The 288,358-nt window shown below is 49.0% G+C and overlaps 1 protein-coding gene across 2 annotated transcripts; it reads right to left on the bottom strand.

Annotated features, from left to right (window-relative positions):
• Positions 1–52,895: 52,895 nt before the first annotated feature.
• On the bottom strand, positions 52,896–287,800 carry LOC146859348 (putative thioesterase PNKD). 2 transcript variants are annotated; one of them, XM_085650025.1, is made up of 9 exons: positions 287,533–287,800; positions 178,827–178,942; positions 176,655–176,767; positions 103,216–103,274; positions 67,022–67,114; positions 60,136–60,299; positions 59,582–59,668; positions 58,857–58,972; positions 52,896–53,411 (listed from the first exon to the last, which is right to left on the bottom strand). In XM_085650025.1, exons 1-9 carry the CDS (start codon positions 287,778–287,780, stop codon positions 53,238–53,240), a joined length of 1,170 nt encoding a protein of 389 aa, XP_085506151.1. In that variant the 5' UTR covers positions 287,781–287,800; the 3' UTR covers positions 52,896–53,237. The 2 variants fall into 2 exon arrangements, with proteins under 2 accessions (XP_085506151.1, XP_085506152.1); XM_085650026.1 differs by lacking the exon at positions 287,533–287,800 and adding an exon at positions 236,423–236,517.
• Between the last annotated feature and the right edge of the window lie 558 nt (positions 287,801–288,358).

Raw genomic sequence — 288,358 nt, 5'->3', positions numbered from 1 at the left:
TACATATGTTTTCAATTATCGCGCCCGAGTCTGGGCACGATAATTGGAAACATATGCTGCTGCTGCACGTAACCGCAAGCATTAGGCCGTGGGCATGCACATGGGTGGGACAAAAAGAGGCTTTGGCCAATTGCGTGCTGTTTGTTAAAAAGACGCACGCAAAGGCCAATAGCCTGGGGCAAAACTGCATGCACACGCGCGAGCGTGTGGTGGATTTCGGAAAGCCCTTACTAAAGGTCGAGCCGAGCAGCGCATGGGCGCTACGCTAGGCTCGACCTAAAAATGGTGTTACCAAAATTGCTGGGAGCTTGGGACCTGCCATGTGGCGTTTTGACATTCATAGATTTGTCAAGTTGACAAGGTCTATGCATGAGTGACTAATCCAGTGCAGTTTTTTTGCTCTGCATTCTGAGACTTATAGTCCTAATTTTATAATTGAAGAAACAGCACTTCCTGCCCCAGAACGAAGGGGCAGGGGTAGCTCTTTATAATTGCCCCCCCCCCCCTCCCTCCATCTCACCTGGGCAAGGCGAGGCCAATCCACAACGCCATTTACAAACATGCAGAGTAGTGTTAAGGTACATCTTCAGTGTACCTCAAACAGAATGGAACCAGAGGAGTAGTAAACCCTGCGAACATGATAATCACGACCTTCTGCATCTGTACACAAACACGTGCAGCATGTGTAATGCCTGAGTGTACATGAGGTGTAACAGCGAGAGGGACCCATAGATGGGGCCCATCTGCTCAAAAGTGCATGCAGTAAGGGGAAAATCAAGGAGAGGCGCTGGGAGGGGCGTGCAAATCCACCCATAGGTCAGGCTTAATTCACAAAAGATGCTGCGGAAACAACCAGGTTCAAACCTACGGCCACCCGGCCGTGAAGTAAGTCCTACTACACCACACACAGGCCGCTCCTTGGCACTATTGTGAATTCACACAGAAACCAAAGGATACAGGCAATATCACGACCACCACAAACAGAAGAAATGTTCAATAAAGTTACTGGAGACATCAGGAGTTCTTATTTGGCGTCCCAGCTCATTCATATATACAGTGCTTTAAATGGGCCGGTACTCACCGGTACTGAGTACCGGCACTTCTTAGATTTATCACTCGGAGTACCGGCACTTCTCTACTGCCGAGAAGAGTACCGGTACTCATGAAACGCTGGCGGCCTTTTTTTTTTATTATTATTAAGGCACTTATATAGACCTGCGCCGAGCCCAGCTGAACAATTCAGCGTGGGCTCATTTGCATACCATATCGGTGTTGTTCACAGACATCGAGGCAGCCCAGTGATAGTGTAATTAAGAAAGCCATGGGAGGTAACCAGGTTCAAATGGCTTTAAGGCGTACCGATTCTTTTGTTAAGTGTCTACTTATGTTTGCTTGCCTGTGATTGTTGAGAAAAATGAGAGAAAGGGGGGGGGGGGACAATAGAGACACTCTTGGAAGTTATATTGGCGGAAATGTGTGGAATGTTTGTCGGTGCATGTCTGCTTGTTTCTTTCTGTGTCACTCGAGAACAGCAAAAATGTATGTTGCACATTTTACAAAGCAACAATAAGTTGAAATATCGCCGCCTTTGGGTTTCGTGTTTTTTGTTATAAGTAAACAAACCTGCTTTGTTCATTGAAAGACATTTCCCATGTGTTTTGGTATGTGCTGCAACTAGTATCGAAGTCAATAAGTATCGGCATGTCTTGCCCTAAGCCCCGCCCCAAGCACCGCCCACTCGCCACATTTAAATGAGTGCCTGCACTATTTTGCCCCCATTTAAAGCACTGCATATATATGAATGAGTCTTTGCACCCTACACCGAACCAGCATATCGGGTGGACCGCCACACCATGGGAAACGGAGGTTACTCGGCTGCACTGTATCCAGCATGGCGAGAGGCCACGAAATGACTGGGGTGGACCAAACCCCGCTCTGGGAATGCGATCCGCTGTGCGAAATGTGGGCGCCTGAAGGGCTTTCGCAGGTGCAGCCTCATCGGGATAGACCGCCATGGAGATGTCTGGCGGAACGGGGCCATAATTAAATGTGAGGACCTCCAGACGGAATATCAGATGGCTGACGGGGAGTGCTTCCGCATCTTGCAGTTGAGGCATGCCCTGCGGTATCATGTGCCGGAGGGGGAATTGGTACCCAAGTACTCTCCATTAGAGGACCGACTATTACTCGACCTGATGGTAGATAAGGCTGTCTCTCTCACATATCGAAAGCTTATGAATATTTCCCAGACCCTATGGGCCCCGTGAGGGGGGCATGAGAGCCACATTTGGGGCTGCTGGAGGCGACGATGGGTGGAGGCCATACAGAGTCCCAGGGAGAATGCTCTACCAGCACGGTGCAGATTGAGTCAACTCCGGATCCGACACAGGTCATATATGCCCCCGGACACTCCAACATCGACTGGGCCGGTGCGGCTCGGACCAGTGCGCAAGGGCTGCTTGGAGGTGGGTACCTTCTTTCGCATCACCTGGGCCTGTCCCAAAATTCAGCGCTACTGGGCTGAGGTGGCCCGGGTTATGACCACTGTGGAGGCCTTGTGGCACCTACAAGGAGTGATAGGGGAGATAAAGTGGCATAGCCACACCAAAACTTGGCATGCTGGTTTGGGGGAGGGGCAAAAAGGAACATTGGGTGGAAATGGGGGGTCGCTGATATGTCAAAGATTGGGGACTGGAAACACTATCTAAATTGGTGCCAGCAGGCAAATAAAGTAGTCTACCAGAGCAGAAGGTTCCCTAAAAAATGGGAAAAGATCTGGACCCCATGTGAGAAATGCAGAAATGTATTATGTAGAGCTGGGGATGTGTGGATACAGAAGGGGATTGGAACGCCGTGTTACAGGGATCTGAGACTGCGAGTCCTTCTTTGTTAGGACTGTACAGCTTCTTCTGTTCACCACCAACAGACTGTGCCCTGTCTCTGTATTGTTTGTAATGCTGTACTAAGCAACTGTTTAATAAAAATAATGTAAAAAAATAAATAAACTTACTGGTACAGCATAAAAACACGAGGGAGCTAATAAAACATTTGTTATAAAATAATTAAAATATATTTAAATGGATGCCACAGTGACTAAAAACATATCACATGCATCATTAACCTGAAAAATCTACGTTTAGCCGGTCACTCGAAAACACGCGAGAAAATCCATTGCGACACATAATAAAACTGTAAAACAGACTAAAAAGACATGCAGCAGACAATACATTTATGAAAATACACGTTCACAATCTAAGAAAGGGGACTGATTGACAACACCTTCACCACATCTCTTGTCAGACACTGGTCAGGAGGTCCCGGGGCCAGCAAGGGGCTACTGGGCCTCAACCACAGGGCACTGAGGTAGTTTGCCTGTGACATTCCTGGCTTCGTCCTCCTATGGCTCTGGAATCTGGGCCATGTACCACCCCTTCAGCTCTTGACTCTCAGTGGTAGGGTGACAAGCACTCACAGGCTTCTCATGGAGGTAGTGTGGGGGTCTCGGGCTCTGAACTCATCGATCACCTAGTGGCAGAATAACGATTGTCCAATCCAGTGCTTGACTCTCAGTGGTAGCGATGGCGAGGGCTCACCGGCTTCTCAGGGAGGCAGTTTGTGGGGCTCGAGCTCAGCATTCAACAACATCCCTATAATAAGAGATTGGCCAAACCGCTGCAGGACCCCCAAGAAGAAAAGTACTTTTAATGCACACTAGAACTTAATTCTTCACATAAAGTTATGCACGCAATGCAATTTATTGTGCTTAGGGCAGGTTAGCACCTCCTCCCCCTACTAACTCTAGTTCCTCTCCCTTATAGTCCAGCTGGTTCCCATCTCAGATAAGGTACGTGGTGTGGTTAGGCTCAGATGCAGGTTGCGCCCGTACTCTAGTGTAAGCACACAGTGTTCAACAGTTCTCTCTTCGTTTTCTCCCGTAAGTCTCTCACAGTCCATGATAGGTCCCGCACTTCCTTGATGGCCGCCCATCTCCTCTGGGGCTCGCTCACCCACTTCTACGCGGACCACGAGACTGCATTCTTCCTCTGCCTCTTCAGTGGTCAGGTACTGCAGCTGCAGTGGGGGGTGGGTGTGTAAGGTACAGCAAGATCTACCTCCCAACTGCTGGGGCAGGTGCTCCTCATGGCCTCTTTTGGGCTACTAAGGTCCGGTTCGGTGCAGCCTGCCACAGCCGTGGGCTCGAGCAGTGGTTTTGACCTTGCACAGGCTTCCCCGGTCTGGTGTTGGGCTATGGCTTTACATATGCTGCAGTCTTCAATACATAGGAGCTCTGAGTCACTCTTCGACGCAGGCAGGTGCAGAAACTAGGGGCTACCCTTGGATTCATAATTAGGGTGCAGCGGCTCAGCACATGCGCTCGGGCACACAGGGCCGGCTTTAGCACTGGTGGCGCCCTGTGCCACTGTCTTTTTTGGCACCCCCCACCCAAGACCTTCTGCTCCACGGATTCTCGCACTACCACCCTACAACATTGCCCCTCATCTCTCCATAGCTCCTCTCTTACATACATTTTGTTTTATAGCACTACTCATACCAGTGTAGTATGTCAGAGCACTTTACATCACACACACATTAAATAGAGACAATTAATCATTCAGGCTATAGGAAACATTACATAACACAATGAGGATTACAAGATTTAGGAATCACATGTGATCCACCAGTAAGCAGCATATTTTAAGATCATTTCTTCTAGAGATTTAAAACATACCACAGTGGTTGGGGTTGGCTTCACTAATAAGAATATATTTCAACCAAAACAAACCTTTTTTAGTAACATTAGAATAATAAAAGACTGGTGTAAACAACAATGTTCTAACCTATCCCATGCAGTTCTTCAATGACAGTTCATTTGTCTCTGTACTTTATTAGGATTGTAACCGATGAATTGAAAGTAACAAAAGGATCTCTGTGACGAAAGCAGTAACCCACTGAGCTATCCACCTCAAATACAGTTCAGTAATGTGCAATGTATGGTTCTTTGCAGCAGGCCTAGTAGCAAAAATAAACTACAAGAACCAAACTTTTATTGGTGTTTGGGAGTTGATATTTAATTAAATGTTTTAAAAGTAGGGGAGGCAAAACTTAATGTCACCATAACATTCATCGAGAAAGAAATGTTAAACTTTTTAGTTCAATTATGCAATTGCAATCTTCCTGTTCAGTGTGACTTTAATTCACAGGTCTAACCTTTAACAGCATGCAGCAGATCTGAAACACTGCACCAAGTTGAACGTTGCTGCTTTCCGTATACAGTTTTAACACTGCACCAAAGTAAAATGTTACTTACTATGTGGCTTTTTTTTCGAGCTGCCTTCCAATTGCAAATTTTAAAAATGAAACAGGTGGACGTCACGAAAAAAAACACTGTGATGGAACAATTAATGTGACCAAACTGACCTTTAATGCACTACCAAGAACATAGCTCACTTTGTGTGCCACTGCAAATACACGAAAAGGACCACGACATTATTTTGTCTCCCGGAGGGCTCCAGACAGTTGTTCTGAGACTAGAAAGCAGTAAGGATGGGGGCTGGCAGTAAATCTACGTAATCTGCAATGTCATGAACACAGGTGTCTTACTTTTATTTCCACGAGGACCGACGTTGTGGAAATGAAAGCGGGTTAACGGTGCGCACCGCAAGCCTTCGTGCGATGTGAATGGTGCCGTTTTATGAGCACAAATGGCGCCTCCTCGAGCTTGACGCCCGGCGCAGTGGCACCGGCCGTACCGCCCTAAAGCCCGCCCTGCGGGCACAGATTCTCAGGTCAGGCTGCACTTCTCAGATTTGGAACAGCAGCTAAGGGCACACTACACTTCTCAGTTCAGGCACACTGGCGCAGAATACGCCGCAGTCTCCATGTTTCCCTTCACAAACTGCACAGGGAAGTCAAGGGCATTCGTATCGTTCTCTGCAGTTCTTCTCTTCCAGCAACCCACAGCATTAGGTTCATGCTGCACCTCGTCCCTCCTGGACAGTCACTCCCCCTACAGTGACGACAGGTGCCTTCCCTCTCAGCAGGCCGGCTGGCCTCTAGGCGCTTCAGGAAAGGTAATTAGCTGTTGTAGCAAGGAGGTACTTAGATGATGTCTCCTCACCTCTGGGAAGCTGACTGTCAGGCAAACATCATGTCTCTGAGTAGTCCTTAGCAGTCCTCTGAGTAGCCTGTGTAGAACTCCCTTCCTTGGTCACAGAGAACGTGGAACTGTAACAACAAAGGGCTCAGTGGGTTCCACTTTATACAGTCAAAGCAGACATGAGATGATGATTCACTGTCTGCACTGCCAGAGCTGGTTTTGGTCTATTTTCCTTTCAAGTGTCCTCTTCAGGCTGCTCTTCAGGCGCAGCCTTTGTGTAGAGTGATGCTTCTCACAGCCTTTGTGTAGAGTGATGCTTCTCGCAGCCTTTGTGTAGGGTGATGCTTCTCACAGCCTTTGTGTAGAGTGATGCTTCTCACAGCCTTTGTGTAGAGTGATGCTTCTCACAGCCTTTGTGTAGAGTGATGCTTCTCACAGCCTTTGTGTAGGGTGATGCTTCTCACAGCCTTTGTGTAGAGTGATGCTTCTCACAGCCTTTGTGTAGGGTGATGCTTCTCACAGCCTTTGTGTAGAGTGATGCTTCTCGCAGCCTTTGTGCAGGGTGATGCTTCTCACAGCCTTTGTGCAGAGTGATGCTTCTCGCAGCCTTTGTGCAGAGTGATGCTTCTCGCAGCCTTTGTGTAGGGTGATGCTTCTCACAGCCTTTGTGTAGAGTGATGCTTCTCACAGCCTTTGTGTAGGGTGATGCTTCTCACAGCCTTTGTGTAGAGTGATGCTTCTCACAGCCTTTGTGTAGAGTGATGCTTCTCACAGCCTTTGTGTAGAGTGATGCTTCTCACAGCCTTTGTGCAGGGTGATGCTTCTCACAGCCTTTGTGCAGAGTGATGCTTCTCACAGCCTTTGTGTAGGGTGATGCTTCTCACAGCCTTTGTGTAGGGTGATGCTTCTCACAGCCTTTGTGTAGGGTGATGCTTCTCACAGCCTTTGTGTAGAGTGATGCTTCTCACAGCCTTTGTGTAGGGTGATGCTTCTCACAATCTTTGTGTAGGGTAAGCCTTTGTGTAGGGTGATGCTTCTCACAGCCTTTGTGTAGGGTGATGCTTCTCACAGCCTTTGTGTAGGGTGATGCTTTGTGTAGGGTGATGCTTCTCACAGCCTTTGTGTAGGGTGATGCTCCTCACAGCCTTTGTGTAGGGTGATGCTTCTCACAGCCTTTGTGTAGAGTGACACCAGCCTGAAGCACCCACAACAGATGCACAAAGAGATGTGAACTTTCTGCATCTGACTGTCATCAATCACACTGAAGAGGGATCAGGAGAAAGACAAATGGCTGGCTTCACCAAAGGAGACCCTTTTACCATGAACAACAGAGACTGCAGCCCCCACCCTTCATCCAGGATCTGCCACATTTCAGTGTTACATGAAGACTAATCAACAGTCCTGTCAGCAAAAGAATGTCTAATGGAGCCTTGTCTCCTCTTTCCACACTTCATTGTTTCCGTCTTCTCCCTACAGCTTCGGGACTGGCAGTGATACACTTCTACTGACTGGGAAAACAACCTTACCTTCACATTGTGCACAAGGTCAGTGTTGGGGTAGTCAAAATGGATTCCATAGTCTCCATTACACTAGTTCACTCATGCACTCTGTGCATATACCACAGATGCCGCTTACACGGGAACAGATAGCATACACTTGGGATCTTAGTGCTAGGAACTTAGTTACTGCATAGAAGTGAAACTTTACATCAATGGGCGGGCAGGCATCCACTCCAGTAAAGCAGATAAAAAGGTCTGGCCAAACTATGGATTTGTAAAACACAGTGCACTGCCACCACCACTGTAGGTGCTAAAGCCATGACAGGGATAGTAGGACCCTGTCAAAACCATGTGAACACGCTTGGTGAGTCCCTCCAGGTCACAGGACAGATCTACAACCTGACTCATGGCAAGGGACAGGCCTAGGGTCTCTGTGCGAATATTAGAGTAGTGTGAGGCTAGTGCCAAAATCAAAACCCAACATACAAGACACTTAGTGGGGCACACAGGGCAAGAAAACACATCTGCACACCACGCAAGGGACATTCCCATCCGAATACCCATTCTCAGCTGCTTGTCATCAGCCCACAAACCAGTCACACACAAGTAAGCACCATTAACAAGAGCGACAACAACACAACAACTTTAACACAATGCACTATCGCTCATCTCAAAGAACAACTCCTCTGGAAGGTGAGAGAGGAGGAAGACAGAAAGGATTTGTATGAGGAAGAGATGTTTGGGAGATACCACTTTCTTAGATATGTGGTTGTACAGATGACTGAGGAATGGAAGCAGGAGGTCACTTCACAAACAGCTGGCTCCCATGCCATCATTGCCTGTGCCGCAGTACTGGCTGCACTACACTTCCTGACCACTGGTTCAAACCAGAAGACTAGTAGGGACACGGGCCATATTTACAAAGAATCAGCATAGGGCAGCACTGCAAGTCATTTTGCTAAAATGCCCTATGCCAATTCACAAGGGCAGGAATGCACTGGACTTACAAGATACACTGCATTCCGGTCCTTTCAGCCAGCGCTGGCGCACAATTAGCAACCGTTGGCAAACGCAGGCACCCTTGCACCTTGTTCGGGTGCCTATGTTGTTGGCACAATTGGGGCACCTTCCTGCACAAAAGAATCACAAGAGTAATTTTCCTCGTTCTATGCGTGAATGCAGCACACGAGGAAAGTGGAAAAAACGAGTAGAAATGTACACATTTCTCCTTGCTACGCCTGCTCTAGAGAGGCACATGGTTTTGGCGGTGCCCCAGGTTTACGAGATGTTGTAAATCTGGGGCAGCATCTAATTCCATGGGTGTTGATTGAAAACACCCACAGCAGCACACATGGACCGCCTCTTTCACACAGAGTAAGGCAAGGCAGCGACATGAGCTGCCTTGCCTTACGCCACATCTACAAGGCCATGGAAAGCCACACAGGGGGGCTTTACGTGGCCTTGTAGATATGGCTAAGCCCAGTGCACCACAAAGAGGGACTGTACTCCCTTAAGAGGTGTGCAGGGACATCCTTGTGTGTTTCACAATATCAGTTTGGAATGTGGCATACACATAGGCCAACATCCAGCATTCTAGCCCTATCTATGTCCTAGAGCTGAGCCTTAGCGCAGAGATGGTGTTTGAATGTAACGAGATTGTGGCCTTACACTTCATGTTCGCCACTTGTCTGGTTGTCGTATCACAGTGGACAGTGGAAGGAGAGTGTTGAGTCAATGGGATGGGATCTAGCACATACCTCAGTCCACACCTAACATTCAGAGACACAGCTGTCTACTTCAGAGTAACAGTCAGTAATGGCCATGTGAAGACCCAACAGGGATGACTGTATTGTGCATGTTTATTTCCACTTGTATGTTGAATTCTATGAAACTAATGTGGCGACTGCATGTTACAGCCTAGTTTTCCCATTTGACATATGCAAAATATTACGCCCATGGCACGTGCACATACACCTTCTAGGTGTAACATTCCGAACCATGTAACTCTTTGGATGTGGCTCCTGTGAGTTAATAAGTGTGTTTGACAATCTTTGTGACATCTCTATGTATTAAGGACTCTTGTGCACATCTCCCTCCTTTCTTTCACCTGTTTTTATCAGTTTTTATCCTTTAAGATTATGCTAATAATTATTCTTTCTCACTTATTATTCTTGAAGGTAAATACATTAAATGACTCTCTTTAATGTAAATTATTTCCATATCTCCGACAGAAGTTGGTGACCAGGGTGCTGAAATGGACCACTGGCCCTTCAGTCAGGACTCGGCGGTGTGGTTTATATTTACCTCTACCCAAGGGTCCTGCAGATACGCTACTTGAAGGTCCTGAACTTGGCTTTTTGAGGAGCGTCGGAAGCTCAAGGACTACACAGAGTGTGGGCGCCGTCTGAACAGAAGCCTTGCATCTCAAATGAAAATCCTATGTTAAATACCTGAGAAAAGGATACAATGACTACATGTCCCATGGAGCCACAGAGCTCTCGTGAGACTTGCCAACGGTGGCGGCCATCTTGAATGTCCTATCTAGACAATCATGATCCACAGGTGCTGCAGCTGCGGCGTGCTCTGGAAAGTTAGAATCCTTGTAACCTTCACACCTAGGACATCAGTAATATCAGAAGGGGATCCTGGCACCACACATGCAAAAGATATACACTTGCATTTGTGGTTTTTTCACAAGGAGTCATCTGTTGGGAGTACAAACTCTTTTGCACTTGTTTTCACCAGGTGTCATCTGTTCAGATTAAGACCACTGTTGGCTTTCTTTTTCACAAGGCACCATTTGTTACAATTACACACTCGTTTTGCACTTGTTTTCACCAGGAATCATTTATTAGGATTACAAACTATACCCTCCACTACATTATTCCTGCAAGAAGCCATGCCCTTGGATTACAAACTCAATACCTACTGCAAATGTTTTCATAAGAGCAATCAGTGAAATCACGTTGGCAGAGAATTGTTGAGGGACGTGTATGGCATGAAGATAATAATAGAAATCATATAATTACTGAGTTATAGAAGAGCTATATGATATTAGTGCATGCTTCTCATATTACACCCACTAACCTGTTACTGTGAATGTAAACAGAATCACATACATTTATCATATAACATTGAAGGCAGCTCTATTTAGGTAAATATCATATATGAACTCAAGGTGTTGTGCTCTGTTATCATATCCAGTTTAATTGCATTTCAGCTCAGGAGAAATATTACATTCCTGTTCAGTATAGAGATGGGCATAGATTGTCAACAGGTATATCATATGTCATCTCAGCAGTTAACTTCCAAGGCCCATAGTACATCCATACTAAAAGTCTTCTCTTGTTTTCAGATGTCACCGCTCCTGCAGGACAGATTCAGCCCAGCGGTGCAACCTGGCACTGTGATGATATCCAGTCCGAGGTTTACAAAAGGATTGCGTTGCCCTTGTGTCAAGAGCAACGCCAGCCTTAGGAGAGTATTATTATGCCTTGCGTGTCTCTGCGTGGTTTAGTAAATGTAGTGTAATGCACTGCAAGGCAAGTCGCTGCCCTGTGGTGCTCCGCTCTGGGAAGGTGTTCAGTGGGTAGAGTACGGGTGTTCCCATGCTGCCCCTCACGGTTTTTGGTGCATTATCAGATTTTTTACCAGTAGTAAACCTGGGAATGCGTCAAAAAGGTATGCCTAGGGGGCACAATGAGGAGAAATAACTTTATTTCACTTCAATTGACCTTTTCTATGTGTGATGCATTTTGCAGCACACGCAGGAAGAGGAAGAAGCCTTCAAGGATTGTTTTCAGTGGGAAGCGCTCCTTTCGTGCACAAAAACAATCCTGTCTGCACGGCAGGCACCCTTACACCATGGTGAAAGGGTGCCTATGTTAGTGCTAGGCTGCACAGTGCGCGCCAGCGCAGGGAGACAGCTCGGATGTGCCGTATCTTAGGAGGTATGGTGCATACCTGCCTTCTCTTTGTCACGCAGCGCAACAAGTTGTTTTGCTGCGTTACGCTGCATCACATTTTCGTAAATCTAGGCACTAGTGTTTGTTTCTCTCGCTCTTGTCCCACTCCCCTCTGCCCAGGTTCTTCACTGCTAAGCTAAAGGTTGGTTGTGAGTCCGGTGAAGGAAGGAAAAACCCACCGCTCTTGTTTGATATAGATTGCAAGATTAGTGTGTCTTGACAGATTGCCAAGCTTCCAATAGCACTCCAACCCGAGCGATGGATTCCAGGGCTAATCAATATGAAAAGTGAGATCCGGTAACTAAGTTACAACCGGAGATTAGTTTGGTTTCAAAACGAGGCCTTACATTAAGCATTAAATTCAGTAAAACAAGAAATTGGCGCAACGCAAGGGGAATTTGAGTTTCCTTCACACATATAGTCAATAGCAGCACTCATTATACATACATATAGGACCCCCCCGGGAGATATATGGGGGTGTCTAAAACATTTGCATTATTCCTTGATCAGTATCAATTTCAGTTTTTGCGTACGCCAAAGGCATTTCTAAATGACCAAGCTACCCTGCACTTTGTTTTAGCTTCCATAAGTGGGAACTCTACCAATTGGAGTGTTCCATGAGTGGAACGTCATGCTCCAGTGCTGTATAAACTGCACTCGCTGTTCTACCTCCTGCAAACAAATGCAGACGTTAGTTGATAGGAAGTCACATACTGTTTCTTTAGATAATAAGCCACTGAATCCGGGCCATCAAGATTTAGTAAACTAACCAAATACCTTTAATCATTTAGGGGCATATTATCAAGGCCAGGTGATAATTATCGCTCAGCGTTCGTAGCACGAGGATAATTATCGCCGGCCAACTCAGAATTTTATCACGGAGATAGCGTGCTATCAGCAACGCCTATCTCCAAAGTGATAAAATTCAGAGCGCAAGCTGCCAACTGTGCGATTATCACTGAAAATAAGGCGATAATCGCACAGGGTTTGGCAATAGCTTGCTGATAGGGCAAGGCGGACTTAGCCATGATATCCTCCTTCCATAGGATATCGTGGCTAAGTCAGTCCTGAAGCAAGTGTAAGGAAAGTAGCGATAACAGGGGTTATCGCTACTTTTCTTGCTGCTATGCTTCTTAGCGTGGGGCTTGATAATAGGAGAAATGTCGCTTAGAGACATTTCTCCCGTTATTCTGGGGAGGAACGCCCACTTTGCATCTCATTAGAGATGCAAAGCTGGGCGTTAAGGGAAAGGGCGAAGAAGCATGGATTCACGCGTTAGCGTGTCCTTGCTAATAGGGCGTTAAAATAATCGCCGCTTTTCGTCCGAAAACAGATGGAAAAGCGCGATAATTTTTTATTGCCTCGTTGATGATATGCCCCTTAGTGATTGAGAATAACTGGCCCGAAGAGACAAGATCCACATTGTTCTACCACAGTAAAGGACGCAAGTTCGGCAGCACTGAAGGACCAACTTCAAAAGAAGAAAGAGAAAGAAGACTTACACAGAAATGTATGTTGTGCAAGGTAGGAACGTGTTGTAATATATTATGAAATTAAACCTAAAATATCCAACAAGCAAGCATTGGTATCATGACAAAGACCAAAAGAAGTGAGGTGAGAACAATATGAGTCATCAATAAGAAAAGGAGCTGTCTGGCTGAACAGAGGGTGTGAGCCAGCTTTAGACGTGGCAGTGAACACCAGGGACTCTCCAGCTGCTCATATGATAGGTCCTCTAAGAAGGGCTTTGTCTGATGGAAAGGAAAGATTACTTCGATGCTCTTAGATTCTGGGGCCTCCGGGATCTCTATGGACCTTGCATTTGCTCAGCCTTGTCAGACAGCAGTGATACGGGGCAAGGTTCCTGAAGAGGTAAAGCCAGTCGATGGCCCAACGCTCTCTTCAGGGCCTGTGCCTTGGTGCACGCATATCATTCCCTTGGTGTATTTGGAAGTCATAATGAAAAGATGTATTTTCTTTTGATTGAGACACCTCAGTTTATTGCTGAGCAGGCCATGGTTGACACTGCATACCTGCAGTATTGATTGGGCTGTGAGAACATTACAAGTGCATTCTGGGTATTCTAAGCCAGTTGTTTTTAAACCAGTGAATCACTCAATAGTCACCCTTCACATGCATTAGTAGAAATAATAATGGCAGATCGAAGGGTGAGAAGGTGGCTGTAGTGTCCTGCGAGACACGTTCTAGTGTCCCGCAGGAAGCTGTACTTCCAGCCACTCCCTTGAGGGCTGGACACACTGCACCCCACACCCATCCATCACGGGTGTCACGAGTGACGTGGCCCCGCTAATAAAAAGGCCCGGGCGCACGTGCTCGTGGCTAGTTCCTGCACTAGATTTCCAGGTGTCTGTGTCTCTCATTTCCCGTCATGTGGGCCTAGTGCCCGACACCACACTGGCGACGAGGCGGGTTGCTAACCCCGCATGTCGGCTGGCCTACCCTTCATCGCTTCGCGTCGGGGAGGATAGAAGCCTGGCAAGCAGCGCCCCTGGCGCGCTCTTTCACGCCATCCTTGACCGAAGCGAAGAGTGTGCCCCTCGTGTCACCCAGGTATGCCTCCTGGCCCCAGGAGGATCGGCGACGCCTGCACAGTGACACGCACATGCGCTCCATTGCCAGCACGCCGGCAGTAGCCTCGCTGCAGAGGGAGGAAATCTGTGTGCCTGGATCGGTGTCACAGGGTAATCTAAGGAGGTGTACGGGAGCCCACCCCGCACCTGACGTGCCTGCTTCGTATGCACCCCTGTGAGGAGGCGCTACATGCACCCGATAGCCCACGGGGCGCGCGAGGAGCCCGAGGGTGAAAGAGCCGAGCGGGAGCCCACCCCGTATCGAAGAGTCGGCTGTGGCGTCAACAGGCATGAAGTAAACCCCGCAATGGAAGATGAAGAGGCGAGACTGCTGTGACATCGGTCGCTGCCACAAACTGCTGTGAGACAGTGATGTCCGACCAGTAGGGAGCAGGTGAGCCGCTGCAGACGAGATAAGGGAGCCGTGGCATGCCTCCGCCGCCGACCCGATAAAGCCCCATCTGTAGCGAGAGCCCACCCCGCATATAAGGAGTAAAGTCACTGTCCCGTAGCAGAGCTACAAAGCTCCGACGCAGAGACCCCTGCCCACCCCAAGCAGCGCATGTATTGAGTAAGGCTGCTGGGGGTGGGGGGGGATTATTGTGACTGAAGCCTGCGCGCTGCACCCTCGCTCCCTGTCAGCCGGTACAGAGAATAGACGTCTCACCAGGAGATGGGAGGGGGAGGCGCTGTCTACCGGGAAGGCCCCCCCCAGCAGTGTAAAGGCATCGAGAGCAGCAAGTTCGACCGCAAATGCATGGGAGCAAGGAAACGAGGCATCAGTGGCGACAAGGAACACTCACCTTCCCTCTTACAGGTCACCCCACTCGAAATGCCCCGGCACCTGGCTCCATAACACCCACAGGACAGCACGGCCTGCAGGAGGAAAGTTGCCGCGGCCGCGTAAAGGCGCGCTACACTCCCACCTAGCGGCCACGGGAGGTACTGCACCCGCATCACGTCTAATCAGCCCGGCAGCTACATCTCCACTTCTGTGTGTCTTACAATCTCAGCAATGCTGCCGCTTACTTGTACGCGCTGCACCCCTAGCAATGGTGAGTGGTACCACATCTAGCGCAACAAGCAGCCATCCAGCACCCAAAGTGACACCCTCTGTGCATCACTCATTCCACTGACGCACTCCCTCTGAAACGACGACAACAAGTGAGCTCCCAATACCACACAGGAAGCACATGAAGGCCCTGTGCCAACCGTCATCCCAGGAAAAGGAAAGGAAGCAAAGCACACCGCCTGCCACCTCTGCAAACATGGGGGAGACTGACAAATTTCGCAAGGAGCGACAAGAACCCCTACTACATACAAGCAGCAAGGCCCCCCAGAAGTGCCCAAAGGAGTAGGCGGAGAGCATACAACCAGTAGTGGCGGGTTAATGCCATGGCCAGCAAGTGTCATGCTACGCCCCCCAGTGGCTGTCTGATGCCACCGCCAGCAAGGACACTGCATCACATGCCTCAAGTGGTGAACAGCCACCACTACGAACAAAGTCAAACACAAGCAGCAACACCAACAACTGCCCCACCAGCACAGATAGAAGAGCCACAAGACACCAACGTCTCAAAGTGGCTATCCCTGCCAAAGGAAAAAGAAGAGACTGGTGCTGAGCACGCACCACACGTGGCTGCCCAACGCCACCACCGGTGAAGAGGTCGCATCACCCGCTCCTACCGGTAAACAGGCACAATCGCAAGCCACAACACAAGCACGCAAGTTGCCAGAAGAGAACGCCGAAGGTCCGAAGAGCGCAGAAGACCACACCAGTGAATCCGACGGCATGGGCAGGCGCTGGGAGGAATGGAGTCAGCAGCGCCCGGTGCGTGGAGGGTTGGTAGCCACCAAGGAGCAGGGGTTACCACGTGGGACAACACCACAAAGCAAGGTGCAACCCCCAAGCCTCTGTTGCACACAGAGAAAGTAGAGGGATCAACGACTGAGATCCAGCAGGACATACTAGTGCAACCCACAGGGCACTAGAGAGATGAAAACACCCAGGCACACCGAGACAGCTGCTGTTTGATTCACCTGCAAGACAAAGTGAACAGCCGGAACCGGAGCAAGCGCACACAGCACCCTCTGGCGAAAGCCGCAAGACACTTCTGTACCTCCTGCAACTACCCTTGCCGAGCTCGCAAACAGGTACAGAGAGACAAAGTACTGCTCTGTCTTTTCAACAGAGAGTAACCACAGGAGCACCGCAGAGCCAAAGCTGCTCAGCCACGCAGAGAACCCTGGGAATGCAGCTATTCCCACACGAAGTCGGTGAAGGCCGTGCACATGGCGTGTAAACCCCGGTCGCTGTCTGGTGCCACTACAAGCAAAGAAACTGCACCACTGCAAGCAAGAAGATTGCGCCACCCACCCTCAGTGGTGAACGGACACCACCGCAGGATACAGTACGGACACACCAGGTGCCAGAAGAGGGCGCACACGAAGATGGCGTAGCGTATGAAGTCCAAGGTGAGCAATGCAGGCACCCCAACAGCGGATCAGCCCGGGCAGATGCCCAGAAGATAGACATCTCCACTGAGAGAAGCACTGCTGAACGCAGGTAGGAGAGCACCCACATCTCCACCGCCACAGCGAAGCCCCGCAGTGGGCCGAAAGCAACAAGGTCCTCCTCAACACTGCCTCAAGATGGAGTCGGCAGTGACCCACGACAGGCAAGGAAGGAGTCGCACCCGCAGCAGCCCGAAAGCGACACAGTGTCCGCGACACAGTGTCCTCCTCAACACAGCCTCAAGATGGAGTCGGCGGTGACCCACGACAGGCAAGAGAGGAGTCGCACACACCACGTGGCAGGCCGCCACAGCAACAGACGCTCCAACGCCAGCGACACGCGACTGCATGTCACGTCGCTCAGCTAGCAAGGAGCGCGCCGATGCGAAGGCAGAAGCCGGCGCCACGACAGCGCCGCCTCGAGGTCCAAGCGCAACGCCCTCGAAGAAAGAAGAGTGACAGCCCTGTCACCCTGAAAACCGGAAGACACAGGTGGGCTGAACAGACCAGAAAAGGGAGAAGACCGAGGACTCACAGCAAGCCAAGAGCTCACCCTGACACATCCGACAGCCACCAAGGCAGCTCAACGTCCCTGGACACAGCCTCACGGCAAAACCGAATGTAAGCCGCAGCAGTCGCGAACCGCGTCTCTCCACAACGCTTCCCCAGGTGAACGGCCACTCCCCAAGTGTCTGCAGTCCAAGTCAAGTGGCATCCCTGCTCCTGTCCGCAGATGCCATGGGTGAAGATCAGCTCTGAGTGTCCGTCCTCACACCACCTCAAGATGGAGTCGGCAGTGGCCCCAAGCCAGGCAAGAGAGGATCAACACACGCTACGCGTTAAGTCGCAACAGACGCTCAACATCAGCAAGGCGGAGGCACGTGGCTGCCCAGGTCCATCCTGACATCCAACCTCTCCCAGCAAGCCACCACCACCGGTCATTCCGACTCGCCACATGGCTGGCAACCATCACCACGCCAGCCATCAGCACATGCGTCAAACACCACTCCCCGAGTACCGATGGACTGGAGTACGCAACCGTTGCCACACAAGCCGACTAAATGGAACCAGAAACCACCTGTGAACCTGGCCTACACCGGAACCGCGGCAGCGAGTGCAAGTCTTGACCAACAATCATCCACCCGTGAGGGTTGTGCGTACGACCAAGCAACGGCTCCTCGGCGGTCCTGCAGCTGCCACCAGATGGCACACAAGCAGCGGCTCCAGTGCAGCCTTCCTACAGTCCCGCAGCAACCCCGACGATGGGCCTCCCCAGGCGGGAGAGCGAGGAGACACATTGCCCCACTGACATGGTACCGGTCACCGCCAAGTAGTTCAACAGGGACAGTCGGTCCAGCAACACCCCCGTGAAATCTCACTTGAGACTCCGTCCATGGTCACGACGCAGCATACTAAAAGAACTGTTAGAACTCACCACAGACCATCACCGACGTCAGCAAAAGGGAAGCCATACAAGACATGTCATTGTCAGCGAACTGTCGGTATGCAGCGGACGTCTCCAAGCCAGCAGTCGTGGCCTGAGTCCTTCAGGTTAAAGTACGGGTGTCCGCTGAGAAGGTCCTGCTGCTAGCCAAGTTCACCCGCCCATGTCTGATATCGTCCTGCCACCTGACTCGAGAAACTGATGGACCCTGTGGTATTTAGTTAACCGTTTGTTTCTTCCCCACAGGTTGGACTGACACTTTGCTTGTCCTTCAATAAAGTTGGGGAGGAATGTAGTGTCCTGCGAGACACGTTCTAGTGTCCCGCAGGAAGCTGTAATCCCGGCCACTCCCTCGAGGGCTGGACACACTGCACCCCACACCCATCCATCACGGGTGCCACGAGTGACGCGGCCCCGTCAATAAAAGGGCCCGGGCGCACGTGCTCGTGGCTAGTTCCGGCACTAGATTTCCAGGTGTCTGTGTCTCTCATTTCCCGTCATGTGGGCCTAGGGCCCGACACCACAGTGGCCAAGCTTCGTCTTTGATCTGAGGATATAAGATCTAAATTTTTACAGATTTGCAGACAGCGAAGTGGTCGGAAGTCACACGAAAATGAAGAGGAAGCAATCTCCAGCATTCAGCATTAGTTGGGGAAATATTCTAAATCCACGTGTTCCCTTTCTGGAGAAAAGGAGAGTCCGCAAAAGAATATTCAGAGATCTGGGGTTGTGCACAGGCATGCTTCGCCAGGATTGGGCCTAGACGAGAACACATGTGCACTGAAGGGTGTTGTTTGCTTCTTTCTGCTGGCCTGTCGAGTTGCCCATTGCTCAGCTTCTGGTGGCCGTTATATTTCCAACTACATTTTCCAGTGATGTGGCTTTGATGCAGTGCTGTGCTTGAGTTGGCTGCTTCTGGGAATCTCAGATCTGTCGACTGGTGAGAGGGCAGAAACCCGTAGCCAATATTCCCGATTTGTCTCTACTCCGTCTCCTTAGAGAGCTGCTGTGCACGCAGCCCGTACATGCAAGCTTTGAGGTACGGAGTCTCTTTCAGAGGCGTGTCTTATCTATTCCTAGTGCTCAGACTCCCTCTTCCATAAAACTGGAAAGGTAATGCTACCTTGATATGTGGATTGTGGGGATTTATGGCCGCTGTCTCTGTGGCATTGAATACATATGGCCATACTTAACATGGACGCGAGGTGGCGCGCAAGGACCGTGCTCCTCACACCCGCGGTAGCTTTGCTTTGCTCATATTGCACCGTCACGCTTGGATTTATCTCGGGGATCGCAGCGCTAGGTTAGCGCCTGGGGGTTTCCGCCATTGATTGGCTCAGCGCAGCTCCCGCCGCTCTCCAGCGTCTTCGAGTCATGTGGTCTGGTCAGCAGCTCCGGGGCTCACTTCCCGAAGCTTTCAACACCCGGGTGACGCACGGCTTGTACTCCCGGAGGGGGATTAAAAGCGGTTAGATTGGCACAGCATGTGCTTCGCGGGCGGCAGCGATGCCAGGCGCTGCCGAGCAGTCACCGTGACGAGGCACTCTCTGGCGGAAGCTGGAGTCGGATATCTGCGGGAGGGGGTTACCCGGGTGAACTCCTGTCAACTCGGGAGAGCTGCAGCCGAGAAATCTGCGAGCACCTGGCAAGGGACACTTACATCCCCTCTGGGGGAGATGCACCGATGGGCAGATGAGGGGCTTCTGGAGGTGGAATCTCGAGCACATATGCAGTCATAGGCACCCCCGGGGTACAATGAGAGGGGTGTCCCTGAGAGTGCACTGACGTCAATTGACAGTCCCCGGAAAGATACGCCGAGGGTCACACCTGGATAGTGCTTTAAATGGAAATATGGAAGTGCAGATATTTACTATTCAGAGTATCTGTTTACTCCCCAGAAGTGCCGGTACTCTTCCGGCTAAATGCATTGCAGTAGTGCTGAGAAGGGCCGGTACTCTCCCTTTCAAATGAAAGAATTATCTGGAGTAAAAAGATTTGATCACATCACTCCAGCTCTCAACTCCCTCAACTGGCTTCCCATGGAAGGGAGGTGTATTTACAAACTGGCCTGCATCACACACAAAACCCTTCACTCTCCGGCCCCTAACTGCCTGAACAACAAACTGGTATGAGCAGGTCAATCCAGATCGCTGAGAAGCTCCAACTCACTCCTTCTTATTCCTCCGAAACTGAAAAAAAAACCCACAAAAAACCGATCGTTCTCTGGCAACGCTCCCAGGATGTGGAACGCTCTCCCTAGAGTCCTCAGATGCAACCCCTCCTTCTCCTGTTTCAAAAGAGACCTGAAAATCCATCTCCTTAACAAATACTTTCCTGACCAACGTCAACTAACCTAGACTTCAATATCCGAGTTTACTCCTCTCTCTTGACATTCAAGGATAGTTGGTGACCGGACTGTGTTAACCACCTTATCTTCCATGCTGTATTTTATTTATCCCTCGTTTTGCTTCCTTACTGCCTACCTACTATGTAATGCAATTTCCGTCTGTTTTTCTTTACGGTATGTATGTAAAGCGCTCTGATACCCACGGGTCAAGCTAGCGCTATATAAAACTTTTAAAATAAAGAAGTGCAGGTACTCAGTGCCGGACAGTACTTGCTCATTTAAAGCACTGCTCCTGGAGGGGCACCGCTGGGCACTGCTGGAGGAGCACTGAGGGGCATGCGCAGTGCTGCCCTGGTAGACAGCTGTGAAAGTGCACACGTGAGCACTGGGGCAGGGGCACTGGTGGGTGCACTGATGAGCACTGAGCTTCTGAGAATGCATGTATGACCAACAGAGCCATTTGCCCACAGGGTCACTGCGTGACAGTGGTGGTAGCAGTCACAGGCAGTATGGATGCTGGGTGGTGTGCTGGGACCAGTTACCCCTCCCCCCCTTCCCTTAGACCCACTGGGATTGCTAGTCAAGGGGTGCCCTGATATTGAGTGTGGGCACTGGTACCAGACAGGCCCGACCCTGGGCATGGGCGAGCTAGGCCCTGGCCCGGGGCGTCAATATACCAAGGGGCGCAGCAGGGAGCTGCCTGACAATGTCTTGCTAACAACAGCTCATCCATTCCACTTGGTCTCAGTCGGGTTCTGTTAAAGACTTTGTAATCAGCTCTTAATGTACCGCAGTGTAATTGTTAGCACCCCATCAACCCCCTGACCTCCTCCCATCTTCCTCACTCCTCTTGCCATCACACAGCAGCGACCCCCTGCCCTCACAACAAACACCAAATTTTCTTTCCGCCCAGGGCGCTGACCCAGTCAATCCAGATTAGGGCCGGTCCCACATGGTCCGGTTATCCCCACTAGTCGACCAGTACTCCAGGCCTGGTTGGGGAACGGGACCATAAAACCCAAAGAGCACTAGATGCTGAATTGGGGCTACGGGCACCTGGGGTGCACGCCATCTAGCACTAAAATATGTTGTACCTATAGGACTGCATACCTCTGCTTGAGACCTGCTGGCTTCTCAAGTGCTCACCTCTCAAGCATCAAAGTCATGTTAGTGCATTATTTCCAAAACCATTCACAGCAACAAGCCTTTCTACCTGGCTGGGAAACGAGGCTCTGGCAGTACCTGTGGGCGTCAGGAAGCAGGTGGTACTAAAATTCCCCAGGAGACCTCCACCCTTCAGAATTATTTCCCTGCACTGGGACCGGCTCCTTCCCCTTCAAACGGGATCTCAAGAAACTTCCCTCTTCAGCCACCGCTCGCCACCTCACAAGCATGTGTATGTGAGATTGGTAGGGAGACTCATCCAGCAATACATAGTGTATTGGACCAGCACCCTGACCTAAATTGCTCTTGCAAAGCCCACAAAGTGCTGATCATGTAATAGGGCACAGCATTGCTGGGATCCAGTCTTATGTAGTCATGTTACAAAGCCCTACAGAACACAGGACCAGAATACCTGAACAGCTGCAAACACTTTAGCCCACCCACTAGACACCTATGCTTTGCCTCACTCTCGCGCACCCTCCCGCATCCGCAAAAGCAAAACTGGGGTTGCTCATTCTTCTACATCACAGCCAAGACATGGAACAACCTCCCTTAACAAAACGGAGCCTTCTCCTCACTACTTGAGTTCCGCAAGAAGCTGAAGACCTGGCTCTTCGTGTAAGCACCTTGGGCACCTCACACCTACACACCTGCCCAAGCGCCTGGATACCCTCTCGGGTGATTAGAGTGCTAAACCAATACTATAACAAATTTCCTATAGGATGGCATAAGGAGGAAGGGAACAGGATGAAAGAGTAATGGACGGACCAATGTGATAGGCTGGCCCCACCATGTGTGGATAGCTTTGCAGATATGAAGGGCCAAGGTATCCGGATTGAAAACAGTGAAGTAGACGGATTGACAGGCCCTGATGTTCTCTGACCCTATGAACAGAGGTTGTTCCCACCAAGAGTACAGTCTTTCGAGTGAGGAGGTGGACCGGAAAACTTCATCAGCTCATATGGAGAGGCCACCAAGAACGTCTATATAAGATTCAAATCCCACTGAAGAACGATGGCTGAAGGGGGAGGACACAAGTGAATTAAACCTTTCAGAAAAGGCACCACTAGTGGTGATCTAACCAGCATGGCTGCTCTGGGAAGGCACATGAAGGCAAAGAGGGCAGCCGAAGAGTCACTAACCATAGTTACTGCCATATCCTGCTGAGTGAGCGACAACGTGAACCACAAGGCATCAGAAAGGTGGGATATAAAGGGATCTAGGCCTTCCTACTCGCACTATTGAACACATTTGTTCTAGTGATCCGATGAGATGGATTTCATAACTACTTAAATACCACAATGCAGATGTCATATGGTCCAAAACAGACATCTTTATGTGACATCTGCAACAGGATGGAAATCCTCAAAATTTTAGAGAAGACATTTGTGCTTTCGCTGTCAAAAGCCCTTTGTTGGAGAGGCGGGGAAAACCAAAAACTCATGCCAATGTGCCAATTGGCTCCACATATAGGGATGATGCCCCATGGCACCACCTGGCAGAGCTGGAGAGCCAGTGCTGAGAAAAGCTTTCCAGACCAATCTGATGCTAGAAAGACCGTTCTCAAGGTGAGAAATCTGCAGGAAGTGTGGATAGAGTAAGTGCGGATAGAGTAAGTGCGGATAGAGTAAGTGCTTTTACATGCTTGATGTTCTAGTGTTCTAGGCGGCAGCATGCCACAGCCAGCCCAAGGGCCTGCACTTTTTAAAGTTTAAAGATCTCCTGTAATCCGGGAGAAGCATCTCCCTGTGGTTGCTAGCCAGTTTTTGTTTGCTCCTTACCCTGCTGGCCACAGTGGGACTAGTTTGGGCTGGTCGATCCCCTGTTTTCAAGAAGGGAGGGGTTCTGTAGCAGAATGGATACGTGGACAGAGAACGTCGCCTTCCTAACCCGACCCACAAGGTACAGCGTTTTCAGGAAGTGGGGATAGGGGAGTGTGTACCTAAAGCTTTCGCGAGGGACCTCTCAGCCAAGCACAAAGACCACCACCTTCTTGTGCAGCAGATATATGTGGTATCCATTCACCAATCTAGACACACAAGTGAAAATCCCTCCTCCTGCAGTCATATACACCATCCGCACATTAATTCTTCATGCAAGTTCCCGACACAAAGACTGCCAAAGACTTTTAAAAGCAAAAGGCCAATTACCAAACCCCCACACAAAGGTGCTGGAAGAAGACTCGTGTCCTGGTCTAGAGACACGCGGTCACAACTGTCAGTCCCCACATAGCCTTGATAGAGAGAGAGCAGCCACAATCAGTCAGCTCTACTGGGCTGGCAAGATTCTGAAGCTCACTGGGTGGAAACACATCCTGGGGTGCCTGGAACCTCTGCAAGGATAGGGTGGCTTGGCTTCACAAACCCTTGCAGAGGACTGTCGTTCCAACAGCACTGCAGACCATCTCAGTGTGCTAGAGGCTGGACTGCTGTGAGTCATGCTTGCCACTTCAAGATGGCTCCTTTTGTAGTAATGGATGAGATCTACCGAAGAAAAGATGGCTGCTTCCTACTTCCAGGTCAGGACAGCCAATTCAGCCTCCTGAGCCAACCAGCTCAATAGCTTTTCAGCAGCTGCTCCTGCTGTCTCCACTCCTGGTCACCGCAGACAGCTTTTCGCTAGTTCTCCCACTTGTACCTGCTTCAGATTCCAGACATTATTTACTCCATTTCCTTCTTTCAGCAGTCTGAGGTTCTTGGTGTCTTTTTCTTTCTATTCCTTCAGAAACATGCACAGCTCTTCAGTGGTTCCTGAGTCTCCTGGATTCTGGTGTCCTCGGCTGTGGATTTGTGGCAGAGAGGGAGAGGGCGCCACAGCCTTTGTCCAAAGCAGAGATACCCCCTCAAAGGATGCCCTCCATTACAAACACCACCACTGAGATACTTTAGTCCACATTCCAACTGTGGATTTAGTTTAGGGGGAAAGATGAATATTAGAATTCTGAGCTTTCAGTCCCTCCTACCCCAGTGAATGAAATTCGCAACAGTGAGCAGACCACTTCTCAAATTTGTAATTAAGTGTGCTGTTGAACCAATCTCAATTCCCAGGTGGTTTTTTGTTAAGCTATTTTTACTGTTAACAGCTTATCCAACCTTGTAATGATCTTTTCATTTTTCTTTCAGTTTAATCCGTTTTTATCAATTGTTTAGAACTTTATCAAGTAGAACAATGGCCATCAAAATGTATATATGCATTTAAATATATGAAAATGAATAAGTTACCTTCAGTAATGTTCTTCGTGGCGGCTACGCTACCTAAATGTGTATTCCTCACCTTGTGAATCCCCCCCTCCATATTTTGATGGTACCCAGGGATGCTGACATCAGTTCAATCTTTGGTCTTTTCCGCTGCCTCAGCCTGGGAGTATGGCTCACAGATTGGAAACATTGATAGTGTGCAAAATCTAATATGGAACCTTAGAAACCCCCAAAAGTCCACTCCACCAAACGGGGGGGGGGGGGGTGAAGGGCAGGCGGTGAGGAATCTGCATTTAGAGTATTCATAAGAAAGAATGATACAAAAGTTGACTCATTTTTCTGAGGGGTACTTCAGAGTCCCTTATGAACTGACACCAAAGCAATGACGCCTCCAAGGAGGTGGGCCTAAGGAGGTGACTTTACACCAGGAAGTCCTGTGGGAGCAAGTGGGTGAAATGACCATCCTTCCAGATTTGAAAAGTGATACAGCAGTGCCTGGTGAAAGTACGGACTGATGTTCACATGGCTGCCTGTCCAAAACAGCGACATCCTGGTCCAGCGCTGTAGTTGCTGCCCTTACTGTGATGGAATGAATCTTCAGATTTTCTGAAAGGACCTTCTCGCCAAAGTATAACACATTTTGATGCAAAGGACAATCCATGGCAAAACTGCCCGTTTCTGATCCAGGTTTCCTTTCTTCGCGCTGCAGAATCCAATAAAAAGTTGATCAACCACCCGGTACTCTCTAGTCCTATAAATGTAGAAAGGAAGGGCCTGCCGTGGATCCAATCCGTGTAGCTTCTCATCGGTTCCAGGGAGACGTTGCAGAGAGACGAATATGGGGAGCAGATGGACTGTCGTACATGATCGCATGCCACCACTTGCTGAAGGAAGGATGCGCAAGTCCTGCTTATCAGGGAATAAAGTATACTGGGGCTGGACTAACAATGCCTGCAGCTTGCGGACACAATGCACAGAAGTGATTGCAATGAGGAACACAGAGTTAAAAGTCTCAGGGTACAATATACATAGAGGCAAAAAGAGCACACATCAGAAATGTCAGAATTAAATTGAGGTCCCACTGTGGCAGAATGAAGGTAACTAGGGGAACCTTGTGAAATCTCTTTCAAGAAACACACCAAAGTGGGTGATTAAAATAAGGAGGGCTCACCAATCTCAGTTTAAACCCTGTTGTGTTTGGGGGAAACAATCATGCACGCTATCAAAACGTTTGATTAGAAAACTCCCAAAAGTTTGAAAATTGAAGGAGTTAAGCTTTGGCTCCACATCGAAGCGCAAAGAAAAAGAGAAATTGATGTCAGCGAGCAGGATCGGGGTTTATAAGAGGCACCTTGTGGTCATTCATGGAGGCAGCACAGATTTGCAATAAAGACTGATGGCACTCTTGCGCGTGTACAGAAGTTAATGCAAGTTTTGGGATCCAGTCTAGTGCCTTGTGGGATTCGCAAGGTGAGGACTCATCCGTTAGAAGTATCCATCAGAGATATTCATAACCACATTTATATTTAAAATACAACTATAATAAATACATTATTGTTGGGGTGTGAATGTCCCCTGAATGGTAAACATGCATGCACCCCTTCCCTATGTTCTAGACTGCATGTGAAAGTGGTATGCATTTTGTTAGTACCATGTGGAGTTAGTACCATGTGGCTCAATGATTAGAGCGGCAGACCCTGATGCAGATGTCTAGCCCGGGACCAGGGTTCAATTCCCCGCCTCGGCGGGTCTTGGGCTCAAAAATTCCATGGACCTGATAATTCTCGCCTCGGTGCCATTCCAATCATGGAGTCCCACTCTGCAACTCTGGGCAATAGCTTGCTTAATCTCCACAACGGCCCCCACAATGCTAAGGATGCCTGGCCTCCACCTTGGGGGTGCCCAGGAGTGGACGCCTCACAGGGAAAGCCAGGATGGGTTCCACAGCGGTATTCGTACAAGCGCCTTGAGACCCTAGCGGGTGAGTAGTGCGCTATACAAGTATCAATTTACATTACTTTACATTTACATGTGTCACACTATCCTAGCAAGTCACCAGAGGCCTAGGCTTTTCCGTGGTAACTCCAGGTTTAGAAACCTGTTCTGCGACCGGAGCGGTGCACCATGTAGTGCCGTCACAGGAGAATAGGACAGCTGTGCCAGAGGTGAGACACATAATGTGAATGTGGCAGCACATCATGTTTTGTAATTCATTAGTGTGACTACTGTCAGCTCTGATAGCTTCAAGTAGAGTCCGATGACCACCTCGGAGTTGGTTCGTTGCACAAAGGGTTCCACCTCTTGATCGTTTCCTCTCTGATTGCTATTACAGCACAAGAGATAGATCGGATCAAGTGAGGGAAGGAAAGGATGGGAACAGCGGGGAGGGAGACCTGTAAAACATAAACATAGACCATTAATCTTTATCTATACGTAATCTATACCTGACTACCTATAACATGGGAATATACCCTGTGGGAAGCTTTCAGTACCTGTAAAGGAAAATAACGATGAACATAATTTAAAAGTCATATACTATTCAAATATCTGTTGTTGTCTTGCTCGGGTTTGTTTGTGCCCATAGTTTAGTTACTCCATTGAACACAGATAGCGGTATCAACACAAGAAACAACATGTATGGGTATTCATAGCTCCATATGATTTGAACCAACAAAACGTCTTATTTCCTGAACTCCACCGTTTCTCAACACGGTTTCGGCCAAAAGAATTCGTGCACTTCAGTTGCCGGTTCTCAACCCGGCTTCGGCCCTCAGTGCTCCCCCTTATAAGATATATCCTCCAAATTCCCCCCAGCTCCCAATGTCCGAGCCAGCAGGGTTTCTTTTCACAATGTTAGAGATAGAACTTTCTTCACGCTATCTATCTCTTCTCAATAACCGTACCGTTTACCTCACGGCGATTCTCACGCTCTCTCTCACACCACGTCAGAGCCGTTAACCTCACGGCGTGTTTTGTCACTCTCTCTCTCTCTCTCTCAAAAGGAACAGAGCCGTTACCTCACGGCGATGTTCTCGCGCTCTCACGCACTTCTGCTTTCTCCAGGTCTTAGGGGCACAAATATGCTTGATACCCCTCTTGAATATCTCTGAAATGTCCCAACACAAATGCCCTGGGAATCGGCACACACAAGATACAGTTAGTAGCGCAGCGGCTTCCCTGAACCCACTGCCTCCACGCTCGAAATATCAGAAGACTTGGATGGTGCTGATGCACCCTTACCCAACCTCCGCCTCCTACAGACTGACCCTCCTAGAATCACCGTAAAACTGGAACCAAAGTAGGAATATCCGACAGCGCCATGGCGCCTCCGTTCTTCTTTTCACGGCGCGTGAAGCCGGAACACGACGTAACGCATCGGACGTGACGTCAGCGCGCGAGCACTGCGCCGCACTGGCTTCTGGGGAAGGTAGTTCTGGTGAACCTGACAACGTGCTGAAAACAACCCCGTAACAGTACATCCCTCCCCAGAGGGACGTTGTCAGGGTTTTGGTTTTAATGGATTCAGAGTGTGAAATCTTTTTATCAGACGCGGAGCATGCACAGCCTCCGCGGGCTCCCAAGAATCTTCCTCAGGTCCGTATCCCTTCCAGGATATCAAATACCATATCTTCCTTCCTCTTTTCTTGGAGTCCACCACTGCACGTACTTCAAATTCTGGTTCATTGTCAATGAGAATTGGCTTTGGGTGTCTGAGTGCAGGAGTGTGGGCCGGTTTTAACAAAGAAACATGGAAGACCGGATGAATCCGCATGTGATTTGGTAACGCCAGTTTGACCGCTACCGGGTTGATGATTTTGAGAATCTTGTAAGGACCAATGTATCGAGGGTTGAAGATGCTATAGCGTCGAAAGCGGATATTCTTGGTGGATAACCATACCACATCTCCGCTCTTATACAAAGGTTCGGGCCTCCTATGTTTATCGGCTTGTGCTTTATACTTGGTCTTTGCTTTCTGTACCTTTCTTTGGGTGTTTTTCAATATTCCTTGGATTCTGTGGATTCTTGTTTGTACTTCTGGTACCTTACTTGTGTCTTTGGGCAGAAGAAATGGGAGGAACCGGGGATGAAATCCATAAGTAACAAAAAACGGTGCTAGTTTTGTGGTACTGTGTTGAGCACTATTGTAGGCTATTTCCGCTAGCCATAACCACTCTACCCACCTTTCTGTAGTGCTTTGGACGTAGGCTTTCAAATATTGTTTCAATGTTTGATTTAACCTCTCCGTCTGTCCATCTGTTTGTGGGTGAAAACTAGTTGACATGTTAGAATTAATTTGCAAGGCGGAACACCACACTCTCCAGAACTGTGACGTGAATTGGGTGCCTCTGTCTGTTATGATAGTCTTGGGAAGGCCGTGTAGACGTACTACATGAGTCAGTAATAGTTTGGCTACTTGTCCGGAGGTAGGGAGACTAGCACACGCAATAAAGTGTCCCATCTTAGTCAAACTATCGATCACTACCAGGATCGTGGTACATCCGTTATCCTTAGGCAATCCTACAATGAAATCCAGCGATATGTGCTCTCAAGGTGTGTCTGGGGTAGGTAATGGCCGAAGCAACCCATATGGTTTACCTCGATCAGGTTTGGTTTGCATACAGACCTGACATGTTTGTACTAGCACTCTTACATCGCTGGACAGTGTGGGCCACCAGAATTGTCTAAGAAGTCTGTCTTGGGTCTTTTCCCTTCCGTTGTGTCCAGCTGTGGGTGACGCATGACACCAGTGTAATGCTTCCTGGCGTAAGCTTGGAGTAGGTACAAACAACTGTTTTCCTTTCATAGGGAGGCCTTCTCGAACTTTCCAACCTTTATGTTCCAGCGGCCACTTTTGCCATTTAGGTTTTCTCATTTCTGTTTTCACTTTAGTGAGGAATTTTTCGGATTGCACCGCGCATATTGCCTGCTCAGGATGTATGATGGATCTCGCGATTGGATCGGAGGGCTCTGGTGTACTTTCCTGCCGTGAAAGGGCATCTGCTTTTTTGTTTGCACTTCCAGGTCTGTATGTGAGCACAAAACGAAATTCCTCGAAAAATAGCATCCACCTTAGCTGTCTGGGTGAGAGGAGGCGAGCTGAAGTCATATACTGTAAATTCCGATGGTCGGAATATACAGTTGTCGTGTGTTTGGCCCCCATTAAATAGTGTCTCCACTCCTTGAAAGCGTCTCGTATAGCGAGTAGCTCTTTTTCTGCTATGGTGTAATTAATCTCTGGTCCACTGAGTTTTCTAGACATGAAAGCGATGGGGTGTAACAGCCCATTCTGGGAATCCCTCTGGGATAGTACAGCACCAATTGCAACTTCAGAGGCATCTGCCTCTACCAGGTATGGTCTGTCAGGATCAGGGTGTGCCAGCACAGGCGCAGTTGTAAACGCTTCTCTGAGTTGAATGAACGCCCTTTGTGCCTCCGGAGTCCAACTGAATTTAACCTTTTTTCGGAGGAGTTGTGTTATTGGGGCTACTATGTCTGAGAATTGAGAAATAAACCGCCTATAAAAGTTGGCAAATCCTAAAAAGGATTGTACGTCCTTTACATTTGTAGGGGTTGGCCACTTCTGTACTGCCGAAACCTTTCTTTCCGCCATGGTTTGTCCCTGTGCTGACAACATTACCCCCAGAAACTCAACCTGATCTACATGGAACTCACATTTACTGAGTTTACAGTACAAATTGTTGGTTCTCAATGCCTCTAACACTTTCCCTACATGTTGTGGGTGATCATGGTCGTTTTCTGAATAGATGAGTATGTCATCTATGTAGACAATTGCAAACCGATCCAAATATTCTCGCAAGACTTCGTTTAGAAAGAATTGGAATGCTGCAGGCGCATTGCAAAGCCCAAACGGCATCACTTGATACTCGAATAACCCATATCGAGTGCGAAAAGCCGTTTTCCACTCATCTCCCTGTCTCATGCGGACAAGGTGGTAAGTGCCCCTTAAATCAAGTTTGGTATAGATTACTGCCTTCTTCACTTGGTCCAACAGGACGGAGATCAATGGTAGCGGGTAACTATTCTTGATTGTCACTTTATTCAAGGCGCGAAAGTCTATACAAGTTCTTAACTCGCCGTTAGCCTTCGGAATGAAGAAAAGTGGCGATGCTGCTGGGGACTTTGATGGTCTAATAAACCCATTTGCTTGGTACTTCTCGAGATAATCTCGCAAATGTTCATTTTCTCTTTCCGAGAGAGCATAGATCCTCCCGCATGGCACCACCGCCCCCGGAACCAGATCTATTTGACAGTCGTAAGAGCGATGGGGAGGAAGTATATCAGCCTGAGTCTCATTAAAGACCTCTAGATATTCTCTATATCTGTCTGGTAATGTGATGTCCTTTTCTGCCGCTGTAGCTATGGTATACCCCTGTGAAGGAGGATTTTCCGTCTGCTTCTTCTCCATAAAACAACATTGCTTACAAAACGGGGATGCGAAAACTATACTGTGATCTATCCAATTTATGGTAGGGTTATGTTTGGTTAACCATGGTAATCCCAAGATTACCCCATACATAGGTGTCTTAATGATATTAAATGTCAACCATTCACTATGTTGTTCCCCACATCCAACCTTAAGGGAAGGGGTACAGAATCCAATGGGTCCGGAAACTAGATTCCTACCATCCACCGTTAACACATTTTCCAACTGTTTCTTAGCTACTCTTGAGATACCAAACTCCTGTACTACTTCCTCATCCATAAAGATACCTGTAGCGCCTGAATCCAAAAGGGCAGTTACTTCAACTGGTTTCCCTTTGATATGTATCTGAAGACTCAAAAAGAAATGTTTTCTCTGGCCTATCACAGAAGGTATTTCATATTGGCCCATGGAATTTCCTCCCCCAATCCCGGGGCCTGCTAGTTTTCCGCCTTTGATACGGTCAACGGAGTAGCCCGCGTAAATCCGCTCTCCTTAGCCTTGGGTTTTGCCATGCATTCTCTTACGTAATGCCCTTTCTTCCCACAATACATGCATAAGCCTTGCTTTCTCCTTACTTCCCTTTCTTCCTGTGTAAGGGCCGCTCTCACGGTGCCTATTTCCATAGGTTCCACCGCTGGGCCTGACATGACTCCCTGTGAGCGTGATCTCTCACTCCTCACAAAAGGACGATCAAATTTCCTTCTGTCTCCCTTTCTTTCCATGAGACGGTGATCTAAACGTCTCGCTAAGTTGATTAGATCTACACAGGACCTCGGTTGTGGATCAATTTGGGCAATCACATCCTTCAACTCATCCCGCAACCCATGGTGAAAGACCGCTGCTTGCTTTTCTTCAGGCCAATGCGTCTCTGCTACTAATCGCTGAAACGCATTGATATATACCAATAATTCACGGTTCCCTTGCTTTAACTCCAACAACTCTCTATCCACCGAATATGACTGAGCTCTGTGGTCAAAAATACCTTCAAACTCCTCCCGAAACCCATCCCAATCATAAAATAAGGGATCATCCTTCCGTACTAAAGGGACCGCCCATTGTGCTGCATCTCCTGCCAAATACGAGATTAGAAAGGCTACTCTAGCCTGATTGGTACTAAATACTTTGGGGCGACACGTGAAATGGAGCATGACTTGTGTCAGAAATACTTGTACTTTCTTTTCGTCCCCACGGAACCGTTCTGGTGCGGCTAAAGGAATTGGGGTGGGTATTTCCACCGTAAAAGGAGTGGACGGCGTTGTGGGAGAACCCCCTACCCAATTACCTCCACTAACTGTTCGGCTTCCAACTGCTTCAAAAGGATTACGCTGTAACCGTTCTACGCGTTCCTGCAACAACGCTGTTTCTGCTCGGGAGGCTGCTACCTCGGTTTGCACTATTTGTAACGCTGCCAAAATCTCATCTAAGGTGGCCATTGTGCCCCGAACCAACTGGGAAGTAAAAAGTTTAAGGTCGGATATTCTGTCAGCTCTGATAGCTTCAAGTAGAGTCTGATGACCACCTCGGAGTTGGTTCGTTGCACAAAGGGTTCCACCTCTTGATCGTTTCCTCTCTGATTGCTATTACAGCACAAGAGATAGATCGGATCAAGTGAGGGAAGGAAAGGATGGGAACAGCGGGGAGGGAGACCTGTAAAACATAAACATAGACCATTAATCTTTATCTATACGTAATCTATACCTGACTACCTATAACATGGGAATATACCCTGTGGGAAGCTTTCAGTACCTGTAAAGGAAAATAACGATGAACATAATTTAAAAGTCATATACTATTCAAATATCTGTTGTTGTCTTGCTCGGGTTTGTTTGTGCCCATAGTTTAGTTACTCCATTGAACACAGATAGCGGTATCAACACAAGAAACAACATGTATGGGTATTCATAGCTCCATATGATTTGAACCAACAAAACGTCTTATTTCCTGAACTCCACCGTTTCTCAACACGGTTTCGGCCAAAAGAATTCGTGCACTTCAGTTGCCGGTTCTCAACCCGGCTTCGGCCCTCAGTGCTCCCCCTTATAAGATATATCCTCCAAATTCCCCCCAGCTCCCAATGTCCGAGCCAGCAGGGTTTCTTTTCACAATGTTAGAGATAGAACTTTCTTCACGCTATCTATCTCTTCTCAATAACCGTACCGTTTACCTCACGGCGATTCTCACGCTCTCTCTCACACCACGTCAGAGCCGTTAACCTCACGGCGTGTTTTGTCACTCTCTCTCTCTCTCTCTCAAAAGGAACAGAGCCGTTACCTCACGGCGATGTTCTCGCGCTCTCACGCACTTCTGCTTTCTCCAGGTCTTAGGGGCACAAATATGCTTGATACCCCTCTTGAATATCTCTGAAATGTCCCAACACAAATGCCCTGGGAATCGGCACACACAAGATACAGTTAGTAGCGCAGCGGCTTCCCTGAACCCACTGCCTCCACGCTCGAAATATCAGAAGACTTGGATGGTGCTGATGCACCCTTACCCAACCTCCGCCTCCTACAGACTGACCCTCCTAGAATCACCGTAAAACTGGAACCAAAGTAGGAATATCCGACAGCGCCATGGCGCCTCCGTTCTTCTTTTCACGGCGCGTGAAGCCGGAACACGACGTAACGCATCGGACGTGACGTCAGCGCGCGAGCACTGCGCCGCACTGGCTTCTGGGGAAGGTAGTTCTGGTGAACCTGACAACGTGCCGAAAACAACCCCGTAACAGTACATCCCTCCCCAGAGGGACGTTGTCAGGGTTTTGGTTTTAATGGATTCAGAGTGTGAAATCTTTTTATCAGACGCGGAGCATGCACAGCCTCCGCGGGCTCCCAAGAATCTTCCTCAGGTCCGTATCCCTTCCAGGATATCAAATACCATATCTTCCTTCCTCTTTTCTTGGAGTCCACCACTGCACGTACTTCAAATTCTGGTTCATTGTCAATGAGAATTGGCTTTGGGTGTCTGAGTGCAGGAGTGTGGGCCGGTTTTAACAAAGAAACATGGAAGACCGGATGAATCCGCATGTGATTTGGTAACGCCAGTTTGACCGCTACCGGGTTGATGATTTTGAGAATCTTGTAAGGACCAATGTATCGAGGGTTGAAGATGCTATAGCGTCGAAAGCGGATATTCTTGGTGGATAACCATACCACATCTCCGCTCTTATACAAAGGTTCGGGCCTCCTATGTTTATCGGCTTGTGCTTTATACTTGGTCTTTGCTTTCTGTACCTTTCTTTGGGTGTTTTTCAATATTCCTTGGATTCTGTGGATTCTTGTTTGTACTTCTGGTACCTTACTTGTGTCTTTGGGCAGAAGAAATGGGAGGAACCGGGGATGAAATCCATAAGTAACAAAAAACGGTGCTAGTTTTGTGGTACTGTGTTGAGCACTATTGTAGGCTATTTCCGCTAGCCATAACCACTCTACCCACCTTTCTGTAGTGCTTTGGACGTAGGCTTTCAAATATTGTTTCAATGTTTGATTTAACCTCTCCGTCTGTCCATCTGTTTGTGGGTGAAAACTAGTTGACATGTTAGAATTAATTTGCAAGGCGGAACACCACACTCTCCAGAACTGTGACGTGAATTGGGTGCCTCTGTCTGTTATGATAGTCTTGGGAAGGCCGTGTAGACGTACTACATGAGTCAGTAATAGTTTGGCTACTTGTCCGGAGGTAGGGAGACTAGCACACGCAATAAAGTGTCCCATCTTAGTCAAACTATCGATCACTACCAGGATCGTGGTACATCCGTTATCCTTAGGCAATCCTACAATGAAATCCAGCGATATGTGCTCTCAAGGTGTGTCTGGGGTAGGTAATGGCCGAAGCAACCCATATGGTTTACCTCGATCAGGTTTGGTTTGCATACAGACCTGACATGTTTGTACTAGCACTCTTACATCGCTGGACAGTGTGGGCCACCAGAATTGTCTAAGAAGTCTGTCTTGGGTCTTTTCCCTTCCGTTGTGTCCAGCTGTGGGTGACGCATGACACCAGTGTAATGCTTCCTGGCGTAAGCTTGGAGTAGGTACAAACAACTGTTTTCCTTTCATAGGGAGGCCTTCTCGAACTTTCCAACCTTTATGTTCCAGCGGCCACTTTTGCCATTTAGGTTTTCTCATTTCTGTTTTCACTTTAGTGAGGAATTTTTCGGATTGCACCGCGCATATTGCCTGCTCAGGATGTATGATGGATCTCGCGATTGGATCGGAGGGCTCTGGTGTACTTTCCTGCCGTGAAAGGGCATCTGCTTTTTTGTTTGCACTTCCAGGTCTGTATGTGAGCACAAAACGAAATTCCTCGAAAAATAGCATCCACCTTAGCTGTCTGGGTGAGAGGAGGCGAGCTGAAGTCATATACTGTAAATTCCGATGGTCGGAATATACAGTTGTCGTGTGTTTGGCCCCCATTAAATAGTGTCTCCACTCCTTGAAAGCGTCTCGTATAGCGAGTAGCTCTTTTTCTGCTATGGTGTAATTAATCTCTGGTCCACTGAGTTTTCTAGACATGAAAGCGATGGGGTGTAACAGCCCATTCTGGGAATCCCTCTGGGATAGTACAGCACCAATTGCAACTTCAGAGGCATCTGCCTCTACCAGGTATGGTCTGTCAGGATCAGGGTGTGCCAGCACAGGCGCAGTTGTAAACGCTTCTCTGAGTTGAATGAACGCCCTTTGTGCCTCCGGAGTCCAACTGAATTTAACCTTTTTTCGGAGGAGTTGTGTTATTGGGGCTACTATGTCTGAGAATTGAGAAATAAACCGCCTATAAAAGTTGGCAAATCCTAAAAAGGATTGTACGTCCTTTACATTTGTAGGGGTTGGCCACTTCTGTACTGCCGAAACCTTTCTTTCCGCCATGGTTTGTCCCTGTGCTGACAACATTACCCCCAGAAACTCAACCTGATCTACATGGAACTCACATTTACTGAGTTTACAGTACAAATTGTTGGTTCTCAATGCCTCTAACACTTTCCCTACATGTTGTGGGTGATCATGGTCGTTTTCTGAATAGATGAGTATGTCATCTATGTAGACAATTGCAAACCGATCCAAATATTCTCGCAAGACTTCGTTTAGAAAGAATTGAAATGCTGCAGGCGCATTGCAAAGCCCAAACGGCATCACTTGATACTCGAATAACCCATATCGAGTGCGAAAAGCCGTTTTCCACTCATCTCCCTGTCTCATGCGGACAAGGTGGTAAGTGCCCCTTAAATCAAGTTTGGTATAGATTACTGCCTTCTTCACTTGGTCCAACAGGACGGAGATCAAAGGTAGCGGGTAACTATTCTTGATTGTCACTTTATTCAAGGCGCGAAAGTCTATACAAGTTCTTAACTCGCCGTTAGCCTTCGGAATGAAGAAAAGTGGCGATGCTGCTGGGGACTTTGATGGTCTAATAAACCCATTTGCTTGGTACTTCTCGAGATAATCTCGCAAATGTTCATTTTCTCTTTCCGAGAGAGCATAGATCCTCCCGCATGGCACCACCGCCCCCGGAACCAGATCTATTTGACAGTCGTAAGAGCGATGGGGAGGAAGTATATCAGCCTGAGTCTCATTAAAGACCTCTAGATATTCTCTATATCTGTCTGGTAATGTGATGTCCTTTTCTGCCGCTGTAGCTATGGTATACCCCTGTGAAGGAGGATTTTCCGTCTGCTTCTTCTCCATAAAACAACATTGCTTACAAAACGGGGATGCGAAAACTATACTGTGATCTATCCAATTTATGGTAGGGTTATGTTTGGTTAACCATGGTAATCCCAAGATTACCCCATACATAGGTGTCTTAATGATATTAAATGTCAACCATTCACTATGTTGTTCCCCACATCCAACCTTAAGGGAAGGGGTACAGAATCCAATGGGTCCGGAAACTAGATTCCTACCATCCACCGTTAACACATTTTCCAACTGTTTCTTAGCTACTCTTGAGATACCAAACTCCTGTACTACTTCCTCATCCATAAAGATACCTGTAGCGCCTGAATCCAAAAGGGCAGTTACTTCAACTGGTTTCCCTTTGATATGTATCTGAAGACTCAAAAAGAAATGTTTTCTCTGGCCTATCACAGAAGGTATTTCATATTGGCCCATGGAATTTCCTCCCCCAATCCCGGGGCCTGCTAGTTTTCCGCCTTTGATACGGTCAACGGAGTAGCCCGCGTAAATCCGCTCTCCTTAGCCTTGGGTTTTGCCATGCATTCTCTTACGTAATGCCCTTTCTTCCCACAATACATGCATAAGCCTTGCTTTCTCCTTACTTCCCTTTCTTCCTGTGTAAGGGCCGCTCTCACGGTGCCTATTTCCATAGGTTCCACCGCTGGGCCTGACATGACTCCCTGTGAGCGTGATCTCTCACTCCTCACAAAAGGACGATCAAATTTCCTTCTGTCTCCCTTTCTTTCCATGAGACGGTGATCTAAACGTCTCGCTAAGTTGATTAGATCTACACAGGACCTCGGTTGTGGATCAATTTGGGCAATCACATCCTTCAACTCATCCCGCAACCCATGGTGAAAGACCGCTGCTTGCTTTTCTTCAGGCCAATGCGTCTCTGCTACTAATCGCTGAAACGCATTGATATATACCAATAATTCACGGTTCCCTTGCTTTAACTCCAACAACTCTCTATCCACCGAATATGACTGAGCTCTGTGGTCAAAAATACCTTCAAACTCCTCCCGAAACCCATCCCAATCATAAAATAAGGGATCATCCTTCCGTACTAAAGGGACCGCCCATTGTGCTGCATCTCCTGCCAAATACGAGATTAGAAAGGCTACTCTAGCCTGATTGGTACTAAATACTTTGGGGCGACACGTGAAATGGAGCATGACTTGTGTCAGAAATACTTGTACTTTCTTTTCGTCCCCACGGAACCGTTCTGGTGCGGCTAAAGGAATTGGGGTGGGTATTTCCACCGTAAAAGGAGTGGACGGCGTTGTGGGAGAACCCCCTACCCAATTACCTCCACTAACTGTTCGGCTTCCAACTGCTTCAAAAGGATTACGCTGTAACCGTTCTACGCGTTCCTGCAACAACGCTGTTTCTGCTCGGGAGGCTGCTACCTCGGTTTGCACTATTTGTAACGCTGCCAAAATCTCATCTAAGGTGGCCATTGTGCCCCGAACCAACTGGGAAGTAAAAAGTTTAAGGTCGGATATTCTGTCAGCTCTGATAGCTTCAAGTAGAGTCTGATGACCACCTCGGAGTTGGTTCGTTGCACAAAGGGTTCCACCTCTTGATCGTTTCCTCTCTGATTGCTATTACAGCACAAGAGATAGATCGGATCAAGTGAGGGAAGGAAAGGATGGGAACAGCGGGGAGGGAGACCTGTAAAACATAAACATAGACCATTAATCTTTATCTATACGTAATCTATACCTGACTACCTATAACATGGGAATATACCCTGTGGGAAGCTTTCAGTACCTGTAAAGGAAAATAACGATGAACATAATTTAAAAGTCATATACTATTCAAATATCTGTTGTTGTCTTGCTCGGGTTTGTTTGTGCCCATAGTTTAGTTACTCCATTGAACACAGATAGCGGTATCAACACAAGAAACAACATGTATGGGTATTCATAGCTCCATATGATTTGAACCAACAAAACGTCTTATTTCCTGAACTCCACAGTTTCTCAACACGGTTTCGGCCAAAAGAATTCGTGCACTTCAGTTGCCGGTTCTCAACCCGGCTTCGGCCCTCAGTGCTCCCCCTTATAAGATATATCCTCCAAATTCCCCCCAGCTCCCAATGTCCGAGCCAGCAGGGTTTCTTTTCACAATGTTAGAGATAGAACTTTCTTCACGCTATCTATCTCTTCTCAATAACCGTACCGTTTACCTCACGGCGATTCTCACGCTCTCTCTCACACCACGTCAGAGTCGTTAACCTCACGGCGTGTTTTGTCACTCTCTCTCTCTCAAAAGGAACAGAGCCGTTACCTCACGGCGATGTTCTCGCGCTCTCACGCAGTTCTGCTTTCTCCAGGTCTTAGGGGCACAAATATGCTTGATACCCCTCTTGAATATCTCTGAAATGTCCCAACACAAATGCCCTGGGAATCGGCACACACAAGATACAGTTAGTAGCGCAGCGGCTTCCCTGAACCCACTGCCTCCACGCTCGAAATATCAGAAGACTTGGATGGTGCTGATGCACCCTTACCCGACCTCCGCCTCCTACAGACTGACCCTCCTAGAATCACCGTAAAACTGGAACCAAAGTAGGAATATCCGACAGCGCCATGGCGCCTCCGTTCTTCTTTTCACGGCGCGTGAAGCCGGAACACGACGTAACGCATCGGACGTGACGTCAGCGCGCGAGCACTGCGCCGCACTGGCTTCTGGGGAAGGTAGTTCTGGTGAACCTGACAACGTGCCGAAAACAACCCCGTAACAGACTACACATTATTTTCTCGGTGCCAGAGAGTGCGGTCTACTGACTCCTCTAATGCAAAGTGCCACAGTTATGTAAACCTCCCACCCCCCAGAACCTTACACTGACATCCCATGTGCATTCCGAGTGTGTGAGCAGTGAATGTGTAGCACATGTATATTAATAGGACTCGTATGTATATTACGAGTCTGAGAACTGGGAACAGTGCAATCCATTTTAGATGGAGGACGAGGACAGCTTGACCAGACAGTGGAAAAGTATTGCCTACATTCCTGTGGCTGGCGGGTGGAGAAACGGACACTGAAGAGAAGAACGATGGAGACATCAGTGAGGGCTGTGTAAGCAAAAGACTGATGATTAGTTCTTTCTGAGCAGTGCCATTTTCTAGATGGTGAGAGTGGAGCTGCAGTTTCTGATGACAGCCATGTGCAGAGATTTCACGCTTAGATGTACCCATGTTGTGGATACCCCTGCTTGAAACCAGCCCCAATGCTTCCTGCTGTGAGAGCCATCACTTTGCACAGGTTTTTTAATAAATATTAAGGAAAAGTACCTTTAAGAAAGTTACCTTTCCTGAACTATCAGAAAGTTAATAAGCATGAGTTTCGCCAAGCTCTTAGCCTGTGCCTAGCCTTAAATAGTTGTGAAAAAAGTGGAAAATGGCTCACAGGAGCAAACAAAAGGTTTATCTGAATGGGCACAGATGACTCGCATGAACTCCACAGAATATGTGGAGGGCTGGGTTGTGGGCATCTTTTTTGACACAGTGTCACATCCTGCTTGACAGGTATGCTGAGCCACATGTAACACCTGGGGGACCAATTGAAACTGAGAGAACAGGATGCCAAGACAATGTTTGTGTATCCACTGTCTGGTTGCTGGAGGATCCTACTTTTGTCCTAACAGACTTCTGTCTCGGGGTATGTTGTACCTGCTTTAAACTGGATTTTAGTGTTTGATGGCGGAGGATACTAGGATTACCATAATACACACCCCAGACACAAGCAACCAGCCCTCAGACCCCAAATTTGGTAGGCCAAAGGCTTTCACCATCTTGAAAATGCCCTGACACATGGCACTTTGGGACTGTTCGCAGTAAGGCCAACAGGAACTGCTGCAAAAGTGTGTTGGGTTACCCCAGCGATTTTTATCCCATTGGTTAGGGCATGCCCAGGAGTCATTCTCACCCACTAGCTACTGCTATGCATAGATGTGGCACCTCCAGACACCTACTTCAGAACACTAGACTTTCAGAAGACCAGAAGAGGAATGGACATGCTGTCTGTGACCTAAAATCATTGGAGCCTCTGCAGGGGCGGTCAATTGAAGAGCAAAGCCTTTTTTCTGGCTTCCTTTGACATACCGTTTAACCCTATAAGTGCGGCCAACAGCCAATGGCCGAAGGATGCACACCTTAACAGTGCTTCTGTTGGGTATTGTACAACACTGGGGAGGGTTATAAAGGCCACTCTAGTGCTCTGACCAGAGGGAGTCCTTTGTTTTTTTTTCTATCAGTCTTCCCGGAAGAGCTTCCTACGCAGCCTGATTGTTTTTTTGTTTACTGCTTTGAACATTGGCGCGCAGGGTGCAAATAAATATTTTTAAATAAAATAATGTGGTGGGTCTTGCCCATCTTAACATCAGGCCCCACCCTCACCCCTAAAACCACAGCAGTCCTTCTGCTTCCCTGCAGAGTAAAGCATCCATCCCTATGGCAAGCAAGACACCTTTTGATTCTTTTGGGTGTTGTTTTTATATATTGGCCAGGAGAGTGTGGCTAGCTCCAAATATTGTTCCACTTGCAATGGTGGACGGCTGCACTTTTTGGGGTTTGGGTAGGCTGCCACCTGAAAAAACCTACCAGACCTAGACAGTTCTGAACACTAGACATCCAAGGGAGTCCATGGTGGTGTGCTTTGCATGCATTGCACACAATTTTCTTACCCACAATGTCCTGCAAACCTAAAACTTTGATTAAAACACATATTTTCCCCTCACATTTTGGAGGAAAGATTCGGGAATCTGGAGGAGCCACAAATTCCCTACCACATAACATTCCCCCAAGTCTCCCAATAAAAGTGGTACCTCACTTGTGTGGGTGGACGAAGGGACATTGACACAAAAGGCCATAAAGTACTACGTGGAGAGATTAGCAATAGGGGCAGCTGCAGGATTTGGGGATGTTCTTGGCCGCCACCCATGGAAACCTACAAACCACAGACATTTTTGAAAACTAGACAACCAATGGCTCTCATTGCCCTTGGTTTGATCCATTCCTTTCATGGGCACTAGGCCCAGCCACACAGTGGTGCAGTGTTTTTATCGGCACAAGTGGGTAACGCTGGGTGATAGGAATTTTGTGGATTCCTGTGTATTCGGGATGTTTCCATCAAAGAAACATAAGGAAAATATGTGATTTCAGTCAAAGTTTGAGATGTGCCAGGCATTGTGGGTAAGAAAATTCCTGGGGATCCACGCAAAGCACACCAGGCGCACTGCCCTAGTTGTCGATTTTTCAGAAATGTGGCACATGGGCTAGGGCTCAAAATCCACAACCATCTACATTGGAAGAAAAGGGTCAGTTTTCAATGGAAAAATGTGATGTATCCATGTTGCGTTTTGGGCAGTTTCCTATCATGGACACTAGGCCTACCCACACAAGTGAGGTACCATTTTTATTGGCAGACATAAGGGGAATGCAGGGTGGAAGGAACTTTGAGGCGCGCCCGCAGATTCCAGAACTTTCCCTCACAGAAATGTGAGGAAAATGTGTTTTTAGTCAAAGTTTGAGGTTTGTAAGGGATTCTGGATACACAACCTGGTGAGAACCATGCAAACACCCACCCTGGATTCCCCTAGGTGTCTGTCTATAAAAACTGTACAGGTTTGCTAAGTTTCCCTAGGTGCCGGCTGAGCTAGGGTCCAAAAACCACAGCACCCACATTGTAAAAAAAGGGTCAGTTTTCAGTGGAAAGATTTGATGCACCCATGTTGTGTTTTGGTCCGTTTCCTGTCGTAGGCACTAAGCCTACCCACACAAGTGAGGTACCATTTTTATAGGGATACATATGGGAGCATAGAATTGTATAACATTTGTTCTTACCAATTGGATTTTGCTGTATTTGTGCCTTTCAAATGTAAGTCAGAGTGTAAGAAAGAAGACATTTTAAATAATAATCTCTAAATCATATACTAGATCGGGTATCCACAAATTCAGAGACGTACAAATAACTACTGCTCCTAAACTTCATATCTAGTGGCCATTTCAGAAATGCATGGGGTTTCCTTGATACCCATTTTTCCATCTACACATTTCACCATGTGAATTGGTCTAAACTCGGTACACAATATAAAACCATTGTACGGTGCAGCTCAGTTGTTGACTCTGGTTACCTTAGGTTCTTGGAGAGCCTACAAACCATATATAACCCTGCAACCAGAAGGGTCTAGAAGACATAGTGGTATTTTGCTTTTGTAAATGAGCGTTACGTTTTCATTTCAAAAGTAGTTTAGAACGCCGATGTGCAAACACAGATAATCAAGCAAGCGGCTGTGCCATGCGACTGGTCTAAGAGCTAAAGGTAGGAGGTGGTTAGATAATTGAGATGCAGGATTCATTCTGAGCCACGCCATGGGATTATTTTTATGTTTCATTTATTTTTTATTCCTTGTTTCTAAGATAGATAAACAGGGTGATTTTGGAAGGATATTCTTTTTGAGTTTTTATAAAGCACTTATTGTTGTAACTGCCAATAATTGGGCAATTTAAATGCTCTTGACACGTTGATTACAGACATTCGTTGTTTTCTGACATTTCAGTTACCCCTGAAGAAGGGCATAAATGCAGGAAATGCATTGGGTCATAAACTTCTTAACTCAATGAATGAGTCATTTGGACATGCTGTAGAAAAGGCCTGGACTGGCATTGTACACGCATTTGAAAATTGGAATTTTGATTTCTACACATTGAATAAAATGAGATTAAAATGGACAAAATCGTGTCTACGACGATGTTTCATCTGATTTGGAAGTGGTTGCATCCTGGGACTGATACGTGTTTTGCATCAGCATCATATTTTCTTTTGTAAATCAGCCATTGTGAAAAATAGTTACAGATGAAAATGTTGTCACAAATTACAGTTTTTTCCAAATAATTTTCAATATTTCTTTATTCAACTGTTTGTTTCTTTCCGAAAACCTTGAGGATGTCAACACACATGACCCCTTGCTGAATTTGGAATTTTGTCAATTTTTCGGAAATCTATAGCATTCCTGGATCACCCATGGGTTCCACACTGGTTTCAATCGGTAACTGGAAGTAGGTTGCGAGCACAAACAATAGGAATAATGGGCTACCTTTTTAAAAAATGTCAAAACGGTGGCGCAAAAATTGGATTTTTTTATTCAGCTCTGCGTGTTCCTGAAAGCTGGGAAGATGGTGACTTTAGCACAGCAAACCGTCCGTTGAAGCTAATTTTAGGGGGGAAAAACAGACACTTTTATCCTGAGCACTTTTTTCCTATTTTTCCCCCAAAACTCAAACTTTCTCAGTCTCCTCCAAGCAGTGCTTAATTTGTAAAATTTCAAGTGCAGGTGCTTAAATGTTTGTCTGAGGCCACACCTACGTTTCTCTGGCTCCACCCACTCCCTCAACTGGCTCCACCCACTTACTCTATTAGCTCCACCCACATCCACAACTGGCACTGCAAAAAGTCAGATGTAATACCCGATCTGAATTTCAGTAAGGGAGCCTTCCTTATAGTGAGGTTTTGATAGGTTTCCCCGCCCTGTGAACATTTTGAAAAAGATAAAATCAAATGTGCATTTAAAGCACAATTTTGGAATAAATTAGTTAAAATCACTAATGCATTGAAAAGGGACAATTCCAGTGACATATGTGCTAATTTGGGGAAAGGACAATACAGGGGTATGCCATTTTTAACCGAGTCTAGGCGTCCCACCCCCACCTTTTTTATATATCCCTAACCCTACCCCGGAAACCATATTGAAAGTATAAAATATTGTTAGAAGGAACAAATTAAAATGGTGAAGAGTAAAAGATGAATAACAAAGAGAAATGTATTTCCTGCTAGAGAAATAAAGAAGAGGAATTTGTCTCTCTTATTCACAACTATTTATCCAAGGACAGTGATGCCATAGGACCCTCTGTGATATGTGATTTGGAACACCTAAGGGCCGATTCACGAAGTGCCTTCGCACTCCCGGCAGTCATGGCAGAGGGATGCACTCGTGGCGGGTCCTCCCCACTGCAGTTACTCATTGTGGAGGTCCCACGATGAATGTAGAGGGCCCCCACCATGAGTGCGGGCACTATTGACAGAACTGCGGGGCCTCTGCCACAAGTGTGAAGGCCCTTTGTGAATCGGCCCCCTAGTAAGTTAACTTTACTGAAGTTTTGATATTCTCATGTTTTGATGAATTTCTTAGTTTAAATATGCTTGTGAAATTTTGATACTATAATTTAATGTAATGAAGAACCAGATATAATTCAGCCTCCAGTATTGCAATGAAATCATTTTGGACTGTAGGTCCCCATATTAAACAAAAGATAACCATCATCACAGAACCTGGGCAAAGGACGGCCTTTACAATCAAACTAGGAAAGCTAGAGTGTAACACCTGGAAAAAAAAACAACTCTGTTAAGATAACCGTGCTAGCTGAGTTCACATCAGCCCTTGAAAGGAGCTTGTGAGAAACGACATTGAAAGCCCCGCACTAACCTTTTCTAGGCCTTTGGCCATTTACCTACCGTTAATTCACCCACTCCTCACCCAAGAGGAGGTATGGTATAACTGTTGTCTTTGATTTTCATTTATTCTGTCCTCTTCTGAAGGCACTACCCAAAGTGTTACGTTTACTATACATATCCAGATTTAAACTATGAACGTCTTGTGCAGATGCACGGTTATCTACCTGCAAGGCACACATGTGGAGAAACCTAAAAAACAGGACTATTAACTTTAGCTCGGGCTGAGCTGCCTTATCTGTGAATCCCTCTTCCGTTTCCACTTGCCAAAAGAGTGGTTAAGCTGACTATTAAACCTCTGCTCCCTCTCTAGGTTTAGTTGAGTACCCATTTATGCCTGAGTTTTACTCAGTGCTTAATTTGAGCTGGTGGTTTCCAGTGCTCAGCACCAGCACTTAATCATCAACACAGCACTTAATGATTAACATCAGAGCTTTTCATGAGCACCAGTTAAGGACACATTAATTTACGGGGAGATTAAGTGATTTGCCCAGAATCACAGGATGTTGAGCTGACTGAGGAGACTTGAACCTGGTTCCCTAGCTCCGAAGTCTGCAGCACTGGCATTTAAGTGACATCCTCTGCCCACTTTCATGGTAAGCAGTTGCTTCTGTTTTAGGTGGCGCTAACAGGAGAAATTGGCTGGTGTAAGAGCCCTAACAATTTTTTTTTTTTTTTTACAAATTAACTACTGATTTTATTAAAGGTGGGCAAGCCAAGAATGAACAGGGAGAGCAGAGCCGAGCTGCGGGTCTGGCTCAGATCTTAAAGCCCGCGCACAAACCGAGCCCTGGAAAACGTTTGCTATGTAAATCATAAAACAAACATTATGTAAAATAATATAAGGTCTCTTCAAAATTCAAAAAAAGTGTCTTTACCATGTGGAAACTTTGCCATTAATAGTCAGATTACAGAACTGCAATAGACAAGACATCTGACATGTAAATCCTCTACATAACCCAGATTATTTTAGAGCAGCATTATAGTTTTATTAAATCAAACACCATAGGTTTTTGTAAAACTGGTATCCTGAACTCACATTTGAAAGAGCTTTAATACACGGCAATGAAGAAAAAAAGTGTTTTGGTAACATAAAATATTTGCCTATGGTCACACAATATAAGCTGGTAGCCGCAATTTACGAAGGTTTTCTGGTTTTACTTTGTATAAGGCAGTAAATAGGTCATCTATTTGTCTTTCCTATGTTAAGGCTTTGTTTTCACCTTTCTGCAGCTTTTGTATAGCGCGAACTTGGCACGCTTAACATGTGCACCATTTACATTACACAAGGTCGCAATCATTGATTATAGGCAATGGGGATATTAAACGTTTTGTTCAGAATCACAGGATGTTGAGTGGACCCTGAGACTCCAACGGGGTTCCCCAGCTGCAAAGTTGGCCCATCCTGGGTAGAGGGGGGCAAGCAGAAGCCATATGAAAGCTCGGCTCGAGGTTCCAACAGGACCTCGAGTTGAGACAGAGCCAGGCTTCAGGCTCGACCTTGGCTGGAGCTTTGACTGGCTAGTCCACCTCTACATTTTTAAATCACCACTTCAAAGGCAAATCCTTTCTAAGTGTCTGATTTATGGCCCAAGGAACCCAGCCCATGCTGCGTCACAGGGCCCAAACGGTGAATACTGCATTAGCCGACACCCATGCAGCCGTAGAGGTAGAACCAAAGAATTTATGGCTGCATGGGTGGGTATTATGAATGCGCAAGTAAGTTTGTCTATTTTGTCGGTCCATAGATCCTTTAACACTATCCCTCAACGACACTAATGCATTTATCTTTTAAACAGCAAAATATCGCTGATTTCCAGTTATCTATTGTTACCCGTCAGTCTCATTGGGAATATTCCCAATGAGACTGACGGATAACCTTCTGTTTAGTGCTGACTCTATCCTGTACATTTTCCACTGGGAATAATGTGTAATTCTCAATAGGGCAGGGGCACCACCCAAAGGTCGAAGAGGACAGACAAGTTCAAGGAGCTTGAAGTACTCCTGTGTCCGGTAATAGGCAGCTGCGTTTGTTCCACGTACCTCAACTTATCTCTGCTGAGTTGCGCATTCAGCAGGTGCCCTCACTATAGATGAGTGGTTCCATTAGGCGGGCCTGGTGCTGCTGCTAGTAACGTTGAAAGGATGACTCGCGGTGGATGGGGTGGGGTGCGCACATGCGGGTATGTTGGGGCGAGGCAATTTGAAAAAAATCTGTGCACGCTGCCTGCTGCCCACTGCCGCACAGCCCCTGCCTCGGAAGAACCAATATCCAGCGCAATGAATTAGTTTCCCGCGTCCCGCCCACTGGGCACCGGCGGCAACACTCAACTAAGGGGCGGCAACACTCAACTAAGGGCCGCCATCAATACACATTTATTGATTTTTCATGAATCTAACTACCTGTTCTTGCCTCAGCCTCGGCTCAGTCACACAGCCGCAAGTCCTGCAACACTACTACTGACCGGGATACTCACTCGGAAATGGAGACGGTCATGAGAACAACACTCTGCGGCTGCGCCGAGGTAAACTGAAATAAATGCATCAATGCAATATCCAATATGTCACCACCAAGTGCAGCAGATGAGTTTAGACCCGGCCCTGATTAGAAAGTGCCGGTGCTAAGCACCGGAAAGCACCGGCACAAATTAAGCACTGCCTCCAGGGGAATCCACAAACCCTGGATACCTTTAGATTCCATAGGAAGTTGGAAAAAAGGGTGCACATTTGGCACGGATACCTCATGTGCAAAAAGAGTTAAGAAGCCCTAAGCTCAAACTACCCCAAACAGCCAAAAAGGGCTCATAACTGGGGTGGGGGGTGTTAATACCTTCTCTTTCTGGATGAACAGATATATTCTTCCGTGAGAAATTCGAGCCTCCAGTATCAGATCAATAACACAGTTATGATTTCGAAGGGACAGAGGAGGTCCCATCTTCTGTGGCTAAAAACATCTTCACATGGAACTCCTTTCAAGGTGAAACGGTTTAAGCATCGCTGCTTATCCATATCTGTTTGGGGAGGACGGTTCTCTTTGCAGTACGGTGAACAGAATCTAATGACAGTCATTTCCTAATCAGTTTAAACATTGTCGTTTTCATTGACATGTGGTTCCCAAAACAGCTGCAAAAGCTAGAGCATAAATAATGTCGCATGTGATGGAGTCGGTCTACAGGAGCACAGTTCAGGTTTTCTTTTTCTTATATACGGCACAGGAGGTAGGAGATATTTCATCAATCCCTCTGATTTCTTCCAGTAGTTATATATCTTGCCTAAGAAGGTTTGCTTTTTTCTGAAAAGCCGTGTCGATGAAGCAACCTGTTGCCTCAGGCTCGATCGCACCATCAATGTTATATATGCAATTACTGGCCCCTGTAACTTGATTTATGTTGGACAAACGACCCAAAAGATCAGGATCCGGATCTGCCAACACAAAAGCCGTGTACGCTGTAGAATACCGAATTCGCCACTTGTGGAACATTTCACCAGTTTGAACCACACTGAGGATGATATCAGATGGCAAGCCATCAATGTGATCCAACAGCCCCAAAGAAACACAAACATTGCTGCCATTCTTAACAAAGAAGAACTGAAATGGGTAATCCGTACTGACAGCCTACATACTGGCTTGAATCGCTTGGAGGATTGGTCCAATCTGCTTTAAGCTATTGCTGCCTCACTGTGCTCGCTCCCTGCTTCCCTACCTTATAAGAATGATCACCGTTGCTCATGGTTGGCTCTCTCAGCCTCATTGGTTACAATTTTATACTCTCCATGCCTCCCCTTCCCCTTTCCCCTCTCCTCTACTCCTTCTATTCCCTTCTGGCTATTTGCCACTCGCGCTGACTTAGTCCTTTCACTCTTAATACCTCCCTTCTGTCTCCCCTTTCATTCTTCCCTCCTCCCCCCACTCTCCATTGTTATCCAGGGGCAGGTTTGCCTCTGCGCCCGCGTCATTAATATGACGTAATGGCAAAGTGATTCCCTCATTGGCATGGGGCTACACCCACATGCGACTGAGGGGAGAGCCTCTCGTGATAGTGCTGGTGCTACAGGTGCACCAGGGTTATCAGTATTACAGAAGGGGATGCACAAGTGTCCGTAATACGACTCTGAAATACCATTGTGCCCTGGGGGTGCACAAAGTGGGTGCATATGCCCACTACTCCCCGGAGCAGAATGTATAATACACCCCCAAGAGACTCGTTCGAAAGACGTCATCAGCAACTTGTGCCCCTCACTGAGCCAATGCTCGGTTACCTTGACGAATCAAGAACGACGTGCAATAGTTTTAGGAAACGTTTCTTCAATAAGACAAGGAAGGCATTTAAGACACAAATCGGTGCTCTTGTGGCTTATCTCTCGTCTGGCACAGGAGGACAGTAATGAGCCCAAGTTGTGCCAGGCATCCAGAGAGGACCCTCAGAACACCAAGGAGCTTGGTTTTGCAGCAGTGACGAAAGAGCTGCAAGCAGATGAGAAGAGCATTTCCTGGAAGCCAAGGCACAAGTAAGTGCAGAAAGTGCAGATGCTGTGAAGACTAAACCGCATGCACAGGACCAAGGAACATGCAGGAGTCCTATAGGGGAGAAAGGAAGGAAAAGGACTATGGAACAAGGGGCACTGCCAGGCAGCTGCTGGGTGCATGTGAAATGTTTACATAGTATCTCTATCATCTTTGCTCGGAATGCTCACTCCAACCCAGAAATGAAGCAACTATGACTACCTGTGCCAGGCTCCATATCTCTTTTTTCCATATTTCCATGCCCGATCTCTCTAGAACTTAAAAGGGCTCTACACCCCTCGTGCAGATCTGGTGACACGTTAATGCCAGAACCTGTCGCAGGTCGCTTGTCGGGATTCCTGGCAAAGGAGCCAAAAGGGCGACACCTCAGGGAGTTGAAGCCGTCCATCTACCAGCATATCCCTTAATACACCAACTGGAAGATCTGTCCATGAGCCACGAGGGTTCCGTGACGCTACAACCCCTGCCTGTTCAGTCACCCCTGGAGGGCCCTCATCGGCTATCTGCATGAGGCGCCAACAGGATCCAAGCGGTCACGAAGACTAGCAGGCACTTTACCCGCAGGACAAGGATCCGAGCTGGAGTCAGACACATTGGAATCATCACGTGAACAGCAGCGATTCCTTAAAGAGGAGGAAAGGCCTTCGTAAGGGTTGAGTTGTGTACTGGCTCACTGAAGTCAGCATTTGTGTGGTTTGGTGGGGGCCTTCGGACATTGATGGTAAAGGCCAGGACGTGGAGAAGGGTTGGCGTCTGCTGGAGATGTTCCTGGACCAGCATCAGGACTCCTCTTTCACCATTCATGTGTCCAAGGACTGAAACAAATGGACTCCTTACCTCCGCAGCAAAGGACCTCAAACTGAAACTATTTGGATTCCACCAGAACCTTCAAGTAGCATCTCTGATGAGAACAGGAGACCCAGCAACGCCAACCAATTCCCCGAGTTCAAGGCCAACAAGACTTGGCTCAGGGCTAACAATCTGAACTTGTCTTGCTGAATGAACAGGTTCAGAAGGTGAAAATCCAGAATAGCCCTGCATCCTTCTTGGGAACCAGGAAGTAAAGAGAATAAAATCCTGTGCTCCTCTCCTGAGGCAACGCTTCTATATCCGCTTTATACAGTAAGGAATGGACCTCTGACTCCATCAACAAGATTTGGTGACGAATTGGGAAACTCTCATGCCCACAGAATGATGGAAGCATAGAGGGGGGCTGACAGGGGTTTAGAGGTGGCAGAGCCTGCAGAGAACGGTGGGGAGTGTATCGGCTGCTGACTTCTAGACCTGCGTCTATCTTGAAAGGAGCGATACATCTACTGAGGTTCCGTCTCAGATGCCTCACACCTTTAGAATAGTCCCCCAGTGCCCGACTGGATATATAGCTTTTCTTCAGAGAGGGCTCCCAACGTGCCGCTGGGTGGTGCTTTACGGCTCTGCTTTCACTCTGTTCTGCACCAGGAGTGACGGACCGGAGCCGCATATAAGCCCACCTCTGCATTCGGACTCCAGTTTCTTGCTTGGCACTTTCCATGCCCTGGGATGATTTGTCTTAACTTCCACAGAAGGTACTCGTAGGTCCAGGGCTTTAGTAGCACGTCTAATTACCAGAGTGAAGGAAGCACTCTCTTCCATTGGCAGCCCTGGAGGATACAGCAAACCTGTATGAAGTCTACTCGGTAGGAGAAACTCCGAATAGCAACTAAGTGAACATTCACATTATATTCCCATTCATGAGGCTGTGTTTGCATAAACCCTAGGTGATAAAGTAGCAACCTGAAGCTAGTTTGTTTTGTGGTGGTGGGCGAGATGTTTTGTTTTTTAACTGGGGGAGGGGCGTAACCGTTTCAGCCCCCCGGACCAACATTCATTCTATTTTCTGTTTTGGACACAACTTTATGACTTTATTTAGAGTAGTAGATTACATTACAAATTTGAACAAACAGCATCATTCGTTCCATGGGCAGCGACCATGACTCTCATGTATGAATGTGCAACTATTAACTACAACAATGTTTGAGGGGTTAGATGTCTCTAAGTTAGTCTTTTTAAAAGTCTTCAGATTGTAAAAAGGGACTATAATACATAGAACATTACTATGTACTCTATGTAGGAAATACAAGAGAATACACATCTATGTTGCATAGAGAAATCCACTCGGATTTGCGCACAACCCATGACCCTGTCCCATTTCCTTTAATATGCATTTTATATGTTTCGTGACACTTCCTGTTTGCTGGCCCTCCCTGCCTACGTTTTGCAACATCTGTTTAGAAAGCTGATAGCAGGTGGGTGGTTTGATATAGGTCTTTACAATCATGAGCAATCCAGCTGTACCCCAAGAGATTTTAATTCCACACTGGTTGACAAAACTGATGCACCAGCAAAGGCAGATGTGGGGTCTCTTGCGTGTAACCCGGTGGTGAGTTTCCATTTTGTTTTATCCCCACGATGCCCTTAAAGATGGACGCCAGCTGGAATTAACTAGCATCACATCATTAGATGAAGGTTTCTCAAGAGATCCCTCAGTTAAACCCACTCATGGGTCTGAAAGGTACCCTGATGGCCCCTGAATACTACTTGTAAACATTGCTCACCTCATCTGTATATTATCCCAAGCCTGGTCTTGATGCAGAGATATTTACACTCCTCCCTTCCCCTGGTACGGGGACACACAAGATACAAAGACCGGACACCCAGTTTCAGATGGTCCACCTGCAAGTTGTACATGATGATGCTGGTCACAGGAGTTGTGCAGGCTTCTTCAGATGCTCTGGAAGGGATATTTGGATTCCCGCACTGGAGTCTCCCAAATCAGGTGTTTCTTTAGAACCCAATTTCTTTTATTGAGTTAACAAGCAGGATATCAAAAGCGTATGAAGCACTTGATCCACAAGACATGAGAAAGCTTGGAAACCATTCAATTTATTCTTGATATTTTAGTATTTATTTCACCCATCTACAGCAGCCCCAACATCCCTGGGGCAGTGTATTGCCCGTCACAGCTGAAATTTGCTAAACTATTTCACAGTTGCAATTAAAGGAAAAACTCAACACTGTCTCTGCACAGCTTTCGGTCAAGGTAGATGATATGGTCTCGTCTTCTACACCCGCCGCTAACAGTCCTTCAAACAGTTCATGCGGAACGTGGCCCTGGACACGCGCCCAGGTTGGTTCGGTGACCAGACACCGTCCTGGTATGAAACAGTCTCTACCCGTTGGGATAGGCCCTGAAGAGGAAGACTGGCAACCAGCGGGGCCCGGTACTACCTTCCTTTGAACAAGTCCTTCCTCCGCCGCACTTCTTCCAAGACCCTGGCGCGGAAGTGACTCCACTCCTCGTCGGTCGTCTGCTGGAGGTTCAGCGCACTCTGGAGCTCCCGGCTGTGGGTGCGCAGGAAGGGATTGTACTCTTTCTCTTCTCCAAGCGTGGATGGACTCTGGAAAGTAAGGAACATATGGAACATTACATCACTGGTAAACGGTCTACGGTACCTGCTGTTGGTTACAAACACATTTATACAGTAGATAATATATCAGATAAAGTACTCGCAACAGAAAGATATCACCAGATCGCTGTGCATTTGCTTTGATCTTTGAGATGACAAGAAAAATCCACATAATGTACATTTGGGGGTGCTTTGTACTAGATGGTCATGTTTGCTCCATCTACATTCACCCCCTTATGTACCAGTGTGTGCCCCTGCTTTCTGCGCCCCCAGGGCACTCTGATATCATAGAACGGTCTGTGGACGCTAACGCTGCTCCTTCAGGAGTAGAGATCACACCAGAACACAAATAGCACCAGCACGATCCTAAGGGGGCGTTCCCTTATTTGCATAGGGGTGTGGGCCATGCAAATGAGGGAAACTGAGGCCTCTGCAACAGTGCCACAATATGGAAGCCAGTGTAGTGGCAAAGAGTATACTGTGCCACAAAGAGGTGGCACACCGTCGTGTGCACCCCCAAGTGTGCCCTCTGAAAGGGTGCAATTGGGGGGCAATGGACCTCCTAGACATCACTCACTGCACCTGCCTGCATTGGGGAGACCTCTGCTCCCCACCTTTGTAAATAAAACAAGCTGTGTGCCACCTGCACAGTGAACGCGTGATTGGCTGCTTCAAACAGCTGCTCCGCCCTTCAATAATGCGCTGCACCCAGGACAGCCACGAGTCTGCATCCTCCCCCAGGAAGGCATCGCCTTATCTGGACTGTGGCGCACTGTCCCAGTTTGCGCCCAGCACACATTGTTACAGGTGCGCTGTGACACAACCAGGGACAGTGAGCCCTTTACCTAATGTGGCCACTGGAAGGCTCTGTGTTCTTGTCAGGTGCACACAGCGCTATATGTATTCTATATTGCACTGCAACACACACTTGCTCTTTTAACATATTCATGCTTCTTTCTTCAGCCCAAATCACTGGTGTTCTCTCAAACCTACACAAAACCCCTAGTTTACTGTCCTTTACTCCTTCCTCTGCTCTTCCCTCCAAACTACAAGCACTTGGCGGGTTTTCTACAGCAAAAGGCTATACCAGGGGTGCCCAGGCCCAAAACAGGAGGCCGAGGACTAGATTTGTGCCAAAACTTTAAGATATCCATATGGAATATATGTTCATACAATGGCTCTAAGTGTAACTTTCTTAACCTGACACCCCACATGCCAACCTAGGAAACCCACCCCACCTCCTCCCCCTCGACTCTGACTCAGTGAGAGTAGATGGATGCCAGCAGGGTGGCGTCAGACCTCTCCTATAAAGTGTTGTAATGCTACTATATTTTCTTATTACAAGCTCGTTCTCCAATATCTGTACCTAAAAGGACAGCTATGCACATAAGTATATAAAGATATTACAATGATCCATGTATTTTTTTAGGTTAACTAATTTTCTAGTACTGCAGACTTCAATTTTATAGCCAAGGTCAAGGGCCAGACTGGAATTCATATAGCACATAGTGGTCAGAGCAACGAACATCCTAATGTACACTGTAGAAAGCCAGTCGTTTCTGTCAAATAAAGTAAATATGAATTTAATTTCTGTTATTTTTGAGAAATTGTTTATTTCGCCTCTTTACTTTTCACCAACCATCTATCTGCAAGGACTTCATGGCCTTCAACCATGCAGGTTTTTAATGAAAATTATTCCTGTGCAGAAATGTTTTCTGTTAGTACACACTATTTTGTGTTTTCCTATAACAAAATATGAAACTGGAAGGATGAGACCAATTCTCTTATTTGATGGTGTATTCTTCGGCAATCTCTCCGTGTTGATTGGACCAGTTGTCGTCTTCCGCCATCAGGCCTCCTCAATCAGTCACCGCTCAGAGCAGAGTACATAAAAGACAGGAAGGCGACTACATCCCACTTTGTTTAAATGCATGACAGAGAGGTGGTCACAGAACACTGTGTTTTAAAAAATGAGAATAAAAGGAAAAAAATTAAAATCTTTACCTGTGGGCAAACTTTCACAGAAAACAAGATCTGCAAGTTGCTCTTCTACAAAAGTAACTTTTTCTCTTGTAAAGCCTACTCTTTGTGGAAATTTTTTAACCAGTACATTTTAGGTCAAGCCTTGGGCCAGCCGGCAGCACACATGCACTGCAAGGCATGCTGTAAACCCTTTGTGGAGTTTGAACACGCCCCGCTTTCTGATTGGTTGCTTGGTCTGCCTTTACAAATTCTATTGCTTTCCTTCGTGAACTGTGTTCATTTGTACCACCTTGTGTTTGTTTTGTTACCTCCCTGGTTACTGCCCCTGCTACATAGATCCTTTCACTAGTGGCCATACGTATTATTTTAGTGTCAGTGGAAGCACACAACAGCTGCCCCACTCCCCGCGCCTCTCGATGTGAGCTTCCTGGTAGAGCTCGCTTGTTCTCCTGGCTCCATTTCTGTGGAATCTTCATCCCAGCTGGAAAGGTAAAGCCGGAACTTGGGAGGGAACTGGGCTGGTGTTGGGGAGCAGAGAGAAAAGGGTGCTTAGGACCTAGTTAGCCACACGCTAACCAGCATAACAGACCCTTTAGGAGACCCCCAACCCATACCCATCACAGTTTTCTGGACCCCTCAACCAGCAATAAGCTCTCCCCGAAAAAACTGAAGACAAACAGCTTACATCATTTTAAGACAAAATGATTGTTACACTTAAGGACCGCCTTCACCCTTGTGAGTGACTCCGAGTTGCCAGTCGGTCCCTTTTCAATGCTACTAACAGACCTTGTTCGTTTCTCAGGCATCTCCACTCGCTTTGGCATCTCTCTCTCTCATCCCTGAGGGCGAGTGCCCGGTTACTATTCTGTAGTTCCAGTTCCGTTCATGTTTTGGGAGCGAGCCTAGCACCCCTCACCCACCATTTCTGATGCCAAATGCAAAACGGCACCCTTCTCCATCTGCCACATCAAAGAGGCGCGTGAGACCCAGACAGGGTGAGCGTGTCTGTGTGAGAGGACTGCCACCTCCAGCGTGGCCTGCTGCTGTCACCTCCAGCGTGGCCTGCTGCTGCCACCTCCAGCGAGGCCTGCTGCTGCCACCTCCAGCGAGGCCTGCTGCTGCCACCTCCAGCGTGGCCTGCTGCTGCCACCTCCAAGCGAGCATGTCTGCCCTGCTGTTATATCCTGTGCTCTATTAGTCCTCAACCAGATTTGTGCAGCACTATGTAAATGCCAACACTACACTGCACTCCGCAATGGGCAGAGATGGATTAATTAAGAGCTCGTTAGCACGTGTGGTTTGAGCAGCGTGTCCAATACAGTCGTCCTTTTAAATCTATGATTTGCACTCCAGTATTTTTCATGGACATAATAAACTACAAACGCAATAATTCTGTGAAAAAAATCGTGCATAGGTTGTTGATTTGCCTACCACATCTAACATTTCCCATTTGTTTTAGTTGATGTTATAAATCTAAATTTAACCCACGGCACCAACAGACCAGTTTGCGCGTTTCATCACACAGAATGGTTCAAAAAGAAACACCCTGAAAGGAATTCGCCTTCTTAGCAAGCCCAGTCACTGGGCCTTCCTGCTTGAGGTTATAGAAGACTTATGTACTACTAGTTTTACTCCCCATGGTGGCGATGCCTTTGTTTAAAAAAATTAAAACGTAATGTATTTTACAACTGTAATACTGGCTCAGCAGCTGAGGATTCTTAATGCGAAATACAAACCCGTCTGGCAACCCTACAAACAGTGCAATCACAAATACAGGCACCTCAATTAAGTCCTGGTGCACTAATTCTGCCACCAGCGTGGCAAACGCATGCAGAGATTCAAATTCAGCCTTTCACACTACTTTCCTGCATTCTAAACAAAGTCTAAGTCACATACGTTGTAACCAAGTTTTAATAATATAAGTAGTTAGTCAGACTTCTCCGCCAAGGGCATGCCCTGCCTCTTTCATCTATGCAGCTCCACCCTGTCTCTCTGTACCCATCCCTCTCAGAGTTCTATAAAGCATCTATTGTCCCTGTCTCAGCCTCTCATGTCTGCCTTCACTGCCTGCGGTGTCTCTCTTTCTCCCCTGCATTCTATCACTATCTAGCTACTATTAGCTCATTATTTGGCATTGATAATCATCCAGTTGCTCAAGCTATCTTGGTTTCATTACACACAGGTTCATGACAGCATTGTATAGCTATTCAATGCCTAAGGGCACAGCATCCTGCATAATGTGCTACATGGCTAAACACGTATAAGGTCCCAAAGGGGAGACCTATCAGCTATGCCAATGCTTGTTTTTTTTTTTTAAAAGTTCAATAACTCATTGTGCGCCAACTTCCACTCATCGACATCGTGCACCACCCATGTATGCTAACTTCTACTCACGAGAACCAAATCACACTCACTGCACCTCTTCTACAGCTCACACCACCTCACGTACTGTGGACTACTACTCATCATAAGGTCTCTTCCTTCTACCGCCTTCCAGTCGCAATGACCACATTTCACTGACTGTGCAACTCCTACTCACAACGCACCAGCTCTCACTCACCACAGATCACCCCCACTCACCACCTTCGTTTCATATTGCAGCACCTCCAATCACACTGCACTATATCCCGCTCACCGGAATTCACCTCCCACTCACCACAGGTCACCTTCCATTCATGTTGCAGTACCTCCACTCACATTGCACTATATCCCACTCACCAGAGTTCACCTCCCACTCACCACAGATCACCTCCCACTCGCTGCACATCACCTTCCATCCATGTTGCCGCTCCACTCATATTGCACCATATCCCGCTCACCAGAGTTCACCTCCCACTCACCACAGATCACCCCCACTCACTGCACACCATCTTCCATTCATGTTGCAGCACCTCCACTCAAATTGCACCATATCCCACTCACCGGAGTTCACCTCCCACTCACCACACACCACCTTTCATTCATGTTGCAACACCTCCACTCACAATGCACCATCTCTCACTCACTACAGATCACACCCACTCACTGCTCCCACCTTCCATTCATGTTGCAGCACCTCCACTCACATTGCACCATATCCCACTCACCAGTGCACCTCCTATTCACCAGAGTTCACCTCCCACTCACCACAGATCACCTTCCATTCATGTTGTAGCACCTCCACTCACTGTACCATATGCCACTCACCGCACACCACCGTCCATTCATGTTGCAGCGCCTCCACTCACATTGTATCAGCTCTCACTCATAAAACACCTCCTCCCATCCACAGCACCCTACACCGCCTTCCACTAACTGTGCACCTCCCACTCCTCCTACACCTCCAGCCACGTGCTATACCTCTTCTCCTCCTCACCCTACACAACCTTCCACTTACAGGACACCTTTTAGTCTTCATAAACTTCCTCTACTTACTGTACATCTTCTACTCCCACTACACCATGGTCCACTTACCGTACACCTCTTGTCCACTCTCTGCTGCAGCACCCACTGGAACTTTTTTTCTCGTGCAGCATTGTCCGGCTCAACCACAGCTGCAAACGTCAAGTTATCCTCCGCGTACTCATGGCCTGCATGTACAAACAAGAAAATGACCTTCAGAAGGCGGATGGTAAGAGGCAGCCAGGGGCTTTTTAGGAGGAAGAAGAGAGAACGGCAATGACCATTCCTAGATGGTGGTGCATGGAATAGGGCTGAGAACGAGCGCTTCAAGCCCGAGTGTTACTGGAGACGAGACACAGTAATTTACACAATTCTAACTCCTGGACTGCTTCAAGGATTACTAGTGCATCCATTTGTCCATCACTGGCCTCCTACACATCAAAAAAGTCTTTAAACCTACAATGCACTGACCTCACACTTCAATGGAGAATCACCTCTTTCTCGCATACCGTCCCTCAGACATTTCAGTGGAGTACCATTTCTTACACAATTCCTTACTCCTGTCTCAGGGAGCTCGGAAAGCCTTGTGAAGACGAGAGTTCTTGAGTCATTAAATGTATCCTTCCAGGCGTATGCTGTCTTCAGGAAGAGTGATACACACTGGCCTGGGAAAGCCTTGCGTCCAATCCTTTGGAGCACTAGAAGTCAAGTGACAACCTGAGCTTCACCTGCCTAAACAACCCTAGCAGCACAGGGGTTCCATATCCCACCTGTCGAACCAATACCCAGAGACCCACCTGGCCACAAAAGCGTGTCGTCCCCAAGAGCAGCAGTGGTGTCCAGTGAGGCCAGCATGGTGGTTGCGTTGCCCTCAAACATCCGCCCTGTGGAGCAAAGAACATAACAGACCATTGGTCACTTCGACACATTGAGCAGTCTTTGGATTTGAACTGTGATACCTTTCCTTCTACGAGTCTGAGACACCTGGAGGAAACCAACTCGCCTGTCAACGGAGTCAGTACAAGGCAGGGAAGGTTCAACTGGGGAGGACAGGGAAGGGATGATTCCACAGGGTGTGGGGAAGTGATGTTACAAAACATATAACATGGCCAGATCCCACAAAGGAATACCCTACACGTGAGAAGTCCTGGAAAAAGTGGAGAAGTCTCTCTTTGGCCAAAGAAGCATGGCCGATAGATTGTGGTCATAGAGCAGGCACGCAGTCTCTCTGGAAAAAGATGGCAGGAGAACCGTGGGAATCTTAAGGGGGGCGTGGTGGATCATTAGTGATTCAAGGACTTGGAAAGTGCTGAACTATTTTTAAGCGCTAAGAGGGGTAGGCACTGCTCACCACATCCGGAGAGGAAGAGGAGGTCTCCAGAAAACAGACAGGAGGGGGCATCACCAGACTTCCCGTCAAGGACGTAGACCATGTGTCCCACAGTGTGCCCGGGCGTGAAGAAGGCCTGAAACTGCAGCCGTCCTATTGTGATGCTGTCTTTGTCGTTGAGGGGGCTGTGGAAGGAGCAGACACAATCAACAGTAAGGAGATGCCAGATGACTTGGCTAACAGAGCACAAAGTAAACATATTCTGGTGTAATGACCACCAAGCCAATGCAGCACAGCTGACCGACCGCGAATATCAGGAAACACATAAAGGCTATTAACCCTTCTGCCAAATTGCCTCCCTGCTCCCAACAATCTTATATCCCCCACTACTTCCCACAAACTGCAGCAGAAAGAACCAGAACTTTAGGAACCAATGTGAAATGCAAGCTTTTCATCAGGGAGGAAGGTGGTGCGGGGAGACTGAAGGCTTGAGTTAAAGTGCCTGAAGCTTGGAGTGGAAATGCTGGCTGCCAAGGACCACCAGCTGGAGTAACTCTGCCAGTCCCACTAAAGGATGCTTTTTCGCCTTCCGGCTACTCATCGGATCAACATCACCAGCACCACTTGCAAAAGAGAATGAACATACTTGGATAGCCAACTAACTGTGTCCACAGCACATGAGACCAGGAAGGAGGCCCACCCCTCCACAACTGGCTCCACAACTGGGAACCTTAACGTAAACTAGTAGCTCTGGTCCGCTCCACACAGCCTTTTACTCACAGACATATTAAAAAAAGGATGTATTTTTTGTTTGTGCTTCTTGCACAGTGAAACTTCCTCCAAGCACGTGCCTATTGGAGCAGGGTGGATGGGGGGGGGGGGGGAGGGGGGGGGGGGGGAAGGGAAGGGGGAGGGGGGGGGTGCCGGGCGAAATGGAGAAGGTTCGGTGAGATCTGGGTCTGAGTGAATGGCTGTTTGGGGAAGGTTTCAAACAGGTAAAAACCAGGCATGAGATTTGTCTTCGTGATGTCACTCTTGTACTCAAACGAGCTTCAGAGGGTGTAGGATGTGCAATCAAAGGGTCTCCAGTATTCCCTGGAGCCTTATAAAGTCTTGTTCCAACTAGACGCTCAATGTCAGGGAGATCTAAAGATGGAACCTGGTATCTCATGAGTGGAGAGGTGCTTCCAGAGGCGGCATACGGGGTTCAGCAGTTTGAGACGAATGCAAAGGGAGTCCGCGGATACAGCGGTATCTTGAGCCGCACGGTCAGCAACAGCAATATCCTTTGACCGTTCATGCTGGCCAGACTCGTGGGAAGCACACTCTGAAACAGCCACTCTATGCGGCAACTGGAAGCCATCGAGCAACCTACTGATGTAAGACTCTCGATGATTTCATATCAGGTGCAAACCGCATAACCAGCAACCAATGTCTCCTCATCACTGCTGACACATGAACGGTCAGCGTAATGTACAATCTCACGACTGGGCAGCGGTGTAGCTGTGAGATCCGCACACGGCTTGGGCAGTGGTAAGAATGCTCCGCTTCGAGGGAAGCGAGAAACAACAAAGCTGCGTTGAGCACAGGACATCTCATCAGATAAAGTGGAGGGCTGACAGTAACAGTATATCACACTCAGACAACGTGGACATTGAAAGGTGTTGTGTATCATTGATTAACGTAAGCGGCCACAGCCTGATGAGATTCAGAGAATTCTTTCTTACGCTCTTGAACTACCACGCAATGGTTTGCAATGGAAACCAATCCAGACAGGATCTGATTTGCCAAACAGTACATAAGGTCCTTAGCTGTTCTTGTTCCTTTGGTAACAACCCTTTAACAGAAACATCTGCCTCCTCTTGGAGGGTCTTGGCAGCATTCACAATCCCAGCATCGAATACCCCTTTCAATCCCTTTCAGAAATCAGCAGGTTATATTTCCTTTTGTTTTGTTTACAATTGCTAATCTTGGTTCAGTCGGTTTTAGTTGGGCAGACCTCAGTGACAGCATTCAGCGATCAACAGTCGTCAAAACTGCATTGTTCCTGGGTGATTGTTGCCTCCGGCAGGTCTTCATCACTGCCCGGTCTCTAGCTTCTTCATGCAGAATTACATCTAACCATCGATTCACATCATCCCAACCAGAATTATGTGATTTTAAGAAAGTTTGGAATCCTTCCCTACATTTTTCTGGATTTTCTCTAACTGAGAAATGATCTTGTAATACTGAAAAGCAAAGATAGGGAGCAGGGTTTATGAATGGTCACTCAAGGGTCCTTCTCCAGGGCTGGGACAGTGTCGCAAGGGTAGAAAGGCCTCTGGCTGGACACAGGAGAGCTCATCAGGGGCATCGCTGCCACCATCACAAGGGACCGGGCACGTCTGCTGGGCCGGGGCGTGTTCTCAGGATATTGATCACTTCGCCTTGCAGTTGGTGATCTCAGCATTTCCAGACTTCCTTATACCGCTTCCGGAGGGCCAACATTTGTTCTGGACTAGGTTAGATTTAGGAACCAGCACTCCACATGACGGTGCCTTCTTTGGGGAAGTACTTGTTTTTTTTTTAATTTCAATATACTTTTTATTGATTTTTTACACATATAGTTATCATCGCTTTTCCGTTACAGGGTGGCAGCCCAACTGGCTGTCTTTGTCAAAAGTACAGGTACATGGTATATATGTTTGGCTGTCCCCCTATCCACTGTCTTGTTGAGAGCATAAGAGTGTGTGTACAGGGAATTGCTAGAGAATAAAGAAGCAAAAAGAAAGAGTAGTGAACAAGAAGCTTATGACCTACGTCTGTCAGTTTTGGTCATGTGAGGGGGGTGTATCTGAGGCTTTTTGGGCCCCCTCCAGTTCTGTTCACGGGGGCTTGTAGGGGACCAGGAACTCGTCTAGTGAAGCCCACATACCCCTGGAAGCTGGCCTCCATGGTGAGTTCTGCAGGGCCGTGCTGTCGGCGCCTCTTAGGTACGTCACCCAGTTGAGCCATCCTTTAAATGTCGCCTTGGCTGAATCTTTCCATTTGGAGAGTGCTATTTTTTACAGCCGCTGTCAGTAGGAGATCTAACACGTCCCCGTCCTTTTGTGAGTCTAACTCTGTGGTAATGTATGCGGTGGTGAGGGTAGAGAATTGTGGCTTTAGTGTGTATCCCAGTGCCCTATTTATGAAGGTAAATATTTCCTCCCAGAATCTTTTAACTTTGGGGCAGTAGTAGATCAGGTGTGCTAGGTCTCCCTTTTCCTTGTCACAGTTCCAGCACAGGTCATTTTCCCTGAAGTGCTTGTTTTTATCACCATTAGGGCACTTCACCCAGTTCCATATAAGCCTGCCTGCTTCTGCCATAATGGTGGTACATGATATAGGTGGGAGTCCCTCAGGTGGGATCTCAATCAACTTTCCCTTACTTATCCCTCCCTCGCAAGCAAGGAAGAACGTTTACCCTGTTTCCATGAAATGAGTGTGAGAGACGTACTGTCCTAAGGGAGGGTCTGACCGCTCTGCTCCGGCCAGCCACCTCGGAGGCGAAGGCTGGAAAGTACGTTCACCCTCGTCTACTGACATCAAGCAATCGTGGTGTGGTACGCAGAAGGGTTGGGTCAGGTGCCTCTCAAGTCACTCATCCAATAGAGCGCCAGGGTGGGTACCTGGGCAACCACTGGCTTGCCTCTTGAGCTTCCTGCTCTAATACCACAGACTGCAGTCTCTCTTCTACCTCCTAGTTCCATGGAAGCCTCTGTTCGCGCTGAGGAAGTTATTTTTTAAACTTTTGCAAATCGTGCGCCAGAATTCAGCACATTTGAGGCTCTGAGATGGGCACATCCTGTGATGCCAGGTGAGCATGAGGAAGAAAGCTTGGCATAGGCAAGTTACTTTTATGCTCAAAAAGCAACCACCTTTAAATTCTTCTACAATCGATATCCTTTGCAGTTGGGGCGGAGGACTGACAGGAGGGGTGTGGAATGCTCACTGCTCCCCGCCCTGGATGACTGGAGTGGATGAAAGCATCTCAGGTCATTCACTGTGTGGGTGCTCAATGTGTCTGGCACCCTGGTTTGATTCTATGTGTGTGAGCGAGTACGCCAGTTGTCTTTGTCTGTGGTTACTTCGCCCGCGACGTAGATAGCGAGAGATTAAGATTCAGAGGTGATGTAGTTTATCATGAGAATTTACGAGGAAGGCTGTCATCTTTCAGTTGTAGGTGTTTGTAGGTTATAAGAAGGCCATTCTTTTTGTTTGTCCCAAAGTCTGTTTGCCTCAGGCCCTAGAGTCTGCATGGGGAAGTAGCATTGGGCTGTATTGGAACTTTTGCACAGTGCTTCAAAGTCCTGGTGAAGTTGTAATTCACCCATTTTCGTTGGTCTCTAGGTGACTTGTACACAGTGTCTTGTAAGAACATGATTGGAAGGGTGCCGGATGTGGTGTGTCCCATAAGGGAGATGTAGCTGGACGTGTGGTGGTCCACATGGCGCAGCCATGATCCACAGGCCTTACGTATGAAGTGTTGACAGGGAGTAGGAGCTGCCGGGTGCAGCTACTTAACAATTTGTACAGATGATTAACTACATCTTGTGTTCATAGTAATTGAAAGACTCATGTCTTTCAAACTTTCTGCAATTAGAGGGGATTATTATTATGCCTTATTTGAGCCAGCGAGGACTCCCAGAGATTTATCTGGATGAGAAGGAGGTTCTGCTGTTTGAGTCTTTCTCACTGGAGGGAAGGTGAACAGCAGGCGAGAGGAGTTGGCCTAACGGCTAGGGCGGTTGACCTTGAATCTGGGGAACCGGGTTCGAGTCTCGGCAATGACGCTGAACATCCTGTGATTCTGGGCAAACTCACTTAATCTCCCCGTGCCTAACTAAAATGAATGAGTCCTCTTGTAATGAAACTGGTGCTCATGTAAAGCACTCCGATACCCGATACCTTCAGGTCAAGTTCGCGCTATTTAAAACTCCGTTTACCAAAAAATAATACTATCTGAGCAGGGTGGTCTTTTAGGCTGTATTTGTCAAGCTTATAGTCGGTGCTTCTTAAACTTTTCACGCTTTTAACATCAGGTATTGCTGCCCACTCCGCTTTTGGAGGTCATGGCCCACCCTCTGTTGTCAGCTTCTTTCACAGAAACTCCCACACTCCTCCTATGAGCTCTTTTGATATGGTGCATGCATCCAAAGATGGCCTGCTCTGCTCCACGCCTTTAAACTTACTTGCTAAATTTTGATTTAAAAAATAAAATAAAGAAAGAGAGAGAGAGAAGAGAGAGAGAGAGGTAAAATGTACCTAAATGGGTTTTACAACATTTTGTCTTGCTTCCTTGAAACAAAGGTTACCTCCTGACTAGCCCTTTACAGGCAGCTGTTCTACACAGAGGTATATTCCGGTCTGTCTGCACAAGAGCACAAGGCTGTGTGAGTGTATGAAGCCCACTTCCACAGGGGCACTTGTTGGGTGACTCTTCCTTCTGGCTGCTTGGGCCAAGCTTCAAACGCATGGCCCCACCACAGAGCTTCAAACACGCAGATTCCCGTGATCTCTCAATTTCTACCAAACTGGTTTCATTTCCCAGACGTTGGCGTGTTTTGGTCTTCGCCAGAGCTTCGCAACCTTCTAAGAACCAGCAAGAACAGTCCTTCATTTGATAAAAGAGGCTTGAGCGCAAAGACTCGTCCCCTCCAGGTGTTCCTGGCACTGGGCGCAGTCACCAAAAACAATATATTTTATGTCCAAGATCCCTTCGAAGCGAATGACATTAGCAGGTAACCAGAGCTCGTTAATAGGATGCTAATGGGTTCATTATCAATGCCCACAGGATAACACCGTCTGCCAGATGTCTTGCTCGAGGGATAATTGGAGTCCCACGCTCTAAGCTTAACATCATTAATGAAAAAAATCAAAACATGTGGCTGTGGGTGGAACATAATCATGCATCACTGGGGAGTCATATTAAGCACATTCCAATCACAAGAAAAAAGTGAAAAGATGCCGAGCACGTGAACACCATGGCTGCCCTGGCTAAGCCAGGCTTCAAATCTATTCATCGGGGCGACTTTAAATCAAAATACAAGAATTATCCAGATCTTCCTCGGCCTGTCTTTTGAACAGAAACACTATTAACCCCAGGCCTAAAAACAAGCACTGGCAAAGCCAAAGGTCTGGGTTTGGCAAACTGATGCAATGTTTATTTATTTTGTTCACTGCAAGCATATGCCACAAAAAGTAAAGAGAAACATGTATATGCTGACACCGAAACATGGCAGAGTATGCTTGCAATAAATGTTTGAAATGTAGAAAACAGTCACTGATGTAGACATTTTACTAGTGGCGTTTTAAATAACAAACCTTCCAGCTGTGACATGCATTTTATAATTGTTATTATTTGTGAAGGAGACAGCAATAAAAGCTAACAAACACTCAAAAGTGCAGCCAGCTACAATCTTACAATGGAACGTGCATATTTTATAACAGCAACATTAAAAGGAGACTGAAAATAAATTACCTGAAGCGCAGGCGAAAAAACATGAGTTATTTAAAGATAATTTTTTAAAAAAAACATTTTGAACCAGCTTTGTGATAAATGAACTATTTCAAGTCGAATGTGAGCAATGTGCACAGGCTTTGTGCAGCCACTCAGAGTTAAGGTGCCAACAGGTGAAGGGGGCCGACCCAATGCTTCCTGCTGTGGTGGGCGGATGCAAACTGTGAATGACAATTTAAAAGACCAATAGATGCTGCCTGCTGACCAAAAGCCGCTCTCTGTATGTATATTTCGGCTAAACTTGTTGCACAAACAATACTCAGGCAAAACAACTGAAGCGCCACTAAGGTCGTTGGCCAATCAGAATGTGCAACGCCCGTTCCCCGGTACTAGCACGCGCCTGGGGTAGGCAACTCCATCACTTACTTGGTGAGCTCCGGAATGCGGTCGATGGCGCTCCCATACACCCGGCAGGACTTGTGGCGCCGCTTCAAGGCCTTGTTCCCCCCGCTGTGGTCCCTGGAAGCAAAGGAAATGGGTCAGGTTTGAATGAGGGGTCAGGCCACCACTGCACATTATTACATACCTGGCCAAGAACACACCAGTGAGAAGACTGTCGGCCATTGAGCTGTAATCACTCGAATACCAACTCAAAATGATCTTGCAGAACAACTGGGCTCCATCAATAAGTTTTAACACAGGCCAGTGCTGGGTCGTTTATAGCACATGTGTGTCAGCTGCGGGGCTCTTTCTGTTTAAACGGCACCTTGTTTGCTAAGTTTAAAGATGGCTACTCGAGCAATAAGGGAATGAAAGGACCTTACTTGTATTTAATGCCCTCGGGGATTGATATAAACACAGGAAGGAGGACACACCAGGCACGAGCACGCCGGGAGATGCATTTAAAGTCTATTGCTAAGATTTAAGTGATGAATAAGCGCTAACAGCACAAACATCAACTAACAGATCTTAAATAATGTGCCTTATTACCCATCTCAATGGCGCTGGTTCCTGTGACCTCGACAAGATGGAAGGCTGAGTCAACCCTGCCTGAATTCAATGTCGCCACCATATGGAGTGGGACCAGGGACACCCAGTCAAGGGCTTTAGAATCGGGCTGGGTTTTAAAAGCCAAGTACAGTGAATCCAGCATCTGGGGACAGCTTTAGAATGGCCTCAGCTGTGGCGTGGAAAACTCAGTTTAAGTTACAGAATCGGCTGCCAGTGCCATGGCAGCAGGGACTGCATGTAACGATGCCCTGTTTGGAGGAGAGGGCCACTACAATGCATGGATTAAAGCAGATTTAAGATGCAATGCCCACAGTATTACATTGCAAGAAATGTAATTTATTTTAAATAGAAGGAAGGTGTCTGCTATGTAACATAAGGACACGCAGGTGAAGCAAAGGCTTAGAGAGAAAATTAGAGACATTGTTCAAGAACCAGGAAGTTAGAGCAATCCTACAGTCCATGCTGGAGGAGGTCTGGGGAAAGTCTGGGAAAGCTTAGCGTGCTGGTCCCTTGCTAAGCTAGGACCCTGCCAACCATGTCAACATTTCAAGAAGCCTGCTGTGTCCACGTTGTATCCTCCAACAACCAACACAAAATCCACTCTAGAGAGATCAACAGTCACCAGGAAGCACTACGAGAAATTCTAATGCGCCATCTACTGGGTGGGCTGAGGCACTGCAGCCCGTGAAGAGAGCGGGCGGTCACTCTTACATTCTGCACATGATCCTACTGGAAGGATCGCGGAGGAGAAAAGATGGAGGTTCCATGTGAGCTACCCCGTATCCCATGAGGTGAAAGACCCCACAGTCACCCTGAGCACACAATGGCTGAGCAGCACAAAGCCACCTTAGAGCACGCATTGACCACATGTGCTACCTGCAGCCAGACCTGGCGGGAGTGGTCAGCAGCACCAGGCTCCGCGTACTACCTCAATTCAGACCTTGATAAGCAACAAATGACTGTCCATTAACAAGATCTCTAAACAACACAAGTATCTTCATCAAAGCATTATTTAAGCAATTAAAAACCTTGTACCTTGCTGTTTCCAGCATCCCTATAGCTATTAATACTTCTGTGGAGTAGATAGTCTGGTTTAGGTTGAAGGAGATAGTGTTAGGCCAGCGCCAAGACGCTTGTGGGCACTTGCACACTTTAGAAAATTTGAAATCAAATAACACTATTGACTTTGCTTTGGTGCGGGGGGGGGTGGGGGTGCATGAACACAGCATACAGTTGTGTATCAGCACCCGCACGCTTGTGAAGTAGCCGAAAGGGTGCTCTGAGAGGGAACAGGGGACTCGCCTGCAGGTCTCCCCTGCTTCCTCTCCCTTCTTGAGAGTGGGAGCTGGGGGTGCAGGGTGAGGCAGGAGGTGATGGGGCCACGAAGCCTGGCCTCGCTAGGACCCTTAGCCGCTACACTTTCAGTAACGGTAAAGTTGTCATATTGTAGACATGGTGGCATTGTGCCCTACAATACTGGCTATTGGGAGAGCGTGAGTCAAAGGCTTGCATTGTCAGAAGAGGTCGAAATGGTCATCTAAACAGCAGCGCTAGGGAGGGATCGCAACTTCTCTGCACTATAATTTCTATGTTGCACTGAAAGAGAAAAAGGATGTAGTAAGAAGGCATAGACCGCTCTCAGGCAACACAGGAGTGGTTTGTGGGGAACAATATGTCTCAAGCCACGAGACTGATACTGATCAGTTCAAGACTTTGAGGAACAAGACACAGCTGAATAGCCCTTTAGCACCACTGCATTAACATACTAGAAGTCTCAGTTGCAGGGATCCAACCTGGCAGCCACCGCAGCTCTTCGAAGAGGTGTGGTCTCACTTACAGAGGACCATCCTGGAAGCCACAGCAGCTCTTCGAAGAGGTGTGGTCTCAGTTGCAGAGGTCCACCCTGGAAGCCACAGCAGCTCTTTGAAGGGGTGTGGTCTCACTTACAGAGGTCGACCCTGGAAGCCACCGCAGCTCTTCGAAGAGGTGTGGTCTCAGTTGCAGAGGTCCACCCTGGAAGCCACAGCAGCTCTTTGAAGGGGTGTGGTCTCAGTTGCAGAGGTCCACCCTGGAAGCCACAGCAGCTCTTTGAAGGGGTGTGGTTTCAGTTGCAGAGGTCCACCCTGGAAGCCACAGCAGCTCTTTGAAGGGGTGTGGTTTCAGTTGCAGAGGTCCACCCTGGAAGTCACAGCAGCTCATTGAAGAGGTGTGGTCTCAGTTGCAGAGGTCCACCCTGGAAGTCACAGCAGCTCTTTGAAGAGGTGTGGTCTCAGTTGCAGAGGTCCACCCTGGAAGTCACAGCAGCTCTTTGAAGAGGTGTGGTCTCAGTTGCAGAGGTCCACCCTGGAAGCCACAGCAGCTCTTTGAAGAGGTGGGGTCTCAGTTGCAGAGGTCCACCCTGGAAGCCACCGCAGCTCTTCGAAGAGGTGTGGTCTCAGTTGCAGAGGTCCACCCTGGAAGTCACAGCAGCTCTTTGAAGAGGTGTGGTCTCAGTTGCAGAGGTCCACCCTGGAAGCCACAGCAGCTCTTTGAACAGGTCTGGACTCAGTTACAGAGGTTCATCTTGGTCTCATTTACAGAGTTCCACCCTGGAAGCCACAGCAGCTCTTTGAAGAGGTGTGGTCTCAGTTACAGAGGTCCACCCTGGAAGCCACAGCAGCTCTTTGAAGAGGTGTGGTCTCAGTTGCAGAGTTCCACCCTGGAAGCCACAGCAGCTCTTTGAACAGGTCTGGACTCAGTTACAGAGGTCCACCCTGGAAGCCACAGCAGCTCTTTGCAAGAGATGTGGTCTCACTTGCTGAGGTGCTCCCTGGGAGCCACAGTAGCTCTTTGCAAGAGGGGTGGTCTCACTTCATGAGGTGCTCCCTGGGAGCCACAGTAGCTCTTTGCAAGAGGGGTGGTCTCACTTCATGAGGTGCTCCCTGGAAGGCACAGTAGCTCTTTGCAAGAGGTGTGGTCTCACTTCATGAGGTGCTCCCTGGAAGGCACAGTAGCTCTTTGCAAGAGGTGTGGTCTCACTTCATGAGGTGCTCCCTGGAAGGCACAGTAGCTCTTTGCAAGAGGTGTGGTCTCACTTCATGAGGTGCTCCCTGGAAGGCACAGTAGCTCTTTGCAAGAGGTGTGGTGTCACTTGCTGAGGTGCTCCCTGGGAGCCACAGTAGCTCTTTGCAAGAGGGGTGGTGTCCGTTGCAGAGGTGCATCCTGGGAGGCACAGTAACTCTGAAGAGGTGAGATGCAAGCTCTTCTGAACTACACATTGGTGAGTCAGGGATGTAGGGATATTGCTTGTTAACATTCCTTTGCTCCGACAGTAGGAGAACAAGCCAGCCTGAATTGGGAGAGGTGGGCGCACTTTGGGGGTCAGTGAAAGTTGCTCTTAGCTTCCTCGTCGTCAGGCGAGCTGAGGAGGAATCTTTAACCAGACCAGGAAACGTGGTTCTCAGAGTCACTAAAGCTGCCACTGACAATGGGCATCAATAGGCATCGTTAGTAAACAAGGCCTCTGCCCGCATGTCAAACAATACCAACATAAGGGCGGGTGTCCACAAGGGCTCGTCAGCAGGGGGCATATCCGGAAATACACACTATGACATGCAGGTCTAACAACCTATCAGGCCCCCTGCTAATACCTCCAACCCTCTCGCAAGGTAAGAAATCACTTAGAATCCAAGAACATTTTCGAAATTCCAGAGGCTTCAATCCTCCAGACCAGGGATGCTCCAGAGCCGCTCACTGATTGGCTGTAACAAACAAGGCTTGTGGGGATTGGTCTTTCGTCATCAACCGGAGATGGAATTAAGAGGATCCTGAAACAGTTCCTTAGGCTGTGGACACAATAGACATGTGTCCACGTTTAAGTATGCTGAAAGCGAACTCTCTGTTCCAGTAATAAAACGGCTAGTAAAAAACAGATGGGCTGCTCACAGCGGGTGGCAATCCGGGTTCTTTGAGTGTTTCTTTTTTGCAATTTTATACAGCGCGGCCACGGCCCGAAGGCATCATCGCGCTCTACAGCAGCAGCATGATAAAAGGGTACAGCAAGTTACAGTTACAATAATTTTGTTCAGACATATATTGCAATGGTAGCTGCGACCAGGACAAATGCCGCCCTCGGACAAGGGAGATACACCGTTCAAGCATTGATTAAGCATGTGGGGCAACAAAAGGAAGGTCGTTTGTCTCCTGGATAGAGCACTTTGGTATGGCCGAGTGGGATTAACCCAGGTGTATGTCAAATAGAAGGAGATTGAGGTCCTTTTTGAAGGTGGCTATGCAGGTTGTTAGGCGAAGGGAGGGAGGTAAGAGTTCCAGATTCTTTTGGCATACCACAGAATGACGGGCTCATGTCCCGTCCTCGACTGAAGGTGGGAGAGTTTAAGAAACAGCGATTGGGCATTTCTGAACCTCTATTTCCTCCAGAGATTTTTAGTTTATCACTTGGATAGGAGGGTGAAGAAGAGTGCAGCGGTCTGTGGGTAATGCAGGCAGTTTTGAATTGGGCCCGAGCTTCAATGGGAAGCCATTGGAGGGTTAGGCTAGCAGGACCGGGTAAGGTGATCACATTTCTTGAGACCTAACACGAAGTGCGCTGCTGCATGTAGAGTTGCTCTCAGTGGGCCTAGATGAGCTTTGGGAATGCCTGAGAGGAAAAAATTCTGTAGTCTAGTCTGGAGAGGACGAGAGACTGCGCCACTGTTTTGAGGTCTTGTTCTGGGATCAGTTGTCTGGCGCCCCACAGCTGCCTGAGTTGGTGTTGTGCGCATTTGGCTATGGCTGTGATGTGGAAGTTTAGGTGATTGTCAAGGATGATACCAAGGGATCTAGCAACCTGGACAATGGCAGGGCAGCCATCCAGGGCGGGAAGGTTAGCCGTCCATTCTTGTACTGGGGTTTTTGATTTTGGAGGAAAAAAATTCTGTTGTAGTTGGGTTAAGTTTTAGATGATGGTTAGACATCCAGCTTTGAATCTTTAGGAGCGTGACTGAAAGGAGGGAAAGTCTTCTGGGGAAGAGATTGTCATATATATTTCAGTGTCATCAGCGTAGAGGTGGAAGAGAATCCCAGCGTCTCTGAGAATCACACACAGTGGTTATAGGTAAAGGTTAAAAAGGGTTGGGGAGAGGATTGAGCCTTGAGGGACCTCTTGATGTACATTGACTGGTCTCGAGAACGTGTTGCCCATTTTCACAATTTGGGAGCGGTTGGTTAGGTAAGAGGAGAACCAGCTGAGGACTGTGCCTCCACAACCCATGCGTTGTACTAGAGTGTGAAAGAGGTCCAGATGGTTGACAGTATTGAACGCAGCGTACAAGTCCAGGAGGACCAGCAGGCAGGAGTTTCCCAAGCCGAGGATTCTAAGGGAGTTGTCGACTATTTGTAGGATCACAGGTTCTCTACTGTGGCCCTGTCAAAAACCTGATTAGAGAGAGAGTCTAGGTGGTTGTTTGTTCGAATGTGTGAAGTGTGCTGGGAAGTAAGCAACTTTCAATGACTTTGCCTAAAAATGGAAGTGTGGAGACTGGGCGAGAGTTGTTCATGTTCTCTGGGTCGAGAGATTGTTTTTTCAAGAGAAGAGAGACTCCGGGCTGGACTGGGAACCGAAACCAGCCCTGGCAAACTACTCGGTCTGCCCCCCCTGGAGGGACGGTGGGGGTGCAGCCGAGCTTGTGGCCAAGGCCGGTTTCGGCCGATTATGTTACAGGGGGCCGAAATTCCCAGCCCCGGTAACACAAACAGATCCCCAGGGGCCCAAAACCGGCCCCCACCCTGGCAGCGCACCAGAGAAACGCCCGGTGCCCGCTACGGCCAGTCCGGCCCTGGAGAGACTTAACCCACCTTCAGTCATTCTGGAAATAGGCCCTGTTGAAGAGAGGAGTTGACCATGTTGGTCCATAGGGGGAGCAGGTGTGCGGCAAGAGATTTGCTGATCGACCCTGGAATGGTATCCTGAGGTTGGTCCAAGGGTTTCACTTTGGAGATTGTTCGCAGTAGGTCTCGTTCGGAAATGAGCGAGAAAGAGGACTACAAATGAAGCGCCTTGCACTGTAGAATCTCCGCTTCTGGCTGTTAGCTGGTGTGTAGCGAGATATGGATGGCTCTGACTTTTCAGTCAAAGAAGTCCACAAAGTTGTTGCAGGGGGCCACTGAGGGCTCAAGAGCTGAAGTGGTGGAGTTATTTGTAGTTGGTGCTAGGTCTTCCTGGGGTGACCTGTTCACCGTCGCGCTGCCACCGATCCAACGTAGCGCGTCTACCAGTAAACGCAAGGACAAACCCCAGCCACTCCCGCAAGCACGCTTCGTGAAACACCAGTAAATGCACGGACAAAACCCAGCCACTCCCGCAAGCACACTTAGTGAAACACCAGTAAACGCACGGACAAACCCCAGCCACTCCCGCAAGCACACTTCGTGAAACACCGGTAAACGCACGGACAAACCCCAGCCACTCCCGCAAGCACACTTCGTGAAACACCGGTAAACGCACGGACAAACCCCAGCCACTCCCGCAAGCACAGTTCGTGAAACACCGGTAAACGCACGGACAAACCCCAGCCACTCCCGCAAGCACCCTTCGTGAAACACCGGTAAACGCACGGACAAATCCCAGCCACTCCCGCAAGCACGCTTCGTGAAACACCGGTAAACGCACGGACAAACCCCAGCCACTCCCGCAAGCACGCTTCGAGAAACATCGGTAAACGCACGGACAAACTCCAGCCACTCCCGCAAGCACGCTTCGTGAAACACCAGTAAACGCACGGAAAAACCCCAGCCACTCCCGCAAGCACACTTCGTGAAACACCGGTAAACGCACGGACAAACCCCAGCCACTCCCACAAGCACAGTTCTTGAAACACCGGTAAACGCACGGACAAACCCCAGCCACTCCCGCAAGCACACTTCGTGAAACACCATTAAACGCACGGACAAACCCCAGCCACTCCCGCAAGCACACTTCGTGAAACACCAGTAAATGCACGGATAAACCCCAGCCACTCCCGCAAGCACGCTTCGTGAAACACCAGTAAACGCACGGACACACCCCAGCCACTCCCGCAAGCACACTTCGTGAAACACCAGTAAGCGCACGGACAAACCCCAGCCACTCCCGCAAGCACACTTCGTGAAACACCAGTAAACGCACGGACACACCCCAGCCACTCCCGCAAGCACACTTCGTGAAACACCGGTAAACGCACGGATAAACCCCAGCCACTCCCGCAAGCACTGTTCGTGAAACACCGGTAAACGCACGGACAAACCCCAGCCACTCCCGCAAGCACACTTCGTGAAACACCGGTAAACGCACGGACAAACCCCAGCCACTCCCGCAAGCACACTTAGTGACCAGTAAACGCACGGACACACACCAGCCACTCCCGCAAGCGCACTTCGTGAAACACCAGTAAGCGCACGGACAAACCCCAGCCACTCCCGCAAGCACACTTCGTGAAACACCAGTGAACGCACGGACACACCCCAGCCACTCCCGCAAGCACACTTCGTGAAACACCGGTAAACGCACGGACAAACCCCAGCCACTCCCGCAAGCACACTTCGTGAAACACCAGTAAGCGCACGGACAAACCCCAGCCACTCCCGCAAGCACACTTCGTGAAACACCAGTAAACGCACGGACACACCCCAGCCACTCCCGCAAGCACACTTCGTGAAACACCGGTAAACGCACGGATAAACCCCAGCCACTCCCGCAAGCACTGTTCGTGAAACACCGGTAAACGCACGGACAAACCCCAGCCACTCCCGCAAGCACACTTCGTGAAACACCGGTAAACGCACGGACAAACCCCAGCCACTCCCGCAAGCACACTTAGTGACCAGTAAACGCACGGACACACACCAGCCACTCCCGCAAGCGCACTTCGTGAAACACCAGTAAGCGCACGGACAAACCCCAGCCACTCCCGCAAGCACACTTCGTGAAACACCAGTGAACGCACGGACACACCCCAGCCACTCCCGCAAGCACACTTCGTGAAACACCGGTAAACGCACGGACAAACCCAAGCCACTCCCGCAAGCACAGTTCGTGAAACACCGGTAAACGCATGGACAAACCCCAGCCACTCCCGCAAGCACACTTCGTGAAACACCGGTGAACGCACGGACAAACCCCAGCCACTCCCGCAAGCACACTTAGTGACCAGTAAACGCACGGACACACACCAGCCACTCCCGCAAGCACACTTTGTGAAACACCGGTTAACGCACGGACAAACCCCAGCCACTCCCTCAAGCACAGTTCGTGAAACACCGGTAAATGCACGGAAAAACCCCAGCCACTCCCGCAAGCATGCTTCGTGAAACACCAGTAAACGCACGGACACACCCCAGCCACTCCCGCAAGCACACTTCCTGAAACACCAGTAAACTCACGGACAAACCCCAGCCACTCCCGCAAGCACACTTCGTGAAACACCAGTAAACGCACGGACACTCCCCAGCCACTCCCGCAAGCACACTTCGTGAAACACCAGTAAACTCACGGACAAACCCCAGCCACTCCCGCAAGCACGCTTCGTGAAACACCGGTAAACGCACGGACAAACCCCAGCCACTCCCGCAAGCACAGTTCTTGAAACACCGGTAAACGCACGGACAAACCCCAGCCACTCCCGCAAGCACACTTCGTGAAACACCAGTAAACGCACGGACAAACCCCAGCCACTCCCGCAAGCACACTTCGTGAAACACCAGTAAACGCACGGATAAACCCCAGCCACTCCCGCAAGCACGCTTCGTGAAACACCAGTAAACGCACGGACACACCCCAGCCACTCCCGCAAGCACACTTCGTGAAACACCAGTAAGCGCACGGACAAACCCCAGCCACTCCCGCAAGCACACTTCGTGAAACACCAGTAAACGCACGGACACACCCCAGCCACTCCCGCAAGCACACTTCGTGAAACACCGGTAAACGCACGGATAAACCCCAGCCACTCCCGCAAGCACAGTTCGTGAAACACCGGTAAACGCACGGACAAACCCCAGCCACTCCCGCAAGCACACTTAGTGACCAGTAAACGCACGGACACACACCAGCCACTCCCGCAAGCGCACTTCGTGAAACACCAGTAAGCGCACGGACAAACCCCAGCCACTCCCGCAAGCACACTTCGTGAAACACCAGTGAACGCACGGACACACCCCAGCCACTCCCGCAAGCACACTTCGTGAAACACCGGTAAACGCACGGACAAACCCAAGCCACTCCCGCAAGCACAGTTCGTGAAACACCGGTAAACGCACGGACAAACCCCAGCCACTCCCGCAAGCACACTTCGTGAAACACCGGTGAACGCACGGACAAACCCCAGCCACTCCCGCAAGCACACTTAGTGACCAGTAAACGCACGGACACACACCAGCCACTCCCGCAAGCACACTTTGTGAAACACCGGTTAACGCACGGACAAACCCCAGCCACTCCCTCAAGCACAGTTCGTGAAACACCGGTAAATGCACGGAAAAACCCCAGCCACTCCCGCAAGCATGCTTCGTGAAACACCAGTAAACGCACGGACACACCCCAGCCACTCCCGCAAGCACACTCCGTGAAACACCGGTAAACGCACGGAAAAACCCCAGCCACTCCCTCAAGCACAGTTCGTGAAACACCGGTAAATGCACGGAAAAACCCCAGCCACTCCCGCAAGCATGCTTCGTGAAACACCAGTAAATGCACGGAAAAACCCCAGCCACTCCCGCAAGCATGCTTCGTGGAACACCAGTAAACGCACGGACACACCCCAGCCACTCCCGCAAGCATGCTTCGTGGAACACCAGTAAACGCACGGACACACCCCAGCCACTCCCGCAAGCACACTTCCTGAAACACCAGTGAACTCAGGACAAACCCCAGCCACTCCCGCAAGCACGCTTCGTGAAACACCAGTAAACGCACGGACAAACCCCAGCCAGTCCCGCAAGCACACTTCGTGAAACACCGGTAAACGCACGGACAAACCCCAGCCACTCCCGCAAGCATGCTTCGTTAAACACCGGTAAACGCACGGACAAACCCCAGCCAGTCCCGCAAGCACACTTCGTGAAACACCGGTAAACGCACGGACAAACCCCAGCCACTCCCGCAAGCATGCTTCGTTAAACACCGGTAAACGCACGGACAAACCCCAGCCACTCCCGCAAGCACACTTCGTTAAACACCGGTAAACGCACGGACAAACCCCAGCCACTCCCGCAAGCACACTTCGTAAAACACCAGTAAACGCACGGACACACCCCAGCCGCTCCCGCAAGCACACTTCGTGAAACACCAGTAAACGCACGGACAAACCCCAGCCACTCCCGCAAGCACACTTCGTGAAACACGCCTTTATTAGCAGTTTTTCACAGTAATCACATGAAAATCCACTGCATTCGACGTGACAACACCGAAGCAGGGCAAGTGTGGTGCAAAGGAAATAGAACCACAGTGGACGTGGCGAAGCTTGAGCAATAATGTTCCTCCCCTCCCCCACTCTGCCCACACGTACATTATCTGGTTTTGTGGTCAGTTTGGAACACGAAGTTCCAGAATTATCGTCACATTTAACTGATCTGATTAGCGAGCGCGGCCTCTCGCAGCGGAAGTAAACCAAGAAGACAGCAGCACACGAGTGTCCACGGCTGTGATGCAGCTCTGAGGCGCACATACGCAGTGACGTCGGAAACCTTTAGACTGTTAAAGAGCAAACGGGCATCAATTAACAGAAAAAATGAGCACCGAAGCCTGCCTAGAAAGATGAAAGCTTCTGATCTTTCCGAGCTTGAGAGCAAGGGAAGTCCAGGCCCCTCTCGGTGGAGCCGGCACCCGCCGGGGGGAGCAGAGAGACACTGCGCCCAGCCCCCTTGAGGTAGGGTGTGCTGCAGGGTCAGCGCACCTGCATCTTTTAATACTGAAAAAAAGCAGAGCGCAAGTCACATCCATGCGATGAGAAGGGTCAGCAGGATGGGGTGAGCGCCCAAGAATCAGCGAGGCTCGCCCGAGACACTGCGCCCAGCCCCCCTGAGGTAGGTTGTGCTGCAGGGTCAGCGCGCCTGCATCTTTTAATACTGGAAAAAGCAGAGAGCAAGTCACATCCATGCGATGAGAAGGGTCAGCAGGATGGGGTGAGCGCCCAAGAATCAGCGAGGCTCGCCCGAGACACTGCGCCCAGCCCCCCTGAGGTAGGTTGTGCTGCAGGGTCAGCGCGCCTGCATCTTTTAATACTGGAAAAAGCAGAGAGCAAGTCACATCCATGCGATGAGAAGGGTCAGCAGGATGGGGTGAGCGCCCAAGAATCAGCGAGGCTCGCCCGAGACACTGCGCCCAGCCCCCCTGAGGTAGGTTGTGCTGCAGGGTCAGCGCGCCTGCATCTTTTAATACTGAAATAAAGCAGAGTGCAAGTCACATCCATGCGATGAGAAGGGTTAGCAGGATGGGGTGAGCGCCCAAGAATCAGCGAGGCTCGCCCGAGACATTGCGCCCAGCCGTAATGTGATGGGGCAGTTTGATTTTTCCTGGACTGCAGGGCTCAGCATACTTTCATCTTCTAATGCTGATAAAGGCAGTTACGGGTCATAGCTTCACAATAGGAGGGGTTAGCAGGAAGGGTCTAATTCCCTAGGATTGAGCAGGGCTGAGACACTGCGACCACCCTTCATGTGGTAGGACGCACTGGCAGGGGTCCGCGTGCTTGTATCTTCCAACACTGAAAAAGGCAGATTGCGGGTCATATCTCTGCAATGCAAAGGGTAGCGGGATGGGGCGAGCCCCGAGGAATCAGCGCGGCTAGCGCGATACATCACGGCTAGGCCGGGTCGAAATTTAAATGTCTCCGAAGTGGTCTGCATAATTGTGGGATTTAGACAATAGGCTTGTTCCATGAAATTCCCACAATTATGCCATTATGCCACTCTGGGTAATTCTGTGCCATTCCTAGTAGAACAATACTAGAGAATGTGCCATTCACCTTAGACGGTGGGCATCCACAGTTGTGTGTTTATGATTATTAAGATAATTAACAGATTTCACTTAGCTTGCTTTCGACAGGGACGCACAAAACGGCATTCGTGAACCCTCGCGTGTAGAGCTATAGAGCCTACTCAAAATTAATTTGGAAACAGAGAACCCCCTTTTTTAAAAACATCTTCATAAGACGACGAATGGCTGCATTTTTCTGTCTATATAAGTTTGAGACAGTGCATCTAAATTTTTGATTGCGATAAAAACCAGGCCCAATATTATAAACAGACCGCTGTGTGAAGTGAGGCTTTACCTGAATATACTAAGACATATATCACTATTGCGATAGCTGTCGCCACACGCCCAGATGTTTACTGCCAGTTATTCAATCACGGCATGAGCTAAGGAATGCTCATTATCATTGATTAAAGGAAGGGATATTATTGCCAGTCCTGAAGAAGGTGGTTTTATCACTTCACTCCACCGAAACGCGTCGACGCAGAGTACTTGGTTCAATTTGTCTTGGGACAAGAACTATAGAAATTAGGGTGTACTGCTCCCGGTTTTTTTCTTGTCCACATAGGTCACAAATTAACATTGTTAAGACACAACTTTGGTGTCCGTTGTAGTTTTTCCTTCCATATTATGTGTGATTGTTGTTTTTTATGAGACATTGAATTTATCTAATTGTTTTAATGATGTACTTGTTGTGTGAACATTTATATGTTCTTTTATGAAAAATGTATCTGTGATATTATGCCCTTTTTTCACCTATTGCTGTAATTGGATTATCAATGTGTCAATAAACTTAATCAGAGATTTTTAATAAATTAATTTTTTTTTAACATAAGCTCTCACATCTCATTCGGAGTGGTTTCCAGCGTGTGATATATCTGAGTGGATGATTTGACTGAGTGGTGTAAGTGGGCAATCGAAGTGAAGTTTGTTAACAAAGTTCAAAGGGAATCTTTTTAACTATATAGTTGACTTTGGTGCTCTGTCCCTTTGGACTCTAATGAGCCCCTCTCCTTGTTTTTCAAGGTATGATTATTAAGAACCACCCAATCTCTCAGATCATATAGTAGGACCACGTGCAGGATGGAAGGATTGTGACACCATTCACAGACGGAAGCATTTCCCACAGCTTCCTCCAACAACGCTCTAATTTAAAACAGCTCCACAGGGTGCGCACCAGATCACACTCCGGCTCACCACGTCCCCAACATTTTGAACAGTGGAGTAAACCAGCCGGAGTGTAATTTTAGTGGGGATCAGCACCAATTAGGAATAATTTGAAAGTATTATAATCTATGCGTCCCTCTCTCTGACTCCTGTCACGAGAATCCGGTAAAGTGACGCGGTCACCTCCGTCGTGGTCTCTCTGTAACGCGGTTTGCTAGTGCAGCTGGGTAATGGTTCCACTTTGGTAGAAGTTAAGATACGCACGAGCATCGCACCCCTGTCAGCAAGCCCCAAAGCTTTTAGTTTTATGGAGGTTTCAAAATGATCACAAAATCTAGACCTATCCTGCACCCCAGGCGGGGGCGAGTTGGTGATTTCACCAGTCGCGGCGGTCAGACAAGTCACAGTCAGAGTACAGTGCCTAGAAGGATCAGGATGAGTTCCTTCAAAGGAAGGATCTACGACTGAGATCACCTTGGGCTCCAACTCCCCCCAGCATACGGCCCCACCTCTGATCGTAATGCCAGCATTATGCCATGTGCGGCATGAGGACTGGGGTCCCACCAGATCTAGGTGTACATTTTCCAGGATGTTAGACCTGCACTAATGAAGGGATTGGTTGATGTAAAGTTTTGACTTGAGCTTGTATAAAAAATACATTTCGCTTCTTTCCAATAAGGTCCATGATGGAGGCTGGCTTGTTTGTGGCAGAAAATACACCGACTGGGAGCGGTGATGGGCGAGTAGACGGACTCAATGTGTGGGAGACGAAGGTCTCGAGATTCAGAGTGAGCAGGTCGCCTCAGAGCTTTGAGTCTGTGTCTTCTACCTCAAACCCCAATGTACAAAGCGCTTTGTCCCTTTCTGAATTCAGGACAAGATCAATGTGTCCCAGAAAGGGAATCATGCCCAGCGGAGAGCTGGCATTTGAATCATGAGGCGGATCTGCGTGTTCCTGGCTGCCCACAGAGCCTGGCTGCAGGTTCGGATGCCAGTCTGAACGACTAAATATTCACTGCATCCGGACTCAGAGTGCCAGGTTCTGCCCTTGGGCAATCCACGAATCTGGGGTTCAGGGCCTCCGGCGCCTGCGTGTGATCGGCGGGGAGGGGGATCAGGGGCGGTCCTGGCTGGAGTGTAACTCCGGGGCGTTGAGTCTTTTTAACCAATACCAAGGGCCTACTGACAGACATTTCACCCCAAAAATGTTCCCTATGTTATCCTTTATCAGAACGGAGATGGTCGGATTTAGGGATAATTGGGAGGCTCTTAACTGACACCTATGCCAAGCCATGACTTGAATAACAAGGGTTACTGACTGCCTACGACAGAGTGCTCAAGCCTGCCTGTGTGTCACAGTATCATCACACTGCTCGTAAGCGTGATGTTTGTCTATTGTCTGCATTCGTCATGACTTTCGGTGCTTCAGGTATTTTTCAATAAAAAGCTTTTGAAATAGTGTCAGGTCTACGAGAGCGATGAGCTGCTGGGCTTCTCCGAGAACCTTCCTAGCTCCGCCCAAAACAGCAATCACCGCGCTGGCCTTTCAGCAGGATGCTCTGAGACACAGGCACAAGGTAGGGTGACCAACTGGCATTGGTGCAAATTCAGGACGGTGAGTGTAAAAATTCAGGACAAAGGGTCAAAATTCAGGACACAAATTCAGGACAGGTCAAAATTCAGGACAAAACTTCAGGACAATAGGTACGTTTTACAGACACATCAGAGGAGGTTGCGCAATAGTATATAAGTAAGCCCAGCCATATCCAAACATATTCAACCATTTGCAAACCTATCCATCATGTATCCTTCCATCTATCATTTCACTCATCCAACCCTTCATCCATCCTTTCAATCATCCATCCATCCACCCTTTCACCCTATCCATCTGTACACTTATCCATCCACTATTCTACCCATCCAGCCATTCACTCATCCATCCAGCCATTTACCCTTTCACCCATCCAGCCATCCTTTAACCTACTCATCCATCTACCCAGTCACTCATCCTTCCACCCATCCACCCTTTCAGTCATCCATCCATCCGCCCTTTCTCTCTCCATCGACCCTTTCACTTAGCCATCCTTCCTTCCATCCATCCATCCACCCATCCATCTACTCATGAATTCATCCATTGACCCTATCACTCATCCATCCTTTCTCTCATCATCTATCCTTTCACTCCTTCACTCATCTATTCATCCTTTTGTCCATATACCCTCCCTTTCACTCACTCATCCATCCTTCCATCCACCCTTTCACTCATCCGTCCATCCATTCACCCTTGCACTTATCAATTAATCAATCCAGCCTTCATTTCACTCATCCACCCACCCATCATCCATCCTTGCACTCATCCATCCTTTCACTCATCCACCCTTTCACTCATTCATCCACCCTTTCACTCATTCATCCACCATTTTACCCATCCAGCTACCCTTCCACCCAGCTATTTATCTTTTCTCTCATCCATCCTTCCACTCACTCATCAATCCACTCATCCTCTCTCATTATCCATCTATTCAATCTTTCATTCATCCATTCACCCTTTCACTAATTCATCTAGCCATCCACCCATCCCTTCACTTACTCACTCGGCCACCTTTTCATATTAATCTTGAGCTGAGCCTTTTTGAGAAGAGGCCCATCAAGAACTTCACCCTCCTCACGAACTGCCGGGAGCTTCGCTTCTGGTTTATTTGAATGTGTGGCGTTTCATTGTGGGCCCTCGGGCTCTGTAGCGGCCGGCCTCGGTGGTTGTAGGCCCTTGTATGTATTGTATTGTGTAATAAAGGTTTCTAAAAAAAAAAAAAAAAAAAAAGAACTTCACCCTCGCTGCAGGAGCCATTCCAGGACTGGGACAGAAGTCACCCAGGGCGGAGACAGGATGCACCACAGGGGGGAGAGGAGCCATCACGGGGGGGTAGTGGGGGCAGGCATCATCACAGGAGGGGGGACAGGATCCAACAGGGTGGGCATGCAGTATTCTAGTATCATCTTGGTCTCTTCCAGGGTGGGGTAGGGCTCCTCACGCCCTCCTGGACAAGACAACGAGACAACAGGCCTCTTTCTAAAATGTTAGTTTTGACAACCCCCACTGTGATGTACAGTGCTTAAAGGAGATACTCCAAGAGAACTGATTTAACTGATTGTCCTCCATACTTTTTAGGTCTCGCCTGAGCCAGCGCTTTAGCACTGCTCTGGCGAGAGCTTTAGTAAACGGGGGATTTGGAAGTGCAGACTAGTGCTTTTCAGGCCTCCAAATACAGTGCATTTGCGCCGGGCGCGCGCACCATTTGTCAGCCTGCCTGATCACTTTCGTGGCCGCTTTGATGTTCTCAGTGAGCCGCGCAGCCACTGAGAACATCAAAGCGGCCGCGAAAGTGCTCACCATTTGCCACCCCCTCCCTTGGGGGATCGGATTTGTAGCTCAGCACGCTTGTAATAAAGCGGTGGGGTTTTTCGGCTCTTCATGGCCCAGCGTCACGGGTGGCTTGGCTTGGTATTATCACAGTAATTACAGTCTTTCCCCCAATGTGACCCCTTACTGTAACAACTTACTGTTTGAAAGGCTCTTTTTGCCTTGCTGAAGGTAGCGTTAACATACCAGGAAATGCAGTTTAATTGTTCCCAGTAATATTTACAAAGAACCGCACTCTTCTCTAAAATCTCGCCGATTTGAACAGGTTTATTTAAATGAGGTACTCGTCTCTAAAGCCTTCCTGACTGGAACATGTCTGTTAGTGTATCCATATTAATGTCAACATTTCACTCGGTTTGCAGTCGGTTACTTTAGGCCAGACGAGAGCGACCAGTCTGATCCCAGGTACATAGCACTCCAAGGCTGCTGGAAGGCTGTTAGGAGCTGTGGCTCATCTAGGATTGTCTGCATTTAAACAGCTTCTCTTGTCTCAAGTACTTTCTGACCCTTGTTAAACTCAAAACGATGATACTTCGGACAGCAGCGAGGTGCCAAGTTTGCTCTTATCCTAATTTTACAAAGCAGGAGTTGTAGCATAACATTTTTAACTGCAGCTCTGACTAAATATCACAGCACAAGAGACCTGAAACACAGTGTGAGGATTGTGACATACTGACCCCTCCGCCCCACATTTCTCACGGCCTTACTTTATTCATTTCGGAAGTGGGAATCACCCCGATATCCCTCCCGCTCTCTCTATCTCTCGCTCTCCCCCTCTCTCTCTTTCTCACTCTTTCCCTTTCTCTCTCCCTCCCTCTTTCTTTCTCTCTCTCCCTCTATCTCTTTCTCTCCTCCCCCTCTCTATCTCTCTCCTCTTTCTCTCTCTCTCTCTCTCTGTCTCTCCCGCCCTCTCTTGCTCTCTCTCTCTCTCTCACTCTTTCACTCTCTCCTCCCTATTTCTCTTTCTCTGTCTCTCTCGCCCTACCTCTTTCTCTCTTTCCCTCCCGCTCTCTCTTTATCTCTCCTCCCTCTCTCCCCCTGTTTCTATCTCTCTCCCTCTTTCTCTCTCTCTTTCTTTCTCTTTCACTCTTTCTAACCCTCTTTCTCCCTCTTTCTCTCTCTAGCTCTCTTTCTCTCCCTCCCTCTCTCTCTTTATCCCTCTTCCCTCTCACTCTCGCACTCCACTCTGTGGCACGTAATAACACGCCACATAATTACACTCCACTAAATGAAACCTACACTCCACATAATACCACTCAGTGCCACATAATTACATACCACATATTTACACTCTACTCAATGCAACATAAATACGCCCCGATACCACTCAGTGCCACACAATTGCAAGCCACATAATTACACTCTACTCAATGCAACACAAATACACTCCACAAAATACCCCTCAGTACCACAGAATTACACACCACATATTTACACTCTACTCAATGCAACATAACTGCACTCAACATAATACTACTCAGTACCACATAATTACACGTCACATAATTACTGTATTCAATGCAACATACATGCACTCCACTTACCACTCAATACTACATAATTCAACGTCACATAATTACTCTCTACTTAATGCAACATAAATACACTCCGCATAATACCACTCCGTGCCACATAATAACATACCACATAATTGCACTGAACTCAATACAACATAAATGCACGCCTTTGGGTCAAGTCGCGCTATATAAAAAAGCAAAAAACGTTAGCAATGCAATAGGTCTCGCATTACTGAATGTTTGCGCTACTGGTGTTGCATTATTATTAGCAATGCCGATAGCTCAAACTTTTATAATGCGAGACCTATTGCATTGCAAATGCTTGTTTAATCAGTGTGGGTACGATTGTGCCATTTCTTTATTTTATTACATTATAGACTTCATTTTTGAAGAACCAAGGTTTGCTTAAAATTTAGTGACAGTAATTAAGCTCTGTGCAGTGAACCACGTGCTGCCTCGGTGTAATTAGGGCCGGTTCTAGGATGTTTGGGGCCTTGGGCAGAAAGGGAAAGTGTGAGGCCCCTCTAAATTGCAAAGACATGCCGCATTCAGGGCTGTTTGCATCTGAATAGATGCCCCTGCGCCTGAAGCTGCAGCCCCTCCCTCTCAGTCACCTTCAAACACCTCTTAACACCTCATAAAGGGCGGAAGGTGTGATGGTTGCCATCCCGCTGTGCCTCTCCAATGCTGCTGGGTATCCGCGCTTTGGTACTGCATCGGAGTCTGTTACACCCGACCTCAACAGCATCGGAGTCAAGCGGGGGGGTGGGTGTATACGACAGAACATCGGCTTTAGGGTGGTGCGATCGGTGCCCGGTTAAAATTACGGACAAATGGCGTCCGTTAAAGAATCCTTCACGGACAACGGACAGACGGCCGAAATTACGGACTGTCCGTGAAATTTACGGACGGTTGGTCACCCTAGTACAAGGACTGATTAACTGAACTAATCTCCAGTTCGGCATTCAGTGGTAATGTGTTGATCTATATATGGAAATGAGAATTAATATTCATTATAAATCTGTCCCATATATACGACATTACTATGAAAGAGCACACTCTTGAAGTAAAGGACTATGAGTGAAATAAATTAAATAACTTGAAAAGGGGCAGCAAAGACTAAATCGAGATTACTTTCCTGAAAAAAAAGGTTTTGAGTGTTGACACTTTGGGTTCACCTATCTGAACAGTAAACACTGCGCCTTGAAAGCTGCCTCTTGGCAGCCATCCCTTCTACGTGAACAAGCTCTTACCGGGGCGAGCCTGGCATGTGACTTCGCCCCAGCTCTACGAGCAGGTTTGATGCTCAGGCCAGAGGACACTCCTGATGCACCTACAGGGTCGTCCACCATCTTGAGCCGGGTCTGATCTGCTCCTGGACCAGCCCCAGCCTCATCAGGACAAGAGGCCATGTGTGTGTGCAGCCATCGCTCTCATCTTCAGCTGTCAGACTCTGACATGAACAAAGCCAGTGTCCTTTCAGTATTCTTTCCAAGGCCTCATGTAACATCAGCAGATGCCCCCTTAGAAATCCTGTGTTCAGTAGCTTCCCTTTGCTGGTTATCCCAGCCTCTGTGTTAAATACATACTGCTTGCCATCTGTACCTAACGCTTGGCAATCTGTAACGAAAGCTTGGCCATCTGTAACGAAAGCTTGGCCATCTGTAACGAAAGCTTGGCCATCTGTAACGAAAGCTTGGCCATCTGTAACGAAAGCTTGGCCATCTGTAACGAAAGCTTGGCCATCTGTAACGAAAGCTTGGCCATCTGTAACGAAAGCTTGGCCATCTGTAACGAAAGCTTGGCCATCTGTAACGAAAGCTTGGCCATCTGTAACGAAAGCTTGGCCATCTGTAACGAAAGCTTGGCCATCTGTAACGAAAGCTTGGCCATCTGTAACGAAAGCTTGGCCATCTGTAACGAAAGCTTGGCCATCTGTAACGAAAGCTTGGCCATCTGTAACGAAAGCTTGGCCATCTGTAACGAAAGCTTGGCCATCTGTAACGAAAGCTTGGCCATCTGTAACGAAAGCTTGGCCATCTGTAACGAAAGCTTGGCCATCTGTAACGAAAGCTTGGCCATCTGTACCGAATGCTTGGCAAAATCTGTACCGAATGCTTGGCAAAATCTGTACCGAATGCTTGGCAAAATCTGTACCGAATGCTTGGCAAAATCTGTACCGAATGCTTGGCAAAATCTGTACCGAATGCTTGGCAAAATCTGTACCGAATGCTTGGCAAAATCTGTACCGAATGCTTGGCAAAATCTGTACCGAATGCTTGGCAAAATCTGTACCGAATGCTTGGCAAAATCTGTACCGAATGCTTGGCAAAATCTGTACCGAATGCTTGGCAAAATCTGTACCGAATGCTTGGCAAAATCTGTACCGAATGCTTGGCAAAATCTGTACCGAATGCTTGGCAAAATCTGTACCGAATGCTTGGCAAAATCTGTACCGAATGCTTGGCAAAATCTGTACCTAATGCTTGGCAAAATCTGTACCTAATGCTTGGCAAAATCTGTACCTAATGCTTGGCAAAATCTGTACCTAATGCTTGAAAATCTGTACCTAATGCTTGGCAATCTGTACCTAATGCTTGGCAATCTGTACCTAATGCTTGGCAATCTGTACCTAATGCTTGGCAATCTGTACCTAATGCTTGGCAATCTGTACCTACTGCTTGGCAATCTGGTAAATACTGCTTGGCAATCTGGTAAATACTGCTTGGCAATCTGGTAAATACTGCTTGGCAATCTGGTAAATACTGCTTGGCAATCTGTACCTAATGCTTGGCAATCTGTACCTAATGCTTGGCAATCTGTACCTAATGCTTGGCAATCTGTACCTAATGCTTGGCAATCTGTACCTAATGCTTGGCAATCTGTACCTAAAGCATGGCAATCGGTACCTAATGCTTGGCAATCTGTACCTAATGCTTGGCAATCTGTACCTAATGCTTGGCAATCTGTACCTAATGCTTGGCAATCTGTACCTAATGCTTGGCAATCTGTACCTAATGCTTGGCAATCTGGTAAATACTGCTTGGCAATCTGGTAAATACTGCTTGGCAATCTGGTAAATACTGCTTGGCAATCTGTACCTAATGCTTGGCAATCTGTACCTAATGCTTGGCAATCTGTACCTAATGCTTGGCAATCTGTACCTAATGCTTGGCAATCTGTACCTAAAGCATGGCAATCGGTACCTAATGCTTGGCAATCGGTACCTAATGCTTGGCAATCTGTACCTAATGCTTGGCAATCTGTACCTAATGCTTGGCAATCTGTACCTAATGCTTGGCAATCTGTACCTAATGCTTGGCAATTTGTACCTAATGCTTGGCAATCTGTAACTAATGCTTGGCAATCTGTACCTAATGCATGGCAATCGGTACCTAATGATTGGCAATCGGTACCTAATGATTGGCAATCGGTACCTAATGATTGGCAATCGGTACCTAATGATTGGCAATCTGGTACATACTGCTTGGCAATCTGGTACATACTGCTTGGCAATCTGGTACATACTGCTTGGCAATCTGGTACACACTGCTTGGCAATCTGGTACACACTGCTTGGCAATCTGGTACATACTGCTTGGCAATCTGGTACATAGTGATTGGCAATCTGTACCTAGTGATTGGCAATCTGTACCTAGAGATTGGCAATCTGTACCTAGTGATTGGCAATCTGTACCCAATGTTTGGGAATCTGTACCTAATGTTTGGGAATCTGTACCTAATGTTTGGGAATCTGTACCTAAAGTTTGGGAATCTGTACCTAAAGTTTGGGAATCTGTACCTAAAGTTTGGGAATCTGTACCTAAAGCTTGGCAATATGGAAAATACTGCTTGGCAAGATGTACCTAATGCTTGGCAATCTGTACCTAAAGTTTGGCAATCTGGTAAATACTGTTTGGCAATCTGGTAAATACTGCTTTGTAACCTTCTCAAGTGGTTGGAGCTGGAAGGGCAACAAGATGCAATAGGAGGGCAGTGGCTGTTCAAGGTTCCCACGGTTTCACGATCTGTGACCTCCGATGGCTCGATGTCTGCCTTGACCAAGTCAGCTCCTGGAAAGGCCCTTAGTGGCTTGCGTAGAATACTTTGGAGGGGGTGGGGGGGGATGTGCACCCGTGGCAAAAGAAATACTACATTGTATACAATGAATGAATATGTGTTTCACCTAGTTGGGCAGGGCACTTCATTCAGCCTTTTCTGAACAAATGCCAGTATGGATGCATGCCAAGGTGTCCCTCTGCGGGACCACGTTAACTGTGACACACACGAAGACGGCCAAGCACTAAGTAGGCCACCAGACATGCATGCTGGGATGTAGGTCAGGCAAGCATGGGATGTAGGTCAGGCACGCAAAAGAAATGGAACAGGCACTCACAGAAAGTAGGTCAGGCATTCATGGTCCACAGGTCAGGCATACAAACAGGTCAGGTAGGCAGAAGTAGTAGATCAACCAGGTCTAAGTAGTAGGTCAGACAGGCACACAAACAGTATGTAGGCCAAACAAGAACAGAAAGTAGCGCAGGCAGGCATCGGAAGTAGGGCATTTATATGCAGGAAGTAGGTCAGGCACAAATCTGCCAAACGGTCCATACCACACAAACACCGATTTGTACTTAAGCGACTGCGGCGGGAGTGGTTGATATCTGCACTTGGAGACCACGACCTTGCTCAAGTTGCCACATGGCTTCGGCATGGATAAGTGTTCCAGGCAGCGCCTAGAGGTGTGGCGCCAGCGCGGCCGAAGCCATGGCAGCCGGGGAATCAGGGCTGAGGGGGTCACGACAGCCGCCCAGACAGACATGTACCTTTAGGAAGCAGCCCACAGGGACACTGTTCACACGCGGTTTAATTTTGTTTGGGGTCGTCGACATCCCCAACGATAGCTCCTTTCTGCTGCCATCTTCGACTACACTAAAAATAAAATCTGCTTTTTAGGGTGACCAGATTTTGAAAGACATAGGGCCACATGCATCAATCTTTTTTCCGGTCGCAAACTTGATGCGTGAACCCATTTCCTTTTGCAAATTAGGTAATCGCAATTTTTTGCGATTACCTAAATTGCGAATGCATTTTGGGAATCACAAATTGCGATTCCCTAAAGGCGATGCATCAAGCCTTTCCTAAATGCAAACTGTGCATTTAGGAAACGCTAATTACCATCAACTCCAGGTTGATGGTAATTTGCGCATTCTTTGAAACAATCGCAAATCCAAATGTTGATGCGTGTGGCAGATAAACCGGTACATTTCGCAAAAATAGAAGGACTCAATTCAACATCATACATGGGGCACATAATGACAGCGAAGAGGGACTAAGGCAATAAATAAAAAGTCAGTGTCGTGTTACTCGTGGATGTTATTTAAGTAGCTCAACACATGAAAAGGTCCCTCTGCCACCGCCTCTGCTGTTTTCAGTCGACCCTCACTGAAAACCGGGACCTGAGCCGAAATTGCCGAAATCTGCCGAGACAGCGGGCCACCCTAGCTTATTAACCCTTTGGGCTCAGGCCTGGAGAAAAGAATGGCCAAAGTGGAGCATTACATGGAAGGGTCACTGAAGCCTGAAGGCAAAATCAAAGATCAAAGGCCCCAGCTGCCATGTTTACAGGTTCTGCAGCACAGGCACCTGACTGCATCTCCTGCGGCCATCCGGTCCAATTACTCAGTCCCTGTGGCGTACTCTGGAAGGCGTTCACCTGGCCTGGTTCCCAGATAGCCAACAACAAAAGGAAGCGGAAGCGAGCCCTCATCGCCAGCCCCCCAGATTAAAAGCAGAGTACCAAAGTCATCACATCTGGAACTAGGACTCCCGCATCCCCAGCAGCCTGAAGAGCCATCTCTGCTGCTCGTCACCCTCCCTCGCAAGCACGCGGATCCACCTCCACGCCAACGTCCTATCCCAGAATCCGTTCTCACGGAGAGTAAAAGAGGCAACGCGCTCCATGGATTGGGCCAATGGGTCCTATGAGAAGCAGACCTGGAAATGCAGGCGGTACCAAATATTCTAGATCCTCCAAACCCCCCAGCCCGCTTGACAATGAGCACCCGAGACTGCCTCACAGTGACAAAGCGGACCACAGAGTACAAGAAGGATGGATAGGGGCTGGGGTAAAGTCAACGAAGATTGTAACGCGAATGAGACCTTCATGTAACCAATCCCAAGAGTCCGGCCTATCTAATCTGTAACCACCAATGTCAACTCACAGCTACAGTCAATACCAGAAGCGAGAGATGAACAAACTGGTGGAAGAGCCGAGGTTTGAGGCAGAAAACCATCAACAGTTCCTCAACAGATATCCAAGTCATCAATAGTGAATTTACGCGCATCACAGCCCAAGCGAATTCAATTCAGCAACTCAAACCAACCCCCGCCTCTACCAGTGGGAGAAGCAACCCCATGCGCAAAGCACCCACGACTCAAGGGCACAGCTCCCTTCGCTGCTGCCAATGTCCTGTCCTAGAACCACCCGATACACAGTCCACTCAGTGAACGTCTACCCGATCAGGACAGTCGATAGACCAGAGGAGAACTCCAGAGTAGTGGCCGAAGATGGTAAAATAGCCAAGGCTCCTAAATCAGGACAGAGGATGGAAACAAAACCCTCCGGCACCAATTAAGGAGGCGCAAAAATCAGCTCTGGTAGACGATGCAACAATTATTATCAGCAAGGTGAACTCAGTGATGGCCATGGAGCCACAGGCTGTTTCACAGAATGAAACCCTCCATTGGCTGATGTTGACGGTAGGCCACGCCTATACCTGGAGACAAGACGTAAAATCTTCAAGGAGGATGTGGGTCCCTGGATAGGCCTGGGCCACGCACCGCACTGCGGTAGAGCACAGAATCGGCCATTTGCCAAACGTCTAGAAACAATGTCGGATACCAGTGCATTTTCCTCCAAATACCAGATTCATTGTGTAATCCCTACTCCTTAAAGACAAAAATGCATTTAAGAATTGAAGTGAACTCAATGAAACGTCTTTAAGTGCAGACCTCTTGAACCGTGGCTAGCACACTACAGGAGCGTCACTCTACCCTCTGAAAGCCTCTTTCTTTCAGCCAGTGTAGCATGCCCTGTTTGGTCAGTTTGTGAAAGTCGCATGTCTTGCAGTAGCTGCTGAATGTATGTGTTTATTGTCTGGCCTCCGCTCGGCCCCCACATGCTTCTTACTTTCCAGGATTGTGTTCTTATCTCTTCCCCAGCATGGAATGGTTTCTTTTACCTTGTGTACCAATGCCTGCTGGCTGAAGCCTACATCAAAATTACAACTTCCCACATCCCTTATCTTTGTCCTGTTCTGAAACAAAGATCCTGCTTCACAAGCAGTATGCGGCTTAGCACCGATCCCCAAGAGCGCCAAAAGATGGGCGTGAGGGGCAGGTTTTCTTGTAATGCCAACAGGATTTGGAGGTAATAAAAGCGGATTATGCCCAGACAAGCAGGTACGGATTATAAAACGAGCCTGTGTGCCAGTTTCCACCCCTGGTTCTGTCTGACTGACCCGGTACAATAGGAAGCATGGTAAGGCGGGAGGCCTGTCCCGCCTCGAGGAGCACAGGCACAGCAGTGGGCACTACGACCCTGGCTTTTTGCCAGGCTGAAACAATGCTCCATCTGTGCCCAGAGCAGCCACAGATTCCTTCCTGCTGAGCCGGGCGTACTGCATAGCTCTGTGATCTCAGCAGGGGAGTGAGTGTCTGGGCACAGGGCCAGGGTTCATCTCTGGGCTGATGGTCAGCAGTGCCAGACTGGCAGAGCCTCAAAGGCCGTGGAGTACAACATATGCGATTGAAGAATGCTGCCGGATAAGGGACAACGCGAGGTACTGGTACCATTAGATCTCAGCGCCGCCTTTGACACGGTTTCCCAACAAACCTTCATTCAAAGATTGAATACTCTGGCAGTGCAGGGAAATCCACTAAAAGGGTCTCCTCCTTTTTAAATAATCCTGACCCAAATGGTATCCCATTCCTGTCAATTCACACGGTGCCACTGTGTGTCACACAATTTCAGCTCCCTACACATGGTGAGGTTTCAAAATCACACGGTGGCAGGGAAAGAAAGCTGAAAATCACTGTAAACAGTGGATTTTCAGCAGTTTTCGGAGCCGATGTCCATTAATAGTTGTGAAAACACCCCAGGACATCAGCGACGTCCTCGATGACCCATTTTGGGGGGGGGGGGAGGGGGGGCGAGGGGTGGGGAGCTTGGTTAGAGGCAGAGTGCCTCTTAGAAAGCGCACAGACCACGCCCCCTCCTCACACGGTGAAGTGATTTTGTAAGTTGGCAGCTATGATATCTACATGTTTATTTGTGGCATGTGGAGTTCGTCAGGGTTCCATCTTAACACTTACCTTGTGTAATTTGTACATCTCACCACAGGGCTCTCTAATAAGAAGATGTGGTTGTCACGGATGTCCTATGCAGATGACACGCAGCTCATTGTATCAGTGACTGATGAAGCAAAGGCGGCAGGGGATTTACACGAGTCCAGGAGTGGATGGGCAACAATACACTAAAATCAAAAGTGGAGTCATTTGCTTTGGACCCGGATCAATGTCGAAGCAGCAAATTGGTGGCCTAAAGAACTAGGAGATGAACCAATTCTAGTATCAGTGGCAAAGAACCTGAGCGTTATTAGCGAGACCTTATTGAATATGGTGAAACAAACCCCCATGGTCTCGAGTCATGCCTTCTGCATTTAAGAGTCTTGCGTAAAGGGCTCCATTTATTACCTAAGCAGACTCGTATCGCTGTGGTCCAGGCACCGATTGCATCTCGTCTGGATCACTGTAAATGTTTTATAGGCTTCCGACAAAAAATCTGATGCGACTCTTAAGGGTCGAAAGTTGGGCATCTAAGCGCCTAACACGGAGATGTACGATTCATCCCTAGCGTCCCTAGGTAGGAGCTGCACTGGTTCCAATAAACCACTTAAAAATAGCTTGCCTAGGGCACCGGGCTTACTACCAAACAGGGCCAGTGAGTCTTCCTGACAAGCCATCATGATGTACACCTAGGAGAGCACTAGGGTCGAAGGAGCTCCCCTCCCAACTGGTCATAGATTTAAGCTGGAAAGAAAGGCAAATAGATCCTTCTTCTGTCGTAGTCCCAAGTAATGGAATGTCCTTGCAGTGAGTCTCAGGTCAGAAGTGACCACTAGAAATGGAGTAAGAGCTTGAAAATGTGGCTGTTCCAGCAAACATAACTTCAATCAGCTCTAGAGCCACAACACCCTACTAGAGTGTCGAGTTTGCACTTTATAACTACCCATCATCTTGTTCATGATGGGGGAATCCTTCATTCAGCCACTGACACACGTGGCCCGCATGAAAGGAGCTCAGACACACTACGAACTCTCGACTGAGTGCCTTCCTTAATGAGAGTCGTCAGAGTCCTGAATCCCGGTGTGGACTTTTGAGAGCCATCAGCTGTACTGGAGATGCCAGTGCCAAGTCCTGCTCCTCGAGGTAGTGAGCCGACTCACTGGGGGACATGGTCATGCACTCGTGGTTACGGCTCGCATCTTTTGTCGGGTTCAACCTTCCGGCAGGTGCGAGGATTGTGCCTTCTGTACTTCTTCTATTTGTGCCCCCTGTGCTGCAAATGTGGGAGAGGCCCATCTCTGGTGCCTCCTTTGCCTAGGCACATCATTTGTTTCCTGGGCGATGCACTCCTACCTGCCCAGTGCAGGTGCCAGGCTCAGCTGCAGGGGAGAGGAGGACGCCAGTAGAGGACCCTTCCCCCTTCAGACAGAGATCAACCAGAGGAAGATCTGGGCTCAGCTCCTCGATCACCAGAGCAGCAGGAGACTATGGTTACAGACCCGCACCAGGGAGGGAGATGGACTTACCTCTTGTGGTAATGCGCCTGCCACTCTGGAGCCAGGACAGGCTGGATCGATCCTTTGATGCAATGCTGGTTTGTGGAGATAGGCTCAACAACAACACAGGAGATGGTCTTTTGACCTTATGCTTTGACCTTCTCAGGGATTACGAACATCACTTGTGCCTAGACAGTAAGGGTCATCTTGCCTAGGACAGGAGGGTCTTTGAGGGTGGGTGGTTGAGAAGAAAGAGTATGGGGGAGGGGAGCAGCGACGTCTCATCACCTGACTAGGAAGAAGGGTGCTTGATACCATATCCGGATGCTTCTATGAGCTAAAGGCTTGCAGCTGTAGGCAGGGGTGTGGAGGGTGTGGAATTTAATAAAATATCTACTTGTCCATGGGGCAGGTTGATTCATAAACCTACTTGTCCTGTAACAAAATCCACTTGCCCCTTTGGTGCCATGTAGTGCAGCGACAAATTATGGCAGCAATCTTAGTATATAGGAGCTCTGATATAGCCTCTCGGATTATGCCAGGGCTCATACCATAGTAGTGTTTGAATACTTGCAATCCCCTTATGTTGCCATGTTTCCACAGATCTACATACTAGGGCTGAAGGCAGTGAAGCAATAGTTCCAGGGTTAGAATGCCATTTTGAGTCTGTGCAAACCTACTAACTAGCATATTTTACAGGTTTTCAACAGCTGTTCTCTAATCTTTTCCCATACTGAGAAATGTTGGAAATGTACTCCTTACAATGGCAGACGTAAACCTTCTTCCAGAGTTGGGAAAAAAGTGGTTGGAGGGAAAGTGAACTTGCAAACACTCAGATTTTCGCGTTAGAAAATCTAGATATGCATATTTGCTCATGCTAAAATGCCGTTCACAAATATTGTCTAGGAGTACTATTTATTGTCCTACCTCTGTAAATTCTTGGGAATTCACAAAAGCCGTATAGCTGCACTTAATGCAAGGACATAGCCTGGGTGCACTTTTGAGACTTTCTTTAATAACTGGGCCTCTAATTTGGTCTGGCATTGACTGTGAGCTTTTGTGCCTATTGTGCCTATTTATTAAAATTATGTCTCTCTCTCTCTGTATCAGCTGGCTTCACTGTGAGTGACAGCATTCTGCTCTTTCACAAGGATCATATCGGCACACAAAGTAGTTTTGTTCAGTGCCAGTAACTACTGTGTGCTTTTTGAGACCAAAAAACAATGTTTGTTTTTGCAAATGTTTGTTATAATGGAGAGGGCCCGGCAGCTCCCACACCAATAAGGTTTTACAAAAACCATGCCAAAATAAATCACACATTGACAAAACTATAAAGCTGACCACCAATCTCAGACTTACTGGCTTTGCCAAGGCTTGTTTATTTTTGTTTCCCATAACCATATTGAAACTGGTTACACTGATTTTCCATTATGAATATTTTTGAGAAATACTAGCATGCATCAACACGTTACTAAACGAAGCTGCAAAGAAATGGTACCTGAACTTTTACAGTAGTTTAGCAACATGATTCTTTCCTGCTTTCATTTGTTTTTATGAACATTTTATTTTGAAAGCAAATAATCATCAATTTTGCTTTTAAGCTTTTGCAAATATTTGCATCAAATCAGAGAGCATTCTGGGAGCATTATTCGTAGTGTCATATTGCTAAACTTTGAAAACGCGTGTATACATTTTTATACTGGAACCACTGCCAGTAGTGCAGTCGGAGCTTACAACATTTACTTTGAGCGCTCACCCTAATCATAAAGGCTTTCAATTAATGAGCCTTAAATAAAAGTTTAAACGGCATTAAAACATAGACAAAAAATATTATCTTAACTACAGTGCCCTTCCTTGATCCATAATGTGGTACTGCAAACTGGCAGCCAAAGGGTTTGTGTTGAAGGGGGTTGGGCCTACTTGTGCCAAGGACAAAATACAGATGAAAACTTGATGCCCTTGACCCCAAACAATATGTCCTGGGCGTCGGGCTATAGGAATTCCACATCCTGTTACGAGTTCAAGTCCCGGCGCCTTCCATCCTTCCCACATCACTGAACTGAGTATCATCAGATTGGGTAGTTGTAGCACCAGCTATTTACAGCACTTCTAAATGACTGAAGTGTGGTATGACGCGGTATATACAAATCAATTTATTCTGACAGTTCCATTGACACAAGACACAGATGTAATGCTAGCCAGCTGTTTCAAACGTCTGAGGGCAGGATACTCATGGCTCAAAGATGGAAAAGAGCACAACATAAGCTACCCAGACGGAAGAAGATGGGGGATGAAAAGAGCATGAAAAGACCATACAAAGGACTAAAAACCTACCGTTATGGCCGGTAGAGGTTTGCTAAATGCGTAAGAGAAGCAGGTTCTGACCCACATCATTGGGTGAGAAAAAGTGAAATGGTGCCACATTAATGGGTGAGAAACAGGGGAACTGTAGGAGCATGCAAATGCCCATGGAAGTGGGCTTGTAAAGCCGGAGGTGCCCAAGCGCCCTCGGTACCAGTGCACAAAGCTCTATACAGGTAAAGAAGCAGTTTGGTGTCCTGGGAACAGCCATGGAACCCAAATGCTCCTCCTACTGTGCCCTAGTGCACCGACTCCACACACTTGGACGAGTCTTACGTTTTACAAGGCCTGCTCCTCATGCTGTGCCCTAGTGCACCGACTCCACACACTTGGACGAGCCTTAGCGTTTTACAAGGCCTGCTCCTCATGCTGTGCCCTAGTGCACCGACTCCACACACTTGGACGAGCCTTAGAGTTTTACAAGGCCTGCTCCTCCTACTGTGCCCTAGTGTACCGACTCCACACACTTGGACGAGCCTTAGCGTTTTACAAGGCCTGCTCCTCATGCTGTGCCCTAGTGTACCGACTCCACACACTTGGACGAGCCTTAGCGTTTTACAAGGCCTGCTCCTCATGCTGTGCCCTAGTGCACCGACTCCACACACTTGGACGAGCCTTAGCGTTTTACAAGGCCTGCTCCTCCTACTGTGCCCTAGTGTACCGACTCCACACACTTGGACGAGCCTTAGCGTTTTACAAGGCCTGCTCCTCATGCTGTGCCCTAGTGCACAGACTCCACACACTTGGACGAGCCTTAGCGTTTTACAAGGCCTGCTCCTCATGCTGTGCCCTAGTGTACCGACTCCACACACTTGGACGAGCCTTAGCGTTTTACAAGGCCTGCTCCTCATGCTGTGCCCTAGTGCACCGACTCCACACACTTGGACGAGCCTTAGCGTTTTACAAGGCCTGCTCCTCCTACTGTGCCCTAGTGTACCGACTCCACACACTTGGACGAGCCTTAGCGTTTTACAAGGCCTGCTCCTCATGCTGTGCCCTAGTGCACCGACTCCACACACTTGGACGAGCCTTAGCGTTTTACAAGGCCTGCTCCTCATGCTGTGCCCTAGTGCACCGACTCCACACACTTGGACGAGCCTTAACGTTTTACAAGGCCTGCTCCTCATGCTGTGCCCTAGTGCACCGACTCCACACACTTGGACGAGCCTTAGAGTTTTACAAGGCCTGCTCCTCATGCTGTGCCCTAGTGTACCGACTCCACACACTTGGGCGAGCCTTAGCGTTTTACAAGGCCTGCTCCTCCTACTGTGCCCTAGTGTACCGACTCCACACACTTGGACGAGCCTTAGCGTTTTTCAAGGCCTGCTCCTCATGCTGTGCTTGTTTGCCATGAGCGTCACATTGTCTGTGGGCCTTTAGCTCGTCACAATGCCAGCCCCAATGCCCCCAAGTATCACACTGGAGGTCCCTACAGGATCCTGACTGTTTAGATGGACAACAAAGAGCTTCAAGGCTCCTTGGCAGAGACAGTACAGGAGGTCAACCTACTTTCCTCTTGCCCCTGCAAGGAAAATAAATAGCCACTTCAGCGGCGAAGGAGTGAAAACACTTAAACAAGGGCAGCCCAGGCTGACAGCTTTGAAGGAGACCCTCGAAGGAAGTGGTGAAGCCCCAGCTATGAGGAGAGTTGTGTCGGCTAGCAGTCCAGAATGCACCACAATGGAGGGTAAACTACTGTATAGTATTGCAAAATTCATAAATCGCTTACTATTCCTATGTGGGGCGCTGAAACACTTTCCTACATGGGTAGCATGCTACACCATGTATGGTGTGATGGAAGTGTGTTGTTAGGTCTCGCCTGACCCAGCGCATGCGCTAGTCTGGCGAGACATTTTGCTAGTTCTCCAAAAAGTGCTACCAGGCCAGCCTAGAGCTACAGTGCATGGGCGTCGCGCTTTACCGCGATTACTTTCACTTTCGCGGCCGCTTTGATGTTTGATCACGATGGCGATCACTTTCGCAGCCGCTTTGATGTTCTCCGTGAGGCTTCAATAGATTGCAGCAGTTAAAACAAGCATTGGCATAGCCAATAGGTCTCGCTTTTGGACCTTATAAGTGTTTAGGTATGCAACTGTTGCATGGCTAAACACTTATAAGGTCCCAAAGGCGAGACCTATTGGCTATGCCAATGCTTGTTTTTGTTTTGATCCTATGTGGGAAGAGTTTTAATGTTGTGTGTGATGATCATGGTGCTGTGGTTATCATGTTATGGGATGCAGAGCTTCAGGGCCGGATTGGCCATAGCGGGCACTGGGCATTGCCCCGGTAGGCCACTAGGTTGGGGGCCGGTTTTGGGCCCCTGGGGGGGCCGTTTTTGTTACCGGGGGTCGGCAATATTGGCCCCCTGTAACAAAATCGGCCCAAACCGTCCCTCGCAAGCTGCTCGGCTGCACTCCTCCTCACCCCAGGGAGGGCCGGCTGAGCAGTTTGCCAGGGCCAGTTTCAGTTCCCAGTCCGGCCCTGCAGAGCTTAACAGTGGGGTGGATGAAGAGGTGTGAGAGAGGCACGCAGTTTTTGGTTTTCACCCCTTAGCAGTGGGGTGGATGAAGAGGTGTGAGAGAGGCACGCAGTTTATGGTTTTCAGCCCTTAGCAGTGGGGTGGATGAAGAGGTGTGAGAGAGGCACACAGTTTATGGTTTTCACCCCTTAGCAGTGGGGTGGATGAAGAGGTGTGAGAGAGGCACGCAGTTTATGGTTTTCACCCCTTAGCAGTGGGGTGGATGAAGAGGTGTGAGAGAGGCACGCAGTTTATGGTTTTCATCCCTTAGCAGTGGGGTGGATGAAGAGGTGTGAGAGAGGCACGCAGTTTATGGTTTTCACCCCTTAGCAGTGGGGTGGATGAAGAGCTGTGAGAGAGGCACGCAGTTTATGGTTTTCATCCCTTAGCAGTGGGGTGGATGAAGAGGTGTGAGAGAGGCACGCAGTTTATGGTTTTCACCCCTTAGCAGTGGGGTGGATGAAGAGGTGTGAGAGAGGCACACAGTTTATGGTTTTCATCCCTTAGCAGTGGGGTGGATGAAGAGGTGTGAGAGAGGCACGCAGTTTATGTTTTTCAGCCCTTAGCAGTGGGGTGGATGAAGAGGTGTGAGAGAGGCACGCAGTTTATGGTTTTCACCCCTTAGCAGTGGGGTGGATGAAGAGGTGTGAGAGAGGCACGCAGTTTATGGTTTTCACCCCTTAGCAGTGGGGTGGATGAAGAGGTGTGAGAGAGGCACGCAGTTTATGGTTTTCACCCCTTAGCAGTGGGGTGGATGAAGAGGTGTGAGAGAGGCACACAGTTTTTTGTTTTCATCCCTTAGCAGTGGGGTGGATGAAGAGGTGTGAGAGAGGCACGCAGTTTATGGTTTTCATCCCTTAGCAGTGGGGTGGATGAAGAGGTGTGAGAGAGGCACGCAGTTTATGGTTTTCAGCCCTTAGCAGTGGGGTGGATGAAGAGGTGTGAGAGAGGCACGCAGTTTATGGTTTTCACCCCTTAGCAGTGGGGTGGATGAAGAGGTGTGAGAGAGGCACGCAGTTTATGGTTTTCACCCCTTAGCAGTGGGGTGGATGAAGAGGTGTGAGAGAGGCACGCAGTTTATGGTTTTCAGCCCTTAGCAGTGGGGTGGATGAAGAGGTGTGAGAGAGGCACGCAGTTTATGGTTTTCACCCCTTAGCAGTGGGGTGGATGAAGAGGTGTGAGAGAGGCACGCAGTTTATGGTTTTCATCCCTTAGCAGTGGGGTGGATGAAGAGGTGTGAGAGAGGCTCGCAGTTTACGGTTTTCAGCCCTTAGCAGTGGGGTGGATGAAGAGGTGTGAGAGAGGCTCGCAGTTTACGGTTTTCAGCCCTTAGCAGTGGGGTGGATGAAGAGGTGTGAGAGAGGCTCGCAGGTTATGGTTTTCAGCCCTTAGCAGTGGGGTGGATGAAGAGGTGTGAGAGAGTCTCGCAGTTTATGGTTTTCACCCCTTAGCAGTGGGGTGGATGAAGAGGTGTGAGAGAGGCACGCAGTTTATGGTTTTCATCCCTTAGCAGTGGGGTGGATGAAGAGGTGTGAGAGAGGCACGCAGTTTATGGTTTTCACCCCTTAGCAGTGGGGTGGATGAAGAGGTGTGAGAGAGGCACGCAGTTTATGGTTTATCCCTTAGCAGTGGGGTGGATGAACAGGTGTGAGAGAGGCACGCAGTTTATGGTTTTCACCCCTTAGCAGTGGGGTGGATGAAGAGGTGTGAGAGAGGCACGCAGTTTATGGTTTATCCCTTAGCAGTGGGGTGGATGAAGAGGTGTGAGAGAGGCACGCAGTTTATGGTTTATCCCTTAGCAGTGGGGTGGATGAAGAGGTGTGAGAGAGGCACGCAGTTTATGGTTTTCATCCCTTAGCAGTGGGGTGGATGAAGAGGTGTGAGAGAGGCACGCAGTTTATGGTTTTCACCCCTTAGCAGTGGGGTGGATGAAGAGGTGTGAGAGAGGCACGCAGTTTATGGTTTATCCCTTAGCAGTGGGGTGGATGAAGAGGTGTGAGAGAGGCACGCAGTTTATGGTTTTCAGCCCTTAGCAGTGGGGTGGATGAAGAGGTGTGAGAGAGGCACGCAGTTTATGGTTTTCACCCCTTAGCAGTGGGGTGGATGAAGAGGTGTGAGAGAGGCACGCAGTTTATGGTTTTCAGCATGCTGATAGCTTTATACAGCTCTGCATGTCTCCTTAAGGAATTTCTAATGATCATGGTCCACTTAACACAACTGCACTGGGTTGTTTATGCTAAAATATTTTATTTAAAGCTTATGTTCTTGAGCAGACATAGGTTAGAGGAAGGTATGGAGCAGAGATATACTGGGATGGACTTTGCTAATAGCATCCTTATCTGACTGTCATTCGGAGATATCAAGAAGCGGTCATAGCACGTAGAGGGTTGGGACCTGCAGTGGTGGATTGAATTAAAGTCTGCCATTGGTCAGCAGCATGCAGCAGATCTCTTCAGTCATTCCATGCCTGCCAGTTGGAAATGGGGATTCCATTGTTGTGGACTGGTGCGGCACTGGGTGATGAACATGACCTGCAGCAGATTTATTTCATTAGAGAGTAAAAGTGTAAAGCATTGTATGGGAATTATTATGCGGCCTGTATGAACTGCATTCTTGACCCCGGTAGCTTCTGTCTCCCAGGTGAGGCTACAAGGTGTAGCCTGGAGCTCTAGGAAGCGAGCAACGTCAGAACCTGATCGTGTCATTGAACCCACTCCCAGTGTCTGAGCACATCACCACCAAAGGCAGACCCCCAAAGCATAGTCAAGTCCTCAAAAGTTACACTTTTATCTTACCAGTGTTTGTGGGTGCACAAGATCGCCTCTAGGGTCACCCCCTCTTCCTCCAGAGATGCCTGTAACACAGGAAAACAAAACACTATTAGGAGACTAGAGTTTCACGAATCCCACCCCCAAAACGGTCAAATCTCTAAAGCAAACCAAGCCCCTAAACATACAACAGACCTACCCTCCCCCCAGGTAGACAGACGTCAGAGAGGCCATCTGGAGCCAACAAGAGGCTTGAGGAAACCCCTCCCCTCTTACCGATGTTGCTGAATGAGTGCGAATGTCCGCTTTCTCTTACTCAACGACATGCGTCTTCCTCTGCATTTTAGTATTGGAGAAATTTGCCAATATATATTGCGCAACCATTTTGTTTTTGTTTTGGCCAATATATTATCGACAGATTTAAAAGCATTCAATAAAATCACCTGTCACCTACTTCTTATGTAGAGCTCAAGGGCTAAAGACACAATAAATGTGGGGCCTCTTATAGAGGTAGGGGGATGTTCCCCCCCACCCACCGACCCTGCAGTTGCCCCGCCGCAGTCAGAGAATGGCTGCCAGCGGATCCTTAGTTAGCTCCACCAGTGGAAACCCTCGACCAAGGCACGGCGGCCGCAGGCATGTGAAAGGCACCATGGCCCTGATATGCAGGAATAAACTCCCTGCATGTCAGGGCCATTGCTTTTTTGTTCTTCTGAATCATGCGTTCCTCTTCGGAGTTTGGCTCAGAAAGACAAAAATAATTCCTAGTGGGGGCCAAAATAAAATGGCGCCCACATGACGTTCTGCCATACCTTCAATGAATCCACGACAGCTGCAGGAGCACATGCCACTACGCTGGTAGGGATCTGTTATGGTGGATGGTCCAAGGAAGCAGGCAGTCCTCTACCAAGGGCGCGGAGGCCAGGTCCACCCACCTCTCTATAAATGACCCCTTGCTCTCTTTGGAGGTTGACTTTTACCACAAAGGGGGACTCCAGAGAAGTCCCTTACATCCACTACAGACCCCTGCTGTCATTCTTCCACCACACTGCTTCTTGCTGGAGGATATCAAGATACAGGTGCAGCTAACGTTTCTCCTAAATGTACTGATTCCCCCTCTGTAGACATGGCCTCTGTGACTATGGGCCTTATGGCCTTAGACCCTGCAGAACCTACAACCACACCTGCCACAGAAACTACCGGACAAGCACAAGTTTAGTAGATTCTATTACAGGACCAGAGGCTTCGGATTATGCTATCTCTTTCTTTACTGTCGTAATACAGCAGCCAAATAAAACATTCAATTAGTTATCATAAACTACATTGTCCATGATGCTTTGCATTGGTAACGCCCCCTTTGGCCCTCCATAAGAGCCCTGAGTGCAATCCCATCATCCTCTTTCTTTGCTGCTCACAGCATGAGATAAATGCCCCATCTATTGCTCTGATCATTAATGTCATTGCTTTGTTTTATTTACCGCTCTGGTGTATGACGCCATATTAGTAATTGCATGTTATTATCCTTGATTGCATGCACAAATTTATTCATGTAGAAAGTTTGCTTACTTTGTTAGGAGTTGAGCGCAAGTCGCGCGCTGTGACGGGACTTTGTCTTTTGGCGCCCAGCGTGTCTCGGAGTTGATCCGCTATGCTCGGTTAAGCGCGCGAGTCGCGCGCGTGTACCGGACCGCTTGTGTGGTCGTTTATGGTAGTTTTTCCGACCGTGCGTTGAGCGCTAGAGTGCTCTGGGCTCCCCTTGTCGCCCGAGCACTACGCAGGAGCAGAGTGGTTCGAGGTGGGCGTGTGCTTCACAAGCGAGCCCATTGGGCTCCTTTTGGGCTCGCGTTGGGCTGCACACGCCGCGCTCGTTTCCCCTAGTGCAATTTCACCGCGATTAAGGTGAAAGCTCGGTGGTGGACACAACGCCTGGTTAGGCTGTAATAATACCAGCCTTAGGGAGTGGCACACGCTCCTGTGAAGAACTTTCCTGGCTCCTACGCCCTGGTGGGCTGAACAATTGTTGATTACAGCTTTGCTGAGGGGGCCAGGTACAGTTTCTGGTGGTCATCTCTGCTACAGTGTGCAAAGTGGGCTGCCCCCCCCCCATTATCGATTGACTAATACAGATTGCATTTAATATTATATCTGTATACCTCACCACAGTCTTATAATAGAAATGGATGACTGGGTGGGATATGAAGATGACCAAGAGGTGTATTATGAGGGACAGCAGGAGACTGTACTGGAGGACAATATTGTGGAGGCTCTGGACGCGTCCGTCCAATCCCCGGTCAATAAGGCCGTTGAGAGCACAGTACCCAGCACTGTGCAACTAGCTTTAACGGCTGCTCTTAAACCTATCACTAAGCAGCTTGAAAGTTTTGCTAAAAGGTATGGTTTCACTAAAGATAAAGCGAAGGGTACTCCACCACCGTCAGGCAAGGAAAAGCAGTGGCCACACGCTAGCGCGTTTAACTAATTACCTCCTGCTCCGACGGGGGGAGCATGAATATTCGACTGGGGGCAAAGCAAAGAGTAAGCAAAGAATATACCCCGATAACGATAGCACCAGCACCGATACCGATACTACCACTTCGGACGAAGAGCTCCCTCCTAGAAAGAAAGCGAAGAAGGCGTCTTCCGTCGCTCTGGAGAGCGTAACTAATACACCTTTTACCTTCAATCCTAGTGACATTGTACACCCCAGATCTGCAGACTGGGCTACGGCGCCAGAGGTCACGGAGTATCTTCATGAGAACCTTCGGATAGGTTTTGACAAGGAGGTCCGTAACTGACTCAGGTCCGAATGCCCGCGGCCAGATGTCCCAGACAAGGTAGCAGAGACTCCAGAAATAGACGTCAGTCTCCTCACCTTTCTGAAACAGTTTGCTAAAGTACCCAAGAAGGGGATTGACTGCGCTTGGCGCGGCTGTCAGGATAAACTTCTCGACGTGGTGGGTCAGTTTGCAAAAATTCTGGAAATGGCCCTGGTGGCAAAGGAAGCTGCGACACCAGTTGACCCGGATATCCTAGCCGGTTGTACTCAAAGGGCAATTTGCCTCTTAGGAAATGCAAATTGCGCCATTTCAACCGAAAGACGCAAGTCTCTACTTTTGCGCATAGATGCCAACCTGGCAGATCTCGCTACAGCGGAACACCGGTCCCCTGGCAGAGGGTAATCTCTTCGGAGACCGCTTTGTTAAAGATGTATCAAAGTACGTAGGGAGATTCACCTCCCTGGATAAGGCGCAGTCATGGATCAAGCGCGTATTCAGCAAGGCCTTTTTAACAGGGCCGGACGAGTCAGGGGACGCTCGTCAGGCCGTGGATATAACTAGGGTCCCCCCAGAGGTGACTATGGTCGAGGTAGAGGTGATTGGGACTCAACTAGAGGAGGCACCTTCTACCCCACTCGTCGACGTTTCAACAAGCGCCGTTTCCATGGAGGGGGAAACAGAGCTGGATTCCAAGCACAAAATTCCTCAGGTAAGCCTGTCAGAAGTTTCTCTACTTCCATTGGGGGGGGGTCGAACGCAATTCTTTGTTCAAAATTGGCGAATCATAACGCAGGATGCGTGGGTACTTCAAACAGTCCAGGGTTTTCAATTGGAATTCTACGACTCCCCATGACAGGTCGCATTCCCCAAACCTCTCCATTTTTCCCACCAAGAAAACTGTTTTATAGACTCCGAAATAGCAGAATTGCTGCACAAACACGCGATTGCGCCACGCGACGGCAAACCTCACGGTTTTTGCAGCAATGTCTTTTTAGTCCAGAAGAAGGGGGGTGGACACAGACTGGTTTTAAATTTGAGGGAGTTCAATCATTACCTGATTTACAAACATTTCAAAATGGAGGGTATCCATTTTCTGACGGATCTGCTGAAGCAGGGGGATTGGATGGTCAGATTGGACCTCAAGGATGCTTACCTGTCCATTCCCATTTTTCCTCTGCACCGCCGTTTCCTTCAATTTCAATGGAAAGGTCGGTGGTTCGAGTATTCGGCCCTTCCTTTCGGGCTTTCCTCAGCTCCTTGGTGTTTCACCAAGGTGATGAAGCCAGTGGTGGCCCACCTGCGGGAGCAGGGTGTGCGCAAGATTATTTATCTGGACGACATTCTGATCATGGCACAGAGCCAGGAACTGGTGGCTCAGCATCTTCACATGACGATGTCTTTGTTACAGAGTCTCGGGTTTGTAATCAACCACGCCAAGTCGGCACTAGTCCCTGCACAGGTGACAGAATTTCTGGGGTTTGTGATAGACTACCAGACAGCACAATTGAGATTCCCCAACACAAAGCTCAGGGATCTCAAGAAGGAGATTACTGCTCTTCTCAGCAAACAGACAGTGTCTCTCCGAGTTATAGCCCGGATAGTAGGTTTACTAGCGTCATCAATTCAGGCGATTTTCCCAGGGCCACTGCATTACAGAGCATTACAGAGGCTAAAGATCCAACATCTGCAGAAGGGTCTAACGTACACGGACTTGGTTCAGCTATCCCAAGAGGTAAGGGAAGAGATGCAGTGGTGGCTGGGCCACGTGGAAGCGTGGAACGGCAGAGCGATTTTCGGTTCACAACCCGAAGTAGTCATCGAATCCGACGCCAGTCGTTGGGGTTGGGGAGCGCGTTGTAGAGATATCTCCACAGGAGGAAGATGGTCACCCCAAGAACTTTCATTACACATAAATTGTCTGGAACTCCTAGCGGGTTCTTTCGCGATTCGAACTCTGTCTCCCAAGCTTGAGCTCTTGTTGCATCCTTCTGAGGATGGACAACATCTCAGCGGTGAGGTACATAAACAAGCTTGGAGGAACGAGGTCGTCTCTTCTAGTAGAGATCGCCAAGGATTTTTGGCATTATTGCCTGAATCGTCAGATCACGGTTATAGCGGAATACATTCCGGGCCAGTCCAACCTTTTAGCGGAATGGAACTCGAGATACCTCAGGGATTACAGCTATTGGCAGCTAAACCAGTATGTTCCAGTGGTTACAGAACCTTTGGGGTCAATGCCAGACGGATTTGTTTGCGTCCAGACTGAACCGGCAGCTCCTTCTATTTTACAGTTGGAGGCCGGATCCAGCAGCGAAGGCGACCGACGCATTCCTTCAGCACTGGTCGGGAACTTTGAATTATGCGTTCCCTCCGTTCCTCTTAACACCCAGAGTCACGTCACACATTTACAAACAGCAGGCGGAGGTGATTCTTGTGACACCTCTATGGAAGTCGCAACCCTGGTTTCCGGTACTATTAGAGATGAGCTGCGACCTTCCCAGGATGCTTACTTGGTCGGAGTCCCTATTGCTGGGACCTCACGGGGAACAACATCCCTTACTCCAAGCAGGGAGGCTGTCCCTGATGGCATGGAGGCTTTCCGGCAGCAGTGGGAAATGCCGGGATTTTCGGAGATGGCTGCAACTTCATCAAGCAAGCTTGGGCTCCGTCCACCAGAAAACGATACTCTTCAGCATGGAAGGTCTGGATGGGTTGGTGCCTGGAATGGCACTTGGATCCCGTGGGGGCAGACCTATCCCACATTGTAAATTTCCTTTCTGACAGAGCAGCCGGGGGTTTGGCCTACCGGTCAGTGAATAACTTTAGATCAGCCATATCGGCAGGCCATAATCAAGTAGACGGGAAACCTGTTGGTATGCACCCGGTGATATGTAAACTTCTTACGGGCATAAGAGTAGCGAACCCTCCTAAACCGAAGTATTCGGGCTTATGGGATGTCTCGCAAGTCATTTCTTTACTTAACAGCTGGCCGGTGATTAATCTTCTATCCAGGAGGCAGTTATTTGCCAAATTGGCAATGCTTCTATGTCTGTCGGCATGCAGGCGTTCTTCAGACGTGCGGGCCTTGGACATTACAGGTAGAGTATTTACTCCGGAAGGAGTTTCTTTTACTATCACAGGTCGTACAAAAACTCTATCTAGGCGTATTGATTACAATGCTTTTCCCACTAATGACAAGTTACGTGTGGTGCAATGTTTAAAAACATATGAAGAATGTACCCGTTTGTTGAGACCAGAGGGTTCTAACCAACTGCTTATTGCGGTGCAAACACCTTTCAAGCCAGTGTCGGCTGCAACTATTGCTAGATGGCATCGATACGTTATGAACGAAGCTGGTATTGACATTCAGAGATTTGGTGCAGATTCAGTGCGTGGTGCCATGGTGTCGAAATCTTATATGTTAGGATCTAAAATTCAAGATATTATGCTGATTGGTCTTCAAAATCTACTTTCAAACAATATTATTATAAGCCGGTGGGAGATATAACATCTGTGGTATTTAATAAAGCGTTAAACTAGCATAATCCGAAGCCTTCGGTCCTGTAATAGAATCAAACATTTGCTAGCATTCGCGCCAAGAATTTTCAATTCTATTAAGGACACGGAGGCGAGGATTATCCCACCCGGCTATGTACAAAGTTATTGTTCATGCTACCCACCCGCTGATAATGGAATGTTGATATTCTCTAAAACGCAGATATTACGGGTTGTTCATATATTTTTTCCTAGGAGCAGACAAGAAGTCTGAATAAGAAGTTCTTCCATTTTGAAGAGTACGGTTGGATCCTGGTTCCGTGTTAACTTCCATGTTGGAGGATGTTATGAAGCTATTTGTTGACTTGTGGACTTCTGCAGTTCGAGCAAAGAAAGAGGATGATGGGATTGCACTCAGGGCTCTTACGGAGGGCCAAAGGGGCGTTACCAATGCAAAGCATCATGGACAATGTAGTTTATGATAACTAATTGAATGTTTTATTTGGCTGCTGTATTACGACAGTAAAGAAAGAGATAGCATAATCCTCGCCTCCATGTCCTTAATAGAATTGAAAATTCTTGGCACGAATGCTAGCTAATGTTTGATTCACCAACACCTTCTCAATTCCCCTACTTGAAATCACAGGGCATCGTGCTGCTGGCTGGAAGCCGAAGAAGCTTCGTCAACTACGATGTGCTTCATCACGTGGTATCCAGAACTTGTGCTAGATGCATTGTTATAATACTGCTTAAAGGCCCCGATGACATCACATAACAAAGCAACATTCTGCAACGCCTACTGCTGGCGAGTGGTAGAGATGATGGGCTGGGTAAAAAAACTGGGTTTTTTTCTTATGAAGGAAATCCGCCAATCGGAAGCAGCCAATCCAGCAGTCTGATACAGCTGTCAGCCACTGACTAGTCATGACACTGAGGAAGTATCCTACTGTTCATAAATGTGCACTTATTACGCCCATTTGCCCTCCTTCTTACCACTCTGGCCATTGGTGGAACACATGATATCATGTACCGGTATATGGAAGTGCACCTTTTACTTTTGTGGCCAGCACTAATTTTAGTTAGCTGCCGCCATCTTAATTTTGAGCGACTGTAAAGATATCTGCCTTAACCAGTGACATGCCTTGAGCCGTAGTTAAGAGTCTGAACAGGAACGGTGCATGGACTTTCGGGGGTCCTGCTAACCAGCATGTTGACTCTGGAACACCTCCCCGTCATCTAATAAAAAGGCAGTAGCTGGGCTATTCTAGTACTTTTGTCCACCTACTGGTAGTGCCATAAAGCTGTTCTCCTACCTCGCCTTTTGGAGCCACTGCCCGGAGTGTAAAGTATAACCCAGACATTATCAAGGTGCAATCGACTTCTAGGCAGTTCTACGACTACTAGGCGACACGTCCTAAAGATGAATGAGCATTTCTAGAAAAGAAACCCACCAAAAGGGGTCTAGCTGGTCCCACTCCCGAGATACAGTATTATTATTTCAATCCGAACTCTGGTTTGCAAGGCCGGCCACAGTGAAAATGTCGTTAAGGGATTTGTTACGGTAGGGACCTGGCAATATTAATTTTTCTATTTCTGTCTCACTTTTAAATACCATGCACCCTACTTTGTGCCTACTGGGCTCGCGCAGGGGTGACTCACTAGTATTTAAAAGGAAGGTTTTTAACTGTCAGAGGGTTTATTTTCACATGTCACAGTGCAACTTTTGCACTGTTACAATCCGGCTACCGTGGTAGGCCTGAAGCCAAGGTTGCACTGCCACTGTAGTGGATGGCACATTGGGGGACTGGCATACTTTGTACCATATACTAGGGACTTATAACGAAGTTAAATATACCGGTTAGGAGTTTGCTAATTCGAGGTTTAATGAGGGAGCACAGACACTTCACTACTGCTTAGCAGGGTTAAACTGGACAGAGTTCTAATTCCAGGAAAAATATAGTGCACAGTAAAAGGTGAAAAATCCAGGGGGACCATGCAGAAAAAAGCAGATTTCCAACACATTGTCATCCTTGAGTGATGGTAAACTCTGGTCAGAATCGGAAGCACAAAGCTGATGGAGCCTCGGGAGACGGCTCCGCGGTAGTGGGAGTGTACTGTCTGAATCAGGCTGTAGAACCGGGTGGGCTGGAGTGGAGTCGAACCGTGACCTCTGTTGGGGTCGAGACAGATCTGGCTCAGAGTTGGACATCGAAGTCAGGACCGGATCGCACTCCAGCACCATCAGGACCAGTGTTGATGAAAAGAGACCAGCACAGATCTTGGAACTGGACTGGAAGTTGGCGCTGGAGTTCGTGCAGACCATGAGGTGGGCTCCATGGGCTCAGATGGTGCTGAGCACAGATACGCTGAAGGTAACTCAAGGTCCGTTCCTTCTTTAGATGTTTGGCGACTTACAGCTTTGTTTCACAGTCCAGGACGGCATTCAGGTGCATGGAGGTACGACTTGGAGTCGCGCCCCCAGCTCAAACACCAAAGGCACTCCTTGTGCAGGTCTGTTATCACCATCTGTATTCGACAGTCATGAGAGGTTTTGGGTGGCTTTAAACCCTGTACCTTTGGGTGGGGGCATTGTTCCCTTGCACACTGGAGTGGAATTTGAAAAGACTCTTCAATACTGATAAAAGAGGGGGCAAAACTCCGGATCTGCACTCAAAGGCACAGAAAGAAAGGAACGGACATTGGCGCTCAGAAGTTTCCCTTCTATGCGGCTCCACTCTGTCCGGTTAGAAGTAACCATCAGAAACCATGCGGCAAAGGTGGTTTCCACATTTGGATACAACAGGTCAACAAAGTCTAAAGAGCTAAACTTAATAGCCAAAGGTGGCTTCCAGAACGTGACAAAAGACCCCACAGGTGGCTACAACGCAGCAAAGGTGGCAGGAAGATTAAAGACAATGAGCCAAAGCAGGCTTCCCGGATTGGACACAACGTGGCGGTGGCGAATCCCAGGACCGGTCCTCACAACTGGCTTAAGGACGCCAAATGAGCTCTCAAGAACTGAGAACTGTTCACCAAAGGAGCTCTCCAGAACTGAGCGCAGTTCACCCAAGGAGCTCTCCAGAACTGAGCGCAGTTCACTAAAGGAGCTCTCCAGAACTGAGCGCAGTTCACCAAAGGAGCTCTCCAGAACTGAGCGCTGTTCACCAAAGGAGCTCTCCAGTACTGAGCGCAGTTCACCAAAAGAGCTCTCCAGAACTGGGCGCAGTTCACCAAAGGAGGTCTCCAGAACTGAGCACAGTTCACCCAAGGAGCTCTCCAGAACTGAGCGCAGTTCACCCAAGGAGGTCTCCGGAGCTCTCCAGAACTGAGCGCAGTTCACCAAAGGAGCTCTCCAGAACTGAGCGCACTTCACCAAAGGAGCTCTCCAGAACTGAGTGCACTTCACCAAAGGAGCTCTCCAGAACTGAGCGCACTTCACCAAAGGAGCTCTCCAGAACTGAGCGCAGTTCACCAAAGGAGCTCTCCAGAACTGAGCGCAGTTTACCAAAGGAGCTCTCCAGTACTGAGCGCAGTTCACCAAAGGAGCTCTCCAGTACTGAGCGCAGTTCACCAAAGGAGCTCTCCAGTACTGAGCGCAGTTCACCAAAGGAGGTCTCCAGAACTGAGCACAGTTCACCCAAGGAGCTCTCCAGAACTGAGCGCAGTTCACCCAAGGAGGTCTCCGGAGCTCTCCAGAACTGAGCGCAGTTCACCAAAGGAGCTCTCCAGAACTGAGCGCACTTCACCAAAGGAGCTCTCCAGAACTGAGCGCACTTCACCAAAGGAGCTCTCCAGAACTGAGCACAGTTCACCAAAGGAGGTCTCCAGAACTGAGCGCAGTTCACCAAAGGAGGTCTCCAGAACTGAGCGCAGTTCACCCAAGGAGCTCTCCAGAACTGAGCGCAGTTCACCCAAGGAGCTCTCCAGAGCTCTCCAGAACTGAGCGCAGTTCACCAAAGGAGCTCTCCAGAACTGAGCGCAGTTCACCAAAGGAGGTCTCCAGCTCAGGAAACAATAGAGTGCAGAACTGAAAACAATACTCCAGACGTGGCCCCCAAAAGTAGTACAAGTACTGGAAGCAAAGCCATGAAGCCCATCCCTGAAGAGCCCGTGGACGGCTTAATTCTTTGGTAATAAAAACACAGTTCGCTTCTCCTAACTCGCTGAAACCTCTGTTTCTCAAACATTTCCAACAACCGGGCGGAGGGGACGCAAAGACCTAAGAGAAGAATAAAGACAGGGGTGAAGGCAAGAGGGAAGCTGAAGACCTTATTGCGGTGTGGAGCAGCGATAGTCTGTGAGGGGTGTGGGGGGGGGGGGAGGGCTCCCTTCTGCTGAAGCTTTCCAGACTTTACATCGTTATACCACGTACAGGGCTTATGTTCATGAGGCTTATCCAAAGTCATTGTTTTAAACTTCCAATGACATGTAAGGGCCACCATTGGAACGTTCTTTGTGAGGTGAGGGCCTGTTCAGTGCTCCCCTCCATGCTCGTGTGAGCCCGGACGCAAGCCTGCGAAAACCCAAATGTAATACTACAATGTCAGAACCTTCCCTTCCTCGTCCTGCCGCCCCCGACCCCTCAGGACTCTCCAATTATTCCAGTTAATACTGTATTTGTAGTTTGGGATTTTTTTGTCTTCGTTGCACAACAGAATCCTTAAAACCACAAACAGAGGCCGGGGCTTGTGGGGCCTGTGAAAGACTGTGGGCGAAATAAGCCCTCATGTGGTGGTCACATGCTTCAGACATCACGAAGGGAACGAATTCTAAAGGCGGAGCTCAGAGCCGGGTCAGATGGCACCGGGAACTCGCGAAAGGCCAGGTGAACGGACGGGGACTGCACAAGCTAGGGGGGTGACCAACAGTCCGTACATTTCACGGACTGCCCGTTATTTGGGCCTCTTGTCCGTGAGGAATTCTTTCACCGACGCCTTTTGTTCGTAATTTCAGACATTGGAGGGAGCTGCCCCCCTGCAAGCAGCCTTGGAGTCCTGTACTCTCACTGCAGGGGCAGCTCGCGCTCCTGCCGTGATCAGTGGCTGCAGCAGCTCCCCCACCCCTCCCCCACCTGGCACAGGCTGCGCTCTGCGCAGTGGCAGCCTTTGCTGGGCCTCCTCCTGCCAGAGCCTAGGGCATGGTACCCCGCTGTTGTTTAGGGGCGCAATCAATCTAATATAAACTTAGTTTGACTTGTACCTGTGTTGGTTGTCTGTTTACTTATGTAATATTGCGCAACCTCCTCTGATGTGTCTGTAAAAATTACCTTCTGTCCTGAATTTTTACACTCACTGTCCTGAATTTGCACCCATGCCAGTTGGTCACCCTAGGTTCTCCCGCAAGAGTGGCGGAAGCAGGATCACGTGGTTCGATGAGTTAGGCACACAACTCTGAGTGTGGCAACATTCAAAAGAATCCGGGCACGAATCTCGCCAGGGCGGCCTCCCCTCTCCCGTACAGCCGAGGCCGGCCCTCCAGGAAGGGCTCCTTGGGAGCGCTCCCCATCCCTCCCCATCTCCCCCAAGGTGAGAGGAGGCGGTTTCTCATAAGATGTAACACAGGGCTATCACCTGGCAAGCGCTGCGAGGTCCCCCCTGTGCCACAAGGTGGTGATTCTATACGAATGAAATAATGTTCGCAGGAGACAGCTGTGAGAAGTTGGCCTGGCATATGCTGGTCACTAGTAATAGTGGCCACCTTGCACCAGTCCAATTCGACTCTTATGGTAGATAGATTTAAGACAACCTTTCAAAGAAAGCTATCCTAGTGGTAGCTGTGGAGTGCAGCCTTCAGGCTAAGTCTCTGAGGAATGTAAAGCAGCTTGTTTTACCTTATAATCTCTTGAGTTACCAAATGAAAAGGACACCACACAGGTATATATATCAAATATATATGTATTTATTTCTAGATACACTCTAATAATCTCTTTATGAGATAAGAACCCAGATACACATTCAAATGTCAACAGTTCTCAATAAATTAAGCACAAATATGGCTGTAGCCCTAGGGGCGTACCAGACCATATACTAAAAAAATGGGTTAACAAACTCGACTTGCAAAATGACAAAGCCTAGGGCCTTGGGAATCGCTGGGGCTTCACTACTGCAGTGGTAGCAGGTAAGTAACAAGCCCACGGGAGATGCGTGCAGTGTCTAAACACAGCTGCGGGTTTCCTATAGGTTACAATGGAGCAAGTCGCGGTTTGTATTTTAAAGTTTTAAGGCACTTCGAAGAAGTCAACAAGCAAGCCACTTACAGGGTAAGTATTTCGAGGGCCAACACACACTTGGGCACCGGAGTGCACGAGTTACCTCACCCAGGGAAGCCGGGTGCATAGGTGTCTTTTGGTGTCGGGTCGCGATGCTGTTTTCAATGGAGACCAATGAAGACTTGCTGCTTGAGACGACTGAAGAGGTGTCCGCTGGAATCCGAAGATGGATTGAAGTTGAAGAGGACCTGAAAGTTGAGGAGACAGTATTCAAAGTCACTTGCCAGTGACCGGTGGCCAGCAGGATGGATGACCACTGATGTCGCGTTGTTTCAGGCCGTCGATGGTGATTTGTCTCTTCGCTCACGAGGTCCAGGAGGGATCGACGATGACCAGCAGCTGGATTCGGAGTGTCCCACAACGTCTGCAGCTGATGACGGTGTCGGCAACCGGATTGGCGCCAACAAGCCTTGGCAACTGCAAGTCTCGTGTGGACTGAAGATTGACGATGATGCAGACCAGCAAGGTCTGATGGACTTACCCAGCGAGGGTAAGTGAGGGCAGGCCCGGAGCAACCAGGAGAGCCCTTGAAGTCGATGAGAAAGTCTTCGGGTGAGTCACTAGCCAACGGGCAAGTAACCGCGAAGACGCCTTTGCAGGAAAAGTTCCACAGGAGCCCACGGTCACTCGGGACGGGGTAGGCCGCTGATTTTCGGTACCAGACCTCCTAGGAACTTGGACTACAGATGGTCCAAAGCACAAGTTCGTAGAACGTTGTTTAGGGTTTGCACTCGAAATCAGTGCACGGTTCCCTGGTATTGCTGTTCGTCACTCGTGGGGTCCAGATGCCACAGCTTCGCTGGGGACTCAAAATGGCAGTCGAGAGGTCAGGAAATCCGCTTCAGGGGACGCAGGGACTTCGGACTCCGGCGGGGAAGTTTGCATCCGTTGAGTAAAGTTACTGGTGCCTGCCAAGCAGGGGAGTCGCTCCTTGACTCCAAGGGAGATTCTTCAGTCTTCCAGAGATAGTGGAACGTCGAAGGCCCAGGATTCTTCTTTGTAGAGCGTCGTCCAGGGTAATCTGAATTGCATTGGCAATGCTTGGTATCTTATAGTGAAGATAGGGGAGGGACTAGCTCTATGACCACTCCTCTAGGAGGGTCAGGGTAGTGGGTGGGTACACCCACTTCCCTTTGTCCAGTTTTGCGCCAGAGCAGGGGCAGGTAGCCCCTGAACCGGTTTGAGCTGGCATATGCACAGAGGAGCCTACTGCTCCCCCAGTGCAGGACTTCAAAGCACTCTAAGAGTGCACCCTCCCAGCCCCAATACACTAAATCCTGTCTGGGAGGTGGTGACACCTCCCTGTGACAGGATACCTTTTGTTGGGCTTCCTCCACTGCGAGTTTCGGTCAGCAGCAGGAGGGCAGCCCAGTGTCTGTGCTGGTGGCATCCATTTTTTGATGCCAAGGCTCTATGAGATTTCTGCCGTTTAGTACAGTGGGTACATGTCGTCCCCTCTAGAAGGGTCGGATCATACTCCCACACCAGTTACTGGTGTGGGGGTATGATTCCAAGTTGTTTGACACCAAACACAACATGTTTTGATGCAGTCATTCCAAAGTTAGCATTTACCGCGAGGTTATAATGCACTTAAGAGTATATGGTTTACCGCATCCACAAACAGCAGCAGAGAATAGACTCTGCCAGCTGCAGAGGGATCCTGCTCATGCAGAAGCACCCCCTCACATAGTAAACCAAGCACCCTGCCCTCAGGATTGTTAGGGCCTGCAAGAGGGGTGACTGATAGGTTTATATGTGTGTGTATGGTGAGATATAGGAACCTATACCTCAGTGAGGAGGGCTAACACTACCTCACACAGGCTGCAGTAGCAGGCCTGTGGTGTCAGATTGTGAATGCTTCCCAGGGGTGGCATAATACATGCTGCAGCCCCTGGTAGGCCTGTGAAGTACCAATGCCCTAGGTACCTAAGGTACCATATACTAGGGGCTCATAAGGTACCACAGTATCCAATCACTAGTGCATCTACTATGCACACCAATCATTTAAGGGAGTAAGCAGATAGTCAGATTCCACCTTCCTACAACAGCCATGTTAACAAACATGTAGTATGAATAAATACCTCTTCCCCAAAGCAGGAACTCCGCAACGCCTCACCCGAGCACATGGCCCAGCGAACACACACACTGAACTGAAGTGGAGTGTTGGGACGGACACGTAAGCACAGGGGGTCATTACAGGCATCATCAAGTGGAAGTTCTGACACACGACGATACACAGAAGTGGAATCGGGGGTCCCCACAGAGTGGCTCCAGAGAGAGGCTCGGAAAAGGTTCCCCAAGTTCTAACACTTGAGGGTCTCTATGTGTACAAGGCCTTTACTGCACGCGAGGCAGTCACCCACAGTGGCGGCTCCTCCGCAAAGGCGCAGGAGCGTCGCCCCACTGACTTAAATAGGAAAAATACAATGATAATAATTAGGGCTCCCGGTTTTCCCTATTTACGGATTTATACATATAAATACAGACGGAAATCGATATTTCCGTCTGTATTTATAAACGGTAAAATACGAGTAAATGTTGCCGCGCTAGTCTCCCGCCTCCCGATTCCTGCAAGCAAAAACCCGATGCCTCTGGGTTTCAGCTGACAGGGCAGTATTGTGTAACGTGCTAATTCTTCAGCAATAGTCGGAGTGGCGATGCAGGGGCTCTAGAAGGGGTGAACAACCAACAACCAACAAAGCCCCATTAACAAGCGAATGGTCTTTTAAAGACCTGTGAAGTGCTCGGGGCGGCAGAGTGCCACTCATGGTGCGCACGAAAGTAGCGTAAACGCAGAGTTTGGGGTGCCACGAGCTTCTCCTCAGTTCACGGTCAGTGAGAGTCTTAGCTTTCCACATCTTCTGGATGCTAGCACAGACGTTTGCGCAGGTACCAATGACATGTCACTGCTTTACTAATTGTGTCAGGTCATGCATAGTTTTGGCAGCATGTATTTGCAGACAACTGGTTGTAGCCTCTTTGCTCCATCACGGTTTGGTTTGGTTATTGTTGGGTTACTGTGCTTTGTTTGGTTATTGTACAGTTACTGCGTTATCTGTAGCGTGCGTCCGGCACTCACAGCTCTACCGCCTCTTCCACTACACAGACCACTCAAGTCATTATACACAACAGGCTCGTCTGCATGGGCGTAGGAAGTGTGGGGGACGCGGGGGATATATCCCCCCCAGATTTTGGAGTGGGGGGGACATGGGGACAAAGGAATTTCCCCTCTCCCTTCTGTTATCGCAGGGTCATTAGCACGCGAAAGCGCTACCTGATGGCCCTGCACTTGACCTGCCTGGAGTCAGAGGTTCCCCTCTGCCTTTTGTTCTGCTGCAGGAAGGCTCAGCCGGTCTGGGAAGGGCAGAGAACGGAGAAAAAATAAGCTGTCTCTTTTCCTTCATGGCAAGGACCGTGTCCACTACTCCTGACCTGCCTCTGGCGGCTGCCCTCCTCTCTTTATTCCTCCATCTCTTTCTGTCTCTGTCTCTGTCTCGCTCCTGCTTACGTGCTGATTTCAAGAGGCAGCTCTTAAGGTACTCTCTCTTGCCTCTCCTTTTCTTTATTTGTTCCCCTGTAAAATTGAACCAAAAAAGGCTGAACACTTTGGCTGTAAATGTCCTCATTTTCTGACCGTTTTCTATTGAAAAGAAAAACCTCGGAATGGAGAGAAAAAATAGTGAAATACCTAAATAAAGCAATACAGAGTGGACAGCAGACAGGCCAGACTGTTATTTACACCCACACACATTAGCGCCACTTTACAGAGTTTGCCAGTGAAAGCGCTACTTTCTTTTTATCTTCTTTCTTTGAACAACAATGTTTTCCCAGGGTGGGTAAGTGCGCCATTCCTAAAGGGACTGCAATACCTGGTTGATGGGTAGAGTGGAAACGTTTAATATGATCGTTTTCAACTTTTTAATTATTTTAGCTTATAAAATGCGGCTCTGTGTTTGGGGATGTGGTCTTTTTTAAACCAAACTGCATACATTTTGAAAGGATATAAGCAATGGACATTGAAAGGGGTCCCTTCCTGGTCCTGTAGCCAGGTCTTGAACTTTTCAGGCAAAATCACTTACTGATTTCTGAATAATGAGTTTAAAACCGTTAAGGTAACCATGTTTTTTTCTGATTACAGTTCACATGCTTTGCTTATTCTTGCATTCCCTATGAGTGTTTGCTTTTTCCAGGGTGTTATTCACTTTTTTTCAGGCAGCATTTTACTGTTGTCTAGTGCATAATTTGAATTTAGTCGCAGCACAATTGAGTTGTGCTGAAGGCAGTGCGAGTTTCTCTCAGTGGGGCAGTATGGTGTAAATAAATGTGGAAAAATACTAGCTGTAGCGTCGCCTTTTGCTTGTGGCAAAAATAAATATGGATAAATACAGAAAAAAAGCCCAAAAAATAAATATGGATAAATACAGACGGAAATGGCAAAAAAATAAATACCATAAAACCGGGAGCCCTAATAATAATGTATCGGTATTATTCTATTTTTCCTATTGAAGTGAGTGGCTCTCGGGTGGGGCTGACCAGAGCAGGAAGAGAAGTGGTTGCACTACGTAAGTGCACATGACGGCTTGGCTGGCACACTCGGGCCGGCCAAACAGTCCTGCGCACTTTGCATCTTTCACACCAGGCTTCCACAGCCTGGTGAGGAACATGCAAAGGCTCCCAGTCCCGTCTGAGCGCTGTGGCTCAGACCAATCACAACGCTGCATTGCAGTGTTGCGATTGGCTATGGAGAACCCAGGAGCCCAGGTGCTTCCGGCTCCTTCCAGCAGCCAGCGGAAACAGGAAGAAGAGGACGGAGAAGAGGCGGCGGCCGGCCGGCCCAAGTAAGTACTATTTTTAATTTAGTTCCGTCCCACCCCTAAAGCTCCCCCCCCTACTATTCCCGATCGATTGCAGTCCCTACTGTCAGCTGCCAAGCCGGGTCGGTGCATGCTGATATAGGCGTAGGAACTGCGGGGGGGGGGGCAGGAGGGATTTACTGCCCTCATCCCAAGATTTAACATTGCTCAAGTCTCACTGCGGTACTGTACCCTGAAAAGTAAACTCTGTGGGGGCTCCGCAACCTCTCTGTTGTTAGTATTTAATTGGGGTAACTAAGAAGTTAAACCTCCCCTAAATTCATTGTGACTGTCAGGCCAGACCAGACAGCAAGTAAAAGATCCCTGACAGGGATTAGTCACGTGCCAATATTAACTTAAAGAGTGTTTCTGCGTTTTATGTGCAACCCTAGCTAAGGGCACCATGACACCTGCACCCGATACTGCACTGGCGATGGATTGGGTAGTCACTGTTGTGTCCTGCGAGACACGTTCTAGTGTCTCGACAGGCACACAGATAATAGCCACTCCCCTATGGGATTGGGCACACTTGCACTCCTACACGCATCCCTCACAGGCGTCATGAGTGACGTGAGCCTGTTAATAAAAGGGCCTGAGTGCACGGGCTCGTGGTCTGTTGGTTAACCATAACCACCGTGTCTGCGTCAGTCTTGTAGCAGCATGTGGGCCTAGAGCCCACGACACCACATTGGCGACGAGGCGGGTCTGCCCCCTGTGCTTGAAGGAAGAGTTCCGAACATTCCTCATAGAAAGGTTGACCTGTTAACGCCCTACCCGATAGGCCGTGATATCGGCGGCCATCACCCATGGAAGAAGGGGAGGGCGACTCTGTACGAGCACCCCCGTTATCGCCTGCCCAGAGGAGGTGATCGACGGCTTGGCTGCCGCCACCACCTACCCTGTGGAGGCAGGCACATCGCACCACATAGAGCAGAGAATGTAGCGAGAAGCTGCGACATCGAGGGAGAGAACGCGCTTTACTGTGAAGGTATGACCAGGCGCCAGCTATGCCACACTCCCAGTTAATGAGGCACCCATAAGCTGCCCTCGCCTTTCACCAGTGGCCCGACATAAGGGGCACCTCCCGGTAAACGCTCAGCGAGATGGTAACAACCAGTGGCACTGCCATCTGCACTTTCCACAGAGGGCAAATGAAGGTGGCACCCCGCTAGCAAGTGGAGAAGAATGAGCCCTTAATGATAGACACTGCCCGGTCAATTAAAGAAAACACTCACCAGGGCACAGTGGGTGCGGCGGCCTCGCGAGTACGGCGAGCATGGAGACCTCTGCGATCTTGGGAGAGACGACTGCACCGCCACCTAGCTGCCGGATCACCACACCGGCCCCGTCTGCCTGCTAAGAGGGGGCTAGCACGGAAAGCCAAGAAAGCTGCACAGCCATGGGAGCATGACGGGGGTGCACAACAGGAGGTGCCCGCACACAGCGCGTCTCCTCTAAAGCTCTCCAGCATTACATAACCAGCCTCGCAGCCCCATCTTATGGTGTGCTCGGTACAGCCAGAAGACACTCTGCAGAGAATTGTAGAGCTGCTATTCGTCCGCCATGTGATTGAGGCGTGCAGCCTGTATCTGGCTTGTCGGATGCCTGCGGCCCACATCAAGCCCGTCGGGGACAGGCTGCATCACCCATGCCGCCTCACAGCATCTGAGGCGACGGACTGCAGCGGTGTGCAGGCAGAGTGCGTGGCGTGCTAGAATCTAGCACAGCGCTAGGTGGGTGTCCCCCACCTCTCCCACTCCCCCCTCTGGACCTGGATGGCTGTGCTGCGTACGTTCTGCTTCCAGCACACGGCATTTCACCGTCTGCCCCGGCTGCTTCCTGCTCGGGACCAGCTGTATAAGCCCTGTCCACCGAGCTCCCGGTCTGAGCTGTGAAGGGTGGTCCGTTCAAGGTCACACCCCAGTCTAATACAAGGAGACTTAGCAAAGGCTGCACGGCCTAGTACACACATCGGAAGGACTGTTGCAAGGGCCATGGAAAGGAGTGGCTCAGAAGCAGCTTGTGTACCATCAGCCTCAACTTCAAGTGCACACAGGCGCTGCCTGCTCCAGTGCCACAGAAACGTTCATGTCCCGGACACACGTCTTCCTGCAGCAGGCGACCGGTTCCACTGTGCCACAGAAACAGTTAGGACTGCCTCCCGCCGCCTGGTGGCAGCTCCATGCCCTCCACGTGGTGTCAGTGTTTGTGCCTCGAGGTGACCCCGCCTCAGGCCAGAGGCCTTCTGAGAGTTGGCCTGCCCCAGCAGCACCCCACATCGCCATGGCACTCATTCCTTCCATAGAGCAGTTTGTTGTCGACGACGTGCCGTCTGCGCTATCACCCAAATAGAGAGACTGGGTGGAACACATCCAATTCTTCTTCGAGGGCGCCAACATCGTGGTGGAAACACGCTGAGCCCTCTAGTTGCACCTGGGTGCGTAGGATATTCACAAAATATACGAGACTTTGTTTGAAGCAACACCCAAGTCATCGGCAACGCTACTCAGGGCTCTCAATACCCATTTTGAACTGATGACAAACAGGGATTACAAAAGATTTGTATTTCGACAAGCCTGACAAGTACTAGAGGAATCACTTGATACATTCCATGTACGGCTTAAAGAGCTTGCCAGAACCTGCGGCTCTCTTGACGAACAGGAGGAAATAAGGGGCCAAGCCATACAAGGGTGCTTGTCGGCACAATTAAGGGAGACCATTTTCCAGGAATCCGTGAAATCGCTCCAAGGCATTCTAACCTTAGGGCGGTCACAAGAACTATGGAAGGCCAGAGCTGCCCACATGGAAGCCGCCTTCCACTAAACTATCAAGATGGAGCCAGTCAACATCGTCCAACCACGCCCCACTCCAGCAACTCAGAAACATCCACAAGAAAAGTGGAAAGGATGTGGATACTGTGGAGGTCCTCCCCACAAGATTAATGAATGTCCTGCTAAGGAAAAAGATGCTCTGCCTTCAGCAAATATAACCATTTCATCAAAGTCTGCCGCTCCTAAAAGAACAAGTTCAATAAAGAAACCGTAAAAGCAGCCGCTAGCACCCGGCAAATCAGAGGATATGGACGACGATATGGAGGAGTACACTGTCCATACAGTCTTTGCAGTCAGAGCAGCACAATCCACTCGTCACCCACTTGCACAATGACAGCTTTGAGTAGAGCCTCACAACATCGTGGCCACCATCAACAAAGGGGCGTCCATCATACTGATGTCGACGGACAACTATTGTGCCCTAGCCAGACTCCCGGAACTGGAGAAAGCGAGAGTAAGGGTCTTCAAGTTTGGACAGATATGCCCCATATCCTTGCAGGTGCGTTTCAAATTGCTGGTGTTCCACAAAGAAGCAAGTGTTGCCACCACCATCTACATAGCGGACAGTAGAGAAGGCATGCTGGTCAGTGGGCAGACATCAGAGGCACTGGGGTTCATATCCTTCGCCCTCAGAGTGTGAGTGGAAGAGCTGTCCACTATCCTCAACAAATTCACGGACCTATATAAAGGCATCAGCTGTCTTCGAGGGAAAGAGGTAAAACTGCACATTGACAGGTTCATACAGCTTGTTAGCCTTACGACACAACAGCGAATCGCGTTTCAACCTTGGCCAAAAGTTGAAGACGAATTGGAGAAGCTGGAACATGTAGGCATCATCGAAAAGGTAACCGACCCCACCACATGGGTCTCGCCGATTGTAGTTGCAAAAAACAGAAGCAGCCTGGGGATTTCCGCATCTGTGTGGACATGCGACTTCCTAACGTCTCCATCAAGCGGGAATGCTGCCTGACCCCCGCAGTGGATGACATCCTCCGGGAGCTCTGCGGAGCGAAGTGGTGCACAAAAGTCGACCTCCACTCTGGACTTCATCAGCTACCACTTTACCCTGAATCAAGGTATATCACCACCTTTTCAACTCACATTAGACTGCGGAGGTATCGCCACCTCAATTTTGGCATTTCAAGTGCCACGGAAGTCTTCCATTACACGATCCAGGAAATGCTCAGCAGCCTGCCAGGAGTTGTCAACGAAGACATTTTGATATATGCCAAATCAGTAAAAGAACATCACAACCACCTCCATGGGGTTCTCCAGAGGATCAAAGACTCAGGACTAACTCTCTGTAAGGAAAAATTCAGGTTTCTCAAACAGCAAATCAGTTTCTTTGGGGTATATTTTCTCAGCAGAAGGGGTTGTGCCAGACCCAGAAAAGGTTTGAGATGTGCAGGAAGCCCCAGCGCCCACCAACATCTCCGAAGTATATAGCTTCCTTGGAATGGTGAATTATTGTGGGAGATTCATTCCAGACCTCACGGGTCTCACCCAACCTCTTTGCAAACTCACACCCAAGACAACCGGCCCATGGGCCTGGAACGCTGAGTAATGAGAATCGGTCCGTAGGTCCAAAGATTCATTTATCTGCGGACACCACCCTGTACTACTTTGACCCACTGAAACCAACAAACATTGCGGTAGATGCTATCCCAATAGGACTAGGGGTGGTTCTCACTCAACAACAGCAACACAGAGCTTGGAATCCTATCGCCTATGCCAGCAGGTCCCTTAAAGAGAAGTGACAGAACAGCAATATTCCCAAATCGATTAGGAGGCCAGTGCTATAAACTGGGCCTGCAGACATTTCCACTTGTAAGCGTGCGAACACCCCTTCGTTGTCACGGCGGCCACAGGCCCCTGCTGCCCCTATCCCAAGGGTCAGCATCCAAGCCGCCACCTCATATCGAGAAGTGGATGCTTCAAATACAAGAATAGGACTGCAGAGGGAAATACTGGCCAGGCACAACCAATACAGCGGATTACCTCTCTGGTCATCCCTGTGCTGCAACCCCCAAGGAAGCAGAGGAGGCAGAAGAGACAAAAGAATACATTATCACTTGCCACTCTCCTGCAGGCCACCCAAGAGGACAAATGCCTACAGCTGGCCAGACCGGCAGTCCAATCGGGTGAGTGGAGAATACTGAAAGCACACCTGTCGCAGAGGACTCGGAGGCAATGAGTCTCAGAATCTCTGTTCAATGGTTGGCAGGAACTGTTGCGAAGTGCACCGAGATTTCAGACTGGCATGTTCTGTCACTGTGTTTCATCTTCAGTGTCTGTGGAAACATTCCAAACAGAAAAGTAGACCTTTACATTTTATGACCTGAGTTCCCTGTAAGTTACACACATGCACGTGCAGCCTTCTTTCCCCCAGCGTCAGAAGACGCGTGTGCGCTAATTGTAAACAAAAAAAAGACGGAGTCAGAAAGAAACCGATTTCTGTTTGGTGCAAATGACTTACACTTGCAAGGGCAACAAAAGTTTATTTAAAGCATTTTAGTTTCTCTGAATGGACAAAACTGTTCAGAATCTAATCCCTGTTCAGCAGCAGAGCACACATGAGAAATGCTTCAAGGGAGTAGGAGAAGGACTTTGCAGCAGGTAAGATGTATAGGAAACCGAAAGAAAGCAAGGTGTTGATGTGAAAAAGTTACAAAACTTGGATGGGAGCATAAGTAATGGCACAAGAGTCACAATTTGAGAAGATGTGGAAACCTGGATGAGGTAGAAGGTGTCAATGGAAAAACAAAAGAAAAGTGATAAATCGAAAAATGAGAAAAAACAAGACGGTTTGCGGATATCAAGTAATAACCATAAAAAGTGAAGTCAGAGGGAAGAATACAATACAGGGAGGGTGAAGTCAGAGTAGAAATAAGCGATAGAAAGAAGACGAAACACTATAAATGAAGACAAGCGTTGTAGAAGAGAAAGACATGATCGGTACAGCAGAGATTTCCCTTTTACTGCCTCAATAGTGAAACAGGTCTTCTGCCATCACTGATGGTACAGTTTGATCTGCCACCACGTCTGACTATGTAGTCTGTGAAGCTGCTAAAACTATTCAATGTGCCCACAGACAGGCTGCGTTTAAAATCAGGTGCAGAAACAAACCTTTGGCAGGGCAAAGACCACTGACCTAGTGTGTGTGCTGCCCCCGCTTGCTTTGTAAATCTTTACAGGTCTTTAGTGCACATAGCCGTAGATACCACGCACAGAGGCTGTTAAGGCTGCACACAGTAGGGACAATTCGAAGGAACACTGCTTAGGACTGCGCACTTGTATATATGCGTGTAGTGTTAGTATGAGTTAAGGTGTGATAAGTGTATGATTGAACTCCCTATCGCTAGTTAAACAATAGTTAAATAACTGAACACCAAGCATTGATCGTTGGTGTTAAATGCAAGAGAACAGGATAAAATATTGCAGTCTCTGAATTGCACCATATACAATCCTGGGCGTGAATTCCGGCTTCTCCGCTTGACCAATTGTGTGATCCGTGGCCCATTGCTTTATTTCACTTGGTGTCCTTCTCAATAACCATCCCGTATGAGAGAACATTGAGGTAATTCATTCAGTACATGACTGGTGTCTACAAAAACCTCACTTGTATATGGGTAATATAAAATAACCGTGCTATATATTTAATTAACACTATAGGCCATATAAATAGAGAACATGGCAAACGGATACATTTTCGGTAACTCGTGGCAATGTCTTGAAGGCATGGGGAATTTTCGAATGTTTTAAAAATCACGTGCAGTAAATGTCACTCAAGTCGGTCATATAATCGTATAGACACTGAAAAATGTTGAAAATACATTCATTGTAAAGTCTTTATCATATGTTTACATTATTTATGGGTTTTTTAATGCTCGGCTCGAGCTTGGCTCTTAAACTCAAGGCAGGCCTCGCTCGGCTACCCCTAGGATGCCTAACCCGACCCCCCCAAAATGAAGTGTGTCCTACGCCCTAGAGTGCGGGTAAAGGCAGAAGAGTAAGAGATGTCGGTGCACGAGCCAGCAGCCAGGTTAGGACCGGTGGGATGAGGCCGTGTAAAGTATTCGTCTAACATCTAATAACCTCTCGTTGCAGCTGCAGAACAGTTACTTTTATGAGGGGGGGGGGCTCGCAGAAATGTGTCACTCCTAAGTCTCACCAAGGTAAAGCGCCACAATGTCCGCGCATGCGCAGAAGAACGTTGACCACGTGAGCCCCGCCATCGATCCGCCTCGCAGGCAGATTCGAAAGTGCTGGGTTGTGTTTTTAAGATGGTGCACACGAAGACAGCCTGTGTGCTGACGTCACTGCAGTATGTGAGGCTCCTTTAGACGAAAACGCGAGATCCCCCGGTGTTTTAATGAGCCCTGCAGCGCTCTAGCCGCGTCAGTAATTGGCTAGTTGGCACGTTGACGATGCCGCAGTGGTACTTACAGGATTTACAGGATTACAGGGTTATTTTAGCATTTAGCAATTGTGCATTTCATCAAAGTACAAAACATCCCCACTTCAAAGTGCATCGGGTACAGACGCGTGGGGACGAGCCCCGGCCGTCTGCAAACACCTCACGGAGGAACGAACCAGGTCTGCGGAAGGAGCTGGATTCTCTACCGAGGCTTCTAAGCGCTAGGGCTCGGCGGAGATGGATTCATTTATACAGTTCACATAGGGAATTACCAGGTAATTGGATTCAAAATTACAGACTTAAACTCTGAGCAAAATGAGGAATTATCAGGGAGTAGGACTGTATTGCAGCTTTATTCAGGAATATTTCATTTATCTGGGGAAGCTCGGGTTCAAGCTGGAACCCTCTGGGAACGCAGAATTAACACCCCAGCGTCCGCGCAGTGGTAATGAGCTTATCTTTAAGCGAACATTTCCCGAGGAGATTCCTAAAAATGACTGGAATCGCTCGCCTCCATCACTCAGTGGTAGCCTTATAGTTCAAAGTGGGGGTTGGGGGGTATTTTATTTTCGAGGTACTCCCCTGCGGTCGGGGCACCCGAGCAAGGCTTTTAGATGCAGTTCTGCAAGTTGAGTGGGCGGTTCTGTCAGGCGCGCAACACCCATTGGACTCGCAGGGCTTCAGCCCCCCCCCCCCCCCCCCCGTCGTGTGTGGCAGCCCGGGATGGGAGAGCTTCCCGGGCAAAAAAGCAGCCGCACCCGAGCACTTCACAGGTCTTTTAAAGACCATTTGCATGTTAATGAGGCCTCGCTGTTTCACCCCTTCTACGAGCCCCTGCAGCTCCACTCTGCCTATTGCTTAAAGTTCAGCCCCCCCCGAAATGTTTGCTCAGCCCCCCCCCGAAATTTGGCTCTAGTTGCGCCTCTGGGTTCTGTCATATAGATTTAATGCAATGTTAAATAATGCTTACCTCATTGTTAGTATGAGACCCTTGTGTTCGTGTTTTTGTTTGGACAAAATGGGACCCAAAATATTTTCACAAAAGTTGTGATTTGGATATTGTTTTGGCGGGAGGGGGGCATTACCGTATTATTGTTAGTTCCACCGACTACAGGAAACGTTACTTCTGCTAACAACATCGGCAGCTGTTGGCTACTGTCTTCAGATGTGTGTCCAAAAAAGGGAAAAGTGTAAAAAGTAGGAGAAAGCTGCTCTGTTCAAGTCTAAGGGTGCCCTGGGAGGTGATAAACTCCGCTACAGCCTGACGTTTTCAGTGAAAACATCTGCTGGGCCATGTGGGATCACTTTAGAGACGACAGATGTTGCATTCAAATGACACACGATCTCTTTAATTGCTTTCCCACATAAAGGGGAAATGAAGTGCAACTCGATTTCGTACGGAGGAAGAAAGGGACTTGTATTATTGTATTTTTGGTCAACAGTTTCCCTAGTTTATTATAATAGTATATTCACTTCCCCCTACGGTTTTTGGAACATTCCGACAGTTGGCAGTGCATCTGCTTTAGAATGTTGGTGGAGGATTCACTGAACTCCTGGGCACCGCCATCTTTCAACAGGACTGTGCCTGGTCAGTGTTCGAGGATGTGCCGGACCCTAAGCCAGCCTCCCTTCCCAGGGACTGGCCCCACTTCTTCCACTGCACCCCTGAGGGCACGAGGAAAGACTAGAGCTGATAGAGTGACTGCTGACACCCCTAAACCTCTCTTTCTGGCAGTGGGGCCGGGTGTGCTGCTTGTAGGATTATCCTGGCACCCCGTTGAAGCAGGGGACGTGGAGACGCCTCCGTGCCAGGCCATCAGTCCGCCCGGGCTGCAGGGTACCAACCTCACTGTGACCATGAGGTTAACTGAGGAGTCAAATCCCTAACTTGCTGCAGTGTTTTCTGAAGAGTAAGTCGGGTTTATGGGGGGCCCAAGGGGTCTCCATGCCACTGGAATCAAGCTATCCTGGCTGAAGAGGGGTGAAATCCCGAAACCGGTCCTAGGATGCTTGGTTCCAGTCCAGGGAGGACCTGGCTTGGCAGTTCGGGCTGGACTGTTCCCATGAGACACAGGGTCAAGACTGATTTGCATATGGCTGGATTCAAACTGGAATGGCATGGTGAGCAAAAAAATGATGGATTTAGGCCCAGATCTCTGTACTGGGGTGAATGTATGACATTGTTCTGCATTCTGTCCCTCAATTGTTCTTTTTGCATTTGTCCCCCCGAGTGGGACGGGTATGCTCAGACGTGAGTCCCGTGCTCTCCATGCCACTGGAATCAAGCTATCCTGGCTGAAGAGGGGTGAAACCCCGAAACCGGTCCTAGGATGCTTGGTTCCAGTCTAGGGAGGACCTGGCTTGGCAGTTCGGTCTGGACTGTTCCCATGAGGCACAGGGTCAAGACTGATTTGCATATGGCTGGGTTCAAACTGGGATGGCATGGTGAGCAAAAAAATGATGGATTTAGGCCCAGATCTCTGTACTGGGGTGAATGTATGACATTGTTCTGCATTCTGTCCCTCAATTGTTCTTTTTGCATTTGTCCCCCCGAGTGGGACGGGTATGCTCAGACGTGAGTCCCGTGCTCTCCATGCCACTGGAATCAAGCTATCCTGGCTGAAGAGGGGTGAAACCCCGAAACCGGTCCTAGGATGCTTGGTTCCAGTCCAGGGATGACCTGGCTTGGCAGTTCGGGCTGGACTGTTCCCATGAGACACAGGGTCAAGACTGATTTGCATATGGCTGGATTCAAACTGGAATGGCATGGTGAGCAAAAAAATGATGGATTTAGGCCCAGATCTCTGTACTGGGGTGAATGTATGACATTGTTCTGCATTCTGTCCCTCAATTGTTCTTTTTGCATTTGTCCCCCCGAGTGGGACGGGTATGCTCAGACGTGAGTCCCGTGCTCTCCATGCCACTGGAATCAAGCTATCCTGGCTGAAGAGGGGTGAAACCCCGAAACCGGTCCTAGGATGCTTGGTTCCAGTCTAGGGAGGACCTGGCTTGGCAGTTCGGTCTGGACTGTTCCCATGAGGCACAGGGTCAAGACTGATTTGCATATGGCTGGGTTCAAACTGGGATGGCATGGTGAGCAAAAAAAAAGATGGATTTAGTCCCAGATCTCTGTACTGGGGTGAATGTATGACATTGTTCTGCATTCTGTCCATCAACTGTTGTTTTTCCAAAGCAAGTGAGAGGCATGGGTGCAAGATGCGTATAATGTTTATGTTTGTATGTTTGTAAAGCGCTCGAATGCCGAGGCGTCTTGGCGCTATGAGTGTAGTGGCAGGGAAAGCCGATGTAGCGCAGCCTATGTAGCTGCAAAAAGCTGGGTTTTCAGGCTCTTCCTGAAATCTGAAGGTTGGATTGAAGCCTCATGGCTTGAGGCAGCTTGTTCCACAGTCTGGCCGCACAGAGTGCAATTGCTCGGCCTCCCCAACTTTCTCGTCTTATCTTTGTCACTTTTATAAGACCTTGAGTAGCCGATCGGAGGGTACGTGACGGAACATATGGTACAAAAAGTTTCTGGAGATCGTCCGTGGCACCTCCATAAATTGCCTTGTGCACAAGTGTCAGAGATCTAAACTCTATGCGCTGTTTAATAGGCCGCCAGTGAAGGGATCTAATTCCAGCTGAGGTAGGCTGTCCTCTACGTAAGCCCAATAAAAGCCTGGCTGCAGTGTTTTGCAAGGACTGTAGTTTCTTGAATTGAAATTTATCAATTCCTAGAAACAAAGCGTCGGAATAATCCGACTTTGAAAGGAAAAGAGCCACCACCACTGTTTTTTGTAGCTCCTGAGGTATAAAAGGAAAGATCTTCCTCAAAATTTTTAGGAGAAAAAAACACGAAGACGTAAGGCTGTTAACCTGTGCACCAAAATTCAGCTTATTATCAAAGAGATACCTAGGTTTCTGCCCTTCTCCACTGGGGATGGGCATTCTCCTGCCTGAGTCGGCCACCACGATTGGTTCCACAGGGGCGGACCTGACCCAAACTCCATCACCTCTGTCTTGTCTGTGTTTATTTTCAGGTACATATAATATAGTAAGAGACAGACTGGTACCCATGCCACTATGGTAACTATAGATCACTCACCCAAACCCCCATGAGACCCAATGGCCTCTACGTCTAACAAGTACATGGAGCCCCTCTGATCCAGATGTGGAGTTTCTTGGATCGTAGAAGAGGTGAAGGGCCGGCAGGGATGGGAGGGTTTCTATAAGAAAGTGCATGAGACTGAAAACGACTGAGAACTGCCGCGGTACCTCAATCGGCTTGTGACATCACTCTTGACTGATCGAAAGGCCAAGCGTGTACTGTAGACCCACAAATCTAACTTCTTGCAACAGAAATCAATCTGATGTCATCATTCCTACTTTCACCATTCGTCATCTGACACCCTCACAGCTGCTTCAGAACAGTTAGAAAAGTGAAACCCATTGTAGCAGATCGAATGTTAAATAAAAGCCTACAAGTTACAACCAAACAGAAACAACCCTTAAATTGAACCATAATTCACAAGGTGTCATTTTTCTATCCCGAAGAAGGGGCTTGCACTCCAGAATGGGCCGGAACATGTCAACAACAATCAGGTGTATGGCCGGATGACAGATCAATGAAGCCAATATGACACAGTTAAAATGAAATAGAAAGTGTATCTATTTCGATAGCTAGTCTCCTGAGATAATACTCAAAAGGATAGCAGAAATATATAGCGTCTTCCTAACAAAGCTGTAAGTGCACAAATGAAGCACGTTAAGAAATAAAAAGTAATGTGAATGCGATGTATGAAATCGTATCATTAAAAATTTGGTGCTGAACTTTTAACATAAATGTCAATGCTGTGATTATATATTTTGTATATAATATTTAAAAACTGTTCATCTCAAATTGATATTACTATAAAGAACAGAGTAAAGTATGAAAAATGTGTGCGCTATGCATAATAAAGCACTGAAAATATTTGTAAGAGGCCATAACTTAAGCATGTACTTTTCCAAACAAGCTCTTTGCATTCTTTCGTCTTATAGTAAATAAATTCACACAAACACCTTTAAAGTGAAACTCCCACTACATCACAGAAAAATGTGAAAAGCTCACCGCCTTTTCTGAAGACAAAGTGAACAAGCATTGGCATAGCCAATAGGTCTCGCCTTTGGGACCTTATAAAAGTGTTTAGCCATGCAACAGTTGCATAACGAAATACTTATAAGGTCCCAAAAGCGAGACCTATTGGATATGCAAAGCGGCCGTGTGGCCGCGAAAGGGATCGCGATCACGATTAAACATCAAAGCGGCCGTGTGGCCGAAAGCAAAAGTAATCGCGGTAAAGTGCGGCGCGCGGGCCCGCGCACATGCACTGTAGCTCTAGGCTGGCCTGGTAGCACTTTTTGGAGCCCTCTCAATAAGTCTCGCCAGACCAGCGCATGCGCTGGGTCAGGCGAGACCTAAAAAGACAGAGTGCTTTCTAATGAGCTATGAGATGACCCTTTAAGAATGCAACATACCCGGCAACCCAAAACCAAGTGGTCTTCTTTCAGACCAGAATCTAAATCGGGAAAATTCTCCATCATTAATAGGACCAAAGCATCCTCTTGTCTGCTCGAATAAATGCCTTCAAAGACAGAAGTCCTCTAGTAACACCTTCATGGACGGACCTATTTACACCTTCATGTGACAAAGGGTGGTGTTGGACAGCCTACAAATCGGTCAGGTCTCACCACTCTTGAAAAAGGCCAAGTCGCAATGATATTTGTCAACTTTCAAGCCTACTTTTTCCTGAAAAAGTTCTGGAAAGATGCGACTAGGCTCAGGCCAAATGTTTACTTTCTGGCAAAGACTCCTTGACAAAATTCGAACTGGCTTCAGATCAGGATGCAGCACAGAAACAGGAACTAAAAAAAAAGTGAATGATGCGTTCTGCATCCGAAGAACAGCAACTCCCTCCTCATGGCCCAGACCTGTCAGCAGCATTTTACACAGCCTGCTTTACGGACAGAGCGCGGTATAGGACAAACAGTTCGCAGGTGGTTTGCCTCATGCTTCAAGAACCAGCGTCAACATACAAAACTGTCTCTCTCTCTCTGCAGCCCTTCACCATTCAGTTTAACAAGCGGTTCTGCAAAGTTCATTCTCTCACCTGCTCTTTTCAGTCTTTAAACAGAACTAATGGCATCTTAGTCCAAAACTGAGGTAGCATAGCGTGCAAAATGAGGATGTACTGGAATGTGGCCAAAGTAATTACTAGTGGCTGAGATTAATTCAAGCATTCCATCCATCACTTTTTGTGTACTTCAGTGCAACGCCCTAAGTGGGACGGGTATACCCAGACGTGGACCCCGTGCTCACTGTGCGAGTGGAACCAAATGTGCCTGAATGACGAGCCCCAATCGGAGCAAAGCCGGTTTTGGGTTGCTAGTGTTCTGGTTTAGGGAGGACCTGCCTGGCAGTTCGGACTTGACTGATACGATTCGAGCAGGGTCAAGACCGATTTGCACGTGGCAATACAACAGCCTAAAAGTGGCAGGGTCAACTCTGCGCCGAGTCAGTGCAATGTAGTACAATCAAAATTCCAAAGTTTGCTCCAAAGATAAGAGGATCGGCCACCCAACGTTCCACGGTTTGGAGATGGAATCCCCGAATAACAATACAAACAAAATCTTATCCTGAGCAAATGTCCATTCGCAAAGTAAATCCAGCAGTCCGTAGTTATTCTAATTTCTTTGTTTTATTCAAACGCCAGAATTCCAAATATGTAATATCACAGCCAGTCTGAACAGATTGCAGACAACACATGTTTTGTCTCGTGGATAATTTCCAACGACTTCATCAGGGCTAATAAGTTGTAATCAAGTTCAGTCGTCAGTAGTAAAACATAGATTTTCACAAGCACCCATATCTCAGTACATAATTCCTTATTATCTTTTCATCCAACAGTTTCGAAGGTGTGCTTTGAGGTAACTGTGGTGAGGGTAGCAGACACACAGGGCTCTTATAATTTAAAGCTCTCTGTGGTCACTAACATGTTAACGTGTTATAGAGTACGCAGAGGCCTTAGGAAGCCAGGAGCTAACCAGAAGATAGTTTTAAGGATAGAGCACCGTCTGCAAAGTGCAAACTGAAAGTCTCAGGGCCGTGCCCTGGCGCAACATACCCGGCCTTTAATCCTTCTGGAGTCGACAAAACCCAGCAGCAATACCTGCTTAAGCGCGGAGAGAGGGATGGGTTTGTTTTGAGAGTGGTGGGGTAGAATGACTTCACTCTTTCCAGCCAGGCCGCCCCTGCACAGGGGTGCGGCAGCGACAGGCACTCCTTTCATGTTGTGAGGGAAAAGGCTTAACTAAATAAAACAAGTATTATCTTATCTGCCAGCAGCCAGGAGTGCAAGCCAAAGGAAACACAAGCTACCAACATCTGTACAGAGCAGGGGCGTGCATGGAAAGAGCGCATGGTGCAGGGCCTGGGACAGGACACCGGCTAATGGAACATGCACATGGCTGGGACAGGACCCTGACCCCATGGAACACACACAGGCTGGAGACAGGACATAGCCCACGTGAAAGATACACAGCGGCCCGGAGGGGTGTGACATTTTATAAAACATCTACTTGTTCAAGGGACGATATGCTTCGGAAATCTACTTCTCAGTTAAAAACTTCAACCTATTTGGTGCCATGTTGTGAGATCAAAATGAAGGCAGCATCTCATGACATCATAGCTTTAATAAAACATAAGAACAAACTCTCGGATTATCCTTGGGATCTATTAGATCTGGTTTGGATTCTAACAGTGGTCTGATCATGTCACCTTGCTGATTACAACAGGCTCCGAGGGAGCAAGGATCTGTATGTCTAATCTTTAAATGTTCACAATTTCTGCAAATACAGTAAATCAGTTTATGAATCGGATCCTTCAGGGCATCTTTCTGACCATGCCAGCACTGATGAGGGCAGAGTTGAGACCACAACCGAGGGCGCGGTGCACCATCGTCCTCACTGCACCACCGCTTGGCTTCTCATTGCACTTTGAGGGACATCTTGTGAACTGCTGACACAACATTACAGTTAATCGCTCAATGATTTCCCCAAATGTTATTGTAAATAAACCAAGATCACATTTCCAGTCCAGGCTGGGTTTGCAGTGAAGAATGAACAAGACATTCACAGTCTGGCCGTCTCCACATCACCACACTGCATGCATCTCGTGAAAATCACTTCCTCTCATTGTGACTCAACATTTACACTTCACAGCTAGATTAACTCTGTAATCTCTGTTAACAGGCAACATGTCTTGGACCCGATTCTTGAAGCTAATTACACGTGTAAGTCTGGCTTGCACATTCAAAAGTTGGGTACACACTCCTAAAAAGATTTACATGGACAGGTTTGTGTGAGGAAATGTACTCACAATGTACTGAACATCCTGTGATTCTGGGCAAATCACTGAATCTCCCTGTGCCTAAACAAAACAAGCATTGTCATAGCCAATAGGTCTCGCCTTTGGGACCTTATAAGTGTTTAGCCATGCAACAGTTGCATAACTAAATACTTATAAGGTCTCAAAAGTGAGACCTATTGGCTATGCCAAGCGGCCATGCGGCCGGGAAAGTGATCGCGATCAAACATCAAAGCGGCCTTGAAAGTGAAAGTAATCGCAGCACACGCGCACATGCACTGTAGCTCTAGGCTGGCCTGGTAGCACTTTTTGGAGCCTTCTCAATAAGTCTCGCCAGACCAGCGCATGCGCTGGGTCAGGCCACAGAAATGAAACTGACACTACACAACAGCTATATAGGCCTGGGAGAGGAGTGTGGACTGAAGAACAAACACGTGGGCTGGGGGCCTGGTTCCTCTCTGCCTTGTGATCTCTCTGCCTTGTGATGTTTGTGTTGGTTCAACCCTTCTCTTCCCTTCTCTCTGTGTCATCATTAACACAGTTTCCAGTTCTGGACTTTTTACATACAAGTCATTGCTCACATGTTGAATAGTTCAATGAAACCAAACAAAAACTTACCTCACCCAGCATGCACCACGTTCTCAAGCAAAAGCCTAGGACTGGAAACATATCTGTGATGTCTGAGTGAGGCGAGCAACACACCCCCAACCTTTGCCGCCCCCCCCCCCCTTAAGAGCTCAAGGGGCTCGTCACCCTTGAAGAGGAGTTTTTAGCAAAACGCTAAATTATATAGTTAAAATATATGTGTGTTATTAACGTGGAGACTTAAATTAACAAAATGCAATTTTTAAATGCTCAAAATGTAGTAACTTGCCACATTTACACGTACTAGGCCTCAAAACCGTTTAAAGTAGTGTTGCTTGGAAAGTAGTTTGACTAAAATGTGCTGATGCACGGATTCAATGTTTCATTTTTCACTTTTCCATAATCTTGTTTTTTATTAAAAAATGTTTCACATAGCCCTGCAAAATGTTTCTTCTTATGCAATGAAGAGATTGAAATACTTGTTCAGAATTTATTATTTAGTAGACTTATGAAGAATAATCCCATAGAATGCAGAACATAAACTGAACTATTCACAAAGGATGGAGTCGTGAAAATAATGCTCTTTCGTTATTGTAGATGTTTCGATTTTTACATAGTCCATTGTTCGCTAACATTACCGCTGCTTCATTAGAAGGTTAGAATGTCGGCCCAATCGCGGGGAAGGATGTTTAGAATGAAGAAGCCTCATATGTAGTTTATGCTAAAACAACAAAGTTGCTCACTCGAAGATTACGGTCTGCACACTATTGTATTTGTGTGAGAAGAAAAGGTGTGACGTCTTCTCAGGAAGAACCCTGAAAGATGATTGGACGAGAGGAGGAGAAGATGCAACATTAACTGCAACGTTACGTTTTGACTGTTTATAATAGTATGTGTTCCTAGAGTAGGTTAACGCCAGGCACTCTACTCGCACTACTTCATTCTCTCCACGCCAGCCCCACTCTATGATACGCCATTCCCCGGCTCTCCTGCCATCCTATTGCTTGCGGTAGCTACTTCTACTGCACAGTTCCCTTGCTTTATTTCTTACTGCTTTGGGTTTTATGAGTGTTTTTGAGTTTTTGATGACGTTTGGATATATTTTTGAGCTTTATGCTTGATCTCACTGTCTTTCCAACTTCAACTCTTAATGGGTTCCTACTGACACCTTTCGCCCTATTCTTTTCCCTCTATGGAACACGCTTAATGCATCGTTTTTTAATTAAATTAGCCATCATTTCATTTTCAATTCTGAAAGATTGATTGTTTGAAAGTAAGACAAATAAAACCTATGATTCTGACTAAAGATGATTTTCTAAACTTGAAATAATAAAACCCTTAAAAATTCCTCATTACCGACTGAACTTGGATATAAATTGTGATTATTATTTATGTGACGATTTGCTCCCGATCTTCTCCACTCGAGTGGCCAAAGTCCGTTGACCTGTTGAGCCGCAGCACCGAGAGGGGGGGGGGGGATCAGCCCAGTGTGCTTGTGATGGTAAACCGGAGTGTTTTTAGGTCTCGGGACCATCCGGTCTGCCGAAGGCAGAACCGGAAGTCGAGAGATTTAATGACTTGGAGAAGAGGGGCTTGAACCCGCCCCTCTTCTCCCCTGTACTCCATTGGCTGGCCTCTTGAATGCTGGCCAGCCATTGGAGAAGAGGTCCCGTCACTCAGATCAGGCCCCGTCCTTTTCGGATCGGGGGGCGTGTTTTTTAAAGAAAGTCTCTTTCTCTCCTCCAGCCAATGGCTGGAGGAGAGAAAAGACAAACACGCCCCCGAATCCGAAAAGGACGCTGCGTTTCTCCGAGGCATTTCTGCTCTGCCTCGGAGAAAGGCGGTGGTGTCTTCCGGTGCCCTCGGCTTGTTTCATTAGCAGGCAAAACCGCTCTCTTCGGCCCGAGTGGCTTCGGAGCTCGGGCAGGGCACGGGTGTTACACTGTATTGCTGGCATGTCGGGTGTGAAGTGTGCAGCCGTTCCTGTCTTTTTTTTTTAATCGCGCATCACTAGCTGTCGGCCCCCTGCTGCCCAGCCCCGCAGCTCAGCAGAGATCAGTTTCTTTTAAAGCGATTCTCCAGCCTGAGCCTGGGGGCCTACAGAGGGAGGATTCCTCGCTGTCAGAGTGACACGCCTGCGGGACTTTACCTCACCGATCCATCATGAGAGTTCCTCTGGAGCCCTCCGCTACAGAGCCCCCTTTGTGGTAGTGCCCCCTGCGCGGGTCCTTCACGTGTTCTTCGTGACCGCTCCGTCAGTGCCCTCTTTCCAGGGCGCACTCAGGACGTCCGGCTGCAGCGCCTCCTTGGCACCACTTACTCCCTGCGCTCTGGATGACAGCGGCTCCCCCAGCGCTTCCGGTTCGCTGTAACAGCGGTTGCCCGCTGGGGCTCTTCCGTTGAGGGTGTGCTCTTGCTTCAGCTGTCCCGACACTCACCTCAGGGACCGGGCGCTGCCTCAGGCCGGTGAAGCGGTGCCGCGCCCCCCAGTGGCGGGGCGGAGAGTACCTGCGCGCCCATGCAGCCCGCGGCAGAGGGGGGTGGCGGGAACAAAGACGACGCCGGAGGCGAGGAGGAGCAGCAGCGCAGCCCGAGCCTCACGGAGGAGCCGGCCGTCACCTACCGGGACTTCGTGAGCCGCAGCTACGTGGAACTGATGAGCGTGAACCAGCACTCGGTGCACGCTCTCAACTGGAGGCGCCTCTACCTCAGCCGCGCCAAGCTCAAGGCTTCCAGCCGCACCTCGGCGCTGCTCTCTGGCTTCGCCATGGTGAGGCTCTGAACGTCTGTCCGTCCGTCTGTCTTTGCGTATCTTCATTTGGCCGTCGCTGTGTGTATCTCCAATTACGTGTTCTCCCTGAACTACTTCTGTCACTGTCATGCATGAGTGCATGTTCGTATGGCTGTTTGTCGCCCCGACTTTCCTCCACTCTCTCTTTAGCTCATTTTATAAATGTGCTCTCACTGATCAGCACTATGTCAGTATGACTGTTCAGAGGCGTAACACAGGCCTCTAAGGTCCCTGCGGTGCGTGTGTGTGGGGAAAGCCATTTAGGGAGCCCCATCCCATTCTAGTCCCCACTATTGAGCCACGACCAATTAATATCTGTGAGTTATGGGAGGGTGCGAGGGGGGCTCCCCACAATCTGCAGGAGGGCCCCAACAGTTTGCGTTACAACACTGACTGTTAGGTGTGTATATCAGTCGGTGACTGTCCCAGTGTGTGCGCCTCTGTCAATCTATAGCTGTGTATCACTGTGTTTCTTAGTATAAAAGCTCAATGGTGTGTGTTAACATGATGGTTACTGGTTCCAATCCTGCTGCTGTCACTCCGTTTTTAATACTTCTGAGGTCGGTAAAATGAGTACTATCGAGTTGGGTCATCACCAGGGCTCCTGGAAATCTGCATTTTATTTCGCCCTGACGTTTTTTTGCCTTATTATGGATTTGCGGCATTTGCCACATAATCCATCATCTGCTACTAATCTGCAAATGTGTACAAAGAAAATCTTTCTAGCTCAAACTGATCAAAAGTTACTAAACACACAGTAGCTTGTTGCCTCTTGCTTATTGCTGAATTTGGGTGCTAAACTAGTTCAAATGAGGTGAAACCTTTGTCCAGATAGTGTTAACCCCTGTAAAAATGTCAACATAAAGCTATCGTAAAATGTGCTGCGTTGTGCTGCTTGATTGTCTTTTCTTGCTGCATAATTTAGTCGCACATGAAACATAATTTGGTCCTTCCCTACTACATAATCCCAGAGGCCCTTGTCGTGTTTAACAACTGTTTTCAACGCCTAGAGATCAGAGAAACTTTAGAGAGCGCTACACAAATTATAGAAATTATTCTTTGTCTGTTCCTACAAATCTCAGTGCTTGTTTACCCCAACTCTTTCTGTCTGTTCTTCTGTGTATAAGTTCACTCCTCTTTTCACTTTAAACATTCCATGAAAGCACCCAGGCCTCCCTCCCGTGCTATTGAACTAGGTTGGCGCAAAAAGACTAGCTACATTTATTTCAGAGGCAGCCCTTAGGGTACGGGAGGTGGGGAGCCTTCTGGGGGTCCCCGATTATCTCAAGGATACATTATCTGATATGAGTCTCATGGGCCCCTCCCCATATTCTATAGGCCCCGCCCCCTCATGTTTTTTTTGTTATGTGAATGATTCATATATATCTGTATATGTCCATCCCTGTATATTCGTGACTGCGCGTCCAAGGTGTACCTGTGTGTCATACACATCTGTTGCGTCTATCCCAGTGTCTGTCTATGGGTAGCTCTGTCTGTCTGTCCGAGCACCTCTCTATGCTGGCCTGTCTTTGGTATCTTTGTCTGCCAATCATGTGCACTTGGTACTCTCAGAGTTACAGTCTGGAAGCTGGGTGTATTTCTGAACACATGCTATGCCCGGGCAGAATCTCGTTCTTGGAGCCTGGGGGTTGGGTTTGCGTTTCCTTTTACTAGTGATATTAGCTGCTGGGGTCTTCTCAGAACTTATGTTGTGCCAACTCTTTTCGGCCAGGACAGTGCAGCCTGGAAGCCACGATAAATATAGAATGTGAAAAAGGCTACTTTAATGAGGCAGGTGCAATCAGTAGGTAGACAAACCCTTGGCAATGTGCCATTCAGAATAATTTAAAGCCACAGCCTCACTAAGCATCCGCCTTCCCCTCCTGTAATAAGCGTTAATCATAACCTTGTAGAACATCAAAAAACGTTCATCTCGCCAAACCTACATTCATCCAAACATCACTACGTTTAGGACTTGCATATGTCCATCCTGCTGCCACCCCTGGCACTTTCAACCTGAGTCTCAACAGAGGTCTGATGTAGATCTCGGTGGACGGGTTACACGTCACAACGGTGATGGATATTCCGTCCATGGATATTCCGTCCGCTGAAATACAAATTACAGAGGAAATAATGGGATTTATATTCCAGAGGACGGTATAACCGTCATAGTTGGAGTAACCCGTCCGCCGAGATCTGAATCTGGCCCTAATGCCTTGACATCCTGTCTAAAAAAAGCCATCCTACCTGCACACCTGCTAATCGGCAACAATATGACCATTTCCATACACAGTTGCGCCCGGTCTCATCAAAACAAGACCCATCAATAACCAAGTAAAATCAAACCCTTGCAGTCTGCTGACTTAAGGGGGGGTGTCACTGCCCCTGCTGACTATAGGCTGTACTTCACTAGAACAAAGGAGGGGTCAGTCCTAACTTCCTGTTCCTTTGAAGAGTCTGGCTCCAGCTGTCTAACCTCCCCACCAATGGCAGCCCTTGTGGTCACTGGACCACTGACACACCACCCGCCCAAAAAGCACAGGGTGGTAGGGCTCAAAATCACCCACGCCTCTCAAACCCCCTTGGAGTTGACAAGGTGCTACTCCGACTTTTTAGGTCTCGGGACCATCCGGTCTGCCGAAGGCAGAACCGGAAGTCGAGAGATTTAATGACTTGGAGAAGAGGGGCTTGAACCCGCCCCTCTTCTCCCCTGTTCTCCATTGGCTGGCCTCTTGAATGCTGGCCAGCCATTGGAGAAGAGGTCCCGTCACTCAGATCAGGCCCCGTCCTTTTCGGATCGGGGGGCGTGTTTTTTAAAGAAAGTCTCTTTCTCTCCTCCAGCCAATGGCTGGAGGAGAGAAAAGACAAACACGCCCCCGAATCCGAAAAGGACGCTGCGTTTCTCCGAGGCATTTCGGCTCTGCCTCGGAGAAAGGCGGTGGTGTCTTCCGGTGCCCTCGACTTGTTTCATTAGCAGGCAAAACCGCTCTCTTCGGCCCGAGTGGCTTCGGAGCTCGGGCAGGGCACGGGTGTTACACTGTATTGCTGGCATGTCGGGTGTGAAGTGTGCAGCCGTTCCTGTCTTTTCTTTTAATCGCGCATCACTAGCTGTCTGCTGACAACGGTGGACGGGAGCTGCGTGTCCAGTGCCAGAAAAGAGTAATGGGACTAAAACGCTGGCACCGACTTACCATCTCGTACCTGTGAGACACGTCGACTGCTCCTTGTGTGTGTAGTTTTCCGTGACGCATGATAGGCCTTGGAAATTGAGATAGCGGTACAAGTGAATCAGAGTAAGTTCTCATTAGCCACGACATACACCCCCACCCCGGTTTGCTTTTTTAAAAAAAAATATTTTTTTATAGTCTTTATTCTTTCTGGCAATAAAATCTTGGAAAGTATTTCCGGTTTCCTTAAACCGCAGGCCGATCGGGTTCGCGGAGTAATTGCTCGGCAACGTGGAATGCTGATTCAGGCTGACAAGTCGAGGTCCCTCCCATCCCGGAGTCAGGCCATGCAGCACTGCAGCTCCCAGCGCCACGGACCTTGAACTGCCGTGGGAGGGCGGGGCTGGGCTTGGAAAGGGACAGCCGGGGCCCACGACACTTAACAGGGCGACGTGAGGGTCCAGGTTCGGCCTCTGGCCCCGGGAGGTAACTGCAGGACGGGACGGACCCTTTGAACACGCACATCTCCCGGGAGGATTCGCTTACCGTGGGCTGCCGCACTTTGTCTGCTACAAACTCTTGTGGTTTACGGCAAAGATGGTGGGGCGCAGACTGCAAGGGGGGAGGGGCGAAAGCAGAGGGGGAGACCAGGGTATCCGGCGGGGGGAGGAAACATAGAGGTGAATGTGGGACACAATGACAAGGGGGCGCACTCACAAACTGTGTAACAAGAGGGCAGGGGCGCCTACTGAAAAATGGTGGGGTGCAAAAGGAAGAGATGGGGCAAATTAGAGGGGAATCACAAATACAGTGGGGGAGCAGCTGGGAAACAAAAGAGGAAGGGGTGATAACACAAGGAGGCAGAGAGGAGGCAGCAAGGGGTCAGCGAGGCGGAGTCACAAAAGATGGGTACGTCAACATACGGGGTGGGGTGGGGAGGTCAGAATACGAAACAATACAGTACTGTAATTATTGTTATCGTTGTGTAGCACTCTTGTAGCGCTCAGTGTGCAATTATTCTGGCATCAGGGCGCCTTTCGTGGTGGGAGGTCCGTCTTGCGACATATTGCTGTAAGGTGGTGTCACGTATGATCAAGCATGTGCTTCTCATGTAGAAATCTCACATTCCCAAGGGGTTCTTTCAAACAGTGCATTCTAGGCGAAATGGGCCAGTCATAGCGCTTACAATTTGACAGATTTTATAGAGCACTTAAGGGGGTTTAGTACTAAACAAACAGGCAGTACTGCGATATGTTGCATTCTAAATGGTTTCGGGTCCTTTGATTTGCGTACAGTCGTGACCCCCTGCCCTGAGTGCCCGGATGCGTGGACTTGACATCCGGCTTTTGATGTTGCCCCAGCCTTGCTCTAATCTGCTGTGTGCCTAGAAGCCTGGGCCTGTCACCTCACACACGTGACGGAGGGGTGCATCGTTGTAACAAGACCCTCTTTTCTCTGTCACTGTTGTGGAGGCAGTGTTTAATTCATTTAAAAAAACACAAGTGCCAAGGCTCTCGTCAGGAGGCCATTGCAGCGTGCACCGCACAGTGCCCCTGCCATACTGCCAATGACAGCACCAACACAACTACTGCAAGTTTTACAATTCGGACCATTCCAGGCCCCAAAGCCTTAAAAATGGCTTGAGTGACAGGTAATAGTCATTTTTAATATATATTGAATTTATAATTAAACTGTTGTTGTGGTCATCTCAGACAGCGCCACCTTGTGGCAAACTGCCAAAAGCGCTGGTGTTGACCAGTGCCAAGCACTGGAAACCACCGGCTCAAATGAAGCACTAAGTGGAGGCATACTGGCTTCCCCATTCCACCTCTCCTCACTCCAAAATGGATCCCACCGGCCTCCATTTCTCTGGCTCACTCACAAACACCATACATGTACCACTCAAGCCACAAGGGGAAACATGCATAGCACACGCTTGGGGCTTTCGTGCTAGGATCTGATTAGTGCATAGAAGCACAACTTTACAGAAGTGAGCGGGAGCTGTGGTGGCAGTCTCTCTTAGTCACGTAGCACAGTTTTCCCCCAAATACATCCGATGCGTCTCAGTCAAGGTGAGACAAGGTGAGACTCCAAACTTGCTGTTGGCTGTCCTGAAAGCTAAGACCCATGAAGAGGAGAAGGCCAGGGAGTTTGAGAGAAAGAAGCAGATGTCAGCTCGCCAGGAATAAGAGTAAAGGAAGAGGGAGAGACAATAAGAACGCGCCCACGAGGAGAGAACAATCATTTACAATGCAATGGTCTCGGCATTGGTAAAGTTAGAGCTATTGGCATTGCTCATGACATTATTTTTGTTTATGTTTTTAAAACATTTAAAGAAACGGCATTGTCATGAGCAATGCCAATAGCTCTAACTTTACCAATGCCGAGACCGTTGCATTGTAAATGCTTGTTTTAAACTGATTCCCGCTCCAGCACCCGTCAAGGATAAAAACATGGAGAGGTAGGGGAAGGGCTTCTTCAGTCCATCACTGAGGTCTTGCCCTGCAAAATGTGACTATGTCTGCTTTTTCCGCGCTATGCATGGCACTAGAATAGCCGGAATGCAAAAAGGGCCGTCCTGGACAGAGGTGCAGATGATGGCACGGGTCAGTTGTCAGTTACCATCTGCCGGATGAGCGACCTTATTCTGATTGCATATTTGTATTCAAAGTGCTTTTAGTAGTGAGTTTCTGTTTTTTGTGTGTCTTTACGTCACAAGTTTTTGATGTATTTTGGGGAGCGAGTTTCGTTTTGGATGTGTTTTTGGAGTCGGAGTTTTCAATTTTGGATGTGTTTCTGGTACTCCCACTGCACCCTCCGAGTGATTCAACTGACCCAGAGTCAGGGGCGGTTTTACCAACAGTGAACACAACATCTAGCCGACTCCAAATAGGATACAACGTACCTACCCCTACGAGTTACACCATTGGTCGGGATCAAGGGGATTCTGAGAGTGAATTGACGTGTGCGAGGTTGGACCAGCCTAAGTAGAGTCTGGTTTGTGCACTTGTCAGCCGCATGACTTGGTTTTACACCTATCGAATCACAGAGATGTTCTGCGCTGCAGAATATATACATCACTGTAAGTCCCACTGCTGCTTGGTTTGCCATTAGCGTGATTACTATTTCCTACCATATATGGCTCTTAAGGGAGCGAAACAGGAGCCAGAAGCCGCTTTTACTTTGTTCTACGCGGACCCATCACCATCTCACTAATTCAATGCTCAAGGCTTTGCCAGAATACAGGCGCCTGAGCGGTTAAATTAGTGCTTTTTTGGACTAATGTACATAAAAATTGCACCTTCTGGCCAGCCCTTATAATGTCTCCTACTCTTCTAACGTTACTTGCAAACACACAGACGTTTTACACCTTACAAGACCAATCCACTTAATCTATGAACTCCTAGATGAATGTCACTGTAAACTGGCAAAATCTAAGACAATTAGGTTCTTGTAATCTAAGGCACTGGGGCTACATAAACACTAAATCCCAGTTTTAAATGTCCTTCTTTTTAACACACATTATACCTCTTGGGGTGGGCCACTGATGGCCGCTCCCGCTAACCAGGGTGAGCTCTGCTCCTGTAAGGGCGCCTACAAGAATACATTGGCGACTTCCAGCAGCTTTCATCAGCCTCTCAGTATTGGGTGACTTCCTGCCAGGCCACCGATGGCGTGCTTGGACAGTCGAGACAAAGTCAGGACGGAAGGCAGCGAGTAGAAGGAATGATGTCCAAAAATAGCCCCTGGTGACAGAGGAGCGTGCATACGTGCCTATCCATACATTTGTTACAGCCACCTGGCAACAGTTCCGCAGACAGGGTTAGAGTTTTATAGGTCCTCGATTCACAGACCACATGGCCGTGCATCTAGTCAATTTTCTTTAACATCTTTAAAGGGCTTGGGGGTTTTGGTGCATAAAAAAATACCTTGGATTTTGGCATCCATAGGACATAGTGGTGCAAGATATATATATAGTTATATATAGATAGATATAGCTATATATAGATATCTATCTATCTATCGTTATATCTTCTATATAGATGGATGGATGGATAGATAGATATTCACTGGAAAAACCAAAGGTTAAAGTGACGTTATATTTAGGTGAATTTTCAGTGCCAATGTAAAGTTTTACACAAAAAACACGGAAATGTACCAGTTAAAGTTATCTCTAGCTAGAACTTGTGATTTAAGGTAAATGCAACTCGTGCCGCACCATGCACATGCTTGTTATCAAGGATGTCATTTCAGATGTTGCAGTGATGTTATCGATGATGCTATAGGACAGGACATGAACGATGTAATATGGGAGGTACTTAGCAGTGCTCGGCGAGGGAGCAAGTATCCTAGCCTGACCCAAGTATTATTTTTACTTTTAAACTTCTGAAGATGGGACTAAGTTCTAGAGTTCAGTAATGGCTGCTGCACCATTTTCTAAGATGTTGCAGCCAGCCAATCAGGGCACTGCCGAAGCAAGGTGGCTTAAAGGATAAAAATCTCCCTAGGCCAATCAGAATGCTCTATTTTTTTCAACTGGGTTCGAGGTTGAACCCAGCCGTCCAGATATCAAATATTTTTAGAGCTACATATCTTCAAAACTGATGAATGAATTTATACCAAATCGCAAAAAAATTGCTTTCGGGATCAAGCTCTAGCTCCCAGGCAAACTTGGCGTAATTCAATCAGGAGTTTTTGCGATAGTGCTTCCTAAAAAATGTCTAGGGAAATTGCATCTGGATTCTGTGTTTTGGAACCCCCCCCCTCTTTTCTCAGCTCCCACTTGACGGATCACCCCGAAACTGTCCATGCACAAGCTAGGCGAAAGAGAGCACTTTTCTGAAAAATTTGTGAAGATTCGTCAAACTGCACCAAAGTTATTAGGAAAACAAAAAAGGCATTTCCTATGGAAATGCTGACCGAACTATAAATACGCAGTGGCGACTACCACTGGGTAATATGTATATATTATATATATATATATATATATATATATATATATATATATATATATATATATATATATATATATATATATATATATATATATGCGCTCCAAAGTGTGCATCTATAGTCCGTGCACTCGTGGACGGGTGCTTGTGTGCGGGAGATATATTAGAGTGGAGACATGGTTTTAACATATATAAACTAATATTATACCAATGCTTTGGAGTAGTTTGTACCTAGAGCTTACTCTGTATAATAATTCATGACAGGGTGAACACCTCAGAGGAGGGCGTAACCCACCGCTGCTGCTAGGACTGCCCACTTCCACGACTGTTGCAGGCTGGGGAGCAGGAGAGGGGAGCTGGCCTATCGGTAAACCAGGAGACCCCCTCCGCCCGAGAGGCCTGTAGGCACCTGCCGTGCGACTCATTTGCGCATGCCTAACATGTAAGCACCTGGTCTCTTAAAGTTGACTTCTGAAGGCCTTGTCCTCATAGTCAACACGATTCTGGTGTGACATTAAGGGAGCAGCCATGGTCTCAGGTTTTAGGATGTTTTCGGATCTACGACCAGAGAACTTTGTTCATCGTGGAAGGCAAAGTATCAGTATTTTTCTCTCCAAAGAATCGACAGAGCAATCTTCATGAATGGAGACCAACATGGGCGGGGAGAGTAGCAATGTCGTTATCGACCAGCGATTTGCTTTTTTGCTCCCTCTGAGGCATTCCTCCCTCGCAAGCTCAAGGAACACATCCCTTATCCCAAAAATTGGCCTTGCTGGGGTATCTCTCTATTTTCCGTGCAGGGATGCCTTAGTGTACCTGCAGAGGTCAGGCAGCTGTGACGTTTGCTAAAGTGTTTGCTGCTTTTTTTCAAATGTCTGCAGGCATCAGGAGAACGATGGAAGGAGAACAGCAGTCTAAATAAGATTTAACATGGGATTTTCTTTTTGTATTTTGTGATGAATTCGTATAGGGTGCTTTTATGAGTTTTATGTTGAATAAAGATATTTGATTTGCTACAACAGGCGTACGTACAAGTTACAGTCCCTTGATGGCGTATTTACGTGTTTCTTTAGGGGTAGATTGGAGCTCAGATTAAAGCAGGGGTGAGCTCCTCGGTGGGATTCACATGAATACTGGTTTCATCGAAAATGACCACAAGAGGACACCTCCAAGTCACCCGTAGTAAATACAACTAAAAATCTGGAATCCGTCTGTGGACAGCGTATGGCTAATCCGGCCAAGAACAAGAAATGACTCTTTTTTTAATATATTTCTAGAGTGAAACTATTACCCAAAATGGAGCCCTGGCGCCGTGAACTAGCAAATCTCAGACGGAACCATGCACGGGGAGTCAAAGAGTGAAAAGCCAGGTCTTCAGGGCTCTCCGCGAGGGTAAGAGGTCCTTCATGGAGGAAGGCCTCACTGGAGATTGCACCAAAGGCGACGAGCCGGACCAGAAAGAGACCTCCCTCCTGATCGAACCCGCTTGAATTTAGGGAGAGTGGGCAGGCCAGCATCCACAGACCTTAGAAGGCAGAGCGGATGGTAACGACTGGACTTATTTTGAAGACATAGAGGTCCTTTCTGCTGGATAGCTTTGTGAACAATGCAAAGTGATTTGAAAATGAACCATTTTGGGCACAGGAAGCCAGTGTGGGTTATTTACGGCTCCGGTAGCTGATGGTCGATAGGGTAGTGACAAAGCTAGCGCTGCTGCGGTGGTTTAGATCCTATATCAACGTTTGAGCAGGTAGTCAGGAGAGCCCACAAATATAAAATTCCTGCAACCTAACCTGCTCAAAAATACAGCCTGCACCACCAGAGTTTGCCATGAGTAGGCAGAAGCGGGAGAATCTACCACAGTGGTTTTTAATAGTGCAAAGCAACTGGAAGACAACTTATTGACTTCACTCCCTAAAAAGTGATCATTGTCAAATCCAGTGGCGGCTGCCGCCAATCAAAACCAGTAGGGTGGTGGCAGTGGCGGGGGAGAGAAAGAGGAGGGGTTGGGAAATAAAAATAGTAATAATGAAAATCACTTACCTGCTGCGCCGCTTTGCTACCGCTGCCGGCCGACTTGTTGCTCCTCCGCCGAAAGTGGATGGGCCTGGAGGCACAGGCTCCCTGTCCAATCCAGACGTTGCTCTCATAGCACGAGAGCAGCGTCTCGATTGGTCTGAGCGGCTTGGTAGGTCGCTCAGACCGTACCTGGGAGCCTGTGGGGTTTCTGAAACCGGGCAGTGGAACACAGCTGGGCGGGAGAAACATAAGTGCGCATGTGAGTTTTGCTGGCCGGAGACAGCTGGCCGAACAGACATGCACACTTATAAGTGCCCAGCGCTTCTCCCTGCAATGACCCAGCCCACCCCCACCTGTCGGACGTAAGCAGCTCAGACAGTATAAATACAACTATAATAACAATGTGTTATTATCGTTTTAATTATCATCTGATGGCAGTGGGGCGAAATCTCAAATTCCTTACTGCAGACGTGGCAGCTGAGGTCACACTCTCTGACTAAGGCCAAAAGCTTAGTCGAAGAGGTGGAGGTATTTGTCCAGTAGACCAACAGAGAACTTCAGTTTTGTCTCCACTGAACGTGAGCACACACAGGGATGACGCCATTTTTTAGTGCCTGGAGGGTAGGGCATGTTATATTCTGCCAGGCCTTACTTTTCAGATATTAGTGCCCTGGGAGAGTTCATCTCAAACTTTTAAAGTGGACACTGGAAACTACATAGCCCAGAATGCAAATGGCTGAAAAGCTATAAGTGGCTCAAGGTGTCACACAAGGTGCAGGGATACCTGTTAGCTGTGTCCTTACAGGTGTGTCCAGTCCAGTGTACGGGAAAAAAACGACATAGGTCTCTGGCAAGCGGTTGCCCACGTCCATTAAGGTCATTTCAGACAGTTTACAGTCATCGTCTTTCATGTGATAACCTAATGCATTCTGGGGGTTGTAGTCTTATCATGCTTCCACTGAACTAATTAAACCAACACACCTGAAACAGGGAATTTCGACAGTCTTGTGCAGAGGTATCACGGCCATACTGAGCGTCTGACGGTCGTGAGCAGACACCACACTGTAACCCTGCGATGCAAAGGTGCACGGGCGTCTGCGGCGTGTGCACGGGCGTCTGCGACGTGTGCACTTAACCCCGATGCACACTGGAAACTCCCTGGATGTTTGTCGGCGCTGGGACACCAGCCAATCGGCGTTCGCGGCTGCCTTGTGTCAACAAATGCAGGAGACCGGGCCCGAGAAGAGTAACCAAATATTATACAAATCACATGACGGAAACGGTGGCGTAAGGTTCTGACACGCGGCTCCCCCTCAGACCTCTGAACTCCCAACAGTCACTGCGGCAAGCAGCAGAAAACACATTTCATCAGTAGGCGCTATTTGTCGCACTATAGACCGGGGCACTTGTAATGAGGGTCTGAGAAGTGGCTCCGTGGTCACTTTATTGGTCAATGTCTGGATTAAAATGCTTTGTGCTGAAAAGCTAGTACAGGCATTCATTGTGCAAAGGTCGCGGGGTCACAGTTCACTGTGGACATTACAAATCTATCCACCGTCTAGTGAATAACCTGCGGCGGGATTATACAGACACTGTACACGCAACCATATGTGTAAGAACTGAATGCAAAGATGCTAATTAATGGTGAAAAACACAGTGCTTATGTGACTTAGAAGGGCCACGAAGCGCTAGATCAAAGACACACATGCAGTAGCTATATGCTCATCAATAGAGAACGCGCTTTGGGGGAACGCGCTACATACATGACAACAATGCAATGCACTCCTTAGCACTACAGGGAGATGTCTGTAAGTCACACAGTGGAGATGTGGGAACCCCTACACTCGCACTGCTCCGCACCGAGGGGCAGCCCCCCGCCCCCCGAGTCTAAATGCACCTCAATGTCCGGTTCTATGCGGAATCTACACACATCAGCAGCACAGTGATGCGAGGAGTCCCGCTGACTGCCCCAACCCCTCCAGAACATTGGAACCACAGAGCCTCAAAGAATGACCGAAGGCCACAGCAACCCCATACACGGCTCTCGACCTGACTTGGATTCAGCTGGACTCAGTTTGAAAAGCAGGACCCCCCCTCCCCCCCCTCCGCTTTTGCAAATACTACATTCGCCGACACCAGGAGAACCATCTCCTGTGCCCACCGGGCATGGCGCACCCACCCACAGGCGTGCTGAGCTGGGTGCTGGGAATGGTGTCCTGGTGGTGCCAGCACTCCAGCTAGTCCCACGCACGTGCGTATGCAAACTCAGCGCCCTGACGCGAGGGAGGCAGGCTTGGTTCGATGTGCTGGAAGTGGCATCACACACACAAGGCCCTGAACACTGGCGCCCATGGCATGCCTGGTAGGCAACCCTGCCACCCTACCCGGAGCAGAAGAGCCAGGGCCAAGCTCTACAACCTGCACCCGAAGCCACCCACTGCCAACTGCGTCACAACCAACCCTCTGCCGAGCCGTAAACTGCCCCCACCACCAACACACCTTCATGGACCACATTAACAGCGGGGGTCGCACTTGTATCCAGTCCAGGCTTTCCCATCCAACAAGACTCTGTGCTGCCTGTGCACACATCCGTCACACATGATCTGTAAGTGCGAGCCAAATTCCAACAAACAGCCTCTGGCCTTTGAGTTAAAAGCTTCGTAAAACGCCCAGACGCGCGAGAAGGAAGTATTGTGCGCTACAAGTCTTGCAAACACACGCCTGTTGGGTTCAGCCTGCCTGTGCCCTTGAATGCCCCCCCCCCCTCCTGTGCAGGCCTGACCGGCCCTCTGCAGTGCACTTGTTGGCTTGTCGCCCACTCACTTCGCACTTCCGTGAAAGGCACCGGTCTGCAGCGCTATGCGAGCGGGGGCGGCGATGAGAGCTGGGCTGCTGTTCTGGCCCCGTACCCACCCCACGCCAGCCCGGCCTGAATAATAATATAAAACAGACGACTTCCGGTCTGCAGAGAGGGCAGCAGCAGGCCCGCCATCCTTGTGGGAAGACTGGGGAGCGGGGTGCCCACCCAGAGCAAGGAGTGCTCATCACTAGGGGTGCACCCGTCACCAACAGAGCTAGGACCCACCAGAGCCAGGAACCAGCAGAGCTAGAACCAGGAACCACCAGAGCTAGAGCCAAGACCCACCAGAGCCAGGAACCACCAGAGCTAGAACCAGGAACCACCAGAGCTAGAGCCAAGACCCACCAGAGCCAGGAACCAGCAGAACTAGGGCTTCTCACCACCATCGGTGCACCATTCACCATCAGAGCCAGGAACCACCAGAGCTAGAACCAGGAACCACCAGAGCTAGAGCCAAGACCCACCAGAGCCAGGAAACACCAGAGCCAGGAACCAGCGGAACTAGGGCCTCTCACCACCAGCGGTGCACCATTCACCATCAGAGCCAGGAACCACCAGAGCTACAACCAGGAACCACCAGAGCTAGAGCCAAGACCCACCAGAGCCAGGAAACACCAGAGCCAGGAACCAGCGGAACTAGGGCCTCTCACCACCAGCGGTGCACCATTCACCATCAGAGCCAGGAACCACCAGAGCTAGAACCAGGAACCACCAGAGCTAGAGCCAAGACCCACCAGAGCCAGGAAACACCAGAGCCAGGAACCAGCGGAACTAGGGCCTCTCACCACCAGCGGTGCACCATTCACCATCAGAGCCAGGAACCACCAGAGCTAGAACCAGGAACCACCAGAGCTGGAGCCAAGACCCACAAAAGCCAGGACTCACCAGAGTCAGGAACCAGCAGAACTAGGTTCTCTCACCACCAGCGGTGCACCATTCACCATCAGAGCCAGGAACCACCAGAACTAGAACCACAAACCACAAGAGCTAGAGCCAAGACCCACAAAAGCCAGGACTCACCAGAGCCAGGAACCAACAGAACTAGGGCCTCTCACCACCAGCAGTGCGCCCTTCAACTTCAGAGCCAGGAACCACCAGAGCCAGGACCTACCAGAGCTAGAACCAGGAACCACCAGAGCCAGGAACCACCAGAGCCAGAACCAGGACCCACCAGAGCCAGGAACCACCAGAGCCAGGAACCACCAGAGCCAGGAACCACCAGAGCCAGGAACCACCAGAGCTAGAACCAGGAACCACCAGAGCGAGAGCCAAGACCCACCAGAGCCAGGACCCACCAGAGCCAGGACCCACCAGAGCCAGGAACCACCAGAGCTAGAACCAGGAACCACCAGAGCTAGAGCCAAGACCCACAATAGCCAGGACTCACCAGAGCCAGGAACCAACAAAACTAGGGCCTCTCACCACCAGCGGTGCACCCTTCACCTTCAGAGCCAGGAACCACCAGAGCCAGGACCTACCAGAGCTAGACCAGGAACCACCAGAGCCAGGAACCACCAGAGCCAGGAACCACCAGAGCCAGGAACCACCAGAGCCAGGAACCACCAGAGCCAGAACCAGGAACTACCAGAGCCAGGACCCACCAGAGCCAGGACCCACCAGAGCCAGGACCCACCAGAGCCAGGACCCACCAGAGCCAGCAACCACCAGAGCCAGCAACCACCAGAGCCAGCAACCACCAGAGCCAGGAACCACCAGAGCCAGGAACCACCAGAGCCAGGAACCACCAGAGCCAGGAACCACCAGAGCCAGGAACCAGGAACCACCAGAGCTAGATCCAAGACCCACCAGAGCCAGGACCTACCAGAGCCAGGAACCACCAGAGCCAGGAACCACCAGAGCCAGGAACCACCAGAGCCAGGAACCACCAGAGCCAGGAACCACCAGAGCCAGGAACCACCAGAGCCAGGAACCACCAGAGCTAGAACCGGGATCCACCAGAGCTAGAGCCAAGACCCAGAAAAGCCAGGACTCACCAGAGCCAGGAACCAACAGCACTAGGGCCTCTCACCACCAGCGGTGCACCCTTCACCTTCAGAGCCAGGAACCACCAGAGCCAGGACCTACCAGAGCTAGAACCAGGAACCACCAGAGCCAGGAACCACCAGAGCCAGGAACCACCAGAACCAGAGCCAGGAACCACCAGAACCAGAGCCAGGAACCACCAGAGCCAGAGCCAGGAACCACCAGAGCCAGAGCCAGTAACCACCAGAGCCAGAGCCAGTAACCACCAGAGCCAGGACCCGCCAGAGCCAGGACCCGCCAGAGCCAGGACCCGCCAGAGCCAGGACCCGCCAGAGCCAGGACCCGCCAGAGCTACAGCCAGGAACCACCAGAGCCAGGACCCACCAGAGCCAGGACCCACCAGAGCCAGGACCCACCAGAGCCAGGACCCACCAGAGCCAGGAACCACCAGAGCCAGCAACCACCAGAGCCAGCAACCACCAGAGCCAGCAACCACCAGAGCTAGCAACCACCAGAGCCAGCAACCACCAGAGCCAGCAACCACCAGAGCCAGGAACCACCAGAGTCAGGAACCACCAGAGCTAGGGCCTTTCGCCACCAGCGGTGCACCCTTCACCATCAGAGCCAGGACCCACCAGAGCCAGGACCCACCAGAGCCAGGACCCACCAGAGCCAGGACCCACCAGAGCCAGGGCCTCTCACCACCAGCGGCGCACCCTTCACCATCCGAGCCAGGAACCACCAGAGCCAGGACCCACCAGAGCTAGAGCCAGGAACCACCGGAGTCAGGACCCGCTAGAGCCAGGAACCACCAGAGCTAGGAACCGCTAGACCCAGGAACCACCAGAGCTAGAGCCAGGCCCTCCCACCATCGAAGCTAGGGCCTCTCGCCACAAGAGCTAAGTCCTCTCACCACAGAGCTAGGGCCTCTCATCACAGTGATAAGGCCTCTCACCACCAGGATATATATATCCTTCATCACCAGAGCTAGGGCCTCTCACCACCAGTGGTGCACTATTCATCATCAGAATAATGTTTCTCAACACCAGAGCCAGGGTCCCCAACCACCATAGCTACGGTCTCTTTCCACCAGAGCTAGGGTCTCTTACAACCAAGGTTAGGGCCTCTCACCACCAGTGGTGCACCCTTCACCATCAGAAACCTGCTTCTCAACACCAGGGCGAGGGCCTCTAACCGCAGAGCTAGGGCCTCTCGCCACAGGGCTAGGGCCTCTCACCACTAGGATACATATACCCCATATCACCAGAGCTAGAGCCTCTCACCACTAGAGCTAGAACCTCTCACCACCAGAGCTAGGGCCTCTCACCACCAGAGCTAGGTCTCTTTCCACCAGAGCTAGGGCCTTACACCACTAGAGCTAGGGCCTCTCACCACCAGAGCTAGGGCCTCTCACCACCAGATCTAGGGCCTCTCACCGCCAGAGCTAGGGCCTCTCGCCACCAGAGCTAGGGCCTCTCACCACCAGAGCTAGGGCCTCTCACCACCAGAGCTAGGTCTCTTTCCACCAGAGCTAGGGCCTTACACCACTAGAGCTAGGGCCTCTCACCACCAGAGCTAGGGCCTCTCACCACCAGATCTAGGGCCTCTCACCGCCAGAGCTAGGGCCTCTCGCCACCAGAGCCAGGTCTCTTTCCACCAGAGCTAGGGCCTTTCACCACCAGAGCTAGGGCCTTTAACCACAAGAGCTAGGGCCTTTCACCACCAGAGCTAGGGCCTTTCACCACCAGAGCTAGGGCCTTTCACCACCAGAGCTAGGGCCTCTCACCACCAGTGGTGCACCCTTCACCATAAGAAACTTGCTTCTCAACACCAGGGCGAGGGCCTCTAACCGCAGAGCTAGGGCCTCTCACCACCAGAGCTAGTGCCTCTCGCCACCAGAGCCAGGTCTCTTTCCACCAGAGCTAGGGCCTTTCACCACCAGAGCTAGGGTCTTTCACCACCAGAGCTAGGGCCTTTCACCACCAGCGGTGCACCCTTGACCATCAGAGCCAGGACCCACCAGAGCCAGGACCCACCAGAGCCAGGACCCACCAGAGCTAGAACCGGGAACCACCAGAGCTGCTAGAGCCAAGACCCACAAAAGCCAGGACTCACCAGAGCCAGGAACCAACAGAACTAGGGCCTCTCACCACCAGCGGTGCACCCTTCACCTTCAGAGCCAGGAACCACCAGAGCCAGGACCTACCAGAGCTAGAACTAGGAACCACCAGAGCCAGGAACCACCAGAGCCAGGAACCACCAGAACCAGAGCCAGGAACCACTAGAGCCAGAACCAGGAACCACCAGAGCCAGAAACCACCAGAGCCAGGAACCACCAGAGCCAGGGACCACCAGAGCCAGGAACCACCAGAGCCAGGACCCGCCAGAGCTACAGCCGGGAACCACCAGAGCCAGGACCCACCAGAGCCAGAAACCACCAGAGCTAGGGCCTTTCGCCACCAGCGGTGCACCCTTCACCATCAGAGCCAGGACCCACCAGAGCCAGGACCCACCAGAGCCAGGAACCACCAGAGCCAGGAACCACCAGAGCCAGGGCCTCTCACCACCAGCGGCGCACCCTTCACCATCCGAGCCAGGAACCCCCAGAGCCAGGACCCACCAGAGCTAGAGCCAGGAACCACCGGAGTCAGGACCCACCAGAGCTAGAGCCAGGAACCACCAGAGCTAGGAACCACTAGAACCAGGAACCACCAGAGCTAGAGCCAGGAACCACCAGAGCCAGGCCCTCTCACCATCGAAGCTAGGGCCTCTCACCACAGAGCTAGGGCCTCTCATCACAGTGATAAGGCCTCTCACCACCAGGATATATATATCCTTCATCACCAGAGCTAGGGCCTCTCACCACCAGTGGTGCACTATTCATCATCAGAATAATGTTTCTCAACACCAGAGCCAGGGTCCCCAACCACCATAGCTACGGTCTCTTTCCACCAGAGCTAGGGTCTCTTACAACCAAGGTTAGGGCCTCTCACCACCAGTGGTGCACCCTTCACCATCAGAAACATGCTTCTCAACACCAGGGCGAGGGCCTCTAACCGCAGAGCTAGGGCCTCTCGCCACAGGGCTAGGGCCTCTCACCACTAGGATACATATACCCCATATCACCAGAGCTAGAGCCTCTCACCACTAGAGCTAGAGCCTCTCACCACTAGAGCTAGAACCTCTCACCACCAGAGCTAGGTCTCTTTCCACCAGAGCTAGGGCCTTACACCACTAGAGCTAGGGCCTCTCACCACCAGAGCTAGGGCCTCTCACCACCAGAGCTAGGGCCTCTCACCGCCAGAGCTAGGGCCTCTCACCGCCAGAGCTAGGGCCTCTCACCGCCAGAGCTAGGGCCTCTCACCGCCAGAGCTAGGGCCTCTCACCGCCAGAGCTAGGGCCTTTTACCACCAGAGCTAGGGCCTTTCACCACCACAGCTAGGGCCTTTCACCACCAGAGCTAGGGCCTTTCACCACCAGAGCTAGGACCTTTCACCACCAGAGCTAGGACCTTTCACCACCAGAGCTAGGGCCTCTCACCACCAGTGGTGCACCCTTCACCATAAGTAACTTGCTTCTCAACACCAGGGCGAGGGCCTCTAACCGCAGAGCTAGGGCCTCTCACCACCAGAGCTAGGGCCTCTCGCCACCAGAGCCAGGTCTCTTTCCACCAGAGCTAGGGCCTTTCACCACCAGAGCTAGGGCCTTTCACCACCAGAGCTAGGGCCTTTCACCACCAGAGCTAGGGCCTTTCACCACCAGAGCTAGGACCTTTCACCACCAGAGCTAGGGCCTCTCACCACCAGTGGTGCACCCTTCACCATAAGAAACTTGCTTCACAACACCAGGGCGAGGGCCTCTAACCGCAGAGCTAGGGCCTCTCACCGCAGAGATAGGGCCTCTCACCACAGGGCTAGGGCCTCTCACCACCAGGATATATATACACCCCATATCACCAGAGCTAGGGCCTCTCACCACCAGAGCTAGGGCCTCTCACCACTAGAGCTAGGGCCTCTCACCACCAGAGCTAGGGCCTCTCACCACCAGAGCTAGGGCCTCTCACCACCAGAGCCAGGGCCTCTCACCACCAGAGCCAGGGCCTCTCACCACCAGAGCCAGGGCCTCTCACCACCAGAGCTAGGTCTCTTTCCACCAGAGCTAGGGCCTCTCACCATCAGAGCTAGGGCCTCTCACCATCAGAGCTAGGGCCTCTCACCACCGGGATATATGTACCCCTCACCACGAGAGCTAGGACCTCTCACCACCAGGGCTGGGGCCTCTCACCACCAGAGCTAGGGCCTCTCACCACCAGAACTAGGGCCTCTCAACACCAGTTATACCCTACACCACTAGAACAATGCGCCCCACCACCAGAGCTACAGCTAGTAATCACCAGAGCTCGAGCCAGGAACCACCAGAGCTGGAACCAGGAATCACCAGAGCTTGGGCCTCTCACCACCAGGGCTAGGGCTTCTCACCAACAGAGCTAGGGCCTCTAACCACCAGAGCAAGGTCTACTCTGGCACTACGGTTATACCTTTCACCACTGGAGCGATGCAGCTCACCACTAGGGCTACAGCCAGGAGTCAGGGCGTCTAACCACCACAGCTAGGACCCCTCACCACCAGGGTTAGGGCCTCTCACCACCAGTTATACCCCTCACCACTAGAACAATGCGTCCCACCACCAGAGCTAAAGCAAGATATCACCAGAACTAGAGCCAGGAACCACCAGAGCTTGAATCAGTAATCACCAGAGCTTGAACCAGTAACCACCAGAGCTGGAACCAGGAATCACCATAGCTAGAGCCTCTCATCACCAGGGTTAGGGCTGCTCACCACCAGTTATACCATTCACCACTAGAACAATGCGTCCCACCACTAGAGCTGCAGCCAGAAATCACCAGAGCTCGAGACAGGAACCACGAGAGCTAGAAACAGGAACCACCAGAACTGGAACCAGGAATCACCAGAGCTTGGGCCTCTCACCACCAGGGCTAGAGCCTCTCATCATCAGAGCTAGGTCTACTCTGGCACTACGATCATACCTTTCACCACTAGAGCGATGCAGCTCACCACCAGAGCTACAGCCAGGAGCCAGGGCCTCGCACCAAAAAGCTAGGGCCTCTCACCACCAGGATCTATATACCCATCACCACCAGAGCTTGAGCCTCTCAACACAGAGCTAGGGCCTCTCACCACTAGGATCTATATACCCCTCACCACCAGAGCTAGGGCCTCTCACCACCAGAGCTAGGGCCTCTCACCACAGAGCTAGGGCATCTCACCACCAGGATCTATATACCCCTCACCACCAGAGCTAGGGCCTCTCACCACCAGAGCTAGGGCCTCTCACCACAGAGCTAGGGCATCTCACCACCAGGATCTATATACCCCTCACCACCAGAGCTAGGGCCTCTCACCATCAGAGCTAGGGCCTCTCACCACCAGGGCCAGGGCCTCTCACCATCAGAGCTAGGGCCTCTCACCATCAGAGCTAGGGCCTCTCACCATCAGAGCTAGGGCCTCTCACCACCGGGATATATGTACCCCTCACCACGAGAGCTAGGACCTCTCACCACCAGGGCTGGGGCCTCTCACCACCAGAGCTGGGGCCTCTCACCACCAGAACTAGGGCCTCTCAACACCAGTTATACCCTTCACCACTAGAACAATGCGTCCCACCACCAGAGCTACAGCTAGTAATCACCAGAGCTCGAGCCAGGAACCACCAGAGCTGGAACCAGGAATCACCAGAGCTTGGGCCTCTCACCACCAGAGCTAGGTCTACTCTGGCACTACGGTTATACCTTTCACCACCACTGGAGCGATGTAGCTCACCACTAGGGCTACAGCCAGGAGCCAGGGCGTCTAACCACCACAGCTAGGACCCCTCACCACCAGGGTTAGGGCCTCTCACCACCAGTTATACCCCTCACCACTAGAACAATGCGTCCCACCACCAGAGCAGCAGCCAGAAATCACCAGAACTAGAGCCAGGAACCACCAGAGCTAGAACCAGGAACTACTAGAGCTAGCTGCTGTCTCCACCAGAGCTAGGGCCTCTCACCGCCAGCAGGGGAGCACCCTTCATCATCAGAACGATGCTTATCACCAAAGCTAGGTCCTCTCACCACAGAGCTAGGGCATCTCACCACCAGGATATATATACTCCTCACCACCAGAGCTAGGGCCGCTCACCACCAGGGATACACCCTTCACGATCAGAACGATGCTCCTCACCACCAGAGCTTGAATCAGGAACCACCAGAGCTTGGCCGTCTCACCACCACCAGGGCTAGGGCCTCTCACCACAGGGCTAGGGCCTTTCACCACCAGAGCTAGGACTGCTCTGGCAATAAGGTTATACCTTTCACCACTAGAGTGATGCAGCTCACCACCAGAGCTACAGCGAGGATGTCTTACTACCAGAGGTAGGGCCTCTCACCAACAGTTATACCCTTCACCACTAGAACAATGCGTCCCACCACCAGAGCTGCAGCCAGATATCACCAGAACTAGAGCATGGAACTACCAGAGCTTGAACCAGTAACCACCAGAGCTGGAACCAGGAATCGCTAGAGCCTCTCATCACCAGGGTTAGGGCCTCTCACCACCAGTTATACCATTCACCACTAGAACAATGAGTCCCACCACCAGAGCTAAAGCAAGATATCACCAGAACTAGAGCAAGGAACCACCAGAGCTTGAATCAGTAATCACCAGAGCTTGAACCAGTAACCACCAGAGCTGGAACCAGGAATCACCAGAGCTAGAGCCTCTCATCACCAGGGTTAGGGCCGCTCACCACCAGTTATACCATTCACCACTAGAACCACTAGAGCTGCAGCCAGAAATCACCAGAGCTCGAGACAGGAACCACCAGAGCTAGAAACAAGAACCACCAGAACTGGAACCAGGAATCACCAGAGCTTGGGCCTCTCGCCACCAGGGCTAGAGCCTCTCATCATCAGAGCTAGGTCTACTCTGGCACTACGATCATACCTTTCACCACTAGAGCGATGCAGCTCACCACCAGAGCTACAGCCAGGAGCCAGGGCCTCGCACCACAAAGCTAGGGCCTCTCAACACCAGGATCTATATACCCATCACCACCAGAGCTTGAGCCTCTCAACACAGAGCTAGGGCCTCTCACCACTAGGATCTATATACCCCTCACCACCAGAGCTAGGGCCTCTCACCACCAGAGCTAGGGCCTCTCACCACAGAGCTAGGGCCTCTCACCACCAGGATCTATATACCCCTCACCACCAGAGCTAGGGCCTCTCACCATCAGAGCTAGGGCCTCTCACCACCAGAGCTAGGGCCTCTCACCACCAGGGCTAGGGCCTCTCACCACCAGGGCTAGGGCCTCTCACCACCAGGGCTAGGGCCTCTCACCACCAGGGCTAGGTCTACTCTGACACTACGGTCATGCCTTTCACCACTAGAGCGATGCAGCTCACCACCAGAGCTACAGCCAGGAGCCAGGGCCTCTCACCACAGAACTAGGGCCTCTCACCAAAGATCTAGGGCCTCTCACCACTAGAGGTATACCCTCCACCACCAGAACACTGCTTCTCACCATCAGAGCTTCATCTCTGACCACTAGATCCAGGCCCTATCACCCCCGGAGATGGCTCCCTCACTTACACTGACCCTAAACCTACTCTCATTGAGGTATTTGTCAGAAAACATTCCCGTAACACATTTCAGAACAAAATGACTTTCAATCTTTTCTGAACACATCAGAAACCTTGGGGTAGAATAAAGTCCACATCTGAGCCCGGCAACCTGCAGGCGACAAGTCCCAAAGTAGGAACATTGGAGCCAGGGACCGCACAAGCCCAAACGTTGCATCTCAAAGCTCTGCTTGGCCTCCTAGTCTGACAGTCATGGAGGATGGCTCTGTACTCCACAGAAAGGGCCCTACATTCAAACATGGTACCTTCAGGCAGCCAACATGACCTGTGTGGACGTGGACATACATGATCATGCTGGGCAATGCCCGTTACCATCCAACTACGGGATTCTGACATCTTTGGAGACATCCTACAGGCTTCCAGCTGCTACAATGAAGAGGGGGATCCTGCAGTCTGGGCGTGAGGCCACAATGACTCCCACAAAGGGTGCCCTCGGCTTCACCTCCAAGATTCAACATAACTTTCAATCAATCAAACATTTCTAGAGCGCTGCAAATCACCCGTGAGGGTCTCGAGGCGCTGGAGCAGTTCGCTGCTGGGTGGAGATACTGTAGTGATGGTGCGGTCCAGCGGGGCAGGGGAGGTCGTTCCAAGCCTTGGCGGACAGGAGCGTCCTCCGCTGCCGGCTGTTTGCACATAAGAGCCGCGGGTCTTAGCGGGGCTTCGTGCCCTTCCATGAGGACTTAGGTGCGAGCGAAGAACTCTAGGTCTTGACTTTCTGAGAAATCGCATCAGAGAGACACTAACAAGCGTACATTAAGAATTAGTGCCTAATCTAGTGATGCTGTGCCAAGTCCCGAGTAATATCAGCTGTTCTTTTGAACGAAGGCCAAGTCAGTTCCCGACATTCATTCCTGTCGGGGTTTAATGAAGGCATCAAGTTTCCAAGAGTTCTGTAAAATACAATTACAGAACAGACCTTTCAACTGAGCGTGTTCTGCAGATGACTGAACCCCTAAACCAGTCAAACTCGTCAAAACAAGTACATGTTGAGCGCACCAGAGCTAAAGGGGAGCCCTGGCGCACCTCATCCGAGCCCTCAATTCTAGGAGCCAAGATCCTCTCACACCTCACCTACGGAGCCGAGTCTGAAGTGTGACTGTGTCAAGCCACGAGATTTCCAATGTTGTGTAAGTTGTGTGTTGACTCTGAAGCAAAATTGCTCAAACCAGCCCCCCTCACTCTCTTTCCATCCACCCATTCACCCTCTCTCCTCACCTCTCTTCTCTCCGATCACCTTCTCTCTACCTTTCCCTTCCCTTCCCTCCTCTCTTTCTCTCTTTCGAAGCATCTCTGTGCCTGCTGCAAACAGCCTCAGGGAGCTGGGAAAGTGCCAGGGGCGCCAGGAGCAGCACTTGGTTTTCCAACCAGCCTCCAGAGACTCCAGCCCACCAGGGAACTGCCCGGTGGAATAAAAGGCCCGTCGGTCCCTGGCAGCGATGACCTTCTTCAGGTGTCCTCTAGAAGAGCAGCTCCTGCCACTAGACAGAAGCAGGCTGGGTTGCAGGGTATAGAATTTTATTTAGCACATAATCCAAGGATTTATTTGAGCAATTTGGTACCAGCTTCTCTGAAAAGGTCCAACAATGGTTTTGGTCCAACGCAGGCCAGCACAATTCTTCCCTGTAGAGGTGGGGATTCCATCATCTGGGCTTTCAGTGCCGCTCTGCTTCAATAGCTCCACCTGGTCAGGCGATCTTCTCCTCAACACAAGTTCCAGAAGTGGTGAGATGACTATTCTCCAAGGTGGTGATTATGCCCAGAACTTGCCCACTCACCACTACCGCTAAATTGTCTCACTACACCGGTTAGGACCTCTCACCAACAGTGTGTCCCTTCACCACCAGAAATGTGTCTACTCAGCATCAGCACCAGGCCCCGGAACACAAGAACTGGGCCCCCTGACCATCAGACCTGGGACCCACTACACAGCTTTAGGTTCTACCCTCACCAGACCTCACCCCCAGACTAGGTTCGTTCACCAGCAGCCAGGCTCACGACACCAGGGTGAGACCCAAATGACCAGGGAGGCTCCTTAGTACCGCAGTCAGAAACACAAACTCCCAATAAGTGGGTGCCACCCCTCCCAATCCAATCAGGCATACATACAAAGGAAACAGAAGGGGGCAGTGGTGATACAGATGGGGTGCTCTGTCCTCACTTCATCCAAGTGTCTCATTGTGCGCGGGTGCCTTTCACCTGTGGCAACGGTGGCCTTGCAGATGCCGCCACATTCACCAGAAGAGGTTGCATTTTTAAGTAGGCCCCGACAGGGTAAATGATGCTGAGAGCAGCCGGAGATACAGCACTACTGACCTCAGCAGGACTCACAGGCCTTGAAACATTAGGCACAGCTCACATAAGCGTTTAAAGTCAGATCTAAGTCGCTATAACTACAGATCGTTCTTAGTAAAGTCGGTCTATAAGAATGGCCGCAAGTTTGTCATATTTGGTGCACAAAAGGTAGAGTGTCCAGGCATGAGTATAGGGGGCAGTTTCAAGGATTTGAAGCAAAAAGGCAACTTTCGTTCGTTTTTCTGGAATTTGTTTCTTTGAATGACTTAGGCTCACGCGCTCCTCCAAGTCACAGTTGCGTTTCCACCGAGTCCCTCGGTTTAGCTCCACGTCGGCACTTGCGCTTCCCCTTTGCGGGCCGCGAGGCTCCTCCTTACAGAAAGGATCGCAAAAGCATGGAGGGGCGTGTTGTTTGCATGCTGACCATGTCCTGGGCATCCTGTTTCAGGATAGTAGGCGAGGGAGCTGGAGCATGTCTAGGCGGGCCTGGTGGTATTGTGGTCCTTGGGTGTCTGTGGGTGGTGTGCTTGATGTCTTGAATGGCTGCAGTTTTGTGGGGGCTTGCTGCAGTCCTCAAGCTGCAGCCACCCACTCCCGAGCAAAGATCCCTTCTTATTCACTGCTTCCTTCCCCTCTCACGCTGCAGGACTGGAACAGGTTCCAATGGAATTCAAGCGCCCGACAGGAGACCACATTTCACTGAGCCGGTTTAGGGTTGGAGCCCTGATTCAAGGTGTCATGGACCCTTAGACGTTAACACAGAGCACGAGGAGCGCACAGGGAGCAAGTGTCGACTTAGACCCCCTGTGGACAGACAGAGTAACTGGTCTACAGCCCCTCTAAGGTGGAGGCCATCTGGCAGGAAATCATTACCATACCCATACTTGTGAAACCGAGAGTCATGGAACCCAGCAGATATTTTTCAGCGTTCCTGCACACACCCCATAAGAACCTACAAGACACCAGCAAGGACGGCAGCTCGTTCTCACAAGCTGCGAGGCAAGGGCATGTGGACACCCATCATATGTTCACAACAGGGCGCTTCACTACAGGTGCACCCTTGAATGTCTACTGCTAGTGGGGGTGGCATAGTCAAGCACTGACTCTCAGGTAAGATGCGAGAGCCAAGGGTACCCATCACTTATGGCTGCAGCCCCAAGTACTGTCTCAACTATCTACACAAGTGTGACACCTAATCAAAAATATATTGAAAAACCAACTCATATCCCTCTTTGGATGGAGATGGTTGGCTGAGCAAAAGGCTGTGTCCACTGTCTTGTGTGTGAACTGGTAAGATCTGTCTGACAAACCCGTATGACAAGTCAACTCAGGGGAAATCTCCACCGGAGCCTGTAATGTTTTCATAATTAGAGTTCTGTAACCGGAGGATAGCAGAGCTGGCTGAGGTCTGACACAGCATCATCAGCGGTACTTTGGGGTGCAACTCTGCTAGAATGACTTGCATACATGTAATCTCGTGTAGTCTACTGAAGCGATTGGACAGAAAACCTACGCCAAAACACTGCAACAATATCACCCAGTGCACGGTATACAATCTGCAGCAGAGGCACGGCTATGGCCACCAGCTTTGCCCACTCACAAACAAACAAATTCTCACAAGAGTGGGAGAAAGCACAACCTTCAAATTAGAAAATTAGACATTTACGAAGCATATCATAAGGAATCTAGTTTATATCAGGGACAATAAGGCTTGAAAGAATCTGCACATTCTGAAAACAAATTCATTTAACTGAAAAAAAAAAATCCGATTACAGTTAAGAATACATTTGTTTGGGAATAATTGCATGCAATAATGCTGTGATTTACCCCCAAAAAGTAAAAAGTTTGCAATATGTAGTTCCCTGCAGACTTTTCATACACACGGTTATAAAGAATTCCCATGCATTTGCTTTTTAACTCTGCAGCACAGGATGCAATGCGTATGTTCCAATGCACTGTGAGGTGATCTGGGTGACCTGGAGAAAGCTGGCAACTCAGAATGGGCAGAGATCTATTCAAGGTAATCCCCTAAGTTTCCAGGAACTCCAACCAGAGAAGACCACATTGTTGTCAGCTAAATCTGCCACGTCACTTCCAGTTTTTCACATTAAGTATCGCTTTGAATCACTGTATAATAAACATGTGGTTTCACCATCATGCGTGCTTTTCACCGAGTCATTTTGTTTCATTTCACTTTTGCATTTCTTCCCATTTTGCCTTCATGCTGTTCTTGTCATTTCCGTCTGTTATATGTCCCTAAGACTCTTACTTGCACCTTCCACAACAGCCACCTCGAGAGTTGGCTAAATTTTGAATGGAGCTTCAAAGTTTCATCACTCCCCATGTTGATGGTTTCATGCTGAAACACCCATTCTTCTCTCCTTTTTAGGTCTAATGTGCAATGGTGCTTGTGCCCTTCATGCCAAAGAATACAGCCTCGTTCAGACATTGGCATATTTGGCTATGGATCCTTCAGCCACTGGCGCAAGACATCTTGGAACAGCCCACAGGAGTATTTTAGTCTCATCTTTCTTCTGTTCGCGTGTATGTATCCTGTCTACTTAGGAATATGCATAAGGGACAATTTTATATTTGAAAAATACAGTCTGTCATCACACGTTTAGCTCTTTATTCCTCCCATGTATTGTATACACAAGGCAATTTGTTTTTGTACTGTAGGAGGCATTTATTTTATTACCTTTGTCAGACGTTTTTGTGCAAGTGTCAAACCTGTTGGCTTGTTTTCCTTTTCAGCTGGGGACACCTAATTTTATCTTCTCCCAGTTTCCACTCAATACCTTTTTATGCCATTGCCAAGGAGTGTTTGCTATTAAAAAATGTATTTGCGCCCCATCAGGTGCCGCATCTGCCTCCTTTCTCTGCCTTCATCTCCCTTTGTAACACAGCCCCTCAATCAGCTTCCTTCTCTGTCTCTTTCCTACGTCTGAGGCCACCATATGATGTTGGTTTAATTCGCTGGTTTCTCTAGGTCTATGTTGTATTACATTCGTTATTTATGTTATGTGGATTTGTAGAGCGCGGCTAATCACCTGTGAGGGTATCCAGGCACTAAGTAGGGCAGGCCTGAGTGGGGGAAAGGAGATCCTGCCACTTTTGTCTGGAAGAGCCATGTCTTAAGGTTCCTTCAGAAGCCCATGAGGGAGGGGGAGGTTCGGAGGCGTTCCTGGTCTTGGCTGCAAGGTATGAGTAGACGTGTCTTCCACTTCTTGTATTTTTGATTAATCAATACACATCTGTAGCAGCCTTAGAACATCTTCAAATTGTTGCTGTTAGATCCTTTAATCTCATTTGGTCGTTTTCATATCTTTATTAAAAATACCCACCCTATTAGTTCTGGTACTGAAGCCAAACCCAGTGAAAGTAGTCCCATGTGCAAACAAGGTTTTGATGTATGGACGCAACGGGAACAGAACACCCTTCTTCACTAGCGCTAAGGTTTACTAGAAGAAACCCTGGATCGCCTTCATTAGGCTTTGTCTGATCAGCAAGACACTCCACAGAGAAAGGCATGCAGGGGTGTCAGCAAAAAAGGGTCTTCACCGGGGTGTGGTCCTGCGGAGCATCTGTACTCGCGGAATAGGTGGAGTTTTCATGAGGTCAGTCACCACAGCGGATGAACGGTGCTTTTCTGTGCTGATTCTGCAGTCTTCCCAGAATGTTTTTCCTCCATACTCTGGTGTTGGTCTCATTAGGACTGGTTCTATAGAACCAAAGCCATTTACATGCAGATCTCTGCAGCTGACAAAAGGACCACGATGTCCTCCCAGTAACTGACCAGTTAACTAGTTCTACCGGTCAGAAGACTTCATCTCGTTTAGAAACGTCTCGGCTACCTCAGGGAAGCATGGGAAGCAGGCTGCCGACATCGATGAGACCCAATGTTTATTGTGCTTAAGGAAATTTCTTCTACAATCCTTAGATCAGAGATGTTAGCGAAGCGTTAGGACAGCTCCAGGGGGCACAGCACAATCTCTTCATTGGTAAAGTCACCAAACACCTTCCTTCGCCTCCCTTCCTAGCCTTGGTCCTGAGCTCAAGGGAGCTATGGTTGGGTTTTAAAGGCGGAAGACTAGTTTGTCATTGCTGTTACCCCCAGAACAATCCTAACTTACCAACATTGTGTTCCCTGTTCTAACTGAAGTACGTTATGTCAAAGAAATCACACAGGTGTTGCTCATTTGTCAAGGCCAAGCTTTCTCCGAACCTTATGCCAAATCCATTCTAACAAGCAGGGTCCATCTCCACAACCAGAAAGATGTCAGCATCTTCTAGTTACACTAGTCGAAGGCCCCATAGGGAAGGAGAGAAGGTTGGTCTTGGGGAGACCCGCGGATGAACAGATGGAGCAGATCGAAAGCCATCCACACCTATCTGCCTGGTTGGACTCCGCTCATGACACCCCCTCCTTACTGTCTTTCTATAGAAGACTCTGAAGTTGTGCAGGGAGAAATTATTACTACTGGCCACCTGCATGAAGAAATTCTATTTCCCTACTGCTCAGAAGGTGTATTTATATCACAAGTAAAAGCTAGCAAGAAAAATGCTGCATCTCTCATAACTCTAAAATGGTACCTCAACTCTGTTTTCAGAAGTGTTTTAGGTCTAGTGACCAAACCCAAGCTTCTCCAACGAGTATCTCGTGTGCTACTGGTAGCTCTCCAGCTACCTGCAAGTAGCTCCAGTGTGCAGCCCAGCCAACTAAATTAAATTAGAAACTCTGCTTGGTTGATTTAATGTACTTATACTAAAACTGAAAATTGTGTATTTGAGATGAAAATGTGTGTATTTTCAGAACTCATAAGCTGATGTTTGGCGTAAAATAGGGTGAAGTTCCAAAATAATTTTGTAACCAGATGTCTGAGTGATAAAGTATGTGGCACTTGTAAGACATATTGCTATTATTATCATTACCTGGCTGCTAGGAGCACTGCTGCTATGGCTGCCATGGAGAGGCATTACCAATTGACAAGGCCTCCTTCACATTACTGCTCGCAACCCTGCCCGATGCACTGGGGTGACCACGGCTAGTTATCTTGCTTAGGGTGACCACTCTCGTCAGACGTGGCGCTTTTACAACATTAATAATATTTGGAGCTTGGGATAGTAAGAGTGTTCTTACTACAGAAAACACTGCAGACCCCTGGGCCTAAACTTTCATGCTGTGCAGGGTTTGCTTTGCTCTTCGTCATGAACCAAAACAAACTTTGCTAATGCAGCCCTACCTTTCAGCTCCCAAAACCATCAGTCAAGGTGTTCCTTCGGGTCCACACTTGTCCCCTCCTTTTTAAATATGTTGATGCATCCTATGGCGCAGCTGCTGCATCAGTCTTTTGAGGGGCCTTAAAAAAATCCGGGTCAGTGGCAAGAGCAAAGGAGCCTTCATTGGGTTCCGTTGCATTGCGGAACCCTCTTTAAGGCCATTACCACAGTATACAAAGCAGACCGTGCGCACGCGCCTGGTTTCATGGCCTAGAAGATTCTCTGGCATCGATCCACCAGAAAATTGAGATTTGATCAGTTTATCTACTTCAAATTCCCAAAACATGGACCAGCTGTTATGGAGATAAAGTATTTTCAGAGCCGCAGGAAAAGTCTTGAAGTCACTACCCTTTTCTCTTCGACACCAACCCTCCCTTACCAGTTTTAGAAAGTCTTTGAAACCCGCTTTTCAATCAGTAACTGACCCTGCCAATAAACTTATTTTTAGCGCCAAGAAACCAATTTCGGAGAACCATGCCCTCTTTTAAATATAAAAAAAATCCAAAATGAACTCTGCAGACAACACTAGTTTTATTGTCAAGGACAAGTGCCACATTATGAATTTAGGAGGGGTGGGGCAGGCCATTCTGTCACTCCTTTGTCTGGGAGAGACCACACAAAATACCTACCGTTGTATCTTTTGACGTAGAGGGAACCCTCATTTCTACCCTAACAATATCTAAAAATGCAAAGTTTTTTTTCTGGTAAGAAAAAAACATTTCCGCTTAGTTTGTATGGAATAAGATGCCATTATAGACATACTGCAAGCAGGGAGGCATGGCTGTTTATTGCCTGCACGTGAGTCCATGCGACAGACTTGAAATACAAAAAATAAAGAATAAAAAACAGAAACAAATAATTATTTTCGGTCAAACCTCGTTTCTTGGGAGAGCGGGGTGATTAAAGTTTGTTTTTTTCCCCTTCTAACCCCCGCCTCCCTCTTTAGGTGTCGCCTATAGCGCGCATGCGCAGTCTGCAAAAGCTTTTGTTCTAAACTCACCCACGTATCGGATATGCAGTATTTTTTACTTAACAGAGTGATCGCTGCGACCGGCGAGTGCAAGGAGCAGGGTACAGCGTGCCCGCCACACACGGGGTAAAGGCGCACAATAAATATTCACGTACAGGAGAGCGAGCTGTAGGTGGACTCTGCACGTCAAACACGTGACAGTGTTTGCGGGGGAGTTGGCCTGGTGATAATATAACAGGTTGCCACGAGCTACTGGCGAGGCCCCTCCTGAACACTGGTGGGGCTAGGTCGTTCTGGGACTTGTAGTCAAATTAGGTTTTCTGGCCTGCTTATGTTTACGCAGGACTGGTCACGCGTCTCCAGGCTAGTGCGGTATTGGGCATGCAGCAATATGTAAATGCGAATTTACAACGAAAAGTGAAACACGTTTCTACCTCAAAGTGCCCACGGCAGGGACCACTGTCCCGCCTGGCACCTGGGTGGCAGAGCCACTCTGGAAAGAGCCAGGTCCTTCCTTCCAGATCCGTGTTGGGTGGTCCCAGGAGTGTCTGCGGGCTACCGTCTTCACTCACTCACTGCTTTCCTACCTCGCCAGGCAGGTATCCTCCTCGCTGTAAATATCAAACCACCCGCCCTTGGCCAAAAGCACCCCAAAGCACACTCATCCTTCTGGGGAAGGGGGTTAAGACTGCTATAGCAAACACCGCTCTATAAATTGCCGAGGACGCTGAACCTGCTTGTAAATATACCATAATTGCACGCGTCAGACAAGGGTCTTGTTACCCATGACTGCTGCTCAAGCCCAGACCGCCCTAGAGTAATTCAGTTCGACCCGCTGTGCACTGCAAACTGCCCTATTATAAGCTCTTTCAGGCACTAAAAGGTTGAAAAGCAAAAAACATGGAATGCCATCAAGAGACAATGGAGGGACGCAGGGCCTGCCCCATGTACACATTTTACTTAAAACATCTTTCACACTTTGAGCAACGCCCTTTGGTATGAAATGATGGTATGAAATAAGGAAGGCGGGTTTTTTTTGGGAGGGGGGGATGGTCCAAACACCTCTTACACTGAGAAGCTTAGATGATTGTAGCCAGTCACGGCCCCACTTGACTGATACCCACGGCCTAATTTGAGCCGGTGGTTGCCGGTGGTGGCCACCAACACTTATTTTTCCTCTTTGGACATTAACCGAGAACACAGAGAAAAAACACGCAAATTAGAAAGACAAAGGAAGAGAAAAACACATCAGCAGAGCTGCGTCTGACAGCATCAATTCACTGAATTTCAATGTATAGGAAGTGCTCAATTTAACCAATGCTTGTTTGCTGCTTGTTCCCATGGAGGATGCATCTCTTGCCACAGCGGCCCTGCCATCTGCAAGTGCTGGGTCCAGCTTTACGAGTGGCAGAGAACATGAAGAGTGTTCTCGGATTGGTCCCAGATATCATCCTTGGAGGCCAGAACATAACTTCCCCAGCTATCAAGTTCACACCACAGGTGCTATTCCTACAGACTGAGAGGGAAGCCGCCCTCTGCAGCAGACCCTTCGGTTGATTTACTTTCTACCGGAGGATCAATGGAAATGTGTGATTGATGTCAAAGAGGTCATAAGGGAAGACAACAGTGCAGTGGCTCTTCATCTGTGGTCGGGGGCACCCCGGAGTCCACAAAGCCTACTAAGGGGGTCAGAGACGGCTTACAAAATTAAATGATATTAACAGATTAATAAAGTGTATATAAGTAAAAAAGCAAAATTTAAAATGTCTAAACATTCTGTAAATGTGAAGGCATTTGAAACTGAGGGCTAAAAATGAAGCTAGTATCCTCAGACTGATTGGTGGGAACAGCGCACGTGCAAGCAGAACACAGCATAGACAAGGAGCGGCCTCAATTTAATGTAGAAATGCTTCAACCTTCCTAGTAAAATAAAAAAATTAATTTCTTTTAATATATTTGTTTGTGACTAAATAAATATTTGATAAAAGTGTATCTGTTTGATGAAAACTTGTTTTCTGTACACTTTCTGCATTGTTTCTCCATTCAGATCCTCAGAAATGCTTGGGCCAGTTCTGGGTTCCTGGCTGCTAGTAATGACCCCAGAGGGGGTCACCATATTCTAACAAGCATTGGCATAGCCAATAGGTCCCCTCTTTTGGACCTTATAAGTGTTTAACCATGCAACAATTAATGTTGTTGCACCAAGGATATTGTGCTACATAACTAAATACTTATAAGGTCCCAAAAGCGAGACCTATTGGCTATGCCAATGCTTGTTAACAATGTTTGGCAAGAGCTCTGGCAGGCAAAATGCTATTTTGCCTGCAGCACTGAAAATACTGCCGCCTGCTTCCTATGATGTAATCACGAGTAAAAGTAAGTGGTGTCACGCCAAATACATCTATAATTTTGGGGCCTAACATGATATTTCTTAGCAAGGGGGGGGGGGGGGGCAGAGTGGGGGTCAGTGCAGATTTGCTTCGTGGGGAGTCACAAAGACATATTTTTGGCAAAAGTATATGTCTGCTAAAACAAAAAAGCAAAATGTGAACCTACATAAAAGTTGCATATGAAATAGCAACATGTTAGACATTACCGGTGTGCGAAACATGAATCAATGTAATGGTATTTCAGATACTGCGTGTAATTCATTGTTTACATTTTCTGATTTTAAATGAGAAACCGTATATGTACATCAGCACCATTTTGGTCTAGCAATGCTAAGTCAAACGCATTCGCCACTCACCTCGCCGAGGAAAGCTAGAGGAATGTGATACTTCAGCTGATGGTGAAATCAGCAGCCTTGTCTTCATTCAGACTAAAAATACCATATCTGAGACCGCATGTGGCCACATCCCAGAGGCGGGCGGGCAGTGTCCGTCTTCACGCTTAATTAATCGTCTTTAAGGGAAGTAACTTGTACACTTGTTTCCAGCGTTGAGTGACATGCCCCGAGGCACTGCACCGAGGCCTTCCTTGCAGGCCTGTGGGGAGTTATTTTCATTCCTGACTTGCAGGGTGTCGGGAAACAGCGGGTGGGGCGATGTGAGGACTGCCGATAAGAGCAGAACTCCCATCACTTAAAAATGAGTAACGTAAATTGCAGGCCTTTAGTTCCTTAAATGTGGGTCTTTAGTATGTTAAAGACAGCAAACCTTTTCACCCTGGAAATATACGAGGTGCTTTGTTAAACAAGAATAAACCCGCGAGCGGTGCGTGCCACGAGAGCGAGCACCAGGTAATCTGTTTTCAATTATCGCACCCGCGTCTGGGCATGATAATTTAAAACAGATGGTGCCTGTGCGCATAACCGCAAGCATTAGGCCGTGGGCAGTTACATTGACTGGGAAAGGCGGGCCATGCGCCCGCCTTTACCCACTTGCATGCTGTCTTTTAAGGAAGACGCACGCAAAGGCCAATGAAATGTCAGGACTTTGAGCACAAGCTTGCTCTCTCGTGCGCGAACTGCTGGTCAGCTCCAAGAGGCCGTATCCTTAGAGCAGCGCATGCGCGCTGCGCTAAGGCTCGACCTAAAAATGATTCAGCGTGGGTCACCAGCTTCCAGTAATGATTAAGTGGGTGTCCACAGAAGTCAAAAAAATTAAGAACCATTGCAACGGAGTATCCAGGGCAGTGAAATGACAGTGATTCATGTGAGATCGAAGGCCTTGTGAAACTGAGTCAACTAACAAAAAATTATGCTGCAAAGAGCTAGTTACATTTTTTGGGGATGTTTTTTCTTTTATATATCGATTTTTTACAATGGATTAACAAATCAATATCACAAATATATAATTATTTTATGACAAATTGATTGTATTTCTTTAAAAAATTGGAGCAGTGAAGATATTCATCCAGAAGGTCTACGCTTTAAAGGTTTGCACCAAGGTGTTAATTTGTAATCTAATTAACCAAATTAGAACCAGAAATACATTTAGTTATATGCTGACCTTACAGCGTCAGTTTGATCCTTAATATGTTTTTTAACAAAGTACAGGATATACTAATATATAGGATTTAAGTCAGACAGAGACCACCAACAAATAGGGTGTAAGCTTGAGAAAGAAGAGTGACTTCCCAGTGTACGTAACTGCATTCGTTTCGCTACGTGGCTACCACTCCAGGAGGCACAGTCAGTAAATCAACACTGCTAAACCCTAGGGGTTAATGAACAAAAACTAATTATTATGCCCCGCCTTGGACAGTCTAAAGTCTTAACGGTCACCAGAGAAGAGGTTGTCATAGCTTTAAACCATGCAGCAGTTCAGATGTCGTATATTACAGTAAAGTAGCTTTTCTTATATAGAAAGACTCACTTTATATTAAGATTGACTTTATCCTGGAAGATGCACAGACCAGCCTCTGACCAAACAGAGGAACTGAAACTGCCACGACAGCCGAGGTAGACAAGCTTCGCATGGCTACGGACCAAAACAACCCCAGTGCCTTGGTACTTGTAGACGGGTCAGCGCCTTCGATACCGTCAACAACATTCCAATTACAGATTCAATTTTTGCTGTGAGCCAGGATCCTCAACTGGCTTGTCTCTTTTCTGGCAGTTCGGTGTCATGGAATAACTACTGGTCCCTACTCATACCCTACTCAATCATTTTGTTGTGCAATCTACTGGGTGTAGACCTTCCCAGAGAAGAAGCAGAGATGCTGCCAATCAATAAGATGTAGGTAAGACAGGTCACATAAGGACTGAAGAAAAACACGTGGAACACAAAAAAGATCTGACAAAAGACACACCCAACTACCAAAAGAAGACACGTACACAGTTCAAATACATACTGAAGACTTACTAACATACCAGAGTACTGACGCAAGATATGGGTACCTCAGGCCAGTCAACTGAAGGACCACTCACCCCTTGCTGTCCAAACTCCAGACCTGCACACAGATGAAACACAAGTTGAAGACTCAGCCACGAACCATCAAATAAAGGAAGGCCAAACCACAGATCAAACTTCAAAGAAGGCTTGCCCACAATTCAAACTACTGAAGGAAGACGCAATTACAGACCAAACTACTGAAGGAAATTGCATCCACCTAAAACTTTCAGGAAGGAAGATGTAGCCACAGGCCAAACAAGCATTGGCAGTTACAATCTGTCTGCCTTTTAAGGAATGTTGAACGATAATGTGAAGCATTGCACAATAAATAGCATGGGAATGGACACATCTGTGGAAGAACCGTACAATAATATTGGCATAGGTTATAGGTCAGGTGACAGTTTCACGGTCAAGCCACACCTAAAATCCATGTAGGCTAATTACTTCCCTCCTTTCATCTGTGCTGCTGCCAGAGGAAAACAACATACATTATCTAAGACACTTTAACAGCATTATAATGTCAGGTGGGTGCCTCTGAAAGTTCAAGCTCAGGCAGCTGGATAAACAAAATGATCACAGCCATGTGGAGGGCAAGCACTGTTTTGAGGAATCACACACCGTCTGCCCAATCAAAACATGTACTCTTGGATCCAGACAAAGTCCCTCTCCTGGTGATTCTCACATAATTGTTTGGCAATAACTGTACAGTCAAACACGACCATAAAAACGGACTAAAAGGTAGGTAAGCCCACGTACCAAAAAAATACTGAAGGAAGACCCCACCCTAAAGCAAAATTGTGAGTGGATACTTATCCTCAGACCAAAGAACTGAGGAAAGGCTCTCCCATTATACTGAACTACTGAAGGAATACATGCTCACAGATGAGAAAAAAAGGAAAGTGGAACCCCAACAAAACCTCTTAAGGACGACCAACCACAGAAACACTGAAGGGAAACCAGCAGGCAGACCACAAGAAGCCCTTACCTGCACTGCCACCGGGTCGGAGGGGTCCACAGCGACAGCCAGGCTGGAATCTGTGTCGATGACCAGGTAACTGTAGTTGTCGGACAGCACAGGAATGGGTACCACTTTCACCCCTTCAACAACAAGCGAAAGAGAAAATGGCAACAGTCAACATCCAACCCAAAGCACTCAATAAAAAGCTTGTCCTATGGGTGTTAATTTTTACTGCTGGTCAGCAATGCTAAACTGGCATTAGTGCAAATTGAAACCCCTAGCCCCTCCCCCCCCCCCCACCCCCCTTCATGCCTAAATGAGAGCAGATATAAATGACGAATAAAGCATAGAATAAAGTGCTCTGTAGCATAGATTAGAAGGATATTGAAAGTCAGCAAGGACGTCTGTAACCATATAGACGTTTTTATACATACAGACTAAACGTTCATATGTGTTCTTTTTTTTCTGCCGCTGCGGTGTTTTCTAGTCCGGAAGAGGTTCAAGTGCGGTCATTCTGTTTTTGCTGCAGCAACAAATGATGGACGGAATGCTGAATGAATCAAACTTTCAACCCCAGTCAAGAGATCTGGGTTAAATCCATCATTCTTTTGGTCACTAAACCACCCCAGTTCAGACATGGCCATATTCAAATCCATCTTGCCCCTGTGCCTTATGGGAACAGTTCAGCCCGAACTGCCAAGCCGGATTCTCCCTGGACCAGAAACAAGCATCCGGGGACCAGTTTTGGGGTAACACGCCTCAACAGCCAGGCTAGCTTGAACCCAGTGGCACAGCGAGCAAGGGACTCACATCTGGGCATACCCATCCCACTCAGTGTGCGAGGTGCTGCGGCAGCAAATGATGGACAGAACGCTGAATGAATCAAACCTTCACCCCCTGTCTTTGTCGTACTGGTTCCTCAGTCTATGAAAGCCATCTGCTTGGACATGTTATTCACAAGACCTGGACATGGGGAAGGCGATTGTCCCAAGTGGCTGAGGCTACGGAGTAACCAGGCTGTCACCTAGTTCTCTATAGCTTTGCTCTCTAGTTCTGGTCAGGGACATAGGGTCAATATAACTGAGGGTAACGTTTAACTATTGCCCCCCTGTGCTTTACAATTATAACAGAGACGTATATTTCACACTGCTGGCCAGGTCTAGCTGGAGGGAAAACTTTGTGAGGAGCACATCCTCTTCAAATCCCAAAGGGCTCAGGTGGGCCCACGTCTTAGAGGATGGAACTTGTCACAGTTCCTGTACTCAGGAAGTACCTAACAGAGCAAAGGGCAGGGGTGGTGTGCAGAAACTGTTAAGATTTAGAATATGTGAAAAAATAACTGAATTGACCACAGAGTGTGACCGGCTACCATGACTAGAAGGTGTTTGCCCCCGTACGCCCTAATATCCGACTGAAAGTACCACTATCTCTCCACTATGGATAAAGATAATATAATGTGATGTAGGAAACATATGAACAGTGTAACAAAATGGCTGAGAAGAGGTCTTGAGACAACTACGTCAAGCAGCATAAAAGAAAGAAAAAAAAACAATGCGCGAATCATAACATTTACAACAAAATCAGAGGTCTAACGCAGGTCCCTACAGCGCAGATGGCCCCCAACCCTTTAAGAGGTCCTCAACCCATCATGGAGCCCCCTATTCAGTCCTAGCTCAACAAACATCTGTGAGACATGGTACACTCAGAGGCGACCTCTTCATATTTTGCAGGGGGACGGCAGTGCTTAATTTGAGCCAGTGGTTGCTACCGGAGGCCACTGGCACTCATTTTTGGGAACCGGAACTTATTTCTCTGCATCAAACATTTACCACGAGGAAGAGAGAAAGATAATGAAAACAGAAAGACGGAGGGAGAGAAAGACTAAAAAACCGTCACAAAGGGAAAAAGCAGGAACCTGCAAGAGTGAGATGAAGGGGCGGGGACTGTCATGGGGTGGATTCAAGAGGCACGAGGTGAAATCAAGACTACGCAGCCTTGACACCGAGGCATCAACATTGACTTACACCAGCCGCGGCTTCTGAGCAGTGCTTTGGGTACCGGGGCTCATTCTTTTACAAACCAAGCTCTGGGGTCCCCATCAATTTGCACTATGTCCCTGGAAAAAAAATATTATATGGCACATGGCATTTTAGGACACCGCCCCACTCAGTTAGTAGTTGAAAGCAGGCTGGCTCTTACCACTGAACACCATTGGGTGCGCTACGGAGTGCCCATGAGGGTATCTTTGGCGGGCTCTCCTCATTTGACGCCGGTGGAACAGGTACCCCAGCTGTGTCCGACTGTAGAGGTTGTACCTGGGGAGACAAGAAAGGGACAGGATGAGTGACGGCCGACAGGTTTTTACATATATTTATCAGCAAAATGGACATTTCCGCATGAAATGCTTTATAAAAGAACACTGTCAAAACGCATATCATATAAAGTATTTTAAGGTACATATACATATATAAAATAGGGAATCAATGGATGGTATATCGTGAAGGAACAATGCCGGTCAGCCTTAGGGTGCTCTAACTTTTTGCCTTACTTCTGTTTTTGTTGAATTCGTTTTTGATGGCATTAGAACTCTTTGCACTTTACCACTGCTAACCAGTGCTAAAGTGCTAGCGCTCTCACCTTTAAACATGTTGAAATTGGCATAAATCCAATTGGCACATTTAATTTACTTGTAAGTTCCTGGTAATATGGTAACTCCTCATTTTATAGTTCCCCTTTCCAGTCTTTGCTTTTCCTCTTTTTATTTTACTTTTGCACCGCTCCGGGAAGGGCTAACGGGCTGCTTACATGTCGCTAATTACATAAGCAGTACGCTGCATAACACATGGTGACTTCCTCTAAATCGTGCAACCAGTATGGCATGCTCTTAACCATAGTGTATAATTGTTTTACAATTCCAAGATGGCCAACATATTAGCTTCAAACAGGGTGGCCAAGCTAGAACTTTAAAACTACAACATACTATGCACACCACCACTGCAAGATGGACGCCCACTGCGATGTTTAGTTTTAGACAGCAGCATGTTTCTTATTGCCTACTTGCATTCCCTTGATCCATCCTGCATATTTTGTGGAGTTTGTGTGTGTTTTATTGTGGTTGTGTTAGAGGGTGAATGCAATGACGAGTCAGTATATGGATGCACGGGTGATAAATGCATGACAAAGTGCATGTATAATGACGGTTTGAGTGCCTAAACCCATTAGCAAGAACGTTTGGCACTGCCAATGCCGATGAATGACAGGTGAGCGATAGGCCGCAGGTCGCTATGGTCTTGTGTATGTTTCATTAGAAGCGGAAGGATCTGGCCTGCCCCGAAAGCTTCTGGGACGATACCGTGAGTGAGGAAGGCATGGACAATGGTGAGTAGGGGTGAAAGATCGCCCCCAGAAAGAGTTTGGGTGAAGGATTAAGGTAAGACATCCTTCCTCCATAGAAATGGCTTCGAGGAGTGGAGTGGGTCCATGAGCTCTGCAAGAGACAGGGTTTTGAAGAGTAATGGGACTGAAAAGGTGTGGGCTGAGATACCTTAGACGCAAAATGAATGCAGTCGGCGACACCAAGGGTGAGATGATCGCAAGGTATCAAGGGGAGGGTGGCAGCGGCATTGAACGCGGTTGAGAGTTCGTAGAATGAGAGCAGGAGACAGATGCTTATGACGGGCTGAGGCTATGAGGTCCGGGTGTTGTCTCCTTTAGGCGGGCTGCAGGGGGGGGGTGGGTCAGAGGGCCAACTGTACGCCTCAGGCCGAGACCCCTACTAAAGAGTTCGGAAAGCTTTGCCCTTTGTGGTCTTGCACACTCTCTCGCACATGCACACAGGTATACAAAGGTCTTGCACACTCTCGCACATGCACACAGGTATACAAAGGTCGTGCACACTCTCTCGCACATGCACACAGGTATACAAAGGTCTTGCACACTCTCTCGCACATGCACACAGGTATACAAAGGTCTTGCACTCTCTCGCACATGCACACAGGTATACAAAGGTCTTGCACACTCTCTCGCACATGCACACAGGTATACAAAGGTCTTGCACACACTCTCGCACATGCACACAGGTATACAAAGGTCGTGCACTCTCTCGCACATGCACACAGGTATACACACTGCCCGCGACGCAATCCTAACGCTTTCCCTCACTTTACTTCGCATCCCCCTTTCTCCCTCTGCCCCATGCTCTCGCACTCCATGTGGGCCCCTCACTCTGTGCCGGTTTGCCTCCCTCTCTCAGGCACGGCTGTGCTTGAACGCCCTCATCTCTACTCTTCCATGTGGCTCCAGCAGTTCCTGTCCTCGGAGCTCTTCTCAGGAGCCCCTGCTCGCGAGACCCTTCCCACAATCCTCTACAAAAGGCTCCGCTAGAGCGGCCAGAGACCACGCTCATTGGGTGACCTGACGGCTGTGTCTATGTTCCCGGGCTCACTGACATAGCGCTAGTGAATAGAGCGGAGGTACGCATGTCAGGTTGGCGGTGTGTAAAGAAGCGGCCAAACAGACATGCGCGCTCATCTCACAGTAACGGGCAGGTTGGCTGCCAATCATGATGCCTAGGAACAGATCACTGCTCCTCCCTGGTTAAGCTATGTACAAAACAGAACAGACACGGAACACTACTTGCACGTATGCGACAGCTCGTTCGCACATAGCAGGTCAATCAATCAATCACATAACTTGAAACGCGCACTACATACCCGTAAGGGTTTCAAGGTGCTGGGGGGGGGGGGTGCTGCTGCTACTGGTCGAAGAGCCAGGTCTTGAGTTGTCTCCTGACAGTCAGCAGGTCTTCGGTTCGTCGGAGGTAGAGGGGGAGGGTGTTCCAGGTCTTGGCGGCGCGGTGGGAGAAGGACCTGCCTCCGGAAGTGGCTCTACGGATGCGCGGGACCGTGGCCAGGGCGTGGTCAGAGGAGCGGAGTTTCCTGTTGGGTAGAAGGAGAGTCGACTGTTGAGATAGGCTGGTCCGGTCTTGTGGAGTGCTTTGTGTGCGTGGATCAGGAGTTTGAAGGGGATTCTTCTGTCGACGGGGAGCCAGTGCAGGTTCCTCAGGTGGGGGGTGATGTGGTCGCGGCGCGGGACGTCGAGGATCAGGCATGCAGAGGCATTCTGGATTCTTTGTAGTCTATTGATGAGCTTGGACGAGGCTCCGGCGTAGAGGGCATTTCCGTAGTCGAGTCTGCTGCTGACTAGGACCTGGGTGACCGTTTTCCTCGTGTTTGTCGGGATCCATCTGTAGATCTTGCGGAGCATGCCGAGATTGTGGAAATATGTGGAGGAGACTGCGTTGACTTGTTTGGTCATGGAGAGTTTCGAGTCGAGGATGACTCCCAGGTTGCGTGCGTGGTCGGTGGGGGCTGTGGGCAACCCCAGTGACGTGGGCCACCAAGAGTCGTCCCATGCGGATGGGTTGGACCCGAGGATGAGGATTTCCGTCTTGTCTGTATTCAGTTTGAGGCGGCTGTCCTCTATCCAGTCTGCAACGGCCTTCATTCCCTGTTGGAGGTTGGATTTGGCGGTGCGGGGGTCCTTGGTGAGGGAGAGGATCAGCTGAGTGTCGTCGGCATAGGAGATAATGTTGAGGTCGTGCTGTCGGGCCATGCGTGCTAGTGGAGCCATGTAGACGTTGAACAGCGTCGGGCCCCAGGCGTTCCTTGGACAAGCCGCCTCTGCTGGGCAGTCGGTAAGAAGCAGACCTCTCCGGGTCAGAGTGGGCCATCCCATGGGTGTTAAAAGGCTGATAGTAAAGTGGTGAGATCGGCTGAAACAGACCAGTGAAGATGAAGTGAATGAGGATGCACGAGAGCTTGAACTGTGGCTGGAGGGAAGAGTAACATGAAAGAGGACACTTGCTGCGGAGTGGAGGTTTTAGACATCAAAGAAGCATCGAGCAGGCTGTTGTGAGAAAGAGGACGAGGAGGGGGAATACAAGAGAATGAGGAGCTTGAGAGGAAGAGAACTGAGAAACCTGGGAAGCAGTCTTTATAGAGAAACTGAAATAAGCAAATAACCACCTCACACATCACTCTGTCTAGGCTTTTATGGGAGGCGTGCAGCTGTCTGAACATCTGGACCTGCTTCTTTCTGGCGGCAAAGAGTCTGGAAACTCTGTAGGGACTTTTCATGACACTCCCATTACCCGCACTGCAGCCACTCACGCCTCATTGACCCCAATTACACCACGGAATCGTGCTTTGGGGTTATAAGGCCACAGTTTTAATAACATGCAGGTGGGACAGTGACCTGTTCATGCACATGAATGAAAACAAAGCGATCTTATTATAGGAGTCCTACATTCTCGGTCTTACCGTAGGAAGGGAGGTTTGGCCGCTTGACAGATTTAGGCTGAACTTACTACCATGTTAACTCTATGTCAGTTGGCGCCGCGGACCGGGGTCTGTAAGTGTCATGTCCTAATAGCAGCCTGTGCTCCTTTTAACCTCCTGGGGCCATGTAATATATTGTGCCCCAGGGGCATTAAGGGCATGCACGCCCGCATTGTGTGCCCCAGTGGCACTTTGGTATTACAGCGGGAGCTGCAGATGCTTGTGTGGCCCCTTCTGTTACACAGATAGCGCCGGCGCACATGTAGCGCCATCGTTATCATGAGAGGGTGTGTCCTCATTTGCATGGCCCCATACAAATGAGGGGATCACTTTGCCTCTCCACTCACGCCTTATTATGGATGCAGGCGCAGAGGGAAACATGGCTTGGAAGGCAAACCAACCGTGTGCGGCAAGAAGGTGGTGCACTTTCAGTGTACCTCCTAAAGGCAGCCCTCTGGAGGGGAGTGGGGGTATCACAGGGAACCCCCTAACATTCCCCCTGCAGGCGGATGCAGTTTCTCACTGCACCCTACTGCAATGGGATCTCTCGCCTACCCCAGGCAGCATGCCGCCTGCACTGTGAAACACGGAACGGCTTTGAAGCCGCCGCTCCACATTTCACTTGATTGCGCTGCCCCGATGACAGCATAAGTTCGTAGATGTCCTGGGGCAAGGCATTCTTTGAAATCCGGCACACTGTGCCTGCTTTTGCTCGACACACCGTTTCAAAGGTTCACCGTTGTACAAACAGGGAAAGAGCGCCGTATACATAATATAGCCCCTGGTCTCCCGCCTGTTTTCATATATGCCAACATTTTGAAATTGGAAAAGGGAAGATTTGGATAAAAAACAAAAAAATTAGGGGACATAATTTTTTCCCTTGAGATACATTGAAGAAAAGGCAATTTTAGGAGGGAGACAGCTAAAATAAAGCAATTTTTGGCTTTAAAAAAAAAATCAATCAGGAGTCCCCTGTCTGAATCGGGTCTGTTGGTAAAATATGCTTTTTGGCCGTTCTTGCATCGTCATCAAAGGCCTCTCAGGGGTGGACGGTCATTGTTACCGCCTTGTTGTCCTGTCCTAGACAGAGGGGTCTGAAACATACGCCCTCTCTCCCGGTCAATGTCAGGGTGGGTTAGGCTCTTTCGGGGTGGCAAGTGACCCAGTGGTTTCTCAGGGTACTTTGTCACCCTGAAGCACCCCCATGAGTCTATTCGAAGGTTGTGAAGGCGCTCTCCCTGGTAGATCCGTTCGTGCCTTCCATGCCCCCCTGAGATTCCTTCTTCCCGGGCTTTCTCCATAGTGGATGCCCTTTCTTCCTCCACCCCTACTCGGTCTAAGAGCGAAGGCCCGGACTAGCTTTTTTGTCACCCTTGCATTTCCCCGGTAGGCTGGTGCATGTATGTAATTGTGGTACTTGAAGTACTTTTGTCTTTGTTTTTTACCTGTTATTATTTTGCTCATATTTTTTTCTGTATCATTAGCTCTTTATGCTCATATGAAGGTATTTTATTCATGATCAGGATTTGTTTAATTTGAAAAAATGTAATAAAGAATTGAGATACAAAACAAGCATTTGCAATGCAATAGGTCTCGCATTTGCAAAAGTTTAAGCTATTAGCATTGTAAATAACAATGCCTTTTATTTCTTTTTAAAAACCAAAACATAAATAAAAGGCATTGTCATTTACAATGGCAATAGCTCAAATCGCGTAAATGCGAGATCTATTGCATCGCACGCTCTGACACAAGGAGCACAGGTTGTAAGTCCCATTTGCCTGAATTGTGTGCTCCTGAGCAATACGCGTTTTTCCCCCTTATCTCCGTTATTTGCCTAAACTGCAAGCCCTTGGAAACCACTGGCTTTAAACACTGAATAAAAACACAAAAACGGACGATCTGTTTCTTCATCAGATTGCAGGCTCCCCGAGACCCACAAGCCACAATAGACACTTGAAGGATGAAAGGCACAAACCACATTTGGTCAGAGTGGGTCCCAATTCATGTAGATTTTCAATCGCACGGACGGTTATTTCTGTTAATCTATGCAAGCACATCAAGGGCTGCAATTTATGAGGGATAGATTTCCAACTTCTTCCTAAACGTTGGTGAATCTGTATTAAATGCACATTTTTACCTGAGCATAGGGATTGAATCAGCCGAAGTGTAACATTTAGACGCTTAATGGGGTAAGCGTTCTTCTCCTGTACAAGGCTAACATAGGGGTGAGGGTGTGGCGTAACCACTAAAACTGCTGCCTTTGGCTTTTGGAACTGAGGAGCCAGGTTCGAGTCCCGGCGCTCGTTAAACAGAATGTGATTCTGAGCAAATTACATAATCTACCCGGCCTAAATCCTTGTACAATTAACTGGTGCTTCAACTGGTGCTCATGTAAAGCGCTTCGATACCTTCAGTTCGCGTTGGCGCTTAGTAAAATGACTTTAAAAAAAAAGGAAGAACAACAGGAGTGGGAGGAGATAGGAAGCACAAGCAGAGGGAAGGGTAAAGCAGCACGAAGGAGCCCGAGGGCATGGAGAGTGTAAGCCCAAAAAAACAAGCAGGAAGTGGGATAAGGGAGGGGGTGGCAAATGGTGATCACTTTCGCGGCCGCTTTGATTATCTCACTGGCCGCGCGGCTCACTGAGAACATCAAAGCGGCCGAGAAAGTGATCAGCAGGCTGACAAATGGTGCGCGCGCCCGGCGCACATGCACTGTAGTTGGCGGCCTGAAAAGCACTAGTTTACACTTTCAAATCCCGCTTTCTATAGCTCTCGCCAGAGCAGCGCTAAAGCGCTGGCTCAGGCGAGACCTAAAAAAGACTGGCTGCCCTGATGTAAACATGCCGCTAGCGCCCCCAATCTAGTCCCTGGCTCCTGCACTGCATCGCGGGGCTAGTTTGAAAACTCTCGCCAGGCCTGGTTTTGGTTGCCAGTCTGGCCCTCACAGAGTCCTGCCAAGTACAACGCACCGCAGGTTAGACTAACACACTTAAGTGCTGGTGTCCGCATCACTGACCTGAAATGTGTTATTCACGCATAATTACTAGCGCCTACATGTGGGACGAGGCCCTGAAGGTAACTAAGGGTGTTGAGTTCTGGAAAGCATGCTTTCAATAGACACACAAGGGGATGATTTATTACGAAATACATACTCAGAAAGCACTTCTTTTGTAAGTGCACTAAATATTTCTGCAGCAGCAGCTTCTCTTATACTGTGCTTAGTACATTTTTTAAATAATGACCATATTCAAGGTGCTATCTGTTACGAGCTGGGACCTCAAAGCACTACAAATACACAAGCCCACCAACCAGAATTCATTTCGGAGACTCTGTTCTCACATAAAGACATCTGCAGTGATTGCATTAACCAACTGAGGTTTCGGAATCCAAAAGAGTGAACTTCCCACTAAGCTTACCTTGCACTATGGGTCGAGGCACTCCAGCTCTGTGGGGTTATGTAAACAGCAGCCAGAACGCTGGCTCTACTGCCTCAGGGAGCTATTATGAGCCGGGCTCAGGTCGAGTGGAGGTGGCTACTTGCTGTGGAACTCGACCAGGGCCCTAAGTTGTTTACGATGAACGTAATTGCCAGTCTTACTCCTCCAGTGACGTCTATTTGTTTCGTGTCTGCTGTCAGCATTTGAGACTCGGGAGCTGCTGCTGGGAATGAGCAGCGAGTCGCCTCTGGTGCCGGGGTAAGGTAGGGTTATGTGTGGGTGTTCAGGACGGAGCCGAATCCAGACCTCTGGAGCCCAGGATTAAGGCACTCAGACCTTCTCACAGAACGATAGTGACGTGCGTGTGACGTGTGCCGGGTGCGCTCAGTTTATGTACAGCTTCTGGGTCTTATCGGAGCCTGCAGAGACCTGTCCGAAGGGACATGGAACTTACCAAGCAGCAGACACCACCAGAAGGAACCTGGGGCTGTATTACAGAAAGTACCCCGTTGGTGCAACAGGCGTTTGCACCCTCTTTGTGTGCCCGGGGCACTTTGGTATTACAGAAGAGGCCGCAGACGCTTGTGCATTCCCTTCTTGTAATACCAATTATAGCGCTCCTGCAAATAAAGCGCTCGTGCTATCTTTAGGGGCTTTCCCTTATTTGCATGGGGGCGTGCCCCATGCAAATGAGGGAATCACTTTGCCTCGGCACCAGCGCCGTATTACAGACCCAGTTGCGGAGGTAAAGAAGCTCTCAGGGGGCGTACTCACAGAGTGCACAGTCTGTGAGTGCGCCCCTGAGAGCAGCCCTCTGGTGGGGGAAAGGGTGTCTCATGGACAGACATCCCCTTGCAGGCAGCTGCAGACATAGACTGCACTCGCCTGCGAGGGGATCTCTAATCCCCTTTAAAAGTCCCATCAGGTTGCCGCCTGCGCAGTGAAACACGGGGCAGCTGTAAAGCATCTGCTCCGTTTTTTCACCGATTGCGCTAACCTGGGGGCAGCAAGAGTTTGTGGCTACTCGGGGGGGGGGGGCAGCGCATTCATCATAATAGGGCGCAAACAATGAAAATTTGCTTGGTCTGTAATGGGGCCCCTGGTGCATGGGCAGCACCTACATTTGTTATTAGTAATACAACGCTGGCTGTGCTTGCCACACTATGCACTGCACATAACCCCCGTGGAGATTGGTGCGCTAAACACAACAACACGGAATACTGGTACATAGAGGAGGAAACCCAGCCTGAGTCCTCAGCAAATATTCCAGTGGGTTCATGCGCCTGCTGCAGAGGTGCGTGACCTACTGACCGCTGGTTTGAATCCCTGCACTATGGTTTGCTGGGATACCGAGGAAGAGAGCTCCTTAGCAGAAAGCTCAGTAGCTCTATGCGCCTGCTGCAGAGGTGCATAAACTGCTGACCTTGGGTTTGAATCCCAGCTGGGCTCATCTATGGGTGTACCTACCCGTCTAACCCTATGAAATAATGTTAATGCCTAAATATTTAAGTTACTTCAGTCTGAGTATAGTTATGCAATATAAAGGAAGACCACTAGCCCTTCCACATGCCTAGTAATATTGAATTCACAGCGGTTTAAGCAACTAACCGGTGCCCTAAGTAGGGAATTTAGTAAGTCATTCACAAAACCAATAAGCCCAGTACTACAAGTTTACGAAGCAAAGGCTTTAAGTTCTGCATTATATGGGGCGGAGCTTTGGGGTTTTGACCAGTTGGCTCTTCTATCAAGCGTTGAAAATAAATTCTTTCGGAGTATAACTGGTCTCCCCCAGAGTACTCCACTGATTCCACTTAGACACGATCTTGGCAGGAGATCCATCTCGGATATTTCAAAGCTCCGACCGGTTTTATACTGGCAGAGACTTTGGTCAACCCCTGAGCTCTCCCATTACGCCACCGGTCTTATGGACATTATAAAAACTGATGTCTTCCATAAAATTGTGTGGTTAAAGAGTTTACATGAGACGCTGAAAGGAATGGGTATGGAGATGCTATGGTATGACCCGGTGACTGCCCTGTTTCCATCAAAAAATTCTCTTAAAAAAGCATACTGTGATAGAGTAGACCTCCAGGTATTGAATAGAGCATCAGGGATGTCTGGCAACTTTCTGGAGGCCAAAATTACCCCTGCCTTAGAATCATACTGGGACCTGGTTACCAATGTTGGTGACAGGAAACTTTATCTCCAGTTTAGAGCCGGGTCTTTGCCCCTTAGATCCCTGACAGGGAGATGGGACAGGAAACTGGAGGAATCATGCCCTGCATGTGAGGCTAAATCCGAAACAACCGCTCACTTCTTTTTTGCCTGTCCGGCATTCATTACTCCAAGACGTGTTTGGCTTTCTCCCATGTGCAAGTCACTTGGTACTAGGAGCAGTGCTGTGGCATTTCAAATTTTGCGCACTAGTTCTCTAACAATTGTTTCAGTGGCCCTTGCTAAATATCTGGGTTGGGCATGGTCTTTACGGAGAAAAGTGATCAAGAACACCCTAGAAGCCCCCCAACGGAATACGGGGCATGGGCCATCTATATGCATTGAGTCTGGTTTATCAGTCTAGTGTTCCAGAAAGTGTAACTGATAATGTGTTTTTTTACTATTTTAGACTTATTCATCAGCATATTGACTTATTTAATGCTTTTCTCAACAGTTCTTTTAATGTATTTATTGGTGTTTAGTATCTTTGAGGGTGCAAAAATTGTACCCTTGTTTTTTATGTTTGTGTCTTTTATGATTCATTTTAAATCGAATAAAGACGGATGATGATGATGATGATGATTTCACACTCGCGTTTCAGAATTAAAACCTTTTCAATTCTAACTAATCGCAAAATGATTATTACTTCTTAATCGGATACATCGAAGAAGCACTGGCAACACCAATAATGCTGGCTTGTTTTAGGCATACTCACATCATACAATCATGAAACAGCAAACTCCCAGAAAAGAACTCAAATAGCGGCCACTGATTTGATGTATTCACAAGAAAATGCCACTCAAAGTGCCACACATGTGACATAGAGCGTCACTTCTAGGACAGCTGAAACCATAGAAATGTCAGAAGTGAGCAATCTGAAAACGGGGCAGCTGTGCACCCACATGCACAGCACGCATGCGAGGTGCCTGCGCTGGACTTTGGGACCCCTGCCCCCCAATCCTTCACTTAACAACTGATGGGGCTCACAGGTCGGACGCACCACCACACAACAAATCCAATCCGTAATTTATGGGTTCATGATGGAGGATGAGGCCTGGGAGATGCTCAGATGTAGAAACGTCACAGAGGGATGACGTCACTGTGCTCTAATGCAGGTCGCTAGATGATGACGCACTGGGAGGTTTAAGATGTGAGGGGAGGACTTCTACAATGCAGGGGCAGCGTGCACTATGCATCGATAGATGGTGCAAGAGATTGAACCACCTTCTCACCGTGTGCAGCCAAAATTAAACAAGCCTCAGCCGGGCTCAGAAGAAACCATCATGGTCAGTAAAATCACATACAAAATTAACCTAAAGTCTCAAAGTAAATAATAAACTCAAAGTGACAACAACGCAAGCCCCTCAGCCCTACAGTGAAAATATTTTATCAAGAAACAGCACAGCAGGACATACAATGTGTTACTGGCCAGAGTTCTGGGGGTGTTAATATCACGGACTAGCAAAGGAACACAGCCCAGTCCTCTATACAGAGGGGTCACGAGCCCGTGAGTCTGCCTTTGAATGGATTTGTTATGCTTTAAAATCGCACTGCTATAAACAATAAACGACGATGGTGTATTTTAAGCTCAAACAGATGTTTGTTGCTGGCTTTAGAAACCGCACAGGGGTTTGGCAACAGTCCTGGGCTACGTAGAGTGAAGGACAGACTTCTCGTGCACAGCTGGAATGCCCTCCCATGCTACATGCAAAACCTGCAACCAGTCCTAGGTTTCCAGTTAATTCCACTTTGCATACAGGGACTTTAGATCAAAGTTACAATGTAAAAACAGAACCTACAAGTTCCAGAATGCAACAGCTGTGGCTACGTCAGAGCCAATCAGAGGTGTCACTCTGCCAGCTCTTGGTTGCTAGGCTCATGGCATGGCCAGGCACTGACACCAGGACCGGAGGGGATTTAAGCACGTGGCACACAGGTGAGCAGCAGGACATATTCTTCAAACGCTTTGCATGCTGAGAAAATCAGGCCTCTCCCTACTATGTAAACACAAACTGCAAGTCCATGCTTGCAAAGTGCTGATGGATTAAAAAAAAAGCATTAGCAATGCAATAAGTCTCCCATTTGTGAGAGTTGAAGCTATTGGCATTGAAAATGTCAATGCCTTTTATTGATCTGTTTTGCTAACTAACACATAAATAAAAGGCATTGTAATATATTATATATATTTTTTAAAGAGTTTTGTATAGCACGAACTAGACCCGAGACATCGGGTATCAGAGCGCTTTACATGAGCACCAGTTTCGTTACAGTTTTGTTAGGCACGCATTGTTACAGTGCCAATAGCTCAAACTCTTGTAAATGCGAGACTATTCAAAGACGCGGGCGCCATTGTCCCGGCTGCTCAGAAACTGAAAGCACGCATGGCGCGCTGAATGTTGCAGGAAAGCAAGTCATGCCAGCAGTCGGAGAAAGTCATTATAGAAAACAGAGCTTACACACTAGAAAAGACGTACCATATAACAACCAAACTAAAAGGGCCATTCCTCAAGGGAGGTTACAAATGAAGACAAGGAGGTACAAAGGATGGACCAACAAGCCTGTTAACGAATCAGAAGGCAGCGTTTACGAAGGACAAGGACACAAGCCAATTACAAATATGGGTGGGGGCTTCTATTCCATACTCCAATACAGCATGCTGTAGAGCAGGGCATGCGCTGCCCAGGCTTGACCTAAAGTAGGCAGACAAAGCAGAGATGACGCTGCAGATGTGTAAGGATTTGTTAGGAAGCAGGACTACAAACACCCCTCTTTATTTAAAACTTGGTGAGTGCGGGGATAGTGATACTCCATAGTGGTTTGCCTTGTGTCCATCACAGGTAAGCAAAAATGGGCACAATCCCAACAACAAAGCGCATCGTCAGCAAGGCATGAACTCTCATGTCGTTTCGAGACACAGTGACCATCTTGGACTCCAGGGCAGGGCCGGCTCTCGGGCTGTGCAACCGGTGCAACCGCACGGCTCGCTGACTTGAGGGGCTGCCGTTTTTTCAAATATATTATGGAGTTAAAAGGACATGTATGCAGCGTTTCTTGTCTCCAGAAAATTTCCGGCACCAATAAAAATGTCAAGATAAGTCTGGTGATTAATGGACCTGCTGTAGAGAGGTGGTTTTGTCTAGTGGACGTTTTGACTCATCATAAAGTAGTGCAATGTGTTAATGTGCCCGCTGCAAAGAAAGTGTCCCATGTGATCACAGAGTGCATATAATGTAAATAGTACAGCGGGTTACTGCTTTAGTCATCCTCTTGTTACTTGCAATGTATTAGTTACAATCCTGATATAGAACAGTGAGCTATTACCGATCATCAAGGAGCTGCTTGCAGAAATGCATCTGAGAGAAAGTGATTCTGGAGACTTGAGGGGCACTGTTAAGGGGTGGTAGTGAGGGAATCTGTAGCGGCGTAGGTGGTCATTGGGGGGCGCCAAACATTGTCTCACCGGGCACTACCTGTACTAAAGCCAGCCCTGCTCCTGGGTATAACTTTCCTCACGGCCCATGGCCACTCTTACTAGGAAATCATAACTTGTAACTACAGCCAGAACACTGCTGTGCGGATCTGTGATCTCCCCTGCAAGAGCTCTTGCATTCCCTTGGAGTTGTTTTGAAGGACATTGGGAACACAGAAAATCCTTCTGAATGGCAAGTTATGTTGTGCAAACAAACTTTAAAGTATTTTGAACACTTTACTTGAACTTCCCTAAAGGCTGTAGAATTGTTTTTACACTTCAGGTTATCCAGCGACACAACCAGAAGGATTGTTGGGCCAGAATTATGTTGCACTTGCAATGTATGTATGAGAATTCACAAACGTGCATAAGAATTGCCCACTTATGAACTACAGGATATTAAGGTTTGCTAATAACTACTGTAATGGCACGACTCCAGTAGAAACTGTAACTCACCTTCAGAGAGCGCGCGTAGTGACTGAGCTTGAAGAAGTCATTCTATTCACAGAGAGAAGTGTTTATAAACATAAAAGCAAGATCCTGATCTCTTGCAGGTTTCATTTCTGGACTAACACGTTTCCCATCAAAGCGCAGAGAGTTGGTGACACAGAGATATCACCAAGGTATATCAATAGTTAAATGCAGAAGTCGCTATGTCCGGTTCCTAAAGAGATCGCTCACTGTCTTCAGACAACCCACTAGCCCTACGCCTTGCAGAACCCAGCAGAAACGACAAGTCTGAGTAATGGGTGCTGCATGCTCCCCAGCCCGGGTACTCGCCAATGACTGTGCCACACACAAAGCTTGGCACAACACATCTTTATTCTTCTGTGTGTAACCGCAAACTAAACATTCTAATCATACCTTCAATTCACTACGCTCTAATGCTTACATCACAGGTTTACTGAGTCCACCAGGAGCCACAAAGGTTCCGCCACAACATACTCACATGACCCTATAGTGGGTGTCTCTGTTTTCTCTCTTATCCCATTCCCTTTTCCCTGTGCTTGCCACTGGCTATCACATTTTTAGGTCGAGCATTCGAGACCGCTTGTATATACTTTAGTATATACTTGTATGTGTATGTACTTTGTGGGCTCTAGAGATCATCCCCAGGACACTTCTGCTTCCGCTGAGGGACTTTCTTTTTCTGTTTAACTGCCTCTATTTAACTGTCTTGATAGAAAACAACCACCAGAGGCCAGTAAAATACCAGAATTGCTTTCTGCTTCTCCAACTGCCTCTATTTAACTGTCCTGATAGACAACGACCAGTAGAGGTCAGTAGAATACCAGAATTGCTTTCTGCTGAGGGACTTTTTTATTTTTATTTTTCTGGCAACTGCCTCGATTTAACTTTCTTGATGGAAAAAGACCAGCAGAGGTCAGCAAAATACCAGAATCACTTTAGCATTCTATAGATTCGAGTCCATAGAAATTGTCTTCCACAAGCACCCGTAGACAATAATAATTTTTTCAAATCTTGTATTTTCAGTGATATGACCACTGAAGGCCCTGATTTTATATTAAAAACGGAGCTTTGGACTATAGCATTTCCAGCTGAAAGGCAATATGTCTCTCTATGTGTTCCCATACCTGGTGTGTCACGCAGTTTGGAGCTTACTTTCCCTCCACGTGAGAACAATGGAGCGGTGCACTCCCAAGTCGGTAATGCGTCAATAAAGAAGCTTGATCAGTATCTTCGTTGCATCAATCTTTATTTTAAACAATCCATACGGTTTGTAAAACACATCAGCCAACGCGTTTCGTTCCAAGGATTGAACTTCATCAGGGCAAAATGGTGAAAGGCTTTGTATGCGACTATTGCATAAGAAACGTAGGTTTAACGGGCCCAACCTGGTCCGGACCCTGTTCTGGAAATGGAGTCTGAATATAGTCTGAAGAAGTATGGAAACAAGCGACGTTTGTTTACATTACTTTCCCTCCAAGTTGAAGAACAGTTGATGTTTCAGCACCCAGGCTAATGTGCTGCATAGCTAAATACATATAAGTTCCCAAAGGCGAGACCGATTGCATTGCAAATGCTTGTTGTGCACGTCTTTGTTGGTGGAGATGGTAGCAGACGGAAGAATGCATCACTTCCGTTGGAACTGAAGAGCAAGGTTTGTGTTCTTGGACAGACTGTAATGATATTGCAAGAATTGTTATAGCGGTAGCACGTAATATTCAATTGAGGTACAGAAAGACAGGAGCAATATAAGATGGGGGAGGGTATTGGAGGTTATCACCCAGAATGGGAATTTAGTGATCTTATTAGGGGCGGCTCCTCTTCAGGAGCTTCACCCTACCTGCTAAGAACGCAGCAAACAAACATAAATGAATAAAACGGCATGTCAATGTATTTTTATTTATTTGCCACCGCACTGGCTCGCACGGTGTACAGCGCAAGTGTCGGGTGGGGCTGAATCCTGCAAATACAGGATGAGAGCACTGGTCTACAGTGCGCATGTCGGATTGGACAGCCGTCTTGTGACTGCCAACCCGACATGCGCACTGTTGACCCAGCAATCCAAAGCCTGGTCAACAGCCTGGGTATTGCTGGCACAGGCTACCAGCCTCAAAGTTAGCGCTGGGTGAGCCTGCGCCCACCAATCCTAGAGCTGCTTTCACAGCAGGAGAGCAGCTCCAGGACTGGTTGGAGCTGCGTTCCGCAAGCAGGAAGGAAGTCTTTTCTTTTTCTGTTCGTGGAAAGCCAACAGAAGTGCTGCGCCAGTCGTGCTTCCGAGTTTATGGTGAGTGGAGCGCCTTTGAGCACCACCATTTTTTATTTACGGTAGTTGCCACTGGATCTCATCTTGTGAACTTACAGAGGACAAATAATCCACAGTGTGCATACTGCAGGTAAAACCAGCAGCAAGAAGGAACTCGTGGTCCAGCTGTTTATAAAGTAAGTGAGGCGTGACCTGGAGTACTCGATTACAGTACAGAGGCCTGTCCGATGCAAGGACCCGACATGCTGTATCCTTGCTGGTACTAGTGGACCCATGAAGAGATTGAACATGCTCAGATATTTTAATTAATTAAAAGCATACTGACCTACAGAGGAACTAAAGTAGGGTGACCACATTTTCAGAATGAAAAACAGGAACAGGCACAGACATAGAAATAGGACTAAATGTCCTATGAGGTCTCAGGGTTTTTTATACACAAACATATATAACAATGTTATAAATACATTATTTTAAAAGAACAAAATATAGATAAAATATTTGTGTTCTTTAAAAAAAAATGAATTTTCACATTACCTCCCATTCTGCGAGGAGCTCAGGGGTCCAGCAGCTGCCTTGCCCTGTGGCCCCTGCAGCCCTGAATCACACCTCATTCAATCCTGCCGTGCTGCTTAAATGAGGCAAAGCAGCACAGCAGGAGAGTTTAAAGAAGTGAACTTCTGTCCTCATTTCGAAGAGGGACGGTCGAAATGTGAGCCTGCATAACACTGTGATGAATGTGCAGGTTCACCCGAGCCTCCCATAAAAACCGGGACATTTCTTTAAATGACCCAGGCACTACCCAAAAACCGGGACATTTCTTCAATTTGGACAAAAGTGTCTGGACACTTTTACAAAAACCGGGAGACCTGAACCGTCCTGGGAAATCTGGTCACCCTAAACTAAAGTCAAGTATGAAAAAACTTGTGGCCACAGGCGAAGTTCAGTGAGGAAAGGAGAAAGACGGCCGAAGCTGAAGTCCCTCTGCCAGTATGGTGTCCTCAAGGGCACTTCAAGATCACGGCGCAGCATGAGGCCCGACCTACGGCAAGCCAGAGGTGAGTCAGCAGCAGGAGCAATAAGCTCGACTCGGCCTGACCTACGGCAAGCCAGAGGTGAGTCTGCAGCAGGAGCAATAAGCTCGACTCGGCCTGACCTACGGCAAGCCAGAGGTGAGTCTGCAGCAGGAGCAATAAGCTCGACTCGGCCTGACCTACGGCAAGCCAGAGGTGAGTCAGCAGCAGGAGCAATAAGCTTGACTCGGCCCGACCTACGGCAAGCCAGAGGTGGGTCAGCAGCAGGAAGAAGCTCGACTCGGCCTGACCTACGGCAAGCCAGAGGTGGGTCAGCAGCAGAAGCAAGAAGCTTGACTCGGCCCGACCTACGGCAAGCCAGAGGTGAGTCAGCAGCAGGAGCAATAAACTTGACTTTGGAAAACTCGGAGAACGGGATGTGAGCAACAAAGAAGTTCGGTGGGATTCAGAGGCGCAACTAGAGCCAAATTTCGGGGGGGGCTAAGAAAAAATTTCGGGGGGGGCTGAATCTTTAAGCAATAGGCAGAGTGGGGCTGCAGGGGCTCTTAGAAGGGGTGAAACAACAGCGAGGCCTCATTAACATGCAAATGGTCTTTTAAAGACCTGTGAAGTGCTCGGGTGTGGCTGTGCGTGTGCCGGGAAGCTGTCTCATCCCGGGCTGCCACACACGACGGGGGGGGGGGCTGAAGCCCTTTGAGTCCAATGGGTGTTGCGCGCCTGGTGGGATTATATTTACATAAGGCAGAGTGAAGTTCCCTCCTAATTATGGTTTATAAACATATATTCCCGCATAGGTTTTATTTCAAATGCAGTGTTACGATGCATGAGTGCCAGGTCTGCAGGTGTTTCGAAAACATTGGCTGATTGAGTCTTGGTGTCAGGAACAACTGCGTAAAATCCTGATAATTAAATTCACTTGTGGTGGGTGCTGCACAGTTGATGAGGTGACACTAAATATGCCTCTGCGAAGAATAAAGCTCTAGAAAGACATTGAAAACAGAGGCCTGAGACAGCACAGGGGACTTTCCCACACTGGTAGATCTCCGGGCACCGTCGACTAAGGGGGGGGTTTCACATGTTGCTGCAGGATTTTACAAAATACATCACTGCTTGCTTCAGAATATTACCAGGGAACCGATGGACACGGATCTCTTGTAGAAATCAAAGGCACAAACTGATCACGGGGAAACATCCTTGGACAAGCACGAGAACAAAATGAAATCCAGGCAGAGACCTTGAACAAATAAAACCATGCCGTTAAACTATCAAGTTCAGGTAAATTGATTTTGTGGAAATAATCCGTTTACTCATGAGATTGCAACTAAAATTTTAGACATGGAGCTGGCAGGTTATGTTCGAGCTCTGTTACGTCACAATAGGTGTCTTATGGCGTCACAATAGGTGCCTTATGGATTATGTGATGCGTATTGGTTAGGCGCATCCAGGCCCGGACTGGCCGTAGCGGGCACCGGGCAATCCCCCGGTGCGCCGCACGGGTGAGGGCCGGTTTTGGCCCCTTGGGGCCGTATTTGTTACAGGGCCGTTTTTGCAGAATAGCTGCAAAATCGGCCCTGTAACAAAATCGGCCGAAAACCGGCCCTGGCAAAGCGCTCGGCGGCACCCCCTAGCCCGGGGGGGGGGGGGGGGCGCCGAGCACTTTGCCAGGGCCGGTTTTGGTTCTCAGTCCGGCCCTGGGCGCATCATCGCCCGCGAGGGTATCCTGGCGCCCATGGATGTGAAACGGTGCTCGACTTTACCCACAGGATATTCTCGGCTTCGAGACACGCAAAAAAACGTACGCCCAACGTGATAAGTTTCTAGATGAAAGTAGATATAACTAAAGCAGACAGACGTCAAGATGCAAGACACTGTAAAACTGAAAATAATGACTACTCTTCCAGGATTTAGCGGTATCTACCCTCACTCAACAAAAGGACATACTTCAAAGTAATCACAGAATATTTATAAAAAGGTCCATATCCCACATGCATGGAGTTTGCTCCTTCTCATATTGTTTTAAGCTCCTGTACAGGTAAGACGCAAGAAGATGCAAACACGTCCTTAATTTAACAAGCTCCCAAAAAGGTGGTGAAGCGGAGATGTCATAGAAATTTACAACTTGTCTCGAAGCCAGCCAGCGGTGGATGAAGCAGAGAAAGGAGAGTGGACAGAGGCCAGAGGCCTTGAAGAAGGAACCTCTGATGAGGGCTGAAGGTGCGGTCCTCATCAGACCTAGGGGTCCTCACCTGTGCCCTGGAGACCACTGAACACGCAGGGCCCTGGAGTTTGTTACAGAACTCAATGCAGCGCAAGCTTTTTCTGCTGCTTCCACTGCTTTTTGATTTGCAGTAGATTTTCTTTTGCATTACCCTTGCTTGTGGTATATGGCCTCTGAGCTGATTATTTAATTGGTTTACATGCTCTAGTTAGGGCACAGGGATGGATTAGGTATTCAAACACAGCAGCACTGCAATCAGTTGTTGCACCGTGTGCTGTGTCCTGTGGGGGGGGGGGGGCGGGGGGGAGTGTATCACAAATCTACAGTAGAAGAGTCCTGGACACAGGGGCACCTCCTTGCCTGCTATGGTGGATGCCGATTGTTAGAAATGGGGGTCTCTAGTTGGCAATGACTGGCTCCAATGTCCAAATAGGGACCCTTCTTCCTAAGTCAGGGCAAGTGGGCTACCCCCTTTGACAACCCCTGCTCAACCCTGTGGTAACGTAGCACGAGCAGTTAGGCCTATCTCAGAGGCAGTGTGTGGCGCATTTATGACCATGCACAATAAGGCAGTAACGACACCACAAAAGGACACAACTCAAGCAGGTATAGAAAAATAATATCTTTATCTAAGGTTTAACTCAAGACTCTCAAAGCGTTTTAACAAGCTACAATGCACGTAAACCAGTAGGGACTCAAAAAGGCAATAATGTTTTCACCAGACGTGACACTGACTGAGTTCAAGGCCGGGACCTACGCGACCCGTTGCGCACCAGATACCTGCCGTTGAAAGGGGACACAGCACGCAGCTTCTCGAAGAAGCGGATACGGTGACAGGCGGACTCCCAGCGACCACAAGTCTTGGCTGCAGGGGTCCGCAGTGTGCACCCACAATGATTTGGGCACTCGGGGACAGGCAGGCTCTCAACAGCAGCAGCACACGGCTGCGGTGGCCTGGGCTGGTGGTGGCGATGACTCTCGTCTTGCAGCTCGATGGTGGGCTCACAGCGGCAGCAGCTCTCTCTCAGCTGCGGTGGCCCACGAGACAATAGCAACAATCCTTGACAATGGTGAACAAGATTTGGGCACACAGCGGCGGCAGCTCTCCCTTAGCTGCAGCGGCCCACAGGACAGATCCCAATGATGCAAAGTTGGCAAAAGTGCGGGCACTCAGCGGTAGCAGCTCTCTTAGCTGCGGCAGCCCACCCAGATTCAGCTAAGGTTCCGGAGGTTCAAATTCAGGCGGGCTCTCAGCGGCGACAGCCCTCTTCGCTGCAGCGGCCCACACAGATTCAGCAAAGGTTCCGGAGGTTCAAATTCAGGCAGGCTCTCAGAGGCGGCAGCTCTCTCTTAGCTTCAGTGGCCCACACAGATTCAGTGAAGGTTCTGGAGGTTCAAATTCAGGCGGGCTCTCAGTGGGGCAGCTCTCTCTTAGCTGCAGCGGCCCACACAGATTCAGCGAAGGTTCCCAGTCCGCGTTCCTCACAGTAGAACTAGAGGCTCCGGATTGCTCGATGGAGGCCTCACCTGCAATCAGAATTCCTCGCACAGGAATTCAGACGGCTGACGGGGTGAAGTCTAATGTCCCTGAGACTTTTGCAGGGGGTGCTCTCGATTCAGACCCTCGGGTAGTTTCTTCAGCAAGCTTGGTGAAAGTTTCAAAAGTCCTTTCCTCTGTTCACTCGGACAGAGTTTCGTCTTGACATCCAGAAGGAACACACTTGAAAAAGGTTTCAGCGCAGCGTTTTATACCTAAAAAGTCTTTGTTCTCTAAAGCCACAAATCACTAAATCCAGTCCGAACCAGTTCGGTGGGGTCGGAGAGCACTTGGTTTACGAGGCAACACCCTGCCCTTTCAGAATGTGGGGGTCTGCTATCAGACGCCCAGTGGGGGGGTGGAGCCATCATTCACCTTGCCAGGCACGGCCTTGCTCAGATCAAAGAGTCACCCCTCCCCATGCTCTGAATACCGATCTCTCTCTCCAGCCAGGTCTGACCCAGCTGGCCCTGTTCCTCCAAAACCAGACGGCCAATACACATACCAGCAAAGCCTACAGGATAGCTCAGGCAAGAAAATACGGTGTTTCCAGAAGAGCCATTTTCGAACATGTGATATATAAACGGTTCTTACTAAAAGGTGTAGCTCAATATCCTAAGCATAAACATATTAAACTCGAAGTTCCTATCAGGTTCTGGGGGTCAGATAGGATTATAGAAGGTAATCGTCAACCTGCCCATTCTGGCCTATGAGAACGGTTAGCTTCACGATAGTAACAGTGAAATGGAGGGTAACTCGCTATTAGAACATGCTACACAGACCTAGGCATTATGGTTATCCTAATTCATACAGTCATCTTTACACGGAGAGCATTCGAGCTGTGGCACTGATTAGCAGTGGCACGGCGCCCAGAGCATCTAAATCCAGCCAACATAAAAGATAGGAAGCGAAAAGAGGAAGGGAGCCCCACGCCAATGATGCCAGGTCTAACACTGATCATTGGAGGTTAGGAGTAAATGCAGGCCTTATCGATGTCATCCGTTAGATATACTACCCTGAATGTACAGGGCCGTAACTCTCCAATTAAATGAAACGCTTTACTGAAATGGCTATGCCTGATAGATGTGGAAGAATTGACGCTCTAAGAAACACATCTGAAGGCGCATTATGCCTAAACTTATAAAGGTACCCAAAACAATTATAATCGAAAGCGCCTCCTTAGACTGTAGGAAGCGTATTCTCTTCGATCTTGAGGAGACTTGTCAAAAAAGGAGGGATGCGTAACGCGGGGCAGAGGCAAATTGCAAGTGGACTCTCCAAGGTCCTCTTTTGACAGAAAGGAAAAGTTTTACTCAGACTGGTTTCCTTTAATAGTGAATTTCGCTGATGGATCCATGGTTTTGTGCGAGGGTCCTAATGTGAGTTGTACAATGCATGTGATTGTTCTTATACATGTACATTCCAGCGAACAGAGCAGATTCTTTCATACAAGGGTTAAATGATCTAGATTTTTGGGATGTATGGTGGACTCAAGCGGGGAATAAGAAAAATGACACTTTTTATTCAAACACTCACAAATGATATCCTAGGATTGACTATTTCCTCGTAACTTCCTCCAGTCGTTGGTTTTGTCCATGGATATCGAGCATTCAGTGATGCTGCCCCACAAGCATCTAACATGGAGGCATTAAAACATTATTTGGGTGAGAATGATGCAGGTGCCACTACTTGGGAAGTGACTTGGGATGCAGCTAAAGTACAGCTCAGGGGGGCTCCGATAATGTACACAGGTAAATTCAGGATATTGAAAAGAAAAAAGCAGATTCAGAGGGTAGGCCAGCATCACAGATGCAACAACAAAGGATGACCCTAAGGGGGAGAGGTGCAGAGAATTGGAACAGCTGTTAGTAACAGAATCCGTGCATAAAATGATGTATGATAACCAACATTCATATAAAAGGGGAGCAAAGGCTCTTAGGTGCATGATCAAAATCCAACAAAATGTCAACATTAGAAGCATTGTTGACCAGGCTGGGTATCTGTTATCTTAAGACAAAATAATTCCTACAGGTCTCCCATGATTATTACCCCACTTCATATACTTTTCACAGGACTAATGAGACAGATGCTCTCCGATATATTGGGGACTTTATTTTCCTATCCACCAACCAAGACCCTGTCGAGGCACGAGAGGAGCCGACTAGTAGTAGTCAAGTCAAGGAAGCCATTAAAAGTTTAATTAGTAATAAAACTCCAGGCCCAAATAGCTTCACGATCTCTTTCTAGAACTTCTAGTTGAATCAAAAACAAAAGTCTTCATCGAACATCGCAGGGTGTTACTAGATCGAGATCATGAAGACTGGGAAAGATCCGCCATCTTGCGGTTCATATAGACGCATTGCCTTACTGAACTAAAATGGTAAAATCTATACCAAGGTTTTGATTAACACGTTGATAGGTTTTTGGCCTAAAATAATCTCCCTCACACAAAGCTGATTTGATCAGTCATTCTTTATAAAAAAAATAATAACACTGATAACACTATTAATCTACCTACACTGAGGGGGGAGACAGGGAATGGAGGATACGAGCCCACGTTGCTTCGTCCTTCATTGTCACGTGATGATGCACCGTTCACCTCCGACTCCCAGGAGGCTGTGAACTCCTCCCAAATCACTAGGCGTATATACTTTATTTCTAATCCAGTGTCTGCTTTTTTTTTTTTGGTCTTCTACCAGTTGAAATCATATGCGATACTCGTGACCGTACCCACTGCTCGAGAACGTACATTTTGAGCCAGGTGTGCCTGTGCCCACCAACATAAATAAAGCACCATGGCCACTCCCAGGGGTGGTAAATATACACCACATACCGACGAGCACTACGCAGTGTAAAGCCTACATTACCATATTACCAAGAGACATCCAATGATTGGTGGGGCTGGTATAGTGGAGAAGGGGCGTGTTGTGGAGGAATTTACAGGTTATAAGATATTTAAGGGGTGCAGGAGTAAGGTAAGGATGGCAAATGCATGGAACGGCCTTCCGACCGGAGGCTCACACTCGGTTCTAAATATAATGCGAGAGGAAAGACACAGCTGGAGACCGACGCAACAGGCAAAAGAGCTGGCGACAGGCCTAACAGGGCACAACTACGAGAGATCTCACATGTAGAATGATGGTCAAGCGCCCAGGGTGGATCACTGGTCCAGAGCTAACACACAACTGAGTGCCAGTCAGCTAGAATCATGGATACTACATTGTGTGGAGCAGACCACTACTAGAGATCTCACACACAGAATGAGCGTCAATCACCTAGGGTGGAGCACTGGTCCAGAGCTAACACACAACTGGGTGCCAGTCAGCTAGAATCATGGATACTACATTGTGTGGAGGAGACAACTAGTACAGATCTCACACACAGAATGAGCGTCAGGCACCTAGGGTGGAGCACTGGTCCAGAGCTAACACGCAACTGGATGCCAGTCAGCTAGAATCATGGATACTACATTGTGTGGAGGAGAACACTACTACAGATCTCACACACAGAATGAGCGCCGGGCACCTAGGGTGGATCACTGGTCCAGAGCTAACACGCAGCTGGATGCCAGTCAGCCAGAATCATGGATACTACATTGTGTGGAGGAGACCACTAGTACAGCTCTCACACACAGAATGAGCGTCGGGCACCTAGGGTGGAGCACTGCTCCAGAGCGAACACGCAGCTGGACACAAGGCTCAGAGGAGGAGGAACCAGCTCAATGCTGAACTTCAAGGGCGGACACTATTCTGGCTGGAGGAGACCACTCCTGTACAGTTCTCACACAGGAGAAACTTCCTTTACTGGCAAGTGTCTGCTTTTACAAAGACAACGTGTGAAACACAGGGATCGTCGTGCCTAGAGGGGGCCGGAAGGGATCAGTGACCCATATGAGTCCGCTTCTGCAGGCCAGCTCTCGCTAATCAGAACCAGCTCCCAAGCACTGGAAGGTTCAACGCAGGAGATTGGTTTTACTTGCTGAAAAAATGCCCTTTTTAAATGCACCAAAACACGCTTACTTTCCCTTCGATTCGAAGGACTGTTATTAATGAGGTCAACTACCTTTATTATGTAGTAAATAGGCATGTGATTTTTAGCAGGTAAGTAAGTTGTAAATGTTCTATTCAAACAACAACTAGTTTATTGGTGTTTTGGTATAGTTCTTACACATACAGAAGGCCTCTCCGGGGCACAAATAACAAGATAACATGGTTACAAAAACTGCTGATTCTATATGGAAATGTACACGGTAAATTACATATTTACGTACGAAAAAAATGTACATTTGCAAAGTTTGTAACTCAGCTATGACTGCACACACAGGGGTTCTAGGAGGTTGATGAAGTAACACTTTCACACATTAGCTTAGACACTTAATCGCCCATCAGTTGTTAGGACTGTTACCTGCTGTTGGGGTTCGGGGAGGGGAGGGCAAATTGCGTGTCCAGCGCTGGTTGATTGGTGTAACAACCCAGAACGAATAAAGATGGGCCTTATTCACAGTTCTAGAGCCAGGGATGGGTGAATATTTCTGGGTTTTTCTCATGGACCACTGGACACGCGAGTCAGGACACGCGAGTCAGGACACTCTTGGCATCCTGGGTCCATGGCCCTGCTAATAGGACTTCGGGGTCACCAAACACTTGGTGAATTTGGCTCCTATAGATATGAATGCACAATAAGCTTAAGAATGAATCCTACATTGTCTGGATGAGACAACTCCTGGAACTCGAGTGACCCTGGCACGAGTCCCTCCATCTTTCAAGGATAGAGAGGTGAGGGAAGAGGCAAAGCTCTCCCTCCCCAAACCAGCTTTCTTCAAACCTTCCTATAGCCAACTCTTCCAAGAGGTCCCAGAATTTAAATTGCGAATAAGACAATCTGCAAAAGCAGGCTTTCAGGAAAAAATATAAAACTCACTTTCAGGACGAATTCTCTCAAGGATAACATGGTTTTCACGAGAAAATGATTCGCATCCAAAGTTTTACAGAGATTGCAAAACTTTGCAACCATGGCGAACTTTTATGAACTTACACCATCCTACATCACATTACCCCGAACCTAAAACAAGAAGGCTGCCCTGGCACCCCTTCTCCACACACACTCCCTCTATCCACGAGCAGATTCACCCCTGGGCGGGGCAATCATGCGGGGCGGGAGGCCAGGGCCCTTCTGTAGCAACGCATCTCCCATACACACAGAATGGGCGAAACCCTCCGACACACCAGGCCCTGGGATCCAGCTGGACGGCCTGGCGCTCACACAGCGCATGTCCTTATAATAAATTGTGCTAATATGGTGCTTACCAATCAAGCCTCAAAGCGCTTTAATATCGAGTGAAATTACATCAGTGTAAGGCTCGGTGGGGCTCAGTTTGTGGCCCGCGGAATAGTGAGGGCCGAGTGAACCGCCGGGATTCACCTCGAGACGCCCCCTCAGCTCACACCCCAATCTCTGCAGTGGCTGCATTATTCCACTGAGCTACAATGTTGATTTCCACGCCACTAAAAAGCAGGAGGACTCAGGATATTAATCACCTCGGGACCACGTGACACACAGACGCACAGGCCCACTTCAATAATCTGCGTTAATGATCTCGGGGAGCGCAGCTGCCTTGTGCCCCCCAAGGGACCAGCCCTGCAGCTCACACGAGGAGTCCGCACGCATATAAAGCCGCTGGGATCTGAGGCTACGGTCGCTCAGCTTGGCAATTTTTTAATTACCGCCGTTTGCTCATTACATTGCTGCCCCCTGGGGAGGGCGGCCGTTTGGGCAAACATGGATTTATATGAAATGTCAGCTCCTGGCTACAGGACTCCCATCCAGCCCTTAATTGCTGGAAGGATTTGCAGGGGAGGGCTCCTGGACATTCGAACACTGTCCTACATACAGCATCTGTCTGTGGTCCAAGTACCTCTTGTGGAACATACCAAAAACTCAGTGGGCCTTAGAGTCAGCCCTCTGGTTACCATTGGTAGGCTTTACTGTCACTCTCGTGTGCTTCCTTGTTATCTAACAGCGTCACTTCCTCTTCTGCTGCTTGTCCCGCCTCTGGAGAGTAGCTCCTTTGCCATATTTTGATTGGATGACTTGTATCCTTCCACTGCTCCAATCCAATTTTTTCTTTAAGCACTCCATGAGAGCTCCTGTGTTTTCTTTGTCTCTCCCTTGTGCGCTTCTCCTGCTGTCAACCCCTCCCCCCACTAGCTTCCTCTGTGTTGCTCCCTCCTACCTCCAAGTGGTCCACTGCTTCTCCCACGCTTCCTGATTTTTTTTAGGATTTCTTTGCCCCTCCCCTCAAGTGCCTCTATGGCTCCCCAGCTCACTCCAAGTTGTCCCCCCCACACCTTCACTTCACTCCCAAGTGCTCCCCTGTGGCCCCACATCCCTCCTGTCCTCCATGACACTCTTTAAAATATATATATGTTTTTACATTTTTTGACAGGCCTGGCAACTGCCATTTGCTGCCGGGCCGCTACTGTTTTTTTTTTTTTTTGTTTTTTTTTTTTTTACAAATGCACTTTTGTGCATGTTTGTATTCAAGATCTGTTGGCTTTGCCAATGCTTATTTAACATGAAATGCTAAATCACAAACTGGGGCAGGGTATAAGGTTGAGGTTTGAGGGACGTCCCTATCATGTGTTCACATTGATACGGTGCTATGTGCACAGATTGTGATCGCTGATGCAAGACGGGCAGTAGCCAGACATGGATGTACTTCGTCCAAGGCCGGCTAGTAGGTTACAGTGGCGTTCACGATTGAGCAATAGGAGACAGGATTCCAGATTTGGTAGCCTCAACTTTGCGTACCACAGCCATACAACCTCCTGTTTAGGACTCACATCAATTCTTCAACAAAAAGTAAAAAAGAAAATACTGATAATGAACTTTGGGCCAGTCCCCTTCAGTCATTGGCTTTCTTGCGTTTTTCATGGTATTCCATTTCTTTCATGGGCGGTTCAAAATTCAAGTCATTTGTGGGTGATCACATCGCTCCACCTGTATTCCTGTTAGGTTTTGGTGATAGCCTATCAATAAATCACCTGGTTAGACTGGTGATGCAACATGACATGTAGCGTGTAATTGAGACCCAGTGTGTATTCTTTGACGCATTTACTTTACAGTCATGACAAGATTTTAATTGCTGGTTTGCGATTCCTAGGTTTAGGAAAATGCTTTTGGATGCCTTAGCCTGTCGAAACTAACAGTGGAACCTTCTAATTTACAGCACCTGTCCTAAGGTCACTCCCAGAATATTCTCCCTAGTCAATTATATTTCACATAAATTAGGGATATGTGTGCACTCTGGACAGCACCCACTGTTACAATGCTAGTTCCCTAGGGAACTTAATCAAAAAAATCAAAAAGCTAAGGTGCACCACACATGTACAGTGATAATCAATTAAGACAATACATATGGTCTCATTCCAATTACAAGACGGAAAAGTATTCCTTAATTTTGTTTCTTTATTCCGAGTTCATAAAACATTTACAGTGCGGCACAGCCGACGCGTTTCGTCCCAAGACAGGACTTCTTCAGGGCAGTTTATATGAGAGATCAGTTGTAAACTCCATAATCGATATTAGTAATATGAGAAATAGATCCTCTCTAAAGTTTTCTTCCATATGAGGGAATCTTCACAACATCGGAGTCCAGGGAGATGCCCTCAAATGGATCGCTTCACTACCTCACCGGAAGAACCCAGAGAACCCGTCTCTCACCGTTCACATCATAACCCAAGAAGATCATCTGCGACGTCCCCCAAAGATCGTCCCTCAGCCCCACCCTGTTCAACACATACATGACGCCCCTGGACAACACCATCAGATCGCACAGACTCAACATGATCGCCTAGGCGGACGACACCCAGCTCATCCTCGCACTGTCAGACAACCCCTCAACCACCAGAGCTAACTTCCACAGATGTATGATGAACGTCACTGACTGTATGAAGGACAACTGTCTAACTCGACACCGACAAGACCGCCTGCTTCCACACCCTACGCATGCTGCGCAAGGTCTCCAGGAGGCTCCCAGTCAACACCAGAAGGACCGTCACTCAGGCTCTCGATACCAGCAGGCTGCACTGCGGGAATACACTCTACGTAGGAATCACCGCACGCCTCCTGAAGAGACTACAGAAAATACAAACCTTGCAGCAATACTCCTCCTCGACCTCCCCAGGTGAACCCACATCACACCGCACCTCAAGAAGCTACACTGGCTCTCGATCCAGAACAGATGCCATTTCGAAATGCTGACCCACGCATACAAAACCCTGCACAAAGGATCAACACACCTCAATAAACGAATGACCTTCCACCAACCCACCAGACACCTGCGATCTGCCTCCCACTTCCATGCAACCCCCTCCCCACACCTCCTTCCAATCCACTGAAGCAACAGCGGGTAACTCTCCTCCTCTGACTTCACGGCCAAGGCCTGGAACACCCTTCCCCTACACCTGAAGACCACCTCATCACTCAAGGAAGTCACGAAGGGTCTCGCCCTTCCCCTACACCTGAAGACCACCTCATCACTCAAGGAAGTCACGAAGGGTCTCGCCCTTCCCCTACACCTGAAGACCACCTCATCACTCAAGGAAGTCACGAAGGGTCTCGCCCTTCCCCTACACCTGAAGGCCACCTCATCACTCAAGTAAGTCACGAGGGGTCTCGCCCCTCGCCTACACCTGAAGACCACCTCATCACTCAAGGAAGTCACGAAGGGTCTCGCCCTTCTCCTACACCTGAAGACCACCTCATCACTCAAAGAAGTCACGAAGGGTCTCGCCCTTCCCCTAAACCTGAAGACCACCTCATCACTCAAGGAAGTCACGAAGGGTCTCGCCCTTCCCCTACACCTGAAGACCACCTCATCACTCACGGAAGTCACAAAGGGTTTCGCCCTTCGCCTAAACCTGAAGACCACCTCATCACTCACGGAAGTCACAAAGGGTTTCGCCCTTCGCCTAAACCTGAAGACCACCTCATCACTCAAGGAAGTCACGAAGGGTCTCGCCCTTCCCCTAAACCTGAAGACCACCTCATCACTCAAGGAAGTCACGAAGGGTCTCGCCCTTCCCCTACACCTGAAGACCACCTCATCACTCAAGGAAGTCAGGAAGGGTCTCACCCTTCCCCTACACCTGAAGACCACCTCATCACTCGAGGAAGTCACAAAGGGTCTCGCCCTTCCCCTACACCTGAAGACCACCTCATCACTCAAGGAAGTCACGAAGGGTCTCGCCCTTCCAATACACCTGAAGACCACCTCATCACTCAAAGAAGTCACGAAGGGTCTCGCCCTTCCCCTAAACCTGAAGACCACCTCATCACTCAAAGAAGTCACGAAGGGTCTCGCCCTTCCCCTAAACCTGAAGACCACCTCATCACTCAAGGAAGTCACGAAGGGTCTCGCCCTTCCCCTACACCTGAAGACCACCTCATCACTCAAGGAAGTCAGGAAGGGTCTCACCCTTCCCCTACACCTGAAGACCACCTCATCACTCGAGGAAGTCACAAAGGGTCTCGCCCTTCCCCTACACCTGAAGACCACCTCATCACTCAAGGAAGTCACGAAGGGTCTCGCCCTTCCAATACACCTGAAGACCACCTCATCACTCAAGGAATGCACGAAGGGTCTCGCCCTTCTCCTACACCTGAAGACCACCTCATCACTCAAAGAAGTCACGAAGGGTCTCGCCCTTCCCCTAAACCTGAAGACCACCTCATCACTCAAGGAAGTCACGAAGGGTCTCGCCCTTCCCCTACACCTGAAGACCACCTCATCACTCACGGAAGTCACAAAGGGTTTCGCCCTTCGCCTAAACCTGAAGACCACCTCATCACTCAAGGAAGTCACGAAGGGTCTCGCCCTTCCCCTAAACCTGAAGACCACCTCATCACTCAAGGAAGTCACGAAGGGTCTCGCCCTTCCCCTACACCTGAAGACCACCTCATCACTCAAGGAAGTCAGGAAGGGTCTCACCCTTCCCCTACACCTGAAGACCACCTCATCACTCGAGGAAGTCACAAAGGGTCTCGCCCTTCCCCTACACCTGAAGACCACCTCATCACTCAAGGAAGTCACGAAGGGTCTCGCCCTTCCCCTACACCTGAAGACCACCTCATCACTCAAGGAAGTCAAGAAGGGTCTCGCCCTTCCCCTACACCTGAAGGCCACCTCATCACTCAAGGAAGTCAGGAAGGGTCTCGCCCTTCCCCTACACCTGAAGACCACCTCATCCCTCAAGGAAGTCAGGAAGGGTCTCGCCCTTCCCCTACACCTGAAGACCACCTCATCACTCAAGGAAGTCACGAAGGGTCTCGCCCTTCCCCTACACCTGAAGGCCACCTCATCACTCAAGGAAGTCACGAAGGGTCTCGCCCTTCCCCTACACCTGAAGACCACCTCATCACTCAAGGAAGTCACGAAGGGTCTCGCCCTTCCCCTACACCTGAAGACCACCTCATCACTCAAGGAAGTCACGAAGGGTCTCACCCTTCCCCTACACCTGAAGACCACCTCATCGCTCAAGGAAGTCAGGAAGGGTCTCAAGCCCTGGCTGTTCGACTGAATGGAGCACCGCGAAGCAGACAAACGCCAGCGCCTCGCGACCCTCAAGGGTGATTTGCTGCGCTTTACAAGTACTGATTGATTGATTGAATTGTACTAATGTGATCTGTTAAGAAAGGGCCCATCCATGCTCCCGGCTTCCATATTGTTGTAGCCTAAAGTGTTACTTCATTATGGGACTTTATTTTTAAGACAACTACGAGAATCAGGCACACTATCACCAAATATTGCCAAGCACTTTCCCTAAAAAAAAGCCAGATCTACTGGGTTTGACAGCTCGTTTTTCTGGTAGTTCCACCTTTCCTCTTCCAGTAGAAATATCGCCCAGCCCTCACCACTCCCCTAAAAATACAGAAACAACCGCCTGCCGCAGATACGGATCCCGCCGAGCCTGCAGGTTCCCACCTTCCCTTTTCTCATGCAGTATGCACCGCCCCCACCCAGCCCCTCTGACTCCAGGGCCACATTACAAAGCGAGCACTGTATGCTAATTTAAGACCGGAACAGTATCGCATAAAGCGAGTGACGTGCTATTTTAGGCTGGGCGGAATTCACATAAAGTGAGCAATGAACCGGCTACTTTAAGAGATGGCTGTTGCACATAGAGTGCGCAGTGAAACCGCTAATTTAGGACACGGCCCTCGCACATTAAATGAGCAATGAACCTGCTACTTTAAGAGCGATGTACCTCTGCCACAGGTCTGGGCAGATTAAGGAGCTGAACATCCTGAACCAGAGCCCAAAAACAACACAGGCGATCCCTAAACACAACACATCTGCACACACACTCTGGTCACACATTCCCACCCCCTCAAATGTGCTCTCCTACTACCGGGATAAAAGGCGTTACCGCCAATGACGTATATTGGGGGCCGGTGAAATAATGCTTTGTCATCCTCACTGTGCACTTCCATCTTCGCCCAGCAAGGCTGGCGGGTGCACGAGCTCCGCCAACCAGATCACGAGGAGGCCAACCAGATCACGAGGACGCCAACCAGATCACGAGGACGCCTGGCCTCGTGTCTCCCCGGTTGCACTTCTACACGGGCGCAGCAGGCCCAGCCTCCCCATCCTGACCTGGGAGCAGCTGTGAGATGTGGGAGGCTCAGGGAGCCCCCCATCCCCCATATTCTGAGGGGGGAGAGGCGGGGGCATCATTGTGTGTTACACCACTACTCGCGGCACCAGGGCTCGTCTAGCACGAGGGGTGGGGAGGTAAGAGGGAGGGATGCTGCCTACAAGGACAGTCCTCGCGCCACCGCATGCTGCCGGTGCTTTCATAGATAACATCCGGGTTGGTGTTTCCGTCCATCCTGCGGCCACGCGGAAAGTGTCCATTAAGATTATTTATAGCACACTACTCAACTTCCGCGTCACCAAATTTAGAAATGTGTTTCAATTGGTCCAAAAAATGGCGCTGGGCTACATTTGCCAACTAGTAGTTTTAAAATAACAAACTTTTTTTTTTTTGTTTAACTGGAGCACTTTTTACCACAGCCCTTTTGCTTATGACTGAAAATAGCCGGTGACGTTACCAGAGTCAATGGTTCTCACTTTATCCACCTTTGAAAGCTAGGAAGCCAAGTCAACACCATGGCAGTGGAACTATGACGAACCGCAGCAGGTGCATTGCTCCACTTAACTATATTACTGGGATTAAAAACAACGATCGGCAGGTTAAGGGCTAGGAACTGCAATTTATCAATCTGTTTTAATGAGATTTGAGTGTATCTGTGACCTCGGCTGCACTTACACCAGTGCAGCAGGGGCCTCGATCCACTGAGATATTTTACCAAGACTGGACCCTGTGGTTTGTAGACGTCAGCTACTAGATGGATTTCTGCAGCAGGCGCATGGACGTCCTCAGCTACCTTAAATGTGTGTGCGGCATTTTGTTCATAGATCGCTGCAACAGGCACCTTATCCCAAAGCACAATCGTGCCGTTGGCTTGACCTGGCCGTCGCTCTTCCCTGGCAGAGCACACAATGGACTCTTCCAGAACAATGGGCGCCGCCGCGTGCGCGGGCAGAGCGGGCACCCCATTGTTAAAAACACAGAGAGGGGAAAAGCAACAATGGCCATCCGCAATGAACCCTGGGAACAGAAAGGGGGTGACCCTGTGGTGCCTTCCCGGGCTTTCCGCCTCAAGAGGGGGTCACCAGCTGCAGAGAGGCAGCCAGTGGAAAACGATTCCCTATTGTGAAATGGAAAGGCCTGGACTGAGCGCCGGCTGGAACTGCTGCAGGGCCAACTCCGCTTTTCATCCTTATTCTGGGCACCAATGACGTGGCTAATGAGAATTGCAAATAACCAGATGCCAAAAAACATTCAGACTGTTAGTTAATGATCAATCATTGCCCATAATTAACCATATTTAGCCATACACTGAGCTTCACACAACTGTTGAGTGAAAAACAACGATTGGTGAACAAACAGTTAACACAATGTGTATTTGCAAGGTGAACCTAAGTTCGCAGTCATAGCACCACCCTAAAGCAAGAACGGAGGAAGCCAGGAGGTCACAAATACACTGTCTCAGACCCACAAGTTAAGCAAGATTCGAGAAGGCCAAAAGTTCTGGCTTTTGCTTTTTAAAAATATTTTATTAAATTTCAACAAGAGACACAGATTAGGCAGCACATGGCATCACCGAGCAAGCTTCCCTGTACAAGCAGCAGAAATTCAAAACAAGTACAGTAAGGGACAGGCAGCAGTAGTGCAAGCCTCCCTTACACAAACTGGTGCAGCCTGTGCAATGAAGAAATTAGCATGCTTCATTCACATACAGTAACCAGTAACAACACAGGGAGCAGTAGTGCAAGCCTCTCTTACACAAAACTGAAACAGCCTGTGCACTGCAGAACCGTGCAAGCTTTGCTCACATACAGTAACGAGTCACAGCACAGGCAGCAGCAGTGCAAGCTTCCCTTACATAAAACAGGCGCAATTGTGCACTGCAGCAGCCGCGCATGCTTCACTCACACAAAGTAACCAGTCACAAGCATAGGCAGCAGCGTTGCAAGCCTCCTTTACACAAAACTGGTACAACCTCTGCACTGCAGCAGCTGTGCAAGCTTCGCTCACACAGTAACCAGTCAGAGCACAGGCAGCAGTAGTGCAACCCTCCCTTACACAAAACTAGCACAGCCTGTGCACTGCAGAGCCACGAAAGCTTTGCTCACACACTAACCAGTCACAGTGCAAACAGCAGTAGTGCAGGCCTCCCTCACAAAAACTGGTACAGCCTGTACACTGCAGAACTGCTGCAAGCGTCGCTCACACACAGTAACCATTCAGTACACAGGCAACAGCAGTGCAAGCCTCCCTTAGCAAAAACCGCCTGGTCCCTGCAGCACCCGCGCAAGCATAGTTCACACAGTAACCAGTTACAGTGCAGGCTGCAGCAGTGCAAAATTCCCTTATATACAACTGGAACAGCCTGTGCACTGCAGGAGCCACACAAGCTTCACTCATACACAGTGACCAGTCACAGCACCAGCGGCAGCACTAATCCAAACCTTTCTTACTCAAAGCTAGTACAGTCTATGCACTGTAGCATCCTCACAAGCTTCACTCACACAATAACCAGTTACAGCACAGGCAGCATTAGTGCAAATCTCTGTAACACAAAACTGGTACAGCCTATGCAATGTAGCAGCTGCGCAAGCTTCACTCATGCACAGTAACCAGTCACAGCGGCAGCACTAGTGCAAAGGTCTTACTCAAGGCTAGTACAGTCTGTGCACTGTAGCAGCTGCGCAAGCTTCCCTCATACACAGTAACCAGTCACGGCACCAGCGGCAGCGCTAGTCCAAACCTCTCTTACTCAAAACTAGTACAGTCTGGGCACTGTAGCATCCTCACAAGCTTCACTCACACACTAACCAGTTACAGCACAGGCAGCATTAGTGCAAACCTCTGTAACACAAAACTGGTACAGCCAGTGCACTGTAGCAGCTGTGCAAGCTTCACTCATACACAGTAACCAGTCACAGCAGCAGCACTAGTCCAAACCTCTTACTCAAAACTGGTACAGCCTGTGCACGGCAGCATCCTCACAAGCTTCACTCACACACTAACCAGTTACAGCTCAGGCAGCATTAGTGCAAACCTCTGTAAAACAAAACTGGTACATTCTGTGCACTATAGCATCCTCACAAGCGTCACTCACACACTAACCAGTTACAGCACAGGCAGCATTAGTGCAAACCTCTCTTACTTAAAACTGGTACAGTCAGTGCACTGTAGTAGCTGCGCAAACTTCCCTCATACACAGTGACCAGTCATAGCACCAGCGGCAGCACTAATCCAAACCTCTCTTACTCAAAACGAGTTGAGTCTGTGCACTGTAGCATCCTCACAGGCTTCACTCACACACTAACCAGTTTCAGCACAGGCAGCATTAGTGCAAACCTCCGTAATAGAAAACTGGTACAGCCTGTGCACGGTAGCAGCTGCGCAAGCTTCACTCCTACACAGTAACCAGTCACAGCGGCAACACTAGTGCAAACCTCTCTTACTCAAAACTGGTACAGTCTGTGCACTGTAGCAGCTGCGCAAGCTTCACTCATACACAGTGACCAGTCAAAGCACCAGCAGCAACACTAGTGCAAAGCTCTCTTACTCAAAACTGGTACAGCCTGTGCACGGCAGCATCCACGCAAGCTTCGCTCACACACTAACCAGTTATAACACAGGCAGCATTAGTGCAAACCTCGAACACAAAACGGGTACAGCCTGTGCACTGTAGCAGCTGCGCAAGCTTCACTCATACACAGTAACCAGTCATAGCGGCAACACTAGTGCAAAGCTCTCTTACTCAAAACTGGTACAGCCTGTGCACGGCAGCATCCACGCAAGCTTCGCTCACACACTAACCAGTTATCACACAGGCAGCATTAGTGCAAACCTCAGTAACAGAAAACTGGTACACCCAGTGCACTGTAGCAGCTGCGCAAGCTTCACTCATACACAATAACCAGTCACAGCACCATCGGCATCACTAGTGCAAACCTCTCTTACTCAAAACTGGTACAGCCTGTGCAAGGCAGCATCCGCGCAAGCTTCGCTCACACACAGTAAACAGTTATAGCACAAGGGGCAGCAGCGCAAACCTCGCTTAGACACAACTGAAACAAAGTTAGTCACATAGTAAGGAGTCTGCATCAGTGCACTCAGGGCCGGCGCGAGACATGGGCAGTGTGGGCAGCTGCCCAGGGCCCCACTGCTGCCCCACACTGCCTATCAAAAACTTCAGTGTTACATGCACCAGGGAATAGCAGTGGTGCAGAACTGTGTGGCCCAAGGGAGGGGGCTCCCTCCCAAGGGCCTAGCAGGCATGGGCTGAGAGGGCTGCAGGAATCTAATCACTGCCCCTGCAGACCAGCGATTAGATGGGTACTTGAAGTGCGTTAGGTGTGAAGTGAGCCATGCCCCAGCATGAATAGAAAGCAGGGTGCGCTGCAGCGCTCACAACTAAAGAGATAACCATGTCCCATCACCTAGGATGTAGGAAAGGGAGACAGGCGTCATCAGCATTTAAAAAAACACATTTCTTTAACACACTGAAGCGTTTTACCTTAGTAAATGGAATTATATCCCTGGATCGGGATGAATTTAGTAAAAGTGAGAGTTTTAAAACATGAACTGAGAAACCCTGCTGCCCGGCCCTGGCGATCATTGTATTAGTGAAGTAAAAGCAGAGCCACTGGAATTATGTGGCAAGAAAGGAACAAAATTACAGGGTTTATTAATGTATGCTGGAAGAAAGGGCAAATTATGCGACACAGTGCAGCACATTTTGGATAGTATTACCTCAGTCCCTCAAATACATCAATCAGCAACAGAAAGAGGACCAGTCACGCACTCTGAAGGGCCGCCCGCTGCGCAGGAACAAGTGCGGCTGCGTTTTAATAATGTTTGTTCCATTTGAACTAAAAACAAAGAAATGTTAAACGCTAAATCTTAGAGGGGCCTCGCATGTTCGGCTTCTGCCGGGGGCCCCACAAACCCCAGGACCGGCCCCGTGTGCGCTCATGTCCCATACTTCAACAATACCCTTTTAGGAACTTTAGAAGTACAAGAAAAGAAAAAAAAAACTCCAATCGCATGGGTCGGGATGTCCAAGAATATCTTAAACTGTATTGTGTTGACAGGCTGGAATGTGACTTCCGGCCTGAGAGGTTCTCCACTACTGGGTGACTTCCGGTTTAATTCCTGTAACGCTTGAGAGACTGCTGAGCTCACACCGAGCCTCTCAGACATTCATCGTCTGCGCGGCCTTCTGTTTTGTTCTCTGAACTGAAAACCACAAAGCAGGACGATTCCCAACTGCATCTCGCCTACCGACTTCAATATTTTTGGCACTGAAATCATTTCGCTTCAAATTTTTACTTATGCAGGGGTATAGACATCCCGAAAGTGAAATGACTTCCACAAATCTCGGCATTGAGATTTACTGCTTCCCCTTTCAAATGGTATCGGAGGTTCTGCTCGTGTTAATAAAGAGGTGTCCGCCGTCCTGCCATGGGCACGGGGCTCTTGTGGCTCCAGCCCCTTCCCAAGATGGACTCCACTCTACTTCCGGTAGAGGCTGGCTCGGCATGTCTATACCGCATCCATCATGCCTTGCTGATGGCAATGAGCAACGTGGGGCATCCGTAGAAAAGAATGGGTATGTGACGTGCCCATCAAGTACCTGCTGCTCTCCGGGGACTGAACTCCAAGAGGGATCAGACGGGCAAGAGACCCAGTGAGGGAGGCCTCCAGTGTGGAGGGGAGGAGAGAGGAGGTGAAAGGAGAGAGGAGGTGAAAGGAGAGAGGCGTGTAATACCCGAGGGGTAGAAGTAAGCTTAGATCTATGTTCAGGTGCCAGTGTGCCCCCAAAGCAAGGCATCACGCAAGGCACGGGCTGCGGCTTGTACCAGGGCGCCTATGGACTACACTCTATTCTAACGAGGGAAAGTGAAGCGCAGAGAAGCCCCCAGTGGTGTATCCCCCACCATACGAGGGATTTCACTGCCTCTACATTTGACGTCAGACTCTTCGAATGATGCAATAATAACCTGTGTTCTACATGGAGGTTAACACAGCACTTCTGCCGATTCGAAGCGCTATAAATAACATTCTTCCCAATCACTGCAGTTTAGTGGGGCGGGAGGAGTCTCTGTAAGGATGCAGCAGGCAGGGTGTGGGTCTGATCCTCGAACAGTCATAATGAGCACCCTCGGTGGGTGCCAGAGCCCCATCCACCCAAACACTGCGGCACACCTCCAAGCAGGCCGGGCACAGCCTCGGGCCTGGCAGCTTGTTGGCATCACAGCATCGACGATGCTCATCATGCGATTATGAACAGCCGCGATTATGGGATTATGATGCTGTGATGCCCTCTGGTGCCCTTTGGGTGGGGCGGCTACAAAACATTTAATAATAAACCATAATAAAGAGTAACAGGTGGCGTTGCCCCTTTGGATATGCTCCAACAGGGCGGGGCCTCTGAAGGGCCCCTCCTTCACAATCTGTTACCTTCCCAACTCTGCAGCAGGTGAATCAGACGCCGCTGGGGGCGGAGGGTCACAGGGCACGGAGGGCAGCTGGCACTCGCATCTACAGCCCGTCAGCGCGTGCCCCTCAGCGCTAGCGATGGCGCGGAGCCGCAGGCGTCTCAGAGAGGTGTGTGGGAGCGCTAAAGCCCAACACACACAGTGCAAGAATCACTGTCCAATCCAGTGCTTTACGATCAAGGAAAAGAGCGCTTTAATGCGGACCAGAACTGAATGCTACACACGCAATATAGGCAAGATGCCATGTAGTGTCCTGGGTGCTGCGATTCGGTGGCACCTCTACCGGACACTCCCCTCGTCTCTTCTGGTCTAGTCAGGGCGAAAGTAATAGTGCAGAAAGACTTGGGTGCAGTCACCCCTTCTATAGAATAGTGCGCCCAGTCTCAGTGTACGCTTATGTTGCAGTTAGCGCTCTAGCATCCGACGCTGGAGCGCGCAAGAGAAGGACGTTTTGCGTACGCCACGACAGTGGCGTACGCTGATGTATAAATAAAGGGGGCGCGCCTTAACGGGCATTCGCGCCGAGATAGCATGCCGGGGCGCTGCTAGGCCCGCGCACATGTAACACTGGCGACGAGAGTGGCCAGACCCGCCACGTGCACGACCACCCGTGCTGCTGCCACACCGTCCGTTCGCGGCAGTCCCTCGAACACGAGGCCGACCCTCCTCCGAACCTCCTCCAGTCCGCTCCGCTGCTAACGGGAGCCGGGTCGACGCACGCCTGCCACGTGGACAGACGCGGTGGCTGGAATCGGCGTCCTACAACTGCCTGCATCACGGTGAGAGAGTGTGCACCTAATTCACTGCCAGCACACAGCGGAAGAAGATCCCCGCTTGCCAAGTCTCACCCCTGCCTCACGTCAGCCTCCACGGGACAGGCCCTCTGTGCCCACTCCTGCCCCGGCCTCTGCCTCCTCCAGCGCGTGCCGCCACGTGCTGAGTCCACACAGCTAGCTGTGCCAGCCGCCCAGCACCACAGCACCCATACAGCGCCATGGGAGACGACGCCCGTCCGGCTCCGGCCACCCCATTTCACCCGCCGACCGGCGTCCTGCCGCCTTTCAGCGAGACAGCTGACCCCGCCACAGCCGCCCCACGCTGGCAGACGTGGATCGGCCGGCTCAACAATTACTTTATTGGCTCCAGGGAGACTGATGGTGCGGTGAAGCGGTCTCTCCTGCTCCACTACGCAGGGGAAGAGGTGTACCTGCTTTTCAAGCACCTCCCTATTACAGGGAATGCGGATGACTATGACGCGGCCGTCACGGCCCTCAACACGCACTTTGACCCCCAGATGAATCCTGACTTTGAACACTTTAAGCTATGACAAGCAAAGCAAAAGGGAGGGGAGTCTGTAGACGCTTTTCATGCACGGCTGAGGGTACTAGCGGATACACACCTTGTCGGAGACAGGGCGAAGGAGGAGATCAGAGCGCAGCTCATCTACGGCATCCGGAGCAAGAATCTGCTGAGTCTTATCCTTCGCCAACCAAATATACCAATGGCTGATATCCTGGTGCTCGCACGGTCCCACGACCTATCTGACGCACGAGCAGAAGAAATGGACCAAGCACTCACAAGAGGCACAGGGTCAGGAGTGGCTGTCAAGACAGAACGAGCGGACTCAGTGCAGGCAAAGGAGAAGGTACACCGACCGGCAGCCAGGAGACTGCCTCTGACCCAGTGTGGATACTGCGGGTACGATGAGCACCCAGGCAAGACCTGCCCGGCAAAAGGGAAGAGGTGCACCAACTGCGGTACCCCGAACCACTTTGCCTCCGTCTGCAGGAAGCGCACCACACGAAAAGACCAAAAGGGAAGGAGGCCCACAAGAAACATGGTGAGACAGTTGTCCCAGCTGTCCCTGTCCTCCCACATCGACACTGGACACAGACCAACGCAAGCCCTGCAGGAAGACGACGCCGAAGCACACCTCGACCTAGTAGCTGCCCTGACCTGCCCCCAAGTGCTGACACTCCATGAGATCCTACGGGCAGCAGAGCGCGACACCGTGATGGTCCATGACCCCTCTTGGAGGGCCTCTCGGGTCTTGGCCATCACGGTGTCGCGCTCTGCTGCCCGTAGGATCTCATGGAGTGTCAGCACTTGGGGGCAGGTCAGGGCAGCTACTAGGTCGAGGTGTGCTTCGGCGTCGTCTTCCTCCTATCTCCCAGTCAGGGTGGACTCACATCTGTCTGGGTGTCTTGACAGAAAGTCGGCCGGATTCTTGACGCCTGGTCGATAAGTTATGTCCATGTGATATTGTTGCAGCCCGATGGCCCATCGCTCTATTCGTGGCGGGGGGTGCGGTGCTGTCCCTTTGAAGAGGGGCACTAGCGGCTGGTGGTCCGTCACGACAGTGAACGGGTGTCCACAGACATACAGGTGAAAGTGTCGACAGCCCCACTTTATGGCCAGCGCCTCTCGCTCAATTTGGGAGTATCTTTGTTCGGTTGCTGTGAGCGCCTTGCTCGCGTACGCCAGTGTTGCCCATCGTCCCGGTTCTTGTTCCTGGGTGAGCACTGCTCCTAGTCCCACCGGGCTGGCGTCGACTAGCAGCTCGGTCTTTCTTGCTGGGTCGAAGTAGACCAGGGTGGCCTGATCGAGGAGCGCTGTTTTGATGGCTTGGAATGCGTGGGCTTCGCGGGGTCCCCACTGACACGGGATGTCGTTCTTCGTGAGGTGTCTGAGCGGTTCGGCAATCGTTGCAAGGTTCGGGATGAAACGCCCGCAGTATGTGGCCATTCCCAGGAAACTGCGTACCTCTGAGGCTGAGGCTGGCGTGGGGGCGTCCTTGATGGACTGGGATTTTCTTGGGTCTACCTGGATGCCGTGGTTGGTGAAGGTGTAGCTGAAGAATTCGATTCGCTGCTGGAACAGCTGACACTTGTCCTTGCGGAGTGTGACTCCATACTCCTTGAGTCGTGCCAGCGTGGCTCGGACTCGGCGATAGTGCTCGTCCACTGTTGATGAGTGGATTAGTATGACGTCACTTACATTCATGACTCCGGGTAGGCCTTGTAGGATGTCCCGGATAGTATTTTGGAAAATCTCCGCCGCGGACGATATTCCAAAATTGAGTCGCCGATATCTTCGCAGCCCAAGGTGTGTGCTGAAAGTGGTGATATATCTACTTTCCTTTGCCAGCGTTAGCTGGTGATAGCCGGCGTTTAGATCCAACTTGGAAAACCAGCGAGCCCCGTTGAGGTCGGCAATGATGTCATCCATGGTGGGCGTAATGTGTCTTTCTCTCTTGATGGCTTTGTTGGGAAGCCTCATGTCAATGCACACCCGGATTTTGCCTGGTTGACGGGGCTTTTCTGCGATCACCATTGGGGACACCCAGGGGGTGGGTCCGGTGACTGCTTCTAGGACACCTTGTTCTTCGAGTTTCTTAAGTTCTTCTTCCACCATTGGGCGCAAGTGGAAAGGAATTTGTCTATGTTTCAGTGCCGTGGGTGCGACTGAGTGATCAATGTGGAGCTTGACTGGCGGGCGCCTGATGTTCCCTAAGCCGGTGAACAGCTCTGGGAATTGATCCAGCAAGTTGGCCGCTTGGGTGTCTGCACCTTCCGGAGAAATGCTAGTAGTCCTAGGTCTTCGGCGGCGTGTCCGCTTAGGAGTGTGTCCACCTCTTGGTTGATGACGTGTATGTCGATTGTTATTTCCGCATCCTCTGTCCCCACTGGTACTGTCGTTTTCCCTAAGAGGGGTAGGGGCACATCACTCCCATAGGAGTAGATTCGGGCCTTCAAAGCCTTGAGCTCTGGTTTTGGCCGGAGGCAGTTATACTGGTGTACTCCCATGACTGACCGATGCGCCGGTATCGATCACGGCATTCACTCTCGACCCTGCGACCATGACATCGCATCGGGGTTGTGGTCTTCTCGTGCTTCCACCCTGACTGGGAGAGAGGAGGAAGACGACGCCGAAGCACACCTCAACCTAGTAGCTGCCCTGACCTGCCCCCAAGTGCTGACACTCCATGAGATCCTACGGGCAGCAGAGCGCGACACCGTGATGGCCAAGACCCGAGAGGCCCTCCAAGAGGGGTCATGGACCAACTTCCTACAGTCCGCCAACACGTGGACGAATGACGAGAGAAAGGACCTACAACAGACCTGGCGGATACGGAACGAACTAAGTGCAACCAGGAAGGAATCATCCTGAGAGGGGCTAGAATCGTCATACCAACCGCGCTACGCCGCCAAGCCACCCTCCTCGCCCACAAAGGGCATCAGGGGACGGAGAAAATGAAGGCCCGGATGAGGGAAAAAGTATGGTTCCCGGGGATGGACACCCTAGTGGAGGACATCGTGAAGAGCTGCCCCGCGTGTCAGATAACTAGCGGACCAGAGCTCCCAGCCCCCATCGTAACTGAAGAGCCAGGAAGGCACCCTTGGGACAGGATCAGCGTAGACTTTGGGAGCCTCCCAGATGGGAGAGTGACACTGGTAGGCCTTGACAGCTTCTCCAAATATCCCCTGGTAGAGGCGCTACCCTCCACGGCATTCACGTTTGTAGGACCAGCCTTGGAGAAAATGTTCAACATGTTCGGGCGCCCTTCGGAACTGAAAAGTGACAATGGGCCACCGTTCCAAGGCCACGAATTCCGAGAGTTCCTCGAGCTTCAGGGCATACGACACAGGCGGATCAACCCGCAATGGCTCCAAGCCAACGGCGAGGTCGAACGCTTTATGCGAACACTAAATAAAAGTCCTACGAATAGCGGTCGCTGAGCAACAAGACCCTGAACAAGAGATTCAACGGTTCTGGGGGAATATCGGAGCACACCACACTGCTCCACCAAACAAGCCCCCTGGGCCCTCATGCTAAAAGGGGCTCGCCGTGATGGTCTGCCCACAGCCCCAGGGTGGACCCCTCCACCATTTGAGGAAGAACAAGCGCTGCAACGAAGGAAGCACCGAAACCAGCAAGTGAGCCAGTCAAGAGGCAGTCGAGAACGCGCCCTAAGACCAGGGGGACAATGTCCTCATAAGGAACCGAAGGCCAGGAGGAAAATTCAAATCACGGTATGAGCCCGGGAGCTGGAAAGTGGAGCGCAGACACGGAACAATGGTAACAGCAAGGAGAGGAGGCGAATCGGCCACACGCAACATCTCGTGGTTCAAACGAATTCCTGAGGCCACAGAACATAGATACGGAACCGCAGGAGACGAGGAAGAAGACACCGAGAGCCCCGAAATGGAACCCTGGTCACCCCCGAGCCGGCACGAGTCGACAACAGAGCCAGAACACCCTGACCCCGCGGCTGGCGGGGCTGGACTTGACTGCCCGTCAAACCCCAACACCCGAGAAACTGCCAGGTATGGACTGAGGGGGAATCCCCCACCGAGCAGCCGCCTCAAAGACTTCGCATGCCAAGTAAGTGAGTGACTATGGTATCCAGATGTGGGTTCATCATCCAAGTTGGAGAGGGATGTTGCAGTTAGCGCTCTAGCGTCCGACGCTGGAGCGCGCAAGAGAAGGACGTTATGCGTACGCCACGATGGTGGCGTACGCTGATGTATAAATAAAGGGGGCGCGCCTTAACGGGCATTCGCGCCGAGATAGCATGCCGGTGTGGTCTCAATTATTGGCGCGCCACCATAGTGCTTGCGCTGCTAGGCCCGCGCACATGTAACAGCTTACACTTCTCAGCGGTGAGGCTTAGCTGCGCAGTCTGTGGTGGACGCAGTGCGACCGGGTAGGGACCCCGCTTCGCCTCGGTCGGTTCACTGTAGTAGGGTCTCGTCTGTGGCTGCAGGGCCCACGTGGCAGAGCTGGCTTCGCCGGCGTTGCTGCTTCACATTTCTGATGATTGTAGGCGGCGGATTCGCAGAGAGGGACGACAGTCCCCACAGAAGTCTGGATCTCACCTGGAACAGGTGAGCAGGTGCTCTGCAAGGAGTGCTGCCCGCTCAGCTGGTCTTCAAGGGTGGCATGCCATACACAGACCCACTTCAGCTGTAGAACAAGCCCACTCACCAGCCTCACTTCTCTCCGGCAGGGGGTTCGATTCAGGACGCACCTTCTTCTGGCACAGGGCAAGCCACAATGTCTTCTGGCAATCAGTTAAGGTCAAACTGCAATGTCCTCTGGGCACAGACACGCACCACTTTTCTCCTGGCACGACAACAGTACAAGTCACGTCGATACAGATCACAGCTCCAATTGGGCATCAATGATCCTGGAGTCGCGTCATCATGGTTCCCACCAGGAAGCACGGGTGGAGAGTCTGTTATCCACTGACAACGGGGTACACAGATCAAATTCTGCAGTCCTCCTCTTCGGGCAGACCCCACCAGGCTCAAGCTGCACCTTGCCCCTCATGGACAGTCGCTCCTTCTGCCGGGTTGGCATGCTCCTTCCCTTCCTCAGCAGGCAGGCTGACTACTAGGAGCTACTGGTCAGGTTTACATCTCATCTGGTAAAGAGAAGGATCAGATGATATCCCCTCACCTCTGCGAAGTTGGGTGTCAGACAGACACTAGCTCTACCTGCACCGTAGTGTGAGCTGCCTGCTTCTAGCTCCCATCAGCCAAACGGAGAGTGTGAACCGGGAGGGACAAAAGCCTGGGCCTACCCTGAAGGACAAACTCACAAAAGGTAACCGGATGGTGTGTCTAGCTACTCACCAACGTATCACAGTCAGTGGGATTTGGATTGATGCACACACGTGTTAAGACGAGAACCCCCATTCACCCTAAGGTGACATGCTTCATCATTGGGCTCCCCCTTACATACTGGGACCGCAAGGTACCCATTATGGGCTACAACTCGCCCGTAGGAGAGGAGCGTGAGGTGTTTTATATCATCCAATGTAGGGCAGAGAGAGGGACGGAGTGCAAAAAAACAAAATGTGAATTAAAACTATCTCCTATTTGACAGGGTTAATCCTTTATCCGTGTCCCCAGTGGATAGATTAAAATAAGATCAGTGAAAAATAGGGGTATGGATGTTCCGTAATAAGATACGGTCAACATGTTTCTGCCTCAATAGAGCAAACCGGTTCTTGGCATTCTTCAGGACCGTTAGCTATGTCACTCCGCTTGCCAAGTGTGAAAAACAATATTAGAAAATTACCATACTTTTACTAATTGATAAAGTCAGTGGTCCCAGCTAGTAGTCAGGTCCACATTCAACTGGAGACTACTAATCGACCCCCACCTTCATGAGTCCTTTGGGAAGCAGATCTCAGGACTCTCGGTCTCCTGGCAGCTAGGACACACCTGACAGGCTCGAAGGGACCCAATTCAATTTGCACACCACAGTTTTTTAATTTCACCCGTTACCCGTACCATTCACCAAATGGCAGTGCTTCAGGAAGGCTGATCAGCAGCCCGTGGCTCAGCAAAATGGCTAATTTAACTCCTAAAGAAGCTTGGTTTCCTGTTCCCTCACTTCGGTGTCTAGGTACCTTTCCTAGAACTTCTGGAATTTTAGCATACACTTCCACTGTCTGGTAAAACATCCTCACCTCCACTTTATGCAAATGGCCTGCCACTGATATCCAAAATGGATCCCACAGGCCTCTATTTCTCTGGTTCAATCACACCCACTATGCATGTACCACGCCTGATAGACACAAAAACACACCCAACACGCATTTGGGATGTTTGCGCTAGGAGTCAGGTAAGCGCAAAGGAATAGAACTTTACACAAGGCCTCCACTCCAGTAACACAGAAAAAAAGGCTAGAACTATGGATTCACAAAACAAGGTATGCTGCCACCATCAGGGCCGGACTGGCTGTAGCGGTCACCAGGCGCTTCCCCAGTGGGATGGAAGGGTGGGGCCGGTTTTGGACCGGCGGGTGACGTTTTTGGTCCAGGGGGCAGTTTTGCAGAAGTGCAGCAATATCGACCCACTGTATCAAAAGCAGCAGAAGGGTTTCCCACGCCCCCTCTCCTTCCCCGCAACCAGTCAGGCTTCATATCCAGGCCACAGGACAAGTACCTTACTCATGTCAAAGGCGCGGCCTAGACCTCTGCACACACGCTTAGGTCAGTTTGATGCTGCGGACGAAATCAAAAACAAGGGTACCAGATACACACAGTTGGGCACTCAGAGCACGGGCACAGCACATGGGACATTCCAGTCCCACTAAGCAATTACCCAATGATACCCACCTTAAAGAATGCCCCATAGCTCCTGTCGGGGTCTAGTCCAGTCTTGTAAGTCCAGCTGAGACGGTCGGTCTCATCTCTTACCACTCCAGCAAGCCGCGCTACCCTTTTCCACCCATACGCACCCCTCCTGCCAAACGCGCCAGCTCTTTGCTAACTCGCATACATACTCTTTTATGGGTAGGTAGATTGTGTGCTCAGAAAGTTGTTCTTGGTGCCAAAAAATGGAAACTAAACCACGTGATGAGCCGTCTTCTTTCCAGACAGGACTGACGTGGTATGCGCTCCATAACTATTTGCTTTTGTATATTATTTATCACCATAGTTTTCCGACCCAAACAGCTATCATTAATGTATGCTGCTATTACACAACTCAACGGTACACGATGTATCGACATCAGAAAGATGAATATCTGAGCAGGCCCACCTCTTGACACGTCAGATTCCAGAAGCGGGTGTTGAACTCTCCTAGCCATCCTGGTAGCTTATTCCAGCACAGCGTGATGCTGCTCGGATACCGCAGTGTTTACAGGGGACGGAACCGCAAATTCATAGGAAAAGCCGAGCGCCTTAACACCCGAGGAGCCACTGAAAGAATGGTCACGTAAATATCAGAAAAGTTAACTTCTTTGCATTTACAAATGCTTCAGTTTAATTCATTGGATTCATCAGTTCTTATGATAAATTTAGAAAGGTTCATGACGACGATTTCAACAGCCAATAATGTTGCATTTTTTGAACCACTTGCAAGTGGGGCTTTTGTCTTTTTGTAGGTAGTTCTAGGCGCTTTATAATTTGACAGTCAAGAAAAATGAGACAAAGAGAAGCAGAGTGGTTCACCAGGATCACACCATGTGGCTAGGTGGGGTAGCCGAGATCAGTCCAGGCTTCCCCGGGGCGGCATCGCCTCCTCGCCCCAGCTCTGCACAGAACAATGCTGAGCACTTCCTGGTCTTTCAAGAGCTAAACCAGCCACTGCCCTCAGTACAGAGGACAATGCAACACACGCTTAACATGACAACCACGGACACCGTCCCGGGAGTCCCGCGAACCGGTCACGGCGCAGCCACAAAGGGGGAGGGGCAGGCGAATGAACAAATAAAGCAATCCAGAAAACTGCACTCACTTAAAACACACCGGCTTCAGAATAAGCGCGAGCACCGGGTTTTCAGTGGCCGAGCCGGACTTAAACTGAAGTATTTTAGAGGCAGAAATACATCAACAAGAAAGACACGGGGGTCAGAGGTCACCTGCAGCGTGTTAACAACGCAGAGTTCTTCTGTAGCCTGATCTGCAGATACAGCCTCGCTCTTTTCTTCTGCACTTTAAACTGTGACGTCAATGAGGGCACACGACCTCGGTTCAGACCCGATCGGCCCCCACCTTTAGCACGGCGCTAAAGAAGGGGGGGGGTCGGGGGCAGTCCCAGGGGGCGGGGCTCAGCTCGACAGCGCGGTGAGAGTGGACGGGGGGCGAGACCCCAGACCAGGACCGGGCATTCCTTGTCGCCCACTTGTGCCTCCAGCTGGCAGACGACAATGCTCAACAATTAGTCAAGTATGTGTCTGAACTCCAGTAGAAATCTTAATCCGGGTTTCTAAAAAACAACCATCCAAAACGGATCATTCCATTATAAAATCAAAAACAAAACACCTCCAAAAATGTAGTTCCCAAAGTTTTCCATCAGCACAACTTGCGTTGCATCTGTAAGCCACAAAATAATTAATTATTAGCGTGTACGTGAACTGACACCGGGTTTAACAACTTGAAAGTAGAAATATCAAAATGTGCATGTCAAAAGAATGTGCGCATGCCACGGGGGTAAATGTTCCCTCGCACTCCTCGCAGTAAATCGATTTTATTCCAAGCGCCCGGCTTGCCACCGGCGCCCCGGGCATGCAGTCAGTTTGCAGCTCTTGAAGAAGGCGCGGCCTTCAGTGTGGAGAGCAGTCTGTCACCCTCCCGAGGCCAGTGACCTCAGTCTGTCACTCCGAGTCACTCTCCCGAGGCCCGTCACCTCGTTCAGTCACTCCGAGTCACCCTCAAAGCTTCCGTCACCCCAGTCTGTCACTCCGAGGGTCTGTCACGGGGCCAGACACCTGCAGAGATGTCAGGCCCGGTTATGAGGCACCATCATCTCTGAGCAACCCCAGGGAGCCAGGGATGGGGCCTTCTTACCACTGTGCCACACCTCTGCGCCTGGCGCAGTCAACAACAGAAACAACTAACGCTCAAAAAGGCACTTCTAGGAGCTAGACCAGCGCTCACACAAAATTCTAGCACTTGGTCTCATCCCCTTACAGACTCATCTAACCATCAAAGGGGCCAGCTGCAGGTGTACCTGTGTTCCTGCACCCAAAACACCGGATGCGGGAACATCAGTCTGATTGTTCTGGGTGTGGCATCACACCCGGTAAAGCCACCGGAACGATTCTGGGTGTGGAATTACACCTTGTAAAGCCACTGACGACACAGACCTAGGAGGCCGAGTTCCCACCCCCACGGCCTCCATCTGACCCCTGTCAACACTAATGTGGGGGGGCGACATGGAACGCAAACCCGCAGGCCGAGAGCCTGCACTGCCCCCACCGACACCTTCCCCACCTTACGGCCGTGGCACATCAGAGCGCCCACTCCCGCGCCCACATTCACCAGATGCGGAGAGCCGGAACCTGGAAAACCCCGTGCTTTTACAGCCGGTAATTCTTGTGTAATCTGGTTGCAACGCGTTGTGTATGAAAGAATCTGCAAGGGAAAGTGTGAGGGTAGTCTCACACATTGTAGAGGTGGGCGAACCAACACATTATAATCACAATATAAGAGGGGGACATGGAGCAGTTTTTAGGTCTCGCCTGAGACAGCGCTTTAGCGCTGCTCTGGCGAGACTTATAGTAAGCGAGTTTTAGAAGTGTAAACAGTGGCTTTTCAGGCCTCCAAATACAGTGCATGTGCGTCGGCCGGGTGCGCGCACCATTTGGAGGCCTGAAAGCACTCGTTTGCTTTCACTTTCGCGGGCCGCCCGGCCGCTTTGATGTGATCGCGATCGCGTTTTTTTTCTCCGCCCCTTTCAGCGGCTGCTGTTTCTGAAGAGAGTTGGGGAGTTCGCAGGCGTATCGACATACTCGATAAAGGATAAGGATTGCACGTGTCCCCCAGTTCCCTAAAGTGTGGATTATACGTTCATTTCCATTATAGCTGTAGAGCGAGAAGAGCGATTATTCCCTTTTAAGGTTCAGCCGTGATATACTGCAGACTCAGTCTTATAACAAAAAGAACATTCGGGAGATATTGAGTCTTTCACGTTATCATTTCTTTATTTATTTTAACAGGGAATTTGCGTTAAGTAACTGCGGCGAAAGTGTCAGTCAGTTGCTAGGATGGAAACCTGTCAGTCGCCCTGGAACCTCCAGAGGTGAATCACATGTGGCCCGTGCTACGTTCCCTTTGTTTTGCCCTCACTCACAGATGTTGACGATGTTGACTGTTTCTCCGTGCCAGAAACCGACACTCGAGCAAATAAAAGCTAGATACACTGAAAACAAGCACCGGCAAAGCCAATAGGTCGGGCGTTGTCCTCCAGCCTTTTGGCAATACTTATTTTTCCATGACTTTTGCAAAACTTTATTGTTTTGGATGCTGCCAGGCTTTTTGTCAATCTAAAACAACAAGCATTTGCAATGCAATAGGGCTCGCATTTATAGGAGTTTGAGCTATTGGCATTGTAAATGACAATGCTTTTTATTTAAGTTTGGTTTTTTTAACACATAAATAAAAGGCACTGTCATTTATAATGCCAATAGCTCAAACTCGTATAACTGCGAGACCTATTGCATTGCAAATGCTTGTTGAAAGAGAGGTCGTGTACCGATGCTCCAAAGGTGAAGCACGAACACTGAAAGTGGTATCAGTTCCTAAAGGCGAAGGGGAGCAGGAAATCTGGCAGTCCAGGTCGGCGCTGCATCTAGTGATGGGTGTCTCCAAAAAGCAAGTTCTAAGGTGTGTGTAGAGTAGGGTAGTGGTACTCCTGTGCGGGTAATCGTTGTACCCTCACACACCCTTGCGGGTGCAAAGCATCATCATTGGGCACTGCTCCTCGTGGGGGTGGCGCTGCAGTCCCACACGGGCCCTCCTCGAGCGTGCTCTGTTGGAGATCTTTTTAGAAGTCGCCGCAGTTGTGCATGTGGGTGTGTGGGTTGGGTGAAGAGTGGGGAGATAAAATGGCCCGTTGGTACCCTTGTGGTTTTATTCGTGGGTCCTCAGGGTCAGAAAAAAATAAAATAAATCTGGGACGGAGGCGCAGGTCGCGCTGAAATGAGTAGGGGGAGGGAAAGATACTGTCCCGCTGCTCTCAACCCGTATGTGAGTCTAAAATGAAATAGTAAGTGAATTGTGGGTGGTCGACATGTTTCGCGCTGCCTATGGTCCCTAACGGATTCCTTAGCGCTTCATCAGGACCTTTGTGAGGAAAAAAAAGGGGATCAGGGAGAAAGACAACCTATATTCCCTTACTACCGTGTGACAAGTGAGTGTCACGGCAACCTGCGGCGACCCTGGAGGAAGATCAGGTTTCCAGACTGCACCAGAGGGAGGACACTTTAGCCTTCCCATCCTGACGGGGTTCAGCCGCAGAAGCCTTTCTCAATAAAAGAGAGGGTTCCGAACATGGGACACGAATAAGACGTGCCCACTTATAAGTTACCGTGACACTCACTTGTCACACGGTGACCATTCAGAAAGTACATAATCTTGGATTCCAAATGTACAGATGTGAAGTTTGCCTGGAATGGAACTGAAAATCAGGACTGAGGCACAACTGCTTCCTCTAGCAATGCTCTCGTCTCAAGATAACTCTGTGCTCTCCTTCACCAGAACTAAAGGCCCTCAAAATGGTTCAGCAACAAACTCTAGTCTAAACCTAGGCTCTCAACGTGTCCAGCAAAACACGAGACAAAAGGTCAGGGCACTCCGAGCCTGCACCAGTTAGTTTTGTATTTGATAGTATGGACAAGGATGGTTGTGCAAAGAGCTGGGAACTTGACCTTCCAATGTCCCCACAATTTTGGAAAACCAAAAACACGAGGTACAGGATGGCTCAGCACACACCAAAAGTCAGAAAATTATAGTGACAGGAATACAATACAATATCCTGATTAGTGATTAATGAACAAGAAAAAATCTCCCAAATGAATAGAGTGAGTCTTCAAATTATTTGAAAAAATATCCTTCTTTTATTCCTTTATATTGTTTTTCTTCAGACTTTTGTTTTAAAAACACAATACAAAATTCATAGCCGATGCGGCGCGTTTTGTCCCAACGGGACTTCTTCAAGGCTATAAAAATTACATACAAAACATACATTACTGATTATATTTACATTAAAACTTAACTTCAATACATATACAAAGACATTGTCTTGCACAAGTGTTTAACTCGCAATAAAGTAATTGGAATGCACAATATATACATTTTGTTCATAGGGAGATATCTTGCTAGTGAAACAGAAGCAAAACATTCATAAAGGGCGGGGAGATCTTTATGCCGATAGGAGATCAAATAAAAAGTATATATAACACACAGCCATAAGATGTAAAGCTGAACACATCCCTTACTGAGCAGATGTATCAAAAACATAAGGGCAAATGTTTCAAACAAAACTCACCCGTATATGGAATAGATGGTACTAGTTCAGTTTCAATGCAGATGAGTCAAACACACCCATATATGTCCAGTGTTCAATACCAATACAAATATCATTAGAGTTCGTTTGAATTCATACATTACATCGCGGCCAGTCTAACGTAAGGACAGCGTTTCTTTCTTTCTCTGCTAGAATGGTTGTCTAAAGAAAATGGTGTAATTCATTATTGACATTCAGACCAAACATTACAGTTCTCAGACGGCAAATCCGACGAGCTTCAACCTGTCTGAGATAATTGGTTCTATCCTCACCTCTCTCATTACTAGTCACATGATCTATGGCATGGAAGGTGATTCTTGTATTATCTGGGTGCATGGTCTGTATATGAACTGATACCGGATATCTGTCATCTCAGTTTTTAATGGCACGGACATGTTCTTGTATGCGCAACTTATATATTTTACCAAGGTATGTTATTTAACATCATGTATAAAATATTTGGGTTTTCCTCTTACATGTACAGTTAATTATAGATATATCAATATATTTCTGTTACAGAATTTGATTTGTACCAATGAAATTGGATGTGCTATGAATTGACGTTGTGCACTACTGTTGTGGACTGCAAAAACACAAACAGGTATGCTAGATTACCTAGACTCCTGTAAAGAAAAAAGAAAAAAAGAAGAAAAAGAAGAAAAAAATCACTACATGCAATATTGGTCCTAAAGGTGATTATCATATAAACAATATTGCCTATGGTATGTTTACCCGTATACAATGACAATGTGTTCCAATAATATATAATTAGGCCTGTGTTCAGCTTTACATCTTATGGCTGTGTGTTATATATACTTTTTATTTGATCTCCTATCGGCATAAAGATCTCCCCGCCCTTTATGATGCTTTGCTTCTGTTTCACTAGCAAGATCTCTCCCCATGAACAAAATGTATATATTGTGCAATCCAATTACTTTATTGCGAGTTAAACACTTGTGCAAGACAATGTCTTAGTATATGTATTGAAGTTAAGTTTTAATGTAAATATAATCAGTAATGTATGTTTTGTATGTACTTTTTATAGCCTTGAAGAAGTCACAGTGGGACGAAACGCGCTGCGTCGGCTATGAATTTTGTATTGTGGTTTTAAAACGATCGAAGTCTGAAGAAAAACAATATAAAGGAATAAAAGAAGGATATTTTTTCAAATAATTTGAAGACTCATTCTATTCATTTGGGAGATTTTTTCTTGTTCATTAATCACTAATCAGGATATTGTATTGTATTTCCTGTCACTATATTTTCTGACTTTTGGTGTGTGCTGAGCCATCCTGTACCTAGGCGCTCAACTTGTGTCTCTCCAAAACCGTCCTGTTAAACTGTGCCAAATGCTGGGATCAGACTACTAAAGGTGAAAGAAAATCTAATCCCATCACAGAGGCGGCACCGACATATGCTCAACTCTGCATCGCGGTACACGCGCCTACTACGCATCCGCACTGTCGTCCATGCACTCGCATGCGGAACACTTGGCTTCATCCTGTCGAAAGCCACGACTAATTGGAACTGTATCTTAGGCAGGAAGAACAAGTGCGCTGGACATAAGTCATGATAACGGCCCGGTGGATATCCAATAACGGCCCACTGAACATCCAGGGCATGATAACGGCCCAGCAGACATCCAGGGCATGATAACGGCCTGGCAGACATTCAGTGTGCCACAGTGGCTACTGCTTCTCCAGAGGGAAAGAGGGCAAAAACACTCCAAATAAACTTTATTGAGATTCTATAGCTCAGCAAGGAGTTCTCTGACCATAAAGACAACACAAGTTGATGAAAAACAAAAAGAGTAATACTAATAGGGCTATGTGAAGTGAACGGACGAAGGAACTTTAATAGAAGTTTATTTCGGCACAGTCATTCTTTCTTTGTCACTTTTATAGAAGGGCTGGTACGGCCACAGGCGACAAAGTTGATACAATAAACGTAGACATGAAGAAGGCCCTTACATGCCAATGGATGCCAGGGTTGAAAGTCTTGTGCAAAGGTGCATATAAAGAAGAAATACAGGCCTATGCGGTCTGCTACAGTGGGACAGAAGAGCAACACGACATGGAGTCAGGTCCCGGGGAGGGAAGTAGACACGAGTTCAAGTAGAAAAGAGAAATATAACTAGACATAGTAGGGATAGAAAGTTACAGGTCCGCTTTGTGAGAACACGCCTTTATAAAATATGTAGATAAGACAGAGCAGAGGCACAGAAGAGGTGGGCGAGTATGCCTTGCAGAGGGGTAGTCATGTAGAGCATTGCTGGATCTCTAAGAGACAAGTCAAGGACAAGCGGGTGCAGATACACAGCTCACTAACACGTGCACAATACTAGCATTCCTTACACACGTGATTTGCTGTTTTTTATAGAAGGTAATACTTTTAATACAGTGATGTGCTTACACAGATGTGTTCTCAAAAACGCAAAACATGTGACGTATTTACGCTAATAAAAACATATAAAAGGAAACTGGCCACCTATTGTAAGCTAAAGCTCAGATTCCAGTTCTGCAGAACTGGCTGACCTTCCGCGTATGCTTGTATTAGCCGTTATACTAGAACGCCAGCCGAAGCCGAGGCGGCTTTTCTTTTATCCGACAACATTGTGAAGAGACCCTAGTTCTAATCTACCCAACAGGCAGTATGAATATAGAGTGCACTGCACATGGGAGTCAATGGCATGTGGGCTCTCCTGTATGAACCGATGATAGTCAGAAAGCTCCCCCCCTAGGGTTATGCACATAGTCCATTCCCCCTGCACCTAACAACATCTGACAACTCCACAGCTGCAGAAGACATTCCACAAGTCATCAATGTCTTTCTTCAGCATGGAATACACACAAATAACTGACAGCTAGCTAGCATAATCCCTCATGGGGGAAAAAAATGAGGTACACTTCTAAACACTCCATCGATATCCCTGCGCTCCCACAAGGCTCGCCCCGCTTCTATTCAACATGTACACGTGACCCCTATCCAATGTAATGTCAGTCCATAATCTGCTAAGAAAGTACACATTTTTATAGACCTTCAACAACACAGTCCTGATTCCACATCCATTTGCTCATGCCTGGCTGCTACCAAAACCTGGATAAACAAAAACAATATTTCAGATAAACATGGACAAAAGTCCAAGCAATTACGAGTCAAGCACATCATCTTGTCTCGGACATCTCCAAAATCTACCCAATGCTTGGCCTTCCTCAAAAAATCCTCCTCGTATAAGATCTAGGGTCCAATTTAGATCTTGGCGGACGGGTTACTCCATCACAACAGTGAAAGATATCCCGTCCGCAGAAATATAAATCCCCTTGCATCGTTCACCGATGCGGAGTAACCTGTCCGCCAATATCTAAGCTAATCGAGATGATACCACTGCCCATGCAGGTTTCTTAACGGACCACTGAGGACCCTGATAAAACTGCAAATGGTCCAAAACAGACCACCAAGAATCTTCTTTGGCCTGAAAAACCTTGAGCATATGTCCTCCAAAAGCAAAAAACTAAAGTGGGTACCCATTGCACAACAAATCAAATGACACACCTGCGGCATCATCTGGAAAGCCACACACCTCAGTTGCCCAAAGCCTTACAGCAGCGGTCACACTGAAGACGCTGAATAGAGATCTTTGCTCCAGCGAAGACGCCGGGCTCATCATAACCAGCTGGAGAAGGAGAACTCTCAGAGAGAATCAACTCACCACAGCGTTTACAGAACCATGGAACGTGGCCCTCCTTCGTGCAAAGAGTCCCCGTCCCTTGAGCCTTCCAAATGAGCTGAAGATGCACTGAATGGACAACCTCCCTCCGGACACCTACTGACCCAATACCAGCCGGCCTTACCCTCTCCTTAGTGGAACAGGCATTTTATGTACAAGTTACTTAAGCTCTGAATGATCAGCGATCAGCAGGCTTTACTCCCCCTACCTATGTCCCCTTATCCATGAAGCAGGATTAGGAACCATGTTGAATGTCTCCTGGATCCGCTGTTGCGTTCTCTTCCTACCTTCTTGATCGTGGCAGCTGTGCAGCTTGAAACGAGGCTCTTCTGGTATTTGTTGTGCACAATAAATTATTAAATCCAAGTGGAAGAGGCACGGGGAATCCTTCACGGAAAGCGGTCACTCATGCCGCGGTCACTCACGTATGATGCATGTAATACAAGCTGTATTTGCCACAAGATTAACTGTACACATGAACAGACCACTGCTACCCTCAACATCAGGGGTCAACTATTCTGCATTCCAGACAATATCCCCCATGCAGCGCTACTATTGTGAGATCGTTCTGTGGCCTTTGACAGAACCGAGCATGAAGTACTCCAGTGGTAAACTCAGGGCTGCCTCTTCTGCAGACTTTCAGTACATTCGTCAGCAACTATTGTCACGCACCCCTCAATGTCCCCCTGGCAGCCATTAACACATTCCATTTCCCCATTTTTCGAAAACATATGGTTTCGCCTGATCTTTGTCGTTCTCGACCAAGACTCACTTCTGATCCTTTTAAAGGTGAGGGTAATCACCCCGTTGTCAAAAAACCCAATGTTAACCAAATCCCGTTACCAAACAACCAGCATGTCTGTATCCTACCTTGGCGAAGGAAAGCCTTCGATAAAACTGCTGCAACCAATTAAACGCTGCCATTGCCAAAGGAAACCTTCTGTCAAACTATGAATCCAGCTTGCATGCAGGTTGTAGTATTGGAATTACCAGTCTAAATACACTGGCGGACAAGCATCAATCTGGACCAAGCTACCCTGCTCTGTTAAACTCATCGGCTGCCATCGATACGATTGGGCATGGGAAATTCATCTCAACAGAGGAGCACGTGATGGGCTTCCGAGGGCAGCTTCGGACATGGTTTACCTCCTTTGCCAACAGATCCGAGGTGGTGTGGAGTGGTAACCATCCAGCACAGAACCAAAGTAGGACATGTCTTCGAACATGGTTTGATCATGGCTCCTGACGTGTTCTGTCAGTAGAACAGCTCAGACTGACCCTTAAGGGCGCGCGGGTCCATGGGAATGCGGAAGCCGCTGTGCATCAATGCACCAATGACACTCAGGCTTTACTGAAAAGAAACAAAAATTAGCAAATGAGGCATCATCACTTTATGAACCTGCGTCGCTGAGCTTCAGTCCTGGATGCCAGAAAAAACCCAGAGGGTTCGTTACCGCGCTCTCCAGAGGGTTCGGTACCGCGCTCTCCAGAGGGTTCGGTACTGCGCTCTCCAGAGGGTTCGGTACTGCGCTCTCCAGAGGGTTCGTTACCGCGCTCTCCAGAGGGTTCGGTACCGCGCTCTCCAGAGGGTTCGGTACTGCGCTCTCCAGAGGGTTCGGTACTGCGCTCTCCAGAGGGTTCGGTACCGCGCTCTCCAGAGGGTTCGGTACCGCGCTCTCCAGAGGGTTCGGTACTGCGCTCTCCAGAGGGTTCGGTACTGCGCTCTCCAGAGGGTTCGGTACCGCGCTCTCCAGAGGGTTCGGTACTGCGCTCCTCAGAGGGTTCGGTACTGCGCTCTCCAGAGGGTTCGGTACTGCGCTCTCCAGAGGGTTCGGTACGGTGCTCTCCAGAGGGTTAGGTACGGTGCTCTCCAGAGGGTTCGGTACTGTGCACTCCAGAGGGTTAGGTACTGTGCTCTACAGAGGGTTAGGTACTGTGCTCTCCAGAGGGTTAGGTACTGTGCTCTACAGAGGGTTTGGTACTGTGCTCTCAGAGGGTTAGGTACTGTGCTCTACAGAGGGTTTGGTACTACGCTCTCCAGAGGGTTAGGTACGGTGCTCTCCAGAAGGTTAGGTACGGTGCTCTCCAGAAGGTTAGGTACGGTGCTCTCCAGAGGGTTAGGTACTGCTCTCTCCAGAGGGTTCGGTATTGTGCTGTACAGAGGGTTCTGTACTGTGCTCTCAGATGGTTAGGTACCGTGCTCTCAGAGGGTTAGGTACTGTGCTCTCAGAGGGTTCTGTACTGTGCTCTCAGATGGTTAGGTACTGTGCTCTCAGAGGGTTAGGTACTGTGCTCTCAGAGGGTTAGTTACGGTGCTCTCCAGAGGGTTCTGTACTGTGCTCTCCAGAGGGTTAGGTACTGTGCTCTCCAGAGGGTTCGGTACTGTGCTCTCCAGAGGGTTCGGTACTGTGCTCTCCAGAGGGTTCGGTACTGTACTCTCCAGAGGGTTCGGTACTGTTCTCTCCAGAGGGTTAGTTACGGTGCTCTCCAGAGGGTTAGTTACGGTGCTCTCCAGAGGGTTCGGTACTGCGCTCTCCAGAGGGTTCGGTACTGTGCTCTCCAGAGGGTTAGTTACGGTGCTCTCCAGAGGGTTCGGTACTGCGCTCTCCAGAGGGTTCGGTACTGTGCTCTCCAGAGGGTTTGGTACTGTGCTCTTCAGAGGGTTGGGCGCTCTTCAGAGGGTTCGGTACCGCGCTCTATGTCTATGGAACTGTCTTAACCCGCTTGATCTTGTACACATCATATGGTTTAATGCGAAGCGTCCTATTACCGTATGTCCAGGTGCATTATTTAAGATCATAACCCAATATGATGAATGGCCGTGTCTCAAGCTGCCCCTCTCCTCTTACGATACAGATATGTGGTCTCCGACTTTAACCCAAGAGGAGTCTTTCACACCGAGCATCTCACAGGCTGTCTCTCACTGGCAGGCAGTCTCGTGGACGGAGCTGTGCCTCAGGCGAGGCGGGCGGGGTCCGGTCAGAGTCCTGTTACTGGAAACAGCAGAGGAGCAGGAAACCCGGGTAGAGCAGGTACATCTCCCCCTCCCCCCTCTCCTGCCCCACTCCCTGCCAGACCATCAGGTATCTGGGAGCCCTGACACACAGGAGCGGGGGTTATTGAAATACACCCTAGGCAGGGCTTGAGAGGGCGATAAATAGCCCCCCTTCTGTGAATAGATGATTGTTACACATTAAAATGTCTAGAGCCACCTTCTACAGCACTCTTATGACCTCCCCGGTGCCCCTTGAATACATCCCACAGGCTGCTGCAGAGGGGGGGGGGGGGTACGGGGGGGGGGCAGGACTGCTGGAGAGTGTGTGGCCCTGGAGGTTTTACCAAGACCCCCACACGCTGCCCATCCATATCAGATCTTCAGGGTATTCACTGACAGTGCACTGTATTGTATTGTAGCATTTACACAGCGCTGCACACCCCGATGCCAGGCGCTAAAGAGCGTTTTGGGCTGAGCAGCGAGCGACCTATGCCATGGAGGAGTGCGAGGTTGGGAGAGTGTTGTATTTCTTGAGATCCTATGTGGGAAGCGTTCGGTGTCGAGTGGCCAACGAGGTGCTCTTATTTCGAACTGTCGGTGTGGCAGGAGAGAAGGTGTGTGGGAGACAGATGAACCTTCTTCAGATTAAAACATAGGATACTGCCAAGCCTGGCAACCTGCTCCAAACCTACACAATCTCAGAAACCAAGCCTGGCAACCTGCTCCAAACCTACACAATCTCAGAAACCAAGCCTGGCAACCTGCGCCAAACCTACACAATCTCAGAAACCAAGCCTGGCAACCTGCGCCGAACCGACACAATCTCAGAAACCATGCCCGGCAACCTGCGCCGAGCTACACAATCTCAGAAACCAAGCCCGGCAACCTGCGCCGAGCTACACAATCTCAGAAACCAAGCCTGGCAACCTGCGCCAAACCTAAACAATCTCAGAAACCAAGCCTGGCAACCTGCGCCGAGCCTACACAATCTCAGAAACCAGGCCTGGCAACCTGCGCCAAACCGTCACAATCTCAGAAACCAAGCCTGGCAACCGGCGCCAAACCTACACAATCTCAGAAACCAGGCCTGGCAACCTGCGCCGAACCTACACAATCTCAGAAACCAAGCCTGGCAACCTGCGCCAAACCTAAACAATCTCAGAAACCAAGCCTGGCAACCTGCGCCAAACCTACGCAATCTCAGAAACCAAGCCTGGCAACCTGCGCCGAACCGACACAATCTCAGAAACCAAGCCTGGCAACCGGCGCCAAACCTACACAATCTCAGAAACCAGGCCTGGCAACCTGCGCCGAACCTACACAATCTCAGAAACCAAGCCTGGCAACCTGCGCCAAACCTAAACAATCTCAGAAACCAAGCCTGGCAACCTGCGCCAAACCTACGCAATCTCAGAAACCAAGCCTGGCAACCTGCGCCGAACCGACACAATCTCAGAAACCAAGCCTGGAAACCTGCGCCAAACCGACACAATCTCAGAAACCAAGCCTGGAAACCTGCGCCAAACCTACACAATCTCAGAAACCAAGCCCGGCAACCTGCACCAAACCTACACAATCTCAGAAACCAAGCCCGGCAACCTGCACCAAACCTACACAATCTCAGAAACCAGGCCTGGCAACCTGCGCCAAACCCACACAATCTCAGAAACCAAGCCTGGCAACCGGCGCCAAACCTACACAATCTCAGAAACCAAGCCTGGCAACCTGCGCCGAAACTACATAATCTCAGAAACCAAGCCTGGCAACCTGCTCCAAATCTACACAATCTCAGAAACCAAGCCTGGCAACCTGCACAAAACCTACACAATCTCAGAAACCAAGCCTGGCAACCTGCGCCAAACTTACACAATCTCAGAAACCAAGCCTGGCAACCTGCGCCAAATCTACACAATCTCAGAAACCAAGCCTGGCAAACTGCGCCAAACTTACACAATCTCAGAAACCAAGCCTGGCAACCTGCGCCAAATCTACACAATCTCAGAAACCAAGCCTGGCAAACTGCGCCAAACTTACACAATCTCAGAAACCAAGCCTGGCAACCTGCGCCGAAACTACACAATCTCAGAAACCAAGCCTGGCAACCTGCGCCGAACCGACACAATCTCAGAAACCAAGCCCGGCAACCTGCGCCAAACCTATAATCTCAGAAACCAAGCCTGGAAACCTGTGCCAAACCTACACAATCTCAGAAACCAAGCCTGGCAACCTGCACCAAACCTACGCAATCTCAGAAACCAAGCATGTCAACCTGCGCCAAACCTACGCAATCTCAGAAACCAAGCCTGGCAACCTGCGCCAAACCTACACAATCTCAGAAACCAGGCCTGGCAACCTGCGCCAAACCTACACAATCTCAGAAACCAAGCCTGGCAACCTGCGCCAAACCTACACAATCTCAGAAACTAAGCCTGGCAACCTGCGCCAAACCTACACAATCTCAGAAACCAAGCCTGGCAACCTGCGCCAAACCTACACAATCTCAGAAACCAAGCCTGGCAACCTGCGCCGAACCGACACAATCTCAGAAACCAAGCCCGGCAACCTGCGCCAAACCTATAATCTCAGAAACCAAGCCTGGCAACCTGCACCAAACCTACACAATCTCAGAAACCAAGCCTGGCAACCTGCGCCAAACCTACACAATCTCAGAAACCAAGCCTGTCAACCTGCGCCAAACCTACGCAATCTCAGAAACCAAGCCCGGCAACCTGCGCCAAACCTACACAATCTCAGAAACCAGGCCTGGCAACCTGCGCCAAACCTACACAATCTCAGAAACCAAGCCTGGCAACCTGCGCCAAACCTGCACAATCTCAGAAACCAGGCCTGGCAACCTGCGCCGAACCTACACAATCTCAGAAACCAAGCCTGGCAACCTGCGCCAAACCTACGCAATCTCAGAAACCAAGCCTGGCAACCTGCGCCGAACCGACACAATCTCAGAAACCAAGCCTGTAAACCTGCGCCAAACCGACACAATCTCAGAAACCAAGCCTGGAAACCTGCGCCAAACCTACACAATCTCAGAAACCAAGCCCGGCAACCTGCACCAAACCTACACAATCTCAGAAACCAAGCCCGGCAACCTGCACCAAACCTACACAATCTCAGAAACCAGGCCTGGCAACCTGCGCCAAACCCACACAATCTCAGAAACCAAGCCTGGCAACCGGCGCCAAACCTACACAATCTCAGAAACCAAGCCTGGCAACCTGCGCCGAAACTACATAATCTCAGAAACCAAGCCTGGCAACCTGCTCCAAATCTACACAATCTCAGAAACCAAGCCTGGCAACCTGCACAAAACCTACACAATCTCAGAAACCAAGCCTGGCAACCTGCGCCAAACTTACACAATCTCAGAAACCAAGCCTGGCAACCTGCGCCAAATCTACACAATCTCAGAAACCAAGCCTGGCAAACTGCGCCAAACTTACACAATCTCAGAAACCAAGCCTGGCAACCTGCGCCAAATCTACACAATCTCAGAAACCAAGCCTGGCAAACTGCGCCAAACTTACACAATCTCAGAAACCAAGCCTGGCAACCTGCGCCGAAACTACACAATCTCAGAAACCAAGCCTGGCAACCTGCGCCGAACCGACACAATCTCAGAAACCAAGCCCGGCAACCTGCGCCAAACCTATAATCTCAGAAACCAAGCCTGGAAACCTGTGCCAAACCTACACAATCTCAGAAACCAAGCCTGGCAACCTGCACCAAACCTACGCAATCTCAGAAACCAAGCATGTCAACCTGCGCCAAACCTACGCAATCTCAGAAACCAAGCCTGGCAACCTGCGCCAAACCTACACAATCTCAGAAACCAGGCCTGGCAACCTGCGCCAAACCTACACAAGCTCAGAAACCAAGCCTGGCAACCTGCGCCAAACCTACACAATCTCAGAAACTAAGCCTGGCAACCTGCGCCAAACCTACACAATCTCAGAAACCAAGCCTGGCAACCTGCGCCAAACCTACACAATCTCAGAAACCAAGCCTGGCAACCTGCGCCAAACCTACACAATCTCAGAAACCAAGCCTGGCAACCTGCGCCAAACCTACACAATCTCAGAAACCAAGCCTGGCAACCTGCGCCGAACCGACACAATCTCAGAAACCAAGCCCGGCAACCTGCGCCAAACCTATAATCTCAGAAACCAAGCCTGGCAACCTGCACCAAACCTACACAATCTCAGAAACCAAGCCTGGCAACCTGCGCCAAACCTACACAATCTCAGAAACCAAGCCTGTCAACCTGCGCCAAACCTACGCAATCTCAGAAACCAAGCCCGGCAACCTGCGCCAAACCTACACAATCTCAGAAACCAGGCCTGGCAACCTGCGCCAAACCTACACAATCTCAGAAACCAAGCCTGGCAACCTGCGCCAAACCTGCACAATCTCAGAAACCAGGCCTGGCAACCTGCGCCGAACCTACACAATCTCAGAAACCAAGCCTGGCAACCTGCGCCGAACCTACACAATCTCAGAAACCAAGCCTGGCAACCTGCGCCGAACCGACACAATCTCAGAAACCAAGCCTGGCAACCTGCGCCGAGCTACACAATCTCAGAAACCAAGCCTGGCAACCGGCGCCAAACCTACACAATCTCAGAAACCAAGCCTGGCAACCGGCGCCAAACCTACACAATCTCAGAAACCAAGCCTGGCAACTGGCGCCAAACCTACACAATCTCAGAAACCAAGCCTGGCAACCGGCGCCAAACCTACACAATCTCAGAAACCAAGCCTGGCAACCTGCGCCGAGCTACACAATCTCAGAAACCAAGCCTGGCAACCGGCGCCAAACCTACACAATCTCAGAAACCAAGCCTGGCAACCGGCGCCAAACCTACACAATCTCAGAAACCAAGCCTGGCAACCTGCGCCAAACCCACACAATCTCAGAAACCAAGCCTGGCAACCGGCGCCAAACCTACACAATCTCAGAAACCAAGCCTGGCAACCTGCGCCGAAACTACACAATCTCAGAAACCAAGCCTGGCAACCGGCGCCAAACCTACACAATCTCAGAAACCAAGCCTGGCAACCTGCGCCAAACCCACACAATCTCAGAAACCAAGCCTGGCAACCGGCGCCAAACCTACACAATCTCAGAAACCAAGCCTGGCAACCTGCGCCGAAACTACACAATCTCAGAAACCAAGCCTGGCAACCTGCGCCAAACCTACCCAATCTCTTTCACCTACTCCTGAGAGGCCAAAGGAAGTGAAAGGTTTGAGAAGGGCCTCGTGTCCACGCCCCCTCATGCTCCTGAAGGCTTTCAAAGGCGCTATGAATAAACCCCAATTACATTAATCACATGAAAATGTTTCCCATGTGGATATTGTGAAATGTGGCAACACATCACACCCTCCAGTGACAGACACAGTGGATAATGTGCTGGTTGGCATGTGCGCGCAAAGTAGCCCTATGCATGGACACAGAGGCGTTCGGTGCGCTGGCACACATGGTACCTTCATATAAACTAATAAGGTACTAATGGTATAAGGTATTTTCAATCCCTACAAACATAGATAGGCAAGTACAGGGTCTACGGTAGAGCGCAGACTCTGGGAATAAAGATAGGGCTGCCTGGAACGCCGGGTCTTAAGCTAACGCCGACAATCACATACTTACTTCACAATTTGCATCACAGTCAGTAGCACATGCCTAGCGGAGTACACATTCAGGACCATAAGAGATTTATCCAAAAGGTACGGAGTTCACAAATGATGGACGGACAGAGACTCGATTAAACAAGCTTTGGCAATGCCAATAAGTCTCGCTGTATAGTGAAGTTGAGTGTGTAGAAAGTAAAGAGTAGTGTTAGGATAGCGTGCTGTTGTATAGAGTATAGTGGTGTGCAGTATAGATTTGTAATACTAGACAAGATTATATTTTTGTTTTTATTTGTTTTCGCATTTGTGAAAGGTAGAGCTGTTGGCGTTCTAAATGATATTATTCTTTACTAGAGGAGTCCAGAGGACTAAGAATGAGGAATTAACAATGAGACCAGAAAAGCAGCCAGCAGCACTGCCTAGAGTACTAACAATGAGGAATTACCACTGAGAACAGAGACACAGCTGCAGCACTGCCTAGAGGACTAAGAATGAGGAATTACCAATAAGACCAGAGAAGCACTATGCCTCGCAGAGCAACGCATGCACATGACTAGGCTTGACCTCAAAAGAACCCACAGGAGTGAAATAAAGGGGCAGAGAGTGTCTGGTGCTGGAAGAATGACGCACGAGGTGGAATCCAGACTACGCATCCTTGGTATCTGGCAATCCTGACATTCGTGGGTGCCATCTGCTTGATTGAGAAAAACTTTGGGCACCAGCACGTATTAACTTATAAAATGACATCTGTGCGCATATAGGCAAACACATTCATACACAAAACAGAAAAGCACAAACATGCTGAAAACTTAGGATAAAACTTCTCAAACGTGGTATATTGAAAACAGCGCTTGCGTTTTAATTCATAAGGTATGCAATGCGAGTCAGCAAAAGCGAGACCATTGTTAATCAGATACACCCTAATAAAAATAAAAGCCATTCCCCGATGTCAGGTATGAAAAGATAAACTGTGGCAGATTCTTAAGCAAATCCTGTGCTGGTGGGTATCCGTAATATGGTAATATTTGACACATCCTATTACAAAGTTACTGCGGAACTGATGCTCGCCTTGCTATGAACTAAATCCCCTGTTCCAAAATGGCCACAACTCTAGTCTGTTATTGTCATGCAGGCTCATATCCCTTTGTGATCGCATTTAAGAGCTCTGAAAATACATCAGCTCAGGATGTGCACTGTACAAAATCCTCCCTTGGCAATGATTTGACTCCATCTATAATATATTACAAACATAGGCCACGTCTACGGTGTGCAGGACAGCTGATTTGTTTCTTGCTTCACTGAAGGCATTGTGTTAGAGCGGTAGAGAAGGCGCATCTGTGGTCAGCCGTAGGTGTTCATTACATTGGATGCTGTGTGCTAGTAGGTTGTTGCTTGCGTATTGGTTTCTGGTCAATTTTCTTGGAAGTAGATGCAATCAGTGTTTATCCCCGACAAAGTAGCCAGGCCAAATCAGCGTAATTATTTTGGGGGGGGGGCTATATAGCTACTGAACACTTTTAACCATGAACACAACAGTGTAGCGTGAATGCAAGCTCAGCCAACTGGGATACACAGCACTTTGCAAATTGTGCATAGAGGTTAATTGGTAGTCCACTTTTTATGCCCAGCTGCTGGTGGAGAGAACCCTGCCCACCTGCTTAATTTGTGGAGATGCCCATTTTAAAGTTAATGGTGAATGGAACAGCTCCTGTGGCCACCCCATAGCGTTCCTAGCTTTGCTCATATACCACCTTTCACCCTAGCTCCCTCCTCCCGTCCTAGTTCAGGAGCAGTCCATCGGGCAAGAGGCTTCCCCACTGCTAAAACAGCAGCAGAAGTATAAATAAAACCACTCTGCTGTACAACTTCAGCAAAGTCTGTGTTTTGTGTCACGTCACGACTCCAAGTAATTTGAAGAGTAAACTGACGTGGGTGATGATCGTGCGCGTGCACATCTAGCTTTGGAATCAGTATTGATTCCAAAAGGCCCTCGCAAGGCGAGAGCAGCGCATGTGCGCTGCCAACGCCAAGCGAGACCTAATGAAAAAGGAGTGTGTGTGTGTGAGAGAGAGAGAGAGAGAGAGAGAGAGAGAGAGAGAGAGACAGAGAGACAGAGAGACAGAGAGACAGAGAGACAGAGAGACAGAGAGACAGAGAGACAGAGAGACAGAGGTGTCTTATCCGGAGTACAATAAGTAATATTAACTTGTTTTGTATAGCTTTTCCTATAGAAGTTGTGTCACTACGCAAATAATGGTTGTTACTACTACCCAACTCAATGGTACTCCAAGGATGAATATCCGTAGGAAGCGGCCACAACTTTTAAGACTGCCTGGCGGTTCCATTACACCGCTGGTTGTTTGTAGTCAGACTTGAGGAGCCCGGTGCATTCTGGGATTTACTCGCTCAATTCATCTGATTCAACTGGACGTCAAGCAGCAGACTGCACTGACCCACAAAGAGTGCAGCCCAGGACTGGGACACTGTGCTCCCGTGACCCCGTGCCCTCTGGTAACCCTAATCTTTAATAGAGTGTGAACACACAAGATGGCGGAGTCTGCTCAACCAGAGCAAAGCAAAGGTGGAAACTACACAAAGGACCAGTTAAGAGGTCACAACAAGCGCATTCAACTAGTGTTGTTACTTCGAAATTGAAATTAAACCGTGTCAAAACGCTGTGCACAAAACCGCTTACTGCTCTTTATGTTTTCATTTCTTCTGGACTGGGAAATTAAAATGTATTTACAACATCCTTAACTGAAACTTTTTTGGAACCATATTAAACTGTATTCAGTCCCTAAACAGGAAATGGCATTGGAGAACAGGAAGTGCAGTGTGTTAGATCCATTACAGTACCAGTGCTTTCTGGATGGAGAGGTAAAAAAAAAAAACATTTTAAATTGCAACTTTGATCTCTAAGAGATGTGTACAGTGCACTTCCGGTCCATTCTCAAGTCATTTCCCGTTTCAGAAGGTGGAAGATAGTTCAAGCTACAGAAGTCAGACTATGTAAGAAAATACTTTAAACAATTTGAAGTAAGGAAGGTGGAGACTCATTTTACTGGTAAATCTGGCAGAATTTAAATCATCAGTAGAGAGGCAGCGCCTATTTCAAGAAAATAATTGCTTCCTACCGACATCCGTGTGCTCGGCAGATCACAAGCTCTGATCTAATTCCCAGCCTTTCAAAAACAATAAATTTGGTACCATTAAAATGTGCAATACAAATGATATCTACAGCGCCGAGAGGAAGGTCGCGAGTGGCATGAAACGTTACATAAAACTGCACATTATCATCAATGAAACGAATCACCAGGGTGTAGCTGGCAAGATAGACAGCGTGCGTTTTCTGCAAGGTGTCCCTGTTGCTGGATAACATGGGCGTGCCCATGTCAAAGGGGTGGAAAGCGCCCTGAAGGGTACGTCTTAAGCGCCAGCCTGAGGATGGGCACAGGTACAGACAGCTGGCCCATCCTGCCGAGACCCAAGGATACAGAAAAGGTTAAGGGCACACTGGTGCCACCCTGCAGTTCTGGACTGCAGGGCACCGCCAAGGGGCGGGGGTGCGCGCGCGACAGGTTCAACACCTGCAATGTGAAGGCACAACACAAGCCAGGTTACAGCTCTAAAGAGTCATAAGGGAAGCTTAAGATACGTTTCATGCTTACACAATGATGAACTAGTAATATTCGGCGTCTGACATATGATGGGCGCGTGACTCGCGCGTGACTCCCGCATGCGCATCACGCAGCACCACAACCATGAAGGTGGCAACACACTGCCAGCTCACAGCACTTCCCTCATCACAAGTCTCAGAACCACTCGAAGAAGGCTAGCTTAGACACACCGTGCCCTCCAGCGCCTCAACGCATCAGTACTGTTTACATGGCTGTCTCGGAAACACTCTGCCTGGGTCAGCTAGGGACAGTTAACTGGTCCTAAAGAACAAGCAAACGCCAATCTGGACACGTCAAAAGTAGCAAAGATTTCTAGAAGGGTGAAACTCTTTCTACTTTCACAAAACCAACACAAACTATATTCTTGCATAGCGGACCCACAACTGAAACGCCTACAAATCAACAACATGATTCTCCCAGGAATGGCCAGGATCACCCAATGTGGTCATGTGGTACGCCGGGATCCGAGCCAGGCTTCGCGGCTTTACAGTCTGCATCTAAGCAGCTGCAACACATCTAGACCGTCCCTTACACAGGCAGTCTATCAGAGGAGCTCTCCTACAGGCTGTCTCCCACAGTCTCACATAGGCGACTTACTATAAGGCCACTCCTAAAGGCTCACAAGTGAGATCGGCTAAGGGTGTGACACAGGCAGAATCCAGACAGCGTGAGACACAAGAACAGACAAGCAGCCTGTCTCACGGACACAGGCTGTCTCTCACAGACAGTCTCCCATAGCCTCCCCATGTTCACAAATCATCTCCGTAAAGCTCCCACGTGTGATCTGCTTACATGTTCGGGTTCCAAGCCGTACTCCAGTCCGAGTCGACCTGTTTCCAGTGAGTTCCAGTGAGCAGACCTGTGTGTGGCCAGCGAGTCAGAGGTTTTATCGGCCTCCTTAGTAAGATGCTCCTAGCAGGCCACGCCTCAGAGCGAGGGTGTGCGCTTTAGTGGTAACGCCTTAGCATAGGGATGGCCTCCAGTCCACGTGCCTCAGTCAGCACAAGTCACAGTGAGAAGCAGCCTTTGGACCCCATGTGTCAGTGAGTAGGAGGCCTTAGGACTCTACACTTCACTGAGGAGGCGGCGGCGGCCTGAACACTCCTGAGTCAGGATACAGCGTTAGGAAGCAAAGCCTCAGTGAGGAGACAGACTTCAGGAACCATATTTCCTGAGGAAACAACCATAGGACTCACGCAAGTAGGACCCTACGCCTCGCGCCACGAGGGGGGGGGGGGGGTGTCCGTGAGAAGATGCTCAAAATCTGCCTCCTAGTAAAATGCACCTAAAAGGCCACGCCTCAGTGAGGTACAGCCACTGGACCCCATATCAGAGCAGACCCCACACCTCAACGCCACTGGTGCTCACACTTCAGCAAGGACTCATGCCTCAGTGAGAAGTCCCTTCTGACGACATACGTCAGTGAAGGGATGGCCCTGTGGCTTCATACCCAGTGAGGGGGTCATGGAACCTTTACTTCACAGGAACAGCCATGTCTCACTGAATAAATGACTATATGAATCTGTGAATCAGTGAGACATCATAGATTCTTACATGAATCTGTGAGACTACATCATAGATTCTCACATGAACCTGTTAATCAGTGGGACTGCAACATAGATTCTCACACTGCAGAGAGCCCATTCCTTCCAACCAAACACCGGTCAAGAAAAGGGTTTTTGGCCTCATAGTGAAGAGATAGCCACAGAGCCAGTGCCTGTGTGGAAACTTTCTACACCCCCACGCATCCGTGAAAAGACAGTCTTCAAACCTCGTGCCTCGGTGAGGATCCCTCCTCTCAGTGAGGTGTTGCACTTGGGACACCATGCTTCGGCGCGGGGGCTTCTTGAGACCCTTCGATTAATGGAGGAGATGTTCTTTGGCCAGTCACTGAAGAGATGCTTGGGGGGCTGTGGGGGGGGGCACACTCCTTTAGCAAGGAAACACACAAAGACCCTCACACCTCAGGGAGGAGATGGATGCCTCAGACAGTTTGGAGACAGCTTTAAGACTGCACACCTCAGAGAGAAGAAAGCCTGGGGACACAATACCAGAGTGAGAAAACATCCCTGGTACCCCACTCTTCAGTGACCAGACATCCTTAAAACCTCATCCCCCAGAAAACCCATGTCTCAGAAATGAGCTGTTGCAAGAACCGCAGGTCTCGGAGGAGATACCTCGAGGGTTCATGCCTCAGGAAAGGGGGAGATTTGGAGCCTTCCCTCAGTGAAGACTAGCTGGCAGCATCGGCCTCCGTGAGAGGACACACTTCAGAGCCAAGGACTCCGCGAGACACACTTGGTAGCTTCGCTTCAGTGGTCAGACGGGCTTTGAGAGCCGTGCGGCAGGGACGACATGCCCTTGGGACCACTCTCGCATCAGTGATGAGGTGGTCTTCCGTCTCAGAACCTCGGGGGAGGGGGGGTGTCTACCTTTAGTCACTCACCGTGAAGCCACTTTCTGTCTCTAGACCTCCAAATGGAGACACCTTTGACAGCTCCTCACAAAGGAGGTCTCTACGGATGCCATGAGGCAGTTTTTGTAGCGCTCCATGAATAACAGATGTGGTTTGGGCTCGGCTCCCTGGCGCTTCCGAGTGTCTGTAACGCCGGCATTTGGATTACAGGAAAGTCCACTGCGCCTAAAGCCACGTCACGAGCGCGCCTGCAGTGCACGTGCACGGCCGGACAACTGCACGTGTGCTCCTGACTGACCCGCGCCTGCAGTGCACGTGCACGGCCAGACACCTGCACGTGTGCTGCTGACAGTGACCCGTGCCTGTAGTGCACGTGCACGGCTGCACAACCGCACGTGTGCTGCTGACAGTGACCCGCGCCTGCAGTGAACGGCCGGACACCTGCACGTGTGCTGCTGACAGTGACCCGCGCCTGCAGTGCATGTGCACGGCTAGACATCTACACGTGTGCTGCTGACAGTGACCCGCGCCTGCAGTGCACGTGCACGGCCGGACACCTGCACGTGTGCCTCTGACAGTGACCCGCGCCTGACAGTGACCCGCGCCTGCAGTGCATGTGCACAGCTGGACAACTGCACGTGTGCTGCTGACAGTGACCCGCGCCTGCAGTGCACGTGCACGGCCGGACACCTGCACGTGTGCTGCTGACAGTGACCCGCGCCTGTAGTGCACGAGCACGGCTGCACAACTGCACGTGTGCTGCTGACAGTGACCCGCGCCTGCAGTGCACGTGCACGGCCGGACACCTGCACGTGTGCTGCTGACAGTGACCCGCGTCTGCAGTGCAAGTGCACGGCCGGACAACTGCACGTTTGGATTTGTTCATAAGGCTTTCGTCAGGACCAAAATAGTGAGTGACCAAAAAAGCGGCCACGTTGGTGTAAATATCAGCACACACCCTAAAGTGTGCTGTGAGTGTAGTGGATTTTGTTGTTGCTCACAAATCTTCTGGTCGGAGTGCTTAAACTCTGAGTAGGTTATGCCTCATGGATCCGATCGGTCTCTGCTGTACCCCATACTGCAGAGACCGATCGGATCCAGAGGATTTGTGAGTAACAACACAATCCACTACACTCACAGCACACTTTAGGGTGTGTGCTGATATTTACACCAACATGGCCGCTTTTTTGGTCACTCACTATTTTGGTCCTGACGAAAGCCTTATGAACAAATCCAAAGGCTGAAACTAGTAGACCCAAAAAAATTCAAGGGATACCGAGGTACATACTATACCTCTTAGAGATCCCGATGTTGTTTTTACATATGTCCTAGGACGCTTTCATTAAAACTTTTATAAGGGTTATTCCTAGAGACATTTTTAACTCATAACTGCATTTCACATATCACTTCACTGTTCTTCACAAACAACCTGCTCCGCTGTAACTCAGGCGTTGAAGCACAGCTGGATTGCATTAGGTGATCCAGCTGGACCCCGATGATGAAGCATGCCACCTACCAGGTAGGTGGGTGAGGGGTTTCCAAAAAACTACCTACAGTTGTTTGCACTCCTTTCTATTGAAGGTAGTGGCAAGGATCTTTTGACCACAGTTACCTCATAAAAGGACTTGTAACATACATGTGCCTGTGCCCCACAAGCATTATCGATCCTTCATGACTGGGAAACAGACAGGCACTGCTTGTCTACTGCCAGGGAGCACACACCGGCACTGCAAAATCCAGTGCATCTATGGCACATGCCCTGCGAACTCATGGTGAAACAGGCACGGCCACCTATAGTGCGGATATCAGTGACGTAGAGAGCCATCAGTGATACAGAGGGACACCAGTGCCAGAGGGACATCAGTTACAGAGGGACATCAGTGACACACAGGGACGTCAATGACAGACGTATATCAGTGACGCAGAGGGAGATCAGTGCCAGAGGCACATCAGTGACAGAAGGACATCAGTGACACAGAGGAACATCAGTGACAGAGGTACATCAGTGACACAGAGGGAGATCAGGGACGCAGAGCGAAATCAGTGCCAGAGGTACCTCAGCAACGCAGAGGTAGATCAGCGACACATAGGGACACCAGTGCCAGAGGTACATCAGCGACGCAGAGGGAGATCAGTGCCAGAGGTATATCAGTGATGCAGAGGTACATCAGTGACGCAGAGGGAGATCAGTGCCAGAGGTATATCAGTGATGCAGAGGGCATATCAGTGACACAGAGGGGCATCAGTGACACAGAGGTACATCAGTGACGCAGAGGTACATCAGTGACGCAGAGGTACATCAGTGACGCAGAGGGAGATCAGTGACGCAGAGGGAGATCAGTGACGCAGAGGTACATCAGTGACGCAGAGGTACATCAGTGACGCAGAGGGAGATCAGTGACGCAGAGGGAGATCAGTGACGCAGAGGGAGATCAGTGACGCAGAGGGACATCAGTGACGCAGAGGGACATCAGTGACGCAGAGGGACATCAGTGACGCAGAGGGACATCAGTGACGCAGAGGGACATCAGTGACGCAGAGGGACATCAGTGACGCAGAGGGACATCAGTGACGCAGAGGGACATCAGTGACGCAGAGGGAGATCAGTGACACAGAGGTACATCAGTGACAGAAGGACATCAGTGACACACAGGGACGTCAGTGACACACAGGGACGTCAGTGACAGACGTATATCAGTGACGCAGAGGGAGATCAGTGACACACAGGGACGTCAGTGACAGACGTATATCAGTGACGCAGAGGGAGATCAGCGACGCAGAGGGACATCAGCGACACAGAGGGACATCAGTGACACAGAGGGACATCAGTGACACAGAGGGACATCAGTGACACAGAGGGACATCAGTGACACAGAGGGATATCAGTGACAGAGGGACATCAGTGACACAGAGGGATATCAGTGACGCAGAGGGACATCAGCGACACAGAGGGACATCAGTGACACAGAGGGACATCAGTGACACAGAGGGACATCAGTGACACAGAGGGACACCAGTGACACAGAGGGACACCAGTGACACAGAGGGACACCAGTGACACAGAGGGACACCAGTGCCAGAGGTATATCAGTGACGCAGAGGGAGATCAGCGACACAGAGGGATATCAGCGACACAGAGGGATATCAGTGACACAGAGGGACACCAGTGACACAGAGGGACACCAGTGACACAGAGGGACACCAGTGCCAGAGGTATATCAGTGACGCAGAGGGAGATCAGTTCAAGAGGTACATCAGTGACACAGAGGGGCATCAGTGACACAGAGGGGCATCAGTGACACAGAGGGGCATCAGTGACACAGAGGGACATCAGTGACACAGAGGGACATCAGTGACACAGAGGGACATCAGTGACACAGAGGGGCATCCCTGACAGAGGGACATCAGTGACGCAGAGGGAGATCAGCGACACAGAGGGATATCAGTGACACAGAGGGACACCAGTGACACAGAGGGACATCAGTGACACAGAGGGACATCAGTGACACAGAGGGGCATCAGTGACACAGAGGGGCATCAGTGACACAGAGGGGCATCAGTGACACAGAGGGATATCAGTGACACAGAGGGATATCAGTGACACAGAGGGACACCAGTGACACAGAGGGACATCAGTGACACAGAGGGACATCAGTGACACAGAGGGGCATCAGTGACACAGAGGGGCATCAGTGACACAGAGGGGCATCCCTGACAGAGGGACATCAGTGACGCAGAGGGAGATCAGCGACACAGAGGGATATCAGTGACACAGAGGGATATCAGTGACGCAGAGAGAGATCAGTTCAAGAGGTACATCAGTGACACAGAGGGACATCAGTGACACAGAGGGGCATCAGTGACACAGAGGGGCATCAGTGACACAGAGGGGCATCAGTGACACAGAGGGGCATCCGTGACACAGAGGGGCATCCGTGACACAGAGGGGCATCCGTGACACAGAGGGGCATCCGTGACACAGAGGGGCATCAGTGACACAGAGGGGCATCCGTGACACAGAGGGGCATCCGTGACACAGAGGGGCATCAGTGACACAGAGGGGCATCCGTGACACAGAGGGGCATCCGTGACACAGAGGGGCATCCCTGACAGAGGGGACATCAGTGAGACAGAGGGAAATCCGTGCCTCACTTCAGCTGCTGCAACATCGCCACTGAAACCCCACTACATCTGACCTTGCTCAACACACAGCTGATAACTGCATCTGTGACACATGAGCACAACTCTCACCCACTGCAACCCGTAGGCTGTGGGGGTGGGGCGGCTGGACCAGCTGCAGGGATAACTGGGCCCAGAGGTGTGAGGGGCGCACTGCACCACCAGTGCACTAAATAGGGGGTAGAGGGGTCAGCTTCCATCCTTGCACTGGGCCCACAGCACCTTTGCTTATATCTCTCCAAAGATGCCACCAGTCAGGGACGACTCCAGGAGGGGCTAAGGAGGCTGAAACTCAATTACCTTAGACGCTGTGACCTAACAGGGTGTATCTTCTTAAATGACTTGATGTGGACGAAGCGGTAATGGAATGAAACCCCCTAACAGCGCTCACTGACCCACAGCCCCTCCCCAACAGGTGTCTTCTGATGCCCCCGGGCATGCAGTGGGCTCCGAAGTGATGACACCCTTTTGGACCCCTCTGGTGTTTCCATCACTAGAGCACCAGGTGAGTAAGGACCGCGCCTGCCTGCCAGCACCGGGGCACAGCTCGGCGGAGGGCCTCAAACAACCAACTGAAAGAAGGGCACGGGCGGACGCGGGGGGCCCAACCCCATTCCGTATTATGTTAAATACAAGATCACTGAGCTCTTGTTCAGAGACAGCACTGGTGTGTGCTTTCTGGAAGGACCTTCACACCTATGGACTCAGGGTGATGGGAGTGGGGCACATGAGGGGCAGGTTTAGCCCAATGTTGTGTCCTCACCTTGCAGTCTTGGAATGCAGTGAGATGGACCCGTGCCACGGGACCAAGTTATTGTCCGGCTGCCCAAAGTGCCCAGTGCCATTTCTCAGAGTGCCACGGAGCCCGGCAGCGACGCCCCTAACATGGGTTCAGGCCTGCGCAATAGGCCTGACCCCTGCGTCATAGCAAGCCTTGCTTGCCCAGGGCAGTAGCGGATGCAGTGTGGGGAAGAGCGGTTTGCAAAGCCAACCACGAGTTACAATTTACATAATATTTCATGATTGCTACATTCCAAGCATTGCACCGTAAACAATTGTTGCACATTGTGTAATGTTTAATTATCGAGTTTGAATTGTTATTCTGTTGACTGTGGAGAATAAGCAGGACTGGAGGTGTTTTTCTCATACTATATGCACTGCCTTCGTTGCGGCTTGGTGTACTCTTTACCAGGGCCGTGAGCTGTGTAGGGCTGTACTTGTCCCGCGGGCTGCTCAGTTTGGGCAGAATACTTCACAAGTGTCGAACACAACAGATGAACATATCCTGTGTACCATATAGTTTGCGCATCAATGTGTAAACAACATTTTTCACAAAAAACTTCCAACTTATGACATCAACATTGGACGGGATACATCTCAGACGTCTAACAGTTTACAGATATGTTATGTAGTTAGGTATCACATGATCACAAGAGCACTGGAAACAACCCCACGAAACCTAGAACACAACTTATTTAACATCACACCGTACACTCATCCAACGCACCTCACGCAAGCCATAAAGATGGTATCCCCATGGTCACAACAGAAAATGGTACCCGACACTTCACGCCAACCAATCAACGGAGCACGATAAAGCAGAACTTCTTACACCTACAAAAAGCTTCCCACGTGGCCCGATGTAAGGCAACCATGACTCCAACATCATTCCCAGCTCCAGTGACGACACTCCTAGAACATGGCCTAGAACACGGCAACACTTCTAGAACAATGGTGGCGCTTCTAAAACAATGGTGGCGCTTCTAAAACAATGGTGGCGCTTCTAAAACAATGGTGGCGCTTCTAAAACAATGGCGGCGCTTCTAAAACAATGGCGGCGCTCCTAAAACAATGGCGGCGCTCCTAAAACAATGGCGGCGCTCCTAAAACAATGGCGGCGCTCCTAAAACAATGGCGGCGCTCCTAAAACAATGGCGGCGCTCCTAAAACAATGGCGGCGCTCCTAAAACAATGGCGGCGCTCCTAAAACAATGGCGGCGCTCCTAAAACAATGGCGGCGCTCCTAAAACAATGGCGGCACTCCTAAAACAATGGCGGCGCTCCTAAAACAATGGCGGCGCTCCTTGAACAATGGCGGCACTCCTTGAACAATGGCGGCACTCCTTGAACAATGGCGGCACTCCTTGAACAATGGCGGCACTCCTTGAACAATGGCGGCACTCCTTGAACAATGGCGGCACTCCTTGAACAATGGCGGCACTCCTAGAACAATGGCGGCACTCCTAGAACAATGGCGGCACTCCTAGAACAATGGCGGCACTCCTAGAACAATGGCGGCACTCCTAGAACAATGGCGGCACTCCTAGAACAATGGCGGCACTCCTAGAACAATGGCGGCACTCCTAGAACAATGGCGGCACTCCTAGAACAATGGCGGCACTCCTAGAACAATGGCGGCACTCCTAGAACAATGGCGGCACTCCTAGAACAATGGCGGCACTCCTAGAACAATGGCGGCACTCCTAGAACAATGGCGGCACTCCTAGAACAATGGCGGCACTCCTAGAACAATGGCGGCACTCCTAGAACAATGGCGGCACTCCGTCTCTGGCAAGGCTGCGGCAACAGCCAAGAAACATCAGAACCCCACCATTTATTCATTATTAACAGACATATTACAAAGAAGAAATACTAGAATATTATATATAAATGACTGACTTTACAGTTCATAACCCCAAGCAAATTCTGGAATCTTCGAAATCACAGGAAAAAAAAAGGTGCTCATGTAGACCTTTGAGGAGAGTTCACTAAATACGCATAAAATAAAACTACAAAAAATGCATTTGTGTCCAAAGAGCTGAATGCTGGTAAGTGCAATAGGAAATAATGGTGCCTGTGTTTATAGGGCTGTGAGGTCCCAGGCTCCGGTATGCATTACAAACAGTAATGCAAAGTTAAGAAATAATAATTAAAAACATTAATACGACGAACTGTGTCTGTGCGGGAAAGCAAGAGGGGGGAGAGTCCTAGCAGCTGGTTGTAAGACAGGGAGCTTTCAGAGGTTTTTAATGCTTGCTTGCCTTGGACATTGAAACAGCTCACACCCACATATAGCTTTAACAAGGAGACAAGACCCATGGGCCCCCGCGTTTTCACAGGTAATATTTTATAGCGGGTGTTGAAAGCAGGAAACTAACGGGAGACACTAACCTGAACACTGCAAGCAAAGCGGTGTGTGCCAGGGGGTGGTGGTGGTATCTGAAAGTTGTTGACATTCCATAGGTTAAGCATTATACGTCTGCTTTTTTGTTTTATTTTTAAAGGTGAGGTGGAAAAGAGCATTTGGTACTCTGAGATCACGCAGAGGGGTAATACAAACTGAGGTTGACGAGCACAGATCTGCTGGGAAAGGAAGCAGAACAACATAAAGCGTCTCTAGAAGAGGAGGTGGTCACTAGGCGGAAGAAGGTGGAGAAAGAGCCAACGGAGCACGGGTGGGCGGGCGAAAAAACGTTCAAACCTCTCCCCACACGCAAGCAACAGAACAGCACCAGACATGCTGCTAAGGGCGCCTGGGAGGTTTGGACAACAAATGGAACCAAAACACGAACATACCAAAACCGGGCACAGCGCAGTATGCTGGGAGGGGTGTGGAAAAAAGAAATGCCGAAAGACGCACAATTTTGTTTTTTATCAACATAGCAGTTCCAGCACAAACATGGTAGCAGTTGCAAAGAATGACGTAGTTAGATTCCATCAAAGAATATTTTTGAAAAGACAAACACACACAAAGGTAATCTTACATTAGAAGGATGAGATGTGGCGCAGCGGTCAGAGCTGCCGACTTGGAAGCTGGGTATCCATGTTCGAGTCTCGGCGTTGGCTAAACATCCAGTCATTCCGGACAAATCAGTTAATCTCTTTGTGCCCCTGGACAGCGCCTGAATACACTCATGGGTAGTCGGGCTATATAAATCTACTAATTAATTTAAATTAAACAAAACAAAAAAAACTAACAGCGACCTCAGACGGTGGTAGGGGCAGATAAGCAGTGTTGTGGGAGAGCAAGGTGGTGTGGGGTATGGCACGGGGAGATTAAGTGATGGCCGAAGCTGAAACACCAAAGCCAGGTAAACACCATGGCAAATGAAGCAGCAGCGATCGTTTCATGCATGAAGTAAACAAAACAGGACACTTAACACTAGCAGAGGAAGACACACAAAACAGAGAGCGCTCTCAAAGTCTCATAAATTACCTGAAGAGTAAGAGCACATGTAACAGGGCCAGTGTTCATGGGAGGATACAAAAGTCCAAAAGGAAGGACTACTAAGTGTATTCACCAAACAAAAGCCTAGGCTTTTGTTTGCTGCCTAGGCAGGCTAAAAACAGGGAAACAATTCAATATTTTAATGCACAAACTCTTTAAAATCCATCCTGTATGGCTGCCTGCATGGACGGCAGTCCTTCCATTCTGAGAGTGTTCAGTTATCACCTCTGGGAAATGAGTTCCTGGCAGACTCCTGAAGTGCACAAGAACCTGTGTTGTGGGGGGACGTGAACCAAGGCTGGCCTATGGTGGAGTAGGCTCATGACTGGAATGGATACAGGAAGAGTCCCTCATCAAATTCCATATGTAAAAAGTTCATTATCACCCCTGGCGTGGTCTTTCTGGAGGGACCTTAACACCCAAGGACTCGGGCAATGGTAATGGGGGCACATAAGTGTCCGTTCTAGCCCAATGTTGTTACTCAACATCGCAGCTCCTAGAATGAAGGGAGGTGGACCTATGCCAGGTTATTGTCCGGCTGCCCAGGGACATCTCTCAGAGAGTGTCAGGGAGCCCGGCAGCGACGCCTCTTTCATGGGTTCAGGCCTGCGTAATGACAGGCCTTGCTTGGCCCAAGACAGTAGGGTATGCAGTGTAGGGAAGATCGGTTTGAAAAGCCAACCACAAATTATAATTTTCATAATAATTCAGGTTTGCTATCTTCCAAACATAGCACTGTATATAATTATTGCACATTGTGTAAGGTTTAATTATCAAGTTTGAAATGTTTCTCTAGTCTGTGGAGAATAAACAAGGCTCGAGATGGTTTTCTCAGGATATAAACACTGTCTTGTGTCATGTCTTGTTTGATCCTTGCTCCAAGTCCTCTTCTTCCCAGCAAACCAGCTTCCTAACATGTCCCTCCTCCTCTTGTTGCTTCAGTCAGTCACTTCAAAGGTATAGTGCATACATTATTTGCATAAAGAAATGATGCAGGTGTTGCGACCCGCTGGTATTACTGCTTCAGTGACTCCTGTTTCCTGCAGACCCGGAGTGGCCTGCAGGCCAAGGTAACGGGGGTCCATCTCTGGAGCTGCTGGGCTCCAGAAGTCCACATTTCCATAAAAACTGTACTTTCCTCAACTTGCTCCTGAGTATTCGGTCGCCCATCCCAACCAAACTCTGTTCTCTCAGCTTTGTTTTCCATCCAGCGCCAAGCACCAAAGAGCTTTGAAGCAACCTAGGATGGGAGCCTTTTACGCAACACAAGCCATGGCCAACATATTTAAATACACATATACTTTCCTTTCTGCATATTTCACAAAACATTGCTGAGAATTTGTTTTTCCATCTCCTTTCCACCTTATCCTTCCAGTCTTAAGAGCGTCCGCCTCCCCCCCCTTCCGCTCCAAAGCCGCCAAGATCATCTGCGGCGTACCCCAAGGCTCATGCCTCAGCCCAATGCTGTTCAATGTCTACATGGCACCGCTCGCCCACATTGCACGACGGCATGACCTCAACATCATCTCCTACGCCAACGATACCCAGTTGATCCTATCCCTCACCAAAGACCCTCACACTGCCAAAACCAACCTCGACGAAGGAATGAAAGCCGTCGCCAACTGGATGAGAAAGAGCCGACTGAAGCTGAGCACACCCTACACGCACGCAACCTGGGGTCATCCTCGACTCCAGCCTTTGACATAGCAGGTCAACGCCGTCTCCTCCTCCTGCTTCAACACCCTCCGCATGCTTCGAAGGATCTTCAAGTGGATCCCCACCGAAACGAGAACGGTCACCCAGGCCCACGTCAGCAGCAGGTTGGACTACGGAAACGCCCTCTACGCAGGAGCCCCGACCAAACTCCTGAAACGGCTTCAACGCATCCAGAACACCTCCGCTCGCCTGATCCTTGACATCCCTCGCTGCAGCCGCATCACACCCCACCTGAGAGACCTGCACTGGCTCCCTGTCAACAAGAGGATGACCTTCAAACTTCTCACCCACGCACACAAGGCACTCCACAACACCGGACCAACGTACCTCAACAGCCGACTCAGCCTCTACACCCCCACCCGCCAGCTCTGCCAGGGGCATAACACAGGCCCCCGCATCCCCCGCAGTGCGGGGGGCCCCCTCAGCACTGCACTTTGGCCAGGGAGCTCTTGATAAGAGTCCGGATGGGGCCCCTCCACGGACCTTGCAGGAGGGCCCCCTCAATTATCGTTACGCCACTGAGCTCCGCTCCGCCGACCTCGCCCTCGCCACCATCCCCTGCATCCGAAGAATGACCGCCGGCGGCAGATCATTCTCCCACCTCGCCACCAAGACATTAAACACCCTTCCCATCCGCCTGCGGCAGACCGAAGACCTCCTAACCTTCAGGAGACTTCTCAAGACCTGGCTCTTCGAACAGTAGCAGCATCCCCCCTGCCCCCCCAGCGCCTTGAGACCCTCACGGGTATGTAGTGCGCTCTTTATATGCTATGATTGATTGATTAAGAGTGCACCTCTGAGGCCACTAACAAATCTCAAAGAGATGGTCTTGTTTGACAGGCTCTGCTTTTTCCTGGTCTTTCACTCTCCTACATGGCTTCCATCCATCGCCTTACACCTGCAAGGTCACTTTCCTGTCCTCTAAGTGGGCGTTCCTTTGCTCTTCATGTAGCAGGGGGGGGGGTCGTTTGCTTGCTGCTTTTAAGCTATAATAATGGTTGAGCACATAGATAACCTTATTCAGATTCGTCTACATTTCATCTCAGTACAGGTAAGTAGCACATATATTTAGCGCCATATATATAGTGCTTCTAGCCACTGCGGTGTGAGTTGCCTGCATATGATTTACAACAGAATCAGAACCGGCTTAAGGAAGGAATGGCTCTTCTGGTGAAAGGTCTCCATTAAATAGGATGGGTGGTCGTCCGATTGGACGATGGAGGAGGAGGCCTTTGTCTCTCCGGTGGGCATATGAGCTCTTAACTCTGAGAGGCTTAGCGCTTCTCCCCCCGGTCTTCAGTCGGGTGGTGTGCTCCAGAGACCAAGAAGTCATTGGATTGGTCATTTCGTGCGATGGGCGGAACTGACGACGGTTGGTGCCCTTAAGATCATTGAGACCTCACTCGCAGGTGACTGTGGTCCTGGAAGGGCATGTTGTTTTTGGGCCGGCGTTTTTGGGGCGATATCAATTGTTTATAATATTATCCGAGGCTGTGAAAGGGATGCTGTGCGGTCGCTGTGCGAGGCGGGCAGGGAATATTTAACTATTCTGTGAGTTCTCTCCCAGGCTTGGGTCACTGGCATAACGAACCTTGAGGGGGCCTCCCTGCAAGGCACCTGGGGGGGATGTGGGGGGTAGCTTCCGGGCTCAATCAGGAGCCCTGCAGCCACAGTGCTGTGCTGTGCTTGGGGGCACCCCGCACCACGGGGGCTGCAGGGGCCTGTGTTACGCCCCTGGCTTGGGTGGGATAAGAGTGGACCAGGAGGGAGGTGGTGGGCGGCATATCGGCTGCAACTCTGGGTTGCACCGCTCCTCACTGCAGATCTGGAGGAAAGAGCGTTCTCCCTGGAGTTCCGGGGCGGACCGGTTGTCGGCAGTGGTGGGGGCTGCAGCGGACTTACCTCTTGAGCGAGTTCCGCTGGGTGCAGAAAGGAGCGGCCGCAGAAGAGGCAGAGAAGCCCCCCTGGGCTCCACGTTGGTGAGCACATATGTAGTGCCCACAGTGAAGAGCAGACATGTAGAGCCCACGGTGAAGAGCGTCTTCATCATGGGGGGAGCTCGGGGGGAGGAAGGGGGCAGAGTGGGAGGATGAGGGGCTCTAAGGGCCTGTGGTAGCACATGCGGTGCAGACTGCCGGCCACAAGGAACCATTCATGTTAATGAACCTGCAACAGGGTCAGAGAAGCGGCAGGAACCGCTGCATGACATTCTAACTAGCCCCCTGAATCTAAAACAGGCAGCTTAGCAGAACACTGGAGACAGACAGAAGGGAGAGTAACAAAAATAAATATTTAAAGGAGGATGCGCACATTAGGTCAAGCCTACGACATTAGACATAGGGGATGCGGCTGGACTCGGGTACAGTGAAAGGGAAGGGAGTGATCAGCAGGAGGGCGGCACATTGCTCTTAGAGGCTTGGCAAGCAGACGTCCCAGCTGCTGTGAGCGACGGCGACCTATGAGGGTCATATTGGCCCCATGGGAGGAGAAAGACACACAGGTGGGCACCAGAGGGATGGGGCGGGTCAAGGGAGTAAGGTCAAAGACCCTTGAGAAAAAGGGAGTGGAAGAGGGGAGTGGGCAGGGTCAAGTTGTAGCAGCTGCCCTTCCAGACAGGCCAAAGGACCCCATCCCCCAGGTTGGAGGGACTTTGCGGACAACAGAGGGAGAACCTTGGCTGTCAGGGCCAGGGCTCTGCCGCAGCATCCAGTCAGGTCTGAGATGGCCTGTGAAGGCCGGCCCAAAGTGAGTGGCCTGCAGTGGCCCTGGCGACTGTGAGAGCCCAGACCAAGACCACCAACGTGAAAGATGTTAGAACGGATAGGGAGGGATGGTTGTGATGGAGCTGTTGGCGATGGGGAGAGGCCTGGTGCAGGTTGTTATGGTGGAACATGGGATGAGCCTTAGGAACTGGATTATGAAGAAGAGATTGATGAATTGAAGGACAGAGAAATACCAATCTGGGTTCAAGAACAAGCATTGGCAATGCAACAGGTCAAGCATTTGCGAGCATTTAAGCTATTGGCATTGTAAATGATAATGACTTTTATTTATGTGTTTTTATAAGCAACACATATATAACGGGCATCGTTATTTTTAATGCCAAGAGCTCAAACTCTCACAAATGCGAGAGCACTTTAATGTTGGCCGCGCTCCTTTTTTTAAGACGCTGCTCGCATATTCAGGTTACAGTGAACAGCGTCTAAACAAAGGGGTGCGTGCGGTCAACATTAAGGTGAAAGCACATATGGTGCTTTCACCCAAAGTGATAAAAAAAATAAAAAGTTCAAAAGCTTCTGTAGCGCGGAAAGCGACCGGGCTGGTAATTAAATAAGCGCGGCCGCTAAACTGAAAGCGGACCGCGCTGTATATTAAATAATTAAATAAGTGCGCCCGCTATAGTTAAAGCGGACCGTGCTGTAACTTGAATAAAAACATTACTATTAAAATAAAAGCCAATGGGTGTTATGATGTCGAGGGTGGAATAGGGGAAGAGCATTAAAGAAAATAACGCTCACAAACTTATATAGAAGACCATGTAACATCACCAGTAAAAAGTCCAGTCATTATGGGAGGTAATAAATGCGGAGAAGGCGGTACCAAGGAGGGACTAACAAGCCTAATAACGGCTTGGAAGCCAGCGTTTACAAAGGACAATGACACAAGCCAATTAAAAATATGGGCGGAGAGTGGGCGGGGCTTCAAAGCTATACTCCATTACTGCATGCCTCGCAGCAGCGCTTGCGCTGCCTAGGCTCGACCTAAAAAGGCAACTTGCCCCAAACAAGAGGGGCTGTGTGGGAAAAAAGTACGGGGAGAGACAGCTAATGATACAGACTCATGTTACAGGACAGAGAGAATAGGAATGGGTCACGGATGGATGGTTGTAGGGGACAACAAGGATTTGAGAAGAAGAGACGCGAGACTACATGCAAGTGGGTGTAAATAGTAGCACTCTTAGGGGTGAGCTTAGAGGGGAAAATAGCAGCAGAGGGCGTGGGGCAGAAAACGTTCTATTACTGCTGAACGGGCACAGTTTGGGAAGCAAATGTTCTCAAAAATTCTCAGAATGTGCACAATTCAGTGGGGACAGGGAATACTGTGGAAATGGAAGAAGAAAAGTTCACAGAGGACAATAAGAGATCACTGGCCGCAAAAGTGACAGAGCGGGAAATGGTGTAGGAAGCGCCTAGTGAAGCTGGCACAGAGGATCCCAAAGATCAGATTCAGATAAAGATTCCCCAAAAACACAGGTAGAGATGGAGCGGGAGGAGGACAAGGAAGAGAATGACTACACCAACAGGAAGCGGCCTCACATGGGCATAACTAGGACAAAAGGAGCCCATTTATCAAATGCTATCAAACAGAGAACGTGGAAAGGGGACTTGATGTTTTTAAGGTGTTGCATAGGGAGGTGCAAGTTAAAAAGGAAGAGGTGTGGACGCTAGCTAGTAGGCCACTGGTACCAGTGACAGCAGATACATGGACTTCAGTTTATTTTATTTATGGATGCATTAACTGTGAAAAAGACCCAGAAAAGGTGGTAGCGATAGTTAAATACATGGAGATAATGTGAAATGCCCTAATGGATTTTTGTGGCTCTGCGGGGTACAGGTATGTTGTAGGTGGAAGGGCCCAGGAACCAGGTTTTTATGTTTTCCAAGTTATTTTTACTCAGATCGGGTTTTAACAACTTATGGTTTGGATCAGCAAGGGTGAAATGAGACATTTCAGAAAAACTGCTCTCCAGCCGTCCTCTGCTCCCGGTCATCGGTTCTTGTGTCGGGATGGTTTCTTCCCCGTGTACGGCCAGTCTCAGCTCATCGAAACCCTCAGACAAATCCAGAAGTACCACGTTAGTAAAGCATATCCTCCTTTAGGACTATTATGAACGTGCCCCCACCACCTGCTTCGTGCCAGTCACCCTCCACATGGCTTCCCCGTGGAGCTTTCCTGTATAAAGTTGTGCAAGACTTCTCAAGGTGACTTAAACCCCTTTCTGTTAATGCACCACCTCCACCACTGTGCCCGTACTGCCCCGGCACTTGCTTCTGGCCACGACCCATCTCCAGGGCCATGCCTATGGTATCTGGGGAGTCCTCGCCTCTCTCCTGGCCACCGGGCTTGCTCGCGGTTGGTTGGGGCTCTTGAGGCCCCCTTCAGCTACCATCCTCCTACTGTTCGCAGAAGCCGACTGCTTCGTCACCTCCGCCGGTTCCAGTGTCATCCTTGCCCACCGGGATTCCCCTGATCTAGCTGCTTCCCGCTGGTCACTGTCTGTCCACCGCAGTCGCTTTTCTCCTACTTTTCTTCTCCTCCTCTATGCTGCCATTCATCTTGTACTTCCCTTTTTCAACGGCATAGCTGGGTGACGTTCCTCCGGGCTCTGCCCCAGCAAGACTAACCTATTGGATACCATAGCGTCGTGACGATCGCTGGCAGCCATGTTGGATCCCTGGAACGGATCCTGTTCCTACTCACATTGTATGATGAGGAATTTCAGGCTGGATGGAATAATCATGGGGGAACTGGATAATGAGTTGTGGTTGCAGATAATGGCATCCAGGAGACCGGCCCGGCACTACACACGGGTAGTGGGTTACCAGCACTGTATAGGCCCTTTCAGTGGTGCCCCACCCTTGGAGTGGTGGGTTTTGCAGGCAGGGCGCGGGTGCTCAGCTCAGATGTATGCTTGAGATTCAACAGCTGTTACTGCAGAAGAAACACTTACAGGTACAAACATGAATGCTCACATTGCGGAGGTAAACGGGGCATTATGCGATGTTTGGGAGAGTCCACGGTGCCAGTCTCAGGGCCACAGAGAGGGGAACGGGCGAAAGACTTCTAGTCTGTCCAGGAAGGCTTCCAATCCTATCAAGTTGCAGGTGCTTGAAGAGTGGCTGGCTTACTATCCAAAGAGGGATGATGCAGTGCTACTGGCTTGAGGGTATAAAGAAGGGTATAGCATAGGCTATCAGGGCCCCAAATTGAAATATTTCGCTGACAACCTAAAATCTGCAAAAGAAATGCCATAAGCTCTGGAAAGAAGTTGAAGAGGAAAGGATGACCGGTCCATTTCCTGATTGGCCAATGACTCATTTGATGGTTTCCCTTTTGGCCGTGGTACCCAAGAAAGTAGCCGGTTGATTCGGGATGATTAATCGCCTGTACTGGCCGGAGGACAATCTGTTAATGATTTAACTACAAAGGCATTTGTAATGGTTTAATTTGCATCTGTGGATGTGGTTTTCAGCCTGATATGAGTTATCGACATGATGCCGAATTGGCTAAATGTGAGATTAAATCCGCTTGGCGGTCATTATCTGTACATCCATTGGACTTTGAACTACTCAGTATCTTCTTTGAGGGACAGTTCTTTATGGACAGGGACCTGCTCACGGCCAATTGGGCATGAAAGGATCACAAATTATCTGAATCGTTTTCTTTTTGTAGGAAAACCACAGATTGGAGTGTGGGAGAGGACATCAAGGGAATTTGAGAGGATGACACAATATCTAGGCGTGCCGTTAGCCCCTGAGAAAACCGAAGGGTCAGATTCCAACCGTACCTTTCTGGGTATTGAAATAGACACAGTGGCAGCGGAGGCAAGATTGCTGGCTGTTAAGGTTGGGGAGTTAACAAACCTACTGGAAGAGGCTGTTTCAGCAAAACATTGGAATGAAGACAGATGCAAAGGCCGTTGGGCCACCTGAACCTTGCCTGCGGAGGTGTGAGTGCAGGGAGGTCCTATTGGAGCCACTTAGGTTTTGCTAAGCCTGGGGCTAGTCTTCCGAATCAGAGAGTAGGCATTTTGGCAGCCATTAGAGGTTATTTGAACAAGTTGTTAATTTTCCTACAAACATTTCAATGGCGTGCCCTTGTGATCCCCAGATGACAAATTTATGTGGACAATTCGATAACAGGTGGTGTTCCGAACGTTGGCCTTTGGCTTGGAGGCAACAAGGCTGCCGCCTTCTCTTACTGGTGGCATGGTCTTAGACGGGAGATGGACTGGTGAGCAAAAAAGTGTTTTCAATGTGGACAATCAGACTGTGGGGTATCTGGTCAACGGCCAAAAAGTAAAAGATATTCACTTGTTGCAGAAGTTAATGCTAGGTTGCTCAATGTTCAATATTCTGTTTAAAGTGAAGCATGAGTGACATATACCACTGCGGATGCTTTGTCACGTTCACAGTGGAGGAGAGTCTGTGGGCTGGCTCTGGGAGCGGATGCACAGAAGACAGTGATCCCATTAGAGATCTGGGTCCTAAGAGATTAAGAATGGTTGATCTAGTCAAGAAGTACTTAGCACCCTCGACGAGAAGAGCATACAAGGAGGCTTTATTTTGAGAGAGACAAGGAGAAGGAGCAACTCGGAACAAGAGTTAACTTTCAGATCACGTTTTTACGATTGCCCGCAAGTTGGCTGGAGTGGGTTTCTAACGAAGAATGTTTTGAGCTTATGAGCCTACAACAAGTGAACTGTGTGGGCCCATGTTACAAGGATGGGCAAGAGAAAGGTGTAGCAGAGCGAGGGAGAGGCCCATAATCGGCAGTACTGCTGTATTTATTATTACAGAGAAGAAAAAAAATTCTTTAAAAAAAAAATATATTTTTTATTGAGAGAATGAATATAAAAATAACAACCATAACAGTGCGGTGCAGTCATCAACATTGCAGGATGTCAAAGTATACAGTACAGTAAAGACAAATCGAAGCACAGGGTCTACAGTGCAATGAGCATGCATCATTTTTCTCGAGATAGTCACAACGTTAAAGGTCCTCGATATCAACCCCTGAAAATTCATTTTTAGGTCTCGCCTGACCCAGCGCATGCGCTGGTCTGGCGAGACTTATTGAGAGGGCTCCAAAAAGTGCTACCAGGCCAGCCTGGAGCTACAGTGCATGTGCGCGGGCGCGCGTGCGCTCCGCGCTTTACCGCGATTACTTTCACTTTCGTGGCCGCTTTGATGCTTGATCCAGATCGCGATCACTTTCACTTTCGCGGCCGCACGGCCGCTTGGCATAGCCAATAGGTCTCGCTTTTGGGACCTTATAAGTATTTAGTTATGCAACTGTTGCATGGCTAAACACTTATAAGGTCCCAAAGACGAGACCTATTGGCTATGCCAATGCTTGTTTAAGCCTTGTATGCTGTGGTTACTTTCCAGAGCCTTCATGATGTCAGAAGTGTTGGGTAACCCCACTTTTTTGGGGGATCATGCATGAGAAGGTACACATTCGAGGCGCAGTACGGTCTTTGTGGCTTGGGTCAAAGAAGGATTAGACTGGGATGGTGGTGACGTTGAAGAGATGCGTGGGGCCCTTTGTCCGGTGGAGGTTTGGTTCGTTTCAAATAGCTGAATGGGTTTAAGGCGGGCATGATTTTCCAGCATCAGGATGGTAAGAGTCATCTTTTCCGCTATTTCGGTATTGTGTAAGGCACTATTTGAGCTGGGTAGAGATCCACCGAATTATGGGACTCAATCTTTTCACATTGGAGCTGCTTCTGAGGCACACAGGCTGGGTTTCGGGGTTCAGGACATCAGGAGATTGAAGAGATGAGAATCAAACTGCTGTTGGGGTTCATACGCAACTTTGATTATAACTGGCAAGGCATTATTAACATAATTAGTGGATCATTGGCCATTCGTTTATTCAATGGGCGGAGAAGCATTCCAAGAAGAGTCGGTGCTGGACCAGGCCTCACGTCTGAATTATTTTATGCTAAATGGTGGGTTAAGAGTGCTATGGAAAGGAACCAATGCTTGCCTTTGTTGTGAGTAGTATACCGATAGCACTGCAGTAATAAACCAATAGCACTGGGGTGATAAGCTCATAGCGTTGTGGCATAAGCCCATAGCACTGCGGTAACAAACCATCACACTGTTGTACTAAGTCACAGCACTGCGGTAGTATACCGATAGCACTGCAGTAATAAACCCATAGCACTGGGGCGATAAGCTCATAGCACGGAGGTGATAAGCTCATAGCGCTGGGGTGATAAGCTCATAGCGCTGTGGTAGAAGCTCATAGCGCTGAGGTGATAAGCTCATAGCGCTGTGGCATAAGCCCATAGCACTGCGGTAACAAACCATCACACTGTTGTACTAAGTCACAGCACTGCGGTAGTATACCGATAGCACTGCAGTAATAAACCCATAGCACTGGGGTGATAAGCTCATAGCACTGGGGTAATAAACCCATAGCACTGGGGTGATCAGCTCATAGCACTGGGGTAATAAACCCATAGCACTGAGGTGATAAGCTCATAGCGCTGTGGCATAAGCCCATAGCACTGCGGTAACAAACCATCCCACTGTTGTACTAAGCCACAGCAGCACAGTAACACGCCCACAGCACTGCTTTAAAAAGCCCACAGCACCATTGAAAACAATGCAATGACACAGCTCGAATAAGACCATCGAAACACAAAAAATAGCCTACAGCGCTGCAGTAAAAGCTCATAGCGCCGTGAAACCCCTGGCACCGTGGTTGAGGAACTAACAGCCTCCACTAACAACAAAACCTAGTAGCGGGTAGGGGAGGGCAGTGCCGTCACCTGGCCGTAGCGATCCGGACCCTCTCCGGCACCAGCTCCAAGGGCCGCCTTTGAAGCACCGATAATAAAGTTATGCAAACAGCCGGTGGTTTCCGGCCTTTCACAAGGGCTGTGTGTTTGCACAGCAGCCTCTCACCACTGCGCAGAGACAGGGGTACACACAGGCGGATTCTGCTCGGGACCCGACCCAGATCTAACCTTCCTTTGTACGGTCTGCACGAGTGGCTGATCACCACGCTTCTGAATCACCACCACCGAGGACAATCACTGGAGTAAGGCCCCTGGGCCAGCTGACAAACACATATACTCCATGGAGTAATGCACCTGGGCCGGCCCAAAAACACAGGCACTCACTGGAGTAACGCAGGCATCTGGGCCTGCCCACAACCACAGATACTCCATGGAGTAAGGCTCCTGGGCCAGCTGACAAACACAGGCACTCACTGGAGTAACGCAGGCATCTGGGCCTGCCCACAACCACAGATACTCCATGGAGTAAGACTCCTGGACCAGCTGACAAACACAGGTACTCACTGGAGTAACGCAGGCATCTGGGCCTGCCCACAACCACAGATACTCCATGGAGTAAGGCTCCTGGGCCAGCTGACAAACACAGGCACTCGCTGAAGTAACGCAGGCATCTGGGCCTGCCCACAACCACAGATACTCCATGGAGTAAGGCTCCTGGGCCAGCTGACAAACACAGGCACTCACTGGAGTAACGCAGGCATCTGGGCCTGCCCACAACCACAGATACTCCATGGAGTAAGGCTCCTGGGCCAGCTGACAAACACAGGCACTCACTGGAGTAACGCAGGCATCTGGGCCTGCCCACAACCACAGATACTCCGTGGAGTAAGGCTCCTGGGCCAGCTGACAGGCACTCACTGGAGTAACGCAGGCATCTGGGCCTGCCCACAACCACAGATACTCCATGGAGTAAGACTCCTGGACCAGCTGACAAACACAGGGACTCACTGGAGTAATGCAGGCATCTGGGCCTGCCCACAACCAAAGACACTCCATGGAGTAATGCACCTGGGCCGGCCCACAAACACAGGTACTCACTGGAGTAACGCAGGCTCCTGGGCCAGCCCACAAGCACAGGTATTCACTGGAGTAATGCACCTGGGTCACACCACAAACACAGGCACTCACTGGAGTAACGCAGGCTCCTGGGCCAGCCCACAAGCACAGGTATTCACTGGAGTAATGCAGCTGGACCTGACCACAAACACAGATACTCTTGGGAGTAAGGCTCCTGGACCAGCCCACAAACACAGGTATTCAATAGAGTAATGCACCTAGGTCTGCCCACAAGCACAGATACTCAATGGAGAAATGTTCCAGGAGCTGTGCTATGGGCACTCCCAGGCACTCTATGTAGTAATGCTGCATCAATAGCTCTTGCCAGAGTAAAGCTGCGGCACGAGCACTCCCAGGAGTACTCCTGTACTATGAGCGAACTATGTAGTAATGCAGCATCCTAAGCCGTCGTCAGATTTGTACGGCTGCTTGCGGAGTTCTTTCCAGGAGCACTTGCTAGCATAATGCAGCAGTACAACTCAAGCGCTCACTGGAGCACTGCTGCACCCTAGGAAGGGTCACTGGAGCACTGCTACACCCTAGGCAGGGTCACTGGAGCACTGCTACACCCTAGGCAGGGTCACTACAGCACTGCCGCACCCTAGGCAGGGTCACTGGAGCACTGCCCCACCCTAGGCAGGGTCACCGGAGCACTGCTGCACCCTAGGCAGGGTCACCGGAGCACTGCCGCACCCTAGGCAGGGTCACCGGAGCACTGCCGCACCCTAGGCAGGGTCACCGGAGCACTGCCGCACCCTAGGCAGGGTCACCGGAGCACTGCCGCACCCTAGGCAGGGTCACCGGAGCACTGTTGCACCCTAGGCAGGGTCACTACTGCACTGCCGCACCCTAGGCAGGGTCACTACTGCACTGCTGCACCCTAGATCGGGTCACTGTAGCACTGCTGCACCCTAGATCGGGTCACTGGAGCACTGCCGCACCCTAGGCAGGGTCACTGGAGCACTGCCGCACCCTAGGCAGGGGTCACTGGAGCACTGCTGCACCCTAGGCAGGGTCACTGGAGCACTGCCCCACCCTAGGCAGGGTCACCGGAGCACTGCCGCACCCTAGGCAGGGTCACCGGAGCACTGCCGCACCCTAGGCAGGGTCAATACTGCACTGCTGCACCCTAGATCGGGTCACTTGAGCACTGCTGAACCCTAGGTAATGTTACAAGACCCGGCGCTGGAGCCTAAGACTCTGAATAATGTTACTAGCTCCTACACCGGGAGTTAGGATTTCGAATAAAGTTACTAGCTCCTGCACCAGGGTCTAACATTCTAAACATTAATGTTACTAGCTCCTGCACCGGGGTCTAAGATTCTGAAAACTAATGTTACTAGCTCCTACCTTGGGGCTTAAGATGCTGAAGAATGTTACTAGCTCCTGCAGCGGGGCCTAAGATTCAGAATAATGTTACTAGCTCTTGCACCGGGGCTTAAGATTCTGAATAATGTTACTAGCTCCTAGGCCGGGGCTTAAGATTCGGAATAATGTTACTAGCTTCTGCACCGGGGCCTAAGATGCTGAATAATGTTACTAGCTCCTATGCTGGGGATTATGATTCTCAATAATGTTTCTAGCTCCTTTGCTGGTGCTTTAGATTCTGAATAATGTTACTAGCTTCTATGCTGGGGATTATGATTCTCAATAATGTTACTAGCTCTTTCACCGGGACCTAAGATCCTGAATAATGTTACTAGCTCCTACGCCGGGACCCAAAATTCTGTGTAATGTTACAAGACCCGGCGCTGGGGCCTAAGACTCTGAATAATGTTACTAGCTCCTACTCCGGGGGTTAGGATTTGGAATAAAGTTACAAGCTCCTGCACCAGGATCCAAGATTCTGAATAATGTTACTAGCTCCTATGCCGGGGCTTAATATTCTGATTAATGTTACTAGCTCCTGCACCAGGGTCTAAGATTCTGAAAACTAATGTTTCTAGCTCCTACGCCGGGGCTTAACATTCTGAATAAAGTTACTAGCTCTTGCACCGGGGCCTACGATTCCAAATAATGTTACTAGCTCTTGCACCGGGGTCTAAAATTCTGAATAATGTTACTAGCTCCTACACCGGGGCCTAAGATTCTGAATAATATTACTAGCTCCTACGCCGGGGCTTTTGATTCTGAATAAAGTTACTAGCTCCTGCACCAGAGCCTAAGATTCTGAATAATGTTACTAGCTCCTGCACCGGGGTCTAAGATTCTGAATAATGTTACTAGCTCCTGCACCGGGGTCTAAGATTCTGAATAATGTTACTAGCTCCTGCACCGGTGCCTAATATTCTGAATAATGTTACTAGCTCCTGCACCGGGGCCTAAGATTCTGAATAATGTTACTAGCTCCTGCACCGGGGCCTAAGATTCTGAATAATGTTACTAGCTCCTGCACCGGGGCCTAAGATTCTGAATAATGTTACTAGCTCCTGCACCGGGGCCTAAGATTCTGAATAATGTTACTAGCTCCTGCACCGGGGTCTAAGATTCTGAATAATGTTACTAGCTCCTGCAGCGGGGCCTAAGATTCTGACAATTGTTCCTAGCTCGTGCGCCGAGGCCTAAGATTCTGAATAATGTTACTAGCTCCTGCACCGGGGCCTAAGATTCTGAATAATGTTACTAGCTCTTGCACCGAGGCATAAGATTCTGAATAATGTTACTAGCTCCCATGCTGGGGATTATGATTCTGAATAATATTACCAGCTCCTACGCCAGGTAGTTAAGATTCTGAATAATATTACTAGCTTCTACGCTGGGGGAGTATGATTCTGAATAATGTTACCAGCTCCTACGCCGAGGCCTCAGATTCTGAATAATGTTACTAGCTCCTACGCTGGGGCCTAAGATTCTGAAAAATGTTACTAGCTCTTGCACCGAGGCCTAAGATTCTGAATAATGTTATTAACTCCTGCACCGATGCCTAAGATTCTGAATAATGTTACTAGCTCCCGTGCCGAGGCCTAAGATTCTGAATAATGTTACCAGCTCCAACGCCAGGTAGTTAAGATTCTGAATAATGTTACTAGCTTCTATGCTGGGGAGTATGATTCTGAATAATGTTACCAGCTCCTACGCCGAGGCCTCAGATTCTGAATAATGTTACTAGCTCCTACGCTGGGGCCTAAGATTCTGAAAAATGTTACTAGCTCTTGCACCGAGGCCTAAGATTCTGAATAATGTTATTAACTCCTGCACTGATGCATAAGATTCTGAATAATGTTACTAGCTCTTGCACTGGGGTCTAAAATTCTGAATAATGTTACTAGCTCCTACACCGGGGCTTAAGATTCTGAATAATGTTATTAACTCCTGCACCGATGCCTAAGATTCTGAATAATGTTACTAGCTCCCATGCTGGGGATTATGATTCTGAATAATATTACCAGCTCCTACACCAGGTAGTTATGATTCTGAATAATGTTTCTAGCTCCTATGCTGGGGCTTAAGATTCTGAATAATGTTACTAGCTCCTGCACCAGGGTCTAAGATTCTGAAAACTAATGTTTCTAGCTCCTGCACTGGGGCCTAAGATTCTGAATAATGTTTCTAGCTCCCATGCTGGGGATTATGATTCTGAATAATATTACCAGCTCCTACACCAGGTAGTTATGATTCTGAATAATGTTACTAGCTCCTACGCCGGGGCTTAAGATTCTGAATAATGGTACTAGCTCCTGCACCAGGGTCTAAGATTCTGAAAACTAATGTTACTAGCTCTTGCACCGGGGCCTAAGATTCTGAAAAATGTTACTAACTCTTGCACTGGGGTCTAAGATTCTGAATAATGTTACTAGCTCCTACACCGGGGCCTCAGATTCTGAATAATTTTTCTAGCTCCTACGCTGGGGCTTAAGATTCTGAATAAGGTTACCAGCTCCTTTGCTGGGGCTTAAGATTCTGAAAAATGTTACTAGCTCCCACGCCGGGGCTTAAGATTCTGAATAATGTTAATAACTCCTGCACCGAGGCATAAGATTCTGAATAATGTTACTAGCTCCCATGCTGGGGATTATGATTCTGAATAATGTTACTAGGTCCTGGGCCGGGGCCTTAGTATCTGAGTAATGTTACTATCTCCTATGCTGAGGCTTAAGATTCGGAATAATATTACTATCTCCTATGCTAGGGCTTAAGATTCTGAATAATGTTACCAGCTTCTGCAGAAATCAATACACCTCCGTACCTACTAAATTGGTACTTTTACTTCATAGAGTCAGCAGTGCTGGCTTTTGAAAATGCACAGTACTTTGGTGCGTCATGTTCCGCGAGTAGCGTTGGGACAACACCAGTCTCACTGTGGTCTGGGCGTGGGTGAAACCCCCACAAGGTTTCCTACAGACCTGTCTGTACTACTCTTGGCCTCAATCAGATAAGGCGTGTGCAGCAGGGACAGGCAAGGACTTACTCCGAATATTCAAGGAGAGGCAGCATCCTTGGAAGAGAAAGATGTCCCTCGACCCTGAAGGCTGAAGCTGAAAACCGAGTTTAAACAACTGTCCTGCTGAAGTCACATCTATCGCGAATTTACCGTGCTCCGAAGTTAACGAAAACTGAAGCATGGCGCTTTATAAAATACCTACATACATAGAGAAAGGTCAGAGTTGATTGGTGAACAGAAGGCCTCGCAATAGACCAGGTTTTTTTCGGTAATGCCCGTGAAATCAACAGCGCTAAGAGTCAGTGGGTGAATGTCAGACAGACTTTAGGAGGCCAAAACTGTGGAAACTGAAAAATCTGGCACACAGCACCAGGGGCGCAGTTAGACACGAACTTTGGGGGGTGACGGGGGGGGGAAGGTGGGGGGTGGACTAACACTCTTAGCCAGGGCTGGCCCTAGCACTGGTCACTCACGGTGCAACAGTCTTTTTTGGCGCGCCCTCCCCCATTTCCTCCTCCTCCATGAATTCCCTCACTACCACTCACCTCATCTCTCTATAGTACCTCCTAGTTTACTCACACTCAGCTCTGTGATCTGCATGGTACACATTCTGTGTAGCAGGAACATTAACCCTCTGCACTGTGTGGGTGGCAGGAGTGCCCATGTGAGTGCAAAGTGAGCGCTACAACTGTCTGAGAATAGGGTAAGAGGAGTGACTGCAGGGTGAGTGAGGTGACCACATGAATTTGGGTGCGGATGTAAGTGCAGAGTGGGATGAATGAATGCATGGTTAGTGATGGGTTTATTTGAGTGAGATTGCAGATTGAGCAGTGACAAGTGAGTGAAGTGTCACATGAGTGCAGGATGAGTAGTGTGCTTGTGTGACTGCAGGGTAAACAGCACAAATGCATTGTGAGTGCAGAGTGATCCCCTTAAGGCGAGAGGTGTTGGCCTAACGGCTAGGGCGGTCGACCTTGAATCTGGGGAACTGGGTTCGAGTCTTGGCAATGACGCTGAACATCCTGTGATTCTGGGCAAATCACTTAATCTCCCCGTGCCTAACAAAAATGAATGTGTCCACATGTAAAGCAACTGATGCTATGGAAGGCGATTTGATACCTGATTCGGGTCAAGTTCGCGATATATAAAACTCTGTAAAAAAAATACTGTGAGTGCAGGGCAAGCGGGTGAATGGTGTGAGTGCATTGTGATCACTGTGAGTGCAGGGTGAGCGTGAAAGTGAAGGGCGAGAATGAGGAGTGAGTTGTCTGAATGTAGGGTGTATTCCCAGACACTTGAACTAACTCAGCATGTTATTGTGGCGGCGTAGGGTTTCAGATACAAGTTAAACTATTGCTATTATGGCATCAATTAGGGATCGAGGGTGGAGGAAATAAATAATGTGCTGACCCTGCCACAAACTTCCAGTCTTTTGATCAGGGTTGCCAGCTCATTATTGTGATGTCCCAGACGGTACAAAAATAAGCAGTCACCTAAAGCCTTATTTTCAGCACTCATCTGTGCATACTTCGAACAGCAAATATAAATAGAAAGCACTTTTAATTGTGTTCTAGGGCTGCCTGACTGATTGAGGCCTTATAATTACAAGAAACAAAGACAGAAAAGTCACATTACAAATGAATACATACTTTATTTATAACCCTATTTAATGTCAAGACGAGGTCTTTCCAGGCTCTTTAAACAACACATGGCTGGCATTTTTCTTTTGTCAACCGTACTATATATTCCCTTTTCATGAAATGCAGTTTCACACTACGGCAGTAAACATAAAATACACATGTAAGGAATAGGCAGAGTGGGGGCCCAGGGGGTACTGGAACCAGAGAGAAAAAAAACTTAGCCTCGGTAACCAGTTTACAGAGGTATGTAAATATGGAAATGGTCTTTAAAGACCTGTGAAAAACTCGCGCGTGCGGAGACGAAGACTCCAGACACTGCGCAGCCGAGCCCACAGCAGCTCGAGCCGCAGCAGCCCGGGCCGAGACACAGGGCTTTTGACTTGTGCTTCTAACCAATGCCGTTGCTTCTGGTCTTCTGATCTGTGACAGTTGCTTTTGCATATTTTCATTTATTTTTAGTGAGATAAGCCTCAAAATATCCACTTCCTCTGAAATCGGAATGAACTTGAACATTAACCTCCATTGAATACTGCAGATGTCCGGCTGCCAGCTTCCAAAGCTTTTATGAATGTGGAACACTTCGGATAGCCTGTGTTTGTTTTTATAACTTAGCATGCAACTGGTATTTGTGAACTCCTTCCTTTTCTTTGGTGGTAACTGGAGACAAGGACCCCATAGCATCATAAACAACTTGGCTTTGAGTGAAATGGTATCTTTCATCTGCCTCAGCTGACTGGCTGAATATCCCCTGGTCACAGACTGGTCAGTGAGAGCCGAGGGAGTGAAATGGAGCTCTGGGCTTCAAGACGACATCAACAGACAAATCCAGGCCAGTTCCCAAACTATGTGCCTGGTGCCCGGGTCTCCTGGCTAGTTTTGATGGCGCACTGGGGTGCCGCGACGCATAGATTGGGAAACACTTTATGCGGTTAATTGGGAAATGAAGACGACATGCACATTCTTTGAATGCAGGGATCCTAGTAAAGACGGTCATATATGTATATTACACACACACACAAAACACAGCTCTTTGTCTGGTGCTTGCGTTGCATGCACGCCTGTGCACAAACAAGGTGCAGAATGCACACTACTGCACCCTTGATCTGCGCACAAGACCCCAAAAAACCCTGTTAACAACTACATGCACGCCTCTCGAGCCCTATGCACTGGACTGCCTGGAATATTAACATCGAGCTGCGGATAATGAGTGCGCTGCTACTCACGGTACTGTCCCCGGAAGATGGCACCCCGGCTCAGCATTTCAACTGGTGCCCCAGCGTTATACACAGAGGTCTACAGTAGACATGTTCACTCAGAGGCCAGATCAATTCATTGCATAGGAGCCTATGCATACAGCACCTCAAATCACGTTATAGCACTCATGCACCTGCCACTGGGTACAGATCATGTATTTATATTTTTATAGCACAAACCTGGCCTAAAGGCAAGAGACCACTGCACAGGGTCAAAGACACGCATAAAGTGAGCGAGAGAAAGGAGAGGTAGCTGGGGTGTGGACTATTAATGCACTGTGGTGTAGTGTTCTTAAAAGTGGGCCCCTTTAATCATTTCCTAAACTGGAGGAGCTTTGGGATGGTGGGGGCGTCCTGATGGATAAAGGGATGTAGTTTCAGATCCTGCATGCATAGAGGAAAAGGGCTGCGGTCTTGTTTTTTGTTTTCTTAGTCTGCAGTCCAATAGTGTCCTGGCTGTGTGTGTGCCAGAACCGCCAGGGAAGGATATGCAGGGGTTCTGGTTGTGATGGCTTTGCAAACGATGCAGTACGTTTTGAAGATGGTGAGGGCTGGCATAGAGAGCCAAGGGCTGATGGGGTGAGGGTGATGTGATCATATTTCTTCAGGACCGGGATGAGACGTGCATGTCGAGGAGTGTACATTGCCTGTAGTCGAGGCCAGTGTGGAGTCTTAGACGCCATTAAGCTTTCCTTTTCCACCCTGCAAATGAGAGAACAACAGGGCTTTAAGTGGGCCGGGTCTCGCCGGGTCTGAGCACCGGCAGTTTTTTAAAGGGGGCCTCGAAACGGGTCTCTTTCGAGCTCGGTTTTGTGCCAGCTGTCACTAGTCCGTTTTTTTCTGGACTCAACGGACAGCAGGCACATCGATGTGCGCTGCTCACACTGCTCTCTTAACACTAGTGAAGAACTTACGGCATGACGTCATGCCAGGCGAGCGTTGTAGAGGAAGGGAAATACTTTAAAGAGTCATTTTCCTCTGGATTTCCCTTCTTTTTTTGAAACTCAGGAGCAGCAACATCAACACTGCCCTGCCGTCCCTAGGGCGTTAAGTAGAAGCTTTTCAATACTATATACAACAAGCCATAGTTGCTGCTTATTTATCTATTGCAACTAACAACCATTGACAAAGCCAATAGTCCTGACTTGTTGTAGGTATGATGTTACTTGTTGTATCATATATCTGGATGCAATGACAGAAACCGCAAAATACAAGTCGGGCGGCACACTATGCTATGCACAGGTTTTTAAGTTTATGTGTTTTTAAGCCACGCCCTAATTACATTGGCCACGCCCCTTTGAGAGACCCTCCAGTTTTTTCATCCCACTTAAAGCCCTGGAGAACAAGAACTTGAGGAACAGTTTTGAGATGAACCATTTTACTTTTTTGAGTAGAGAGCTGGTGCCAGGCTCTCTCTGTTTATTTGACAGTGTGTTCCTGAAGGGCGAGGTTGGTGTCCAGAGTGAGTCCAAGTGACTTGGCATTAGGTGAAAGTTTGGATTCGAAGCGGTCAGCATTCATTTGATTGCGCCAGGTTTGTACTGCATCTTGCTTGCTGTTCTTGGCTAACAGGAATTGTGTGTTGGTTGGTTTGATCCTCAGCTAGGTGCAGCCATGTCGGGGTGATGTGCAGGCAGTGGATGGACGGCACGGAGGAGACCACTGCCCTTCTAATAACCCCTGCGCGGATACTTGGTAAACTCCTATTATTGAATCCGCTTCAGAAAGGAGTATGGACCGGCCAGATCACTGGTCTCGTTAGATTGTTTTATTGATGTTCATGTGGTAAAACTTCAGCGCTGTTAAAGCAGTTTACTGATGTGTTGCAAGGATACCCTGGAATAGGTTTGAGACTATCAAATCAAGGTTAAAGCGTCTTCTTTCTTTGTAAAGTATGTCCTAATGATTCAGACATACTTTCAATAACTTATGTGCAACTAAACGCAACTGACCCTTGAGGACCGGCTTTAGGGCAGTGCGACCGCACTGGGCGCTCACCTGTGGAGGGGGGTGCTGTGACCTCAGGGGGGGGGGGCGCTGTGTTTAGCAATATTTTATGATAGGTGCGGTGAGGAGCACTTTTACAGGTGGTAGGGAGAAAATCCAAGGAGGCGGTAATGGTACGTGGGGGCGCCAAAAGTGATTGTCGCACCAAGCGCCACAAACGCTAAAGCTGCCCTGTGACCCTTGCAAGGCACTCTAATGCCCATTGGGGTCTCGTTCATGCCAACAGAAAAATTCGAAATAAATAAATCGATCATCATCATATTATCTTTCTTTCGGTTCAATGGACCATAAAAGTGCACAGAGCAGAAAACCATTATAAATGCATAAACAGATCCTTAAGACAGATCACATCCAAATACCAATGCACAGGAAAATAAAAAAAATAAAATCCAGTAATAGAGCAATAATTGACAAATGTTGCCCTCCGATTAAGACCAAGACCAGGAGACAAAAACTTAATTAAGAGAAACCATATGTCACCCAAAACGTGTGTATAATTTACATCCTTTCATACCTTAAGTCTCCGTTTCGGGTTTTAAAAGCCATAAAATTCATCAAAGCATTAAAAACACATAAGTCAAATATGTGCACATTGGAGTCCAGATTGAAATAAGAAGCTAATTAGTTTAAAGGAAGAACTTAAAGTGGGATTGGTTACTTTCTTGATCCCCTGCACAGAGAATCAACATCCAGTGCCCCATCAGCATCACCAAGGAAGCCCCCTATCCCGACCAATGGGAGACGTCCATCCCTTATCCTAGGAACCTTTTCCTAACACGCCGTATGGAGAGAGAGATCTAGAGACTGCGATTACCACTGCCTGGTGCAGACCGTACTTCAGTATTCTAAGGGCCTCTGGGTGGTCAGGGATCCCAAGGTTCCTGCACATCTGAACTATGCACTTGCGTCTAGCTCTTTATATGCCGGACAAAGGAAGAGCACGTGTGCTTGGGTTACCACAGGAGGGACAATTCCCATTGATTATCGATTGATGGGTCTTGGTAAAGATTGATTCGCTGATACAATATCATCTGTGGAAGCGCATGCGGTAGGGGCCATCGATGGGTGAGGCTGGCTCCTCAGTGGAGACACTGATCACTACTACTGCAGAGACTGATCGCTGCGCACTACAGATGCCCACCACTGTGCATTGGACAGGCTCCTGCTCTACCCCGCCCATACTCCTGCAGTGCACTCATACCGGACTGTGCACAATGCACTCCTTACTCCATTATATCCTGCGGTGTGCCGGTGTTAAAGCACCTGGGTCGGGTTGCACAGAGATGACAGGACATAATTATAGGTGTGACGGACTCACGAGAAAACCTGTTGGGCCTGTACTGTCACCACAAGTCTAAGAGCAATGAAAGGTAACACCTGCCAAGCTACAGGGGCCAAGGAAGCAGCAAACAGCACGGAGCCCTGGGAACCGCACACCCCTGTGGGGCCGATGGGACTAGCCAACCCCAGGGAGCTAGTTACACTTTGAGACACAATGAACCAGAAATCACCAAGAGTTCCGGGAGACAACCACACATGCCGGGTGAATGGGGCCAGCCACTCTCCCCCACAGCTCACCCCTGCAGAACCAATGCGACCGCCCCCTCCCCAGCTCAGGCAGCCAGCCACCCCCTGGGAGGGCATCCTTCATGTTTGATAAGGCAACAAAGACATCCTTCCTCCCCACGAATCACCATAAACCCTAATCACTTATAAATCATCTCACACTAATAAGCACCAACTGCCTCAAGCTAAACATTTACAAGACGCAAATTGTGATCTTCGGCAGAAACATGTCGCTGTAGGACTGCGCACGGTGGCCTGTGGAAATCGGACCCAATCCTCTCAGACAACTGAAGCCAAGAACCTCTGGACAGTCATCGACAACCAATTCAACATGAACGACCAAGTGAACGTCGTCTCCGTCTCCTGCTTCCACACACTAAAAAACACTCACAAAACCATCCCCCAAGCCCTCATCACCAGCAAACGGGACTACAGCAACGTACTCTATAGTGGAATCAACATTCAACTGACCAAGCGACGCCAGATCGCACAGAACTCAGCAGCCAGTCTCACACTCAACCTGCCACCCCGAACGCATATCAACCCGCACCTCAGAATTCCACTGGTTCCCCCATGCACGAACAAACTCTCTCCAAACTTGTGTACACATTCAAAGCCTTCCACAACATAGGGCCTGCATACCTCAACCACCACATCAGCTTCAAAAACTTACCAGACACCGACTCCTACACAACCCCCACGTACACAGCACCAGGACCAGCAGTTGTGCTTTCTCCTACCTAGCTCCTAAAGTCAGGAACGACAAGCCCCTGGACATCAGGGCCATCTCCTCAGCTCTTGAGTTCCACACGAAGCGGACGACCTGGCTCTTAACCTCGGCCAGGCAACGGCTCGGCCCAGACTGCTCCTCTACAAGGGCCTTAATACCCTTCCGGGAGAACTGTGCACTCTACAAATACACATAACATACCAAACAGGGCAAAACACGTTTGTGATTGTTGAACAAACCAAAAACCACAAATTTTCCCCCAGGTAAAAAGCAAATTTTCTGAGCAATCACATCATGTCCAATCCAACCAAATACACAGAAGTCTGAAAAAAATATATACGGCTTTACTGTTTGTCATGTAACTCTTTTTAACTTCGTACTTGTATGCATCAATCTCTGATATTTATGTATCGCTGCTGTTTTGAAACTGTACTTCTTTTTATCCAAATACAATAAAATATTTGAACCCAAAAATTCATACATTTAAAATTTCATATGCATAAAAACAATTACACAGACAACATATACGAAACACAGGGGAGAGTTTCCGAGAAGATCTAATTTGTCTTTTACAATAAGATCCCTCCTACTTTTTGTGTCACTGGATCTCTTGGAGTACATTCAATAACATACAGATATACGATCAGAAGCACAGACCAGGCGGCCGCATTTGTCGTTTGACAAAGAGGGTTTCAAGGTGTAGTCGCTAATGTTGGGAGGCAACTGGAGTGAAGCACCTTTTAACTGCCATGTAAAGAGGATTATGAAGAGTTGAGATCTTCCACAACTGCAATCTCACAGAGTTGAAGGACTATCCCACTGCGAGGACCCATTGACAGAACTGACTTATTTCAGCAATTCCCTGACCAACATAGTTTTGAGGATGACCCCAGACGATAGTCTGGAGAGATCTCAGGCACATTAAGGAAGCGTTGACCACTGTAAGTGCAGAGACTGGATAAGTAGAAAGTGATTACGTGGGACATGCGGGTCCAGGGACAACTGCGAATGAGATATAATTTGGGAGGAAATATTCATATGTAAGTCCTGAAGAAGGTGGTGTTTACATGTCGTTGCTACCGAAACGCGTAAACGGAATTGAAAGCACAACCTACAGTGCATGAATTATATCTAAATGTTATTGAATGTACTCTTAGAGATTCAGTGGCACTAAAAGTAGGAGTGCGTAAAAGACAAACTGGATCGCCTTGGAAACTCTCACTTTTTTACGTATTTGTTACGTTTGTGTATTTATGCATATGAAATTGGAAAAGTATGAATTTTTTTAAACAAACTTTACTAAAACCATATATATTTTTTCAAACTTCTGTGGTACTTGGTTGGATAAGTTTGTGGTTTTTGGTTTGTACCCTGTTGTCCCCTTGGTTTGAGGGGTATTTCTCATGGTTTTGATCTATTATTGTTGAATACCCTTGAGAGGCACCTGTATATCCACATAACATTTAAATGGATACTTCCTATATTGATTACGACATTGTCAACGATTTTTGTTTGTTGCTAAAAAAACACCCGTTAGTTATTAAAAATATTGCAAAAATCAATGATAGGCGAGGTGTAATGATTCTATTAGAAATATCTCGAAAAGCAAGTGCTGTTTGCGGCTCACACCGCACCACCTTCCCCAGCCTCCCCAAAATCTGCAGCACGTTATTAATGACACCCTAATCTTGTAATCCGGAGGTCCAAGATTCCAAGAACGGCTGGGCCGACTCAGACTGTCATCCCTCACTGTCTGTCGATAAAACAAATGCCACTGCTGCGCAGTGATCTCCGAGTTCACGCTCGGTTCAATCAGTCCTGGGGTTTGTCTCGGAGATCTGTCCACTGTAATTGTGCAACAGTTCCCGGATTACAAGAGAGCAGAGAAAGAAGCGAAGTGGGAGGACTGCTCCCCGCAACCGCAGGGGTGGCCCCTGAGTCACAGCGCCAAAGGGGCTCCGGGTCAGATGCTTCCCAGGGCCCGGGCCCAGCCATGCGCTGGGTGGAAAGTGAAGCTCTGGACACTGTTATTAAGAGTAGGCTGTGAAGGACAGCCCTGCTGTCAGCCAGGGGCATCACCAGAAACCTGCGTGCCAAGCAAGAGGCATGCACGGAATATATGTGCCACAGATATAAGAAACTGCAAATATTCAACATAGTGTACCTGCCTGCGAGAAAGGAATAGACCCTTCTTAAACCGTGAAATACCACCCAATAAATATCTGAAGATGACGAACGTGCCAATCAGCTGCCAATAATGGCAAAAGGGTTCTCTTGCTCGACATGCCAAGGTGCTGCCAGTAAGATCCGGCTGCAGGAGAGGGCGCAGTTACAACGCTCGCTAACAGGTGAATGACTGCCGCACCTCATGCCTGCCGTGGGTCATTCCACGCGAATACGCGATGCGCCTTTGCGACCTAGGGCCATATGTATCAAGCTAATTTTTACTCGCAAACGCTGCGAATCGCAAAATACAGCGTTTGCGAGTAAAAATTCGCAAAACGGGATGTATTAGGCAAAATCCCATCGCAAAATTAAGGAATTGCTAATTTAGCGATTTCTTAATTTTGCCTAACCATTTAAGAAATCGCACATTGCGATTTCTTAAATGATATGTAAAAAGCACCCAAGTTGTGCGAATTATCCTTAAGAAATCGCAAATTACCACCAACTTCCAGTTGGTGGTAATTTGCGATTTCCTTTCAAAATGCACTATTTTTAATTTTGCAAAGTGCCACGTGACGCTCATACATGCCCTTAGGGCATGTATGTGCGCCATATGCACACACATGCTCATTTCAGGGGTGCATCAGGGTGTCATCATGACACCCTTGCACCTTTGAAATTATTCTCAAATAGCGATTAGCAAATTGCGAATTCGCTATTTGAGAATTACTTCCCATTCATTCCTATGGGTCTCCTGGCCCATAGAAATGAATGGGCAGGTATTCCTTAATTGCGATTTCGCAATTTGCTAATCGCAATTAAGGAATTTTAAGAAATCGCAAAAAGTTTGCGAATTTTTAAATACATCCCGTTTTGCAATTCTCAAATAGCGATTCCTTAACAATCGCTATTTGAGAATCGCAAATGGTGATGTTGATACATATGCCCCTTAGAGAGGGGAAGCGGGGATTGGAGAGTGGATGGTTCATTGGAAAGATTATGAGGGACACAAGTACAGGACCCTACATCCGGACTTGTCACCAGACTACTGAAAGCGCTGCGATGCCATACTGATGGGAACGGTGCGCTATCCAAATGCCAATAACACAGCACGCTGCCAGCTTCCCCTACACCAGGAAGGACTCTGGCACCAGGCAGCGCCGGCGCGCGCAGATAACAAAGTGCACCCATTACACAAGTGCCTCCTACCACCGGCCGGCCTATGTCGCAAGAGTGCACAAGTAGCCGCACAGGAGGCAGTGCTCCCTGTGCACTGCCGACAGCCTCCCTCGCCTGTGCATGCCCCGTTCTGCTTTCATCTCATCTGCCATAGCCGTGCCCAGCCTCGCAATCCATGTGCATGCCCACCCCTTCCCCGGTATACATGCCATGGAGCCATCAGGCGCGAGGCCACGTCGCTGTGCAAGAACCCACTCCTTTGTGTAACAACTCCCGAAGTCGCTGTCCTGTTTGCACGCACACTTTGCTCGTAAAGGATGTCCTGCCCTTTCTCGTTCAGCGTTCACTTTGTTGCTGATTATTTCAGCCCTTCCCACCACCTCGTGTGCATGGACGGCTTTATGGTAGGTACATAGAATCTGGGCACCCCACAGTCCTAGTGCCGCCTATGCAATTAGTGCACACTGAGCTCTTCCTTTGACAGAGTGCCCCTTCCTTGTGCGTTATAAATGATTATCACTGCGTGCACAAGCGCCCCTTCATTGGGCATTGGTTTAGCCTATACTGATCCATGACCATATTGTGCGTAGAAAACTCCCTGCTTACTGGTGTGCCCCCTTACTTGTGCACAGTGCTTTAAATGGGGAAAAATAAGTGCAGGTACTCATTAAAATAGAGGTGTGACAAGTGGGCTGGGCTAGGGGCGGGGCTAAGGGCAAAATAACATCATACATAGAGACTTCTGTACCAGTTGCAGCACATATTAAAACACACGAGAAATGTGTTTATGTCAAAAAACATAGATCAACTCATAACAAAATGAAAGTCATGATGGCACTTTCTCCCGAATGGTCGCTGCGCACCTGATTGACAGAGCAGGGTCTGTCTAGAGACCCTGCCTGCCCTGTTAATCACAGTGTGACACAAACACTCTCACCCCCTGCAGTTTGGGGACAATGAAATGGGCGCTGCTGGAATCTTCACCAGCAACTCTGTAAAAGGATACTTCAGGCAAGTTAATTACAAGCTCCTCGGAGGCAGAGCGGCTTCTGCCCTGCACTGGAGCAGAGAAACCGAGACTGCCGTGCATCAGGGTACCGGTACTCTCCCTGGCTACAGAGAAGTGCCGGTACTGAGGGCAAAAAAAATCGGAAGTGCCGGTACTCAGTACCGGTGAGTACCGGCCCATTTAAAGCACTGCTTGTGCAGGGTCCCTTCTTCCTGTATGCCACCGTGTCTGTGCAATCACATGCTCACAAATGAATACACTTCTGGTTGTGTTTGCATGCTCCCCTTCTTATGCATTGCTCCCACCGCCCCTGTTGAGTTATGTCCCCATGCTTCCCCTTGCACGTGATTTCACGGTCCCCTTTCTTGTACCCTTATTCTGCACAGGCCCATTTTCTTACTATGGGACCCACCACTTCAGCATGAATGCTTCCTCCTCGTGCATGCTTGCCTCCTTCTTATGCCCCCCATAGAATATGCTCCCTTGCACATGCTTTCGTCTTTCTTTGCACTGCCCTCTATACTTTGCACAGCTCTCATTTTCATATGCATGCCACCTTCTTGTGCATGCACCCTTTTCCTTATGCATGACTCCCTGTTCTTCTACCATACCCCCACGCCACCGTGCATAGATCACACCTCCTTCTGCGTGCTTCCCCGCTCCTGTGCATAGGCTGCCCCGTTTCGCACCCCTTCCTTGTGCATTGCCATCCCTGGCCTTCGCCCAAGCTCCCATCTAAAATGCGCCCACCTTCTTGAGCAGGGCCCCCCTCGATCGATTCCCTTCCCTCGTTCTCCAGCCTCTCCCCACAAATCACTCACGCCAGCCGGAAGAGCAGCCTCTTCGGAGGGGCCATGAACCCCAGGGGCGGGTGGCGGCTCCTGCCCGAGCCCCGCAGGCAGAGCAGTAGCAGCCCACAGCAGCAGCAGCAGGCAGCGGCGGTAGCACCCAGCAGCAGCGGCATCTCTCTACCCAGGGGCGGAGCCTGCGCGTGCTGCTGTGACACGCCTATGTCATCTATGACAAATGAAAGGGGCGGGACTCTGAGCACCGAAGCCAATCCCCTCATTGGACTGAGCGATGTCAGCGAACCCGAATCTCGGGAACGTGCTCCGTTTACCTCTATGACATCATAAAGGGGGGCGGGTAAATATGCATACACGTGGGTCTTACTCCACAAGAAGGCGTGGCTTTACCTCAACAGTACCACCGGCAGGGGAGGCGTGAACGGGTCGTGGACTCAAGACCAAAGCTGGGGGCGTGGTCTAAACTCCATATACCAGGAGCAGGGCACGCCTTCCTTGTACCGCGGACAGCGATGTAGGGCGGAGCAAGTAGGCTGAAGCGGGAAATTATGTGAAGAGGTGCCACCGCCCACTCTCCCTCGGTTGGCCGTCCAAGAGGCACAAGCTGACCACTCGCAGGTCAGCTGCTCGCTTGGGGGCGGAGTCTCGTTGTTGGACAGTTTTCAAAGGCGAAAGGTGACCCCTGGTGCGCACAATGGGGAAGTGCAGAGGTATGTGCCCTCCTGCTTAACATTTACGTTTTCTGCTACTTATGATCAATAAAAATCATCCCGAGGTACTATGATTAGTGTTGTATGCCTTTACGTGGGTAATACATAATAATCATGGATTAAATTGAATA

This window comes from Triturus cristatus, chromosome 3_2, assembly GCF_964204655.1.
Source record: "Triturus cristatus chromosome 3_2, aTriCri1.1, whole genome shotgun sequence".
NCBI lineage: Eukaryota > Metazoa > Chordata > Amphibia > Caudata > Salamandridae > Triturus > Triturus cristatus.
The sequence above is the reverse complement of the archived record's forward strand: the minus strand, read 5'-3'. Positions and strand labels throughout refer to the sequence as shown.

Bases quoted from the DNA above. Each gene is read 5' to 3' on its own strand.
- LOC146859348 (XM_085650025.1), bottom strand. From the start codon at position 287,780: ATGAGGGGATTGGCTTCGGTGCTCAGAGTCCCGCCCCTTTCATTTGTC. The intron at 178,943-287,532 runs GTGAGTGATTTG...TTGTCTCCCCAG, and splicing joins AGGCTGCTCTTCCGGCTGGC to GTACAACCTCTACAGTCGGA. The intron at 176,768-178,826 runs GTAAGAGCCAGC...TTGTTGTTGAAG, and splicing joins GCACCCAATGGTGTTCAGTG to GGGTGAAAGTGGTACCCATT.